We start from the raw sequence: 288,358 nt of genomic DNA on the forward strand, positions 1-288,358 counted from the left end.
TAGGACGTAACGTTTACCCATACATTCTGGCATGGGGCCTATGTAATCAATTTGCCAGACTGCAGCTGAGCGAGCTCCCCGTCTTATTCGGCCATGCGGACCAGGAGGAATGGTGTGGGACTTCACAAGCTGGCATGCTGGGCATGTATGCACGGCCATGCGGACATTGTCCTGATGGACGGGTAAGGCATGTGTATGGGCCCACATAGCTGATCCCTTCTCCCCCAAATGGCCACTCTGTTCGTGTGCCCATCGAGCCAGGGGGATGGTATCGGCGTGGCTGATAGTGGCAAGCAGATCTGCTACTGCATTATGTTGTGCCATGTTCGTCGTTGCATTGGTATGGGCATCAACGTGATATATGGTTATCTCATGATGATGGGAAGCATTCCACAACAGCTGCCATAGCTGTTTGCCCCATACAGGGAGGACATGTATCAGCCAGTCGTTCTTTTGCCAATCAGGTATCCATACCACTAGTCCATTAGCCACAACCCAGGAATCAGTAAACAAGCGAAGAGGGTGATCATGGGGGTCTAGTAGTAAAGTGACTGCCTTCAACTCAGCATACTGACTGGAGCTACTATCTCCCTCCTTCAATAAATGAGTTCCTGACCTGGGATGGTAAGCCACTGCCTTCCACTTCTGCTTTCCTTGCACCCACCGGCTGCTACCATCAGTAAACCAGGCATCCTCTTGTTCTGCTGGAGTGAGCGAATCGTATGGTTTACCCCACTGAACTGATGAAGGGGGTAGAGGAGGGGGCAAGGTGGGTTCAACATCCTCATGATGAGACGGAAGATCAGCCACCTGTTCGTGTATGCGGCCCACCCCTTCAGGCCCTCTGGTTTGCACGACTGAATATACCACTTCCATTTAACAATAGAAGCCTGCTGAGCCCGCCCGATCTTTAAATTAGCGTCATTAGCCAGGACCCATTTCATTATTGGAAGTGCAGGTCACAATTGAACATCTGCATCGCCTGTCATTCTTTCAGTTTCCAGCAGGGCCCAGTAACAGGCTAGTAACTGTTGTTCAAAAGCAGAATAACATGTGGAAGCCTCGGGCATGGTACGTGACCAGAATCCCTGTGGGACTCGGCGGCCCTCTTGTTTCTGCCAGAGGCTCCAGGATGCCACATCATCAGTAACAGAGACCTGTAGTTCGTAGGGGGTATCTGGGATGTGGGGAGCAATGGGCAGGGCCTGAAGAATAGCCTGCTTGGCAGACTGGAATGCCCTTTCCTGATCGTCACCCCATGCAAAGTCTGTTTTCTTTCGGGTAACTTTATATAGAGGACGTAAAAGCAATGCCAAGTGTGGAATATGGCGTCGCCAGTATTCCAATAACCCCAGGAAACACTGGGTCTCTTTTTTGTTAGTAGGAGTGGCCAAGACTGCGAGCTTATTGCGAACTTTATCGGGAACCACCTGTTCTCCAGCATGCCACTGAATTCCAAGGAAGATAACTGTCTGGGACAGGCCCTGTACCTTGGCGGGGTTAATGGACCACCCTCTTTGCATCAGGGTATTTTGGACAGTCTCGATAACCTCCATGCCTTATGGGGCGTGCGTGAACAGCAGGTGGAGAGGGCAGTATGTTAGGCACATGCTGAGGAGTATCTGCATTATTACCATGGTCATCATTCCAGATATTCCTGTCCCATTCATCAATTACATCAGGATCATCGCCATTCCTTATCATGGCACGAATACGATCTGGATTGGATTCTACTCCATGCCTTTCTTTATCTGCACAGAGCTGCTGCCGGAGTTTAATATTTCAGCAGATCGTTTGGACATGCTTATCCTCCCATTCTTTGGCTCGGTCCTGACTGGTGCAAACAATCTCACTCATCATGGAATAACGTTGTCGCAGGGCTTCTAGCTCCTCCTCTAGTTGCTCTCTCTTATGCTGAGATTCTACTTCTCGCTGAACTAATTCTGCTTCACGCTGAATGGAGTGGCGTAAGGCTGTGGCCAGCAGCCAAAAACCGTCCATCAGAGTCCCCTTTTTAACAGGAAATTTACTTTCTCGAAGGAGAGTGGCAACCCGCTCTCCCAGAGGCGCACTTGATAGATCTAACTTCTCATCCCAACTGAGGGGTGGTCCCAACAAAGACAGGGTATTGGCCAACATGCCAAACCCATCGTCTTTGGAAGTCCATCCCGGAATCAAGAACTGCTCAGGGCTCACCTCTTTCTTTCGGCGAAACATCTTGACACCAACCCTGCTCACTGCGCCAATTGTCTTGGGTAAACTTATACATCTCATTTTGTTTGTTTTAGATTGGTCGCAGTGTTTGAGCTACCGAAAGAAAATAGACACACACACTGAGAGCACTTCAGTTTAATGAAGGCTTTATTACTAAATCTAAAGCTGAATTCACACTACAATATGCAAGCCCTTCCCAATTATACTTATCAATGTCTGGACTGGTCCCAACTGCCAAAGCGAGGCGACAACTGCACACTTGTCTGGGCGCCGGTAGCAGCTTCTCCACCTCCCCGGACTGGGACGTTGGTTGGAATCTTGAAGTTTTTCTTCTTGCTGAGAGATGTTGCCACCTCTTGGAGAGTCTCAAACTTCAGCAGTGGGGCCATGGCTTATATTACCCAAAAGTTGTTTACTTCAGATCTTATCTCTTTGAACAAATGATTTAATTATCTTCAAGGTCTCCTGACAGTGCGACCAACAAAAGACAACTGCATCTCTTGGCCTCATGGTGGAAGTTGGATAATGTCTACTAATTCATATGCATCCCTGGGCCCCATAGTGTAAATTTAGATTATGTCTTCCAAAGACAACTGCATCCTGGGCCTCATGGTGGAATTTAGATTATGTCTTCTGATGCAACTGGATCCCTTCTTGCATAAGCTGGTCTAAATCCTCGATTATAGGCCCTTCCTCGCGGGGTTGAGCACAAATATTATTCAGCGTAAATATTCAAAGAGGATGTTAGCTATCCTCTGTTTTCTATAATATATGAAAATATTGTGTGTTTTAATGTGCAGCTCCCCATGGGTTGTGGTTTGCAGGGATTCACACTGATTTTTTTTTCAGTTCCTTATACCTTATCTTCACCAGGGAATGACATTTAAAATTAATTCCAATTGATGCACTTCACAACAAAGCAGAGCGTGAAAACTGATTCACTCATTATCCCTATAAAACAACGATTTTTGTTCAAGAAATCATTCCCCATTTGCTTCGTGCAGAGTGAATTTGATGAGTCTTCATTTAAGACTTTGCCATCATTGGTATTTCACTTCCTTTCAGAAAAAGTAAAAGTTGATCTCATGAAATGTCAACATTATGAGATGCAAGTGTTTATACAGATGTATACTAAATACTGGTTCTTTATTGGTATTTTACATTTCTTTTACTTTAATGAATTTGTGCACATTAATTAACTGTGTATACCTGGGCGACTCCTTTCTTCTTTTCAGGAGCTCCACCTCACAGGGAATGGAGAATGAATCTTAAGAAATGAACTGCCTTATGGTATTTCAGTTGACGTTTGTTTATAATAATACATTTTGACATACAGCACCATAACAGGTCCTTTCACCCCTTGAGCCCATTCCGCCTAATTTCATCCAATTAACCTACAACTCCTGGTACATTTTGAGGGTGGGACGAAACTGGTGCCCCCAGAGAAAACCCATGCAAACATGGGGAGAACATACAAACTCCTTACAGACAACGTGGGATTTGAACCCCAGTCCCGGTCGCTGGTGCTGTAACAGCATTGCGCTAACCGCTACGCTAAGTGGGCCGCCCATCTGGGATCCTGAACAGTTTTATTAATTTTATTTGCTAGCAGATAACAGAGAGTAAGGAGAAGTGGATCATTTTTAAATTGGCAGTTGGTCACTAATGGATGCTACAGGAATCGGTTAAGGGGTCTGAGCAATTTACAGTTTATGTTCATGACTTGGATGAAGGGGTTAAGTGCCTGATGTTACAAAGATAGCTGAGTTAGTGTGAAGAAGATACAAAGAGCTGGCATACAGGTTAAATGAGTGCACAAGACATTGTTAGTTGTTGAATGATTTGGGAAAATGTAAGTTATTTACTTTGGAAGGTAGAATGGAAAAGCATTTAAATGGAATAAGATTATGGAATGTTGTTTTACAAAGGAATCAGGTAATCCCAGTGACCAAAACATGATGAATTGTCAAGCAGGCCCAACCAGTAATTGGAAGGCTATTGGAAAGTTTGCCTTTATCAAGGAGCTTTGGAATATTACAGTCCAGATGATTTGACGCTGTTTTACAGGACATTGGTGAGTTTACTGGCCTAATGGTCATTCCCTGCAGCTTGTTTCTCTAACATCTTATTTTCATGCTCATTGCTATCTTAAAGTCTTCCAAATTTCACAAATGAGGAAATTTCACACAATTTGTCTTCAGCCACAGAAGCAAACAGTGGCTACAAACATTTTTCTCCATTGCAGGCTTCACCAAATTGCAGGCATTAGCAATTATGTGGTGTTAGTTTTTTTTTTGAAGAGAACATCTGATCAAATATCTGTCAGGGATGCTTATGTGCTCCCTGATGGTCTTCACGACCCTAAAGTACATTTGAATTGATGGCATGTAAAAAAACAAATCAAATTTGAAAAATGACAGAGCTGCAGGATGTTATTTCTGCCACACAGTGTGTTAAAACACAATTCTGGAGAACCTCAGCAGAATATGGGAGTGGGATGCAAGATTTCCTCATCTCCAGACCCTAATCTGTACAGAATTGCAAGAAAATTTCATCCACAATCTCCATCAGCACTGGAATTGCATACTTAGCCCCCTACTCTACTTGCTTTACACTTAGGACTGTGCGGCTCGATATGAAAACAACACCATCCTCATTGCTGACAAAACACCCATAGTGGGATGTATAAAAAGGGCGATAAGTCACCATAGAGTAGGGAGTTGGCAAATTTGGATGAATGATGAACTAACAACATTTCACTCAATGTCATCAAAACCAAGGAGCTAATTGTCTGCTTTAGAAAAGGATAACCAGATGAATACCATCCAGTGATCATTGGGAGATCAGAGATGGAGAGGGTTAGCAAATTTAAATTCCCGGGAATCACTGTCATGGAGGACCTTTCCTGGATCCATCATGCTTATGTCATCAAAATGAAAGAATGTCAGTGCCTCTACTCCCTCAGGTGTTTGTGGAGATTCAGTCTGTCATCGGAAACCTTGGCAAATTTCAACAAATGTGTAGTGGATAGGGTGCTGACTGGCAGTGATGTGGCCTGGTTTAAGGGCACAAATACCTCTGAGCAGAAAGCCCTGGAAAATGTGGTGGACACAGTTCAGTACATCACAGGCAAATCTCTACCCACCATTTAGAACATCTACATGGAATGCTGCTGCCAGAGAGCAGCAGCAATCATCAAGGATCCACACCCCAAAGACATGCTCTGTTTTCATTACTTCCATCAGAAAAGAGGTATATGTGCCACAAAATTTGTACCTCCAGTTTCAAGAACAGTTACTACCCCTCAAACATCAGAATCCTAATTAAGACTCAATCAGAGACTAATTTAATGATTCTTACTTTGCTCGTCATTTAATATTGAATACTTATTTTCTGTATTTTGCACACAGTTCATTAATGTTTCTTTCTTTGTCTATATTTCTTTCTTTTGTAGACAGATCTTTAATCTTAACTACAGTTTACAGATACTGACAAGTAGAAATTCTGGAAAAAGAATCTCAGGGCTGTATGTGATGTCATCCATGGACTCTGACAATAAACGAACTTTGAACTTTGAACTTTGAAATACTTTGACAAAGAGAGGAATGAAGTGAGTGATGGAAGATCATGCATTCAGTCTTCATAGCCCTTCATAGTAAGATGAAATGTCTGCTCATTAACAGAGAATTTCAGATATTATGATAATTGAAGGACCCTTAAGAGAGTTGGTAGAAGGGTCAACAGCCTTGTGCACATGTTGAAACTGACAATATATTCAGAAGATGTTGCAGATAGGTGTCATGTAGAAGGGAAGAGAAGTCTTTGGTGATGAATCTTTAGCTTCAAATTGAATGGGCTTAATTGAAGTGCATTCCCACCCATTTGGTTGATGGTGGTCAGGAATTGCAGGAGGATGGTAGGACAACAATGCAAAAGACCATAGACAGGCCAAGTACAACAAGAGAGGATAGGTTGCCTTTGTTCTGTAACCAGAGACAGTGCTCACAGCTGTGGAACAGGCAAAAATGTAACTGAAAAACTCAGGCAAGTCATTCTGGATAGCTTGAGAAAGACGTAAGATAAAAATGAATATGAAAAGTAAAAGTAAAGATGAAGGTGGGAAAAGATAGATAGAAGTGATAAGACAGATGTAAAGGGTTGAGAAATAGTGAAGAGTGAATTGTATCAAATCAGTAAGGAAAGTTGGGTGGACAGTAAACATAGTGGAAATAGCACCAAGGGAGGAAAGCTGGAGTCATGGATTAAATGGATTGCAGAGAGCATGAGCAGCATAATTAGAAAATGTTTTGTATATGTGTCCAGATCTTGATGATCCCAATCCAAGCGATGAGAAAGGTGGAGAGATCTAAGATAATGCATTGCTGAGTTGTTTTTAAATTGCACTTTCAATTACAGGTACTTAAAAAGGAACACATTTAAAAACCTAAATGAAGGGTAGAGGTGGTGGTGGACATACAAAACTAACTGCAAGCCCCTTTAGGTGCCATGCAATAACAACCTCTGGATGTAATAAAAGCACAGAAGAAGTGATAACTGTTTTTGAATTAAAAGAAAGTGCAGTAAAACTTCTGTTATCCTGAATTCAAGCAACCTCCAAAATATTGCAGAAAATAAATAGGAAAAAAATACGGAATTTTTAAATTGGTGCACCTCACCCTTAGTTCGCCGATCACGCAACATGCAATCTCAAGCAACCAGAAAATTCACTGATCCGGCATTTACCAATCCCCACAGGTGCCAGATACTAGGGGTTTTACTGTATATTGTTTTTTTACAGTGAAGGTCATATGATGTAAATGCATCTTAAGTTGCAGAGTGCAAAGTGGCTGCTTGTAATTGGGTAATGTACAAAGAAGGATACAAATGTTTCATCGGTAAACATGAAAAAGAGCAAGTGATTAGCTCCAGCAGTAATATGAGCCATTAAGGTACAAATTATCTGGCATTCTGCAAAACATGTGCTTTAATTATTCATGCCTTCATAAGCAGGAATCTTTACATTCAAAATTCTGTGATAAAAATGCAATAAGAAATTAAAGTGCAGTATTTTTTTTCAAAAGGACGACAGCTTTTGAAAGCATAAAAATATTATGTTACCCCTGGCAACACACCAAGAGGAGGAATGAGTTTCTGGGAGTTCCATTTGTAATTCTATTGACTGATGGAGCAAATAATTATGCTTTGCAAGTCTCTGACTTTATTTTCATGGGTTGGAATTATTTAGGTGTCAAGATAAAATAGTTGCCATGGTGAGGATGAGAGCTTTGCGAACTGTTATTTCAGTCACAAATAGCTTCTATTGAGATATGGGATTTTTTACTTACGCACATGCTTGATGACTTGTTACTATCCACACTTGGTGATTACATAATATTTACATATTCATTTACTGCTTATTCTTTAATTGATTTATGCTCATCAGCCTTCTTAAACCTCTCCACCTCTGTCCCTTTTTTGTTTACTTAGCCTGCAGCTCTGCTTAGGATTTCATTTTGGGAAAACATAGTGAAAGGGATCTTCAAGATGCAAGAATAATTTTACATAAAACATTAGCGAATGCAATTCACACCACCAATGTAGTGATTAGAAAAAATTGTATAGCATCTCATATGACAAGCAAATTTGATAAATGCCAAAAGATCATGGAACAGCTTTGCTTTAGCAACTCCTGCTTTTACCAAATTCCTGTTTCCATTAGAGGTTTAAATGACACGAACTTTGCCCTGCCATACACAGTTGGCAACAACAGTTAAGATAAACATGATGGAGTACATGGTTAATGGCAGGATTCTTAGCTGTGTGGAAGAACAGAGGGACCTTGGTTTCCAGATCCATAAATCTCTCAAGGTTACCATGCAAGTTGATAGGGTAGTTAAGAAAGCTATTAGTATGCTTGCCTTCATTAGTTGGGTGATTGCTAGTCAGGGGATTAGTCAAGAGTCATGAGGTAATGTTGCCGCTGTATAAAACTCAGGTTAGACTACACTTGAAATACAGGTAGTCCCTGGGTTAAAAAACGTCCAACTTACGAACAATTTGTATGCATGACCTGACAAACCAGCCAGAAGTAGAATACTGTCAATTTCTGGTTCAAGCATGGTCGAGTCAGTATCGCGAGAGAGCATGCTGTATGATACTCTTTTTGACCCACAGTTTTAAATTTGCAGCATTAAAGTTTTATTGTTGTTGCTGTTCAAACCACCTCATAATACGTTCCAAAACTAAAGTTCAAAATATTTGAAATATAGATGCTGAGCTGTGGAACAGAGAGAGTTAAGTGGTTGTGTTGAAAGTTATTGCTCTCCCCACTGTGATCAGATCCCATACATTATCCCACAGCACATTGCCTTACACTGATAGCAATCTGGGGTTTTTTTATTTCTGCTCTGATGCAGCAGACGAGCAAGTTCCCAAATCACTGAACAACGCCAGTTTGTATGGAAGGGAACCCTTGGGTTAGGATTAGGGTTAAGGTTAGAGACCAGCAAGTTTCCAAACCACTGAACAACACTGGTTTGTATGGAGGGGAACCCTTGGGTTAGGGTTCAGATTAGGATTAGGGTTAGGGACAGACCAGCGAGTTCCAAAGCACTTAACAATGTCAGTTTGTTTGGGTGTTGAGCTGTGGAATAGAGTTGAGTGGCTGTGCTGAAAGTTATTGCTGTCCCCGCTGTGATCAGGCTCCCTGCACTATCCCGCAGCTTGCTGCCTTACACTGATCCCAATCTTGTTTTGTTTGTCTTTGCTCTAATGCGGCAGACAGCATTAGGGTTAGGGTTAGTGTAAACTACATTAGACAAATATTTTCTTAAAAAAAGCAATGTTCACTTATTGCCAATAAAGATCAGTTTTATTTATCCCTTTTATAGCAATGCAATATATTACATTAATGTGTAATGTAATAATGTAACATTGCTTTGAACAATATAGTTTTCCATAGCACTGAACTTGCTTGGAACACATTAACCATGTTGTATTCTTACTTCATCTGGTTTACAAATGACTCATGAACCAGCAGTTTGGTGACACTTTTCTGCCTTCTGTGGTTAAAGGCAACTAGAAATGAACAGGTGCTTCTTTGTAGCTGATTCCAACTCCAGGTTTCATATGGCAAAAATCAAACTCTGACTCTACATCACTAGATCCATCCTCTCCACAGTAGCCATCTCTCCATCATCTTCTCCTACATCAGGGTGGGCCTTTTTTAAAAAAATGTCTCACATTCCACCTTAAGTATTCCCTATGACATACGTACTCTGTGATTAGTAAGGGATTGCTTACGGTGGTATGTGAGTGGGAAGGGAAGGTTGAGAATCACTGTTCTTGACCCAATTGTTACTGAAATAGTTTGCTTGAGAAAAATTGTCATTGGCCCAGTTCCTTTGGAGTTATCAAACCATGCACGTAACGAGTCAATTAGGTACGATTAAAACAGTGGTTTTCAAACCTTTTTCTTTCCACTCACGTACCACCTTAAGCAATCCCTTACTAATCACCAAGCACTTATGGCGTAGGGAATACTTAAGGTGGAATGTGAGTTTTTAAAACAAAGGATGCCCACCCTTGTCCTACATAATCCAATTATGTTGAAGATATTGTAGTGTATTTGGAAGTGTTTTACATGCATAGAAATGAAAAATAGATACTATATATGCTATATGCTAAGATAAACATTTCACTGAAGTTAAATAAGGACTGCATGTGCATGTTCCAACTTAAATACAAATTTGACTTAAAGACACACCTAGGTAACAGAACTCATTTTTAACCTGGGGACTGCCTGTATTGTGTTCATTTCTGATCACCTCATTACACGAAGGATGTGAAAGCTTTGGAGAGGGTGCCGAGGAAATTTACCAGGATGTTGCCTGGATTAGAGAGCATGTCTTGTGAAGGAAAGTTAGCAGAGCTAGGGATTTTATCTTTGGAATGAAGGGTGAGGGGTGACTTAATAGAGGTCTACAAGATTATGAGATGCATAGATAAGGTAGGCAGTCAGCACCATTTTCCCAGGATGACTGTAGCAAACACCAGAGGATATTAGTGAAAGGGGAGGGGAGGACATTTTAGAGAAGATGTCAGAGATAAGTTCTTTTGCACAGAATGTACTGGGTGCCTAGAATACATTGCGAGAGGTGGTGGTGGTGGTGGAGATTAGTATAATAGGGACATTTAAAAGACACTGCGACAGGCACATGAATGCAAGAAAATTAGAGCGGATGGGTGTGAGATAGGGAAAGTTTAGATCAACTATTCTCAACCATTTTTCAGCTATGGCCCCCTTCAAAGTTTATGGGCCCTCTTCCCTGTTAAGCAGTCAAGTTTTGGTTTCTTCCATACTTCTACTAAAATTATTAAAAAATATCTTTATGTTACATGAACCGAAAAGAAAACCAGGCTTTTACTTAAATGTGTTGTGGCCTTCAGGGTTGGGGGAGGGGGGGTGGTGTAGGGGCATAGGGATCACATTGAGAATGGCTTGTGTACATTGTTGGAGAAGGTTTATATAGGTCAGATCAGCATTGTGGGCCAAAGGGACTATACCGTACTGTAATGGTTGATGTTCAATGTAATTGGAGTTTTTATGCCATAAGCCTCATGGCATCCAGAGCCAAAGAAACATTTCCACTTGTCCTCAGTTGGGTCAAATAAGGAAATATTATTAATTGGTCTATCACCTGAAAAATGGAAGGGTCCTAATTTACACATATGTACAGTCCAATTGTACAAAGTATGGAATTTTGTTCACATTTAGTGATAAAGTACAGCATTTTCAATGTACAATCATTCAGCTATTACTTCTTGACTAATCCAAGGTGTGTAATCAGTTACTATTGAAATCATCATTATTGTCCTTATACATCATTGCTTCTTCATATAGTCTAGTCACCTCATGCCTAAAGCTTCCCTTTGTTTAGTTAAGAGCTGGTTTCCAACTGGGATGGCACCAAAACAAGGCTTGTCATCTCCGGTTTCCTCATTGCTCCACATCCCCTCTTGTATATCCTATGATCTGGTGTGTTAATTAATTATCCCCATCAACTACAGGAGCTCCTCTCCTTACGAAGGCTTGACTTACGATTTTTCGAAGTTTTGATGGTACGCTGGCGCCATATTTTATGATTTATTTTGGTGTGGAATAAAATATATTCAACATTTAATTATAAAGTAGCCTTTGTTTTAAATAAATTTGCCCAGCTGTAGGCAATGGTAAGTGATGTGAGCATGTTTAAGGTAGGGTAGGCTGCGATGTTCGGTAGGTGCAGTATTCTTGTTTGACTTAGATTTTCTCACTTACATTGGGGTTGTTGGAATGTAACCCATCGTAAGTAGAGGAGCTCCTGTGTATTTATTTGGAACTACAGGCATCCACCATTTCCTACCTATATACTGTCACATATACTTATGTCTGTGTGTAATGTGTTGCTTAGGTTATTAAGACCCTTAATTTCCATGAAAGCCTCATCTTAGGCTAATCTGGGGGCATCCTGGTTGTTATTAGAGACAATCTTGAAGCTACTGTTTCTATCTGAACGTACATTTGCACAAAATCTCATCTTGGTTTGTGATGATAATGGAGTTATCTTGAAGATTACATTTCAATGAACTGCTTCATCTTATCCTGTTCTGCTGTACACACCAGTTCCAACATAGCTGGCAGAGTTCAAATACAGTATTGCATATACTATTTTCTGTGGTATAATAAAGTGAGTAACCTTTACAAACTATTTTTCTTTGTCCACAGTGGTCCACTTCATCATTTACAAGTAAAAACAAAATGCAGGAGAAATTCAGTTCATCAAACAGTGTCCTTTATATAGCAAAGTAAAATACATAACCAACATTTCAGGTTGAGCCCTTCATCAAGGCAGGCATCCAAGTAGGGGGAGGTGTAGTTGCAAAGGCAGGAGGTGATAGGTGGAGAAGGGAGAGAGGAGACAGCAGCAATCAAGGGGAGAAGGAATGGCTAGGTGAAGGGAGGGAGGAGAATGGGGAAGGGGGAGGGAAGGGAGAGGGCAAAGAGGAGAGCAGGTTAGCAGATGTAAAGGCCATCTAGCTGGAGAGTGCATAGACAGAAAATCAGGTGTTGTTCCTCCAATTTGTGGGTGGTCTTAGTGGAATAGTATATAAGGTCATGGACAAACACATGAGTATGGGAGTGTGACACAGAACTGAAATGCTTGGCTACTGGGAGATCTCTGTCACTGGTGCAGGTAGAGCGAAGGTGCTCAGCAAAGCAATCTCCCAATCTGGGCCCAATCTCTCTGTTGTAGAAAAGGTCACAAAGGGGCTGGGTGGGTAGGGGGGGGGAGCAGAAATTTGTGGGAAAGTATGGGTGCACGAGGGAGCCACAGAGGGAGCAGTCCCTAAAAAAGGCAGAGAGAAGAGAAGGGAAGATGTGTCTGATAGTGGATCCTATTATAAATGCCAGAAATTCCAGAGGATTATATGCTGGATGTGAAGGCTAGTGGGTTGTTAGGTGGGGATGAGGGGATTCTATAATTGTTGTGTTTGGGGGCAGATGAGCGGGAAGTGGAGGAGTTGCCAGTGAGGGCTGCGTTGATGGTGGTGGAAGATAAACTATGTTTATGGATGAAGGCAGACTTTTCAGAAGATCAGGACAGGAAGACCATCTTGGGAACAGATGCAGTGGAGACAGAGAAATTGAGAGAAGGGGGATAGAATCCATGTAGGGGAAAGTGTGTGAGAAAGTGTAGACAAGGTAGTTGTGGGAGTTAGTGGGCTTGTAATATATGTAGGTGGAAAGCTTGTCTCCCAAGATAGAGACAGAGAGATTTAGGAAGGCGAGAGTGTTGTCAGAGATAGGCCAGGTGAATTTGAGATCGGGGTAGAAGTTGGCCTCAAAGTGGATAAAGTTAACAAGCTCATCATGGGTGCTTGAGGCAGTCCTGATATACTGATATACCAGAGGAAGAGTTGAGGGGTCTTCCTGTGAAGGCTTGCAGCATGGATTGTTCCACAAAGCCCACACACAGGCAGGCATAGTTGGGACCCATATGGGTACCCATGGCTACTCCTTTGATTTGGAGGAAGTGAGACAAGAGTGAGGACAAGGTGGAGGAGGGTGGTAGTAGAGGGTGACTGGTTGGGTCTCTGGTCAAGAAAGAAGTGAAGTGCTTTCAGACCTTCTGTATAGGGGATGAAGGTATAAAGGGATTGGACATCTTTTTCTTTTACTTTTACTGTTTACAAGATTAGTTTTACTCCTGCTGTTTGTGTCCATTCTCTTTCCTTCTCATTTGGAATTCCCGCTGATCTTGCTCATTCCAATCTTCATACTGAGGTGACTGAAAAGCTCTCAATTCCATGAGAATTTGGATTCACATGTCTGTGTCCTCATTAGGTTCCAGATTTACTTTGTTTTACAACCATTTTAAATGGTTGTTTACTATTTCTATAACCCAGTCTCCAAATTAATTTTGAGATCTACTTTTTAAATATTGATGTAAAGCACAATTTTCATCAATTACACTAGGCAACAATTATTTTACAAAAGGTTTGCTTCTTGAATAAAAATTGTGGATTTTGAAAGAGAACTTAAAGCTGAACACAAGGCAAATTTCAAGTTTTCTGCATCACATAGGAAGTTAGAGGAACATTAAATTTAATTGAATTTAGCATTAAGCGTTTTCTCACTACAAATTTAACAGAATGTAATGCAGCTGTGCTAACATCGACAAGACATTTCTGCTGTTTTGAATTTTCTTGAAGAGAATAAATGCTATTGTTAAGTATGCTCAATATGCTATTGCCTGAAGATCATGTGCATCGATATGATTGAATCTATATCCATGTAATGAACAGCATCTGAACAAATGAGTTGCTTTTATAGATGCCTGTCTGCATCTATCCTGACTAAGCTTGCCCAGGCATTTACATAGCACCTGCACTGAGTGCATTCCCAGGCATGCTTGACTGACCAAAACAGCTCGATTTGTGCACAATATACTAATAGATAAAAAAATATGACAGGATATCACAAAATAAGTTATATCTTAAAAAAAGATTTCACATTTTAATGTGAATCTCATGATCAGCAGACCAAAATCCATAAAATACACCAAAAGGCATTTAGGAAGCAAAATCTTCATTGTCCCACATTATCTTTCTTATGCACATCACTAAGGCGTTCCAATTTTATATTCTGAAGCACTGTGGGTGGGCCCTTAAACCATCGTGAATACAAAGCATTGCCTACTAACGTACGCTGCTCCTTTGCTATTTTTTAGTGACTCAGCAAGTGAAGGTTCCTCCTCCAGCCTAACTTTAAATGAGGCTCAATTCTGGCCCTAACTCTTTCTGATGCTTGTTAAGTTCAGATCATGCTACATCTTCAGGGCAGACCCCTCTTCTGATTGCTCTATTACTCATCCTGAGCACTGCTCACCAATCCTACTGCGGGATTGGGCAGGGGGGGGGGGGGGGGGTTTGAACCTTTTAGCACTGGAATTTCCTCCCAATACCGTTCCACCTCTCTACTAGTTCTTCTCCTTTACCCATTTGACCAAATGTTTGGACATTTATCCTAACATCTTGTATCTCAAAATATATATTCCTCATGGTCCTTAACTGCATCATAAACATTCATAAATGTAAATTGTCAATGTGACATCATATCTATGCTTGAATCTTTCTTCTTGTTTGTGTCTCTCTTCTAATTAACATAATTGAGAAATAAATTATGCTACCGTTATAGCTTATTAATGAAAGAACTATGTTTAAAGTCAAATTTTAAATGCTGGGTTAATAATTCTGACTGTAACCAGCCTAATCTGCTTTTATACTGAAAACCCAACTTGATTTTCACACAGAACGTCACATAAAATACAAATAATATAAAATAAATGTCCAACCAGGTCATTCAAATGATACAAAGCATAATAGAATGTTGTTAATGCTCTCATCCACACAGGTCAGATAATGATGAATGGCCAGCATCCAAATCCTATGATTTGTTACGTGGCAGAAATGGCTCCTGCAAATGAAGAGACTAATTAGATTTTTTTTTTATTATCCTCTTCCTCATTGTGTTTGTGAGATGAACTATTCAACAATATTCTGACAAGCTATTCAGTCGCTGTCATTTCCCTGCATTGTGGTCCTATAATTAGTTTTACTCACTGACGACTGAATTTCTAATGGTTCTGTCTCATGGCATCTTCAGATTATCAATTGGCACTCTCAAGAATGTCTGCCAAGAATAGAAAAAGGAGAAAAAAAAGAACCGATCACTTTTGTGGTATTAAAATAACAATGCTCCTATTTTCCACTGAGGCATGGAAGAGCTCAGGGATAAACAGGCCTAATTTCTGCCAAGGATTAACAAGAGCTGATGTGATGCCTAGAGACCCAAGAGCATACACGTCTTTTCTCAGCGATGGCAAATTCCTGCTACATGGCTCTGATCTCTGCAGTGTTTGAGTGGTGTTCTTTTTAATGGGACTCTTTCAGCCAAGTACTGTCTGTGAGAGCAAAGTCAACAATTGCTCTCCTGGAAGGAAAGGCAATTCTAACCCATAAACCTTTGGTCACCAAACTGACATCATCACTTCTGGTTGAATGGCTTCTCTAAATACTGGATCCTGCAGTGAATGTTAGCCTGCGTCTATGGCTGTTACTCCGTTTGATAAATGGGTGGAAAAACTTCTAACCACACATAGTACAGGAGTATCAGGCCATCAACAGTAATCAGTCATCAACATCCTTTGTAACAGATCCACTTGGACAGGAGGAGGAAGTAAATCCAGGCAGAGCATCAAAAAAAAGAGGTTGAAGTGAATGTTTATGCTTTGGAGCTAGGGATAACCGTCATACTCTGCATGCCCTTTGTCAGCTCTGGCAACACTGGACACAATGATGATTTTGCTTCCTGAGCACTTTTGGGTGAATGATATGGATTTAGGACTGCTGATTGCAAAAATCAGTGTTAACATTTTCCTATCACATACCCTTTCTTTTTAGATATAACATATTTTGGTGATTTCCTGTCCTGTTTTAAGTCTAATTAAGCAGATAAAACCATGAAGAGCAACGTGACATTGAAAATTCATTTTCTGCATCCGTACTCGGACGTCTTCCCTGGTGATCTGGGTGCAGTCAGTGACGAACACGATGAAAGGTTTCACCAGGACATTGCGACCATGGAAAAGCGGTATCAATGCTGTTGTTGGACACTGACACTGCAGTTGTGAGTACAACTGAAAATCGGTGACAAAACATTTTTAGGTCAGTTGAACTAACACAATATGTCAGCACCATTCAAGAATTAAACATGCCAAATTCAATAAAAAGTTAATTTGACATTTCTCTAACTTTCTACATAATACAGCAGGTCTGAAATGATCTTTGTGTTCAGCTTTAGGTTGTCTATCATAATCCCCAGCAAATCTTTTGAAAAAATTGTTGTTGAGTGCAATCAGCCCAATTTGTTCCATGCTTAAGTCAGCCAATATCCCATTTCACACATTCAGTGGAGGTGGGTGTGGAGGCTCCAAATATTGCCCTCACCAGGACTGATTATATTGGTTTGGAAAGAATCAAACTATTTTTAATTGCTGTATTCTTCTATATCAGAAGAATCCCATGATTTTAGAGAAATATGTGTCTCATCAATAGGAAGGCTCTGGGATTAAGAAATCATTCTGATTTTGGTGTAGCATCTCATGAACGAAACCTTGGCTTTGAAGAAGATGCAGCATGTGGATTCATGAACACATTACCAGGTGTTATGAGGAAATGCTCCACAAAATTTGGCAGTTGAATTCTAAATGTGAAATATTATTGTGAAGCAAATACATCTAAGGTTAACGTGCAAGACTGGGTGAGTGAAACTGGGCTCCAGGAAAATCTTCATCTGATAGGAAGCAAGACTTCAGTGGGTTCAGACTTTTGGCTCATGCGCTTGGCTATAGACTCAGTGGTGTGAAGCTGCCATCCACAGGATTATGATGGAACACCTTAAAGTCAGAGTCCTACTGCCATACTGAAATTTGCCATTCATCTGTTGGGTTCCATAGGTTGTACTTAAGGCCCTAAATGATTACTCAGCCTGTAAACTTCCAACCAGCTCTTAGCTAGTGAGTTTGGCTTCTCATTAGAACTTCCAACCAGATGTTGGCCAGTGTGTTGACCTTCTGATCACTCTACTCGAAGTTCTGAATTCCATCTCCTCCCAATTAGCCAGGTGCCCATCCCGTCAGTTTTTGAGGCATTAGTTTAGGTCCACTTGGTCAGCTAAATGTGGAAAGGCATAGGACCGAGAGATACCCCAGAAAGGAAAAGGGAGTCTTGCTTAAACTGGAGGGGGAGGATGGCCAGAAATAGATGTGATACAGTTCTAGCCCATTAAAATTGCACAACAGATTGAAAAACCAGATTTGTGTTCTTCTATTTAACAAGTTAATCAAATTCAATGAAACACTGATCAAGATGGAGATTGTGTCCAAGTAAAATGTCACGTTCTTTAAAAATGGTTAATTTGACAGCAATAATATCCCTTTAAGAGAGATAAAAAGCTATACAGGAACTCAAATGTATCTGCGAACCAACTAATTTTTTTTGAATCGCATATAGAAAGATCTTGTTTCAGTTCTCTGGTATTTCTGCTGTACTGTGAACCTGCACAGAACTCAAAAGCTTCATCAGCTTTCTTCCAGCTCCCAAATGGTTTTCATTTTCATGTCCATTGGGGATGTGCCTGTTCACTTTTATAATATCTTTATTTCCATCTTTGGATCAGCTACCAAAGCAGCAATGCAAATTCCTCTTATCCCTATGCATTGTGTTTCACAATTGCACCTTTGTTGCCTGATGCACTGCCTTGGTTCATCTTTAATGAATAGAAAATAGAAGTATATTTTCTATGCATCATTTTACACAGATTTAGTCACTATTTAATTTAAATAGATTAGCAATCTTTTTGTTCATCTGCACATTTTTGAATATTATTCAAGCTTATTAACTGTGCCATACAAAATACTAATGAGTAATTTCTGCCCCAAATTGTTAACTATCTTAACTTTCCATCTAAATTGTTTGAAGATGTTCAATTTTCTTTCCTGAATTTGATGCAGTTGGACTTATTACTGCACTGGGCAAAAAAGAATTGATATTATCTGCATATACTGACACATAGCTCCATCGTAGCTCAACTATTCCAATTAACTCCACTTCTTTCAAGGTTTCCTGCAGCTTTGTAATTTAGTTCAATGCCAATAACACTGGACAACAATTCTTTTTCAAAAGGTTGACTTCCTGGAAAAAAAATGGGGATTATGATAGTCAACATCAAGTTGAACCCAAAGATAATTTCAGATTTGCTATATCATGCAGGAAGTTGGAGGAACATTAAATTAACTTTTATTGAATTTAGCATGTTTAATCGCATAATGATGCTAACACATTGAAGTGACCTAAAACTATTTTGCCCAGGGTTTGCCCTGGTCACCAATTTTACAACCGAAGTAGAGCTCATATGCTTTCATAATAAGTGCTGTCATGCTGCATCTTTGAGCCTGAATCGTAGATTCACCACAAATATAACAGAATGTATCGCAGCTGTTGCTGTATTAATTCTTCCCGAAGATAACAAAAGCTATTGCCCGAAGAACAAGTGCATCAACATGCTTGAAACTAGATCAATGCAATGCACGGCATCTGTATTTGTGAGCTGCTTTACTAGCATACCCGGGCCTAAGACAACATTTGCATAGCACCTGCACTTACTGCTTGCTCAGGCAATCGAGGACTGATCAAAACTGCTTGCTTTGTGGGCAATATAGTAGAAGACTTAAAACATGATAGGTAATCACAAAATAGATCATATCTAAAAAAAAGTATGATAGGAAAATTTGACTGATTTTTTGATCAGCAGCCCAAAAGCCATAAAATGCACCCAAAAGTGTTCATGAAGCAAAATTTTCATTGTTTAATGTAAACTACAGATGTTAATATAAATTTAATTGGTATAATATGCTGTGAGAAAATAATTCATCGAATTGAAGAATGCAGTTTTATTTATTTATAATTGTAAGAGATCCTAATCTCTGATATAAATTAATTATTTGTTTAAGTTTGACAATAGCTGTTTAATTAACCGACTGATCCAACATGGCCTCTCTAACTCTACCATATATATATATATATATATATATATATATATATATATCTCCTACATAATGACAGTTAGGAAATTAGGAGAACATAATTATTGATACACTGAAGAATAATATACTTTAACTATTTTTTTTTCAATTGTTACATGGAGGGATATTAATTGAATGTGTCAGGGTTTCTGATGTGTTAAAGCAAAATTCACTTCAGAATATTATATTTGTGTCAGGATAGACAGATATAGGTTAATTAGTTCCACATTAAATATTTCACATCAATCTAAATACTCATGTAATTCAAATCAGTTCAAAACAAATTTCAGCTGGAGTTTTAAGATCACCTTGGGGAAATATTCCTGATGCTTACCTTCATCAGACGAGGCATTGACATTGCAACTGGACAATATGTTGATGAGTCTGCACCTGGAATATTACGTACAGTTCTGGCCCCTGTACTATAGGAAGGATGAAAGGGTTGTGATTTAAGGGGATGTTACCAGAATTGGTGAGCTTGAGTTATGAGGAGAGGTTGGGGAGGGTGTAACTTTTCCCCCAGGAGTGTAGGAGAGGTTTATCAAATAGTAAGGGGCACAGATAAGAGAAAATAGTCATAGATTTTTTTTTCTTTCTGTATCAGGGAGATCCAATCTTCAAATGATTCAAATATATGAAACAAAACAGCCACTTTAAATCTTGGGGAAAGTGTTATTCATGTTCATTTAATGAAATGAAAGTAAAATGTAGAATGCAGAGAATTCTCAACATTAAAAACAGTAGGAGTTTATGGGTATGAAATCAAACCCATTAGTCCAGATAGAAAATCCAAAGGGCATAAGAAATAAAAGAAGACTTTCAAAAAACTTGGATTAGGCACCATCTATGGATCTACGGGGTGAGAGGATCAGAGGGAATGGTTCAGGTCAACAACTTTTCATCAGAAGTAGAAAAAATTAGAAATCAAGCATGTTTTAAGTTTCAGGAAGGGAGAAAAGTTGTAGGAGAAAAAGTCTATTTTTGATGGAGACCAATATATAGGGAATGCTTTCCAAGATGGTAGTGCCAGGAGAGAAAGGGTGATAAAGCTGATGAGAAGATGTGAGCGGATGAGAAGATGTAAAATGAGGAAGATTAATGAGGACACAATAATGCTGAGGTGAAAAACTGCACTGCAATTGCTGGAAATCGAAAATAAAAGAGAGGTTTAGAGATACTCGGTGAGTCAAGTAGCATTGATCAAGTCGGGAAACAGTTAATGACCTTTCAATAGAACTGGCCAATTCTGACACTGACTGGAAAGGTTGGTTATCTTTACTCGGTAAATTTGGTACTGAGCTCTGACAGTTGTAGTATGTCTAGCAGGAAGATGAGCTGCTTCCTTCACAACTTATTTTTGACCTCCTTGGAACCATGTAAGAATTGAAATGCACAGAATAAGGGTGGGATGGAGAATGAAATCTCAGGTAGCTGGAAGTTCAGGGTCACCATTGTGATCTGAATGAAGGTGTCCTGCAAGGTTATTATCATTCATTGTTTAGTTACTGCCATATAGTAGACTACCAGATTTAATACACTAAATTAGAAGGAGGGCAAGTGATTCGCTGTTTCACCTAGTAGAAGTCTTTGGCTCACTGCCATAACATCAAATGCAAATAGATTTAATGCTGCTAAGCTAGTGGCCAGGGAGCCACTGGAAGATAATATGTTCCTAATTATCTAAAATATATATTTTAAAAGAAGTTTAACATAACCTAAGAATGTATTATATGTTTTAATTAAAGAAAGTGGATTTTAATTTAAATTCACATTTTAGCTTGGAAACTTAATGCATACTAATTGCAAAGAGTTAACTTTTAATTTAGTCGATTCTATACTTTCATTTCAACATGATTCAGTTGGCAGCTAAGCTAAAATGTTAGGTCCCCCCCTCAATGAAGGAAATATTCCCACTTTTATCTGCAGAAGCAATGGAATTGCAACTGTGGTTAAATCACTTAAAACGGTTTCATAGAGATAGCTACGCTCAATATTGGTGCCTTTTTAAAAAAAATAATCACCAGAAAGAAATTATTGCAGTTGTTGGAAGCATGAACAGAGAATGCAAGAAATGTTCCTCAGATCCAGAACCGGAAAACAATAGAATGAAATAACTGCAGGGTAAGGTGGAAAGGGTCGTAAGAACAAAATGGAAGGTGTGTGATAAGATGGGGACTGATAAGGATTGTTAGGCATGGAGCATCCTTCAGAAGCTGTGGAAGTAGCCCCATTAATACCAATGAGATCTAGTCTTCATGGAATATTTAAAAAAAATAAGATACAAGCAATAATCTATTTAGAAATTAAAAGAATAACAATGTAAACAAACAAACATAGGAGTCTCAAAACACATAGTTTGGAAAATGACATGACCCTGAAACATTGTTGTGTTCATTGGCCGATTTGAAGACCATAGGAAATTAATAATGATGACTCCAATAGACTGGATTCATCCCAATATAGAAATAATTCTTTTGTACAATAAATCCAGCATCATTAGAATCATGGTTATTATTTCCTTGTGAATTTAATCCTATTAACAACCAAAACCCCAAGGTTCAGAGTAGAAAAAGATGGTTAACCTTCAGCAAATACATATCAGTCTCAGCTGTATACATTTCCTCACAGAGATTTTTCTATCGAAGTTCATTACTTTTCCCCTTGCTATCTCAAGACATACTAGAATATTAGGTTTTAAAGGTGACGATGAAATAAGTTAGTGAATAGTAAGAATCACATTCCATTCCTGTCAGAAAGATGAAATAATGTAAGAGTGAAAGGATAACAGTGTATAAGAGCATTAATCACTGACATGTTTCATAGAAGCACTGTACCATGGAAGCATCTGTGAATGGAGCCCATTCCAGACAAAGGCAGAACTTTATTTAACCTTCAAGTCTGATGGTAAGAACCTTGCACATTCAGAGGAAATTTTAGATTTACTAATACAAACCAGCCCTTATTATGTTAACCTTCTACAGGAGCTCGATTGAGAGCATCCTGGAGGCTGCATCACAGTGTGGTACATTGCTGTAGAGAAGTGGATCAGAGGTCAATTCACAGGACCATAAGAGTGGCAGAGGGGATCACTAGTGACTCCCTCGCCCTTATCAACGTGACCTACAGGATCATTGTCTGAAGAGGGCACGCAAAATCTTGAAGGACCCCCCTATACCACCCTGCATGCAGTATCTTTGAGCTACTCCTGTCAGTAATAAGATACAGGAGTATCAGAGCCAGAACCACCAGGCTGAGGAACAGCTTCTTCCCATGTACAGTGAGAATGCTGAACAACCAAAGGAATTGCTCACAAAAACTATCTGAAACTCTGCTATTTATTGTAAAAAATATTTATTTATTTGTTTATATGTATATTTTTGTGCTGCGTATGTGTGTAATGTATGGTTGAGCGTTTGCATGTTTTTCATGGAGGATCAGAGAACACTGTTTCGTCAGGTTGTACTTGTGCAATTAAATAAACTTGAACTTGAACAATTCCTTGGACGTGAAGTTTAATGTACCTGAATTCATTAATCTACTATTTCAATCCATAATTAAGATTAGATCAGATCTGTTAAAGTTGAAAATTTTTCATGGCTGTTCAAATTATAACCAATTAGCTCAATAACAATTTGCTTTTATTTGGTTAATTAAAACAAGTGTCTCCTGATTGTGATTGGACACTTGTTGAAGAATTTCTGAATTGGGATTTTGGGTAGAAGACCCTCCAAAGCTGGAGAAAGCAAATAAAATTTGGAATTTGAAGATTCAATTAGAACACAATTCACTTTATAATCTTAATTCATTTGTAATCCAATTTACTAGAAATTGATTCCAATGGTGCTGACCATCTGTACTTAAAATTTATTTTACACATATATTAAAATTGCCTCCATTCCAATGGAAATTCCACCAATTGAGAAATTACACTGAGCACAACTGAGCGTGGTTCATCTTAATACAGTGCAGTATCCCAACATAATCTGTACAATGATTAAGTCATCAATGTGGGAACTGCCTGTTTCCTCCTCAAAGGCTGAAGCTGGTGCGGAGCATACAGCCTATGGGCTGCCTCACTGTCATACAAAAAGCAAACTTCACACTAAATTGTTAACCAAATGTGAATTAAAATGCTCTCCCCACATAATTGTTTTGCTCTCACATTGTGCCTGGCCTACTAGTGGCATGTGTTATGTGTCAGCTTTTCTCTGACCTCTTGTGGTGATATGACCACCAGCCTATTCCAGGGGGCGATCTCTGTACCTGCAGGGCTGAATCCGCCTGGTCGGCTGTCAATCAGCTGACCTGAATATAGACCTGAGCTGGCCCATTCTGAGCCAGTCAAACAGGAGCCACCAGCGCATGAACTGGTGTTCAGACTTTTACCTGATTAAACCCTGTTGTACAGTCTTTTGAGTTTTGTGCTTGCTTGCTGCTACCTCAGTGCACCACACCTCTGCCTGTAATATGACCTTGAGGCCAAGTAAAGCACAGGAATAGATGTGTGAGCCTGATTTGGGAGTGGGGCAGGGGTGAGCTGTGTCTGACCAAGCACCCACATTTTCCCTTGTTTCTAAACAAGTAATGTACCATGCTTTAAGGATCCTGTTTGAGCACATCAAAATGTTACTCATTAAAGATGAGCTTCGCTAATTCAGAAAGGTTTGCAACCTTCTTCATACTACACGTGACATTTTTAGGTGAAATCTAATTTCTAGGTAAGAGTTTTATAGTTTCCAACTTCAAAAGAGACCATGGGACATTGTGCAGGGAATACAAATGGGCAGAACTGACATGTGGCAAGTAACAGTTTCCTGCTCTTCTAATACAATAACAATGTGAATGCTCAAGGCACTGGAGATATTTAAGGTTACTTATTTCAAAATAGTTTCCTACTTTATCCATTTTTTTTAGGTTCAGCCAGACCTGAATGACCTGATGCACTGGAGAATTGCAGAATAATGAGTTCTTCCTCTCTTACAGTCAGGCCCAGCATCTGAGATACTTCAAACATTAATACATAGCGAAAGGCTCAAGTGATAAAGCTGATTCAGAAACAAACAGTGGCTGGAGCACTCTGCCTGCAAAATGTCAGTGATGAGCTTTTTGACAGGATGTTGTCAAGAAGGCAAATAGGACGGAGGAGGAGATCCCCACAATGTGTGGAGAATGCACATAGTTAGATAATCTGTATTTCAACTGAACCTTTGTAACACCTTTAAATCAGAATAACACTTGCAGTCACTGCAGAGGAAAAGAAATTCAACAAGAAAGGCTGAAGCAATAAAAGGCAGTGAGATATATTTAGTTTGAAGATACCTTTCCCTTATTCCTCTTTGTTCCTGATGTTTGTGGCTGACAAAACTTAAACAATCATCAAAGTCTTCAATGCTTTGTTCTCCCTGGTGTTTCATGATTTGCATCAATGCTGACATGTCCTGTTAATTTTATTGCTTCCTTGCTCCCCAAGGTAAAGCAATACATTATCATGGAGCAATTGCAAGCTAACTACTTTGTTAATAAACATTTTACAAAAGTTGGTGAATGCGACAGACAGTAGTAGGCTAAATATGATTTAAAAAAATTAATTGGAGACACAAGAGAATGAAGTTGCTGGAATTGGGAGCAAAAAAACAAATTGATGGAGGAACAACAGGTTGAGCAGCATCTGTGGGTGTGGGGCAGGGGGTGGGTGCATGAAGGGAAGAATTACTCACATTTCAGGTCGAGAGCCTACATCAGGACTGATCCTGGAGAGGGATGATAGCCACCCAAGAGAGGAGAAAGGGGGAGACAGCAGGCAATAGGTGATTGGTGGACTGAGGAGGGATGAAGGGAAGGAAAGTAAATCATAAATGTGTAGGCACTATGGTTGAAGTAAAAAACACAATGCTGGAGAAACTCAACAGTTCAGTGTCCTTTATATAGCAATGATAAAGATACATAACTGATGTTTCGGGCTTGATCCCTTCAACAAGGTATGTAAAAAAAAGGGTGAAGGATGGTAGGCAGATGGAGCCTTGAGGAGAATGTCAGGTCAGTGTTAGGTGGAAGCAGACAGAGAGAAAAAAAAGGACAGATGGAGCTCATTGTTTTGGGGAAGAAGACAGATAAGCAGGAACACAAAGGTCACCAAAGCCGGAAGCAAGAAAGATGAAAATGGAAACCCTAAAGGCAGAGGTGAAGGGCAGATAGAACCAGATGAGGAAAAGGATTTGATGGGTGAAATATGCCAGTAGCAAGTGGATAGAAGCAGGAGCCTTCACATAAACCAGGAGCTCCATGCTTTTTGCTTTAAAAATCATTCTATATACGATGTACCTCATAAGGCTTTTTCAGGTGCATTCTACGCTAAGAATGCGCCTGAAGAAGCAGAAGCGGCCCTTTAAATTGCCGTTCAGGGGCAGCATTTAAAGCGCAACACTGGCCACCTGAAGAACACAGCTGCACAGGATGCGACTCTGAGCCCACTCCAGCTCCTGCCCAGTATCAACTGTGATCAGCAGCCTGACCCTTTAACATCCACTTTCAGGCATCTGCATTCAGGTGGCGGGGGTGGGGGGAGCCACTGAGATGAACTGATTATCCCTCTCATAGGAGGGTTACTTAGGTCACCTCAAGAGTGCCTCCTGCACATTCAGGTGGCCTCAAAAGAGCCGCATATTGCCTAAACATGCGGCTTTACATGCAGGGCAATTGGCCACCTGAAAGTGCCTATAATGAATGTTTTCACTCTCACTGCTATTGCCTAAAAGTGAAGCATTCACACAATTTTGGGCAAAATAAACTTTAGATTTCAATAAAACACATTATATGAATAAGTAATTCAATCTCCAGTGGCAACACTGTTGACAATACACCTAAGCAAGCAAACCTGGTTTAAAATATAATCCAGGAAAATATTAAGATATAAGAATTAGTATAATACTGACTAATAGGGAAACAATAAACCATTTCCCACACACTCTAGGAAACAACCTCACTATATACCTTACCTGAATTTTAAAATATATATAAATGATCAAATGATGTGTTGAAGTGTGTTTTATTATCTGGACAAATCCATTAATTTTTCTTCGGCATTTTAATCAATTCTGTGTAAGTAGAATATTGAAACCAAAGTAAAGGCAAGAAAAGATTTACTGGAGTTAAGCCAGATTTTGGCAAAAATGTTAAAAAAAATATAAACATCTGCGCTTGTTCTTCTTCACAGACAAGGTTAGGAGATATTCTATAATGTGATCAAAATCTAAATAAAATAAGTTCTTGTGGCAGAGGGGTCAATAACTGAAGATTGTAGATTTAAAATTGTCAGCGAATGCACCAGAGTTGATATGGGAACACTTCATTATAGACAGTATACGATAAAGATCCGAAGGGGTAGTTAAAGAAGATTCAATACGACCTTTCCAAATGAAATTGGATGAATGAAAGAAACAGGGATATGGAGAGAGAGTACAGAATAATTGTACAATTCTACCAAAGTTCATACACTGTCACAGTAAGCTAAATGACCAATCTCTGTTCATTATGATTCAATCTGTGCATTCACATCTGTTAACCAACTTGAAAGAAAACAATGGACTTGTTCTTTCACAGCAGGAATATTAAATCAACATGAGACACAAGAGGTGCTGGAACCTGATGCATGAAGGCAACTGTTGTATAAACAATGCATTGGGCAGCATCTTTGAGAGAAGGGGATTAGGGGGTGGACATCAATGTTTTGGGTCATGACCTTTCAACTGGAGTGATTAAGATGAAATTTCAATCAGTTTAATTTCAGCTGCTCTTCCTTTTAGGTTCTTTATAGGTTGAAAATGCAACGAGTATACTTTCCACGGAAGAGCACTTTAATTGCATGATTCGTGCTGGCTCAGGCACTGCACTGAGTACAATAAGTACAATGACCAATGCAATGGACTTAATATCAGACCCTCTCACTAGAAAGAACATCAGATCTGTTTATCAAAGAATTTCACTAAATGACTGTGAACTTCTCTTTGGCAGAATGTTAATTGACAATTTACTGACGATGTTCGAGCCAAACCTCAACATGTATTCATCTTCCACTCCTTGCTCTTTTGCATTCTACAGAAGATTTTTTTTTCAAAGTTTTTGAATGATGTCAAATATTTGATATTTTTGTTCTTACTCGAAATGGATGAGTAGCTCAGATTATAATGGGCGGGGCATGAATGTTCATCAGGAAACAGAAATGTACTTTCCACACTGCAAACGCACAAGGAGACTGCACATTCCAGAATCTAAAGTTAATTCCAATCTTCTGGAGGAACTTCTCGTGTTGAGCAGCATCAAGTCAAGTCGCCTTTATTTTCGTTTACACCATGCTAGCACAGTAAAGAAAATAAAGCATTTCTCTAGGACCATGAAACATATTTATATAAATAGAAGTTAAACACAATAACATACATTGTAAGAATCATCAGTACCAAGGTACTCCTTACTCCTTGAGAATGCTGAATGACCAATGGTCATACTAACCATTTGAGATTCTCATATCCATGAAGCAATATTTATGACAAGTACTGGTACTTGCCCTGGATATGTATTATTTGTCTGTATGTGTGCTATGTTTGGTTGCGTTCCTGCATGTTTTGCACCGAGGAACAGAGGATGCTATTTCATCAGATTGTACTTGTACAAACAGATGACAATAATCTTGACAAAAAAAAATATAGCATGGAAAGCATTCTCAGTGGCTGCTAACTGTCATTCCTTGGGCTCCTTGACCACAGCCACATTTTTTAGTTTATATTCTGCAGTGGTATAGGAAGGCAACCAAGCCTTTCTTCACATGGAGCAAATTTCGATCTTATTCCATGTGGATCTAGCAAGTGAAAACATAATGTTGGAGAAACTCAGTAGGTCAAACAGTGTACTTTATATAGCAAAGATAAAAATACATAACCAACGTTTCAGGCTTGAGCCCTTCATTGAGATATGAGCAAAATGTGAACAGGCACCTGAACTTAAGGGGAGAGGATGGGCAGGTGGAGGAGCATTAACATCGACATCTGGTCTCTGTTAGCCTAATCTCCATTCCTGCTCCCAACCCTTTCCCTTTATCTTCTTTCCTAACTCTCCACCCCCTTCCCTCTCCACTCACAGAGCCATCTCCCCTCCCCCTGCCTTTTGGTATGCTCTTATCCACTTATTACACCCTGCCTTTCGGACTCTCCTCCTTCCCCAGCCCATCCCTATAGCTCCTTACCTCCCTATAAAGCTATAAATTTGCCAAACATGCATGTCCATTTCAATGGAAAAGAGTCCCAATGTTTAAGGATATTGATACACAAATTTAAGGTTTACATGTGATGCTGATTTATTTAAATTCAAGTTCATCTATTATTATCATACAATTGTATAAGTACAACTGGATGAAGCAGCATTCTTCAGTCCTCGTAAAAACACATAGATGGACATTGCATACATATTTACAAGCAATTTATATGTGATATTTATATAAAATTAATAACTATTATTAAATAAATAGTAGAGTCTCAGAGGGGTAGTAAAAGCAGTTTATCAGTCATTCAACAGGCTCACTGCCCGTGAGAAAAAGCTGTTTCTCTGCCTTGTGGTTTCGGCTCTGATACTCCTGTATCACTTTCCTGAAGGGAGTACCTGGAAGTTGCTTTGCGTGCGCTGGTAGAGGGTCCTAACAATGTTGTGAGCCCTCTTCAGATAACAATCCTGGTAGGAGGGGGAGTATGGGGAAGACCCCAACGATCCTCTCTACCGCTCTTATGATCCTGTGGATTGACCTCTGATCCAATGCTCTACAGCCACTGTACCCCATTATGATGTAGCAAGCCAGGACATTCTTGATAGAGCTCCTATAGAATGTTGACAGACCTGCAGTCTTGTCCGTCTCAGTCTTCTCAGGAAGTGCAAAAGCTTTAATATGCCCTTTTACTCATACATACATCAGTTGGATTTATGGAAGTAAAAGGAGAAATGATTCACTCAGTATGTTTATGTTCTGTATTAATGAACAACACCTTTTGGTGAAGCAAAGATTCACTAAAAGCATTTATCATGGTCCCAAAATTTTAACACAAACCAAAAGCCATTTATATTGTTCACACACTCCCCAATTTGTCACAAAGGAAACATTTAAGACATTAAAACTTTTAATTTTGATACATAGAATTGAAATGGGTCAAATCACAACAGAAACCCATGAAAGCCATATTCATGGTTACATTTCTTGCTTTGTGCCATTAAGGACTGGGGTCAATTATATCGAAAGTTTGTTTAGGGACACACAAAGGATTACATTCCACATTTTTTTTTTAACCAGATGTTCGTGTGATTTGGTCAGTTTTTTTTTTTAACTGCTGTATTGCTTAGAAACAGGGAAGGGAATAATGTACAAGCTCATTTGGTAGGATGGAGCATGTTTGGGCTGGACATCTGATTCATATCCAGTTCATTTCAGACTCCCCTCTGCACTTCATAAGTGGATGAACTGCAAAATTTTTATTTGACCTGAGGATGCCCCATAATCTGATGATAGAGTAGTTCAGAGTTATTTTATAGTTTTTTTGGAATGTAAAGTATGGTAAAACCCCTGGTATATGGCACCTACGGGGATTGATAGATGCCAAATGTGTATTTTCCATTGTTTAAGACATACTCTTAAAATGCCTAATTACTACACCTGCATTAAAAATAAACAGTTTAAAAGGCAAAAATACTATACGGTACTTACACTAAACAAACTTCACTTGAATGAATATAAAAATGATAATGAATTTTATTTTCTTTGAAAACGTTTAACCGTCACTGCATCTGCAGGTTCATCCCCCTCCACGGAGCCACCCGAAAGATGAACAATAACATTGTAGATAATTAATCCCCCATCCATCCCCCAGTTTACAGATAAAGCCTCTGACTATGGCAACTCTTGCTCAACAGGGATAAAGAGGCACCCCAACAGCGAGCAGCATCAACCAGCTCTTCATCCTGAGCGATTCCATCGCTGTTACACACAATATTATTCAAACAGCCTCCACGAGCAAAGCGTGATGAAGGCACTCCACTGCGTGAAGATTTGCTCTCACTTTCACCAAACATTTATGGCTTAATGCAGAGAACATTTATTTTTACAATTTTAAACTTATGTACGTTTTACCAAATACTTATTCTTATTTATTTACATTTGTTCATTTATTTTCCTCTTTTTTTTTTGGCAGTTGCTTGAATTCTGCCTATAAGGTTCTTACTGTATTTTACTTGGTAAATAGGATGAACAAGTGTGAAACTAGAATATCTAATTCAATGTTCAACTTTAATTTGCTAATTGCGTTAAGTAATTGCAAGCAATTGGCCCAAAAAACATGTGTCTGAATATATTTTACACATAGCCAGAAAGAAGAATTTCACAATTGATATCCACTAATGGTTTAAATGTATAGAATTTGACCTGCCCCATGTTACAATACTTTGAGTGATGAACCCGTGCTGCACATTATGCAGAAAGGCAAAAAGAAATAGTGTATGAATGAAAATGATTGATTACTTGTTCAAGGCTTGCAAGCCGTCTAAGGTGGCTGCGATATAATGTCATATTTTAAATTCCTCACCTTGTACCACAGATGGAGCTAGGTGTAAATCACACTAAATCAGCCTCCAACACTCTGTTCCTTTTCATGAGATTAGATTTTCCAGTGAAGACATTTGCTCAGTCTGTGAATTTGACAGATGATCTTGGACAATTAATGTTTGTTTAAAAAAAAATTATAAAATTATTGGAATAACTGCAGCTCCTTTAGTTAACCATCAGACATGTAAAATAAAAGTCAAGAGTGAAATCTTCCATCCAACAGCAAGATTGAAACAAGCATTGGGTATGGCAGTGAACAATCATATCCCCTATTTGGAAAAGAAACTATTCTAGGTTTAGATAATTGGTCAGATTTCAATGTAAGGGCACTAATTTTTATAAACAATTTAAGATTAGGCATACAGCACAGTAGCAGGCCCAGTGCCGCCCAGTTACACACAATTGACCTACAAACCTGGTACAATTTGAATAGTAAGAGGAAACTGGAGTGCCCTGAAGAAACCTACACAAGATATGGGGAGAAAGTAGAAACTCGTTATAGATAGCGCTGGATTCGAACCCTGGTCACTGGTGTTGTAACAGTGAAGCACTACTAACCATGCCAGCCATTCTAGTCAAGGTTTGAGAGTTGGTCCAATATATTTCCTTCCTCATTTCAGTACTGAATTGCCAAACTGGATCAATTTAATTTAAATCCTTATTAAGAATACTTTGGCTCAATCTTTTTGTCTCTTTTTACAGTTTTGTGTCTATTATGCAAACTATTGTGGAACATTTCTGTGAGTTCCAAATCTGTCTCATTCCCTGTGTTTGCAAGTAAAGGTTAAACATGCCACTCTGTTCATGAAGTGGGTGTCAGAACAGATTTAGAATAAGCATTAAGCCATTGAAGACTGAAATGCAGAAAATACTTGTGCACTCAGAGGATGGGGAACCTTGCTAATTCCTTCCCTGGATAACTGTGGTGGCACAGCAGTCGGGTTTGTTCAAACCACGGATCAACAGATTTCTGGACATTCAGCAAATCAGAGGTCAATGCTGGAAAATTGCACTGAGTGGATGAGAAGGCTTGAAGGACTGGATAAGAACATAGAAATAGGAGCAGAGTAGGCCAGTCGACTCATCAAGCCTGCTCCGCCATTCAATAAGATAATGGCTGATCTAATTATAGGCTTATCTCCAGCTACCTGCATCAAGCTTTCTCCTGTTCTGTCTTATTATATTGTTATTTTCTTTCATTGGGTGCAGATTTTTATTGGAAAATCCAGCCTTGAACTGATTGATTTGCACATTATTCTGGTTACATTGCTCTGGCCCTCTAAGGCTAGTTAGATTAGAGTGATATTTTTCTTTCTTTGAGGAATTGTGAACTAAATTTTGTTTTTAAAATAATCTAATAGAAATTATAATAATCTAATGAGCAATTATATTTGCTTTTTTATTCCAGTTTGATTTAATTGTCAATTGCTCAGATATCATGCTTGGATTTGAACATGAATCTCCAAATCTTTAATCCAGAATTCTGCATTGCAAACTGGATGAAAAATCTGAGGAGCTGTCAATCGCTTACAGTGATATTTCTGGACAATTCTTCAATCCGGGTTCCAATAAGCAAGATTGTGCCCTGGGGATAAAGTGTAGAAAGCATGGAAGTGACAATTGCTGGTTACCATGGTTGCCAGGAGGGTTTCAGGTGTTGATTTTGTAAATCATCTTCTGATGAATGTGAGGACTTGGAAGCTTTATGTTGCATGGCAATTATGTCATATTCACAAAAGACATTCCTTCAGGATGCTGGCAGTCACCTCTTGAACAAGATCTGGACTGTCCTCAATACAAATATTCATTCACACTAATGAGGTAACATTATCAGTTTTATATTTAACATATTAATTCTAACAAAAATGTGATGAAAGAAAAACAATGGAAAATTGAGAATTAATTTAAACTTGTATTCAAGTTCAAGTTCATTTATCATCCTATTGTATAAGTATAACCCAATGAAACACTGGTCCTCAGTGCAACACACTGCAAATATACATGCGGACATAACAGACATACAAACAAAGATACATATGCACAGTAGTTAAATACAAAGAATAAAATAAATAAATATTATCGGTGAATGTATAGTTGAGTCAGGGAGGAGTTCATCAGCCATTCAGCAGGATTATTGCCCTTGGGAAGAAGCTGTTTTTCAACCTGGTGGTTCTGGCTCTGATACTCCTATATCTCCTTCACAACGGAAGTAGCTGAAAGATGCTCTGTGTGTGGTGGTAGGGGTCCTCACCGATTTTGTGAGCCTCCTTTGGATACCAATCCCAGTAAACCATCTCAATGGGAAGAAGGGCTCCTCTCTGCCGCTCTTATTATCCTGTGGATTGACATCTGATCTGATGGTCTACAGCAACCGTACCACGCTATGATGCAGTCGGCAAGGATGCTCTCCATAGAACTCCTTTACAAAGTTGACAGGAAGGTGGCTTCTCAGGAAGTGCAGTCATTGCGGTGGCTTCCTGACAAGTGACGAGATACTATGTGTACAGGTTAGGTCACTTCTTAAATGGAGTCCGAGGAACTAATGCACTCTACTCTCTCCACTACTGAGCTATTAATGTGTTGTGGAGGGTGGTCGACTCTGGTCCCCTGAAGTCCACAATCATATCCTTTGTCTTATCCACATTGAGACTTGGGTGGTGTGAGAAACAGAAGTACCTTCACAGATTTCGCTCGAGACAAAAATTGAGAACAAAGAACATTTATTGTACAACAGTGAAAAGTTGGGTGCTTCCCCTTACCCTGGGAATACACACACATACTGGGCTCACCCAACTTTTATACAGTTCATTTCAGTGTAGAGGTACCCTCCCCCCCCTTAACATTCTTCTGCCTCCTGGATTGGTTTGGCATTTGGTAATTCTGTCTGCCTACGTGCAGTTTCTGTAAACTTGAAAGACCATGAGGTATCCTGTCTGGGTCCCATCATGTCATTGTCCTTATTCGTGAATCTGCCTTTGTCCTTATTCACACATCTCAACCCATAGGACTTACTAATTCTATATGCAGAACTTGCTAATTCTTTCTATCACTATAAGACCCTTATTCTATTATACTTGCGTAACCCTTCCTCACACTCTTATCGGAATTCATCCCTACTCAGCACTTACTTAACTTCCTCTAATAGTCTAGCATTCCTTATTTCATTCATACTAAGCTTTACTTCCTATATTCTACTATCTCTCACAGTTGCCATTCTCGCACCATTTCACACCATTTTCCACCTCCTCTCTGGTAGTGCAACTCATCGTTGTTGCTGATAAGGCCGACGACTGTCATCTACAAATTTGATTGGAGCTGGATTTGGGGTTGCACTTGTGGGTCACTAGCATGAAAAAGAGTGGGCTCAGTTAACAGAACAGAGCATTTAACTTTTCTCTTTAGTCTCAGAATATTATTAGCTAATAAGAACTGGAATTATTCTCCGTGTGTGGAAGCAATGTTAAATTTGACATCAGCAACAATTGAAAGTGTTTTGTGAATGTTAGGCTGCTACCTGCACTGTTCCTGACAAGAACACACTCAGTTTGATACCTGCTGCTGACATTTTGCTTTGCTACAACGGCAGAACACCAAAGTTTGAAGCCATATCGCCAACCGTTGCCAGATAAAAGCAATGTGCATTGTGAGAGATGAGTAAAACTAATATGAAAATATGTGTAATGAATAAAGCCAGTATGAATAGGATAAGGGTAGATAATAGAATGTAGGAAATAAAGTTATTCTGAATAAGATAAGGGTCTTCTAGCCTTAGAGAGAGTCAGCAAGTTCCGCATATGTAATTAGCAAGCCTTAGACAGAATTAGCAAGTTCTGCATATAAGAGTTAGTAAACCCTGAGGGTTGGGAAGGTGTGAATAAGGAGAATAAGGACAATGACATGATGGCAGACAGGATACCCCCGGTCCTCCAAGTTCACAGAAACAGCACGTAGGCAGACAGGATTGCCTAATGCCAAACTCATCCAGGCAGAAGAATGTTGGGGGGGGTGGGGGGGAGAGGGTACCTCTACACTGAAATGAACTGTATAAAAGTTGGGTGAGCCCCAGTATGTGTGTGTATTCCCAGGGTAAGGGGAAGCACCCAACTTTGCATTGTTGTATAATAAATGTTCTTTGTTCTCAATTTTTGTCTCGAGCAAATTCTGTGAAGGTACTTCTGTTTCTCACATGTATCAACACGCAAAGTGCTACAGATTTATTTATTTGATTTGATTTTCCAGTTATCAACATTAATAACATCAATGTTAATGTATTCGGCATTGACAACAATTTACAGAAATCCATAATATACAGTTTCCATAGAGTTCAAGCACCTTATATCTCCCCCCCCCTCCCTTTAACATTGAACGTATAATCAACCACACATACACAGGACACTTAAAAACAAACACAACAAAGGGAAGAAACATATGGGAGAATTTGGTGGGTTTGTCATGGCGTGGCAGCCAGAGGTACAGGCTGTTTCAATTTCTTGACTTTGCCTGGTTGAGATGAGTTGGATCCCCTCCCCTCCCCCGCAAGTGGAGGAGGGGTGGGCAAGCAGGCAAGTCAGGACAGCGGGGCGCAATGGTCTATCTACAGTCATGCTCCCACAGAATTCAATTATCGCTGACAAATTTTGAGTCATGTGATTGGGATACTTGAAGAAGCAGGTTTCAGTATTGATCAGCTAGCCATCTGATAAACACAGAGGTGGAATGATTCTGTGTGGAAATTGACACTTCTGCTGATTCTCCTTGACAGGTGAATTATTGAATCACCATGACCATTGTCATGGTCATTTTTATTCACCCATTTCTGGGTAAAGGAAGCAGATGAATTTCTGCATTGGATTGTGACAATTGTGATGGTCTTTTTGACTAACCTGTGTCTGGGTTTTGGAAGAATCATGGAAGTCACATGTTTCATTTTCCCTACATAAGCAAGAAGGGAGTTGTGACAACCATTCATATGAAAGGACATTTCTCTTGAAGCAACACGACAAGGATTTGTTAGCTTATAGCAGTCCGATCACACAGTCTCTCACCTACTTCTTAATTACTTCTGAGCATCAATTTAAAAGTCTGAGTTTCAGCACAGGATTTCTAAGACTGAACTTTGAATTGACTTTCCAAAATTGTACCTAGGCTCTAATTGTTTGGGTAATCCACACACACACACACACACACACACACACACACACACACACACACACACACACACACATAGTTGTGTTATTAGTAGTTATTCATAAATATATATATTTTTTAATAAAGCAGTCTTGATAAATTTCCATTGTGCTGATCTGCAGCATAACGCAGATATATTAAAAGAAAGTTAAATGAAATAAATGAATGGCTTCCCTTTGTTTATAACTAGCCTTCCTTAGCATAATGTTGAAGGCTGGATCTGAATTCCATTTCAAGTCGTTTATTGTCATCTGATTCCACAAGTACAACCCGACAAAACAGCATTCTCCAGTCCTCAGTGCAAAACACCCAGACACACACAGATACAGACAAATAAAACATAAGCAGGGCATGTATTCATATATACAAATAAATAGATAAATGTAGGGTGGCATGGTTAGGGTAGCAGTTAGTGCAACACATCTATAGTGGCAGCGATTAGGACCAGGGTTCAAATCCCACACTGTCTGTAAGGAGTTTGTGAGTTCTCTCTGTGACTGTACAGCTTTTCCCCAGGAACTCTGGTTCACTCCCACATCAAAAAATGCTAGGGGTGTAGATTAATTGGTTGTAAATTGGGCGGCACAGATTCTTGGGCCAAAATGGCCTGTTACCATGCTGTATGTCTAAATTTAAAGTTTTTAAAAATTAAAATTTAATTCATTGTTTCATGAATATAAGAGCCTCAAAAGTTAATCTCTTTCTCGAGGTTCATTCAGTGAGTCCAGTGGCAGAGTGGAACTCAATGTGTCACTGGTTGAATTAAGCATTTTACAGCCCAGTGGTTTTCCTGCTGTTTCAATTCAGAGTGCAAGTTTAGGGAAGTGACAGTGAAATAGAAGTAAAAGGATCAAGTCTCACACCAGGGCTTAACTATGTTACTTTTTACCCTTTTATTGGAAGGCACCTTGGACAGAATATTGGGAAGCAGTGGAAGGTGAAGGTGCAACTTCCTACTGCTTCAGTCACACTAATGTGTTTCTCCTTGGCTTTCACTTTCACAAAATCATGCACAAATATCATTAATAATGTGGACCAATGCAACAGTTTCTGCGCATCATGAGTCTAGTCTTTTCTTTTTTTTTGTCTATCACTTGCCCAATAGCTTGAAATCACAACTCATGTTCCAGGAAACAATTCTTTCACATGTTACACTATGCTTCCCTGTCAACGTCAACATCAACATGACTACATAGATCCCAATGAGAGACCATAAGCAGGAACAACTAAGAAATCATAGGTAAAACCTATACAGTAGTTGCCCTCAGTGGTGAAAGTCATGTGGAAATGAAGCAATGGGGAGTGGTGATGTTGGATCGCTGCAGTTACCATTCAGAGCAAAAGGAGATGTAGGTGTTGATTAAATGGACAAGTATTAAAATCAAACAGGACAAAACAACCTGTTTGGTTGACACCTCAGCTTCTAGTATTAAGCGTTACTCATTCCACCATCAGTGTTCAGCTGCTGTGGTGTGTACTGCTTTAGAAAACAAAAGCTTACATCATATGCAGACCTGGATGTACTTTTCAATTTCTTCATCGTTATGGATTCAAAATCTTGGTCCTCCTGTCTAAGAGCACTGTTGGAGATCCATCTTCACAAGAACGTTATAGTTCAAGAGGGTGATTTATCACTACCTTTTCAAAAGCAATTAGATTTGGGCATTAAATGCTGACCCTGTCAGTGATGCCCACATCTCACGAGAAAATAAACAGTTGCCTCAACACACTACAAATTATCGCTCAGCTAGTTATACAGCTCTGCCATCAGCACAAGGGCACCTTTCACCATTCGTCAAAGAGCTGCTGCAGCCAAGAACACCAATATCCTCAATAGTTGTGCCTCTACCTCAGTATGAGTGAATATTCCAATCACGTGCAAAAACAAATGACTGATGAATAATCTTCACTGACTCCTCTTCTGGTGTGTGAAGACCAGGGGGTTGTAACAAGCTGCCAAAGATATATCACTCAGCTCTTTCAAGGTAGTTTCAAAATGGTATCCACTACAGCCTAGTGGTGGAGTGAGTGGAGCTGAAGTGGTGAGGTGTCAATCAAGCAGGCTGTTGTGACCTTTGATATTGAGTTCCCCAAGTTCAGACAAGAGCAAAGCACTTCATTAAGCTCCTGACTTGTAATTTGAAAATTGTGGAATTGTTGTTCATTGCAAGAGAGCCATGCCACCCTGAACCTAGAACCAAGGGCAAAATGTCTTAACTTAAGACCTGAATGCAGTAAAACCCTTGTTATTAAGGAATTAAAGCAACCGGCGGCCTCAAGCAACTGGCAAAATAAATTGAGGAAAGGAAATTAAAATAATTAAAATAAATAAGAATAAAATAATCGGTAAAAATATGTAAGTGTAAAAGTAAATGGCCACTGAAGTAATACATGAATATTTGGTGGAGATGGGTGCAAATATTCAGCCAACGAAGTACCTTGGCCGTGCTTTTCCTCATGGTAGCTGTTTAAATAAAGTTGGGTGAAGCAGAAATGTCACCCAGTATGAAGAGCTGGTTGATTCTGCTTGCCGTTACGGTGACTCTCTTAAAGTGTCTCCTTATCCCTGCTAAGTAAGAAACATTATCTGTAAACTTGGGGGAGGGGGATATTAATTATCTATAATTTTATTGTTTATCTTTTGGGCAGCTCTGTGGAGGGGGAGGGGGAGATGCAGTGAAGGTTACGCTTTGAAAGAATGTGACTGAAAACAAAATAAAATGCTTTAAGGTTTATATATTCATGCAAGTGAACTTTGTTCAGTGTAAATATAGCATTTTTGTCTTCTGCCTTTTAAACTGTTTATTTCAGGTGTGTTAATTAGTCACTGTAAAGAGTAAGTCTCAAGCAATCGGAAAATAAGCTTTGGCACCTACAAATCCCCATCGGTGCTGGATTCCAGGAGTTTTATGGTATGTCTAGCATATCTATTTTTATTTTGTTCCCAACTATTTTCTAATGTTTTTGGTTGATGATATGGTATCACACCTTTTCTTTGGTTCAAAGATCAGTAAGAAAAGATGAGCACTATACATGGGATGCAGGTGCAAAGGGGAGATGAATGAACACTAACCAAGGTGTGGAGGTGGGGGTGAGTGAAGGGATATGGTGACCAAGAATGTGATGCCTTGATGTTTATAATCAGCCAGCCATATCCAGTTGTGGTGAAGTATTGTTTACATCAGCATTTGCTTCCTTGCCTTTCTCTTTCTCCTTGGAATCCATTGAATAGCTCTGGGCGCTGCAGCTTCTTTTTCCGAAAGGCCCAAACCTTGTAGCTGTATAATGCTTTGCAGAAGGCTGTACATTAATTCCATTCTAAAGATCATGCCCAGTGTTCTGTTCAAGATTCACTGAGCTATGATATTAAATCAGTCCTCGGGGCTTCTCAGAAATGGCAACAGCCAAATTTTTATATGGGCATCCCCTTCTCTCCGAGCAGCTAACTGCATCCAACCACAGTGAGTACAGGAAAGAAGGATTATTGCAGGTTGAAAACCCAGGAATCCTGCATCTTTCTTCATTAAGTTTTTTTTTGTGATTGCACATGGGATGTACAATGCGCACTGCACCTGTGGAGGAATCCATCCAAAAACCTTGCCTCTCTCTGCTGTACAGATGTAGTTCAGTGAGCAGCCAGCTGTTGCTGTTCAGTTTAGTCCTCAGCTTTAGCCCAATTCAATGCAGCAACACAGCACCTGTGTTGATCTGATAGATTAGAGAATGAAGACCAAACCTTCAAATCTCCAGTCCACAAATCAAGTCAAGTAAGTTCAAGTTTATTGTCATTCGAATGCACAAGTACAGTCCAACAAATCAGCGTTCTTTGGTCCTCGGTGCAAAACTCGCAGACATGCAACCTGACGTAACCACACATCAAGGCAAACAGACATGTAAATAAATAAATATTTTTTTTTCCCCATGAAGACGAGAGTCACGGATGGTTAGTGTAACCAGTTCCTTTGGTCATTCAGCATTCTCACTTCCCATGGGAAGAAGCTATTCCTCAGCCTGGAGCTGCTGGCTCTGATCCTCCTGCAGTGTCGTCAATGATATCTGTGTCCCCTTCAGACAATGATCCCGGTAGATCACGTCAATGTAGGGGAGGGAGACCCCATTGAACTCTCTGCCACTCGTGGTCCTGTCGATTGTACTCCAATCCATTTCTCTGCAACAACCGTACCACTTGTGATGCAGCTGGCCATGGTACTCTCGATAAAGCTTTAGTAGAAGGTTGGCATAATGGTGGCCAATAGTGTTGCCACTTCAGTCATCTCACTGTTATGTCTTCCTGACAAGTGAGGAAATGTTATGTGTCCACGGTAGGTCACTAGTTAAGTGAATTCCAAGGAGTTGTTGATGTATAATGGAGGGTGGTTATTCCTGGTCCTCCTAAAGCCCAAAATTGTCTCCTTCATCTTATCCACTTTGAGACTCAAGGTTATTACTCTTGCACCATAGTATGATATTTTCCTCCACTTCTTTGAGCTGCGACTCATGCAAATCCAAATCCATAGTGTATAGAGTAATCTCTAAATGACCTTGACAGTAAGACAGTCTCTCAGCTCCAATGAACTGACCAAACCTGTTCCTTCAAGTTGGTATGCATGTCTCAGTGAATCACTCCTTGGCATATTTCCCTGACATGCTTTGGATCGTCGTTATGTTCTTGCACTGTTTGATCCCAACTGTTTTCTAATGCTTTTGGTTGATGATATGGTATCACACCTTTTCTTTGGTTCGAAGATCAGTAAGAAAACACGAGCCCTATACATGGGATGCAGGTGCAAAGGGGAGATGAATGAACACTCACCAGCAAATTCCAAGGATCTCAGTCACAAACCAAAATCAGGTCAATACCACTCTAAGTGAGCGATGAACATAATTTAAATGGTAACCCTTTCACTATGAGAAGAATGGTCCCATACAACACAATGAAGACAAGTGAGGACCTGAGTAGGTTTCTTAAACAACTGTGAATTGCTCAGCTCAAACCGAGGTCTACACCCACACATTGGAGCTCATTAAAATTCCTTATTTGGCATTTATTTGATTGTTAAAAAGAAAGGCCACTCAATTAAACCTTCCCAGTCTGGGAGAAAGAATACAGGGATGATAATTTAAAATGACGTCCTATTTATCTTCATTGACCGGCTAATGGTTTAAAAGCCTAGTAGAAGCAGGGATTTTTATTGCAAGCCAGCACCATCCCTGACCTCAAAAAGAGAAAAAAGACATTCATGTCAGCAGCGTCACTCAGACTCATGTTCTATTCTGCATTGTGGCTGAAACTGAAACACAGGTCTGCCTGCAAAGGCTCCGCACAGGCTGACAATATAAAATTAGGCTCAAAAGCAAACAGTCCATCTTAGTGGCTTTTAGTGCATGAATCATTTTAATGTTAACAGCTATTGCAGCACGATACTTCCTTTTACTCGACCATTGTTCCAGGAAGAAAACTAAATACAGAACCCCCCCCCCACCCCCCACCAGTATCCAGCACCTATGGGGATTGATAAGTGAATTTGCCGGTTGTTTGAGTTTGAGTGTTATGCGGATGGGCAAACTGACTGCTAGGAGGCACCAATTTTAAACTTTTGTAATTTTTTCCTATTTATTTTCCTTGTTTTTTTTTGCCAGTTGCTTGACTTCTTGATTCATGGTATTTTATAGTATCCAGTAAAACCTGAAAATCTGCAGGCACTGTGATTGTAGTAAAAACCTTGAAACACTGCTGGTATTGCAGCGTCCATAGGAGGCCTGACCCCTTTCTAACCCAGCCCTTGAGGAAAGGCACATGCCTGAAATATCAGTTAAAATCTGGTGGATACTGTGAGACCTGCTGAGATCCTCCAGTATTTCTGTATTTTAACTCAATACCCAGGCCAGTTTTGGAGGAGCTGATTGGAATAACAACATCATACTTAAAAAAAAAACATTAGCATAGCACAGGGAACAATTTGTCAAATTGTCATTCAACAGCAATGTACAGTAATCTGATCAAAAGTTTGAATGGTGCCAGAAATATTATAGCAACAAATTTAATTTCCTGATTGTAAATATGGCAGTAATAGCTACCATGTGCTCATTTAGCTTTGCATTAATTTGTGGTTTATTCTGCAGATGTTATTTGCAATGTAATTTCTGAGTCTAGTAACATTATTATGGATACGTGTTCAACATTTTCATTTTTCTAATTAAAAGCAACAGGAATATGACAAAATTGTCAAACATTACCATGAGATTGCATTTCCTGAAATAGATTGGATTATCCACTAAGCGAAAGTAAACATCAGCCCATAGTCTGTCAACAAGTGGCACCTCTCAAGCAAATATATCTATATATATGCATATGTATATTTTTATTGAAATGTTATAATTGTTCATTTTTTAATGAAAAATAAAAAATAAAGTATTTGACAAAAAGCAAATCTAGAGAAGAACAGTTTGGAAACAGGCCTTTCATCCCATTGAATCCATGCCAACCTCCATTTACACTAATTCTATAATGAACCCCATTTACATATTCTCCCCATAACTCCATAACTCCATCCAGATTCCACCATTCACCGACACACTAGATGCAGGTTAATTAATCACCGGGAGACATTGTTAAGGTGTTGAATGTGTACTTTGCACCTGTTTCACGGGGAAGAAGAAATTTCCAAGTAGTGGTAAAGGATCAGATAGGTGAGACTCTAGAAAAATATTGGATAGAATGCAGCTGTTACAATATTAGCTGAACTTAAAGTTGATAAGTCACCCTGACCAGATAGAATGGCTCCTCGGATTTTGAGAAAAGTACAGGAAGAGGGGGCAGCATGGTTAGTGTAGCTGCCTGCGCAACACTACCTCAGCGCTAACAGTCAGGGTTTGAATCCAATGCTGTCTGTAAAGTGTTTGTACTTTCTCCCCGTGTCTGCGTGGGTTTTGTCCAGGAGCTCTGGTTTCCTTCCACCCTTCAAAACATTACACATACCGGGGATGTACGGTCAGTTGAGTGTAATTTGGGCAGCATGGATTCTTAGGCTGGAAGGGCCATGTCTAAAAATAATCACTGATACTGATCTTTTAAAACTCTTTGGATATTTGGGTGGTGGGGGGGGGGGGGGGGAGCTAGTGAAGCCAGAAGTTAAGAGAGTGGTGAATGTTATTCCATATTTAAAATTAGTGAACAAGGAGGAGTGCAGTAACAAAAGGCCTTAAAGATTCATATAAATTGTGGGGAAGTTTTGAGAAACAATGATCTTCAGATTGAAGATTTATTGTGAGAGTAAATAGATGACATCACCTACAATCCTGAGATTTTTTTTCTGTGGGTGAGGCAAAATGACCATTTATTGTTTGTGTAAAAATAAACCATACATAATATGCACATGGAAACAAATAAAATATGTATTCAAAATGTAAACTCTCTTCTTTGGCTTGGCTTCACGGACGAAGATTTATGGAGGGGGTAAATGTCCACGTCAGCTGCAGGCTCGTTGGTGGCTGACAAGTCCGATGCGGGACAGGCAGACATGGTTGCAGCGGTTGCAGGGGAAAATTGGTTGGTTGGGGTTGGGTGTTGGGTTTTTCCTCCTATGCCTTTTGTCAGTGAGGTCTTCTTCAAAGGAGGTTGCTGCCCGCCAAACTGTGAGGCGCCAAGATGCACGGTTTGAGGCGATATCAGCCCACTGGCGGTGGTCAATGTGGCAGGCACCAAGAGATTTCTTTAGGCAGTCCTTGTACCTTTTCTTTGGTGCACCTCTGTCACGGTGGCCAGTGGAGAGCTCGCCATATAACACGATCTTGGGAAGGCGATGGTCCTCCATTCTGGAGACGTGACCCACCCAGCACAGCTGGATCTTCAGCAGCGTGGACTCGATGCTGTCGACCTCTGCCATCTCGAGTACTTCGACGTTAGGGATGAAAGCGCTCCAATGAATGTTGAGGATGGAGCGGAGACAACACTGGTGGAAGCGTTCTAGGGGCCGTAGGTGATGCCGGTAGAGGACCCATGATTCGGAGCCGAACAGGAGTGTGGGTATGACAACGGCTCTGTATACGCTTATCTTTGTGAGGTTTTTCAGTTGGTTGTTTTTCCAGACTCTTTTGTGTAGTCTTCCAAAGGCGCTATTTGCCTTGGCGAGTCTGTTGTCTATCTCGTTGTCGATCCTTGCATCTGATGAAATGGTGCAGCCGAGATAGGTAAACTGGTTGACTGTTTTGAGTTTTGTGTGCCCGATGGAGATGTGGGGGGGCTGGTAGTCATGGTGGGGAGCTGGCTGATGGAGGACCTCAGTTTTCTTCAGGCTGACTTCCAGGCCAAACATTTTGGCGCTCTTCAGCGCTTGACGTCCTGTAAACTGCAATTCAGTGAAAAACAATCAATGAAGTGAAAAAGTAAGAGTCCTTAAATGAGTTTATTGTTGAGGAGCCTGATGGTGGAGGGTAGCATCTCTTCCTGAACCTGGTGGTGTGAGTTTTGTAATGCCTAGACCTCTTTCCTGATGGCAGCAGCGAGAACAGAGTGTGAGCTGGTGGTGTGGATCCTTGGTGATTGGTGCTGCTCTCTGACAGTAGCATTTCCTATAGATGTTCTTAATGGTGGGGAGGATTTTACCTGTGATTTCCTGGGGTATGTCCACAACCTTTTGCAAGGTTTTCTCCTCAGGGGTATTGGTGCCCCCATACCAGACCATGATGGTCAGCACACTTTTCACCACACATTTGTTGAAATTTATCAGGGTTTATGATGTCATACCAAACCTCTGCAAAGCCCTGAGGAAGTAGAGACACTGAAAAACTTTCTTCATGATTCCATTAGTGTGTTGGGTCAGGAAAGATCCCACAATTTTAACATTATTCCTCCAACTTTGATTCTCCAGAACATCAATCTTCTTCAACAAATATGTCTTCTGAACATCCCAGCCAGTAAATGAATCTTCTATCTATTTAGTAGAATCCTAGCGAAGATTTTGCCTGCAATGGAGAGCAACGTGATTCCCCTGTAGTTTGAGCAGTCTGATTTCTCGCCTTTGTTTTTGTACAGGGTGATGATGGTGGCATCACGAAGATCCTGAGGCAGTTTTCCTTGGTCCCAACAAAGCTTGAAAAACTCATGCAGTTTGGCATGCAGAGTTTTGCCGCCAGCCTTCCAGACCTCTGGGGGGATTCCATCCATACCTGCTGCTTTGCCACTTTTCAGTTGTTCGATTGCCTTATATGTCTCATCCAGGGTGAGAACCTCATCCAGCTCTAGCCTTAGGGGCTGTTGAGGAAGCTGGAGCAGGGCAGAATCTTGGACTGAGAGGTTGGCACTGAAAAGAGATTGGAAGTGTTCTGACCATCGGTTGAGGATGGAGATCTTGTCGCTGAGGAGGACTTTGCCGTCTGAGCTGCGCAGCGGGCTTTGGACTTGGGGTGAGGGGCCGTACACAGCCTTTAGAGCCTTGTAGAAACCCCTGAAGTCGCCAATGTCCGCGCTGAGCTGGGTTCGTTTGGCGAGGCTAGTCCACCACTCATTTTGGATCTCCCGGAGTTTGCGCTGAAGATGGCTGCATGCGCGATGGAAGGCTTGTTTCTTCTCTAGACAGGACGGCTTTGTAAGGTGAGCCTGGTGGGCAGCTCGCTTCTTTTCCAGCAGCTCCTGGATTTCCTGGCTGTTTTCGTCAAACCAGTCCTTGTTTTTCCTGGAGGAGAAGCCCAGTACCTCTTCAGTGGATTGCAGTATGGTAGTCTTCAACTGATCCCAGAGGGTTTCAGGGGACGGGTCCGTGAGGCGGGTTGCATCGTCAAGCTTTGCTTTGAGATTTGCCTGGAAGTTTCCTCTCGCTTCGTCTGACTGCAGGTTTCCAACATTGAACCTCTTTCTGGGGGCTTTATTGTTCCTGGGCTTTGGCTTGAAGTGAAGGTTGAGCTTGCAGCGAACCAGCCGGTGGTCAGTGTGGCATTCCGCGCTAGGCATGACCCTGGTGTGGAGCACATCTCGTTTGTCACTTTCTCGCACCAGGATGTAGTCCAGGAGGTGCCAGTGTTTGGATCGGGGATGCATCCAGGTGGTCTTAAGGCTGTCCCTCTGCTGAAAAAGGGTGTTTGTAATGACAAGCCGCTGTTCTGCGCAGAGCTCCAACAGGAGGCGCCCATTGTCATTGCACTTGCCGACACCATGCTTGCCCAGGATTCCTGGCCAGGTTTCTGAGTCTTTGCTGACACGAGCGTTGAAGTCGCCCAGGATGACAACCTTGTCGGCTGTAGGGGTGTGTTGGATGAGGTTGCGCAGGTCGGTGTAGAACTTGTCCTTTTCTGCTGGTTCCGCCTGGAGGGTTGGAGCATAGACACTGATGAGGATGATGTGATGCTTGTTTTGAAGGGGGAGTCGCATGGACATGATCCGGTCCGAGTGGCCTGTCGGAAGGTTTTCGTGTTTGGAGGCAATGAAGCTCTTGACCATGAAGCCTACATCAGATAGGCGTCGTTCATCCGAAGGCTTGCCAGACCAGTAGAGTGTGTAGCCCGCGCCGCGTTCTTGGAGGCTGCCTACATCTGCCAGGCGGACTTCACTGAGAGCGGCTATGTCGATGTCAAGTCTGAGGAGTTCATGTGCGATGAGGGCAGACCGATGTTCAGGTCGGTGGCTGTCAGCCTTGTCTAGCATGGTTCTGATGTTCCAGCATGCTAGCTTGAGTTTGTGAGCATCTTTTGAGGGGGAGGACGTGGAGGGGGAGGACGTGGAGGGGGAGGACGTGGAGGGGGAGGACGTGGAGGGGGAGGACGTGGAGGGGGAGGACGTGGAGGGGGAGGACGTGGAGGGGGAGGACGTGGAGGGGGAGGACGTGGAGGGGGAGGACGTGGACCTGTCCTCGGGCCTGCGCAAAGGAGCACCCTTAATATTGACAGTAAAGCTAGAGGACATCGCTCCAAGAATGTATAGATGGAGATTAAACCCCATGCTACTTAAAAGACAGGATTTTAGAGAATTTATTGAAAAACAATTAAAAATGTATTTTGAAGTAAATACGGAATCAGTGGAAGATAAGTTTATACTATGGGATGCAATGAAAGCATTCATTAGAGGGCAAATAATAAGTTATGTAACCAAGATGAAGAAGGACTATAATCAGGAAACAGAGCAGTTGGAATGGGAAATAGTAAACATAGAAAAAAAATTAGCAATGAAGGAAGATACAACTAAAATAAGAGAATTGGCAGATAAAAAAATAAAATATGAAACATTACAAACATATAAGGTAGAGAAGAATATAATGAAGACAAAGCAGAAATATTATGAACTAGGTGAAAAAACGCACAAAATCCTAGCATGGCAGCTTAAGACAGAACAAGCTAAGAAAATGGTATTGGCATCAAGGAAAAAAGACAAACAAATTACATATAATCCAAAAGAAATTAAGGAAAACTTTAGAGAATTCTATGAACAATTATACCGAACTGAAAACGAAGGGAAAGAAGGGAAAATAGATGAATTTTTGACTAAAATTGAACTACCAAAACTACAAATAGAGGAACAAAATAAATTAACAGAATCATTTGGAACAGTAGAAATACAAGAGATAATAAAAAAATTACCAAATAATAAGACACCAGGAGAGGATGGATTTCCAATAGAATTCTACAAAACATTTAAAGACTTATTAATTCCGCCCCTCCTGGATGTAATCAACCAGATTGATGAAACACAAAGCTTACCAGATTCATGTAAAACAGCAATAATTACAGTAATACTAAAACAAGGGAAAGATCCACTCTCACCAGCGTCATATAGACCAATATCTTTGCTAAACACAGATTATAAGATAATAGCTAAACTATTAGCAAACAGATTAGCAGAACAGGTACCGAAAATGGTAAATTTAGACCAAACTGGATTTATCAAAAAAAGACGCACAACAGACAATATTTGTAAATTTATTAACTTAATTCATGCAGTAGAAGGAAATAAAGCACCGGCAGTAGCAGTTGCTTTAGACGCAGAGAAGGCCTTTGACAGAGTAGAATGGAATTATTTATTCAAAGTATTGCAAAAATTCAGTTTACCGGAGAAGTATATTAATTGGATTAAAGCATTATATAAGGGACCGTTAGCAAAAGTGACAGTAAATGGACATGTATCAAAGCAATTTAACTTAAGCAGGTCAATGCGGCAGGGATGCCCACTATCACCTTTATTGTTTGTGTTAGCTATAGAACCACTAGCAGAATTGATAAGAATAGATAATAATATAAAAGGAATAAAAATAAAAGACAGGGAATATAAAATCAGTCTATTTGCGGATGATGTTATAGTGTACTTAACAGAACCAGAACTATCAATGAAAGAATTATATAAGAAATTGAAGGAATATGGAGAAGTGTCGGGTTACAAGATAAACGTAAATAAAAGTGAAGCAATGCCTATGAATAATGCGGATTTCTCAAAATTTAAGAAGGAATCTCCATTCAGATGGCAAATGCAGGCAATAAGATACCTAGGTATACAAATAAACAAAAATCTAGGCCAATTATATAAACTCAATTATAATCCACTAATGAAAAAATTACAGGACGATTTAGAGCATTGGAAAGATCTACCACTAACACTGATAGGAAGGATAAACTGTATTAAAATGAACATTTTTCCAAGGATATTATACTTATTTCAGGCATTGCCAATACAACTGACAGAAAAATTCTTCAAAGAGTTAAAGAAAATAATAAGGAATTTTTTATGGAGAGGGGGGAAACCGAGGATAGCACTAGATAAATTAACAGAATGGTATAAACAAGGAGGCTTACAATTGCCAAACTTTAAAAATTATTATAGAGCCGCACAATTAAGATACCTATCAGATTTTTATCAAACAAGGGAAAAACCAGACTGGACGAGATTAGAATTAGATGAAATAGGGGAAAAGATACCTGAACACATATTATATAAATGGGATGAAAAATTGGTACAACATAGAAGTTCTCCAGTATTACATCATCTCCTCAATATTTGGAAGAAGATTCATGTAGAAAGAAATAAAACAAATTATCAATTACCAAAACTAATATTGACGCAAAAAAAGTTACTCCCTTTTACAATAGATAACCTTTCCTTTAGAGAATGGGAAAAAAAAAGGGATTAAAAGAATAGAAAATTGTTTTTCAGGAAGTAGATTCTTATCCTTTGAACAAATGAGAGATAAGTACAATATAACTGGAGATACAGCGCTGGCATATTACCAACTGAAATCCTACTTGAAGGATAAATTAGGAAGCAATTTGAGTTTGCCAGAGGGAAGTAACCTTGAATATGTGATTACAGATACAATGTTAATCGAAAGATTTATAACAAATATGTATATTAAACTGCAAGAAAAGGAGAATGAGGAAACAAATGGTAAAACTAAACAAAAATGGGAACAAGATTTAAATATAAAGATAAAAAAGGAAACATGGGAGAAATTATGTTCTGGAACGATGAGAAATACAATAAATACGAGGCTACGTATGATACAATATAATTGGTTATACAGACTATACATTACACCGCAAAAGTTAAATAAATGGGACCCAACAGTATCTGATAGATGTTTTCAATGTAAAAAAGAAATGGGAACAACAATTCATGCAATCTGGACATGTGAGAGAGTAGAAAAATTTTGGGATGATCTCAATCAGATATTAAATAAAATAACAGAAAACAATATACCAAAGAATCCAGAGATCTTTCTCCTAAGTAACATAAAAAACAAAGAATTTGGAATTGATTTGGAGGATGCACAAAAAAAGATTTGTTAAGATAGCCCTAGCCGTAGCAAAAAAAATGTATTATGTCAACCTGGAAATTGGAAGAGAATTTGAAAATACAACAATGGTATATAGAAATGAATAAATGTATTCCATTAGAAAAAATAACATATAGTTTAAGAAATAATATTGAAATATTCGAACAAATATGGGAGCCTTACATTAAATACAATAGCGAAAACCTACCGGGGACAAACATTACCTAAGTTGATGGAAGGAGAAGGAAAGAAAAGAATGGACTCAGTAGAATTTCTGGTGTATTTTTGTTGAATGACAACATTGTCTGACTGGTTTAATGCAACCTAGATTGTATACCTAAAATGGATGAGGGGGTAGGTGGGGGGTGGCTTGGGAGGAGGGAGGAGGGGGGAGAAAAAGTCACTGTATATGTGTGAAAAAGAAAAAGTGTATATCATGGCTAATGTGATTTATGGTGTGAAAAATAAAAAAAATAAAAAAAAAATAATCATCTCTTGTTTGACCTTCATGTAGCCAACAATCAGCTCATTGGTTTTGGTGATACAAGTATTGAGTGTGAGGTTTTTGTTGGTGCACCATTTGGCCAACTTTTCAATCTCCTTCCTGTATGCTGACACATCCTTTTTTATATAACCCACTGCTATGGTATCAGCAAATTTGTAGATCGTGTTGTTGTCATACTGAGCTATAGTCATAGGTGTAAAGTGAGTAGAGTAGGGGGCTAAGAATTCAGCCTCATGGTGCTTCAGAACTGATGGAGATTATGGAAGATATGTTCTAAACCATCTTCACTAAGTGTGGTCTAGAGGTGAGGAAATCAAGGATCAAATTGTTCAATGGGGTGTTGATTCCTAGTTCGCTGATCAGTTTTGAGGGAATGATGGTTTCAAATTCCAAACTCTAAACTTTGCATTCTGTATTCAGCTCTTTTCATTTTTCTTTTGATTGAACTAAATTCTAATGATAGCCATTCTTTTAATGACCTCATTTGTTCTTCGAAAAAGGCTTTATCTAAACTGTCCTTCTATTTTACCTTCTTTCCTTTGAAATTCTTGATCTTCTTCCTCCTCTTCTTCTGTGTCTGTATCTATGTCTGTGTCATCTTCTTCTCTTCTCTGTATCTTTGTAACATCATCCTTCCCTGGTGAGCTGCTTCTGTATCCTTGCTGGGCCTCCAGCTGCTGTGTCTCCTGTTGTTGGACCTCCTGCTGCACGTCAATCCGTTGTTGGGCCTCCCACTGCAGGTCAACCCGATGTTGGGCCCCCTGCTGCAGGTCAACCCGCTGCTGGGTCTCCTGCTGCAGGTCGTCCCCCTGCCGGTCGTCCCGTTGCCACTCACCCTCTTCTAGCCCTTCATTCTTTTTCTCACCACTCTTCTTTTCTTCTTTCTTGTTTATTTTCCCCAACCGAACATCCCGATACTGGGTGTCTGTCAGCTGGCCACTCCGCAGCTGAGCCCCCCTCCCATCGGCGTTAACCTTTTCTTTTACTTGCGCACCGAGAGCTATTTTTGGAGTCCGCCAGTTGGGAGGACACCGCTCCTCTGAGGACTCACCAACACTAGAAATCGGCCGCTCCTCTCTACGCTGGCTTTCTGCTCCAATGTGCAGGAAAGGCCTTCTTCTTTCTTCTCCAGTGATTTTCCTTCTTCCCTTTTCTCTGTTATTCTTACTTTTTCTCTTTTGGGTGTCATCTTCTGTCTCTTCTCTGTAACTTTATCTTTCTCTTCCTGTATTTTATGTTTATTGAGCTCTGCTTTTTCACATTTTTTTTCTTTTCTCTGGTGAGGGCTATTTCCACCCAACCAGCCACTACTCCATCACATGACTCTCCCATGCACCGTTACAATTGACGCCAGTTTCAATTAAGTGGATACCACACCTTGCCAGAATGAGATGTTAAAGAAATCCATGAATATATTAGTAAGTTGGTCAGCACAAATTTTTAATATTCAACAGGTTACGCCGTCTGGACCAGATACTTTCCTCGGATTCACTCTCCTGAAGGCACCTCATATGTCATCCTCGGACACAGGCAGGAGAGGATTATTAGAGGACATGGGGTGGGGTGGGGGGGTTGCAATGGTGATTCTTTCTTGTTCTTGTGATTGAATTGGATATGAAATGCATTGCGATCTTCTGGGAGAGAAGCTTTGCTGTTCCCTACTGAACCGGATTTGATTTTGTAGCAGGTTATGTCATTCTGGGATCTGGGATAGAATTAATAGCCCCTTGGAGGAAAAGATTAATTTAGTTAAACCAGTGTAGATTTATTCAGGGAAATTGTGCTTATCCAATTTGGTAGATATTTTGATGAGGCTATGTATTTAGTTGATGAGGTAATGCAGTCAATTTGACATTTATGGACTTTTAAAAACTTTCAGATATGGTGCACATAATATGCTGAGAAGTAGAAGTAAAATTGAAGCATATGACATCAAAAGGATATTAAAAGCATGGACATGAAGTTGGCCAAGTAAAAGATAGCAGTGAGTTCTAATAAATAGTTTTTGTTGTTGGATTGGAGGAAGGTGAATAGAGGCAATCACCCGTGAATGGTGACAGAGCCATTACTTTTAATGATCAACATTCATGACTGACACTTGGGGATGCAAGCCAAAATAAAATTTGTGGACGATGCAAAACTTGGCATGATTGTGAAATGAAAAGAGCACAGTGATACTTTGCATCGTTTTTATAAGCAGGCCAGAACAAAAGGTAGATGTATGACAGATAAAATTTGATGTAGAATCATGTGAGAGGATACAATTTAGTGCGAAGAACATGGAGCACCAATATAGCATGAAGGGGCACAGAAGCAAAGGTTCCTGTGGAATAGTTGCACAAGGAATTGAACACAGCAAAAAGAAGAAAGCAAATTATATGCATGCAAAATGTTAAACTTTATGAATTAAGGCACAAGTATAAAAGTAGGGATAATCTATGGAATATTTTTTAAATACTATTCTAGCTTCATCTGGACAAGTGACCCCTCAACTCAAGTCATTTCAAGATAGGAAAGATGTAGAGGCACTGAAGATGGTCTAGCAATCATCATGGAAATAGATTGGAAAGACTGGACAGTTTTCTTTGGAGAAGCAAAGGCTCTGGTATAATTTGACAGCATATAAAATGATAAGAAGTCCAGACGGACTAAATAAAATGAGCTTTTTTTTCCATTTGATGAGCATAATGAGGACTAGAGGTCACAAGTAAGTGAAAGAGAAGACAATTAATAATGACTTAAATCTTTTTCTACATGCTATATGTTTGGAACCTGGAAGACACTACCTGCAAGCAGTTCAGAGGCAGTTTCCACATTAACTTTCAAGAGGGAATTTGATAATTACAGTATATGTGGTGTGGTGAGTTGGGATTGAAATAGAGAGTTGTTCAAGTCAAAAGCTAGCCCTGACACAATGGGGTGAATGGCCTTCTTTGCTGTGGCTACTTTTGGTTCTCTAATCTTTCCATTTGTGTTTTGGGTCTCCATTATGGATTACTGATTTTAGGTTCTCTTACTGTATCTTACATACTGTCTACATCATTGCATAGTTTCAAAGTTGGCAATTGCACCTTGATATGAATGTAGATTTACTTTGCTGAACAGAGCTACTCATCGGGAAGCCACAGTAATCAATTTTAAATTCTCACTCTTTTATACCAATTAAACTGTCCATTGCTTGTTTGCTTTGGTGATAGAAATTCAGGCTTTTCCATTATACTTGCCTATGTTCATATATAAAGACATTACCTATAAATAATCAAACTAATTATGTTGTAACAACATAAATTATGGTAATTTGGAAGGATAATTAAGAATTTTGATCTGTTTTACAACATGAAGTGCTCCTTGGCCAGAACAGTCAATTACTTAACGTTTGCAAACTGACACCTGGAGATTCATTAGAACCTTGTAGAATAAGAGCCCTGGTTACATCACAAATGTTGCAGGAAGATCAAACTGCGCCCATGTCCCACCTAGGCAATAATTAAAGAATCATAGAAAATGTATTAGACAAAAAAAAGAAACTTTCAGCTCATAGTGTCTGTGTTTTCTTGCAAGGAACATTTCAATCTAATCTCATTTTCTTCAATCACTCCATAGCACTATATAAATGAGATCAGGCTTTCTCTATCACCCTTTAAAACAGTAAATTCTGGACCTCTGCCTGACTTGAAGTAAAAAATCCTTATTTCCTCACTAATCTTTCTACCAACTCAACCTTAAAATGGTCCGGTTGGCTTTTCATGCCTATTTCAGCTAAGAAATACAGATCCTTCGTCTTTATTCTATCTTGGTCCTTCATAATTTTATGCACAACCTCTTCTACAGTTCCAAAGAAAACAATACTAGTTTATCTCATCTTTATTTACTACTATGCTTTCAGTTCTAGCTAATGTGCTCTGCATCTTCTCCAGTCCTGCATACAGTACCGGCACAATGTCCAGCTACTACATGCTATGTCTTTGCTTTAATAGGGAAAGCTTGAAAGGCAGCTGAATTAGTAACCTTTGCTCTTCCCTCTATGTTTATTTGACAATCTATTTAATTGTCTGATTCCAGTGAAATTCGAGATAGTGACTGTGGAGACCATGTACATTAATGACTGCATTGAAAGACTAGATAATCAATTATGGAGTGTCTTAGCACTTTAACCCAACATATCAAGACAGACTATCACATACTATTACTGTTTTTAAGCACTTGGTTCTTAGCTCTTAATACTGTACTTTTAATACTTGCCCTTGTAGTTACAACTTAAACATCATGAGAAAACCTGCCTCCTTCATACCCTCATGCAATGCATTTTGGACATTAACCTTATTCTGGCTGAAATAAATACTCCTCAACTTCCCTCTAAATCTCTTACCCTCTTATTCAATTGATGTTGCTCAATGATATTGATTTAAGAGAAACACTTTGAGATGCTGTGATTGTAGTAAAATGCTGGAAGAACTCAGCTGGTTTATTCAGCATCTATGATCTTTTTGACAAAAATATATTGCTGATATTTCAGCCCTGAGGTCTCCTTCAAGGGGAAAATAAAACAGAAAAAGGCAGAAGCAGAATATAACAGAAAGTGTCAGAATTCAAACAATGGGGGGTGGAATCCAACAAATGGTGTAAATGGGATGTGATAAGGATCTAGGTGGAATTTATCATGGCTTGTGCGAAATGAGACAGACAGACAACGGATAGACAAGGGGGTGGGGGGTGGGGGATTTTCAACGAACCCCAGAGAAGTCAATATTAATTCCATCTGGTTGGAGTGTGCCCAGTTGGAAGATGAGGTGTTTTTCCTCCAATTTACAGGGGGTCTCAGTCTGGCAGTCCAAGGAAGCAAACTCATCTTATCCTGTCTCTCCTCATAACAGAAATAAAAAGGCTCCATCCCAGAGAACAAATTGTGTAATCACGGGGTGAGAGAAACAATGTTTAGTGGGTGGGAACTGAAAGCTATACAAAGACATAAAGAGAGTAAATGGGAAATGATTGGGGCATGAAATTCTGCTTGGAAAAGCATGAAAGTTCTCCAAAAATAAATCAGTTCTTTATTATTAGGTAAAGAAGGAGGGGAAAAAAATTAGATTTTTGCATCCAGATAGAGAAACGTCGCTAATGGCAAATGAGCAAGCACAAAAAGCAATCTTAGTGGCTAACGGTCAGAATCGTGCTGGCTGTGGCCAAGGGAAATGTCGGCATTTTGCCATTCCTGCGAAACTTTGTCCCAGAATCATGAAGACCTGCTTAAGTCCAGGGCCTGCTGAGTGGCAGATGGTACTACATCTGTTGTGGTGCCCTGTTGCTGAACTCTAATTGTATGAGCCCAGTCTTGCTGAGATTCTCCACATTTAATAAACATATAATAATAGCCATTAATGATAATGATAATGTATATTTTAACAACAAGCTCTTATTTTAACCATGTTAATCACAAACTGGTTGACCTTTTGAATTTTGAAGTCTCTCTTCCTAAGCTGAATATTCATTCCATTTTCCCCTACTGCGCTAAGTTGTTCCTTTCATGTCTTTCATATCCTATGTCAATGATTTACACATCCTGATTAGTCTGTCAATCAAATCCATAGGAAGGTGTCAGCTGCAGAACCATCAAACGACATTCCAACACTCTGCTGCTTGTGTTGCTTCCCCATCACCTTGGGTTGCTTCCTTTTGACAGATGTTGGCTTTCAGATGGACCTTTGCCCATAGTTGTCTTTGTATCAATACAGACACCTTCAGTTTTAGTGTCACAAATCTGTTAACATCAGTGTCCTGTAGAGTTAAGAAGTTAAAGATTGAATGGAATCCAAGAGATTTGAGTCCAATATCTCTTGTGACCCAAAGTGTGAAGACTCATTTTGTGGTAGGCATGAGCAGGATTAACAATTATTCCATTCCCATCTTAAAAGTCCTATGTTTATGAGAAATAACATGCTATATAACAGCCAAATGTTCTATTCAGAGCAATTCACAGAGTAACTCAAGCAAAAAAGGCAACTCTTTATCAAAACAAAATTAAAAGCGTGAAGGCTGAAATAAGTTATACATATATATTGGAATGTAACAAGGATTTAGGACAACGGAACTGTCTATGAGCTTTCAAGTTCAAGTTGATTATTCAATTGTAGAAGTCAACTGGATGAAACAGTGTTCTTCAGTCCTCAGAGTAAGAACATGCAAACACATATACAGAAATAACGCACATATTGATAAGCGATTTATATGCAGTATCTGAATAAAAATAAATAAATATTGTTAAATAATATTTAGAGTCTTGGAGGGATAGTATGAGCAGTTCTTTGGTCTTTCAGTTGTCTCATGGCCCAAGAGAAGAAGCTCAGTCTCGTGGTTCTGGTTCTAATACTCCTGTATCTCTTTCCTGACGGGAGTAGCTGGAAGATACTGTGTGCGGGGTGGTAGGGCTTCTTAATGATTTTGCGAGCCCTCGTCGGATAATGATCAATATTAAGGATGCTTCTCTCAATCTCTCAGAATCAGACAGAAAGTGAGTCCTCATTAACAACTTCAGTCTCTCAATCTCTCAGAATCAGACAGAGAGTGAGTCCTCATTAACAACTTTAGTTTTCAATACCACTTTCACTCAAGGGCACCTCTGTCCTGATTCCCATTCACTGCCCCCCCCCCCCCCCCACACAATACCCTTTCCTCCAAATTCCCAGCTTTTCCAGCTATTTCTCCTTCTCACCATGATTCCTGTGTCAGTCCACAAACCCTGATCTTGTGTTCCTATCTTATATACTCTGACCGCTCACCAATGACAATAATCCTGAAATCCTGGAAGCTCTGACATTTGCCACATTATCCCAGATCCTTGACCAACTGCCCATTTGTCCCTGTGGTGCATCAGAACCTGACAGTATCTCTTCAATTTCAGATGGGGTCAAGGTTAGGCGACTCACTGCATCCACGTAATTAAAAAAAATATTACACAGTACAGGCAGTCCCTGGGTTACAAACGAGATCTGTTCCTAAATCTGTCTTTAAGTTGAATTTATAGGTAAGTTGGAACAGGTGCATCACCAGCACTTGCATCAGATTTACACTTTGGAGGCATGGTTACAAGGGTAAATAAGAGAAAAATTTATGTGAAATACAAAATTTCACACTCAGCACAATGTTAACAGCAATGTGATCTGGCTTAAAATGGCAGTCAATGTTCTCCTTCCTCGATTCAATGAACCACTGAAGCCATGTGTAGTCCATTCATAAGTCCGAGTTGCCCGTTAGTAGGATGTTCTTTACCTGGGGACTTACGGTACTTAGATAGCAACATTTTAAATATAGTATTTATTACATTAAGGCATAGGTATTAACCCATCTTCCCTGAATTAGTGCCTTACCAGAACAGCTGTAGCATCCAATTCAAAATGGAGTGTACTTAACAACAGCATTTATTGTCTTCAGGAAAATTCAGTGCTGTCTGTGTCCCAAGATGGGAAAATATTGTTGTGCTCAAAAGGACTGTATCTGTGCCAAATTTTTTTTTTAAAGTGTTTTGGTTTTCTCCACTAACAGAATGTGGATTTACCCTGAATAGCCAACATGTTATGCAGCCTTAGTGGGAAGAGTTAAAGAGCTTATGTTTCAGGTATGGGACCTGTCGTCAAAATGGGAAAATGAGTAAATAATTTAGTTTTCAGTTGCATAGACAGTACTAAGAAGCATCCTCTACTACTGTTGATGACAGCAAGGCTGTTGGAGGTGCCCAGCAGGTCAAACTGTAATGATACCAAGAAAAAAACTTGAGCAGGTCACTGAAAGATCCAGACTAAAAGGAAGAGAATGGATTACCTGATTACAGAAGTTGATAGAATAGTGCGGAAGGTGTGTGGCATAAATGTCTAAAGGTAAGAGTAAAGATTCCATTACTGTAATATAATACTACATTTAGAATGTAACATACATGAAATTCTTTAACTTTTGTTTACCATAAGGTAGACAGAGAGTCCCCACTTTGTCCAATGCCCCTCACAGAAACCTACAGCACCTGGTGTCCTAGGCGGTCTCCCCTCCAAGTACTGACCAGACCTGAAACTGCTTAGCTTCCGAGATCAGACATCTCAGGCGTATTCAGGTTATCAGGCTTCTGTCTATCAGTGGAAGCATTAAGAATAAATGTTGGAAAGTGTTGTTGCAGCTGGATTGGCTACATCTGTGTTCATATCTGATTGTCACTCTGTAGGAAAGGTATGGATGCTTTAGAGAAAGTTTGTATGACATTGTTCTGTTCACTATTTTAATTTTAGTATCAATCTATTTTAATCAAATGTTCATCATATTTCACTGGGTAACAATTTTTTTTCAAAGGGCTTGCTCTGGAATAAAAACATGGGGATTATGATAGACAATTTCAAGCTGAATACAAAAATAATTTCAGATTTGCTGTATCATATAGGAAATAAGAAAAACATTAAATTTACTTTTATTGAATTTGGTATTTTAATTGCATTATGTACATCTGAACCAAGCTCTCAGGTTGACTGCACATGTTGCACAACAAATGTGAGGAACCCAGGGTTTGTCTTGGTTACAATCTTATAACTGAAGTAGAGCTCATAGGTTTTCTTAATAAGTGCAGTCATGCTGCATCTTTGAGCCTTTAGCATATACTCGCCACAAAAGTAACAGATGTTTCACAGCTGTTGTGACATCGATGAGACATTTCTGCTGCATTGAATCTTCCCAAAGACAAATAAATTAAGTATACACAATATTCTATTGCCTGAAGTATGCATATGTGCATCAACATGTGTTCAATCTATATCAATGTAATGCACAGCATCTGCATATGTGAGCTGCTTTATTAGCTTCTTTGCATCTACACAAGCCTAAGACATCATTTGCATAGCACCTGCATTGAGTGCATACCCAGGCATCCTTGGACTGAGGCAATATACAAGTAGACTTAAAATATGACAGGAAATCACCAAAATGGGCTATATCTAAAATAAACTGTACATGATAGGAAAATGTGAAGGTGATTTTCATGATCAGAAGCCCAAAATAAAACACAACCAAAAGTGTTCAACGATCAAAATCTTCATTGTCTAGTGTAACTATTAAACATGAGGCATGTGGATTTTAACTGAGGGCTATGAATTCAGGTAGTTAATTGGAAATAGCAAGTACTGTGATTGATGCAAAATCAATTAGAAAAATTGAGCCACCTGTAAAATTATCTTGTCATATTCTGTGCTGCAGTGCAAGTACATACAAGCAGACCTTGTTTACAAGAAGGTTTCTCTGCAACCAAGAGGTAATAAGACAAAGATTCACTTGCTAATTCCCTGCTTGCTAAAGAATGTTCGAATAGATGTCAAACTAAATTAGAGAATAGATAATCTGTTGAGATTCAATTTATGTTTTACCAGGTGCAATTACCTGACTATCTGCTGGAGAGATCTGGAGTTTTAAACTATCTCAGTAAAATAGAAATGGTGATAGTTTATTGCACTTTAAAAGTAATAAGAATGATTTAGATTTATCAATCAAGAGATAAAGTATTCCAAAGGAATATCTATTCAGCTAAGCATCTGGAATGACATATCCAATCCAGTCATTTGAACTGATTTATTAATGCCTCTGTTACAGTTCAGATATATATTTGTAAACAATATCTGCTTTAGAGAGCGAAAAGCTTTCCATACCCAAAATATATATTTAATTTGTATTGCTATCTCCTCACATGTCACACACAAATGGGAATATTGGAATTTGTCCATGAAAGTACCATATTTACTCATGGCAAAGAGCCAATAGAATTACTTGGCAGATACTCTAGCAGATACTAATGTTTCTTCTGCACCATTTGGAATTATATGGTCATAATACAAAGCAGGGGGATTACATTCTTAGCTCAGTCGTCCCATTTAAGTGAATCTAGCTGAATAGGCATCAATGTGATCAATCAATTTTCTAAATAGGTTCTAACCTCCCTTCTCCCCTGAAATGTGAAGATGTCAACAAATGGCATGGAGCCTGACCATTCGGGTGGCAGTGCGGAGAAATAGGGTTTCCATTCACTGCTTGCATCAGCATCCCATATTATTTGTGGGGACACTATCTGGCATCGGCTATTGGCAGAACTGCACTTAACGTTGTGAATGATGGCAGATATATAAAGAAGAAAAAGAAGTGACAGAAAGGAAAGCTTGCAGGTGCAGTATACTGGAATGGGAACAGGAAGACAAACTGTTCATGATCAGGAGTAAGGCACTTAGCCTGTCAAACCTGATCTACCATTCAAATAAGATCAAGGATGAATTAATTCTAACTTTGACTATAAAATCACAGCTGGTATGGTGACACCTATACATCTGAGTGGAAAGCCTTGCAAAAGGTCATGGACACAATCCAGATCATCACAGGCAAAACCCTTCCCACCATTGAGAACATCTGAAGGGAAAGCTGCCATTGGAGAACAGCAACAATCACCAAGGATCATATTGTCCAGCACACACTCTGTTCTTATTGCTACCATCAGGAAAGAGGTAGAGGTGCCACAAAAATCACACCACCAATTTCAGGAACAGTTGCTCACCCTCCCACCATCAGACTCCTCAACCACAGACTCAATCTCAACTCAAGCTCAAATCACCAGCTCATTTAAGGACATTTGTTGATTTTTATTTTTGTCTCTGTATTGCACAGTCAACTTGTTTATATTTCTTTACTTGTTTACATGTATAGATATCTTCTTGAGTGCAATTTGGTGCACTACCATCTAGCAATGTACTCTCTAATTTTTAGTAGTTAGTGTGCCCAAAATAATCTTATGTGGTGCAATTTTTTACCTGTGACAAAAGTATGGGAGTACTGAATGCTTGTGCAAATGTAAAGTTGAAATTATTTCAAGATCATTTTGGCACAGCCGATCTCTCATGGCTAATAAAACTGTATTGGCATGTTTTAATGTAATACTAGTATGATTGCATTCCACAAAGTAACATGTTTAGTTAAGATTTTTTTCTATATTTTAAAATATTTTGTTCAGTTTGTCATTCCATTAAATAAAACATCAATGAATATTTCTTTTTTTTTAATGTGATGCAATGTCTAACTAAATTAATAACAAACTATAACACCCATCAACTCACAGATTATTATTATTGAAGTTGATGGAAATGATTAAATCAAAACTCATTCAATTACAAAGCTAGTTGACAAATTATCCAGATGTTTAATGTGAAAATCTTCACACATAGCACAGTTTATGTTGGTTTACGAAGTATTTGACATAAAAGTGCACAGAATAACAATAGAACAGCATGCATATTTAAGTTATTCTTTCTCTCTCCTGTATTTGGAACTTACCCATTCTTTGTAAACTCTATCAAGTATGGTTTTCAAACTGCCCCCCAAACTCACATTCCACCTTAAACAATCCCAATACCATAAGTGCTTTATGATTAGTAAGGGATTGCTTAAGATGGTATGTAAGTGGGAAGGGAAGATTGAGAATCACTGTTCTAGATTCAATCGTTACTGAAATATTTTGCCTTAGAAAAATTGTTATTGGCCCATTTCCTTTTGAGTTATGAAGCCATGCACATAACAAGTCAATTAGGTTAGATTTTTCAATTTATTTTCTTTTCACCCATATACCACCTGAAGCAATCCCTTACTAATCTCATACTACTAAAGTAGTATATGAGTGAAAAGAAAAAAAAATTGAAAACCACTGCATTAGATGATACAATAACCTTCTGATAGCTCAGTGGTTAGAGCACTGATCTTGTAAGGGGTCGCACGTTAATTCCACACTGGAGCCTCATTTCTGTGAGGGACGCTTGACAAAGTGGTGACTCTCTGTCTTCCTTATGGTAAATAAAATTAAAGAATTTTATGTATGTTGCATTCTAAATGTAGTATTATGTGACAATAATGGAATCTTAAGCAATCCCTTACTAATCACAGAGCCCTTAAGGCATAGGGATTTTAGGGGGGAAGTTTGAAAAGCACTGATCTAGACTAATAGAACTTTTAATATTGCTTGCAATGTAAAGTGATTATTAATTACCACATTATTTTAGGTAACTAACCTAATGTGCACACAATTTCCTTTGTGCACTGGTTGCAAAATGTGTGCGCATGCACATGCGCACGGCATAGAGGGAACCGTGTCAACAAGCTACAAAAAAAAGAATCTCAGGGTTGTATGTGATGTGCATGCACTCTGACAATAAATTTGAACTTTATTCATCCATTGTAATTTTTTAAAATGTGGGCATACAGCATGGTTACCAGCCCTACTGGCCCATGAGACCATGCCGCCCAAATACCCCAATTAACCTATAATTCCCATATGTTTTGAAAGGTGGGAGGAAACCACAACACCTGGAGAAAACCCACACAGGGAGAATGTACAAACTCATTGCAGATAACTTCGGATTTTAACCTGTAACAGTGTGGCATTAACTGCTACACTAATCCAATGTTTCACCCTTTTATCCAGAACCCAGCTGCTTCTGCTTTAAAACTATTTAGCTTCCACCACCTTTTGAGGGGAAGAATTCTATAGACTGACACACCTCTGAGAAAAATAAAGCCTCATCTCTGTCAAAAATGCATGTCCCCCTTTTTAAACAATAGCTCTAGTTCCAGACTCTCCATATTCACCCTCGCAGGTCTCTCAAGATCCTATGTGCTTCAGTTCGGTCCCCTCTAACTTTCAAACCTCCAGCAGATACGAGCCTATCCTTCAAAACTCAGAAGACAATCAGTTAATTCCAAAGAGCAAATTGCAGTGTGTTATAATAATTACAGTATGACAATGTCAATCGGGAGAGGGAAGAGTAATCAGTATTGTGACTGCAGCTGAGCAGACTAACAGGTGATGTGGTTGGAAGCTTACCTTTCCTGCTATAATGGGGGTATTTAATGCTTACCTGCATTGAAGTCTTGTTCTTTGGGCATTGTTTCTGAAACTGGCCACTTGAGCCCAAACCTCTTACCTTGATGACTTCCTGCCCTCTGGTGGACAGAGGAAGTCTTTCTGTCATTATCTTCCAGCATTCGCTTCAATGTGGTGTTGGCAAAGCACGAACAACAAGCAGCTCTCCTACATCTCCAGAATCAGTTGCCTCCAGTCCAGATCAAATTATTTGACCATGAATAGTACAATTGTATTGGCAGCCCAAGTATTTGCCCATATTTAATCAGAGGGAGCATTTGGGATTTTGTTTGTGATTATGAGACAATGATCACTTCAAGCCAAAGCCCAGGAACAATAAAGCCCCCAGAAAGAGGTTCAATGTTGGAAACCTGCAGTCAGACGAAGCGAGAGGAAACTTCCAGGCAAACCTCAAAGCAAAGCTCGACGATGCAACCCGCCTCACGGACCCGTCCCCTGAAACCCTCTGGGATCAGTTGAAGACTACCATACTGCAATCCACTGAAGAGGTACTGGGCTTCTCCTCCAGGAAAAACAAGGACTGGTTTGACGAAAACAGCCAGGAAATCCAGGAGCTGCTGGCAAAGAAACGAGCTGCCCACCAGGCTCACCTTACAAAGCCGTCCTGTCCAGAGAAGAAACAAGCCTTCCGTCGCGCATGCAGCCATCTTCAGCACAAACTCCGGGAGATCCAAAATGAGTGGTGGACTAGCCTCGCCAAACGAACCCAGCTCAGCGCGGACATTGGCGACTTTAGGGGTTTCTACGAGGCTCTAAAGGCTGTGTACGGCCCCTCACCCCAAGTCCAAAGCCCGCTGCGCAGCTCAGACGGCAAAGTCCTCCTCAGCGACAAGATCTCCACCCTCAACCGATGGTCAGAACACTTCCAATCTCTTTTCAGTGCCAACCGCTCAGTCCAAGATTCCACCCTGCTCCAGCTTCCTCAACAGCCACTAAGGCTAGAGCTGGATGAGGTTCTCACCCTGGATGAGACATATAAGGCAATCGAACAACTGAAAAGTGGCAAAGCAGCAGGTATGGATGGAATCCCCCCGGAGGTCTGGAAGGCTGGCAGCAAAACTCTGCATGCCAAACTGCATGAGTTTTTCAAGCTTTGTTGGGACCAAGGAAAACTGCCTCAGGATCTTCGTGATGCCACCATCATCACCCTGTACAAAAACAAAGGCGAGAAATCAGACTGCTCAAACTACAGAGGAATCACGTTGCTCTCCATTGCAGGCAAAATCTTCGCTAGGATTCTACTAAATAGAATAATACCTAGTGTCGCCGAGAATATTCTCCCAGAATCACAGTGCGGCTTTCGCGCAAACAGAGGAACTACTGACATGGTCTTTGCCCTCAGACAGCTCCAAGAAAAGTGCAGAGAACAAAACAGAGGACTCTACATCACCTTTGTTGACCTCACCAAAGCCTTCGACACCGTGAGCAGGAAAGGGCTTTGGCAAATACTAGAGCGCATCGGATGTCCCCCAAAGTTCCTCAACATGATTATCCAACTGCACGAAAACCAACAAGGTCGGGTCAGATGCAGCAATGAGCTCTCTGAACCCTTCTCCATTAACAATGGCGTGAAGCAAGGCTGTGTTCTCGCACCAACCCTCTTTTCAATCTTCTTCAGCATGATGCTGAACCAAGCAATGAAAGACCCCAACAATGAAGACGCTGTTTACATCCGGTACCGCACGGATGGCAGTCTCTTCAATCTGAGGCGCCTGCAAGCTCAGACCAAGACACAAGAGAAACTTGTCCGTGAACTACTCTTTGCAGACGATGCCACTTTATTTGCCCATTCAGAGCCAGCTCTTCAGCGCTTGATGTCCTGCTTTGCAGAAACTGCCAAAATGTTTGGTTGGAAGTCAGCCTGAAGAAAACTGAGGTCCTCCATCAGCCATCTCCCCACCATGACTACCAGCACCCCCACATCTCCATCGGGCACACAAAACTCAAAACAGTCAACCAGTTTACCTATCTCGGCTGCACCATTTCATCAGATGCAAGGATCGACAATGAGATAGACAACAGACTCGCCAAGGCAAATAGCGCCTTTGGAAGACTACACAAAAGAGTCTGGAAAAACAACCAACTGAAAAACCTCACAAATATAAGCGTATACAGAGCCGTTGTCATACCCACACTCCTGTTCGGCTCCGAATCATGGGTCCTCTACCGGCACCACCTACGGCTCCTAGAACGCTTACACCAGCGTTGTCTCCGCTCCATCCTCAACATCCATTGGAGCGCTTTCATCCCTAACGTCGAAGTACTCGAGATGGCAGAGGTCGACAGCATCGAGTCCACGCTGCTGAAGATCCAGCTGCGCTGGATGGGTCACGTCTCCAGAATGGAGGACCATCGCCTTCCCAAGATCGTGTTATATGGCGAGCTCTCCACTGGCCACCGTGACAGAGGTGCATCAAAGAAAAGGTACAAGGACTGCCTAAAGAAATCTCTTGGTGCCTGCCACATTGACCACCGCCAGTGGGCTGATAACGCCTCAAACCGTGCATCTTGGCGCCTCACAGTTTGGCGGGCAGCAACCTCCTTTGAAGAAGACCGCAGAGCCCACCTCACTGACAAAAGGCAAAGGAGGAAAAACCCAACACCCAACCCCAACCAACCAATTTTCCCCTGCAACCACTGCAACCGTGTCTGTCTGTCCCGCATCGGACTTGTCAGCCACAAACAAGCCTGCAGCTGACGTGGACTTTTTACCCCCTCCATAAATATTCGTCCGCGAAGCCAAGCCAAAGAAAGATGAGACAATGAGAAAAAGATGCACAAAAATCTAACTATTCTAAGCTTCCCACCTTGGACCACTCTTTAAAATGATGAAGCCTGTACCAGCTGTTGAATCAGTATAAAAAAATCTCTTGATTCTGCAACTACACACAATGAGGTGCCTGTCTCTGCCTGCATTATGAGGGAGAGGTCTAGATTAGAAGTGGGAAGGATTGTAGATCAGAAGGGGACCCCTGTGTAAGTTTCACCCACCAGAAAATTGTGATTAGTGCCACAAGCTTGGGGGATGGTCGTGGTAGGTACTTAAATGCTTGGAGCCTAAAGGAAAACCAGAAACTGAAGAACCTGAGCCAGCTTCATAGCACTTGTTGTAAACCTGTACAGAAAGGTCATCTTCAAGGCATGCAGAGGAAGACCTCATAGTTCAACTCTGTGGCAGAGATATGTGGGTTACTTCAAACCCAATTGAACCTGAGCTATCATTTTCCTGTTACTTTAGTTCTCCATTCCACATGCTCTTTGAGCTCTCTCTTTGGCCTCGTTCATTGTTCCAATTAAGACCAATGTAAGTCATGTAACAGTAGACATCATCGACAAGGAACATTATGCCAAACCTCAGCACTATAAAACCTCAGCCAGTTTGTGTCAATTCTGATGAAAGTTTATCAACCTGTGTAGTTCATTCAAGGTTTATTTTTCCCCCACAGCTGCTGTCTGATCTACCATAGATTTGGGTTTTTTTTTCTTGTTTCCAGTCAATGTAGGGTTCTGCAATTCACATTTCCAATATCTGCTGTTTTCCTCTCTCTTTGTTAATTTTCTTTTACTTACACCTCTTCCAAAAAAGATCAGCTGTAGGCAGGAGGTATCCATCACCCTCCCTCACTGGGCACCACCATAACTGCGTCACCCTCTCTCACAAGCTTGGGGGAACGCATGCAGACATTATTCCAGATCTGTCACCCCCTTTCTTGGTAATTTAAACATACTGTCTTTTCAACATCTTGTTGATCATGATTAGTAGTTAATCAGGAATATTAGCTGTTTCTTTCTCCATAGATGCAACTTGACCAACTGCTCCCATCGAGAAAGAGATACAGGAGCATCAGATCCAGCAATACCAGGCTGCTGAACAGCTTCTTCCCATCGGCAGAGGCAATGTTAAATGACAAAGGAACTGCTCACACTACCCATCCGAGACACTCATATTTCTGAAAAAAATATGTATTTATATGTATAGATTAATACTTGTCCTGCATATGTGTTGCTTGCCTGTATGTGTGTTATGCTTGGTTGTGTGTCTGCATGTTTTCACAGAGGACTGGAGAACGCTGTTTCATCAGGTTGTACTAGTGCAATTCGATGACAACAAATTTGAGTTGATGTGACTCAACTTGAGTAGTTTCAATATTCTTTGTTATTATTTACAATTAGGTGAAATGGGTAAAATCATAGCTTTGCCAATTCTATTGATGTGATAATCATGGGCAAGTATTGGTAATATTGAGTTAGTGGAGACAACTATGTCCCTTTCAAGTATATCAGCTCATATGTTTTTCAGTATGAAATAGAGTTATGAAATCATACAGCATGGAAGTAATCCTTTGCTCCAATTCTCCATGCTGAGCAAGTTGACATTATGGGCTGGTCCTATTCTGGGCTGAATTTAGTCCATATCCTTCTAAATCCTTCTTATCCATATGCCTTTCGAACATTGAAATTGTACCCATTTCAATAGCTTCCTCTGACAACTCATTCCAAGTACGGAGCAGCCTCTGTTTGGAAAGGTTGCTCCCCAGGTCCTTCTTAAATCTCTTGCCTCTCACTTTTAACTTACATCCGCTTGTTCCCAAATTTTCTGCCCAGTTCAATTTATCCATTCCCCCATCCCCCCTTTATGATCCATAAACCTTTATAAACCCATATGCTCCTAAACACTGGTGATAAAGACCCAGCATATCCAATTACTCCCTATAATTCAAATGCTCAAGTCCTGATGAATCTCTTCTGCACCCTTCCAACATACTTATGTACTTTCTATAGCTGGACAACCAGAGCTGCACAAAGTTTGGACTCACCAATGCTTTGTGCAGCTGTATCAGGAGCTCCCAAATTTGCCTTTCCAATGCAGGCAAACAAACCACCTTGTCCATCTGCATTGTCAATTTCCTGGAACAATGCATCTTTACCCTTGGGCATCTCTGTTCTGCAACACTCTGCAGGGCATTACCATTTACTCTGTAAGTCCTGCCATTGTTGTGGAGTACCTCACACTTGTCAGAGTTACACTTCATTTGGCACTCCTTGCCCCATCTCCCAATTGATCTACATCCATTTATAAACTTAGATAATCTTAGGTAATTATTTCAATCACCTAAGAGACAAGAGGTTCACTTAGTGGATGGATGATCTTTTATACCAGAGATGGAATGGGGGCATCCTGTCCAACTTCACTCTGCTTTTGTAGTCTGCAATGATCCACCTTCTCTGCCTGGCAACCTGCAGTTGAAGAAATCCAGGTTCATGGAATCTCCTGTGTAAATGAGCAGCAAATGATAACAATAGGCTTTTCTCTTCGAAGTGAGATGAAAGAAAAAGTAAAATTATTTCTTGCACCAAGTACTTTAAGTACTTGTTGGTTAAGAAGTTATTTTACTCCACCATCTAATTTCCCATCAGTGGTTGATGGCATGCAATAATATACAACTCAGTGAAATAGAAATTGTCCCCTTAATTTACTTGTATTTAATTTTGTGTTCACATACCATTAATAGAGGGAGGATATGCAGGGAATGTCAGATACACTACAATGGATTTCCCACTATTTATTAATTAAGTGACAGATCTCATTTAGCCTTTTGAGGAGACATTAACATTTATCTTTCTATCTCGAAAACTGTGCATGAAAATGTAACCTGAACTGATTAGCTATCAGCCTGTGAATGGCGAGGTTTAATCCTTAATTAAGATGCAGATGCAACACTGCAGTTTTCTTTCCAACAGACACTGCTAGTAATTCCTAATCACTTCATTTTAACTCTACCTGTTTGGTCTCACCCTGGACAATGACCCATGTGCAGAGAATTATTGAAACATTAAGTGGAGGATATTCGGTCAGGAAAATAATTAGTGCTGATATAAATGGAAGATCATTCTCAGTGCACCTTGAACTTGGAATATGTGATCCCCCAAATTCTGAAGTTCAGCAAATGCAGAACAATAGAATCTCAATATTCTAGATATTCATAGTTGTAATTTTATATCATTTATAAAATTAATGGGTAATGACAATCTATTGCTAGCACACAATGGGCTGAATGCAGGCAAGTAGGACCAACTAGGGCATCATGGACAAATTGAGCCGAAGGATCCGAATCTGCACTGTAGAGCAGCCATTCTCAATGAGGGTTCTTTTCATTTCATGGAACATAAATTTTTTTTATTATATATTTGTGGCTGGTAGGGGAAAAGTACAGAAGGAACCAAAACTTGACTGCTTCACAAGGAAGTGGGCCCACAGGGAAATGGTGGAAAGTGCACTGTCCAGCTACATCATGGTCTGGTATGGGGACACCAATACCCCTGAGTGGAAAAACTTGTAAAAGGTAGTGGGCACAGCCCAGGACATCACAGGCAAAACCCTCCCCACCATCATCTACAGGGAACACTGCTCTCAGAGAACAGCAGCAATCATCAAGGATCCACATCACACAGCACAGCTACCATCAATAATGAGGTATAGGTACCACAAGACTCACACCGCCAGGTTCAGGAAACCATCAGACTCCTCAACAACAAACTCAATCAGGGACTCATGGAAGGACTTTTGCTTTGCACTTAGTTGATTTTTTTTTTTCTCTCAGTTTGGTTATATTTAATTATTTGCATATGTACCTTGTGTACAGTTGTTACACTATGAATAAGTGGTAATTCCTCATCCACAGGAAAAAAATCTCAGGGTGTATGTGAAGTCATGCATGTACTTTGACAAGAAATCTAAAAGTTGAGAATATGACTGACATCCATTTTAAAATAGACATTTTTTCCTCCTTGTTTTGTTTACCAATTTCTGTCATCTCCTACAAGCCAATGAGATAAGTTCTGTCCTTGTTCACATCGTTCTTCCAAACATTCAACTATTGATGGCCCCATCTTCAACTTCCTATATACATACAAAGGAAAACAACGGGTAATAAACAGGAAGTGTGACAATTGTTACGTCATTATCAGAGAACTTTCAGTTGTACAAGAAAATATTGAAGCCTGATTCCCAGAATAGGCAACGATATTTAAGAGGAATATGAGTTAAGGAGATTATTTCCATAAACAGATACTCTTAATAGAGATTGTTATAAGTATAAATTATTTCATAAAGTGAAAAGAGAAAATATTTTGTCTGGTTGAGAGTGAATGATTTGGAATTGCCATTTTAAATTATCACTATGCGAGTGAAGAGATTTTGGGAGAAGAATTTTTTATTCTGGTACTTGCAGTGGACAGCACAGTTACCGCAGCAGTTAGCATAACACTTTTATAGCGCCAGTGACCTGGTTTCGAATCCAGAGCTGTGTGTAAAGAGTTTGTGCATTCTCCCCATGTCTGCATGGGTTTCTTTCAGATGCTCTGGTTTCCTCCCAGCCTTCAAAATGTTGTCATACCCACACTCCTGTTCGGCTCCGAATCATGGGTCCTCTACCGGCATCACCTATGGCTCCTAGAACGCATCCACCAGCGTTGTCTCCGCTCCATCCTCAACATCCATTGGGGCGCTTTCATCCCTAACGTCGAAGTACTCGAGATGGCAGAGGTCGACAGCTGCTGAAGATCCAGCTGCGCTGGATGGGTCACGTCTCCAGAATGGAGGACCATCGCCTTCCCAAGATCGTGTTATATGGCAAGCTCTCCACTGGCCACCGTGACAGAGGTGCACCAAAGAAAAGGTACAAGGACTGCCTAAAGAAATCTCTTGGTGCCTGCCACATTGACCACCGCCAGTGGGCTGATATCGCCTCAAACTGTGCATCTTGGTGCCTCACAGTTTGGCGGGCAGCAACCTCCTTTGAAGAAGACCGCAGAGCCCACCTCACTGACAAAAGGCAAAGGAGGAAAAACCCAACACCCAACCCCAACCAACCAATTTTCCCCTGCAGCCGCTGCAACCGTGTCTGCCTGTCCCGCATCGGACTTGTCAGCCACAAACGAGCCTGCAGCTGACGTTGACTTTTACCCCATCCATAAATCTTCGTCCGCGAAGCCAAGCCAAAGAAAAAAAAAATGTACAGGGATTGTAGATCAATTGGGTGTAATTTGGGGAGCATTAGCTCATGGGTTGAAAGGGCCAGTTACTGTGCTGTATGTCCCTGTCAAATGCAATATTCAAATCGACACAATTGCTCTGGAAAATAATGGTTAATGACAAAGAACAACAGGCCGTTTTGCCCCATGAGTCTGTGTTGCCCAATTTACACCCATTTAAACAGCAGCACTGGAACTTTTAGAATGGTGGGAGGAATCCAGAGCCCCCAGTGAAAACCCACATAGACTCAGGGAAAACCTGCTGACAACATGGGATCCGAGCCCCAGTCTGATCCCGATTGCTGGCGCTGTAAAGGCGTTGAGCAACTGCTGCATCAACTGTGGCAAATAGTGCAAAGTCTTTTCACATCCTTAGTGTCTCATTCATATATACATTCTATATATACTGTACATTATCATGTTGATCCTCTAAGTTGCTGCTTAGCACATTTGCACACTACTGTGGTCCCTTGTGGTTACTCCCCAACCTTGTCTCCAGTCTCAGCTATTCAATACCTAGTAGCAGAAGGACTCCAGACAGTGGCCCTTCCTCACAAAGTTCTGAGCTGCAGTTCCCTCAGCAAGAACTCCTGCAGCCTGGAATGTACCATTTGGCATCATTCCATAATATCTCCAAAAGGTATCAGGCAGAACAAAGAGAGCCTTTTAATGAGGTCATGATCTTCCAGTAGCTGTGGATGTCGGTATCTGCATGGATGCAGGGGGGGGGGCCGCAAATCAGAAAGACCACTGTCACGCTACTGCTGAGGATGAATCATGACATGGACTGTTGCATCCTTCCCCACACACTCTGAGCAAATCCAGAGTATGCAAAGAGGTCGGCAACTGTCTTCACTCCATCGCAAAGGTTAACATGCATTATAGGTAATATTCTGGTTGTTCAGGAAGGATCTGACTGGAAGGACTCCTCACACTGTCATCTAGGTCAAGTTCTGCAACTTATTAGTGAGATGGGTGCGCTCTAATCCTGAGGTTGTCTCCTCTTGTCCTTGATTCCCTTACCATGGGAAACAGCTTTGCCATAATCTACTCTGTCCAGGCCTTTCAACATTTGAAATGCTTCATTTAGGTCCTTGTTCATTCTGTATTCCCAAGGACTGTAGTCCAAGACCCATCAACCATTCCTCATTTGCTAATCTCTTCATTCCAAGAATCAGTCTTGTGACTCTTCTCTGAACCCTCTCCAATGCCAGAGCATCCTTTCTTAAATAAGAAGCCCATAACTGTAACCTATGCTCCAAGTGAGGTCTCACCAGTACCTAAATATCACATTCCTGCTCTTATATCCTATTCCTCTAGATAGGAATGCCAAAATTGTATTTGCCATCTTCACTACTGACTCAACCTAGAGATTAACCATTAGGATATCCTGCAATGAAAACTCCGAAGTCCTCTTGCACCTCCAAAGTTTGAATTTTCTCCCCATCTAATTAATACCCTGCCTTTTATTCCTTCTACCAAAGTGCATGACTGTAAACCAGTGGTTCACAACCTTTTTCTTTCCACTCATATACCACTTTAAATATTCCCTATGCCATAGGTGCTCTGTGATTAGTAATGGATTGCTTAAGGTGGGATGTGGGTGGAAAGAAAAAGGTTGAAAACACTGTTTTAATCGTACCTCATTGACTCGTTATGTGCACGGTTTCATAACTCCAAAGGAAATGGGCCAATGATCACTTTTTTCAAGCAAAATATTTCAGTAACAATTGGGTCTAGAGCAGTGATTCTCAACCTTCCCTTCCCCTTCACATCACACCTTAAGCAATCCCTGACTAATCACAGAGCACTGATGGCATAAGGATTACTTAAAGTGGTTTGTGAGTGGAAAGAAAAAGGTTGAGAACCACTGCTGAAAACATTCCAAAATTGTGTTTCACTTGCCTCTTCTTTCCCCATTCTCCTAATCTATCTAGGTCTCTCTGAAGCCTCTCCATTTCCTCCTCACGACCTGCCCCTCCACCTATCTTTGTATTATCGGCAAATTTAGCCACTTATTCCATAATCCAAATCATCCATATGCAACGCAAACAGAAGTGGTCCCAACACCAACACCACTGGAAAACCAGTAACCAACGAGAACAGGATTCCTTAATTCCCAATCTCTGTTTGCTGCTGTTCAACCAATGCTCTACCCAGGCTAGAATCTTTCCTGTAATTCCATGGGCTCTCATCTTCTTATGAAGCCACATGTGCTGCATCTTGTCAAAGGCCTTTTGAAAGTCCAAATATATAACATTCACTGCATGTACTTTGTCTAGCCTGATTGTGGTTTCCTCAAACAAAATTGCAGTAGGGTTGTCAGGCAAGATTTTCCTTGCTGACTTTGGCCTCTCTTGTCTTGCCCCTCCAGGTTCTCCTTAACCACATTCTTGAAAATGGACTCCAACAAATTCCCAACCACCGATGTTAGGCTAACAGGTCTATAATTTCCTTTCTGCTGCCTCCCTCCCATTTTAAATGCCGGAGTGACCTTTGCAGTTTTCCAGTCCTCCAGGATCATGCCAGACTCCATTGATTCTTGGAGGATTATTACCAATGTTTTCACAATCTCTACAGCTACTTCTTTCGCAACTCGAGGGCACATTATATCTGGTTCAGGATTTTATATCTTAGAAACATAGAACACTACTGCACAGAAACAGGCCCTTCTAATCTGTGCCAAACCATTTTTTTTTTGCCTAGTCCCAGTCCATAGCCCTCCATTCCTCTCCCATCCAGTAAATTTTAACATTCTTCTTAAATGTTAAAATTGAGCCCACATTCACCACTTCAGCTGGCAGCTCGTTCAACACTCTCTACTCTCTGTGTGAAGAAGTTCCCCCTCATGTTCCTCCTAAACATTTCTCCTTTCACTCTTACCATATCCTCTGGTTTGTATCTCACCTATCCTCAGTGGAAAAGCTATCTCCATTTACTCTGTCTATCCCCTCATAATTTTAAATACCTTTATCAAATCTCCCCTCATTCTTCTATGCTCCAGGGAATAAAGTCCTAACCTGGTTAACCTTTCCCTGTAACTCAGTTCCTGAAGTCCAGACAATCTCCTATTAAATCGTTGCTGCACTCTTTCCTTCATATTGATATTTTTCCTGTAGTATGGTGACCAAAACCGCACATAATATATTCCAACTTTTGCCTCACCAATGCCTTATACAACTATACATATCATCCCAACTCCTATACTCATATGAAGGCCAATATGCCAAAAGATCTCTTTACTGCCTTATCTGTGTGTGATGCCACTTTCAAGGAATTATTTATCTGTATTCCCAGACCTCTCGGTTTTACCATACTCCGCATTGCCCTCCCATTTACAGTGTATGCCCCTTCTTGGTATATTCTTCCAAAATGCAACACTTCACACTCGTTTGCATTAAATTCCATCAGCCATTTTTCATCCCATTTTTCCATCTGGTCCAGATCCCTCTGCAAGCTTTGAAAATCTTCTTGACTGTCCATAATGCCTCCAATCTTAGTGCCATCTGCAAAGGTGCTTATCCAATTTACCACATTATCTTCCAATCCGATTTTTCCTCTCTCTAAAGGTTGAATTCCATTTTTAAACAGCAGAACAATGCCACACCGTTTGCCTACCTTCCAATCCTTCTGATATATGGAATAACCATGGATATTTAGTTCCAAGCCCTGGTCATCTTTCAGTCATGGTCATCCATCATGGCATACCTGCCAACTTCCAGCTGTGCAACATGGTCATTAATCTTATTTCTTATACTGTGTGCATTTAAATACAAGGCATTCAGTGCTGTATTCAACATTCTTTTCAATTTTGTTTCCAAAGTATCCCAAGTTAAACCCTGAATCTTACACTTGCACTTTGGCCCTATTGATTGCCTATCCTTCCTCACTACACAGAGTATCTACTTGTATATCTTCTGCCCTGTTTACTGCCCTCTCATTCTGGTTCCCATCTCCATTCCAAACCCTCCACAACATCTCTAGCTTACTTGCCAACCAGGATATTAGTCCCCCTCCTGTTCAGGTACAACCTCTCCTTTTTGTACGTGTCATACCTTCCTCAAATGAGATAATGATCCATGAATCCAAAGGCCTGCCCTGCACCAAGTTTTCAGCCACACATTCATCTGCCATAACTTTCTATTCCTGCCCTCACTGGCGTGTAACACTGGTAGCAATCCAGAGATTACCTCCGTTGAGGTCCTACTTTTTACCTTTCTCCCTAACTCCCTCTATTCCATCTTCAGGACCTTATCCCTTCTCCAATCTATGTCATTAGTACCAACGTGGTCCATGATATCTGGCTGCTCACCCTTCCACTTGAGAATACTGCGAACTCCATCTGAAATATCTCTGTCCCTAGCATTTGGGAAGCAACATACCACCTGGGAGTATCGATTTTGTTCTCAGAACCTCCAATCTATTCTCCTAACTACTGAATCTTCAATCACTACAACTCTCCTCTTCTTCCCCTTCTGTGCTAAAAGGTCTTTGTCCCTGGTTCATTGTACCTCCCAACGGTACGCAAAACAGTATATTTATTGTTGAGGGGAACAGCCACTGAGGTGCTCTGCATTGACTGCCTATTCCCCTTCTGTCTGGAACCTTTATCAAGAGTAGAGGCAAGGTGATAATATAACATATAATGGGGGAAATAATTTGAGGAATGTGCCTGGAGATGATTGGACAATAGGTGTGAGAGGTGGAGGGGAGAAAGAGGGGAAGGTTTCGTTTCCAGAGTACATAAAGAAGAGATAGAAATCATAGTATAAGATAGGAATGGGGGCTACCTAAATTTGAAAAATCAATGTTCATGATGTTGTGATTTTTCAGGAACTACATATACTCCGTGTCCCCATTTTCCAGGACTCCTTTTACACCCAACCACCAGCTGTGTTGTACTGGTGTTCATATTGTAGTTTACTCATAGATCTAGCCCAGAATTTATATTATGAAAGGTTAAAAGTGGCTGGAGTCCAAAGTGTTTCGGGTGTCAAGAAGGAATATGATGTGCTGTTCCTCAAGTTCATGTTTGGCCACAGTGTGACAATGGATAAGGCCAAGAACAGATGTGTTGTTGTAGGTATGGTTTGGCATCCAATCTGCATTTGGCCTCACCAATGAAGAATTAACTCTGTTTCCTTCTTCATAAATGCCACCTAACCAGCTGATTTCTTCTATTCATTTTTTATTTCATTTTGCTTTTCTTTTATCCCGCACAATGATGCATATAAAAAATCTTTTTAGCAGCTGCTGTTAATCTTATTGAGTGGACAATGATAATCCACAGTGCAAAGAAACATTGCTTGCTGTTATCATGGATGTAAAGCACCTATAATCCTACGAAACACCAAGGTCAATTTTTGTAGCAAGTCTAATCAAAGTCAATGTATCAGGACAAGCATTCTGTCTCTCCTGGGAATGAATCATATAAATATTCATAAGTATGTTCAAATATATTACTATGAAGGGGCAGTATAGAGAAAATTTGTTCCTGAAGCTTTTAAAAACATGCTTACGTTATGTCTGTAAGGTTAGGATGGTATAGATATTATGTAATTGAAGAATGGTATTCATTGATATTTTTCAAATTGAGAACAGCATATTTAACATTCTATGTGACATTAATTCAATAGAAAGTATTTGTGAGAGAAAAATAGAAAATAAAATAATTATAAGAAGTAATTATCTTTAGATAGGGTATTATTTTGAAGAAATAGCCAAATAACCAGAGAGAATGTTTCAAAGTTATCCCAACAATCACACCCCTTTATCAGAAAAAAAATCCACATGACTGCATAAAATAAATCAAACCCTTAGAACGTTCAGTTCCAATAGAACCCTTCATGTGTAGAAAATAATGAATTAACTCCATACCACTTTCGCTTCTCCAAATATTATTCCATCTTTGAGTTCAAAGTCAAGGCATGGTTTTCTCATTTGGCTGTTAGAAGAGAAGGTAAATGGAAGCCAGCACCTAAACAAAACTAAATTCTCATTGTTCAAGTTTCCTGTTTAACCCTGAGGCTCTTAATGCTTTACCTTTGCCCGTACAAGCAATGCCACTCTTTGAGGGCTTAACCATCCATCAAATAATTACTATTTTACAAACCTATCACATATTGCAACTATGCAGGGAAAGAAACAATCTCAGCATTTACCTCAATGACAGTTTTAAAGCATATTTTTAAAATTCTAAATTATGTTTTAATTTCAGTGCTGGGAAAGAACATTCAAGTCAAGTTTATTGTCATCTGATTGCACAAGTACAACCCGACGAAACAGCTTTCTCCAGTCCTTGGTGCAAAATAGACATAACACACATGCAGACCAACAATACATATCCAGGACAAGTATTCATATATACAAATCAGTAAATACATATTATTTTGTGAATATGAGAGTCTCGGATGGTTAGGGTGAGCAGTTCCTTTGGTCGTTCAGCATTCTCACTGCCCGTGGGAAGAAACTGTTCCTCAGCCTGGTGGTGCTGGTTCTGATACTCTTCTATCTCATTCCTGATGGGAGCAGCTGAAAGATGCTGTGTGAAAGAAGGGGGCCTCAATAATTTTGTGCACCCTTTTCAGACAACGATCCTGGTAGATCATGTCGATGAAGGGGAGGGATAAACTGACTACCGAAGAACGTAGCAAATAGGAGCAGGAGTACACCATTCAGCCCATTAAAAGGCTGCTCCACCATATTCAATTAGAATATTGATCTGATGATCGGCTCATCTCCACCTCCCTGGCTTTTCTCCAATTCCATTAATGTCACCACTATGTAAAAATCTATCCAACCTTGTCTTAACTATATTTACTGAGGTTTCCACCACTGCTTCAATAGGCAGCAAATTCCATAGATTTACCACCCTCTGGGAAAAGCAGTTCCTCCTTATTTTCATCCTAAATCTACTATGTGAATCTTGAGGCTATGTCCCCTAATTCTCGTCTCCTCCATCAATGGAAACAACTTACCTACCTCTATCTTATGCCTTTGGCCTATCTCTGCTTCTATGCCTTTCATAATTTTATACACTTCCATTAGACCCCCCTCCCCCCATTCTTCCAAATTCCAGTGAGCAGAGTCCCGGATGACTTATTGGCTAAATCCCTCATCTCTGGAATCAACCTGAAGTGTTGCAGTAGCGACAATGCTTGAGGATTGTGCACCTACTGACATCGCAGCTGCCTGCTCTGCATCTCATGTGTTCATGTGTATTACAAATATGGACAGCAGTAATTGTTGGCAAGCAAGTAACAGGACATTCAAAACACAGATTCCTGATCAATTACCAACTGCTACTCATTTGACTTTCAAGGCCAATGTCAGGATGCCACAGACAGAATGGGAATGGAATGAGATGGTGAAAGTGGCAGAGAAGAGAAATCTTAGAGTTCCTCTGACTGAATGCAGGTGCCCGGCAAGGTGATCACTCTGTATTTGTTGTGGGACTCAGACAATGAAGCTGAAACCACCTCATCAGATACAGACTGGGATCCATATGATGACTGTTTAAACAGTGAGAGTATGGATGTGCTTGCCACCATCTTTGTCTCAGTCGATGATAGAGAGAGTGAATGCAAACTGATGTTTCCTCCAGTTTTGTATAATAAACTGGTGAAAACTTACAACTTTATGATCAGGATCTTTTGGTAGTTTCTACAAAATTTTTGATTTCTGTTGTACTACCATATTTTTTCCTGTTCATGAAATGGTCGCACCAGCCATTTCATGAACTGTAGCCTCAACATCATCACTTAGGTCTGGGTGCGACTTTGCCCACTGCAAAGTACAAATGTTCTTATTTTATCTCAAGTGACTATGTAGCAATCTCTGTTCATGTACCCATTCTGCCGCGTGATTTTCCAACTCTGGGCAATGAGTGATTCCTTTTCTCAATGAACATTGCCTTTTTGGTATTTTTCTTAAAGTCTCTTCTTCCTTCCTCTAATCTCTTACTAACTTCTCACACCAAATTTTCTTGCAGCAGTGCAGTTGTTGGTTTTCTTGGCCATTTCTATCACTTTCAACTTAAAACTCACTTCAGATTTTTGTCATTTGTTACGTTGTTTCAGTGGATAGCAATCACCTCCAGCTAACGTCCAGCAGATCAATCAGCGGGATTTTTGGTGTCGATATATATATGCCGGTCAACATCCCATCTTAGGCATCGCAATCTTTGGGAGTTGACCGGTCAATGGGGCAACTCGGGATCCAGAAAATTGTGTTTATTTATACACTGGATATACCATAAAATCCTTAAAATTAGGCTGAAAAATGGGAGTTGACTTATATGCTGGTCAACTTATACAGCAAAATATACAGTAATTTTTCATAGAGGTTAATGCAGTGGATTTCAGTCAGATCTTCCTCAAGTTCTCATATGGAAACCATCGTTTAGAGCCCACAGAATCCAAAGCAATTCGATTAGACTGTAGAATTAATTCATGATTGTCATGTGTACCAAGATACAGGGAAAAGCTTATTTTTGCATGTCATCCAAAGACTAGCAAAATGTCATCATCCAAGCCTTTTAGTTTGCTCACTGATGACATGTCATTATTATCATTTTTTTAGACATGACTCAGCAAAGCTGAAATTGTTTGCTTCAAGAAGGCAGAGAGGGGAATTCTATAATCTCAATATGATTGCATGAGCAAACATAAGACAGCAAAATGTAATGGCAGATGCAATGTCAAGGTTATTTATTTGATCATTCATATTGATAACAGAGGAGATTGATTTTCTGGTGAAAACCATGGAGATAGCTAAAAAGAGATAAAGAGACATTGAATAAAAAAAATGATCATTGATTTCCAGATAAACACAGAACACAAACCATGATCAACGATATAAGTTATGAACAGAACAAGACTAAGACACAGAGTTGTCATTAACAATCATATTAAAAAGGCAAACATTATAAGCATTATATCACATAGAACATATATTTAAGAAGTTTTGTTTGTTAGTCTGGATCAGGTAAACGTCTGGCTGGAGCTGAGGGTCAGGATTGGTGTTAATAAATGCAGCAAAAAACAGGGGTCAAAATGTGGTTTAATGTATGTAATGATAGAGATCATGGTTGCAAGGCAACTAAAAAAGCCTTACTTTTTGATTATACTTCGCTGCTACCAGTGGCTGACACAGAGCAGGTGACACACAGAATGCTGGAGTTGTAGTGGAGACTTGCTGAAGCCTCATGGTGCTGTTCATAACAACTTTAAAGTAAAGAACCTTTTCCTTCATCCATGTGTTGTCTTAAGAACTCACATACAAATACAAGATTAAACATTATACAGCCAGCCAAGGGTTGGAAAAATGTCATTGCATATAAAGTATATGATAACACACTCATTAATGTTATCATTCCCCAGTAGTGGAGGTTGATCTAAACATTTCTTGGAATGCATCCAAAAGAGTGGTTTCTTCTTTCTGGTCAGCATGATCTCAATTGATAGCATAGTTTGTATTCAGGGAATAAGCAGTTATGGACCTTCAGGAAGTTCAGAAAAGGCAGACATTACAAGGAGTACCATGTCAGTTACTGAAGGAGAAACTTTTTCCATCCCATGTGCAGACATCTTAGATATTGTGACAATTATTCGGGTCAAATTAATTTTGCCTTATACCCAGAAGCAGGCTAAGAAACTATCAATGGGTTTGAATGCATGATAGGAGGAAACCAAAGACTTTTTTCACCCACCTTCCTCTTTTGCCCATGCCAACACCCAGTACAGTAGAAGTCCCAAAATCCAGACTGCATAAGGATTGGGTCGGTCATGACTTTTGGATTTTCCAGATTCTCAGATTATACTTTTAAAATTCAAATTTAAGTAAGAATAAAGGAGAGATGAACAGGTAAATGCTGACAGTTTATTCATTCGCAAATACAGCATGCTTCATTTATCAAAATGATCAGTTTTAAATAAAAATAAAGTCAATGCTTGACAAAAAGCATCTGTGGTGCTTAAGCATGTGCACACAAACCTAAAAGCCAGCTAAATTTAAAAAGTTTGAGTTTTCAAAAACTCTGGATTCTCAGGTGGTCCAGATTTCTACCAGCCGGATTTTTGGACCTACTGTAATAAGAATGAAGAGAGTTCTGTCATTGGCATCCCTGTTACAACTGAAATTGTATTGTTGTCAGACTTTTATTTTCTGACACAGATGATGACATTCTATTGTTTATTGTTACCCATTTCCAAAGAGCTCATCAAAAGCTATTACAGGCAGCCATGCAGTTAAGTGATCACTGATTACGCTGACAGACAAATAATGGTGTCTTCTTGAAATTAAATGCTATTTGCAACAGTAAAATTTTGCACATCAGCGCCCATCTCATTGATTGTAAATACATTATGATTTTTGATATTGTCATTATCAGAAAGATTATGTAAATAAAATTCTACAATCTGCCCTTTTAAAATAACTGGATAAAATAGCTTTACATTGCAATCTGAAATCACACTCTAAAACTGAGAGGAATTTCAGATAAATACTCTGGTAGCTCAATATAACTTTCAATATATTAAGCTAAATGTTTTAGGCCTTGGTATCTTTGTAAAATAAGAAGATTAATGCCCATTAAATTAATTCACTGCAAGGACAAATTTATAATAGTTTAGCAACTACTTTCATTTCTTTAATTTGACTTCTTTTGAAGTTTTTTTTCATTGTTAGCCAGACGTGCAATTTTGATTACATGGAAAGATAATACTCCACCAACAAATACACAATGGCTAAGAGATATTATGGCTGGTTTAACTCTAGAAAAAAAATTGGATATGCTATCAACGATTCCAATGTTAAGTTCTAAAAGACGTGGGGCCCATTTATCAGCTATTATCATAATCCTAATGTTTAGTGTTGTTCTGGAATTTTGGTATATCCCTCTTCAAGTTGGTTTCACTTGGTTCATACCTGGCAACTTTTAACCTTGCTTCGTGGAAGGAATTTTGGAATATTTCATTTGTTTTTTTTTTAAGTTAAATCTTATTTTATTGCTATGATTGAGCTCTGTGCTCTGGATCTCCATGTTACGAGAATATTGTTTTAAATTTTATTTTTAATTTTTCTGAATCTTGTAGCGCATTGTATAATTGTACTCATCAATTATTTATATTGTAAAGCATTGATAAAATATTTTTAAAAGAAAGTAAATATTTTTTCATATTTTTCTCTAATTGGTGTATTATTAGAACGCCAGAGGAAAGTCATTAATAAATTTCATAAAGTGGTCATTCAGAATCTTGATAATAAATGGTCATTTGTTGTTACAATATTCCTGTAAGCCTGTTGATAAAGTATATTTTCAGGTGGAATGCCAATCTGGTGTAATAGTATTCCACACTGAGTAGATTGGCCCTAGGAGTCTTAAAAGTTCAAATTTTTCCTTTTAATATCACATAATAATACTCAAAATGTAATATGTAATATACTTCAACTTTAGCCTGCCATAAAGGCAAAAAAAGAGTTCCCCCTAAGCTTTGCCAGGTGCCCCTAATAATAAGAGAAAGAGAAGCAAAAGAGAGCTGTTTCCGAAGCAATCGAGTCTCCGTGAATTCAATTGTTTTGTCACTTCAGTATGTTTTGAATTTGTTTCCTGGCACCCAGTGTCTTCCTGAACTCCACACTGGGCCATGAAGAGAACTCAGTGGCACTATTCTGTGTCACCATTGGCAAAAGCGAAGAATGATTCAGCTATAAAATATGAGGGAAACTGATGGAAGAGCTAGTAGAATTGCAATGGGTTCAATTCTAACATCTGGTGCTATCTGTCTGAAGTTTTCACATTCTTGCTGTGACTGGATGGATTTCAGAGTGTTCTCCTGGGCTCTACCATTTGCTGTATACACCTTGCCCTGCTTTGACTTATCAAAATGTATCACCTCACACTTACCTGAGCTAAATTCATCTGCTGTTCCTTGGCTCATTTCCACAGTTGATCTAGATCACATTATCAATTTGGACAATCTTCCTCACTGTCCCCTACACCACCACATTTGGGGCCATCTACAAACTTACAAACAGCATTCTTATCCAAGTTGTTAATATAGATGATAAACAATAGTAGACTCAGCACAGATGTCTCCAGCACACCAATGGGCACAGACCTCCATTCTATAAGTGCTTCCACCAAGCCAATTCTGAACCCAATTGGCTAGTTCACCTTGGATGCCATGTCACTAACTTTCTATATAGTACCTTGTCAAATCCATATAGATAATATCTCATCAATCCTCTTGGTGATCTCTTTGTTAAAAGTCCATCATCTTTGTGAGACATGATTTCCTACACACAAAGCCATGTTCTTGGGAGTCACTATCTTGGAGGATATTTCCTGGACCCAGTGCACTAATGGCATTAGGAAGAAAGCTCATCATTGCCTCTACTTCCTCAGGAGTTTGCGGAAGTTTGGTATGGCATCAGAAAACCTGGCAAATTTCTACAGGTGTGTGGTGGAAAGTGTGCTGACTGACTACATCACGGCCTGGTATGGGGATACCAATACCCCTGAGTTGAAAGCCCTACAAAAGGTAGTGGACACAACCCAGAACATCACAGGCAAAACCCTCCCCATGAACAAGAACATCTACAGGGAACGCTGCTCTCAGAGAACAGCAGCAATCATCAAGGATCCACACCACCCAGCGCATGCTCTATTCTTACTGCTACCATCAGGAGGTTTATTTACATTTATTTATTTGTTTGCATGCATACGTTGTGTACAGTTTTTTTTTGCACTACCAATAAGTGGTAATCCCACCTCGCTCGCAGGAAAAAAAATCTCAGGGTTGTTTGCGATGTCATGTATGTACTTTGACAATAAATCTGAAATCTGAAGATCTGATGCTGATTTTTCTTAATCAATCATTCCTGAACCAAATGCTAAAAGCTCATGTCCATCAGAGCCACAACCCCATCCATCCAGTCACCCCCCTGTGATGAATCTGTGTCATGCTGTCAGTCTTTCACTGTGCTCTCCTAACATTGGATGTGTATTATCTCTACCACTAAAGACAATCTCCTTGGCTATAACTGTGTATGCACCACTTCACCTCCCCACCCCACAGTAAGTTATCATTATGCATAACAGATACCAGGCTAACCAGGCTTTTCGAGAAGGTTAGACAAGTTTGGTCTGTATCCCTTGGAGTTTAGAAGAATGGATGTTGTTATTTTTTCAAATATATATATAAGACTCCCTGAATTTTGACAGAGTGAATTTTGAGATGTTTTCACAAAAAAAGGGAGGATAGCTGCAAATAAGGGACAAGTTATTTGAAATTGAGGAGCTTTTTGTTTATTTCAGAGGATTGTGAATCTCTGAAATTCTCTGTCCCTGAAGATCTTGGAGCCAAATCATTTATTACATTTAAGGCTGAGGCAGAGAAATATTTGTAAGATTGAGGGTTAGGTGGAATTGATATAAAAGAGATAAAAACACAGCAATGGTGGAGAACTCAGCGGGTCTGGGTCTAGGAGGTAAACATACAGATTACCATCAAGATAAAGATAAAGATTACTGACATTTCGGGCCTGAGCCCTTCCTCAAGGTATGAGCAAATAGTCGGCAGGAGCCTCATTTAAAAAGACTGGTGATATAGGCCCCTGCCTGCTTTTTTTATACCTTGAGAAAGGGGTCAGGGCCTAAAGGTTAGTTATATATCTTTACCTCCTATGGATGCTGTGAAATTGGCTGAGTTTCTCCACAGCAGTTGTGTTTTCACTATAATCACAGGTTTTGATAAATAAGAGCAAACAGGCTTGAGGCGACAAGTTGCCTCCTTCTATTCCTAGTTCTTGTGGTCTTATGATCTCTGTGGAAATGTCAGCCTGGATGCACAAGTGTGCAGATGACTAAGCACATGTTCAGTGGATAGATTGTAAGAGCACAATTGGAGTGAACCCTAGAGAGAGATTCATAATGATGAAAAACTTAAAGCAAACCACAGATAAATTACAATAAGAAAGTATGATGTTGCACGTAAATTAGTCTTGTTTTCGATTCATATCAAAGAACATCTTACAGGACCAAGTGGTACCATTATCACGATTCATTTGTTCATGCAGGAATGTGTTAGATGACTTTTTGTAGTGGTACTGTAGAATCTTTGAAGATAATCAGGTGCTGGGGAGTAGTTAATGGAACACTGCTTTATAAATATGAATGAAGTGGTGTTCCAGAAAATACCTCAGGTAAAGTCAATCAAAGTAAATCCAGTAGTTATTCCAGTTTGAACACAGAACTCTCAATAAACTATAGGCACTGAGGCAACATATTATTTTCTCCAAAAACGTATTAATTGTTCAATACTTGGATGCCAACATTTCATAGATGTTACTTTAGAGTCACATCTTATAAAGGGCATTTATTTTAGCATGCAGAAGACAGGTTGATTGTAACAAATGGCAATATTTCTGGCTTTTAACAATCCCATAGAAGGTGTATTAATGCACCGTAAGGTTTTTCTCTGCTACGTTCTTTAATTGAGATTAATGGACTTGCTGCCAACAATGAACTCCCTTGACTTGCAACTGATATCCAGAATATGTACAGCTATACGTCTTATAGGACCGTCTGATTTCCATGTGTTGGTACAGTATGTGCCATCTGAAATGTCAAGGCTCATTGCAGAAGCAAGATGTCATGCATTTATAATAGCTGCTCAAAGGATGAATCTCCAGCAATAGAATGGCTTAGAAAACTGATAATTGGCTTAGAATTTTTGACTGACCAAAATGTCAGGCACCATGAGTGTTTCTTAGCATTCAGATTATTTGAAATTCATTAATAATCATCTTAAATTTTTAAAGTAATGCACAAATTATAAAAACATTTCAAAGAGCCTAAAAAGTGGTAAAATCATAAAGCATGTGAACACAAAAGATAAAGACCTTAACTTTACAATTGTTCCACTGTTCAAATCAATGGAGAAGAGAGTGTATCCAGGGTGTGAAGAGCCTTTCAGTATATCGGCTGACTTTCCTGGGCAGTGGAAGGCATCAAGGGAGACTATGGAGAGGAAGGGTTTACATTAGGTTCTGAGCTGCGTCCACCATATTCTGCAGCTTCTTCCGATCTTGGGCGGGGTAGCTCCCGTCCCACACGGTGATGCCTCCAGCAAGTCTACTCTTGATGGTCCCCTTGTAGAAGTTGTTGAGGGATGAGTTTTCTTAGTCTTCTTGGAAAGTAGAGCCATTGGTGCGCTTTCTTGACCATCATGTCAGGTCAGATCATTGGAGATGCTTATTCCTAGAACTTGAAGTTATCTATTCTTTCAACTTCAGCACCATTAATATGGTCTCTGTGCTCTCAGCAGGGTAATTGCTGGTGAAGATCAGCTAAAAAAAAAGTACAAGATTCTACATGTGCAGAAAAGACTCTGAAGTGATACATCGTGGGGTGAACCAGTGCATGGCCAGAAAGTTCCAGCCAAATTCTTATTGTAGTGATATAGTTGTTATAGACTGCAAAATAGAACTCTTTCCACATAATAGGTCTACACCCTGCAAAAGGTGAAATTCATACAACTGTACCAAGTTACTTTATCAAGTTTTAATTTCATTTGGGATGGCAGCAACACTTAATTTGTTCCTGGTCCATTTTGTCCCAACAATCAAAATGTACCGGGGCGTAGGTCAATTCGGTATAATTTGGCGGGATGGGCTCGTGGGCCAAAATGACCTGTTACTGTGCTGAAATATTTCTGATATATATTTGGAACATTGTATCATTGAGATGTTTAATTGTTAATGCTTTAAATAAGAAATAAAATAATGTTAAAAATAAAAGAATTATGGATAAGAGTTACAATTTATTTATGTTAAGGTTATACAGAATGTTTTATTTATTCTGTGTAACTGCTTATATCAATTTATTGAATTTTACCATTTTTTTCCTGTTTGTTTTAAAATCAATACAAATATTTTAAAAAGATAAAATATAAATAAATTAAGAAAAAAATAACAGTAATAATAAAAAAAAACATGCTGTATGTCTAAATTAAAATTATTTTAAATCTTCCTCCTATACAAGTCGATGAATGTAAAGATATGGTTTATCTGTATTGTCATGAATCTGTGAAATGCTGTCAGTCTCTCGCTGTGCTTAATCTGCTCTCCTGACATTGGATGTGTATTATCTCTTTCACTAAAGACACTCCCCTTGGGTATAACTGTGTATGTGTCCATTATCATTCATTATTGTATTACTAAGTTTCAACTAATAAAAGCCATGATTTCTGGTTAACTACACAGCCTTCGGTTTCTTCATTTACTGGCACTTGATGCAACCTCTTCAAATCTCAGCAACCATTCAAAAACACAAAACCTTGATGTAAGTTTTTTGACCCATTTAGATGGGTGAAACAACATAAGTTATTTTTGAATAAACTATTTTCATTGAAATTTCAGTATGTTTTGTATAATCCATGCCACACATTGTAATATATGCTAAGTCCACTGCTCTGCTCGCTCTAAACCCATAACAGTGTAGCTAGGCACAATTCAAATGTCATCTACAAATCTGCCGATGAATCACAGAAGACAATGACAAAGCATAGAGGAGAAAGATAGATCAACTGGTTAAGTGGTGTCACAACAACAACCTTGCACTCAATGTTAGCAAAATTAAGGAACTCATTGTGGACTTCAGGAGAGGGAAGTCAGGAGAATACGAACCATTCCACATCGAGGGGTCAGCAGTGGAAAGGATTTCAAATTCTGAAGATCTATCCTGGGGCCTCCGTGTAAATGCAATCACGAAGAAGGCTCGCCAGCGACTATACTTCATGAGGAGTTTGAGGAGATTTTGTATATCACCAAAAACTCATGCAAATATACTCAAGGACCCTCACCAGCCAGACTACGCCCTCTTCTCACTGCTAGTGTCACGAAGGAGGTAGAGAGCCCAAAGATGAATACCTAAATGTACAAAAGCAGCAGGTTCCCCTCTGCCATAAGATTTCTGAGTGGACAATGAACCACACCACACTTTCTCTTCTTTTGATTGGATCTATTATTTATTTATTTCTTTAAAAATAATTTATAGCAACATTTGCACTGTGACGCTGCCACAAAACAATGAATTTGGTGACATGTTCATGACAATAAATTCTGATTCCAATTTGGAATTGTTTAGATACACAAATTTGTTAGATAATGTTAGTGAGATGATGTTCTGCTTTTTTTTACATTATATCACACTGATTTTTAAGATTTATGAATGGACTGCATCACTTATTCTCCTACTTGTGAATTAAGATGCAAAGCCAAAATTCGGCCAAGAAGCTAGCAAGGTATATTTCAAACAGAATTAATGGATCCTTGGTGACAGGAATTTCCCTTGCTGCAGTTGCCACGAAAACCCTACTTTCAAATGGTGTGCCAATTGAAATGAATTTATACTGGAACTATATTCCTTACTCAGGGTGAAAATAACACCTTTCTGGCCAGTACAGTCATGTAATTATTTCATTGGTTATGGCCATGTCAAAAACATGGTTTTGGCTATTTTCAATTCAAGGCAAGGCAAGTACAACCTGACAAAACAGTGTTCTTTTCTCGTGCACACACAGACAAACAAGCAGACATAACACACATACAGACAAACAATACATATGAATGACAAGTATTCATATATACAAATAAATAAATATTGGTTCATAAATATAAGTATGTCGGATGGTTAGTCTGAGCAGTTCCTTTGGAAGTTCAACATTATTACTTCCTGTGGGAAGAAGCTGTTTCTCTGCCTGGTGGTGTTGGCTCTGATACTCCTGTATCTCTTTCCCAGTGGGAATAGCTGAGAGATACTGTGTTCAAGGTGAAAAGGGTCCTCAATGATTTTGTAGGCACTCTTCAGACAATGATCCCATTAAATTATGTCTATGGGAGATGAGAGGAAGACTCCAGTAATCCTCTTGTCACTCTTATGGCCTTGTGGATTGACTTCCAATCCATTTCTCTGCAGCAACTGGACCACACTATGATGCAGCCACCCAGGACACTCTCGATGGAGTTCCTGCAGAAGGGTGACATAATGCTGGCTGGAAGCCTTGCCTGGTTCAGTCTTCTCAGGAAAAGGATTCGCTGTTGCACCTTCCTGACGTGAGGAGATATTGTTGTCTACAATAGGTCATTTGTTAAGTGAACTCCAAGGAACTTGGTGCTCTCCACTCTCTCCACTACAGGGCTGTTGATGTGTAGTGGAGTGAGGCCATTCCTGGTCCTTCTTAAGACCATGATCATATCCTTTGTCTTGTCCACATTGAGACTCAGGTTGTTACTCTCTCATAATTTCATGAGATTTTCTGTAGTGCGACACATTGTTGTTGCTGATGAGGTCAACACCTGTTGTGTCATTTACAAATTTGATGACACTGTTGGAGGTGGATCTGGCGATGCAGGCATGGACCAATAGTGTGAACAGGAGCAGCCTGAGCACACAGTCCTGAGGTAGGCCAGTGCTCAATGTGACAGTTCTGGAATTCCTCTACCGATCCAGACAGATGGTTAGGAAGTTCAGCATCCAATTACAGAGAAGCTGTCCATGAGTCCCAGCAAGGACAGCTTCTCAACCAGCCTCTGGGGAATGATAAGTTATTAAGCACCGAGCTGAAGTCAATGAACAGCAGCATGATGTAAGAGGTATCGTTCTACAGGTGGGTCAGGATGGAATGAAGCACTTCCTACAGCTGCTTTAAGTAATTGAACCTGTGCAAGGAATTAGGTTGGGCCCTTGTATTAGTATAGGCACACCATGCCCAACTGAAAGCCAGAAGGAGTACTGGCCCAGCACTTGATATTGAACACAATGGGTCTTGATTGATATTTTAAACCACTAACCTTTGGTAACTGGAGAATGGACAGCACTCCAGCCCAAAGCTTGCAATGAGCAGATTCATTAAATCCAAACGCAGGACATAAGTGGATGTCCTTCAATCTGAATGTAGGTGATGTCACTCAAGCTCATACTGACGCCAGTCATTTGTGGAAGTAGATCAATGTATAGTATAATCTATTTGGAACTATATGTCAGTCATACTTCAAATGGAGACAGGCTGTTTGATCTAATTAATGTCTATTAGTTTAAAACTGCAGAGAGGAGTGTTAAGAAAGCATATCAGAGCTGTAGACCATTGTTCTAATAACTTTACAGAATATATTGCAATCAAGGGCAGGATTTAATGCTCCTCTGACATTGTCCTTGAGAAGGTTAATGTGCCATAGAGAGAAATCGCATGGAAATGGCCCTTAAGACCATTGCATCCACAACACCATCAACTATCCATTGCTTCTAATTTTATATTAATCTTTTGTTTTAAATTCTGTCCGCATTCTCATTATTGCCTCCCAGATTCAATCATTTGCTTACACATGAAGGGCACTCCGTACTGATGCTGATTAACATGCTGACGCACATGTCTTTGGAACTCGGGAGGAAACCTGAACAGAGGGACAGGATATGAGGTCAGGATTGAACATGGCTTGCGGGAGCTGTGGAACAGTGTGGCACTGCGCCTCTATTACAGGCCTTGGAAGTGTATAAAAATATTCCTATAATGTACAAAATGAGAAGTTCCAGGATTTTAATGCAGTCACGAGACCAACAGCAGTTTGGCGGGGAACTGACAGGTAAGATTATTCCCCAGTTTAAGCCTCTGATATATAAGTATGTGTGAAGCTATTTTTCATGCAATTGATTTATCTTAGATTTTTGGCCAATAGATGGAACTCTCACCGGGTTATCAATGGTGGAGGATTACGTGATGGTAAGCCAAGGGGTCGGGGTGGAGGGTGATAACTTTTCTTTCAATATTACCTTTGTTTGGCACTTCGGAGGGGAAAATTTGGTTAGCATTTATAAGTCTATCCTTAGTGTTAATTGTATCCTGATGCATGTGGGTACAAATTGTCTTATTTCAAATGTAGATTTATGAATGAAATGAAAAGAATATGAGAAAACATCCTGATTTTATACCCTGCGATTGTGGGAAGGGTTCAATGAAACATCTGAAGCTGTAGGTGGCCCAGAACAACTTCTGAGAAATTTCTTCAGCAATGACTGGTAACCACATTTTTTTTCTATATTCACAGCATTTCTATAGCCAGTGGATTGCTTTCAATTTGCACTTCCTTGACTTCCATTTTATTACTCAGTCAAAGTCCACCTTTATGTTACTGTCAACCACGCTCACACACATCTGGAATACCTTTCTCTTTTTCAATGTGGTCTGTAGCCAAGTGACCTTGGTTAAATCCAAATTAGCCAAATTAGTGTGCATTGATTGATAATGCGGCACCTTCAATAATGCCTTCAATTTCATTGCTGATGTATGTACAGTTCAATGGATCAGATTAGATGTGAATTTTTTGTCACCATTGTATGCTTGGGCATTATTCTACATAGATGTCTGCATTGTAGTTGTAGAGGATGTTTGGTTAGTTATGTAGCCAGTTCTGGTGTTCAACAGGAAATATTTTTTATCTCATAGCTTTAAAATATTTATGTTCAACAAACAGCAAGAAAGGATGTACATTCAAAGCATTTCATTGTAATTATATCAATGGGGTTTGTTCTAGCCAATCCATGCAACCTGATTACATCACATAAGGCAGTGCTGCCTTCAACCTCGCTTCTAAGTTTGACCAATGAGATCACCTTTCTCTATGTAGGAAACGCCACGTGTGTTACGTTGATGTGCAAAATCTGGGACTGGTATTTTTTTTTTCTTTTGCAGCAAGTGACATCTTACTATCAATGGTTTTGAATTGGATTTTCAGTTGTTTGAAAGCTGTAGTGGATTAAACAGATTGAATAAAATCCAAAAACCGGTGCTAGAAATCTAAAATTCAGACAGAATGTGGTGGAAATACTCAGCAGGTCAGGGAATATGAGTAGAGAGAAAATCCCAGAGAAGCTGAATCTTCTTAGTATTTCCAGTTTTTCTTTCTAGCTTTTATTTTAACATGAAATATCTTTTTCTGGTAGGTAAACTGCTGCATTTCACATTATTATGCTAAAATTCTATCAAGGGAAATGACAGCATTTTATTTTAAATTATGTTTCAAATTGCACAATTGTATTGGATTAGAAAATAAACTACAAAACAAAACTAATTTTAGTTACAAATTTATACTAACTTCCCTAATTGCAACCAACGCAATACCTCATTCTCATAAGCACCCAGCCATTCACTGAAATTTTTGTCATGCTTATTGATGCCAGTTTCAAATGGTGCAGGGAGGAGGAGTGGAGATGGGAGGGAAGCGAAGGGGAAAAGAGGAGGAAGGGAAAAGGCACAGAGGGGAGGGGAAGGGAGGGGACGAGAGGAAAGGGGAGAGGGAGGGGAGGAGAGGAAAGGGAAGGGGAGTGAAGAGGAGAGGTGGGAAGGAGAGGGGAGCCAAGGGCAGGGGAGGAGGAGAGGAGAGGGAGAGGAAAGGAGAGGAAAGGGGAGGGGCGAGAAAAAAGGAAAAAGAAAATTATGAATGCATAAATGGCACAAACGTGGTTAACAAGAGAGGTTAAGGCTAAAATAAAAGCAAAAGGGAGGGCACACAAGGAAGCAAAAATTAGTGATAAAACGGAGGACTGTGAAACTTTTAAAAACTCAGAAAGAGACAAAGAAAGTCATTAAGAAAGAAAAGATTAATTATGAAAGCAATTTGGCAAATAACATACAAAAAGGATACTGAATTATTTTTAAATATATAAAAAGTAAGAGAGAGAAATGGGTAGATATAGGACGGATTGAAAATGATACTGGAGAAATTATAATGGGTAAAAAATAGATGGCAGAGGAACTAAATGAGTATTTTGTGTCAGTCTTCACTGAGGAAGACCATAGCAATATAACTTACAGTCAGAGGTCTAAGGGAATAGAATTAGGTACAGCCAGGATTACTAGAGATAGTGCTTAGTAAAATGAATGGATTAAAGATAGGTAAGTCTCTCGGACCAGATGAGGTGCACCCACAGGTTCTGAAGGAGGTGGCTTTAGAGATTGTGGAGGCATTGGAAATTATTTTCCAGAAATCAATGGACTCTGGCATAGTTCCAGAGGACTGGAAGATTGCAAATGTGGTTCCGCTGTTTAATAAAGGAGGGAGGCAGAAAAGAAGGAAATTATAGACCTGTTAGTCTGATGTCAGTGGTTGGAAAGTAATTGGAGTCGATCCTCAAGGACAAGGTTATGGAATACCTCTAGGTGTATGACATGTTAGGTCCAAGCAAGCATGGTTTCAAGAAGGGAAGATCCTGCCTGGCCAATCTAATGGAATTTTTTGAGGAAATCTCCAATAGGATGGACAAAAGAGAGGCTGTGGATGCTGTGCATTTGGATTTTTCAAAAGACCTTTGATAAGGTGCCGCAGAAAAGGCTGCTTTATAAGATGAAAGTCCATGGAATTACAGGAATATTGGCTGATAGGCAGAAAGCAAAGGGTGGGAATAAAGGGATCCTCTTCTGGTGGGTTGCCGGTTACTAATGATGTTCTATAGGGGTCAGTGTTAGGGCCGCTTCTTTTTACACATTGTCGATTATGGATTAAATGGTTTGGTGGCAAAGTTTGCAGATGACACCAAGAAAGGTGGTGGAGTAGGAAATGTTGAAAAAAACCAAAATGTTGGACAGAGACTTGGACGGTTTAGGAAAATGGGCAAAGAAATGGCAAATGAGATATAATGTTGAGAAATGTACGGTTGTACGTTTTGCAAGAGGAAATAAACTGGCAGATAATTATTTGGATGAGGAGAAAATTTAACATTCAAAAGCGCAAAAGGACCTGGTTGGGGGTGGGGGGGGGTGGTCCTTGTGCAGGATAACCTAAAGGTTAACCACCATATGGGATTGGTGTTCATTTCAAAAGAAATAATATACAAGATTAAAGAGGTGTTGATAGGGCCTCATTTGGCATAATGTGTGCAGCTTTGGACCTCTTGACTTCAAAGATTGTACTCTATCCCACATTATCTCTCCACATTAAGATTTACCAGGATGATTCCTGGAATGGAAGGGCTAACCTATGAGGAAGATTTAGCGGCTCTTGAACTGCATTCATTTGAGTACAGAAGGATAAGAGGGGATCTCTTAGAAGTATTTCAAATGCTAAAAGGATTGGACCGAGTTGATGTGAATAATATGTTTCCCTTGGTGGGTGAATCCAGGTCAAGAGGGCACAGTCTCAGAATTAGAAGGTACCCATTTAAATCAGAGATGAGGAGAAATTTCTTTAGCCAGAGAGTCATAGTTTTGTGGAATTTGTTGCCACATACAGCTGTTGAGGCACGATCATTAGGGGAGTTTAAGGGGGAGATTGATAAGTATCTAATTAGTCAAGGTATCAAGGGATATGGAGAAAAGGTCAGAACAGAACTAGATGTGAGAACAGTTTAGCTCAGGGTGGATTCGCAGAACAGACTCAAAGGGCCAAATGGTCTACTTTTGTTTCTTTATCTTTTTATCTTGTGAAAGGAGGAGAGGACAGGGGTGGGGAGGGGGAGGAGAGGTTAAGATAGAGGAGAGGGGAAGGGAGAGAAGAGAGGAGAGGGGAGGAGAGGAGAGGAGAGGGGGAGGAGAGGGGGAGGAGAGGAGAGGGGAGTGGAGAGGGGAGGTGAGGGGAGGGGAAGAGTACCCAGAAGGAACAAGTTGTTAAATAGTTCAGGTCCTGGCTTACAACCCATAACCTGCTCACTTTTTGAGTGACCATTGATTGCATATAATAGTTCGCTTTAAATTAAGTTGTCATGTTAGCTTTTTCTTTAATTTTTTTTATTTTCACACTATGAATCATATTGACCAAAATACACACAAACATTTCCCTCTTGAATATACACAGTGTCATTTTCTTCCTTTTTTCCCCCTCCCTTCCCTCCCTTCTTCACTCCCCCTCCCCAGCCACTCAACATTCAACCTATAAGATACATTAAACCCATTAAACAATGTCATCACACAATGAAAATAAACAAGAAATTTGTGTCTTCTACTTTTACATACTGGGTCAGTTCATTTCGTCTTCTCCTTCTGTCATTTTAGGCGGTGGAGGTCCACGGTAGGACTTCTCTGTTGTGTTCCATGTACAGTTCCCAAATTTGTTCGAATACTGTGATGTTATTTCTTAAATTATATGTTATTTTTTCCAATGGAATACATTTATTCATTTCTATGTACCATTGCTGTATTCTCAGGCTATCTTCTGATTTTCAGGTTGACATAATACATTTTTTTGCTACAGCTCGGGCTATCATAATAAATCTTTTTTGTGCTCCATCCAAAAATGGGACCCAACAGTATCAGACAGAAGTTTTCGTTGTAAGAAGGAAACGGGAACAACAGTACATGCAATTTGGGCATGTGAGAAAGTGGAAAAGTTTTGGGAAGATCTAAATCAGATACTAAATAAAATCACAAAAAGCAACATATCAAAAAATCCAGAGGTCATGGTAGCTTTGAAAAGATATAAACATGGAACGTGAAGACATTGAATTAGAAATGGAAATTCACTGTGTGAATTTTCATGATTATCAATGTATTTAAAAATATGTTACAAACACACCAATATTTGAAATATTCACCTCAGTCTTTTTAAAATTCTTTATTAATAAATCTCTTATTTCTGACAACCTCTTAAAATGAATGCAATTTATAGTAATATTAGTTATAGTTAATGTTTTAAGTTAAGGAAAAGAAGTTCAACTGTCTCATAAAGACCATTTACAGGCAATAAACTTATATAGATCTTAAAAATGATTAACAGTGGCAGATACTTCTAATTTGATTTCAATGATGGCTGAAGCTTTGGTTCAAGATCTGAAAATCATTTAAAATTTCCCCCTGGAGTAACCTTTCATGTTATATTACACCAGAGCAGGCTTGAAGATTTATCTTTCCTCATGGCATCTTGAGTAGTGACTTGATGTTTACCTTAAACATGAAAGTATGTTTCAGCCAATAAACTTTTAAAAATGATGATACAAAAATGATTTGCATTTATATGTATTAATATTTTCTTATCAGGACTTCTATTTTGCTTTGCAGTTGATGCCTACAAGATTAATGTGAATAAGTTAGATATTAAAGTATCTGAACATTTCCTACCAACTATATTATAATAATATTCATATAGAAATTCACCACAATATCAGGTAATCCCATAAAATATAATCTTCATTCTTAATTGTTACAGAAATATGATGTGGGTAAATAAAGTTAGAAAGTATTAAAAAGAACATACAGCATTGCCAACCTACATAAACTTATTCCTTGTCAGTTCTAACCCTTCCCTAGCAGTCCATTCCTCCATTTTTCTTACATTAAGGTGCCTATCTAAAAGTCTTCTAAATGTCCCTATTGCATCAGCCCCCATCACCAACCCTGGCAATGCATTCCAGGCACCCATACTGAGTAACATCTCCCCTAAACATTCCTCTTAAGCAGATATCCTTGGTATTTGGGATTGCTGCCCCAGGATAAAAGGTGCTGGCTGTCCACCCTATCTAAGAATGTAACCATTCATAGTAAAAAGCATCAAACTAATGACAGCACTTTATTAATAAGGTAAGGAGGGTAATTGGGTAGGGGGGCTTGCGAGCGTGCCAAAAGGACTGCCGTGGACGTGCAACACTCAGGGCTTGTCTACCTAGCGTGTGAAGCCTGGATTTAGTGAACTGTGCAGAAGAAACTATCACTGGTTCAATGGGTAGAAAGGCGATTTTCAGCAATGCGTCGTGGAGCGCTAATAGGGCTCAGTGAGACACAAACAGAATATTGCTGGTCGTCCACTGCATCCTGACCTGTCTCTAGCCATCTCGACTATGCCTGCCTCTGGGTCCAGATAGGCCAGGGCGAGAGAGTGAGGCTGACGACCTGCTCAACTCTCTCTCACTTTAATCCAAGTCAAGAGCACGTCATGACTTAAACCAAAAAATGCCCTGGGTGTCGACATCACACGTGGGAGATGCTTGCCCTTGACCGTCTAGCTTGGCGCAGCAAGATCACCACAGGAGCCCATGCAGCTGAAGTCAGGCACTTCACCGAGGCTCAACAAAAGCGTGCTGTGCGCAAGGCCTGAGCAGCATCCACAGCCACAACAGCACCCACCCACTTGTGTCCCACAGGTGGGTGAGCCTTCAGGGCCCAAATTGGCCTCACCAGTCACTTTTGGACCCACAGCCACAAATCTCCCATTTGATTTTGGTGATCCTCGACTGCGAAGGACAAACAACAACATTAATAAGCTAAAATGCTATCTTTAAAATAATTTTTTCACAAATTTAATAGGAAACAGAAGCAATAAATGTAAATGCACATCATCTCCTCAAGTGCAACCTGCAGAGCACCTTCAAATTTCCTACAGGGGCTACTCTTACCCTTGCTACTGATCAGGTAAGCCCTCACTTACCTTGCTTTGATCATTGGCAAACATCTTAGGTGTCCCAATCCTCACCATCTCAGCTCTTTTTGGATATACAAGCACTCCCCGACTTCCAATCTATTCTACTTAAGTCCATCCACACATCTGACCGAAAATTTTTTAGAAGATCAAGAAAAAATATATAAATTTTACATGGATAATGTTGTATTTTAGAAACTGTAAAAGGGATACACGGCATGTCAGATCCAAAATGTGCGTACTTATCTTGTTAGTCAATTGTCCGGGGTCTATCGGCTGGGTGCAGCCATCTAGATTCCTGTGCACATGCGCAAATGTTTGGTTAGCGCATGGGCGGTGGGTTCGTGTTTTGGAGTTGGGTTGGCACATGTGCGAGAGTTAAGGGCTCAAATTCAACATCATTAGGCCACTTAACTCTTGTGCCTGCGCCAACCGAACTCCAAGACACGAACCCACTGCGCATGCACCAACCGAAGACTCGTGCATCCATCCATTGAAGACTCGTGCACTGGAATCAAGATGGCCATACCCAGCCTATGGATCCAGGGACACCAGCTAACAAGGCAGGCATGGACCAGAATGAGGAAAAGTCCACCAAAGGTGACTGACAAATTCAGGAAGTTGTTTAAGTTGTTGTTGTCAAATCCATGATGAAAAAATGATTTGATTAAAAAGTTTGCTTTAAGACTTCAGTACTCCAAGCAAAATTCTGACTTACGACCATTTTGAGATACAACTGATCCTTCAGTTCCATTTACGGTCATAAGTCTGGGAGTACCTGTCTGTCTTAAATCAATTGTTCAGGCCAAAATGCACTAAACCGTGAGAATATTAAAAATAGGAAGTTGGTCACACCATACCCTCAACTGAGCCAGTTTCAAAACAGTTATAACATTTTGAATATTGTATGTCTCTGACAAAATCAAACTATTTATTATTTTAATATTTAATTTTGTTTGAAACTCAGAAAAATACTTGGAAATGTTTACCACACAAAGAAATGCATGAAAAGCATTCAGGTAAACATAATTTAAAGTATAACTTTTTGTTGGCTCAGAACACTTCAAGTAGATGCGGTTGCTCTTTCTGCACTTGGTCTAATCTGATGTACAAAGTTCAGTGAGCAGATTGCCCAATATAAGTGCTCAGGTATTGCAGAAAGTTTGAACTCCATAAAAAGACCAAAATAAGGAGAGTGATGGGACTAAACTATATAAACTGAAGTTAAACTGATACTTAGGATGAGGCAGGGGATGTGGGGAAATGGAAACATTATTGTTGGAGCCATGGCTTCAATTTCACTTGGAACTTGAAGGAAAATGCAATTTGCTGTTTTTCTTTTAATTCCAGAAAGATGGATCAGACTTGCCTATTCCATCTTCAATGAGAGATTAAAACAAAAGCTGCTAAAGGATACTTACTTTTAACGCTTACATGGATGCAAGCTGGTTATCTAATATCCATCCATAATTACCGGTATCCTGAAGAGGTAAATGATCCGTCTCTTTGATCCTTTGGAATAATACAAATGAGCCTGTTAAGTATCAACCACATTTCAATAGACGCAGGCCAGGCAGGAGAAGGACAGTAGATAACCTACTGAGGTTTGGGTGACCTTGGATGGGGAGGGTGGTCACTGTGTGTTGAACAGTGTCCCATTAGTTCTGAAGCTAGGTTCCCAATACATGGCCACAGCTGAGGAATAGGGGCCAAATGGGCCAAAGGAATGGAATTTGTGAGCCAGGTGGCAGTTCACTACAATCCACCCATTAATAATCACAGACATGAGGAGGTGGGGGTGGGGGGGGGGGGGTTTCTTATAATTAACAGAATTAAACTTCCCATCAGTGATATTATGAGCATGTTTTCAGATGTTTCAATGAGATCTCTTTTTATTCCTCTAAACAGTTTTAAGAAGTACAAACTTTTCTGAATTGTATTCAGTATGTGATAAACTCTCCATTCAAGGAACTGCTCTTTCTTATGCTCCAGCTGTGGCAAGTTTACCCATTCTTATGTAAGGAGGTCAATGATACAATACTTGGCTGATAGAGGGAGGGAACAACAGCAAACAGGGGGAGGGGGAATGAATGGCCCTGTGAATGGAGAGGGAAGGGAGTGAAGAACAGGAGGAAAGGAGACAAAGGGAGTGGGCTAGCAGAAACCAGAGGTCAATGTAATGCCATCAGAATTTTAAGGTGCATCACCTCGAATTTACGGGTGGTCTTGATTTAATAATCGCTGGAAGATATTTTTAGCCCTGAACTCAAATCTTCCCAATAACATAGACCAACATGCTACCTGCCTTCCAAATTATCTGCTGGACCTGCACATCAACTTTCAGTGAATGGCATACAAGGATATCCAAGTCCCTGAGAATGTTAACAGTTCTCAATTTCTCAAAACGAAAATCCTGTTTTGCTGTTCTATGCATCAAAGTGGACCATCTCACTTTCTGCCACATCAATCCCATTTATGAGCATGTTTGTGGCAACAAAGATATGTCATGAATTACGTGTCAGTGAACATCACTGCATAATCTGTGCTGCTTTCCTGTGAGCATTATCAGTCAAAATTCCCTGCTGGTTTCTGGAAATTACTGGTTTCCAACAGTGCGGAAAATGAAGGCTATTCTTCAGCACAAGGACCCTGCTAACAATATAGCTAAGACCCTGATAGGCACTCAAGCTGGAAAGAACCCAGAAAGTCAGCAGGTTCAACTTGTTGAGAACCTCATTTATGCTCACATTAAATGTTTCGAAAGGTAGTTTCATTCTTTTCTCCATCTTCCCATCATCCATCAGCCCTCCTCAGTCTACCTATTTTATGGATCCCTCCCTCTCTACTCTCTAATACTCTCTGTCTTGGCTTTCTTTTCTCAGTTCCTCCACAGCAGAGTTTTGACATGAAAATTGTGACTGTCCATTTCCCTCTGTGGATTCTGCCTGATCTGTTGTGTTCCTTTAGCAGTTTCATGTAGCTCTAGATTCCAGCATTGGTGGTCTCTTAACTCTGCTCTTTCCCATCATAAATATGCACATAAAAACTTTAAGTCTCATGCAACCCATATTGGACTCTTTGATTGTATTTTGTGGTCCATCCTCTTTTTTTTTGGTTTAGGACAGTGATTCTCAACCTTTTATTTTCCACTCATGTAACACTTTAGGTGCTCTGTGGTTTAGTCAGGGTTACTTAAGGTGGCCATGTGAGAGGAAAAAAGGTTGAAAACAACTGATTTAGGAGTTGAGATCAATGGTCTACCATTCCACTGGTACATCCAACTTCATTGTGTTCTGCTGTTCTCATTTGTGCTGGCTTCAGAATAGACCCTTACATTATTGTACCTGCCAAACCACGGTAATTAGATTGTATCTTCTATTTCTCAATTAAAATAATAAAGTTCTTAATGCATTGTTGACTTTTAAACTTTTGTTCTATCATTGACTTTAAATGATTAGGTGAATAATAATGTTGGTAAATGCTCATCAAAAATCCATAGCCGAGATTTTTTTTATCACTGGTCTGTGCTAATACATGACAGGACAAGTTTACTAACTAATAACTTGTTTAGGTGGACTCCAATTTAAAGCTGCACTGACTGAATTTTGAAAGCATTTAGTCAAAATATAAAATTGCATTGAAAACAGCATCAAAATGTTTAGGAACAAAAATTGCTTTACTGTGGTGCAATATCAATTTGTGTGCATTTAACATCATACCACCCTAAAAATATCTTCAGTAAAATATACATCCAATTTACATAATAGGTTTCAATGAAAATCATTTCCAGGAGCTGATTTGTAAAATAGTGGCAAGGAAGAGAGTGGTGGATGGATGGATGAATGCTGTGACAAGTGCAATCCAATACATTTGGATAGGGCTCACAACTCTGAGTAAAAACAGGTGGCTGGTTAATTTATTTTATCTTAATCTATTTAGCATGTAGGTTTTTTTGTACTTTTAAAATCTTTTATTGTAATAAATCTATTTGAACTACTTTAATGTTTATGATAAACCAGAGACCCTTAGCAATAATCTGAAGCTATATTATAGTCACAGGGTATCAAAGTTCATCAGAGAGTTCCAAGAAAAGGATTTCAAGATCCTTCTCCCTGCCACTTGAGGCCTCCTCCACTCTGAACTGACTCTTGGTCGTGAGGGTCTTTTTCCAGATCATATTCATGCACATAATGGTGAGGAATTCTGACCATGGGATAGTCCAAACCAACATTACATAGAAATAAGCATATTGATGTTAATTAATGTCCACATTTATTGGATTAAAATTGCTGGTTTGCAAGTTATGAATACGATAATGCAATAGCACTCAATTTTTTAAGCAGTTCTCAGGTTTACACATTTGGTTATAGAGTTTCCATTATCTAAGGCTGATTAGCAATCCTTTCCAGGAATTTGATGTTGTCCAACCATGGCATGCAATTTCCCATGCTTCAACAGAATTCTTCACCTTGGATTTAGCAAATGGCAAGCACCAATATTGCCACAATGTATCAAACAATTCTTAACTAATAAAGATAGAAAGTAGCCTACACTTGCCAGCACAATGAAGTCACTGGGAATGCCACAGCCAATTTGTGCACAGCAATGTACTAATAGCCAGATTACCTTTTTAGAAATGTTGGTTGAGTATTAGTGGAAACATATCTATTCCCTTTTGAAATTCTGCCAGGAGATCTTCTCAGAGAATAGGTAAGGTTTCCAATTTAATATGTTAACAGTTGCACAATTGAGTGTTTTGTACTTAAATCTCTGCAATTGAAATTAAACCTATTATCTTCTGGCAAGAAACCTACCAAATAACCACAAGTAATATGCACAGTTCAATCCAATTAAATTTATTGATTACGCGATAGGCATACTGACAAATAATAGAGCTGGAGTTGCAAGATAACTGAAAACAAAGATGTTTCTATATTTATGATTGCAAAAATAAAATGTAATGATTTCAGTGGGAACCTACATTAACGTACAGAATGAAAATATAATTTAAGACAGTTTTTGAATGAGGTAATGGAGTCTGGAATCCTTTTAACAAATGAAATCCCCTGCATTTGCAATGAAGTCAATAAACCCATTGTGCAATAACAGAGATAAGCAAACCTGGGAATGAAAATGGCATCAAAGTACCTTCCTGCTCACAAGTTCATCCTTTTGCTTATGTGTGTTTCAATTTGCTGGAGCCTGGTGTGATCTTCAAAGCTCATGTGAAAAATTCATAAACAATTGAAGGAACATGCCAGAAAATAAATAGCACATAATTGGAAACAACATTCAAACTATTTTTTTTTGTTCTTTGTAGCCAGCCTACATGAAAATAAAAATGATAATTTTGGCATTTTCACCAATAGAAAAAGAAATTAGCGTACACACTGCCTGAAGGTTTAAGCTTTTCCCCCATACTGTAGTTAAAAATCGAAGCATATTTTGAACTGTCCTTTTGTTGATGGATGAGGCATTCAATGACCTGGTAGGTTTTAGTTTTAAATAAACTTTTCGTTCTAAATCATCTCCTTGCTGTTTTTTTTTCCCTCCTCAATATTTTTATAGACACTTAAAATAATAATTGGCGCAAAACAAGGTCAAAATATAAGTAAAACTACTATTATTAATTGTTCTTGATTAGTTTTATTTTTTGTGTGGCCAGCTCCCCAGATTAACATCTTATTTCTAGTCCCTTTTCCCCTATTTTAACCCACCAGAGAATCTTTTATTATGTAAAAAATATATATATTTTTTTAAACATTTTGCATGGAGAAAAGATGCATACATCATGATGCTCATTTTGACTACAATTGGACATTCAACACCATCATCCCCTCAAAATTGATTAGCAAGCTCCAAGGCCTGGGACTCAACACCCCATTATGTTATTGGATCCCTAATTTCCTCATCTCCAGACCACAATCAGTGTGGATTGGTAAGAACATCTCCTCCACAATCTCCATCAGTACAGGAGCATCACAGAGCTCTATTCTGAGCCCCCTGCTCTACTCACTATACACCTTTGAGAATAGAGAGCACCAAGTTCCTTGGAGTTGACTTAATAAGTGCCCTATCCTGGACACACAACTTCTCTTCACTTATGAAGATGACACAACAGAGAAGACTGAGGCCCGGAGAATGTTGTTTTATTGGATTGTATGTGAACAATTGGATTGTTATAAACTTGAACTTGATTTGAGCATTTTTGAAAGATTAAAATCTGAGTTGTTAAAGTTGAGTATGAGTGGTGGGTTGGAACACAGCCACGTGATGAGGTTGAGTATCAGATATTTTCTGATTCTGTGACCATGGCTAATATCTCCTGCGAGACCCATAGGAGAATGCTGGGGGAAACAATAGAAGTAAAACACAAACATCTCTAGACGACATGATTGAAATAAAACTACTCTCCAACACTGTGTTTTACTGAAATAATAACTCGGCCTTTTTTTTTTCCAAATTGTGCTGGGAGGATCCCTGGAAATATAGGTGGTTGACTACAACGTCTAGACTATTAATTGAAGGGTCATTTGAATTAGAAGATTTTATATTGACATTTACAATCACTTTATTTTGATGCACTAAACTTTGTACATTAGTGCATGTTCTTTAAAACCTGCAGTTGTGAATACTAGAACCTTCTGAGTTTTTGAAGTATTTCAATTATTGATAAAAATATGGATGAAAAATATACAGCAGAAAAAAAAATCTTACTTCTCTTTTTTTAAGTTATTACACATTTATTAACTGAAGATTATAAAGTAGTCTTCTATAATCAGTTTACTGCACAATTTTCTATTCTGCTTTTTAGTGGAAATTGTACATATTTTTATTCTTAAAACTGGTTCAAAGATGGAAGATAGCATTTTCCCAGAAAAAAATACTCCTCGAAAACTTTGAGTACATAACTTTAAGCCAGAAAATCTACAGACGTTGGGGTTGACTGCAATACACAAATGTGCGAGACTGCCAAACCGAGGCTACCTGCAAGCACATCCAATCAGACACCATTAACGTCATCATCTCCAATTTCCATTAATCCCCTCCCCCCCCCCCCCAAGTCTATCTCTTTCCTTATCCCTCTGTCTCCTTTTCCCATCACATCAACTTTATTTTTGGTTCTGCCCTTCCACCTGTATCCATCTATGATCTCATAACATTAATTAATGCTCCTCCTCCTGCTCCTTTCTTTCCATCTCCTCTCCCCCTTCTCCTTCCCACCCCACCCCCCACCTCTTTATTCAGGGACCTGCCTGTTTTTGCACGTAACTGACGAATGTTCCAGTCCCAAAATGTTCGTTGTCCTTGACTTCCTGTGGATGCTGCGTGAGCTGCTGAGCTGAGTTCGAGTATAGCACATCAACTTGCAAACTTTAATGGATGTTATAACTGCAATGAATGAGCACCACATAAGTTTCTATTTTAAGTTGTGTTCAATGTGTGTGAATACTACAAATGCTTAACATAAAATAATTGGTCTGGTAGTCATGAATCATGCAAGCCAGTGCCCAGCTCATCAAGATTTCTTTATTTCACTCCCAAGATTAATTGTCAAAGTGGAAAGTCTAAACAGATTGCTCAAGAACTGGAGCCACAAACAGAAGAGAAAAAGATTTTGTGCCGCTAGTGAGATGTAGGATGTTTGAACCTTACCTCAGTGGCTTTGATATGTCAGATTAATGAGATGCCACAATATAGGTCTTTGGGTCATTCTTGCCTTCTTCCCAACTTCTGCTGTGAATAGACTGTTCCCAGATCCCAGATCAGAGCCAAAGGAAAGCCATGAGCCTGGAAGGAATCCTGGTTTATGTGAATGACAGAGGTTGGTGTGTGTGGATAATTGTCTTCGTGTTGCGTATGTCATGCAAGGTGAAACATAAACTCTTCTGGCTGTGGCTTGCAAAATTAAAGTGTATGAAAGGCATAATTGCCTTTCTTATTTCCTAAGGGAATAAAAAAAAGTTCAGGTAATTGGACCAATCAATCACTTCTCAAAAGTGGGGCAGTTCCTATCCAATTCTACCAGCTGATAACCTACAGGTCTGCATTGCTGTGTCAGCAATGCCAGTCTAGAGCAGAGTTTTACCCCTTTTTGAACAGAACCTATCTTTGAAACTTCATTATTAAATTAACACAACCTCTGAAAGCGTTCAGTTTGATGATTCTAAACTTGTGTCAGGGAATTATTTAAATTTTCCTCTGGTCAAAGGGATTTAACTGGGAATTTGAGATTTTGGTGTCAAATCTAATTCAAACACATTTCCAAGGTTAAATGATAAATCATTATCTATTCATTGCTTCTTCTCCTGTATTTACCGATTATACCCTGTTTTATGAAAGGCAACCTAATTCTTAAATGATACCAATGATAGCACCTTAAGAGAACAGTTCATATTCTCACTGAATGATGAGTAGAATGTTTCAGATTCAGAGTCCATCAGAACTGGTAGGATTAAAGAATCAATCTGATGTAATTTTTCCCTATTGCTTTTTGGAACATAATTATGATTTTTTTTTTCTGATTTCAACATTGCATAATAAGCTAGTTTGTTGAGAATTAGTGAAGATTCAAGATTCTTTTATTGTCATGTAATAAAACAGAAAAAATAATATCACATGAAATTTCCTTTAGTTTACCATAAGACAGACAAAGATTTGCTATCAGCAGAAATTGTCCGGTGCCCATTAGAGTCATAGAAAGAGAAGCAAAAAAGCATCCACTCAGAATCACTGAGTGTCCACGGGTTCTCGTCCAGTGCTTCCGCAGCCTCCTCAGCCACACAGATCTCAGAAAGCCCTCAGCACTCTTGTCACCCTCTCGTATTTCAGTTCTGATACCTGATACCCCTTCAATCAGTCTCGATCTAGTCTCCTGTCGTCCGCAGTCACTTGATCGCAGTTGCCAGCAGCCCGAAGCCTGCATAGGTTCCTCACCTCAAGTCACCAACAGCCCACTGCCTTTGTGTTCTCCAGCCTCAGGGTCCCACGCTGGTGCTCTGTCAAGGTCACCATTCCATAGGTCATCTCCTCTGATTATCCTTCTCAGATGGAAGGTGATCGCCTTGTTTTCTGGTGCCCTGTGCCAGTGTTTCCCTGGAGTCTGGAACACCTCAAGGCCCCTGCGGAACATGGGTGCTGCCACCTTTGTCCCAGGCCCCACAGTTGCAGGATTTTAAAATAAATCACTGTGAACTCCTTTAACAGGCCGCTTAGAGCCTGTACAGGGCTGACAGGGCATTTGGCCCCATGAGGGGAGCGCTATGTCTCTGCTTTCTGCTCTCTGTGGATCCGCACCAGCGTTACAGCACCTTGATTTTAGATTTATATTTAGACAATTACAATATGGTAACAGTCCATTTTGGCCCAAGTGTCCATGCCGCCTAATTTTGACCCAATTAATCTACACCCCCGGCGAATTTTGAATGCTGGGAGGAAACCAGAGCCCCTGGGGAAATCTCATGCAGACACGGGGAGAACATACAAACTCCTTATGGACACTGTGAGGTTTGAATCCCGGTCCTGATTGCTGATGCTCTAAAGGCATTGCGCAAACTGCTACGCCAACTCTGCTGCCCCTAATCTGAAAATATTTTCAAGCAATAACCTTCACAAACTATCCACTCTCCCCACAAAGGCCATTATCCACAGATCCCACAAAACTGAAGGGGATAAGAAATCATTCGCAATCCCAAGGGACTGCCAAACAAGACAGGGAGACACAATGTTTAAGACCGTTAAGGTGTCACACCACTCTACATGTGGACTTCAATAGATCAAAATGGCTGCTGAAACGGTGCACCAGAGAGGAGAAGCATAAATAAACTGAGCTCTCTCAGGATTACAGTCTGATTACCGTGGATCTGCTTGTCAGCCAGTAGGATATTCCATTGACCTGCTGTGGTTAAATTCAGCACGAACGGAGGGCATCCATTGAATGATGGAATTTTGACTGCTCCCAGGATATCCTGTGCCATGTGCTGATGTCACTCACTCAGTCACACAATAAGAGAGTGGAATTTGTACCTAGTTGTGAAAATTCCTGAATTTACATGAGGGAGCACAGGTTGTACTCTCATTAGTACATTGCACGAAAAGGCAGCTGAAATTTATCCGATTTAAAATAAAACCTGACCTCACTCTATCTCCTCGTACTGGATGATATTTACACCTGAATTATTATTACATTAGGTCATGGCTGATTGTTTAAAATGGAATAACCACACTGCCATTCAAACTGAACCTGCAAATGTGTGCACATCCACATCTCTTCGACCTGCTGCCAGACACAAGGACAAAAGCTGCCAGTCTGCTTCGTAGGTGGAAAGAATAGAGTCTAAGAGCAAGGCCCCATTCTCAGTGAATCAGGGGTGGCAAAGGATCTCTGACCTCACTGAAACAAAGGGATTGTAGGCAGAATTTTAATAGGATAAGGTGAAATTATTTTTAATTTGATATTTGTAATTACTTTAACCATTGTTTTTAATTTTCTTTTATTTACAGTGACCTTGGTTCCACCCGGGTGCTGTCTGTAAGGAGTTTGTACATTCTTCCTGTGACTGTGTGAGTTTCCTCCGAATGATCTGGTTTCCTCCCACCCTTCAAAACATACGGGCTCTGTTGGAAAATCGGGATATTGGGGCGGCACGAGCTCATGGGCCAGAAGGGCCTGTTACCCTGATGTATGTCTAAATTTAAAATGTAATGGTTTTATTTTTGTTCTATTATTCACTTGAATTTCAGAGATATTTCAAAACTTAAAATCACCTACAGCTTTTTTAAAAAATGCAACAATATTTTATAATACACAAAAATGCTGGAGAAATTCAGCAAGACATACAGCATCAACAGGAAGAAAGGCAGTAGCTATTGTTCATGAGCCTTTCCTCAGGAATCTCTCATCTCTGATTTGTGTCGAAGGGCTCAGGCCCAAAATGTGGTTACCTCCTATGGATGATACATGAATTTCTCCAGCAAATTTGTATATTGTACTCAACTCTAGCATCTGCAGATTTTGTTGTTTTCCATCTTAAATTGTTTTTTGAACATGGATTGTTGTAACCTATGGACAGGCTCAAAGATAATCCTCAGCTTTGAAATGTTTCCTGTAAAATTCTCCTGCTGCCTGGCCCTGCCTACTTGTGTTGCTGGAAAGCATTCCTCTAATGTTCCAAATGTTTACCTGTCAGTATTTTGTGACTGATGGAAAAGGCTTCTGTGAATTTTAAACGAAGGGAAATGAGAACTGTGTTGGTATCGAGTGCAATATACTTTGCAAAATATACAAGAGGTAAATCATAAAATCCTGTAGACCCCATGGTTGAAGTAAAAACACAAAATGCTGGAGAAGCTCAGCAGGTCAAACAGTGCCCTTTACATAGCAAAGGCAAAGATACAGAACCAACGTTTTGGGCTTGAGCCCTTCATCGAAGTATGAGAAATTGCAGCAAGCATTGGAATAAAAGGGTAAAGGGGAAGGAGGGTGTGGCAAAGGCAGGAGATGATAGGTGGAGAAAGGAGAAAGGGGACAGCAGCAATGAGGGGAGGGGGAATGGCTCACCCACTGGAAAGATAGGAAAAGGGGGGAGGGGAAAGAGAAGGCTAGCAGGTTTAAGGGAAAGCAGTAAAATAAATGTTCATGCCATGTGGGTGCAGGGTGCCCAGATGGAAAATAAGGTGGTGTTCCACCAATCTGCGAGTGGGCAGGATGGGACAGTACATAAAGCAATGGACAGATATGTGAGCATGAGAGAATGACCCAGAATTGAAATGGTTGGGGCTACTGGGATGTCATTGTCATTGTGAACTGAGTGGAGATGCTGAGCGAAGCATCTCCCAGTCTGCAACTGGTCTCTCCGATGTAGAGAATGCCACAAAGAATGCACCAGATGCAGTAAATAAATCCTCTGGATGTACAACTGAAGTGTTGTTTCACGTGAAAGGGTGCCCTGGACCGTAGTGAGGGAGTACGTGGGTGCAAATGCTGCACTTCCTGTGGGCACGGGGGAAGGTGCAGAGGGTGCGATGGGTGGGAAGGGATGGGTGCACGAGGGAAATGTGGAGGGAATGGTCCCTGTGGAAGGCCAAGAGAGAGGAGAGTGAAAAATGTGTCTGGTGGTGGGATCCTGTAGTAAGTGCCAGAAAGTCCAGCTGCATGTGGAGGCTGGTGGGATGGTAGGTGAAGATGAGGGAGATTCTATGTTTGTTGCATCTGGGGACAGAGGGGGCCAGGGCAGATGAGCGGGAAATGGAGGAGATGAGGCTGAGGGTTGAGTTGATGGTGGTGGAGGGGAAGCCACATTGGTGGAAGAAGGCCGAGGTTTCAGAAGCTCTGGACTGGAAGACCTCATCTTGGGAACAGATGCGGTGGAGATGGAGAAATTGAGAGATGGGGATGGAATCCTTGCAGGGGACATGGTGTGAGAAAGTGTAGGCCAGGTAGTTGTGGGAGTTGCAGGGTTTGTAAAATATGTCGGTGGAAAGCTTGATCCCGGAAATGGAAACAGAGAGATCCAGAAAGGGGAGAATGTTGCCAGAGATGGATCAGGTGAGTTTGAGATCAGGGTGGAAGTTGGACACGAAGTGGGTGAAGTTGACAAGCTCATCGTGGGTGCATGAGGCAGCCATGATGTAGTCATCAATATACTGGATGAAAAGTTGAGGGATCTTGCCTGTGTAGGTTTAGCATGGATTGCTCCACAAAGCCCACATACAGGCAGGCATAGCTGGGACTCGTGCAAGTACCCATGGCTACACACTGATTTGGAGCAGTAGTTCCCAAACTTTTTCAGGATTCCGGACTCTTGGCCTCCAGGCCACATTACAATCACCTCCCCCCTCCCCCATAGAATCGCACTGGTGGGGGGGGGGAGGTAGTGATGGCACTGAGCGGGGGTTAGTGGTGGCGCTGAGTGGCGGGGATAGTGGTGGTGCTGAGAGAGGGGGAGATTGGTGCCGGTGCTGAGCAGGGGAGGGGGGTGGTGGCGGTGGCGGTGCTCAGTTGGGGGTAGTGATGGCAGTACAACATGGTGGTCACTGAGACCAATTCCTGTGAGAACACTGTTTATTTTCCTCCTTTCTGCCACTCCGAGTCTGGCCAGAAAATTACTGCACTGGCTTCTTTATTAAACTTTGCAGCAGACTGAATAATAACAAGACTGAAGCTTCAGAACATCCCCTTTCCCCTCACCGCCCATTTGAATCTTTCAAACACCCACAGGGGGGCAGCAGTTCCCATTTTGGGAATCATTAATTTGGAGGATGAGTTAAAGGAGAAGTTATTTAGAATGAGGATAAGTACTGCCAGGTGGAGGAGGGTGGTGGTAGAGGATGACTGGTTGGGTCTTTTGTCCCAGAAAAAGCGAAGTGATTTCAGACCTTCTATGTGGGGGATAGAGGTATAAAGGGATTGGAGATCCATCATGAAGATGAGGTGGTCCAGTTTGGGGAATCTGAAGTCATTGAGAAGATAGAGGGCATGCGAGGTACCACAGATATAGGTAAGGAGGGATTGGACCAAGGAGAAAGGAGACAATCCTACATGTTCCCACGTCAATCAAGTCACCTGCAGGAACAAACAAAAGAAAATTTAAATATTTTGAATCAATTCTAAGACATAGGAGCAGGATCTGGCCATTGGTCCCATCGAGTCCACCCGCCATTCCATCTTGGCTGATTTACTATCCTTTCAACCCCATTATGAAGCAGTTTTTAATTTCTGAAAATCTACACATTCAAGCTATCCAAGAGTTATCTAAACATTCATCCATGATTAGATAAAGTATGTAAAATGTGTTGCACAAACAAAGAATTGCTGGAAGAACTTAGCATCTGAGGCAGCATCCGTGTGTAGAAATGGTCATTTTTGGATCTGGACTCTGTCTAGTCTAGAGATTGTGTGTGTGTGTGTGTGTGTGTGTGTGTGTGTGTGTGTGTGTGTGTGTGTGTGGAGAGAGAGAGAGAGAGTATGTCTATAGAGGGGGTAAGAAGAATTTTGGTGTTTGGTTTGGAAAGAATCATGCTCCCTCAATTAATATCCTTTACCAAAATTAATGTAAATGCAAATTTCCATAATCTACACATATACTATATCTTAAAATACTGTGAATGAATAGGAAAAAACATTAAAAAGCAATGATTCTGCAAATGTGTTGGCAACGGTTTTATGGCATCAATAAAGAATTGGATTTCTTCTGGTTCATACGTTTCACTGCATGCAAATTAATGTTGCCTAGAATTATTCATGACTGGAAAAGCTAGCAACAAACCAAGGTGGCTCTCTTGACAAAGCTCAGCTCTGCTTGTCATAGCCAGGAGCTCAAGGCTTTAACAAGTCATTCAAAGATGGAACATTTCAGCCAGCAAAGAAAATCCCTTCATTGGGTGTGATGAGTTCATACAATTTGAATGGTGTACCTGCTGCTGGAAGTCTCTTCTATCATCTGGAAGATGCAATAAAAAATGTTCCCATTTCATCTCAGTTGTAGAAAAATACATTAAATATGAAAGAGTCAGGTTCAATTGTTTGTCAATCATACTTGCTTTCTAAACCAGGCATTCTCAACCTTCCTTGGGGTATGGTGCCTTTAGAACTCTGCTCAGAGTTCATCGGCCTGCTTACCTGGGAAGAGGTCATGTTTTGATTTCTTCCATACTTCTCACCTACTGATTACATAAAAATTATTTATATGATGCAAGGTGAAAATGAACCAAGGTTTTTAATTCAATGTGTTGTGGCCCTCACATGACCCCTGCTGAATGGTTATTCTAAGCTGTACCAATTCAGTGAAAAGCAGCCTCGTATGCAAGATCGATTTGTATGAAATAAATCCTGCTTCATAGCTCCAAATCAGCACATTCACTGAAAACAACAGAACCTGCTGGAGATATTCAGCAGGGTAAGGTATGATCTGTGTGCTGTTCAGAATTTGATCGTGTAGTTATCAGTGTCATGATGTGGATTCTGAATGAGGAAAATTACTTGGATAGCTTGGCTATCCCCACTCAGATGGGTGTCAAGGCGTGATGGCTCTGGACAGACAGGGATTCTGCCCAGACGTTACCATGAGTAAATTTGCTCATCACACCAATGGCATTGCCTCACAGATTCTTCTTGAGTTTTCCAGGCTAATTTCCACTTTCCATATACACTAAAACTACTAGTATCCAGCACCTATGGGGGATTGGTAGATGGCAAATAAGTGATTTTGCCAGTTGCCTGAGATTACATGTTGACTGGATTGGTAAACTGGTTGTGAGTGGGGCACTGATTTTAAACTTTCGTATTTTCTATCTATTTATTTTCTGTTTGCAGGTTAATTGAGGCTGCCAGTTGCTTGAATTCTGGACAATGGGGATTTTATGGTACTTTTGATCATCTAAAACGCCACACATAAATGCTAATCATAAATTACCTATACCTGTCCTTCCTGTGCAATACACTAAAATGCTGGAGAAATTCAGCAGATCTCGCAGCATCTATTGGAAGGAAAAAAAACCAATGTTTTGGCCTGAGCCCTTACAAGCTCTTTGCTTCCTACAGATGTGTATTGTACTTCAATCACAAAGTCTACAGACTTTTCTGTTTAACTCCTGTCATTCCTGTGTTTGCTGCCTTACCTCAGCCTACAATAATATAATTTTTAAAAGTGATAGCAGTTAGACATTCCTGCAAGATCTCTCACCTTTCCTTTTCTTTGTAACCTCCTCCAGTCCTGCATCATACAAAATCTTCTCACACTTCTAACTTTGATTGCTTGCAATCCCCAATTTAAATCATTCCAATGCTACCAGTGTTTTCAGCTGTGTATCTCTAAATTTTTAAAACCTACTATTAATGATCACTTGAAATCTGTCCAAATATTTTTTTGCAACAATAAATATTGGAAATAAAAAGCACGGCAAGCAGTATCAATGAAGAGCAAGCTTTAGCACTTTCTATCTAGTGATACATCATCAGCACTAGAACATTTAACAGGATTTAAACACACCGGGAGGAGAGAGAAAAAAAGACATGATAGGACAGAAGGCAGGCTTAATTAAACCACATCATGTACATGATTTAAGGAAACTGCCCACCTTCGCATTGTCAACATTAACTAGGTATTATCAGTTAAGCATCTTTGCAAGCTAGCACTGCTAATATCCTGAGAAAATAATTAAAAACGTGCCACTAATTTTTTTTTTGTGGGATTCAAGAAATTGTATAACAGGCTATAATTAGGTTACATAAGGGACATTTTGTACATAACATAATTCTCAAGAGCTCTTATTACACCATTATATTTTTTCCTCCTTGATATTTTCCACAGTTATCTGCAAAAGATTTAATCCCAAATTTCTAAAATCAAGAGGTTCATTTTCGGAGTGTTTAAACAGTTTAGCTAGTTTGCTTCTGCCTTTTATTCAACTGAGCAATCTAATTTACCATCTATTAAAAGAGAAGGCCGTAACAATGGGATTTGGACAGATGTGCAGCTGAATTATCGTCAGGATGGTTCTGCCTCTTACCAAATCAACTGCAGTAAATATGTTCAAGTGACCAAAGTTTAAATTAGTGATCCCCAAAGTAGGTGCTGCTGCCACCCCCCCCCCCCCCAGTGGAAAGATCCAAGGGGGCAGTGAGGGAAAAGAGGACGTTCTGAACCGTCTCTCTTGTTAATATTCAGTCAGTTGCAAAGTTTAATGAAAAAGCCAGTGCAATAATTTTCTGGCCAGACTCGGAGTGGCCGTAGGAAGCAAAATAAACAGCGACAAGGCGTTCTCACGAGAGCTGGTCTCGTTGGCCACCACATTGCACTGGTGTCACTACCCCCTGCTCAGTGCCGCCATCACCACCACTCCGCCTCCCCACTCAACACTGCCACTACCCCCCTCTCAGCGCCACCACTACCCCTTCCGCTCAGCGCCGCCACTTACCCCTGCTCACTGCTGCCACTGTCCACCCCCTCCCTGTGCCATGGTAAGGGGGTGAGACATGCTCGAGATGTGGCCTGGAGGCCAAGGGAGCAGCAGCCCAACAAAGTTTGGGAACCACTGGCTTAAATCTTAATTTCCATTCATTCTCCTTAAGGTGGATTTCACCGTTAACCCTTTAAAGGCATGCATATGCAAGAAATTAAAATTTTGAAGAAAGATTTTATAAATAGGTTTGAACTCTGATAAAAGCAACTTGGGGTATGTCTGGACAGGGTTTTTCACCATTATGACAACCCCATAATGTAGATTCAGATTGGAAAAGACTTGACACACCTCTAGCTACATTTGGGAAACATTTCAGTCGAATGTTTACCTCATACATATGCGGGATGTTAAACAATTACATTTATTATAGTTCCCTTCTATGAAACATATACATACTAGTTTTTTTAAACAATTGAATTACCCCTAATCAGAAAAATTAATATAGTGGAAGCAAAGTTGCTCATGTTTATCTTTGTGGTACATTTTGCACAGCAAGGAAAACAATTAAGCTTCCAGTAGGCAGAGGATACACATTTTCTCTGCATGGGGTTAATATAGTAAAAGCCCTGATATCTGGCACCTATGGGATTGGTAGATAATGGATAAGTGTATTTTCCAGTTACTTGAGACTTATTCTTACAATGTCTATCTGAGACACCTGCATTAAGAATAAACAGTTTAAAAGATAAAAATGCTATACTGTACCAACACTGAACAAACTTCACTTGCATAAATATATAAACCTTAGAAGCATTTTATTTTATTTTTAGTTACATTCTTTGAAAACAAATCTACATTTTCCTTCCCCTCCACAGAGCGGCCTGAAAGACAAACAATAACATTACAATCCCTCTCCCCCAAGTTTTCAGATGAAGCCTCTGACTGGGATGACTCTTACTAAGCAGGGATAAGGAGACACTTTTAGAAAATCATCCCAATGGTGAGCAGCATCCACCAGCTCTTCATCCTGGGTGACGCCATTGCTATTTCATGCAACTTAATTCAAATAGCTGCTAAAAGCAAAGCACAACCCAAGCACTCCGCTGGATGAATTTGCAGCCATCTTCACCAAAGGTTTATGTGTTACTTCAGAGAATATTTACTTTTTTTTAACCTGTTATTTTATTCTTATTTATTTTAATATTTTAACATTTATTTTCCTTGCTTTTTGCTTGACTTGCAGACACCAGGGATTTTATTGTACTCTTTTCCTGTGATTGGATGAACTCTGTGGTCCTGTTAAGAATCCAACATTCTATGAAGTTTCTTTCTGCAATCAAGCCTGTGCAAAAAGGCCTTAAAAAAAACTGTGCACAAGATTAAATGAATAGGCAACAAGAGCAGGTTGAGTAAAGTGTGCAAAGTGTGGATTTTAATAAAATATGTTCATTTTTTAACTGATTCAGAGTTGTGCATTATAACCCAGTGAAATGTTCATAATCTTTGTAGACTTTATGTGCTTGCAATATAAAATGTTCCGTTTTTTAAAAAAATGGATTAGAGTTTGAATGATCTGTTATGTTGTGTACACAGAGTATGAGTTTTAGCACCACTAGTTATTTTTGGAATATCACTGAGGCGTAGATAAAAGCTCACACTTGAGGCTTTTATTAGCTTACAACATAGATAGGGTTCATGAACAGGCTTCAGAGGGGTTCTGGGTTTAGGCGGGAACACAGTGTTATATACAGGCCCCCGGAGGAGGAGCCGGGAGGCAGGCCATTCGTTAGTACAGCATACTTCTAGTGAATCACAGTTCACTACAATCACCATAAATTTATTTTTGTCGGAAACAGATAGTTCTTGGTTGACAAAGCCTCTGAAATATTAACTAAAGCAGACAGTAAGAAATTGCACCATGTGACTAACATGAACATTGGTAGAAATGGTCTAGAGATGACAGAGCTGCTGCTGACCTCCGATGGATGCATTAACTTTCAATTAGGCTTGGGATGCTGTAGAAAGATGGGAGGTGACAATTGAACAGTTATTGGAAAGGGTTATTTGTGAATCCCCAAGGATTTGGTGATCACTCAGAGGGACTTTTTTAAAATTAATAATAAACCAGCACAATCATTCTTTGGATCTTTGACTGCCAGGGCTACTGAAAATTTCTGCCTCATTTATGAGCTGAAAATTCTACGTGTTTTTGGTGGGTTTCTCAAATGTCATTTACATATTCAACATGGCCTTCTTGTGAAGTAGAAGCAGGGATTGACCAGCTGGTCCTTCAAGATGCTCCAACATTCTGTAAGATCACATCATTTTTCCCACTGTTAGCCTTTCCCTATCATCTGAAAATCTATCCGCCTGAGCCTTGAAAATAATTGATGACTGAACATCTGTGATCTTCTGGGATGAAGAACTTTCAAGATTTATGACTCTCAAGGTAAAGAAATTTCTCATCACAGTCCATCCTTTTACATCTTTCAAATTTAAATTCTCCTGTCTCAGGGAATAATCTCACAGCATCTACCCTGTTAAATATCTTTCAGAATCTCAGAGATCTTTCTAAATGGCAGCGCTGCAGAGCCACTGCAACAGCAATGCTGCCGTTGATGCAGGTCTGTGGAGAGTGGGGATAGGAGATACAGTGCTCCTATGCAGGGCTCTAATGTCCAGTCCAATTACTGATAGCTCCATACAGGCCTGACGCACCCTTTTAAATGAGCTGATGGAAGTTTATTCGTGGGTCTGGGCCCAAGTGCCTGTGGTTTGGCAGCAGCCTCAAGGGTTTACACACTTCAGGGAAGCAGAGGACTGGTGCAGAGGGCACCAGAAAATGGGGAGAATACCCTACACACCACGCCACCCCCCCCCCCCACCGTTTCAGAAGAAGCAGAGGTGACGATTCTAGGAAACATTGTCCATTACATCGGACCATTGAGGGTCTCTGCAGCTGAAGAAAACAGAGGCAGTGGGTTGTTGGTGAGTCGAGGTGGGAAACCCACACACGCTGCTGGTGACTGTGATTACAGGACTTACGCCAGGCTTAAGACTGGTGGAGACTCACTGAAGGGGAACCTGATTATTGGAACCCAGATGCAAGATGATGCCAAGGGCAGTGAAGGCTTACTGATCATGACGGAGGTTTGGATCTGGAGCTCGGGTTGCCGACGGTTTGGACGGAAGTCTGTGTTATTGCGAAGGCAAATCCACAGACACTCAGTGACACTGAAGTAACTCTCTTTTACTTCTCTTTCTCTGACTGTAAGGGGTGCCAGGCAATTTCTGCAGAAGGTGAATCTTTGTCTGCCATATTGCAGACTAAAGTCAATTTTGTGCAATATCACACCTGTTTTTATTACATAATAATAAAGGAATCTTGAATCTTAATTGACTGTCTGCCCCAGCCTTCTTTGATGAATACCTGGAAATGGGATGATGGGAGATCAAATCAACCCAGTTTTGGGATTAAACCATAACCTCTCCAAATTCTATCAATGGTTTGTAATTACATTTTAGCAATAATTCCACCTGCATGATTACCAGTGCCCTGTGCTATGAATCTGTTTCGGTTACAGTAATATTGATGTTACATTCTATTGCTGTAGTTATTCAGTTCCTCATTTCATAGATCAATTCTCATGAAGTACTTTAAGTAATGGTCAAAAAAATGTAATGAGGTATCACTTGGGCAAGTTGGAGACAGGATTCTATCTGCTCTTTGCTCTATAGCTGGGAGTTAGAGAGCCCGTTCGACATGTGATCTGGAAGTGAAGAGATTAAATAAAAGGAAAATAGTATTTTTGCAAATTTAAAATCCAGGAGTTTATGACAAAATTGCTTCACACTTTTCATTTCATTTTAGTTTTAAGTGATTAAATATTCACAAAATAATTCAGGAAATGATAGCCTTTTGTAATTCCCTAAGACTTTGCTAGCGATTTGTTTAATATAATAGATTCAAAAACCCTTTATTTTTTACTCTGATTTTTTTTCAAGCCATCCAAGAGGTAGACGGATTGTATTGAAATTGCTTGTCCTCCCCTTTCACTCTTGCTTCCTTGTTGTCATTTTGCTAATTTGCCTGTTGTTCAATATTTATCAACTCCAAAAAAGATCCTTTCGTACAAACTCACAGACATCATGAGCCACAATTTGTGAGCTATCATTATTATTAGACAGATTTACATTAATTCCTTTTCATACTGCTTGGTCTCTGAGCACATTTACATCTTCAATGATATCTAAGGTCAACCAAGTCTCTACAGGATCCTTATTGACAGCCTATCAATGCAAGCGTTGACAGCTCTGTGTAGCACAAAGGCAGAGACTCCACAATTGCAATTTGAAGTGTTAATTGAGACGAACCTGGTTGGCTTCTCAGTTCATTCATCCAAAGAGCATGCAACAAAAGTGCAAGAATATTGACACAATGGTTAGGCCTAAATATAAGAAAATATTGGTCTTTAATATAAATAGGCAACATTACATAACTAGCAACTGTTCATCTTCATGGTTTTATTTTGTGATTGCGGTGATAGTGAAACTGTTAGCATTTAACATCAATGCACTGTGAATTTGACAACATTGTATTTCTATGCTTGTATAGTTTACATGGACAATCCCAAAGATCCTGTCAGTGATTCATTGCCTATCCACAGCTGTGCTGTTTGTTTTGAAGACTTTCCAGTATAATCAAAGGAGTTCAGGAATCTGAGGCTTAGCTATTTACCAGTGATTGTCTGTAAAAGGAATGACCTGACGTAAAATTTTGTTTCTTGAAGTTTAATAAGATTTAGTTGTATAATTCACCATGAGGTTAGCATTAACATTTTTTTTAAATTTAAGACGGTAACAAGCCCTTCTAGCCCATGAGCCCGTGCCACCCAATTGCACCCATATATCTAATTAATCTACGAACTCCGTATGTCTTTGGAACATGGGAGGAAACCAGAGCACCCTGAGGAAATCCATGCAGGTCACAAGAAGAACGTACAAACTCCTTATAGACAACACTAGATTCGAACTCTGGTCGCTTGCACTGTAATAACATCGCGTTAACCACTACGGTAACTGTGCCACCCAAATATATGTTGATTTTTATTTTCTCACATGAATATTTTAAGCTAATATAAAATAAAAGATAATTTACAAATTGTTCACTATTGTTGGTATGTGCTTTCACCTTAATCTGGTGAATTTATTCTAATATTTATTTTTTTCTTACTGAAAATGTTTGAAGTATTAGTCATGTGTGAGAATTCCACAACTCAACTGACCTAACTAAACAATGGTTGTTTGATGCCGAGGATTCTGTTGAACTGATGATGTTTAACAGCAATCAAAGTTAGTCAAAGGGAAATCTGGACTGCAGCTAGACCTAAGTCTTTGTGGACTGCTTTCTTCGCTTTTAACTCAGAATATTTTTGCAATGGAAAACAAAATTCAGGCAGCGGGATCAGATCTCACTGGACCTGATGCTCCATCCAAAGGTTCTGCTTTGACTTGCCAAACTTTCCCCAGATACTGAGGGCCAATCTTCCTCTTCAACATCACCTCTCTCCTCACCTGAGGAAAGACGGATTATGCTGCTCCCGGTCCACACCATGATCTCAGTGGATAAGGTGGTACATTTCTCAGTGACAAGTAGATGTCAGAGCAGCCTTCAAAGCTTCTGTCAAACAGAATTTTTAATGTCCAGTAAAACCTCTGGTATCTGGTGCCTTTGGTGATCAATTGATGGCAGATAAGTGAATTTTCCTGTTGCTTGAGATTGTGTGATTGGCAGACTAACCACTAGGAGGTGCTAAATTAAAACATTTGCATTTTTTACCTATTTATTTTCTGCAATTTTTGGCCAGTTGCTTAAGGATGTTCCTGATCATTTGTAAATCTTTATGCCATTTTTCATCATTTTCAAGACCTTGAGCTAATCATCATGGTGTCAGATGCTCAAGTAGTCACCTCGGAAGGAACATGACACAAGAACTTAAACAATACTCAGAAGCAAATATTTAACACTTTTACATTCACCCAAATTGGAACAAACACAAACTCTCAAAGACAATGAGATGTTTGGGCACCCTGCTCTCACCAAAACTGGAACAAACTCAAACCCTCACCAAGAACAGCTGAGTACATAGGCACTCTGCTCTCATTCAGCTAGATGAACTGAAGATCTCAATCATTCTAACCCTTCTCCAAAGCTCAATTTGTCCAAATACAGGTTTGAATGCCTTTATAAATTTCAATGGAGAGAATCTGTCGCCAGAAAAAACAAACGTAGTATTTTTAGTCGAGGCTGATAGAGGGCAATTGTGATCAACCCTTTTGTCTCTGTGATGATACCTGACCTGCTGAGACATCCTGGTATTTGTTCTGAAAGTGTTGAAACATCCCTGATTCTCAATATTATTAAATATATCCTGTTGTTGGCATGTCACAGAGTCTCTGAAATTCAGTGTTGTCATTGCTATTTATGACAGAGATTACCTCTCTTAGATCTCATAAAAGGTTTTATATTTGAATAAATGGAAGCAAAGGAAGTCCTTGTTACATTCTATTGAGAGCTCGATTTTGATGGTTCATGGACATTTTGACCTGTGATTATACAAATATGCACATTGACTTTGGGCAATTGATCCTCATAGTTCATGATCTGAATTGAAACTTTGCTCTAAAATATAAAATCTTTTAAGTTGATTTATTAACACCCTTAAGTTTCTCAAATATTTTTTTTTAAATGTGATTCTACTTTCTTGTTAAAGATTCATAAGTAATAGTAGCATTTGTTTCCACTGCCATTTCATCTCCTAATATATCTTCACTTAAAACAGGATGTTCACTCTAGATATCAGAAATGTACTTCAATAGATTAAAATGGAAAGATGAAATAACCCTTATCAGAAGACTCAAGACTATTTCCTGGATAGATAAGAAGTGTATTCTAGTGTTCCACTGACAAAACTGATGGATAATGTAATTGTTTGCAGCTTACAGGTAAATACAAGATCCATTCTGCTTCCAAGCTCATTGAGTGCATCTTAAGAATGAAGTTGTCCATTTCTATAATGCAGGAAAATAAAAATCAAAAACAAAACTGCAGATGCTGGAAACTGAAAATTGTGCAAATACTTAGCAGGCTGCAATGGTTGGAGGAAACATGGCGATTTTTAGATCAAAATCTCTTCATCAGCACTGCAAAGGAGAGAAAAGAAGACTGTTAAACTGTGGGGAGGATGAGGGAAATGGGTGACCATGAGGCTAAGGGTTCTCTGGTTGATGAGTAAAATGAGAATTGTTGAAGGTGAGAATAGAAACAAAAGAAAATAGACAAATGAATGTAGGATTTGCAAAATGCAGAGCAGGATAATATGCAGAGCAGGTCAGACTGGGCATGTCCTCTTCTCCAAGGAAAAAGAACAAAAGAAACAAGCCAATATCATAGAGAGATGAGACAAAACAAAAATGTTGTAGAATTTGTTGTTAAATCCAGAAAGCAATGTACCCAAACAGAAGATGAGGTTCCAATCCTCATTTTAATAGCTCATGAAGCCACACACCATTGGATTAGAGTGGGAGTGAGAGGAGAAATTAAAGTGTTAGGCAACAGAAAGCTTAGGATCACCTTTGCAGATTGGATGCAGGTGCATTGCAAAGTGATCATTCAATGCACACTTGGTTTCTCCAACATAGAAAAGACCATGTTTGGAACACCAAATAGAGCCAATCACTGCTTCTTGTGGAAAGAATTTTTGGGTCCCTTGAAGTGGAGGGGGGGGAGGGAGGGAAGAAGTTAAGTATTGCATCACCAGCAGCTGCTAGGTCAAATACCAGAAAAAGTCGATTGGTTGATTATAGAATTATATCTCAGAAGGCTGATTTGAATATTGATCTGTTGTTATGTACGTAATGCAAAACCATCACAATGAATGCAAAATACATTTGCTCATCTTAGTGGGGAATCAAATTAGTCGCTGAGAAATTGCAATTTGGTTTATATTTCCAAATTAAATGAAATCAAAATGAAGATGAATGCTTTATTTTACTTAAAAAAATATACAAACATTTAATTTTATTTCTGAAATGTATTACCAAAATATTATCACGATTATAGCTGATGGTATGATTAAACACAATAACAGGCCATTTCAGCCCAAGAGTCCATGTTGCCCAATTTATACCGAATTAACCCACACCCTGGTATGTTTTCAACAGTGGGAGGAAACCAGAGCCCACGGGGAAAACCCATGCAGACACAGAGAAAACATGCTAACTCATTACAGACAGTGCAGGATTCAGAACCCCAGTCCTGATCGCTGATGCTGTAACAGCATTGCACCAACTGCACCGCCCCCAAACTTGATTGATTCTGTTTTGAGGAAGCGGTAAATGTCTTTGATGAAGGTAGAACAGTTATGTTGTCTACATGGACTTTAGTAAGGCATTTGACAAACACATTTGAAAAATTCTAAGCCATCTAAGATGAACCTATGGAATAAATGGTAGCACTTGAAAGATTGATGTGCCGAAGGATCTGAGGTTTCAAGTGTATAGATCCTGGAAAGTGGTAGATAGGGAGGTAAAGAAGGCACCTGGTATGCTTGCCTTCATTGAGTAGTCCATTGAGTATAAAAATAAGGAAGTCACATTGCATCCAAATAAATTTTTGGTTCGGCAGCACCTAGAATATCATGTAGAATTCTGGTCACCCCAATATAGAAAGCATGTGGAAGGTTTTGGAAAGAGTGCAGAAGAGATTTAACAGGATGTTGCCTGGTTTAGAGGGTGTGAGCTATGGGGATTGTTTATTTGTGAGATGTCCATCTTTCCAAACTCATTTTGAAATCAGTATGGTATTGATGATCATTCTACTGAATGAAATTAGAGATTTTGTATCAGCCATGCCAGGAGAGAGAAATGATGGCGGGAATGCCCGACAAATTGTTCAGACATTTAAAGGTCAATATTAATTAAACATTTGTTTTGCCCTTTTCCTCCTTAAGGGACCATGGCTAAGGTTGGTGAATTTGATAGAAAGTTCATCAAGTTTATTTTCATCTGATTGCACAAGTACAACCCAACGAAACAGCGTTCTCCAGTCATTGATGCAAAACACTCAATCACACATACAAACAATATATATGCAGGGCAGACCATCTACTGGGGCTCATCTACTGAGGCTATATGGGTGGAGTTGAGGAATGGGAAAGGTATAACCACATTCATGAAGTTTGATTATAGACTTCCCAATAGTCGGTGAGAATTGGAGGAGCAAATCTATAGAGAGATAGCACACAACTGCATGAAACATAAGGTTGTGATAGTAGGGGATTTTAATTTTCCACATATTAACTGGGACTCCCATACTGTAAAAGGGCTGGATGGCTTAGAATTTTTCAAATGTGTTTAGGGAAGTTTTCTAAATCAATATAGAGATGTATCAACTAGAGATCCAATACTGGATCTCATATTAGGGAACGAGACAGGACATGTGACAGAAGTATATGTAGGGGAACATTTTGGGCCCAGGGATCATAATGCCATTAGTTTCAAGTTAATTATGGAGGATAGGTCTGGGCCTTGGGTTGAGATTCTAAATTGGAGAAAGACCAATTTTGAGGAAATGAGAAAGGATCTAGAATGCGTAGATTTGGTTAAGTTGTTTTCAGGCAAGGATGTGCGAGGCAAGCGGAGAACCTTCAAAATTGAAATTTTGAGAGTGCAGAGTTTGTATGTTCCTTGGTTTTTGAGAGATATTGGGGGTCTGGTTCAGAAGAAGAGAGAGATATATATAACAGGTATAGGCAACATGGAGCAAATGAGGTACTTGAGGAGTATACAAATTGCAAGAAAAACCTCAAGAAATTAGGAAGACTAAAAGAACACACGAGGTTGTTTTGGCAGACAATGTGATGGAAAATCCTAAGGGTTTCTACAGGTATATTAAGAGAAAAAGGGTAGTAAGGGACAAAATTGGTCTCCCTGAAGATCAGAGTGGCTTTGTATGGAGCAAAAAGAGTTGGAGATCTTAAATGTTTTTTTTTTAAATTCAGTATTAACTCAGTAAACAGGCACAAAGTCTTGAGAAGTAAGAAAAACAAGCAGTGAGGTTATGGAACCTGTACAAATTAAAGAGGAGGAAGTGCTTGCTGTCTTATTTTTTTGGAAAAGTTTATTTAAAATTTTACAATATACAAGTATGTAAAATATAAAATAAAATCTAAAACTACCCCATACAACCCCCCCCCCCCCAACTACCCCAACCCCTTACTGCCATCCCCCCTTGGAGCTTATTTTTAAAAAAAAACATACATAAAATGCTGTCTTGAAGCAAATAAGGGTGGATAAATTCCTTGGGCCTGACAAGATATTTCCATGGACCTTGAGGGACGCTAGTGCAGAAATTGCAGGGGCTTTGTCAGATATTTTAAAAGTCTTTAGCCACAGATGCAGTTCTGGAGGATTGGAGGATAGCTCACATTGTTCCAAAAAGTTCCAAAAGTAACCCTGGAAATTATAGGCTGATGAACCTGACGTCTGTAGTAGGTAAATTATTGGAAGGTGTTCTAAGAGGTTGGATATACAATTATTTGGATAGCTAGAAATTGATTAGGGATAGTCAGCACATCTTAGTCCATGGTAGGTTGTTTTTAACTAATCTTATAGACTTTTTCAAGGAGGGTACCAGGAAAGATGATAAAGGAAAGGCTGTGAATGTTGTCTTCATGGACTTTAGTAATGTTTTTGACAACATCCCACATGGGAATTAGTCAGGAAGATTCAGATGCTGGGTATCCATGGTGAGTAGTGAAATGGATTCAATGAAGACTGGATGGTAGAAGCCAGAGAGTAGCGGTGGAAGATTGCTTTTCAGATTGGAGGCTTGTGACAAGTGGTGTGCATCAGGGATCAGTTCTAGAACCATTGTTGCTTGTCAACTTTATCATTGATCTGGATGATAATGTGGTCAATTAGATTAGCAAGTTTGCAGATGACACTAAAATTGGAGGCGTTGTGAACAGCAAAGAGGGTTTTCAAAGGTTGTAGAGGGATCTGGACCAGCTGGAAAAATGGGCTGAAAAATGGCAGATGGCGTTTCAGGCAGACAAGTGTGAGGTGTTGCATTTTGGAAGGATAATCCAAGAAAGGACAAACACAATGAATGGTAGGGCACCAAGGAGTGCAGAGGAACAGAGAGATCTGGGAATACAGATACATAATTCCCTGAAAGTGGCATCACAGGTGGATAGGGTTGTAAAGAAATCTTTTGATATATTGGCCTTCATTAATCCCCCTTAAATTGCCAGGTTGGTGATTTAATGGGTCAACCCCCCTGCAATTTAAAAAGTGCTTCTAGCACATTTGCCGCAATAATCACACCCGGGTCCCAGGAGGACTACCCAGGCACTGCAAGGGCCTAGTGTCTAGTTCAGTGTCCATTCAAAAATCTGATGGCAAGTTGGAAGAAGCTGTCCTTGTGCTGCTGGGTGCTCGTCCTCAGGCTCCTTTACTTTTTTCATGATAGTAGCATTGTCAAGAGGGCATAGCCAGGGTAGTAAGGCAGTAAGGATCCTTGAGGATAGAGGCACCTTTCTTCAGCCATGGACAGATGAGTATAAAGTAATAATCATCTTCCATAAATGAAAGTGATAACCAACTCCAATATAACTGTTTAATCACCTACTATTAATATTCAAATGCACTGTCGTAATTAAGCCCTATGTAAATATATCAAAGGTAAAACAAAGCTTAAAACAGGAAATAATACTGTGGGGCAGCACAGTTAGTGTTGCAGTTAAAACAACGCCTTTAGCCCTTGACAGCAGCAGTGATTGGGACATTAAGGCAAACTCCTTACAGACAGTGCAGAACTCGAACCCCAGTCCTGATTGTGGCAGATTCAACCTTTACAGCACCAGCTATCAGGACTGGGGTTTGTGTCCCGTGCTGTCTGTAAGGAGTTTGTACTAATGGCGGGAAGATTCAAAACGTGTCAGACCATGGGAGTTGCTGGGCCACAGAACACCGGATAATAGCGGTTCAACCTGTATTTAATTTTTTACATTTAGACATGCATATTCTTGTTGATGATCTTGCAGGATGCCATTACCACATTCTTAGTGCTTGGTTCTTTCATGCATCCTTTGCAACTTTATCCAACAATTCTGGTTCCCTTTAAATGTCTCTGATGTCAAACCAATGTCCTCACCAATGCAGAGATACTTATCGCATGATCCAGTTCAAGTGACATTCTCCGATGGAAAATTCTGACTTCAGATTTAATTATTAGTGGTTCATATCTATACTTTCCATTGGTGCTGGTGACAGTAAACTTTGAGTAACATAGTCAAGAGCAGCATGGATAGCACAACACTGCTATAGCACCAGCGACTCAGGTTCGAATCCGATGCTGTCTGTTAGTTTTCCCCATGTCTGCATAGGTTTGCTCTGGGATCGCCGGTTTCCTCCAATCCTCCAAAATTTCTGGGGGCTATAGGTTAATTGGGGTGTTTGAGCAGCAGGGGCTCATGGGTCATAAAATATGCTATATTTTAGTGAATTTGGAGCCTGTATATACAAATCTTTGGTGTAAATATGTAGAAATGTTCCTCCAGTCTCTTAAGACCAGTGTCAACCTTCTTCCTTAAATTGATCACATAAATCTTGTTGAAGTCCAGTGTGTTGGATGCTCAGAGTAATGCTGTTTTTCATGTGTGTGTGAGTGAGTGAGTGTATAATGGTTTATTAATTATATTATGAAATTATTTAAAATAAAATATTCAAAAAATGTTTGCATATCACAAAGTGTCAATGATATTGCAATAAGAATAAGTGGGAAGTTCATAAATCAAGGAATACTTATATGGGGACTTTAAATCACACTAATATGTGACAGTGTGAATAGAAATAGGATGAGGTGGAGGATTAACACGTGGCTGAAGGGGTGGAGTAAGGGGCAGGGTTTTAAGTTTCTGGATAACTGGGACCTTTTTTGGGGGAGATGTGACCTGTATAGTAAGGACGGGTTACACTTAAATCCCAGGGGGACCAGAATCCTGGCAGAGGTATTTGCTAGGGCTACTCAGGATCCTTTAAACTAGAATGGTTGGGGGGAGGGAACAAAATAGTACAGAGCAGTAAGGAGAAGGTTAGAATGAAAACAATGAAAGTTTGTAGTAAGTATTTGAATATGGATGGGCAGGTGATAGAGAAGGGAAATGCTCTGGAAGAAGATGAAGGGCAATTGTCAGGAAAAGTAAATAATGTTGTTCTTAAAGATGAGGGAAAACAGGGATTAAAAAATGGGAAATCCCTGAAATTCATATATTTTAATGCCAGGAGTATTGTAAAAAAGGTGGATGAGCTGAAGGTGTGGATTGATACTTGGAAGTATGATGTGGTAGCGATTAGTGAGACATGGTTGCAGGAGGGATGTGATTGGCAACTGAATATCCCTGGGTTTCGTTGTTTTAGGTGTGATAGAGTCGGAGGGGCAAGAGGAGGTGGGGTTGCATTGCTTGTCAGGGAAAATATTACAGCGGTGCCTAGGAAGGATAGATTAGAGGGCACATCCACGGAGGCTATTTGGGTGGAACTGAGGAGTAGGAAAGGAGAGGTTACACTTGTAGGGGTGTATTATAGACCACCCGGAGGGGACCGAGGCCTAGAGGAGCAAATCTGTAGGGAGATAGTAGATATTTGTGATAAGCACAGGGTTGTAATTATGGGAGATTTTAATTTTCCACATATAGATTGGGAAACACATTCTGTGAAAGGTATGGATGGGTTAGAGTTTGTGAAATGTGTGCAAGATAGTTTTTTACAACAATATGTAGAGGTGCCGACCAGAGAAGGAGCAGTGTTAGATCTACTGTTGGCAAATGGGATGGGTCAAGTGACGGAGGTTAGTGTTGGCGAGCACTTCGGGTCCAGTGATCATAATGCCATCAGCTTCAATGTCATTATGGAAAGAGAGAAATCAGGGCCAAGGATTGAGGTTTTTGATTGGGGAAAAGCTAGATTTGAGGAGATGCGAAAGGACTTGCAGGGTGTGCATTGGGACAATTTGTTTTATGGGCAGGATGTAGTAGAGAGATGGAAGTCTTTTAAAGATCAGATTTTGAGAGTGCAAAAGCTTTATGTTCCTGTTAGGTTAAAAGGAGGGGCAAAAGGTTTGAGAGAGCCGTGGTTTTCAAGGAATATTGGAAACTTGGTTCGAAGAAAAAGGGAGGCGTACATTAGATATAAGAAGCATGGAGTTAAGGAGATGTTTGAAAGATACATTGAATGTAAGAGGAATCTTAAGAGAGGAATTAGGAAAGCTAAAAGAAGGTACGAGAAAACTATGGCAAGCAGGGTGAAAACAAATCCAAAAGAGTTCTACAAATATGTTAATGGTAAGAGGAAAGCTAGAGACAAAATTGGTCCCTTAGAAAATCAGAGTGGAAAACTGTGTGTGGAACCTAGAGAAATGGGGGAGATATTGAACAGTTTCTTTTCTTCGGTATTCACTAAGGAGAAGGATATTGGGAGATGTGGGATAAAAAAAGCAAATTGGGTAAATATGGGGAATATAGAGATTACAAAAGGTGTAGTTTTAAGGCTTTTGAAGAATATAAAGGTGGATAAGTCTCCAGGACCAGACGGGATCTTCCCCAGGACATTGAGAGAAGTGAAGGAGGAAATAGCAGAGGCTCTGGCGGTAATTTTTCGAATGTCATTAGATATGGGGATAGTGCCGGAGGATTGGCGCATTGCGCATGTGGTTCCGTTATTTAAAAAGGGTTCAAGGAGGAAGCCTGGCAACTATCGGCCTGTAAGTTTGACGTCTGTGGTAGGTAAATTAATGGAGAAAATTCTTAGAGATAGTACTTATAAACATCTGGATAGACAGGGTCTGATCAGGAGTACTCAACATGGATTTGTGGGAGGAAGGTCATGTTTGACCAATCTGATTGAATTTTTTGAAGAGGTGACTAGGAATGTGGATGAGGGTAGCGCAGTGGATGTTGTCTATATGGACTTCAGTAAGGCCTTCGATAAGGTACCACATGGAAGGTTAGTTAGGAAGGTGCAGTCTTTAGGTATAAATTTTGAGATAGTCAAATGGATTGAACATTGGCTGAAAGGGAGAGGCCAGAGAGTGGTAGTGGATAATTGTCTGTCAGGTTGGAGGCCGGTGACCAGTGGTGTGCCTCAAGGATCTGTATTGGGCCCATTGTTGTTCGTTATATACATTAATGATCTAGATGATGGGGTGGTGAATTGGATTAGTAAATATGCAGACGATACTAAGATAGGTGGAATAGTGGATAATGAAGAAGGTTTTCTAGGATTGCAGAGGGATTTGGGCTGCTTAGAAAAGTGGGCTGAAAAATGGCAGATGGAATTTAATGCTGATAAGTGTGAGGTGCTTCATTTTGGTAAGAAGAATCAGAATAGGACATATGTGGTAAATGGGAGAGCATTGAGGAATACAGAAGAGCAGAAAGATTTAGGAGTGACGGTACATCGTTCCCTGAAGGTAGAAACTCACGTGAATAGGGTGGTGAAGAAGGCTTTTAGTATGCTGGCCTTTATCAATCATTGCATGGAATATAGGAGTTGGGAGGTGATGTTGAGATTGTATAAGACGTTGGTGCGGCCTAATTTGGAGTTCTGTGTGCAGTTCTGGTCGCCTAATTATAGGAAGGATATAAACAGAGTGGAGAGAGTGCAGAGAAGGTTTACCAGAATGTTGCCTGGGTTTAAGCATCTGGAGTATGGGGAGAGATTGGACAGATTGGGTCTTTATTCTTTGGAGCGTAGAAGGTTGAGAGGGGATTTGATAGAAGTATTTAAGATTATGAAAGGGATAGACAGAGTGGATGTGGATAGACTATTTCCGTTAAGAGGAGGAAAGATTAAAACAAGAGGACATGAGTTAAGAATTAAGGGGCAGAGGTTTAGAGGTAACATGAGGGGGAACTTCTTTACTCAGAGAGTGGTAGCTGTGTGGAATGATCTTCCGGGAGAAATAGTGGCGGCGGAGTCAATTGTATTATTTAAGAAAAGGTTGGACAGGTATATGGATGAGAGGAAGATGGAGGGTTATGGGCATTGTGCAGGGAGGTGGGATTAGAAAGGGGTGTTTGGTTCGGTGCGGACTAGAAGGGCCTAATGGCCTGTTTCCGTGCTGTAATTGTTATTATTATTATTATTATTAGATGTAGGATTTTAGCTTAAAAATACTGCCAGTTTCTCTAATGGGCCATTTAATGGGCCATTTAATGGGCCAATGGGCCATAGATGTTTACAATGTGGAAAAGGCAAACATTAAAGTTGCAGCTTCTATAAAGTATGACAATTGGAAGGTTGAGCTATGCCCACTAATATAATTCCATTTCTTACAATTTCTCTCAAGAAATTGAGTGGTTAGCAACACTGAAATATTACACAAGAATGCATTATTATATTACATCACAATAATATTTTAGTATTTCCTGAAGTTGAAATCTACACGAGTCTCATTTAATATTTTTGAAAATATGATTCTGATACTGTCCTCACTGGCTCTGAAGTTGTCATTCACTTACCCAGACACTAAAGACCTGCACTCTGGGAGTTTAAGTTTGAATGATCTGAGGACATCCATTTCAATTCCCTTCATTCTTCACACACTGATACGTTTGTCTTCAGCCTTGTCCATTGATGGGGAGAGGCCAAATGTAAACTTGAGGAACAACACATCATACTCCTGGACAGCCTTACACATAAAGGTGTGAATTTAAACTTTTCCAATTTGAGGTGATCTCCATATTTATCTGATTCTGCCATTTCCTTTTCCTACTGTTGTTCTTACCTTTCTCTCTAATTCTCCCACCCCATGGCTTTTTCAAGCATTGCTTAATTGTTTCACTGAAGAACAGCTGCATTTTATGAAAGTATATTAGGGTTGCACAGTTAGTGTCGCAATAAGCACAACTCTACCACAGTCACAGCGACCCAGGTTCGAATCCACCATTATCTGCAAGGAGTTTGTGCTCACGTCCATGTGGATTTCTTCCATGTGCTCCAGTTTCACCCCACAGTCCAATGAGGTATGGGGTTTGAAGGTTAATTGGTCAAATGGGTATATTTTGACTGTGAGAGCTCATGGGCCAGAAAGGCCTGTTTCTGTGCTGTATGTCTAAATAAAAAGAAATGCTATCCCTCTAAAACTGCATTTCCCTACAGCATAATCTTTGCTTTCATTATTATATTTTTAATGTCATAATAATAAAGATGTTTTACTATTATCCCGTGAAAGAGCTTTGCCATTTTCATATAATCTATATGTTTGGGTACCATTTCAAAAAGCAGAACTGGCAATTGTAGAGAAAATAAAATCAAATGTTTTCATTCCACGCCGACCTTCTTCCATGTATTGTTAAATAGCTGAAAAGTAAATATTAATTAAGAACATCATTATTTTGGTTGCTGTATATTAAGGCAGCAGATGTTGCAAATTCCAATGAAGTGTCCTGAACCTGAAAGTTTTCTTTTCCCACCCACTCAACCTGATATGATGAATTATTCCACTTTCTATTTTTTTATTATTATACGATGAGTTCTGTTCCTCGGTGGATCTTTATGGAATTGACAATTAATTAGTCTTGCAAGTGTTATGTAATTATACAAGTATCACACAAAAAAAATCATTTCATGGAGATAATTGGCAGAAGCTGCAAATAGATCAAAAAATCTTCCAGCCTCAGTAAAAGAAAATATCGAGGGAAATGTACACATTATCTATTGGTAATAGCTCAGAAAGAAGCAGGGGATCTTCTCCAATAATTATCCCACACTCGCCTGCACTTAAACTTAAGTCATTCATCAGGATGTTGAAACCTGGTGTATGCTAGAAACCCAGGAGGGGTGTAACATTGAATTCCCCTGAGAACATCAGGTCATGGAGCAAAGTTTTGTAAGAGCAAAGATCAAATGGCATAATGTGTTGGAAGCAGGAGTTGAAAACCTAAGTAGTTTACTCTCAATGCATCACTCTCTCTTGTGGTACCTGCCCTCTCCTGTTTGAAGCAATGATGGTATGCAGTTCTGACCCCAAGCAAACCGAGCTCAAAGACTATTCTAACCTTGGGGCAATTCTAGATTCACAAATTCATTTCTAACAAGGGCGGATTAGTAACAGGACAAAGAGTAATAATATCAGTGATGCAGTAAAATCCCCATTATCCAGAATCCAAGCAGCCATCAAACACCCAGCAAAAAAAAAAATTGAGGAAATAAATAAGAATAAATAAATATTTAAATAAAAGTTTAAAATTGTAAAAGTAAATGTTTTCCGAAGCAACACATTAATCCAGTGGAGAGTCCGGTTTGTGCTTCACCTGCAGCAGCTGTTTGAATAAAATGGCAGTGCCCAGGATGAAGAGCTGGCCGATGCCACTCGCCCCTGAGGCAACTCTCTCAAAGTGTCTCCCTATCCCTGCCTAGGTAGAGTCTATTTTTATTAGTATATTATTAAGTATATAGGTTAGACTTTATCTGTAAACTTGATGGAGGGGTGTTAATTATGACAGTGGCTTGATTAGCGCAGCAGTTAGTGCACACTATTACAGCGTCAACAACCGCATTTTGATTTTAAATTTAGTTTTTTTAAGTTACGTAAATTTCCTGATCAAAGTGAACTTTACATAATTAAGGACTTCAATAATGATTTTTTTTTTCAAATTACTTTACATTTTGCACTGCCTTTTGTCCTTAAAACGGTTTATTCTTAATGCAGGTCGATAAGATAAACGTTGTAAGTGTGAGTCTCAAGCAACCAGAAAATTTGAATATCCGACATCCACAATTCCCGGGTTTTTACCCTGTTTGCTTTCTCTTACGTTTGCAATGAATTGAAGCATGGTTGGTTCAGGTTTGAGTTGTCTCTCAGCCAAGCTAATGAAAGAAAAGGACGTTCTTTTTTTTTGTGCAATTTAATGCACCCCAAAGCAATTCTAAGAAACATGGCACTCTAAATGAACAAAAGCAGCTCCATAAAATTCATTTTATATTTAAGGATTATTGAGTGAAGAATAAAGAAATTGGGGAATTTGCCTGCCCACTGTTTTTTTTTTCCTGAGATATTGCGAGATGGTCTTTTACATCCTCTAAGGAAAATATGCTTCCTTTGAACGTACATCACTGATATCTATCCAATGTTATGCTTATGTCCCTAAAGTAGGATTTATAATTAATTGATTCTACTCCAATTCAAAAATCTCAAAACGCTGATTTGTTTATTAAACAATACTGATCACAATCAAGTGTAAACTTTCATCAACCCAATTACTTAAAACTCACAGACAATCCTTATCAATATCTACATCCTGCAAAAGCACACAAAAAATCTGTGCGGATGTGTAAATTAGATCCTCTTTCTTCTGAGGTGTGGATGGACCCATCCAACTATAAAGCAGATATTTTGGACATTCTCCATGGCAAATCTTACCATTATTCCCCAAGTTTATGTACTGGCATGTGCAGAGGTGTGGTCCAGGTATCGGTACATTGCTGTATCCTCTTTACATCTGCATATCTCTAGTCAAGTCTACTTTTCTTCAAGTCTTGGAGGCCCAGTTATTTCTCCAGAAATTGTTCAGTGTCAAGGATGATTTCTGTGGATTCTGAGAAACTGATGAGACATTGAAAGAGTAAACTATCATAATCTATTTTCCCAGGATAAGAATGTCACAGACTATATGACATGTACTGAAAGTGAGAGGGGAAAAGAGATGGGTGGGACAAGTGTTTTTTTTTAAACAGTGTTGTAGTTGTCTGGAATGAACCACCATGAGTAGTGGTGGAAGCTGATACTATAGTAATATTTAAGAGGTTTCTAGATTGACACATTATTTTGCAGGGAATAGAGGGATTAGTGGGATATTTATCATAGGCAAGCAGCAGAATTTTACTCTAACTGGGGCTTCATGTTCATTGCCGACATGTAGACCAAAAGGCTAGTTCCATGCTGTATGGTTCCATGTGTTAATGTATATCTCATTTAAGTTGTTGTAAGGTTCCAATTTTATTTTTGCATGAAAGCTCTGGATTGTGCCGCTATCTGAGCTTTAGCCAGACATCTCCTCCCAATCAGGTTCAGGCTCAACTTGGAGAATTGCTGTGGGAAAATAACCTGCTAGACTGCGTTAGAGGAATGCGATGTGTGAGTGGAATCCAAGTTTATGGTGGATGATCAGATGAAGATCAGGCAAGTTATTATACATCACAATACAGTTGCTGCAGAGAAATGGATTGCAGGTCAATCCACAGGACCATAAGAGTGGCAGAGAGGATCACCGGAATCCCCTCCCCTCCCCATCGACACAATCTATTGGGATCGTTGTCTGAGGCGGACACAAAATTCCACCCTGCCACCACACCTTTCTAAGATACCAAATTAGCAGCAGGCTGGGAAACAGCTTCTTCTCCATGAAACAACACTTGTTTATTTATTTGTATTATATGAATACTGACCCTGTATGTAGATTGTTTGTCTGTGTGTGTGTTGTGTGGTTGTGTGTCTGCAAGTTTTGTGCCAAAGACCAGAAAACGCTGTTTTGTTGGGTTGTAATTGTGCCATCAGTTGACAATAAACTTGACTTGATGTACTGAATTATCTCAATCTGCTTGAGGGTTGTTTGATCTGCCTCATTCAGGCAAGTGGAGAAGAATTAATTGCAGTCCAAACTAGTGACCTGGAAACAGTAAGCAGATTTTGGGAAGCCAGGAAGTGCTGCACAATCTCTAGTTTTTGCCACTGTTTTGAAACTCAGCGACTCCAGTGAATCTTCTGGTGAAGGGTGACCTCCCTCGATAGGGGCATGGAGTATCACGTGTATGTGATCAATGACATTGCTTGGCTGTATGTGGCACACCTGTAATTTCCATTTCATGTGCTGTGTGCTTAAGCTCATCCCCTGACTAGTTGAGAATGTTTGATAATTGTGCCCTTCACCTGCTCTGCGATTACATACTCAAAATAATCTTTACAATCCCCCTGATGGATTTTACAGTCACATTAATGGGCAGCTCCTGAAACCACTTTTCTAAGACTTTGCTCAACACTGGCTATAAAATTTTATAGCAGGAAAAATAGTTTACTTCCAAGTGGCAGATCATAAATACACTTAATCATTTACCCTCTCACCATGTCTGCTGCAGTAGTAGCAAGCTCACAAGGTGAACTCAACGCACAAGTTCTATATTTGAAAGCTTTTGCTTTATACCAGCTCTTAAAATACACCCATAATGAAGCTGTTCTATAAAAGCCTTCTGTGGTCTCCAAGTGCTGCAAGCATTCAGATGAAAAGAATATAATTACTTTAAAGAGCTGTCAATTGGAATAGAAACAAAGTAATCATTCATGTATTGTAAGAGGATGATGATCTATCAAACAGGAAGTAAATTTGAAATTAAAATTAACACAATGGGCTGGAAGATGCTAGCAGGTCTGTGGAGAACAGCTGTCCAGCAGCAGGACATGTGGCTCTTGCCTACAATATTCTGAACACTGCACGGTGTGAGGAATGGGTTGGAGGTCAGACCCTCTTCCTGCAGCTGTGGCTATGCTGTGATTTCAGGTGCATTCTGCAATTTGCAAAAAGTAAGGGGCGGGGTACACAGCACATGTTGCTCCTCCACTTTATGCCAGCCTTTCACGGCATGACCTTTCATTACAGGAAGGATATCAGTAAGGTTGAAAGAGTGCAGAGAAAATTTAGTAGGATGCTGCCGGGTCTTCAGGAATTGAGTTACAGGGAAAGATTAAACAGGTTAGGGCTTTATTCCTTTGGAGCGAAGAAGAATGAGGGGAGATTTGATAGAGGTTTACAAGATTATGAGAGGTATAGACAAAGTGGATGTGAATAGGCTTTGTCCACGTAGATTAGGGGAGATAAATATGAGGGGTCTTCATTTTAAACTGAAAGAGGAAAGGTATAGGGGGAACATTAGGGAAAAATTCTTCACATAGAGTGGTGGGAGTTTGGAATGAGCTGCCATCTGATGTGGTGAATGAAAATTCAATCTTGAGTTTTAAAAATAAATTTGATAGAGTACGAGCAGGTCAGTGGGACTAGAAAAATAGTGGCCAGCACAGAGTAGAAGAGCTGAATAGCCTGTTTTCTGTGCTATAGCGGGAGATTTAAAAATAAATTAAAAAGAAGACTAGTACGACCCATTTATTTGAGTGTCCTTTCTACAACACCAGAAGTAGAAAATGGAGTTAAACGACCATGAACATCAAAACAAAGACAGAATTGCATTTCAGATGCAGTCCATCAAACTTGGGAAGACCTACACAGAGGAGACCAAGTTGAAAATTTCCTGAAAACGAATACGAGAATGATTGATCCAACCATATTTCTAACGAGGGTTTCTGACTGACTTCACCTGATGCTCTGATCTTAACATCACTGTTTATCATCATCACCTCAGCAGGGCCTATTTCATAAATAGCTAGCACTATTAAAAGCTTGTTTGCATCACTTAAAAAAGGAGCATATTATGACTGTAGCAATGCAATGCACAAAAGTGATGGAGAAACTCAGCAGGTCGCAAAGCACCTATAGGGACAATGTGAAGGAACGACAAAGGGCTTAAATGTTGGTTATATCCTTTTTGTTTCCAATAAATGCTGCATGATCTGAGCTTCTATGGCACCTTTTGTGCATTGCACCACAATCATTATGTCTGCAGACTCAGGTTTAGCTTTATGCCTGTGGCAGGTGTTCCAGCCATTATGAAAATGATTCTGAACTGGTACACATTGGAGAAAGGCATAACACAGGAGGGAGCAGGTAGCAGAATTGTTCAACCATTAGTTGGAGACATAGGAAGTTCCAAATAAGAGACCTTGTTTTCTCAGGAGGACCTCCAGGCACATGCTGCAGAGGCAATGTGCAATGTAATACTCAGAGGCAAAATACCAAAGGGCAGCTTCTGTCAGCTTAGTTGGAAGGTATATTTAATAATCCTGAGTGGGTAACCAAGGTTAGTGAATGCACCCTCAACCATGATAACTAAGCAGTACATCAAAGGCCTCAAATTCTGGGGGGAAGGGGGGATGGGCTACCATTCACCTACCAACTGTCAATCAGTTAAAATTTATACCCAATATTTATGTTCTTGTTGATCTTCACAAGTAATACTGCTGAAGTTATCTTATAAATTCTTAAATGCAATTTAAACACTACTCTACACAGTATCTTGCAGGTTGATGCTCAGCCTGTTACCTATTTTCAGCATTTCAATCAAAGTTTTCTTTTCATTTAAGGTGTTTAAATCATAGTCAAGTACATCAAGTATAACAAAATACTGTTATTTTGCCATTATGAGGGTGGCAAGTGAAAAATCAACACTTCCTTGGGTCAAAGAGAAGGTCACAGCCAAGAACTTCTGACTCTTGGTGTGTGTGTTACTGAGCCAAATAGAAAAATGAGAGGGGATCTTATAGAAATGTATCAAATTATGAGGTATAGATAAGGTAGAGGTAGGTGAGAGGTTTCCATTGGTGGGGGAGACAAGAGCTAGGGGAAATAGCCTCAAGATTCAGATTTAGGACAGAGATGTGGATGAACTGCTTTTTCCAAAGAATGATGAATCTATGGAATTCTCTGCCCATTGATGCAGTGGCGTCTACTTCATTAAATATATTTAAGATAAGATTAGATAAATTTTTGCATAGTAGGGGAATTAAGGGATATGGGGAAAAGGAAGGTAGGTGGAGATGAGCCTATCATCAGATCAGCCATGATCTCATTGAATGGTGGAGCAGGCTCGACGGTTCGGATGGCCGACTCCTGCTCCTATTTTCTTATGTTCTAATTTCAACTTCAGGGATCATCTTTGGCCATTGATGATATACACTGAGGACAAGTAGAGGAAAGAGATCACAGAAACAAGACTCTCTTAAAACAAATTACTTGCACTAGACTGAGTAGCAATGTCGGCAATAGTTCTGGCTGACCAGGTTATATTCCTGACACTGACTGCAGACTGATGCCAGTATGAAATAACAATCACTGATTCCACATGCATGGCTATTAAATTAATAGCAGGTATCAATTTTTCTGCAGTAGTTTCTTTTAGCATCAGAATCTATACAAAATGTACATAATGCTGACATGTACAGAGGTGTGATGGATGGGTCTTTCTTAAAGGGAGGAAGATATCTTCATTTTCCAAAATCTCAAGAGCAACAGCTACGATATGCTAGGAATTTTAAAGTGAATGCTAGTTTGGTTTGATTGTGGGGCAGGGTAATGTTGGCCATACAATGGTGTTAAATGGATGATGGACTGTGGTTTGCACCTCCTCAATTTTATTTACATAGTCTAACTTCAAAGGACCCCTCCCCCTACTGATGGTGCAGAGAGACTAGAACCAGAAAATAATTTACTCTTTTATCCCATTTCTTGACTTTTCTACTTATCTCTATCACTTGTTCTTGTTCTTCTCAATTTCCACGAACCTGTTTCTAATTTCAACGGACTAACTACTTGACTTTTACATCATCACAGATCACATTTTCCACTCATTTTTCAACATTCTGAAGGAATTTCTTAGTCCTCTCTTCACCTTCCCAGCATTTAAGACATTTCCCACTGCCACCTTCCTGTGTAAGTATATCTATTTCCTTAATCCTCCCTCTAAATTGTTTGGATTCCAGATGGAACAATTGTCCTTTCTTATTTGGTGATATCAGGTTGTGGTCACTATTGGGAAGATCTGTGGCCAAGCCCATCACTAATTCTTCTGGAGAACGTGGAAATAAACCATCTTTTTGAAAAGCAACTGTCCGAAGAAGTTGTGTAGGAATAAGTGTGAGGTGATGCATTTTGGAAGGATAAACCAGAAGGCTGAGTACAGGGTTAATGATCAGTTACTTAAGAGTGTGGATGAACAGAGGGACTTTGCAGTCCAAATCCCTACATCCCTCAAGGTTGCTGCACAGGTTGATAAGACACTTACAAAAGTTGATGGGATGCTGGGCTTCAATAATGGGGAATGGAGTTCAAGAGTAGAGGGGTCATGTTTCAATTCTACAATTTTGGTAAGACCACACTTAGAATATTGTGTTCAGTTCTGGTCACCTCATTACAGGAATGATGTGGAAGCTATGTAGAGGGTACAGAGGAGATCTACCAGGATGTTGCCTGGATTGGGAAACAAGTCTTATGAGGCAAGGTTAGCAGAGCTGGGACTTTTCTCTTTGGAGTGTAGAAGGATGAGAGGAGACTTAATGGAGGTCTACAAGATTATGAGATGAATAGATAGGGTGAACAATGGGTGCCTGTTTCGCAGGGCAGGAACAGCAAACACCAGGGGACATGTGTACAAAGTGAAACGAGTAAGGTTTTTTTATGCAGAGTTGTGGGTGCTGGGAATGCCTTGGTGGAATGATGGTGGAGGCTAAAACATTAAGGGCATTTAAGAGTCTCCTAGACAGGCACATGGATGAAATACAAATAGAAGATTACAGGGTAGGGAGGGTTTAGTACTTTTTTATATATACAAGGAATATATTGTGCTGATGTTGGCACAATATTAAGGATCAAAGGGCCTGTACAATGCCCTATGATTATAGATCCCATAATGATAAAAAAACAAGAATGTATTGGCCACTCAGGGTGGTGTACAGCTCAAAGGGAACTTTCAGATTATGGTGTTCTCATACACCTGCTGCCCGTGTCCTTCCTTTGGAGAATTAATTGGGCAAGTAACTGCATCACACTTTATAGATGGTACCTGTGCTGCCAACATTCCGAGAGTGTGGCAAGGAGTGTGCAAATATAGGGTGTCAGATAAACATTTAATAACTTCATATCAAAGCTACATCCCTAGTTCCTCACAGCAGGTGCTGCCAGAGCCATATACTGATTTCACCCCCCCCCCACCCCCCGGCCTCATTCCATCTTTAAAATTGTATACAGATCTTTCTCTTTATCCTCCTCTTCCGCCCACACACACTTTTAACCTACGATTTACATTTTAGATAAAATTTCATCTCTCACAAATGATTACCAACATGAAATCCTATCTCTTCATTCTCTCTCTTTACATCTTCTTTGGCTTGGCTTCGCGGACGAAGATTTATGGAGGGGGTAAAAAGTCCACGTCAGCTGCAGGCTCGTTTGTGGCTGACAAGTCCGATGCGGGACAGGCAGACACGATTGCAGCGGTTGCAGGGGAAAATTGGTTGGTTGGGGTTGGGTGTTGGGTTTTTCCTCCTTTGCCTTTTGTCAGTAAGGTAGGCTCTGCGGTCTTCTTCAAAGGAGGTTGCTGCCCGCCAAACTGTGAGGCGCCAAGATGCACGGTTTGAGGCGTTATCAGCCCACTGGCGGTGGTCAATGTGGCAGGCACCAAGAGATTTCTTTAGGCAGTCCTTGTACCTTTTCTTTGGTGCACCTCTGTCACGGTGGCCAGTGGAGAGCTCGCCATATAACATATCACAGGCTAATTAACCTATTAATTCCAAAATGTTGTTTTACTTGTAATTTCCACCATTCACAATATTTTCCTTTCACAATGAATGAATTGATTCAGCCCCCCCTGACATTGAACTGGTCTGAATAAAGTCACTAACTTGCATTGATTTTTTAAAATAATCTTGTTTGTAATGTTTATGTTTGTTTAATATCTCTGTATAAGGATGCAATCACCGAACAACTTCTACAGCCACTGTAAAAATCAAGCTGTGAATTGCTATTTAAAATCGATTCCAGATACATCGATTGTTCAAATTATTCTACTAATTTCCTGAGTATCTAAGTGAGTGATTGGATCTGGGGGAAATTATGAGAATGTGGTATGAATAAAACAAAATAGGATTAATGCAGCATTAGTGTAATATATAGAGAATTTAGGTTAAAATGGCTTAAGTTAAAATGTGATGATTAATCATAAAAAGGGAAGCCAGAACGGACAGGGAGCTTACTAGCAGCCAAGGACAAAAGGTTCAGCTGGATATGTTTTTTTTAAACATATCTTTCCATGGTCATAGTGAGAGACATGCAGGAGACAAAAGATTGATAAGAAGGGTGAGAAACAGAATTTAGTGTATGTAGAGTTTGCAGCGTACGTAACAAACGTGATAATTAAAAATGCAGTTGTACTTAGAATGCTTTTGCAATACTAACCAATTAAAACAGTATTAATAAGAAGGGGAAGGGCAAATAATAAAGGTATAAAAATCAATGCACTGTATGTATCGGGGCTTAACTGGTGAGAAGCCAGTTGAGTCCAACTCTGCAGACTTGTAAATAAAGCTTGTCGTGTCATCAGTTTTAAAGAGACTCATGTGTGAGAAGTTTTATTTCTGACAATTAGTGTAAATGTATGGTTGATGTCAGCCCAAACTTGGTGAGTTTCTGTGCTGTATCTTTTGATCTCTATTGAATGTAACACATACAGCACACAAAATGTATTTGCTTTGTTTGCTTCATCAACTCACAACTTGAGAAGATGCCTTCCCAATCTAATCACATTTAATGGAAACACATTTCTTTTCAATGTTAAATAGATCTACAGAGCTTAGGATGCTATTTCTGCTTCTGATGAATCAAATATTATTAGCATGTGATGCATAAACCTATTAAAATATTTTTTGAAGGAGAATTCAATAATAATTTAATATGACCAATTTTAACCATGTAACAATTACGGCCCTTCTAGTCCGTGCCAAAGCTCTTACACTCTCCTATTCCCACTGACCTGCACTCTGCCCATAACCCTCCATACCCTTTCCATCATGCATCTACCCAATTTTTTTTTAAAAAGATAATATTTTACCTGTCGCCACTGTTTCCACTGGAAGATCGTTCCACACAGACACCACTCTCTGAGTGAACAAACTCCCTCTTGTGTTACCTCCAGTTTGAATCTCCCCTATCCCCCATGGAAAATGTCTATCCGCATCTATTCTATCTATCCCCCTCAACATTTTAAAAACCTCTATCAAATTTCCCCCTCAGCCTTCTACGCTTCAAGGAATAAAAATCTAACGTTTAATCTTCCTCTATAATTTAGGTGCTGAAACCAAGGTATAATTTGGGTGAATCTTCATTGTTCTCTCTCTTTTTTGTTCACATCCTTCCTATAATTAGGTGATCAGAACTGAAAACTATATTCCAAATTTGGCCTCACCAATGCCTTGTAGAATTTGAACATTACCTCCTAACTCTTATACTCTATGCTCTGATTTATAAAGGCCAGCATTCCAAAGGCCTTCTTCACTATTTTTTCACTATCCACCTTCAGGGAACGGTGTACCATTATTCCTAGATCTCTCTATTCAAATGCCCTACCATTCACCATGTATGTCCTATTTTGATTAGTCCTACCAAAATGTAACACCTCACATTTGTCAGCATTAAATTCCATTTTCAACTTTCAGCCCTGTTCTAAATTGCCCAAATCTCTCAGCAAGCTTTGAAACCTTCCTCACTATCCACAATGTCACCTACCTTAGTATCATCTGCATACTTACTAATCCAATTTACCACCCCATCATCTAGATCATTAATGTATATAACAAATGACAACAAACCCAGTACAGATCTTTGGAGCACACCACTAGTCATCGGCTTCCAACCTGACAAACAGTTATTCACCATCACTCTCTTACATCTCCCATCCTGCCACTGTGGAATCCATTTTATCACTTTTTAAAAAATATATAAAAAAATAAATCCAGGATGCTTTTAGTGAAATTGCATCTAAAGGTTCCTTCCTACCAAATGTAAAACTCTTGAAATGATTCATTAAATTAAATATTATATTCTAATTTTTTTATGAATTAGATTTAATCGCTCATCAAAAAAAGCTATCAATTTAATTCAAAGTTATGGACATTCAGATGCATATTCATATTATTTTCTTCATTACAAATGTAATGCTCAACAAAAACTCATTCTGGATTAAAAAAAAAGATAGCAATATACAAAATTGTGTATGCATTCTAATTCTTCCTGCATTAATATCATAAAGTCAATCAAATTGAATTTCAGTAGCATGGTACAATGCTTTTAGTGATAGTGTCTCTCGATGAATTTCAAGGTGTGGCTTCACTTGGTAAACAAGAAAATGTTTGGCCACATAATTAATAGCTTGAAATATTCTGATCAGAATCACTGGCATTCAGCTATATCTAAAAAAAAATCAGATGTGTTTTCAAGCTAAACTGGGAAGACTGCTGATGTTGGGGATGTCGTCTTTTCACATCTAGCTTCACACAATTGTCCTAACATTTCAGCGTGAAGACATTTCTGATAATATCTCTATCCTTAAAGGCAAGAAAGCCATTGATTATCCTTGAATTCTCATGTGTGGAAATGCTGTCAATTTGTAGGTAATGTCAGTGTCAGGTGGAGTTGGGTTCCTCCAGATGTGCTGCTGGCCTTCCTTTCTGCATGCAGATGCATTGCCAATCTTTATGCCTTTCACAAACTGACTTTGTGATTTACTAATTTGAAAGGAGGACAACCCTTTGATGATTTATTATCCTTTCTTTAGATTTGCAGCTCCTGTTCGATTACAAAATAGCTAGCTCATTTCCAATATCGATTAGTGCCGCTGGACCCAGAATACATTCTGGCCCGCAATAAGATGTGTCAATCTCGACATCATAATGTAATAACAAGGGAACTCCAGGAGCAGGTATTGTTCTGCGAAGCCATCACACCAGTATGTCACCTTGTGCTAAGTCAGAAAATATGAATTTCCAGAAGTTGATTTTTTTCTTTGAATCTCATTAATCCCTTAGTTAGCACAAGAGTATATTTCAATTAAAAATCAATATGCCATAAAAGGCACTGATTTAAATCATGGGATATAGACCCTCTGTAATGGGCAGATCATTTCAGAACCAGTTAAAAGTCAATCCAGCACTTTTACGTTCAGCATTGCTAATATTAACTTATTTGTCCAAATCAATTTAATAATTTGAATTGCAGTCAAACATCCTATTTTAGGATTAATAGTCTAGGCTTCTGAGTGAAACTCCAGTAGCCTAATCATAAAATAATGAAGGGAAGAAAATACTGGGAATGCTCTGATTCATGAGAGAAAGCAGTGGCCTAATGTCATTTATGGTTTGATACCCTGTATTTGCTGAATTCCTAATACAGACATCAGGCTATAAAATTCGATCTATGGATACTGCCTGACCTGCTGAGTTCAGATTTATTGTTGGAGTACATGCATGACATCACATACAACCTGGAGATTCTTTTTCCTGTGGTTAACATAGAATGACTGTTTGGGTAGTGCAAAAAAGCTGTACTCAACATACACATTTAAACAAATGAAGAAATGTCAACAATCTGTGCAATACAGATAGAAAAAAAATCAATAAAGTAAGAGGCATTAAATGAGCCCCTAATTATATTGAGTTTGTTGTTAAAGAGTCTGATGGTGCAGGGGAGGGGGGGGGGGGTAGCAGCTGTTCCTGAACCTGGTGGTACAAGTTCCTGAGGTGTCTCAACTCATTTATCAAAGCATTGGGTCTAATAACTAGATGAGTTGTGTTGTACAGGTTAAATCTATTAAAAACTAAATCTGACCTGCTCATTCGGCTGCTCTTCATATCAGTGTGTGTGTAGAAGCAAAGGCTGTGTGCTTGAAACAGATACCAATTTACACATGCAGATGAATGCGTCTAATACTTGTTGAAGTTGACTAATCAGCACAAATGATCTCATCATAGATTATTAATACCCAGGTATTAAACAGCAATTATGTTGGGCTTAAGGAGAACCCTGGATGTAGTCATCTGAAAGGTTCATGTAACCTTACTTTAATTTTGAGGACCGACTCTATTCTGCCACACATCTATAGTCCCTTTTCCACTGGCATCCTAGTTAATTGGCTGTGCAGTGTCCCAAGATAGGAAACCCTTTGCGCTGTCTCCATTGGGCCACCCTTTACTGGGACACGACTCATCCAAGATCGGAGTGTTCTACCTTCAACGGGAAATGGCTGTCCCTTTACCTCTGGCTTTATCAGAATGCTGGTGTCGACTGACACCGGGGATATAAGTAGGGGGTCAAGATGGTTAATCCCAGTGTGAAAGGATGTTATTTGATGCCGGCATGCTGACATTTTTTTTTCCAATGGTCCCTGTCCCAGAAAATATAGCTTTGGAATAAAATCTTGGAAGGATGCCTTAACATTATTTATTTTTGAATGACATGGGTCATTCTGTCTAAAAGCAATTGATATTGCCACAAATCAAGAGTCATTGTTAAACACAATTTTGTGTTGAGATGTTTACTATCCTTTCAACAGATTCATGAATTCCACTGAGCTCAAATAATAAAAAAAAACATTTATTGATGTCTCTCAATATTATTTTTAGACCTGGAACATTTTCAAATGATTTCCTCAGTTTCCTCATTATTAGTTAAGTCATCTATTGTCATCTGATTGTGCAAGAACAACCTGATGAAACAGCGTTCTCCGATCTTCAGTGCACAACACACAGAACCAGACAAGACAGGACGATACAGGTAGATAGAGTGGTGAAAAAAGTGTTGAGCACACTTGCCTTTATCAGTCAGGGCAATAAGTTCAGGAACAGGGATGCCATGTTACACATTTATAAGATGTTGCAGAGATCAGGCTTAAAGTACTGTGTGCATTTCTTACTCTGCTATAGAAAAATGAGTCACAAGACTGTTAGCAGGCAGTGGGGGCGGGGGGGGGGACACGAATTATCAGGAGAGGTGGGCTCAGCTGGGACTTTTCTCCACGGAGCATTGGAGGATGAGGGAGGATCTTAAAGAGATTTACCAGGGGCAAAGAAAGGGTAAATAGTCTTAGTCCCAGGATAAGGGAATCTAAAGCTAGAGAGCATGATTTAAGGTGAGGGGCACCATTTTCACTCACAAAGCGATGGGTTCATGGAAAAAGAGAAGTAGTGGAGGTGGGTGCAATTGCAATATCATTCAGACAGGTGCATAGATTGGAAAGGTTTACATGGATTGGGCAGAGCACAGGCAATTGGGACATTTTGGTTGACATGAACAAGTTGAGCTGAGGGGAGTCTTTTTGGGCTATAAAACTACATAATTCTTCAACAATAAAGGAAGTGCAATATATTTATTAGTCAGGGTGACATGGAAAAGAATTTACAAATGGTGACATCCCCTTGCATCAGCTGCCCTTGTCATTCTCAATGACAAGGAGTTAATGGTTTCAAAGAAACCTTGGTGAGTTTCTGCAGTGCATTTGGTAAATCACAAGACTGTAGCCAAGGTGACTTTCTGGTGGAGGGTCTGAGTGTTCACAATATTCAGCTGCAAGAATTATATAGCCTATCTATTTTACTATTTACAAAGTAATCTCATATTTTTAGTGCACGTCATGGCAATCAAATCAACAGGCCTATTTGAAGTCGGTCTTTTGAAGAAAAAAATGTCAATGGTCTATGGACTATCATCTGCCCCCTTTTTGGTGCATGAATAATGCTCTTTTTCAATAACAATAGATATTTATCAAGGCATCCATGAATCCCACAATTTCCATCCCTCAAAGGGGAGAGGCAGCAGTCACACACAACTTTCATGACTGCATGATGGAAGCAGAATGGGGTAGATATTCACTTGCTGGCAGTCACATTCAGGCTACAGGAGTATGTCCTAAGGGGCACACTGAGACTTGGTGCTGCCGCCAGTGCAAGGGTGCAGTGGGGAAGGACCAGAGTCCTCCCATTCCTGGGCATTGAGGGGCTAGACCGAAAGGATGACCCTCAAACAACAGAGGGGCGTGGGGGGAGAAGTGACAAGGTGTGGCAAATGTACTAATTGTGTAAATGAAATTCTGGGTAAGGTTGTCCCTGTGATTACAGGTTGTGTCCTGTCATGGGGGTCTGTCCTCATCAGTGCCTGGCAGGAACATAGGAACATAGGAAGTAGGAACAGGAGAAGGCCAAAAATGGCCATTCGAGCCTGCTCCACCATTCAATAAGATCATGGCTGATCTAATTTATGACCTAACTCCACCTACCTGCCTTCTCCCCATATCCCCTAATTCCTCTATCATGTAAAAATTTATCTAACCAAATTTTAAATATGTTTAATGAAGCAGCCTCAACCACTTCCCTGGATAGAGAATTCCAAACATTCACTACTCTCTAGGAAAAATTATTTTTCCTCATCTCTGTTCTAAATCTACTCCCTCGAATCTTGAGACTGTGTCCTCTCGTTTTAGTTTCCCCAGCCAGCTCAAAAAACCTTCCTACATCTATCCTATCCATACCCTTCATAATCCTATATGTTTCTATAAGATCTCCTCTCATTCTTCTGAACTCGAGCGAATACAATCCTAGACAATTTAATCTTCCATCAGAAGTCAACCCCTTCATCCTAGGGATCAACCTAGTAAACCTCCTCTGGACCATCTCCAAAGCCAGTATATCTTTCCTCAAATATGGATACAGTACTCTAGGTGCGGTCCCACCAGTTCCTTATACAGTTGCAACATTACCTCCCTACTCCTGAATTCAATTCCTCTAGCGATGAAGGCCAACATTCCATTTGCCTTCTTAATAACCTGCTGCACCTGCAACCTAACTTTGTGCGATTCATGCACAAGCACTCCCAAGTCCCTCTGCACAACAAGCATGCTGTAATTTTTCACCCTTTAAATAATATTCAGCTCTTTTATTTTTCTTGCCAAAGTGGATAACTTCACACTTACTAACATTGTACTCCATCTGCCAGACCTTTGCCCACTCATCCAGCTTAACTATATCCCTCTGCAGACTCTCCACATCCTCATTACAATTTGCTCTTCCACTCAATTTGGTGTCACCCGCAAACTTGTCTACACCAAATTTTGTCCCCTCCTCCAAGTCATCAATGTAAATGATGAACAGTTGTGGGCCTAGCACCGACCCCTGCGGCACCCCACTTACCTCACTTACCACTTACCATGGTTAGCCGGATGGATTTAAGGCCCATGTGAGATTATATTGGGTTATTTGGACTTTTTTTGGATGAGGGTTAAGTCTGGGTAAGGGTACCTTTATGCTCTCTGATTGTGTCCTGGCCTAGAGTCTACCTCAGGCAGTGCCTGTTTGAGTTTGCTGTCAGGTCTTAAGGCCCTTGTGACGGTCCAGAGGAGGTTTACTAGGTTGATCCCTGGGATGAAGTGGTTGACTTATGATGAAAGATTAAATCGTCTAGGATTGTATTCGCTCGAGTTCAGAAGAATGAGAGGAGGGTATTTAGGATTAGGTGAAGTCTGGCTAAGGCTGCCTCTATGATAATTGATTGTGTTCTGCCATAGGGGGTCTGTCTTAATCCTTGCCTAGCAGGGGTAACCAGATGGTCTTAAGGCCCATGTGGGATTATATTGGGTTATTTGGGGTGGCTTAGGATTAGGGATAGGTCCGGGTAAGGGTGCCTTTATGCTCCCTGGTTGTGTCCTGGCCTAGATTCTACATCAGGCAGTGCCTGTTTGAGTTTGCTGTTAGGCCTTAAGGCCCTTGTGGGACTGATTCTGTGTTGCAGGGGATTTAGGATTAAGTGAAGTCTGGGTAAAGTTGTCCCTGTGATTACTGGTTGTGTCCTGTCATAGGGAGTCTGTCTTAATTCTTGCCTGGCAGAGTTAACTAGATGGACTTGAGCTCCATATGAGATTACATTGGGTTATTTGGGGGTTTTAGGATTAGGGTTAAGTCTGGGTAAGGGTACCTCCAGCCTTCAAAGGGGAGAGGCAGCAAACACACACAACTTTCATGACTGGATGATGGAAGTGGAATGGGGTAGATATTCATTTGCTGGCAGTCACAATCAGGCTGCAGGAGTGTGTCCTAAGGGGCACACTGAGACTTGATGCTGCCAGTGCAAGAGTGCAGTGGGGAAGGACCAGAGTCCTCCCATTCCTGGGCATTGAGGGGCTAGACCGAGAGGATGTCCCTCAAACAACAGGGAGTGGGGGGGGGGGGGTTGGAGAAGTGACAAGGTGTGACAAATGTACTAATTGTTTAAATGAAATTGAACGTAATGACAGGAATGTATGGATAATAAATTAAGGGTGAGAATAGACTCTGAATGGTTTTCCTTTTGTAGATAATTTATTGTTATTAAAGTCTATTTTTAGTGAAAGAAAGATATGTACTTGCTAGAGATTGTTGGTGTCTACCCTTGGAGATACATTAGGGTTAGGGATAGGGTTAGGGTTCGGACTTTATTCCCTGGAACATAAAAGAATGAGGGGAGATTGGATAGAGGTATTTAAAATTATGAGGGTGATAGACAGAGTAAATATAGATAAGCTTTTTTTCCACTGAGGCTAGTTGAGATTCAAACTAGAGGACATGGTTAAAAAGTGATAGGGGAAATGTTTAGGGGGAACATGAAGAGGAACGTCTTGACACAGAGAGTGGTAGGAGTGTGGAATGAGCTGGCAGCTGAAGAGGTGAATGAGGGCTCGATTTTAACATTGAAGAAGAATTTGGAAAGATTCATGGATGGGAGAAGTATGGAGGGCTATGGACTAGGTGCAGGTCAGTGGGACTAGGCAAAGAAAAATGGTTTAGAACAGAGAAGAGCTGAAGGGGCCTGTTTCTGTGCTGTAATGTTCTATGGTTCTGTGGACCATGCTGTGGGTCCAACATGGTCCTCCACTGGCAGTGTGGCTACCTGCATATCAATTGGCCAAGTGTAATGCAGACTGGCTGGCTGTGCAGACAGAATAGGTTTCAGCTGATGAGCCCTCCCCACCCCACCCCCCCCCAGGGTTCATTAGCTGCCAAAATCACCAATGTAATTGAATAATTATCTCTGGTGATCTGTTTAAAAATAAACAAAATATATATAAAAAAGGCAAAAATACTATATATTTTTTAAAAATAATTTATGCAAACACTTATGCAAATGATTATTATGTTTAATGAACAGTTTTCCTTTCTCACATAAACTGAATCCCCCCATTCATTTTATGAAGATTGCTGTAGTTGTGTTAGGTTTGTTCCAGAGTGTGCTCAGTAGGCAGATTTCCCAGCCCAGTTACAGGCTGAATGCAGTCAGATCTCGGCAGACACAGTGGAAAATGTGCCAATATATATTTAGTGTGATGTTGGCTCCATTGCATCATTATTGTTTTTTTTATCCTGAATTTATTTAGCATCTACCCTCAAGATGATTAGAGGCAAGGTTTTATTAGACTCCCGCTGTGTTTAGTTTTGGGGATGAAAGCTCAAGAAGGATAAATTGCACATTATGGATGCACCATGAATATTCAACAGAATTTCTGCATGACTTAAAAGCCTTCATAATGAGGACCAGCTTTACATAAGCTTGGCTTGGACTTTCTGGAGTTTGGAACATTGAGATTAATTGATTCTGGTGTTAAAATGTTGAAAGGATTTTTTAGGACAAGCTTCAAACCTGGGGGAATCCAAAACATTGACGTGCTCCAATTTTTCAGTCCATTTTCATTTGTCACCTTAAGAGAACAGATTTAACAAATCCTGCAGGCTTTGGATTGTCTGTGAAGCTGACTGCAGGCTGAAAACTACATGTTCCTAAATTAGATACATTTGAAGAGAAACAAGGCAGTGTCCCTAAAATCCAGCTGCAGAGACCATATGACTAATAGATGAAGACTGAGTACACAGTTTTTATCAGGGGCCATTTTAAGGAGACAGCACAGGAGCAAACAGCTCTTAGAAGAAATACTGTGCTGCATTGGCCTCATGTGTGGTTATAGACAATCTGCCTGAGTTCCTCCTGTCTGGTATTGAGGAATGAGAATACAACTCTGTGACCAAAAGAGTGAAGGTTACTTTTGTTCGTCTGACCCACGAAAAGGGTTCTGAAGGCAGAAGAAAGACTGTTCTTGGATAGTGACCAGAGTGAGAGTCACTTGAATTCCACTGACCCACAGAAAGGGTTCTGAAAGCTTTGTGAGCATCATTTTCTTCATTATCCTACACCAAGGAAGAGGGGAGTTTTGGTTGGCACTCGTCAAAGGAGATTTCCTGGAAGCACACTTAAAAAGGGTTTCTTGAGTTATAAACATTCTGTCACTCCCGGTCTCTTTCACCTACTTCATGAACTGCTAATTTCATCAAAAGCCTGAGTGTTGCCTCCATCTAAGGCCCTCATGTCACCTCCATCTAAAGCCCTCATGTCGCCTCCATCTGAGGCCTGCGTGTCACATCAATTTTGAGCCTACATGTCTTCACTAAATTTCTGAATCTGAACTTTGAACTGTCTTTTGAGAATTGTGTTTTGAACTGTGGTGGCTTGGGGTATTCTGCACACATCAGCTTATTAGCACATAATTGGGATTAAGTTAGGTAAGTAGATAAGTTTAGGTGTTATATCATTGTTAATTTATAATTAAAAATATTATTTTAAATATAACACAATCTGGGCTAATTTCTATTGTGGCTGTCTGGTACGTAACATAGTCAAAGATAGAGCTCCTTTTACCTACGCACACTGACCATCAACTACCCATTTTTGCTAATCTTATATTAATTTGTCTTTTACAATTCTCCCCACTCAATACTACCACTCACCTAAATAATATGAGCAACATTCAATGGCCAATTAACACCCCCCCCCCCCACACCTTAGGAATGAGGAAGGAAACTGGAATACCCAACAAAACTCACAAGGTCACAGGAAGATGGTGTAGTCCGATGGTTCTCAACCTTTTTTATCCTCTCACATATCACCTAAAGTAATCCCTTTCTAACTATAGAGCACCTATACAGCATGTGCTCTATGGTCAGTAAGGGATTAATTAAGGTGGTATGTGAGTGGGAAAAAAAGGTTGAGAACCACTGGTGACAGCTCTCCTCAGAGAGCAGCCAAGGTTAGAAATGAACCTGTGTCTCTGGCAGTGTGAGGAAGCATCTCTACTGGCTGTGCCACCGCGCTGTCCAAACAGAAACAAAAAAAAAAATTAGGAATGAAATCACGAAATAGTTTTAATGATGGTGGAAATCCAGAATTTTCCAACCCAAGGATGCTGCACAAATGCCATTTTTCAAAACAGCATGACAAATGGGTAAGCATGTTCAGGGAAATAGATTAAAGGCAGATAATTTGAGCTGAGACACAAACTACAATCTAAGGCTCAATGGGCTTGAAGCTTGAACAACCTACTACTGTTCCTTTCTCTCAAAGGCAGTGAATGAATCCAAGTGTGACTGAGATAATAAGATTATTCAAACCTGATAAAAAAAATGGAATGCTTCATTCAGCAGAATGTTAAATGTGGTGAGAGTAATTATCATCGTATCATTTAATTTAATCAATAGCACTCATCTCTGTGTCATAATTTGAAGGATAATGATACAATATGCTATGTCAGTCTTGTAGGTCACCTTGCTTGAATTAAACAGATAAACATCTGTGCAACCTGATCCTTTTGATTGTTCGTTCTCTGGAGCCACTTTGAATCAATTTCATTTTCTATTGTGAAACCAAAAGGTAATGCAGTTTTATTCTTAACTCTTTGCCAGATTGATCAAACTTCGCATGATGCACTTGAGATGTTTATTATTTCTGAGCATGTGACCAATTTACTTATTAGTCCTATGAGAAAATTCCATCAAGACGAGCTCATTAGCATCTTAACTAGGAACAATCTCTAACCTCACTATCCTTTCTTGATGTATGGACCAACTTTTGAGGCTCCTAACAGCTATAAACATAAGTGTCTTGGCCCACGCGGTCATAAAATCATAGATTTCTATAGCATGGAAGTTGACAACGCAGACCAATCTGGTCCTTTTCTCCTGCTTCCGGGGCTTATCCCTCTGAACCATTCCTATCCATGTACAAGTCTAAATGTCATTGGAAATTTCAATTGTCCCCACATCTACCACTTCATTTGGCAGCTTATTCCATATACTGTACCTAGCACACTCTGTGTTTTAAAAAAAGTGCCCTTGAATCCTTTTAAATCTTTCCCCTCTCACCTTAAATCTATTCCTTTTAGATTTTCCTACACTGGGACAAAGACTTTGACTATTTTCCTTAACTATGTCCTTCATGATTTTATAAACCTCTATAAAGTCCTTCATTAATCTCCTATGCTCTAAGAAGAAAAGTACCACTCTATCCAGCATCTTCCACTTCAAGTTCAACAGTCCCGGAAACCTCCTTGTGAATATTTTCTGAACCTTTTTCATCTTAATGTTATTCTTCCTAGAGCAGGGTGCCAAAATTGTTCAGAATATTTGGTGCTCTCATCAAAACCTTGTACTGTGATAAAATGATATTCCTGCCCGTGAACTCAATGCCCAGACTGAAAGCAAATGTGCTAAATGCCTTCTTAATCACCTTGTCTATATTCATCGTCACTTTCATTGAACTATTTATTTGTACCCCCATGTTTTTTTCTGCATCAGTCTTCGGTACCCCCACTATCACAGTACAAGTCCTGCCTTCTGCAATTCATTGTACATGTTAAATTCCAGCTGCAACTCATTTGTCCCTTTCCAAATTCATCCATCTCAGTGATTCTCAACTTTCTTTTTCCATTCACATACCACCTCAGAGCACCTATGGCTTAGGCATAGGATGCCATAGCTGTTCTGTGGTTAGTAAGGGATTACTTAAGGTGGTATGTTAATGGAAAAATTGGTTGAGAACCACTCTTAGATTATCTTCTTAACCAGGGCTCAAATGAAGGGCTCAAGCCCAAAACGTTGGTTATGTATCTTTATCTTTGCTCCATAAAGTACACTGTTTGATCTTCTAAGTTTCTCCAGCATTGTGTTTTTACATCAGCCACAATGTCTGCAGACTTTCATGCTTTTCTCCTCATCTCCTTCACTGTCCACCTATACCACCAATTTTTGGTATCATTTTCAAATTTACTGAACAGGCTAACTGCATTGTCATCCAAGTTGTTAATATTGATTTCAAACGAAAGTGGACCCTTCAGCAATCCCTGTGGCACACCACTGGTCACAGGCCTCCAATCTGGGTAATAACCCTCAACCACGTCTGCCTATCAGGTCAAAGGTTGCAGATCAGATCCAACTGCATTACAGTGTGGTACAGTTACTACAGAGAAATGGATCGAAGGTCAATGCACAAGAACCATAAGAGAGGCAGAGGTGATTAATGGAGTCTCCTTCCCCCCCCCCCCCATCCATGTGATCTACCAGGATTGTTGCCTGAGGAGGGTGTGCAAAATCATTGAGGACCCCTTTCACCCTGCACACAGCATCTTTTGGCTGCTTCCATCAGGATAAAAAAGATCCAGGAGTATCAGAGCCAGCACCACCAGGCTGAGGAACAGCTTCTTCCCACAGACAGTGAGAATGGTGAATGACCAAAGAAACTGCTCACACTAACCATATTCATGAAACAATATTTATTTGTATAAATTAATACTTGTCCTGCATTGTTGTCAGTATGTGTGTGTTATGTCCGGTTGTATCTCCACGTGTTTTGTACTGAGGATCAGAGAGCACTGTTTCATTGGGTTGTACTTGTACGATCAGATGACAATAAACTTGGCTTGACATGATATGGTAATCTGAGTACTGGCATCTTAGGCAGGGTCCTGAGTTAATGGATAGCCATTATATCTTCCTGAGGTCAGTCAGGCTTTCTAAAAGAACTTATAAAGAAATAAAAGTCAATCAACTTTAAGAAGTTGTGATCTTCACACAGAACTTAGGATGCAAGCTAATGGTCAAGGGCCCTATAGAAATGAATGGAAGAATTTTTAATAAGTAACACAATGTCTGATGTGCAAGACAGTTTCATTAATTCAATAACATGGTAGGTAGAAGGAGGGAAGTTTAATGAATTTCGAATTGAAAGGAAATACAAATAATTGCAAACAAAAATTATTTGCTCTTTTAAACTTGCAAACAACAACAAAAATCTGAACCATTGTGTGGTGATACACCACCGGCTTACTGCAGGGGGCAACCTCTGTACCTGCAGGAGTGTAAGGGGACAGGACAACACCTGGCCGGCTGTCAATCAGTCGGCCTTAATGGATCAAGCCCAACCCGGTCACGTGTCAAATATCCTCTGGGATATAAGCCTGCGTCGGCCTCCCGAGACCTCACACAGAGTTGCTGCGGCCACAACAAGCCTGGCTCTGTGGAAGTCTTTGTGGATTAAAGCCTATTGTACAGTCTTTACCTTGTGTGCGTCTGATTCTGTCTAACAGCACACCACAATTTAATCCACAAAATTTTCCCACAGCTGCCATGGAAAAACTCCTGTGGACAGGGAGCCTCAAAGTCGACCCACGCCACCCGGAAGCCCAGACATGCTTCGAGATCTGACAGCACACGGTCGAGGCAATCCTCGAGGCACATGAGGGCAACATCCTGGACTCCGATCGGAAGAGGTTGGTCCTACTCTCATCAAAGCTGGATCCCCGCGGCTTCTAGGTAACCAAAGGCTGCTCCACATATAAAAGCGCAATGGACACTCTCGAGAACTTGTACAATGCCCCCCATGAATGTGGTCTGTGCAAGGTACCTCCTCAACACCTGAGCCCAGCAACCTGGGGAGACTGCTGAGTCTCACTTGCGAGAGTTGGCCCGACCATGTCTGGCTGAACCCAGGGTAGGTGTAGAGGAGTCCGAGAGGCTGATCCGGGATGCCTTAGTTCAAGGACTACACTCGAGGGCCATCCAGGAGAAGCTGCTGGAAGACAACATCTATGCCCTAAACAGGACTGTGAAAGTGGTCCAAACCCTGGAAGCAACAGCCCTGCACATCAAAGCCTTCGATTCCAGGTTCCCCCAGGCTCCTCATGGCCCTCTCACACTGCAGCTGTAGCCCCAGGCCAAGCTGGAGAGGAGAACGTCGCTGCGGCAGGCACCCAGCAGCACCCCTGTAAGTACGGTGGGTCCTGATATGGGTCAGATCGACAATCGTGCCAAAACTGCCCAGTTAGGAACCAGTATTGTTCCCAAAGCGGCAAGAAAGGCCACTTTGCAAAAGTGTGCCTCTCTAAACTTGCCGGCAGCTCAGCGGCCCTCTATGACCTCCCTACCTCCCCCGCGGACCCACCCACGTGCGCATGCCAGGCGGTGCCATTGTCCCCGCGACGACTTTTCCCTTCCACGACTTCGACCGTGCAACATCCAGCCCAGCCAGCAACTGTCACAGCGTGTGCTATAAGCATCTGCACCATCCCCCGCCCTCGCCAGCATCACTCACTGAGAACCACAGTGATGTCACTTCTGCCTCACGGCGTGACATCACTGCCGGCTGACGTAATGATGTCACTGCCACCGGCCATGATGAAATCACTTCCCCTAGCACAACGGACACAGCTGGGGAAGGCCAGCCATGCAGCGGCTCCCCACGTGCCGCCCCCATCTTGGGCCAGGCAGTGCCCGACACGGAGGGCCCATGACGATGTTGAGAATGACGTGGTCAACACAGGCAATGACCAGGCAGCCCTACCGACGCTCCCCATGCCGCCACGTGCCATCAGCTGCCGCACGCCGCATCCAGTGACTGACAGCAACGTGGTCAACACGGGCAATGACCAGGCCGACCTTTCGACGCTCCCCATCCCTCCGGATAGCAATGACTCCAACTCCAAGATTGTCCTGGCCTCCATCACGCTGACCAGGGAGATCCCCCATGATCTCAGGCGCTCGATGATGGACGTGCGAGCAACAGGCAAGTAACAAAGTGCCTGTTGGGCAGTGGCAGCACCAAGAGCTTCATTACCCAAGCGTGGCCCACTCCCTAAGGTTAAAGGTCCACCCCACCACCTGCTCGATCGCCCTCACCACCAAGGATAAGACTGGTGGTACACTCGGGCACTGCTCGATCGATATAATGGTGGGAGGGGAGACTTACACAGGATTCAGACTCCTAGTAAAGCCCAAACTCTGTGCACCACTCCTCCTGGGCCTGGATTTCCAGTGCCACCTGCAGAGTGTTACCCTTGCCTTCACTCACATTGCACAGCACACGAACCTAAAAGCCTGAGCCAACCTGTGGCCTCTCCACACTGCGCATCACCCTACCGGTGCTCTTTCCACATCTTGCGCTAGGCTGCAAGCCGATCGCTGCCAGAAATAGGCACTATTGCACTCCAGACAGGGACTTGATCAAGGCGGAAGTGCGGTGACTCCTGGCGGAAGGCGTTATAGAGCCCAGTAACAGCCCTTGGAGAGCCCAAGTCCTGGTGGTCAAAGGGGGAAATAAGCTGAGGATGGTCGTGGATTACAGCCAGACAATTAATCAGTACACTCAGCTGGATGCCTACCCCCTGCCGAGGATCGCCAACATGGTCAATGAGATAGCCCGCTACCGGGTTTTCTCCACGATTGACCTGAAGTCGGCATATCACCAAACCCCTATCCACCTGAAGGACAAGCCCTACACTGCCTTCGAGGTGGACGGGCGCCTGTACCAGTTCCATAGGGTTCCTTTTAGGGTCACGAATGGGGTCTCTGTCTTCCAGCGAAAGATGGATCGCATGGTAGACTGGCACAAGCTGAAGGCTATGTTCCCATATCTGGATAACGTCACTATCTGCGGCCGTGACATGCAGGACCATGATGCTAACCTGGAAAAATTCCTCCAGATGGCTGGGGAGCTGAACCTCACTTACAACAAGGAGAAGTGTGTGTTCAGCACCACCTGCCTCACCATCCTGGTGTATATCATGGTCCATGGAGTCGTCGGCCAAGATCTGGAAAGGATGCACCCATTAATGGAGTTACCCCTCCCCCCCACGCTAAAGGCCCTCCGCCGGTGCCTGGGCTTGTTCTCTTATTACTCACAGTGGGTCCCTCAGTTCTTGGACAAGGTCCGCCCACTGGCCCAAGCCACAACTTTTCCCCTCCCACCTGAGGCGCAGGCAGCTTTTACCTGCATCTGGCAAGACATCGCAGATGCCATGATGCAGGCTGTGGATGAGGACTCCCCCTTTCAGGTGGAGAGTGATGCCTCTGAGGTGGCCCTCGCTGCTACCCTCAACCAAGGGTGGGACCCCATTATCTTCTTCTCCAGGACCCTCCGTGGCTCCGAGCTGGGGCATTCCGCCATTGAAAAGGAGGCCCAGGTGATTGTGGAAGCGGTCTGCCACTGGTGCCACTACCTGGCCGGCAGGAGATTCATGCTCCTCATGGACCAGCAGACTGTGGCGTTCATGTTTAACACTTCCCACAAGATCAAGATCATGAATGACAAGATACTGCACTGGAGAGTCGAGCTGGCAACCTACAGCTACGACATCCAGTACCGCCCTGGTAAGTTTAATGACTCCCCTGATGCCCTCTCTCACACCTGCTTGACGACAGGTGCAGGCATTGCATGAGTCCCTCTGCCATCTGGGGGCCACCCAGTTGTACCATTTCGTTAAGTCCTGAAATCTGCCGTACACCATCAGGGACATCAGGGACATGACCGAGGCCTGTCGGGTCTTTGGGGAGTGTAAACCCCGCTTCTTCCTCCTACCACCCAGGCCCACATTGTAAAAGGCTACTCGGCCTTTCGAGCGTCTCGACGTGGACTTCAAAGGGCCCCTGCCTTTCACGAACCAAAATGTTTACTTCTTCATGGTAGTGGACAAGTACTCATGCTTACCTTTCGCCATCCCTTGTCCAGACACCTCCACGGCCACCGTCATCAGGGCCTTGGGGCAGATTTTCATCATGTTTGGCTACCCCGTCTTCATTCACAGTGACCGGGGGTCTAGTTTCATGAGCGATGAGCTGCGCCAGTACCTGACGGCGAGGGACATTGCGACCAGTCACACGACAAGCTATAACTCGAGAGGCATCGGGCAAGTGGAACGCAAGAATGGGGTAGTCTGGAAGGCAGTCCTCCTGGCTCTCAGGTCAAAAGGGTGGGCCGTTGAGTACTGGCAGGATGCCCTGCCGGAGGCGTTCCATGCCATTCAGTCACTGCTGTGCACGGCTACCAACGTGACCCCTCACAAATGTCTTTTCTCATTCCCCAGGGAGTCAGTGACTGGAATCTCACTCCCAGCATGGCTCACGTCCCTGGGACCGGTGCTTCTGTGTAAGCGTGTACGGACACACAAGGCCGAAGTCCTGGTGGAACAAGTTTTCCTCCTTCATGCAAACCATAACTACACTTACGTTAGGTTCGGCAGTGGCAGGGAGGACACCATCTCAACCAGGGACCTGGAACCAGCAGGAGCACCCACCACACCACACCACCCTCCAACCCAGGACAATGCTGACTGTGCATACACCCCCATCCCCATGTAGCTTTCTGGCACGCAGGGGCTTCTTGACCACCAGGGGCCCGCTTCAGCCTTAGGAGATTAACCCAACCGCCCACCCATCCAAAACGGCCCACATACGTCGACCCCAGCCCCCCTTCATGCGACACCACACCAGCCACACACACACACCCCTGCTGCCAGCCCCCCCACTTCCCCTCTGACTAGTGACCACATCACAGAGACCCCGGCGGCCACCGAATCGTCTCAACCTGTAAATATTGTATGTACATAGTGGGTGCGATTCCTTGTTACTGCCCCCCACCCCGGGAGAATTTTAAAGAAAGGGGTGAATGTGGTGGTACACCACCAGCCTACTGCAGGGGGAAACCTCTGTACCTGCAGGAGTGTAATGGGACAGGACAACACCTGGCCTGAATGGATCAAGCTCCACCCGATCAGGTGTCAATCACCCTCTGGGATATAAGCCTGCGTTGGCCTCCCGAGGCCTCACACTGAGTTGCTGCAGCCACAGCCAGCCTGGCTCTGGGGAAGTCTTTGTGGATTAAAGTCTGTTGTACAGTCTTTACCTTGTGTGTGTCCGATTCTGTCTAATAGCGCACCACAAAATGTGACTCAATATTTTTAATTTGCTGTGTCCTAATTAATTGTAAGACCTACTGTGTCATTAAAAAGTATAACAAAATCAATAAAATCAAAGTTTGTCTGACAAATGTAACATCTATATGCTAGATATGGGAAGGGTTTTAGTCAAAGTCTCTTGGTTAGATGCAATTCATCCAAAACCTTTTTGGTGAGGAGGGAAGTTGGAAGTCAGAATGCTGTGTCCACACTTAGATATGTGTATCTTTTGTGAACATCTGCTATCTAATTTGCACATCCAATTATTGAGGACTATTACCATCAGCAGTCAAACAGAACAGTTTGCAGACGCTGTGATTGTAATCTAATATACAAAAGCGCGAGATAAATTCAACAGGTCAGGCAGCATGTATCGGAAATAAAGAGTAAACCTTGACAAAGGGATCAGGCCCAAAATATAGGCTTTCCCTTTACTTCCTATAGATGTGTGATCTGCTGAGATTTTTGAGTTTCTCCAGCACTTTTATATATCGTAGTGTCATCAGTAGCATCCTTACAACAAATTCTGTCCAAGAAGGTTCATTGTCCTCTGATTATCACCACTGTCTCTGTCACCCAGTTAAATGTTATGATTTTGACTCTTCCTTAGCTTGAAGGTAAGTTGGGTTTGGAGGCAAAAATGTGTTTTTTTGAAGTGTGAAGTCAAGCAGATTGTCGGGCAAATCAGAAGAGAGACTGACATCTAAATAGAAACTGCAAATAAGTGTAGTCCAGAGGGATTTCAAAGTTCATATCTATTGTCAGAACTCACAAATGGCATCACATGCACCCCTGAGATTCTTTTTTCTACAGACTGGGCAGAATTTCTGATTATCAGTAACTGTAAATTGAACTCCAGAAGAAACAAATAAATGAAAAATTGTAAACAAAAGAAAGAAATGTAAACAAACTGACAGTGCATATACAGAAAAATAAATACTCAGTAATAAATAATGTGCTCAGTAAATGAGATTCTGATCAAATCTGGTGTTGAGGAGTATTATGGTGGTTCCCGAACCTGGTGGTGCGAATCTTGAGGCACCTATATGTCTTCCCTTATTATAGTAGATAGAACAGAGCATGTCCTTGGCGCTGTGGATCCTTGATGATTGCTGCTGCTCTCCAACAGCAGCGTTCCTTGTAGATATTCTCAATGATGGGGAAAAAATTTGCCTGTGATGTACTGGGCTGCATCCATTAACTTTTGAAGAGCTTTCCACTCATAGGTCTTGGTGCCCCCATAGCAGGCCAAGATGCAGCTGGTCAGCACACTCTCCACTACACACCCGTAGAAGTTTGCCAAAATTTTTCATTACATACTGAAACTCCAAACGCCTGAGGAAGTAGATGTGCTTCCTTCACAATGACATTTGTATGATAGGTCCAAGAAAATTCCTCCAAGACGGTGACTCCCAGGAATTTAAATTTGCTCTCCACCACTGATCCCCCAATTATCACGACATTGTGCACCTTTGGTTTTCCATTCTTAGCATCCGCAATTATTTTCTTGGTCTTGGTAACATGGACTGAGAGCTTGTTGTTAGTACACCATTCAATCTCCCTCCTGTGTGCTGACAAATTGCCTCTTTTTTATAAAAACTACTATGGTGACATTGGCAGCAAATTTGAATGTAAAATTTAATTTTAAAAGGTGAAAAGATATTGGAGCACCTGGAGGAAACCCACACAGACATGGGGGGACCATACAAATTCCTTACTGACAGCATCAGATTTGAACCCAGGTTGCTGGTCTTGTAATAGTGTTGTGCTAACCACTCTGCTAACCGTACTGCCCCAAATGGGAAGGAGACACAGTTTTGTAAGATTGGGGAAATGAGACCCATGTGAAAGATGTACAGAAGTCGAATTGAGACTGAGACTAATCAGTCATGACCATATTGATGGGCAGAGTAGTCTTGTGAGACCAAGCCACCTTTGTTTGCTCAAATCTTCTTGTATTCAGTGCCATGCAGCTCTGCCCCGACCACAAGGTTAGAATGACCAACCATACTGACATTGTGGTTCAAAGATCAGAAGGTTAACTGTGATAAATATTTCATCTCCTAACTGCTCCAGTGGCCAGTGACTTCCATTATAAGCATGATGGAATATTGTCCACTTGCACAGATGGCTGCAATTCAAAGAGCATTCAAGTGACCCAACACCATTCAGAATAGAGCACTTCAATTCATCAGTGTCGCTGCCACTGAAATAAGTATTCACCTCATTCATCATGAGGGCAGTGTCACAATGGTACGTTGTAACCCACAGGATAGATTGCAGCAATTTATCATGGTTTACCGTGACAGCACCTCACTCTGCTTTGATCCAACATCATTGTGAAAGAGTCAGTAGTAAAATGGCAGCAACAGTTCCAGTTAAAAGTTGCCCGCCACATTAGAACCATAGAGCAGTACAGCACAGAAATAAGCTCTTTGGCCCTTCTAGTCTGTGTCAAACTCTTATTCTGCCCAGTCCCACAGACCTGCACCAACACCATATCCCTCCATACCCCTTCTATCCATTTACCTATCCAAAGCACAAAAGTGATGGACAATCTATGCAATCTTCCAGCATTATCCACATGCCAAGATCAAAGAGTGGTGATAGATGATAGAAGACAATCCTTGTGTAGAAGATTGTTGGAGATAGAATGGATCGGTAGAGGAAATATTTAAAAACAGAGGACGATGCAACCAAAATGAAAAAAATAGTCAAAGGAGACAAAAGTATTTGTGGTGGAGAGGAGAAAACACAGGGCAGGAAGTGAACTCAATACCCAAGACTTGTTTGTTGCACATTAACACTGGTGATCAAGAAGAACAGCCCAGCTCAAGATGTTTCCACTTGCGGAGAAACCAAAACTTACAGCTATAAACCAGGAGGAGTTTCAGAAGAAACTTCTTCAACTAAAGAACAGTGAAAATGCCAAAGTTATTATCACAAAGAATGGTTCAGTTGATCAGCAATGATGAATTGACTAAGTGCATGAGGGAACAAGGGAGAAAAAGAAATAATGGCAGCAATAGATATAAGTGGTGAAGAAGACACATCTGAAGCATAAATGCTGCTTTTGATCAATTGAGCACATGAGCTTTTACTGTATTGAAGGCACAGTAGTAATTGATGCAAAAATTGGATCAAGTCCCTGAGTAATAATAAAGGTAACACTCAGATTCGAGGTTCACGATAAAACAAATCAGTGGTGCATGATGACATTGTCAGGAATTAAACCAGTTGCAGGCTCTGTGCTATTAAGGAAGCCTAAAATAGTGAAGACCTTATCCCAAGAACTGCGTTAAACTGGTAATGTACAAGGGTTTGGAACCATGGCCACAGTCACAATAAGATTCTGTGGCATCATTGTCAGTGTGGGAAAAGTAGGGGTCTCAGGAAATATATGCCATGAAGGATGTAGAGCAAAGGATGAAGGTTCATTCATTGGGCTCCAAGGAGAAGGCTCTGATCGGGCTAAACCTATCCCTCCTGAATGTGCCACTTATGGGTTTCTCCATGTTACTGCAAGCACTGGTCATTAGATGGAAGAAATCTGAAACTGTCCTCAATTGGAAGTAATAATTCTCTACTAAACACTAAGTTCGGGAATAATGCTACACTAAGAGCATACCAAATGGTACATTTGGGTCATAAAAATATACCCATTTTTCTCTGCAATGCATCTCTTCAGAAATAAATTAAATTCAGCAAACTATGCGATAGTCACACACATTGATCCACTGGTCTTCTTAATCCTTGAGATCACCTCAACTGTAAATTAACTTTGTGCTTTCTCCAGGCATTCTCCATGCAAGAAAGACTCCTCCTTGTGCAATCATTTGTAAAGACATTCAGTGCTGTGACCAAACTCAGCAGTTGCTTCATATAATACCAAAATACCCCAGAACAGGAGCAGAATTCAGAACCATTCATTGACCAGTGCACATTGAACAAAATCATTAACATTTCCTGGATAGGACACTACCCTTTCTTGCTAATTCTGAATCCCAGTCAGACTGCATGTAGCACTGATTGTCCATCTTAGTTAGAAATTTTACATTGACTGTTGAGTACATCCCCCAACCACCTTTGATTGTGGTTTTGATAAAATTGTACTGATTGCAAAGACTCGTCTGGATTCCTTGCAACATTTTACTGATAATAGAATAAATGATCTTCAGAAATGAGTCAATGCCATGCGCATTTTGTTACCTCTTAATTAAGAAGTAGCTCTGACTTCCTGAGCCCATATTCCACACATATGGAGATGAGAGAGTGCAGCTTGCTAAATTATTGAGAGCCGGCCAATTTTACAAATAATTCTTCTGATCAGAAGTTCTGTTGGAGATTACTTTGCACATTGCACATATTGCATTGCCCTTCAACAATGGTCACTGTGATGGACCTTCTACAACACTAATTTATTCACCTGTGAAAGAACCAGACTTGACTGACCATAAATGAGCTTGTTTTCAGAATGTGTGAATGTGAGAACTGTACTTGACGATACCAATACACGGGTCAGTGAAGAGACAAGTCTGCAGGGTCCGCAGGTCCGAGCAGTGACTTTCACTGAGCCTTCCCCATCACCATTGCTGGCAGCCTTCTCTCTATCACACCGTAATGTGAACCAAGAAGGGAGCTCCATCATTACAAGGCTTCATGATTTGTTTGATGCTTGTCCTTCAGTAACACATCCTGATGAAAACTGCCAAAACTTCCTGGACATCATTTAAATATTGATGTCCATCCGTCACCCACCCTCAGTTGTCAGGTCCACTCCATTGTGTAATTCCATCTGAGTTCCCACACCAGTCAGACCACACACAAAACAATCCTACAATGACAGATCTTGGTGGGGTTTGAAAACTGCATGTTTTACTAACACCTTTAACTTGACTACTTAACCACAAATTAATTCCATTAGGTTTTTGGTTACATTTACCAGACCCACAGTAAGTTCCATTGCACCAGGTTAAAATTACCTTTCTGGTTTTCACTACATCTTCATATGACAAGCAGACCTGCTATCACTTCATTCATCTCCACCTTCCTCTTTTCACATACTGCCAAATTTCACTGATATTCATCCTGCCTCCAACTCCTGGATGACATAACTTGCCTCCAGAATAATTTTCATTCATTACCCTTACAGAGCAAATAGTTGACCTTGACTGAACCTCATTGTGCCTTATGACTTCAACTGACAACAATTGCCAGAGTTTCTCTCACCAGATGACATCACAAATTATGCTCACCTCATAACAGAGCCCTGACATTTCAATAACAGTGGGAATGCCCACTACTAATTCCCAACTTGAGGAATCTTAGTTCCTCTGTCACTCACATGAAGAACTAGAAACAAATTTGTCACTCCACAAAAGCTGCACAGTAAGTATTACATTTCACAATCAATTAAATTCTTTCATGTGGCACAAAACATGCCACATAGTTTCTAATCATTGCACTAGCAACTTTAAAACAAGAGGAATGGCCTGACTTTGTACTTTCATAGTTTGTAACCAGATATTTCTGACAAGAAACTGACCGTTTTTTTTTCAGAACAGGACATTTGTGATGTTTCCAAATTATTTGACCTGTTAAAAGGGTAAACTTTAACTTTTTAATGATCAGAACAAGAGTTTTAAGACACAATAAAAACTATGGATGGTTTACAAATAAATTGCCTGTACTTTCTTTAAAATAAATAATAGAAGGTTTCCTTTTAGGGGCTTAAATATTTTCAAAGTTTTCCAGGTCTGTAATAAAAGTTTAAAATAAAAGTTACTGTTGGATCCCAGCAAATAAATTCTGGCAAAAGTCAAAGTTCATTTGCTTTTACAGTTTATACATTTGATTTATACAAATGATAAATCACAGCTTTGCCATTTTTCTGATTGACAGATGCATCTCCAGTGCAAATAGTACCACTTGTGAGTGACAGGATATTTTAGTGTGTGGCATATGGCATCAGTGAATCCCGAATGATTTGAGTTGTAAATTAAATGCTCTGATAGCTGTAATACAGTGATATATCACTGTACTCAAGTGAGGTTGGCTTTATGATTCATTAGGACAGAACTCAAGGATCTCAGAGCATGCTGACAAGTAAGTTCTGTATCAAATGTTCTGTATACAGAGATTGCATGAGGAATTTACATTTTTGTTGTGTTTATATGAAGGGAATATTTACAATTCCACACTAATAAGGTGCTTCTTGGACAGATCTCAGAACAGGAAGAACTTTAATAAATGAAATGCTTGATCAGGGTTTAGCAAATAATGAGAATTGACCTCTTACTTAATTTGGAGTATTTATGCTAGGTATGCTCTTAACAATTTCATATGGTGCTGCAAGAAAACTTGCACTAGCACAGACCATTTTTAATGAGTGGCAGGTTTATTTTGTCTGCCTCTGACAATTCTGCACAACTTTTAATATGTTGATTCTGGGCAATTTATCTGTGTCAATTTCAGACGAATGTTGCCCCACAAATTTGAAGAGTAAGTCTGTGAGGCCGTAAACCACAACTGAAAACCTTTTCAAGATTTCTAACTGCCATTTGATGAAGCTGTCAATGCCGTCTTCCATTTCTTTACTTATAATTGAGAAGAAGCTGTAAATTAGTTGAATTGGATTCATCCTTTTTTTATGAACAGGGCATACCTGAGGAATATTCTATGTTGCCAGGAAGATGGGAGTATTCTAACTGTACCAAAAACATGGCTGAAGTTAGAACTCTTTCAAATCCAAATTAAGAGAGCATATGTTGCTGTTCATCTTAAGATGCCCTAAGTTCACAGGACAGATGTAAGAGATCCACGAAGAACTAATTTAAGTAAAATCAGTGATTAAAATGGCTTCTTATTGAATTAGTTACCAATTATGTATCATAGCCTGATTCTAAAAGTATATGTGGATACAATATTTGCTGAAATAAGCAATATAAAATTTTATTGGGCTTACAGTATAGATTTCTGTCACCTTGAGGTGCTAAATAGAGTAAAAACTATCCTTTGTATATACAAACTTATATGCTTACTGTGAGCTGGGATTGCTTCTGTGGATGGTGAAAAGAACCATATAGTATTCGAATGTACTAGATATCACGTCCTTTAGATATATAAAGGGTTCAAAAGAGAGATCATGTTCAACTGTTTAACAGACAAGATTTCTTTTTAGCCTCAACATTCATTTTGATGATCCAATTGTACCATCCTGGTGAAATGTTTTGAGGTCACTGACTGAGAAATGGTCCTTTCATGTGTTCAAAATATCCTATGCATTGAAGGTGCACCTGTTTAGGTCTGGGCTCCAGTACTCACTTGTGCTCAAGAATCGACTTCATAGTCAAATAAGCCACATATGCACAAGCCTTTAGTGAGTTGCTGGAAGAAACATATTTCAAGATCAAGACCTCAGAGCTGGCACAAAACACATGATCTGCCAGGCATCAGTAATCCCTGACATCCTGAGAGCAGCAGGCATCTCCAAAACTGGAAAGATTCCACTTTCTCTGGAAAATCTTCCAAATTCACTGAATGAATTAGCAAATCAATACAAGTAAAAACACACAGAAATGTTTGAAGGACTGAGCAGGACTCGCAGTGTCCTCAGGAGGTAAAGATATATTACTGACATTTTGAGCCTGAGGTGTTCTTAAAGGTATAAGCATAAGGACTGGAAAGCATCTGAATAAAGACAGGAGAGATAAAGGGAGAGGTCCAGACCAAAAGCACAAAGGTGTTAATTGGATATAATGAGGAAAGGTGAGAATTAATTTTGGCTCTGAAAGGAGACAGAGGGAAAAAGGAAGAGAGGGAGAGTAAGAGAAATATAGGAAAGGAGACGGGGGAAGAAGAAGGGGGGCATGTTTAACAGAAACCGGAGGTCAATGTTAAGGCCATCTGGTTGGATGGTGCCCAGATGGAAGATGTAGTGTTGTTCCTCCAGTCTGGCAGTGCATTAGACCTTCTCTCACACCAACATCTTTACTGCCAGATCCCTGGTTACACTCAGTTGACTAAGTATTGCAGGCTATGTTTGCTTGCCTGGTACCAAACTCTCATACCAGACACTATATTCTGAGTTCCACCATGGAACAATGATTACCAGGCCGACATAAGAAAGGATTTGAAAATGTGTTTGAAAATGCTAAAATCCCATTCCTTGGAATCCTTGGCGACCTTAGCCATGACCATTCAAAGTGTTCACCATCTTCTTCAAAGATCTTATCCAAACCTCTCCTATGGAGCTGACCACACATCGTGGTTTCATCATATCCTCACTTCAAAATACTAAAAGAAAATTACAATTCTTTTTTTTTTCTCTGATACAGCTCCTTTTAAGCACTACATGGTGACATTAACCAATTACCTTCTTCAGATTTCCATACCAAACTGATAGTGATTTTATGTACTTATTTTGAATTTAATAATCCTCCACTCACTGTATTTTTTCAGTAGAAATTGTTTTGTGTTTATTGAGAGATGTCACTATCATTTCTGCCACAGGGTTTATTTTTCCATGCTCTTTTCTGAGGGAACTGGCATAGCTTGCTCGTACCTTTCACTGTTTGCTCTGACCTCAGCCATCTATCCTGATCTATGAAGAAACTTATGTTTTTTTGTTTACTGTTATAATAGTTTCCCAGTTTCAGCAGAATTCCTGAAAGAAGGCATTTCTAGTAAACAAGTCTTTAATAATTTCTCTGCTGATCATGATTTGAATCAGTTTCCCTTGTAACAAAGTCCATAACCAAGTGAAATATGAAACAAAAGTAGGACAAAGCATGGTTGGAGAAGTGGACAGATTTTGGGCTAAACAACAAATGCACAAGGCAGTACTTCATGGATGCATTCCCTCGTGTGAATGGGCAACTTTTGGGGTCTCATGAGGAGTTTGGTTCAGGCCTGTAACTTCTCACCATTGAAGCTGATGGAGAAACTGTCTGCAATGATCATCAACCACAATGATGTTATATCTTGTTATCATTATTGCTGTATTTCCTTTGCATTTCCCTTTTAAGAATACCATGTTAATTTCCACTTTATAGTTCTGAGCATGTGCCATTACTTCAGTATGACAATAGAGATAAAAACAGATCTAATTTGATTGTATTATGCCATAAATCTTAATAATTAATCACAGACATAAATACTGAAGCAGAGGAATTTATGGATATATTCTAGTGCATTGCAGGTAAGTGCAAATCAGATAAGAGAAATAAGGCTGAATCTGGTAAAGGTCTTTAATTATAGATAATTGCATGTTGCACCTTGGTAGCAACATCAGATACTTGGTTGTGAAGTTAGTGAATGGCCAGAGGCCACAGAACCAAGAAGCAAATAATGCTTATTTCACATTTAGGTGTCTGTGTGTGATTATTTTTTGTGTGATTAAAATGTGAGAATCCCAAGCATATATGATTAAATAAAAGTTATTTAAATAAATGCTGGATGGTCCAGATGGCCTTTGCCTGCTTCCATTTCTTTAAAGTAATAATGTATTTGTTGGTAAAGAATTAATACTTTAGGAATATTGTAATATTTTAAGGATTTTCCATAAATTAGTTCAATAGTATATTCGATAAACCTTCATTTGCAAAGGGCCACTATCTTCCATGTTTAAAACCAAAAACATCAGAAAACAATACCAAATAAGATTTTAATTTTGAACTCAAACCAAAAAGTGATAAAATGCTCTAAGATTGCATGATAAACAAAATACCTCTTAGTCCTTTTCAAGATCTGTGGTTTCTATTTACACCTGATGCAATTTGCTTTTGTTGTTAGAAAATCACAATTAAAATGTGTTGTGCTATTCACTATACATGTGGGAGCTTTCACGATAGTGTACAAAGTACTTTTAATTATTGGGCAAATCTAATGCATCTTGTCTTCTTTCTGTTATCACCATAAGCCAGGAAGAGTTCATAAATCAAGCACTCATAGAGATGTGTTAACTGGGTTTTCTGACTGTGTAATACAAAAAAATTTTACCTGCTGCACATTTTAATTGATAAATTTGTTCACACAACAAAATGAAAATAAAAACTCGTGACAAATATTATAAATGAAGTACATGATAATCCTGCAACGATGCAACAAATTGGGAGATTCATTTGGGGCTTCACTGCGAAAGATATTTAAATTTTAGTTAGATTATAATGTTCTAATTTAATTAGAACCAGAATGAAAGCTAATCAAATTGATACCTTCTGCATTACCAGCTAGCGTTTAAAACAAAATATTGATGCAATTAACAACATTGCCCATCAAATGCATCTTTATTGCTGTTGCTTCACCATAATGCCTTCTCCAGATTTCCATACCAAACTGACATTGATTTTATATACTTATTTTGAATTTAATAATCCTCCACTCGCTGTATTTTTTCAGTAGAAATTGTTCTACATTTATTGAGAGATGTCAAGAAGCAAGAAAATTGAACTGACCAGATTAAAACAAAAAAAAAAATTGATAACCAAGTGAATTAAGTTGCTTGTACATATTATTACGAAGAAACTTGTTTACACTTGAGTCAGCTTGACTAAACCATTTGAGTAAGCATGATTTGATTTTTTTTCAGTCTGTGTTATGAATATTTTTGCAATCAGTGAAGTTGATGCTTTAATTCATCTGTGGCTTGACATTTAACCAGTAAATTAAGCTTAAGTACGGAGTTAACTGTGCAAGAAAATTAGCGACTTCATGTTTGGCAATCACATTTTAAGGCAGCTGCATATATGTGCAAAAGTCTCTTCACTAAACCCTTCTACATTTTAATGACCAGCTTGCTTCCGAATTTATTCCTACAACTAGAGGCAGCACACTGTGTATGCCCACGATTGCAGGGCCAAATGCAGCTCCAACTCCAGTTGTAAATTCACAGATGACACCGCCATTGTAGCTTGAATCTCTAACAATGACAAAGCAGAGTACAGAAGAGAGAGAGACACTTAGCTCGGTGCCAGGATAACAGCCTCTCTCTCAAATTCTGGAGAAGAGGAAGAGCTCACTCCCTGGTCTGTAACAACAGTGATGAGATGGAGATCGTCAACAACTTTAAGACAAAAAAGATGATTGTGGACTTCAGGAGGACCAAGGTTAACCACCCTCCACATTAATAACTTGGTAGTGGAGAGAATAGAGAGCAAAAGTTCCTCAGAATCCACTTAATAGGTAACCTATCCTGGACACACAAAATCTCTTCACTTGTTAGGAATGTGCAACAGATTGTACTTCTTTAGAAGACTGAGGCAGGTAAGGCTACCAGCCAATATTCTATCAACTTCCTACTGAAGTCTTTTGAGATCGTCCTGGCTGACTGATCACAGTGTGGTATAGTTACTATAGATCAGTGTTCCAAAACTTTCTCGGCTGTCATCATCTTCTTGGTGTCCAGGCCGCATCCTGAGCATCCCCCGCCCACCCATACAACGGTGCTGGAAGGTGGTGTTAATGGTGGCATTGAGTGGGGTGGGGGAGGTTAGTAGTGGTGCTGAGAATGGGTATTGGCAGTGCTGAGAGGGGGGTATTGGCAGTGCTGAGAGGAAGGTAATGGTGCCACTGAGAGGGGGTAGTGGTGGCACTGAGAAGAGTAGTGGCAGCACTGTGAAGGGGTAGTGGCAGCACTGACAGAGGTAGTGGCTGTGCTGAGAGGAATGGTGCCACTGAGAGAGAGTAGTGGCCACGCTGAGAGAGGTTGTGGCCGCGCTGAGAGGGGGGTAATGGTGGCGCTGAGAGGGCTTGTGGCAGTGCTGAGAGGGGGGAGTGGCAGCTCTGAGAGGGGGTAATGATGGTGCTGAGATGGGGTAGTGATGCCAGTACAACATGGCAGCTACCAAGAGCACCTCTCACAAAATTGCCTTGTTGCCGTTTATTTTGTTCACTACTGGCTCCCCTGGTATGGCCAGAAAATTACTGCACTGACTTCTTCATTAAATTTTGCAGCAGACTGAATAATAAAAAGACTGAAGATTTGAAATGCCACCTTTTTCCTCACAACTCCCTTTTCCATCACCAACCCCTTGGATCTTTCCATCACCCATGGTGGGTAAGGGTGGGGGGGTAAGGGCAGCAGTACCCACTTTGGGAATCACTACTGTAGAGCATTGGATTGAAGGTCGATCCACAGGACCATAAAAGTGGCAGAGAGGATCAATGGGGTCTCCCTCCCCCCATCAATGTGATTTACCAGGACTGTTGTTTAAAGAGGGATCGTAAAATCAGAGAGGATCTGTAGCATTCTGCGCACAGCATCTTCCAGCTACCTCCCATCGGGAAAGAGGAACAGAAGCATGAATGGTAGAACCACTAGGCTGAGGAACAGTTTCCTTCCACAGGCCCTGAGACTAATGAATGAAGATGAACTGCTATATCAATGAATTCATTTGAAATATATGTCCACATGTACTGTACTTATCTGTATGTATGCTATGTCTTTATGTGTATTTGCACTGTGCCTAAAGAAAGCTGTTTCATTAGGTTTTATTGGGGCAATCGGATGATAAATGAACTTGAATTTCCTCATGGTAAACATTTCCAGTGACTTGTCCTGGTCCACACGTATATATCCAAGAAAGTGCAATAGAGCCTCCATTTCCTCTGAAGCCTGAGAATTTCACCTGCATTCCTTAATAAGAACTATAGAACATTGAATAATTACAGCAATGAAACAGGGCACTTCGGCCCCTCTAGTCTGTGCCGAACCATTTTTTTCCTAGTCCAACTGCCCTGAACCAAGCCAATAGCCTTACATACTTCTCCCACTCGTACCTGTCGAAATTCTTCTTAAATGTTAAAAATGAGCCCGCATTTACCACTTCAGTTGGAAGTTGGTTCCACATTCCCACCACTCTCTGCATGAAGAAATTCCCCCTCATGTTCTCCCTAAACTTTTCCCCTTTCATCCTTAAACCATATCCTCTGGTTTGAATCTCACCTACCATCAGAGGAAAAAAAGCCTTTATACATTTACACCGTCTATCCCCCTCATAATTTTAAATACTTATTCTTCTATTCCCCAAGGAATAAAATCCTAACCTGTTTAACTTTTCCCTGTAACTCAGTTCCTGAAGTCCAGGCAACATCCCAATAAATCTTCCCTGCACTCTTTACATCTTATTGATATCTGTCCTGTAGTTAGGTGACCAACACTGTACACAGTACTCCAAATGTGGCTTCACCGATCTCTTATACAATTTTAGCATTACAACCCAACTCCTATATTCAATTCTTTGATATATGAAGGCCAATATACCAAAAACTCTCTTTATAATCCTATCCATCTGTGATGCACTTTCAGGGAATTATGTATCTGTATTCCCAGATCTGTCTGTTCCACCACATTCCTAAGTGCCCTACCTTTTACCATGTATGTCCTTTCTTGGTTTGTCCTTCCAAAATCCAACACCTCACATTAAATGTCTGCATTAAATTTCATCTGCAGTTTTTCAGTCCATTTTGTCAGCTGGTCCAGATCCCCCTGCAAGTTTTGAAAGCATTCTTCGCTATCCACAACACCTCCAATCTTAGTGTCACCTGCAAATTTGCTATTCTAATTTACCATATTATCATCCAGATCATTGATAAAAATGACAAACATCAATGGTCTCAGTACTGATCCCTAAGGCACACCACTAGTCAGAAGCCTCCAATCTGCGAACCAATCTTCCACCACTACTCTCTGGCTTCTCCTGTCCAATCATCGTTGAAACCAGTTCACTACTTTGCCATGAACAACCAGTGTCTGAACCTCCATCACTATCCTTGCAAGGGGTACCTGATCAAAGGCCTTATTACTGCCCATGTAGACAACTTCCACAGCCTTTCCATCATCAACGTTCCTGGTAGTCTCCTCAAAAAACTCTATATGATTGGTTAAACATGACCTTCCACAGACAGCGCCATGTTGATTATCCCAAATTAATTTCTGGCTATCCAAATAATTCTAGATGGTCTCCTAAAACCCCTTAAAATAATTAACCTACCACTGACATCAGGCTCACTGGGTTATAATTTCCAGGGTTACTTTTGGAGCCCTTTTTAAACAGTTGAACAATATGAGCTACCCTCCAATCCTCTGGCATCATAACCGTGTCTAAGGACATTTAAATATTTCTGCCAGAGCCCCGGCAATTCTTGCACTAGCCTCTCTCAAAGCTTGAAAGAATATCTTGTCAGGCCCTGGGGACTTATCTATCCTCATTTGCTTTAAGACAGCAAGCACTTCCTCCTCCTTAATCTGTATAGGTTCCATGATCTCATTGCTTATTTTTATTACTTCTCTTGACTTTGATCCTTTTTTTCTGAGTAAATACTGTTGGAAAAAAACAAACATTTATGGTCTCCCCATTTCTTTTGACTCCAATTTTATCCATTATTATTCTTTTGTTTTTAATATACCCTAAGGATTTTCCTTCACATTGTGGGCCAAAACAACCAAATGTCTTCTTTTAGCCTTCCTGGTTTCTTTCTTGAGATTTTTCTTGCATTTTTTTATACTCCTCAAATACCTCATTGGCTCCATGTTGCCTATACCTTCTTCCAAACCAGAACCCCAATATCCCTCGAAAACCAAGATTCCCTATACTTTCTTTGATCCTGGCAGAAACATACAAACTCTACTTGAAGATCTCCACTTACCTTGCACATCCTTATAGGAAAACAACCTATCCTAATCCATGCATTCTAGATCCTTTCTCATTTCCTCAAAATCGGCCTTTCTCCAATTTAGCATCTCAACCCTAGGCTCAAACCTATCCTTTTCCATAATTAACTTGAAATGAATGGCATTATGATCACTGGTCCCAAAATGTTCCCCGACACATACTTCTGTCACATGTCCTGACTTGTTCCCTAATATGAGGTCCAGTATTGCTCTCTCTCTAGTTGGTACCTCTATATATTGATTTAGAAAACTTTCTTGAACATATTTGACAAACTCCAAGCCATCCAGTCCTTTTACAGTATGGGATTCCCAGTCAATATGTGGAAAGTTAAAATCTCCTACTATCACAAACTTATGTTTCCTGCAACTGTCTGCTATCTCTCTACAGATTTACTCCTCCAAATCTTGCTAACTATTGGGTGGTCTATAATACAACCCCATGTCATATCTTTTCCATTCCCCAGCTCCACACATATAGCCTCAGTAGATGAGCCCTCTGGTCTTTCCTACCTCAGCACTGCTGTGATATTTTCTCTGATGAGCAATGCCATTCCCCTCCCCCCCCACCCATTCTATCACATCTAAAGCAATGGAAGCCCAAAACATTGAGCTGCCAGTCCTGCCCCTCTTGCAACCAAGTTTCACTATTGGCCTTAATGTCATAATTCCACATGCCAATCCATGCTCTAAGCTCATCTGCCTTTCTTACAATACTCCTTGAATTGAAATAGATGCACCTGAGAATATTTCCACCATGTTCAACTTATTGACTTCTAATGGTCCATGCAATTTTAACATATTGTTTTCCTTTCTTCACTCATCTATCTGCTCTGGCACTCTCGATCCACTCCTCCAGCAAGGATGTTAATCCCCTTCCAGTTCAGATGCAAACTGTCCCATCAGAACATGTCCTACCTTCCCTGGAAAATGGCCTAATGATCCAGAAACCTGAAGCCCTCCCTCCTACACCATATCCTCAGCCACGTGTTAAGCTGCATTATTCTCTTATTTTTAACCCCACCAGCACAAGGAATGGATAGCAATCCTGAGATCACTACCCTAGAAGTCCTTTCCTTCAACCTAGCACAACTCCCAGAACTCTCCATGCAGGACCTCCTCATCCTTCCTACCCACATCATTGGTCCCTATATGGACCACAACATCTGGCTGCTTCCCTTCTGAGAATGCCGTGAACTCGATCGAGATATCTTGGACCCTGGCACCAGAGAGACAACATACCATCTGGAATATTCGATCTCCTTCACAGAATCTCTGATCTGTCCGCTAACGATGGAATCCCCATCACTACAACTTGCAGTTGTGGATGTCCTGGAACAATAAATCTCTCTCTGAAAACCAATGAGAACCTTCCTGAGCGGTAACCATTTACCTTTCAAGCACCAAATTCTGTGCACAGTATAAAAATTGCCTGCAACCAGTGAAGTTGGAGGAATGAGAAGTGAGATTGGACTGCGAACCAAAGAATTTTTCTGAACTTACACACACATTACAAACATGTGTGCTTAGAATTAGAAGGGGAGATAAGTAAGTCAATAGTGACAAGTTAAAGTTTGATTCCATTTTCATGTTTAAAGATAATTAAAAGCAACTTTTGTTTAAGTAACCATTTGTCGTGAATATCTATTGCTGCTGGGTTTTGGGGTCCTCTGGGCTTGTTGCTCTCAATACTTGAGTTATTGTTCATTGTTAATTTTCCTCAGTTAAGGTGGCAATTTTCTGCATTTGACTGTGCCTTTGTGCTCCTTCAGTGCTAGTGAGTTCTAGAGTTCAGGCTAGCATCAATGATGGAATAGCAATGTCTTTCAAAGTAAGGATTTTGTATGAAAATTCCATGTGGTGAACCTATGTGCTTATCTATCTAGATGGTGGATGTGCTGTCAGAGAAACTCTGGGGAGTTCCTGCAATGCATCTTGTAAATGACACACTGAAGTAATGGTGTAATGTTGGTGGAGGGAGCCTCTCTCAGGTTGATGGATAGAGTGCCACTCAAGTGGATCATTTTGTCCTGAGTGCTTCCATGTCTTGCTGCCTCCAGACACAGACCATCACTCAGAAGAAGGAAAATGGAACGGAATGCTCTGGAATCATTGGCACTTATCCTCACTTCCAAACTTATTGACATTATTGATGAAGGGCCTGAAGATGGCTGGTTAGAGGATACTCCCTTGTCGAGCACTTACTTTGGTGCCCTGGCCAGCAATAATTAGCTGTCATTGGTCACAGCACTTCATGCGAGGAATGAATTTTGAAACTTTTCATTGATTCTCTGGTTTTGCTGATGGCTCCATGCATTCTTCAGCACTCTTTACTTTCTATCACAATAATTGTATTCTGTACGAGAATGATAGATGCATATTGCATTCATTTATATGTAATACCTTTCAGGGCTTTGTGCATCCTTATGAGAATGCTTGAAACTCACTGAAAGCTTTATGCTTTTCAACTGCACATGTGAATAGCTTGTGGTCTATTTACACTTCTTTTGAACTGTCTTTTTAAACCTGCTTTGGTTACATGGTCAGTTTGAATTAAATACAAGGCAAAATTTATCTTGAACCTGCCCTTCATTTTGATAGGCATCTGCAATTATCCGCATAAATTGCAGTGTTTGTTAACGGCAGGATAAATTTTGTGGACTTTTGTTTCTTCTCATGGAGATGTAGGGATAAGCACCTGAGGAGATTAGACTAGTGATCGGGGATCAGAGCTAGATTGGGGGGGACTAAAAAAGATCATAGAGGGTAAAGGAGGAATCCAAAGGACCTTTGAAGATCATGTGAAGGTATGAAGACCAGTTATAATGGGAGTGGAAATTATGCGATTACTGAGATGTAAAAGTAAAGTAGTTCAATAAAGGTCAATGCTTCAGCAACCCAGGCCCTTAGACTAATGCTGAGGAAAAGACTTCAAGCCTCTTTTTAAATTTAGTCAGTTTTCAAAGTTTACACTGTTTCTGATAGACATCACTCGATGCTAAGAGCCTCTAAGTGTACGGATATGATGTTTGGTATTTCAAACTGGCACGAATTGAAAGTAAAATCCCTGTTATCTGGATTTCAAACAAACAGCAGCCTCAAGCTACCAACAAAAAAAATCTAAGAAAATAATTAGGTAAGGAATACAGAACTTTAAAATTAGCGTGCTTGGCTGTTAGTTTGCCAATCATGCTTTACCTTCACATCTCAGTACTTTGAATTTCTTTAATTTCTGAGGATTAAATATAATTGATGTAAAAAATATATTGTACTAATCTATATCTTACATTTATAACCTAAGTCACATTATCCTTACATAAATGTCTACAAACATTTTCATCTATCTTTCTATTTAAATGAAGTTCCCATTTCATTCTTGATTTATGAACATTCAATTTAGGCATTTTATTTTGTAATAACATATATCTCAGAAATAAACTTATTTGTTTCTTCCTTAGTAAGCAATAATTCTAAAGCAATTGTTTAGGTAATTTTAAACTATGACCTAATTTTTCCAATACAAAAGTTTTAACTTGATGATAACAAAAAAAGTATCACTTGGAACTTGAAATTTCTCCTTCATTCGATTAAAAGATAAAAACTTCCCACCTCATCTTCATCCTGAATCTATGACTCTTGATCATGAGGCTAGTCTCCCTGACAAATGGGAACAACTTACTTACCTCTATCTTATCTATGGCTTTGATAATGTTATATGTTTCCATAAGATCCCCTCTCATTCCTCTAAATTTCAGCGAGTATAGCCCCATGTGACTCAATCTTTCTTCGAAGGCTGACCTGGTGCATCTCTTCTGCACCACTTCTGAAGCCAGTGCATCCTTCCTCAAGTAACAAGACCCTTACCCTTTCCTTCTCTTTCTTAAAACCACCTGTTTTCTCTCTCCATTCTCTTCCCTTCTGGAAGAGGCGGCAACCATTCCCACTAGGAGGAAGTGTTCTGCACCACGCCAATGGGTTGGGACCTGGCCTCTCCACAGAAGACTGCACCCAAAACCCTCAAATGCAGGCAGCTGTAGAAATCTGATCCAATACCTCAGCCAAGGTAAGTCTGCAAGTAGAATTATTGGGTTTATACCAAAAAAAACCCCTTGTCTTTCAAATATAAACCCAATGTTATGTGCGAATATTATAGACATTATCATCATCATTCAGTTTTTTTGAAATGCAAATGACCCACATTTTACACTGACCACTGCAAATCCGTGTGATAGTACAAAAAGAGAGGAAGTTGCTTCATTCCTTGTTAGCAATACAAATTTGAAATGCTCTTCAAACATGAAAGCTATCAACTCCCAAATGTCCGACAAAGAGATGAGATGAATATTTTTCTGTTCTTTTGACATTCAGCAAGGAGTGAAAATACATTTCTCAATTCTCTTGCGTTACGATGACAGCTGATGACTTGTAAAACTGAAAGTGAATTATCGACTCAGGAAAAATGTTACCTTCTCTCCTGAGATGTTGAGCTCTTGTGTGTGACAGTGACCTAAAACATCTTAATGTAAATGTCAGTCAATCTGTGCACAGGTAGGAGAGTGGTTAACAGGAGGCCATGCATGCATTGAAGGTATTTAGAATGTAATTTTTAAAATCATAGACCTTAAATCATTGAAATCATCATTTAGTTGCATCTGTTAACCTCATATGACAGAATGTTTGGAAATGAGCATGTGACACATGCTGATAAATTAATTACATAAATAAGATAAATAAATACATAAATTGAATTAATTAAACTTGTGATGCAAATGATTTGAGTGCCACATGTGCTACAAGAGCATGGGCATTTGTTTGATGAACTGCAGGACTTTCATTGTTTCCCTTAAAATGCAGCCAGTGATAACCAATGAACTGCTAATTTGATGTCAAATTTGATATTAAACCTCAGTCTTAACTAAGCATGCATCATGGAGTAGGTAGGACTTAAAGGGATTTATACATTATTTAGAGGTTGAACTATCCTGGCTTTTGCTAAATATCACAAGTGTCTGCTACTTTTGATGGCTGTTTCAGGTTGCTTCTGGGAATAATATGGCAGATTCTGATTTCAAGGCACCTACACAAATTTGATTGACCTTAATGCATAAGCGTTCTCCATGGATGTGATCAAGAGGATGACTAGAGGATGCACAAGGCAGGATAAGCTGCTGGAAGAACAGGGGAAGGAGAAAAGGATGTGCAGAAATCCATATCTAATCAGGATATTCTGGGGATATAATCACCCTCCTTACATTTTAGAAGCAACAAAGTGTGTGATATGTATGGCTCAGTGAGGCTGCTGTTACTGAAATGTTCCATCTATTGCAGAAGAACGAGCAGTCCAGAACTATATTTCCAGTGTGACCATAATGGCAATTTATTTTTATTCTTCCTTCTTTCAGGCTGCAGCTATAAGCAAACAAATTTTCAAGCATTTGTGCAGCTGACAGGTACATGGCAGTCCAAGAGTGGCATTCTAATTTGTAGAGTGGAGTGCTAACTTTGCTCTATTCTGGGCAAACCTCCACTTCCTACCAAACTTTCTCTGTAGCTTGTCCTACAGTGGCTAAACTTGTGCATGATCTTCCCTCTAGTGTTCAGAGTCCAAAGTTCAGATTTTTTCCTTGGATTCAGTCTTCCAAAGCGAGCCTGACAGTAGTAGGTCATCAGAGGAAAGGGGGGGGGGTGGGGGGGGGGGTGGTGCGAAGTGGTTCATCTCGTTCTGCTGGCCAGATCAGTGCATTGATCCATCCTCCCTGCGCTGATTGCAAATCATTTGTACTCTATGTTTGAGGGCACCAAATGTCACAATGTGCTGAGGTTCTACCTGTCCCAGGTGTTGTGAAGGATAGGTCAGGACCCATTGCCACCTCAGTCATGTGGACTTTACCACACCACCTATTCTTCATGCAAAAGTTTCTCGAGGTCTACACTTTTGACCACAAGGTCATCAGATAGGGGTCAGCACAGAACGTCCTGCAGTTACTGAGAGATGAGAACTCGAGGGACATGGTAGGGTGGTTTTTGGAACAGACCACCCTGCTCATCTGGTAGAATGCTTTATCTTTAGTGTTCACAAATATGCACCAGGACTTGGCCTGACTGGCAGTGAAAGGAGCCCACTTAGTCAGTTCCTTCCTGTGCAACCAGAACATCATTCACAATGCATGTTGCCCTCAAGATGACTGAGGTGGAGTGGAGACAGTGGTCCACCTCTTTGCAGAATGCTGATTTGCTAAGAGTGGGTGGTGAATGATGCAAGCATCCTTGTCACGGTTTATCCCCAGAAGCAGCATGGCAGAGGATTCTCTGATTTATGGGCTATTCCCAGGGACACACCCAGAGACTGATATCCAGAACTGCTAGAAGACTGTCAACTCGGTGAAAGGGCACTGAGATGTTGGTTTGGGAATGCTGCTGACTGGCACATTTCAGGCTGCAAATGTGCATGCTGACACACTGAGGCTTGGTGCAATCAAAGCTAGGATGCTGTGGGGAAAGACCACAGACTAGTGTCTTTCCATTACCAGGCATTGAGGGATTGAGACTGAGGGGAAGCCCCTCAAACCACAGAGGAGCAGTTACAGCAAGGTGCCACACCGATAGCAATTCTGCAAATAGAAATAACAATGAACAGTGATGAAAATATATCAAAGTGAAATTAAGAGGGGGAAGAGGCGTTGAACAAATTTTCTTTTATAAATAATTTATTGTGAATAAAGTCTATTTTTGGATTTTAAAAATCCACACTTAAATGCTGCATTGATTAAATATTGTGGACTGCCAGAGTCTCTATAACAGCATCTCCACCACTGGTATGGACCCACAGACAGATGGGAGTGGAGTCACAGCATTCCCATGGGGTCGAACCACTAAGCCTGATTGCTGTCAGCTCTGTACAGGTTTTAAACAGCTGGTAAATGGAGCCAAATGGTGGTTTTATTTAAAAATACTGTGACCATAGGGTCTGGACCCAAGATGGTGGCTGCATCCATGAGGGTGGCAGATTCTGGGGAAGCGGAGGACTGGCATAGGGCACCAGAAAACAAGGAGACCACCCCCTGTTTTATAAGGAAAACAGAAGAAATGACTCATAGGACAGTGACAACAGCGGCAGACCAGTGAGTGGCTCTGAGGTTGAAGAATGCACAGGCAGTAGCTGTTGGTGATTCAAGGCGAAGATCCTATGCAGTCCGTGGGCTGTCTGGTGACTGCAGTCAAGGGATTTACACTGGACTGCAGACTGCTGGAAATTGGGTCGTGACTGGCTGAAGTGGGTACCAGGTATAGGAACTGAAATGCGAGAGGGTGCCTGATCGTGTCAGAGGTTTGGATCTGGAGCTCGGGCTGCTGATGGTTTAAACTGGATTCTCAGTGGCTGCAGAGGCTGCAGGAGCACTGGAGGTGAGTTCATTGTCATCCGGTGACTCTGAGGCTATTCTCATTTGCTTCTGTTACTCTGACTGCGTGGATCAGGCAATCTCTGCCAATGGCAAATCTGTCTGCCTTTCAGCAGATTAAAACAAATGTTGTGTAATATTGGACTGACTTTTTTTCATGACAATATATTGAATCTCAAATCTTGAATCAAATCCAAATATCTGCATTCTGAGGAATCCAGAAAAGGGTGGTTTAATTCATGTTAGAATTTTGCATCATAGCTGGAGGGCTATTACAAAACAAATATTGATAAATCTGGAGTCAGATAAATCTAAATAGGAAAATAAATATGCTGTCTTGACCTAATGAGGAAATTAATGAACCAAGCAGCTTTTGTGACAAATGAAGTAATTGCATTATCTTTATTACTGATTCCAGGCTTATTGAAAGAACAAGATTTAAAGAACTAAGTTGCTGTGGTAGGATTTGAACTTGTTGATCTTGACCATTAATGGATAACTAGTTCTGTAATATTAGAAGCAGTTGGCTTGTATTCATTGGAATTTAGGAGATTGAAAGGGGATCTCAATGAAATATTTTGAATGTTGAAAGGCATGGATGGAGTAAATGTAGAAAGGTTGTTTCTATGGTCAGAGAGTGGAGGACAAGAGCACACAACTTCAAAAATGAAGGGTGTCTGCTTAGAACAGAAATGTGTAGGAAGTTCTTCAACCAGAGGGTGGTAAATCTGTGGAATATTTGTTGCCACTGGCAGCTGTGGAGGCCAGGTCATTGGATAGATAGTTAAGATAGATAGGTTCTTCATTAGCCAGGAATGTTCAGCAGCTCTTGGACTATATACATTGGAGTATAGAAGAATGAGAGGAGATCTCATGGAAACATCTTGAATGCCGAAAGGACTGGACAGAATAGATGTGAACAAGATATTTCCCTTGGTGGGTGAATTCAGGACAAGAGAGCACAGTCCTAGAATTAGAAGGTTCCCATTTAAAACAGTGATGAGGAGAACATTCTTCAGCCAGAGGGTTGTGACTTTGTGGAATTTGTTGCCACATACAGCTGTGGAGGTCCAATCATTGGGGGAGTTTAAGGAGAAGATTGATAGATACAGATTAGTCACAGTATCAAGGGATATGGGAAGAAGACTGGAATTTGGGACCATCCATCATCTGCAATTCATGGCTTCACATGACCCGGATTGGGAGGCTAAACAGGTACTACACCTTGCCCAAGAGTGACCTGTAGGCTATGGGACAGAAGGAGGGCCTTACACCTCCTTTTGCTGAGCAATTGTGCAGCGCCGACACTACGCAAGTGGATAGGATAGTTCAAAAGGCCGATGGTATGCTGGGCTTCATTAATCAGGGGATTGAGATCAGGAGTTATCAGGTGATGTTATGGCTCTATAAATCTCTGGTGAGACTACACTTGGAATATTGGGTTCAGTTCTGGTCACCTCATTTACAGGAAGGATGTGGAAACTATGGAGCAGGTGCAGAGGAGATTTACCAGGATGTTGCAGATGAGGCAAGGCTAGTAGATCTCAGACTTTTATTTTGGAGTAAAGGATGAGAAGTGACTTAATAGAGGTCTACAAAATTATAGAGGGATAGATAAGGTGTATAGCCAGTGCCTTTTTCCCCAGGAGATGGAACTCTTCATCAAAGCTCATCATTTTGTTTGTCTTCTGGCCCAGGGTGTTGACTGTTCTTCTTGTTATATGGTTGTATTTTGCTCCAGACTTCAGCATTTTGTGTGTCCTCCAGGATTTATATTATCTCACTGTTTCATATATATTTTTTTAAAAATTGTGAAAATACTCCTTGGTTTAAATTGACACAATTTTATCCTCAAATTATGCCCTCTTGTCCTAGAATCCCCTACCATGGAATACATCTTTGCAGCATCTACTCGGTCCAGGCCTTTCAGAATTCAAAATGCCTCTATGAGGTTCCCTTCATCCTTCTGTACTCCAATGAGTACAGCCCAAGGTGAAGAATATAAGAATAATTTGGATAGGTACATAGATGGAAAAGGTATGGAGGCATATGGTCTGGGTACTGATCAGTGGGAATAGGCAGAATAATAGTTCAGCACAGTCCAGAAGGGCCGAAGGGCCTATTTTTGTGTTGCAATGTTTTATAGTTCTATGATTCTACCCCATGCATTTCTGGGGTATAAAGCTTGCTCATTTTTATTTAGTATGAGCACCAAGTCTTTGCTTTTGTACGACAGCAGCCCAACTTTTTTGATATCAGTGCATTTTGAGTTGAATGCATTTGTATTGCAGTTAAGATAAAATCTCCATGGACAAAAATGGCTCCTGTAGTTCAAGTGCTCTATTATCAACCCTGCTGAGTCCTATGGTGAAACCTAGCCAGTGAAAAATCAGATTTTAATGAGAGTTGAGACTGGGATGCAACTAGGCCCTCAGAGTGGAAGTTCATCACGTAACAATTTCAACGTGTTATGCTCCGCAATCATAAGTGAAGCTGAAAAATTGGCAAAGTGCCTTCTATACATGTTGCTGAAGCTTGCAGGCATCCTATTGATTCTCAATCTCCTGCAGAGTGCTTTACTTTTTGAAAGATTTTTAAATGGAATTTAATCATCAAGAGAACAAAACAAAAATGAGAGGCAAATTTCTTCTGATTACATCGCTGGCAAAAATAAAGGGAAGAAGCAGCAATATTAGTGCTATAATTTTCTCCTTCATTTACCCAATAATGCCTTTGGGAGAGATTAGAGTATTGTGAAGGTAGTCCTTTTATTTCTCTGATATAATCCAGCTAACCCTGTAAACTCCTGTATAGGGACCATCCAAATGCACAGCTTAAATGAGGAGCACTTTCTCAGGTTGACAATTTGTGTCAATTATTTAAATATTCTTCCAAAGATTTAAATCAATGCATCTTATCTTGCTAGAATAGAGCATTGGTACCCCTGTGCAACCTCTCCCTTCAAGATCCAGTCTCAGGTCACCATCCTATGTCATCTTCTGCCCATATTTAGCTTATCCACATGTGAAGGGCTAATCCCACTGCTAAAACGCATCCCAGTGTCCAACAGTGTGAGTTTTTCAGGCTACTCTGGTGATGTCGAGCATCTAATCCATTTTATCTGCAATAACGGTTGCCCCCTGCTGCTACGAGATGTACCTGCTATCAAAGATCTCTGACATTTTAGAACTGAAGCACAGCGAGCTTATTTTGTGTGAATGAGATTTCTCAACATCCTTGCGACCAGGAATGAATGAAGTGACAAGGTAATATTTGCAACAGAAATCCCTTTGGATAGGATGCTTGCAGAAGAGACACCACCATGTACTGGAAGCCCAATCAGATCAGAGCGAGGTAGAACTTCTGCATGGTCTCCAAAAATAAAGTGATATATGGAATTCATCAGATCTCATTAAAACAAGGTGAAGTGATGGTATGGCTTACATAATGTTTTCTATCTAAGAAGAGCTTTCATCAATTGCCGATAACCTTTTCTTATCTTTCTTTTACTGATGCTGTTAGGACTTGCAAGAAGTGACTAAAATTGATGGATAATGAAACAACACCTGTAAATCCTTGCAAGAAAGAGCAAGGATAACATGTATCCGTGTTCTTATAATAAAATAAAGATCTCCTTGTTGTGATCTGTCAACACAGCTTCCTGATTGCGGAGCATAACACCCTTTTAATCATGATTGGATGCATCGCACAAAAGAGCTGGAGAAACTCAGCAGGTTACGCAGCATCTGGAGAAAGTAAAGGGTAAGCAACATTTCAAGAGCTTTGTCAAGGTATTAGCAAAAAGAAGGTAGGACCCTGAATAAATAAAGATGGGGGTGGGGGGGGGAGACGAGAGGAGGAAAGAAAGAGCAGGGGGAGAAACACAAGGTAACAGGTAAGAAGTACATGGATGGGTGGGAGAGTAGATTAACTGAGAAATAATAGGGGAGGGCTAGCTCTCTGAATGGAGAGGGAAGGTAAGGGGATGGGAAACTGGAGGAAAGGAGACAGATGGATAGGGAGAGAGACATGCTCAGAGGAGGGGTTTAATGGAAATTGGAGTAATCAATGATAATACTGTTACGGATCCAGAGGACCCCAAAATCCAGCAGCAATAGAAATTTACCAAGACAAATGGTTAGTTAAACAAAATTTACTTTTAATTTTCTTTAAACATAAAAACAGGATCAAACTTTAACTTATTACTATTAACTTAACTTAACTTAACCCCCCCCCTTCTAATTCTAAGCACATGTGTATGTAATGTGTTCAGGGAAATTCTTTGATTCAAAGTCCAATCTCACTTCTCACTCCTCCAAGTTCACTGGTATCAGGCAATTCTTATACTCTGCACAGAATTTAACATTTATGAATTTTAACCAAGCTCCTATGCTTAAAATTAAATGGTTACTGCTCAGGAAGGTTCTTATTTGTTTCAGAGAGATATTTGTGGCTTGTTGGACACACACAAACTGATTTACTTCCATCAGTCACTTCAGTGTCTTGCCGAAGAAACTTTCCCTATCATGGGTTTTCCAAATGATAACCTCTTCCAGGTCACCACAGAGTTCCTCTTGTTTCCCTTATTTCAGGAGAAACACTTTAGCCAGCCATTTCCTACATGGGGTTTTCAAAAGGCTGAACTCAGAACTCACAACCCGTCTTCAAAATGCGATTTTCCACCTTCAAAAAGCTACTGCAGAAGTCAGTTCTCTCCTCTCTCTCTCTCTCTCTCTCTCTCTCTCTCTCGCTCTCTCTCTCTCTCTCTCTCTCTCTCTCTCTCTCTCTCAAACATTACTCAATTGAAGTAATTTACAAAACTAAGCAGCTGCATTAAAATTAACAATGTTTCAGAACATTAGGACACATGGAAAGATCATGAGGTAGAACCGCCCATCAAAATTTTATAGATCATGAATGTATGATCAATTTTAAAGCCATAAAATGTTGATAGAGTTTCCACAATGTTAATTCTCCTCTTTTGTAGCCAATGTTGGCTCTGGCAAACATTAGAAAACTTAGCATTGGTTAGGCTAGTGTCTTCAAGACAGTTTAGCTGTTGACAGCCAAGGTCATGCCTGTTGTAGGTCATTATTTTACAAATAATTATGACCCCAACTGAACTGCTATACCTTCATTTCTTATTTTTGAGACTAGACAGGGGAAATAAGTTTTAAATGGTCTCTGGAATTAAATTGGTAAGTGCAATTATAAGTGATGGCTTGATGGCATTCTTTTAGTATTTTGAAGGAAAATGTTTTTAAGACAGGGATGCTTATTTTTTTCCATATAAAAGAAGATATGATAGAATCTAATGAATCAAAAATGGATTTGGGAACAGAAACAGATACTGCAGTGGTTCTTAACCCTTTTCTTTCCAGTCACATACCACTTTAAGTAATCCCTCTGCCATTGGTGTTCTGAGATTATTAAGGGATACTTAAGGTAGTATGTAAGTGGGAAGGGAAGGTTGAGAATCACTACTCTGGACCCAATTGTTACTGAAGTATTTTACTTGAGAAAAATAATCATTGACCGATTTCCTTTGGAGTTGTGAAACCCTGCACATAACGAGTCAATTAGGTACGATTAAAACAATGGTTTTCATACTTTTTCTTTCCACCCACATACCACCTTAAGCAATCCCTTACTAGTTACAGAACACCTATGGCATAGGGAATACTTAAAGTGGTATATGAGTGGAAATAAAAAGGATGAGAACCACTGAGATACAACTTGAAAAATGTATAACAATTTAGGTAGGATATTCATCTTGATAATATTGACATGTCCAATTAATGTCATCAAAAGAGGGTACCACTGTGTCAAGGACATCTTGACATGAGTCATTAAGGTGAAAAAAGCTTCTTTAAACACATTATTGAATTTCTTAGTAATACCTAAATAGTTGAACTTATTTTTTAGCTATTTTAAAAGGAATAGAGCAATCTAAATAGCAGGAAGAACTCAAAACAAACAGTTCACTCTTAGACAAATTCAATTTATATCTTTAAAATTACCAAAATTGATTAATGTGATAAAATTGATGGAATTGATCGATCAAAATTCTATATATACAATAAAAGATCATCTGCATAAAGAGACACCTTATGAACACTTCATGCTCTTGTGATTCCTGAGATAGCAGCTGATTGTTGAAAAGCCTCTGTAAGAGGTTCTAAAGTCAAATTAAATAATAATGGACTTAAAGGGCATCCCTATCTGGTACCACAATACAACTTGGTTTGAATTTAATTGAATTAGTGATGAGTGAAGCTGTAGGAGATGAATAAATAATACCATTTATAAATTGTGGGCCAAAATTAAATTTCTTTAATAATTTGAATAAGTATTCCCATTCTACTCTATCAATGGCTTTTTTTCAGAGTCAGAGGAAATAATACATTCTGAGGATGAAACTGTAGGAGAATAAAGAATATCTAACAAATGACAGATATTAAATTATAAGTAACATCCCTTGATATACCCAGTTTGATCCATAGAAGTGACCAGAGGCATGATATTCTCTAACCCATGAGCTAAAATCTTAGACAGTATCTTAGTCAATATTTAAGAGGGAAATTGGTCAGTAGGAGAAACAGACTAATGGGTCCTTATTTGTTTTTAGCAATAAGAGAAATTCAGGCTTCATAAAAAAGTTTCTGGTATCTTCCCACTAACTAAGGATTGACTAAAGACAGAATCCAACTGGGGTATCAGTAAATGGGAAAATGATTTATAAAACTCCACTGGGAAGCTGTCAGGACCAGGGATCTTACCAGAGAGCAAAGAGTTAATAGCTGCTGCAATCTCCTGCTCAGAGATAGGCTGTTCCAGATTTAAGCTATTCTCTGAAGAAACTGTAGGAATAGTTCAATGGCTGTATAGAATTTTGGTCTTTGATTGAATCAAAGCTGTACAATTTAAAGTAAAACTGAGAGAAAGTGTCATTTATTTCAACATGATCATTAGAAATCTTTCAATTTTCTCTATGAATCTCAGTAATAAGCCATTTAGCTATATAATGTTTAATTTAGCTAGCTAAAAGTTTCCCTGCCATTTCTCCATGCACATAGAACTTAGATTTACTCTTTAAAGGTTGTGTCTGTATAGGGTAAGTAAGAAGCAAGTTGTGCTTAGTTTTAAGTTTGACTCTTCTTTCAAAAACCTGGGGTTTTGGAGTTAAGGTATATTATTGGTCAATACGCTTCAGCTAATTGGCCAAATCATCTCTCTCAGAATTAGTCTTGTTTTTTTTTAATATTAGGCATAAATGCAGTTATTTGACCTCTAGTATAAGCGTTAAAATCATCCCAAATGACTAAATAGAAACTGCCGGAGAGGAGTTTTTTCTGAAAAAAAAAAGAAATTTGATCTTTTATGAATTTCAAAAAAAAATAATTGTCCAAAAAAAGGGTATTCAACCACCACTGTTTAGTGATTCTAGGTAAATCTGGGATATTAATAGACAAAATCACTGGAGAGTGGTCAGAAATTAGTATGCTTTCATTAGAACAAAACTCAACAGAAGAAATTAATTGCTGGTTTATAAGAAAATAATCAATACTTAGAGAATTTTTATCATCATAATGAAGAAATCTACATATGTAAATAAGCCCAGATTGTAACATAAAATAATTTATAAATATAACTGACTTATTTAAATTAGTAATTTTATAAGATGAGTGGTCAAGAATTGGGTCAAGCTAACAGTTTAAGTTGCTGCCTAATATCAAAGAGTACATATTCAAATCTGTTAAAAAATAATTCAGGTCATAAGTATTAAGACCATAAATGTTAAGAAAAACATAAAGTTTATTTTATAGTTTACCGAACAATACAAAAAAATGAGCAGTGATAATCTCATGTTAAATAAATGGCATCAATTTATCAATTAAAATTGAAACACCCCTAGATTTAGCCAAAAATACTGAATGGAATTGCTGTCCCTTCCAAAAATTCAAAAATCGTGAGGTGTCAGAGAGATGAAAATGTGTTTATTGTAACAGAATAATCTCAGGTTGAAACTTTCTAATATGAGAAAAGAACTTCAAGTGTTTAATTGGATGGTTCAACCTCACAATATTCCATGACAAGAACTTAATATCTTTGACCATGTGAGAAATTAAAAATCAATAATACAACATTTTAAAATTGATGACATCCACAATAATAAACATCAGATTACAGTCTCACAAAAACTAACAACCCCGTCCCCACTTTGTGAATTCCCACTGCCCATGGCTGCAGTGCACAAACAAAACAATATTCCCCAAAACTTGCTAATGGCAGTTATCCCAGAATTATACATAAAAGATAAGGAACCTCACACAGCTACAAAACTGTTGTATCTACTTCAAAGAAAATATTAATATTTCCATGGATTTAGTAATTAATTATTAACTGAAAACATTAGTTACCACATAAGGAAAAAGAAGAAAGAAATGTGACCTCTCTTTCTTTATAACAAGTATAAAGAGTTAAAAAATGAAGACTTTAAAAGGACATATGTATATATACCTACACATAAGAAAAGAAAGAACTTTCTCTTATGAATTAAGTAAAAACAGAAGTCTTATAAAACATTGGTTTAAATTCATCTCAAAGTAAGCAAAAAAAACAGTACATATGAAAAGGGGACAAAAAAAGTATAGAAAATAGTCAATAAGTACATGTTTTACTCAACCATTGAAACTGGAAGATAATCTTTCAGAAAACCAGCTGCAGCCTCAGGAGAAAGTAGCCACTTCTTGGTATTGTCTGATAAAGTGATTCGCAATTTAGCTGGAAAGTGCAACGATGGTTTTAAGATGGAATTATAGAGCTGAGACATAACTTCTTCATATGTAGATCATTCATTTATGACTTTAGGTGGTGAGCATGATCCTCCCCAGACCTCCAGAATTAAAAACAAACTTGTTTCTCACTTTTCCATTACTGCTGAAGGTTAGTTGACCTGAAACATTCACTCCATTTCTCTCTCTGTAGTTGCTACCTGACTTGATGAGTATACCCAGCAATTTTTATTTTGTTTTTAATTTCAGATTTTCTTTATGACTTTGATCGTATCTTTTCAGTTGACAACAAGTTGACTTGCAAATAGCAAGGAATTAACAACCAGATTTATATTGCGGTGATGCTGGTTGAGAGATAAATACTGATTAGTACACTGGGATACTTTGCTACCCTGCATTAGTGCTTTGTTTTTTTTTACATCCCCTTGAGGGAATATTTTATTTCTTTATTAAATATAACATCTCTGACGAGGCAGAATTCTCTTTGTATGAGACTGGAGTATGAAGTACATATCCTTTGTATTAGAATCTGAAGTGGGAATTGCACCGACAACCCTCTGATTCAATATGACCATCCTTTATGAATTTTAGTGCATTTGGTTTGAATAAATAAATGGCCTACCTTCTAACAACTGCCTGCTATTGCATTGTTTTCCTCACCATCACTCGACAAATGTGCGTATCTGAAAAGGTGCATCTACAATATTGCCCGTGGAATGCAGTTACGCTGTAAATAAAGTCTGGCACGAATGAGATTCAATAAGCTGTCAGTAAAAAAGGCATGTTGTGCAATGCTGTCACTGATAAATTAACTGACTTCCATGTTATCAAATAAATCTCATTCAAATGCTGGAGATGATAGAGAGCTTGCTTAAAAAGACTCCCATCAGTGATACATAGCCATAATGATAGTTTAGAAACAATGTCTACATCCAAATACAAACACACTGCACAGCAATCTTTTCCAGCACAGATGTCAGACCAACTATATGATAACTCACAGAACAAATGATTCAGAAATGTACTGTGGAAAGTTTTGACATTTTTGTAAAATATTTTGCTCTCAGCAAGATTTCTTATTACTGAAAAAAAAAGAAATGATTAAATGGCAATTTACACAAACCAGGAATAGATTCTTAAAGCAAATATTTCAAATTGGTGTAGCAATAACAGGTGAGTTGTGAACAAGCCTGAAGCCCAGCCACAGTTCAATAAGTGTTCTTACTCTTGCAGCTGTCAGGCTCTTGAAAATCCTCACATATCTTAACCTAAACCCTAAGTTAATCCACCACTACCGAAAGATCTATGTGCCCCATAAAAAATATCAATTTTTGCACTAACTGCCACTGGAAATATTTATGTATCATTTTATTTCTATTATCTCTTTTTATGTCTCATGGCATATTGTGGTGATTTAATTTATACTATTTTATTGTAAGTGAATCTTATATACCGGTGTGGCTACAGCAAGCAAGGATGTTGATGCTTTCAAATGACAATGAAACATAAATGTTAGAAATACTCAGCAGATAATGCAGCATCTGTGGAAGGAGAAGCAGAATGAATATTTCAGATTCATTTTCCTTCAGATAAAATAACATTGACCTACGGTGTTAACCATGCTCCTCGCTCCAAAAAAGCTGTCTGACTCATTGAATATGTCCAACGTTTTTTGTTTTATTTCAGTATTTTTAGAATCTGCACTGTACATCTGTATTCCTCAAAATGGCAACTTGCAACGAAACATTACTCTAGTCTTTAAATTGTCCAAAGGTATCCTGGAACTGAATACTGAAAGCTGATTGCCAATTCAAAGAAAGTATAACTAAGAGTTTAGTCAAGGAAGTGGTGCTTAAGGAGACTCAAAGGAGAGGGAGTGGATAGAAAGTGGCATGGATTGAGAAAGAAATATTGACGATAGCCCTTCAGGGTTTAATTCTGCAACAAAAAAATGATTACAAGAACACCATGAGATTTCACTAGGAAAAGATACATTCATAGAAGTGAATTAAAAAAAAAACACTTTGCCTTATCTAGTGCTATCTCTCATAATTATTTATTTTCAATGTCTCTATATGGAAAATCAAAGATATTGAACCCCAACTACCGTGTTCTAAGGAGGTTTACTGTATTTACAGATTATAAATTTCTTAAATACCATATTACTGGACTTTGCTAATATTTTTAATTGAATCCATCTCAGAAATGGTTAATTGAAATTATATATGATAAATTATTAAAATTAGATCCAGTACTTTACAATAAGATTTAAACTAGAACAATCAAGGCCCTTATTTGAGGATATATGGGACAAGATTTTGAAACTGGTAAATACATCTTCTATATGTGCCTGACATTCATTAATCCAATTCAAAGTGGTGCATCGTGTTTACATATCCCAAAATAAATTGGCTAGTTTTTTTAATATTAATCCTATTTGTGATAGATGCAAATCTGATATTGCTACATTTACACATATGTTTTGGTCTTGTCATTCCTTAGAAAACTATTGGAAAGAAAATATTAATATCTTTTCAACTATACTCCAGGTGGAGCTACAACCCAATCCAGTAACTGCTCTTTTCGGGGTTATTAACCCCAAACATAAGGAGTTTTTTTGGATCTCTTCAATGGGTTGTGGCCTTCTCTACATTGTTGGCTAGAAGGGCCAGCCTATTCAAATGGAAAGACTCTAGACCTCCAACAGTGCTCAATGGTTTTCTTGTTTAAGTTCAGAAAAAAATTAGATAACAGTGAAATTTGAAGATACGTGATGACCTTTTATGTTTTATTTTCATATGATGTAAATGTTTTGAATGTGATTAGATATCTTTACTCTTCCAGATGAAATACAATTTTGCCTTTTTTTTTATTTACAGTAGAAACCAAAAAACTACAAAATAAATGAAACCCTTAGGATAAGATGCTCAGCTGTTTTTTTGTTAGTTGTTGGATTTTTTAAATTAGAATAGGTTAGGTGGGTGGGTTTTTTTATACAATACTCTTGATTTATTTTTTTCATTTTCACCCATTTCAGTGGAGGAGGGATTGAGTTTATATTGTTTGAAGTTTTATATATATATATATATATATATATATATACACACATACACACACACATATGTAATACTGTATTTTCAGTTGTGTTCCCTTTTCTTCATTGTATTGCATTTCCTATAAAAACTAATAAAAAAGATTGAAAAAGAAAAAGGAGTGAAACAGTACAGTGTTTCTCCAAAACTCAAATGGAGATATTGAAGCTTTCTTTAATTGCCATTCTACAAGGCTTTTTATTTATGTATCTTTCTTGGTTTCCCTGGATCTCTATAATTTGTGTAATTACTGCCTCCCACTGCCAACCTTCAGATCATTCCTATTGACAATGAAGGGAAAAGTGAAATAGGATCAAAAAGCCCCCAAATTCGTGCAATTTCTTTCAAGATTTTAATTAGTACCAAAGAGTAAATTTGAAATGTGAACTTCTAATTAATAATACATCAAGGAAATAATAGATTGTTTTATTTTTCAAAACTGGCAATAGTAATATTTTTCAAAGATATGTATATAAAGAATGAATAAACATATCATTTGACAAAGAAGCCTCTTTTGTATAATAAACCGATTAAATCTTCCATGGATCAAACGTCAGTGTGGTTTATTACATATTATTAAAGATATAATTAGCAGAGATAGGATTCACTTCTTTTCATAACAGTATAAAACATATCCATGGTAGATTAATAAAATAGCATTTTTGCTATGTTGAGGTTGAAAAAAAAATGAATTAGATCCTTGGTATTCAACTAAATATATTGTTGAGAATATTGACTCTGTGTTTCAACTACAATGGGGAAAGAGCATAATTTTGTTGGTTAATATAGTGAAATTACAACATTTTCAGTTCATTGTAAATAGTAAATACTGTAAAAATCTCTGGTATCCTAATACTATGGGGACAGGTAGATGCTGCTTAAGTGAATTTCCTGGTTGCTTGATATTGCGTATTGCATGAACTGAGAGTCAATGGTGAGGCATGCTAATTTTAAACTTCCATATTTTTTACTCATTTATTCCCCGCAATTTTTTTTTTGCCTACTGTATTATTACAGTCATAATAGAATTTCCATTTGAACCTGGCTCACATTGCATGAAGTAAAGTGTTTCTATAGTTTTTCATGTCCATTGGCGCAGGCCAGTTAATTCAGAAAGTTATAAAGGGAAAAAGACAGAAAAGCATTTCCTTTGAGAATAGACTGATTGTGATTTGCAATCACTCAAATTATCTACTGGAAGTTCCACTAAATAAAATATTGTTCATTGGCGTAGCAGTTAGCACAACATCATTCAACAACCAATGAAAGGGTTCAAATCCAGCGGCGTCTGTAAAGAGTTTGTATGTTCTCACCATGCCTGCATGGATTTCCTCTAGCTGTTCCGGTTTTCTCCCACCCTTCAAAACCTACGAGGGTTGTAGCTTGAATGGAGTATTTGAGCAGCATGAGCTTGAGGGCTGGAAGGGCCTGTGACCATGCTGTATGTCTACATTAAAAAAAAATTAAAATTAAATTTAATTTAATAATGTAGTTTATGCAGTGTTAGACTTGTTGCCAATGGTTTGTATTTTCTGGCTACGTATATTTGTTAAAAGCAAATTTAATTGTTGGTGCTTATCTACTACATATAATCTGCACAGCTGATATGGTTACGAAATCACATTGAGAAAATACCCTGTGTTACAAATATAGATTCATAATTCTAAATATAGCTGCTAGGCAAAATAATTTATTTATCAGTATTCTGAACACCTTGCACAGTGAAACATGTTTTAATCTTTTTTGTTCATAAATGTCAGTTTATTAAATCCCTTTAAAGTGAGCTATAGTATACATCATTGAAAAATGCAAAACAACCTCACTACATTTCCACTATTTCAAGTGAAATGAATTCTTATTTTTAGACATTCAGCAGTTATTTTGAAGTTTACATCAAACTTATGCTGATCTCATGAGCTCTTAAGCATGTTTATCCTGCGCTTCACAAATATCAATGGAGTGTCAGTTACATTGAACGGTGCTGAGATGGTGGGCTGGAGAGTACAGCACTGTGTGATGTTCTATAAACTATGGTTTATATTTGATGTTGGAGGGGCCTGCCTCCCCAGAGAGGCAGGCCCCTCCAGCCCGGGTAAGAAACCTGCATAGGAGAAGGCCACTCCGATATAAAACCTACGACCCAAGGACCTCGCTGCCACGTCCCAGCTTGCTTGGCCACGGCACACGAACCATGGGTGTAAAGGGTGGGGCCAGTACTGCGCGCACTGCACTCCACCTAAAAGCTCCTTTGCGCAGGCCCGAGGACAGGTCCACATCCTCCCCCTCCACGTCCTCCCCCTCCACGTCCTCCCCCTCAAAAGATGCTCACAAACTCAAGCTAGCATGCTGGAACATCAGAACCATGCTAGACAAGGCTGACAGCCACCGACCTGAACGTCGGTCTGCCCTCATTGCACATGAACTCCTCAGACTTGACATCGACATAGCCGCTCTCAGTGAAGTCCGCCTGGCAGATGTAGGCAGCCTCCAAGAACGCGGCGCAGGCTACACACTCTACTGGTCTGGAAAGCCTTCGGGTGAATGACGCCTATCTGGTGTAGGCTTCATGGTCAAGAGCTTCATTGCCTCCAAACTCGAAAACCTTCCGACAGGCCTCTCGGACCGAATCATGTCCATGCGACTCCCACTTCAAAACAAGCGTCACATCACCCTCATCAGTGTCTATGCTCCAACCCTCCAGGCGGAACCAGCAGAAAAGAACAAGTTCTACACCGACCTGCGCAACCTCATCCAACGTACCCCTACAGCCGACAAGGTTGTCATCCTGGGCGACTTCAACGCTCGTGTCGGCAAAGACTCAGAAACCTGGCCAGGAATCCTGGGCAAGCATGGCGTCGGCAAGTGCAACGACAATGGGCGCCTCCTGTTGGAGCTCTGCGCAGAACAGCGACTTGTCATTACAAACACCCTTTTTCAGCAGAGGGACAGCCTTAAGACCACCTGGATGCATCCCCGATCCAAACACTGGCACCTCCTGGACTACATCCTGGTGCAAGAAAGTGACAAACAAGATGTGCTCCACACCAGGGTCATGCCTAGCGCAGAATGCCACACTGACCACCGGCTGGTTCGCTGCAAGCTCAACCTTCACTTCAAGCCAAAGCCCAGGAACAATAAAGCCCCCAGAAAGAGGTTCAATGTTGGAAACCTGCAGTCAGACGAAGCAAGAGAAAACTTCCAGGCAAACCTCAAAGCAAAGCTCGACGCTGCAACCCGCCTCACGGACCCGTCCCCTGAAACCCTCTGGGATCAGTTGAAGACTACCATACTGCAATCCACTGAAGAGGTACTGGGCTTCTCCTCCAGGAAAAACAAGGACTGGTTTGACGAAAACAGCCAGGAAATCCAGGAGCTGCTGGCAAAGAAGCGAGCTGCCCACCAGGCTCACCTTACAAAGCCGTCCTGTCCAGAGAAGAAACAAGCCTTCCGTCGCGCATGCAGCCATCTTCAGCGCAAACTCCGGGAGATCCAAAATGAGTGGTGGACTAGCCTCGCCAAACGAACACAGCTCAGCGCGGACATTGGCGACTTCAGGGGTTTCTACGAGGCTCTAAAGGCTGTGTACGGCCCCTCACCCCAAGTCCAAAGCCCGCTGCGCAGCTCAGACGGCAAAGTCCTCCTCAGTGACAAGATCTCCATCCTCAACCGATGGTCAGAACACTTCCAATCTCTTTTCAGTGCCAACCGCTCAGTCCAAGATCCCGCCCTGCTCCAGCTCCCTCAACAGCCCCTAAGGCTAGAGCTGGATGAGGTTCCCACCCTGGATGAGACATATAAGGCAATCGAACAACTGAAAAGTGGCAAAGCAGCAGGTATGGATGGAATCCCCCCAGAAGTCTGGAAGGCTGGCGGCAAAACTCTGCATGCCAAACTGCATGAGTTTTTCAGGCTTTGTTCGGGACCAAGGTAAACTGCCTCAGGATCTTCGTGATGCCACCATCATCACCCTGTACAAAAACAAAGGCGAGAAATCAGACTGCTCAAACTACAGGGGAATCACGTTGCTCTCCATTGCAGGCAAAATCTTCGCTAGGATTCTACTAAATAGAATAATACCTAGTGTCGCCGAGAATATTCTCCCAGAATCACAGTGCGGCTTTCGCGCAAACAGAGGAACCACTGACATGGTCTTTGCCCTCAGACAGCTCCAAGAAAAGTGCAGAGAACAAAACAAAGGACTCTACATCACCTTTGTTGACCTCACCAAAGCCTTCGACACCGTGAGCAGGAAAGGGCTTTGGCAAATACTAGAGCGCATCGGATGTCCCCCAAAGTTCCTCAACATGATTATCCAACTGCACGAAAACCAACAAGGTCGGGTCAGATACAGCAATGAGCTCTCTGAACCCTTCTACATTAACAATGGCGTGAAGCAAGGCTGTGTTCTCGCACCAACCCTCTTTTCAATCTTCTTCAGCATGATGCTGAACCAAGCCATGAAAGACCCCAACAATGAAGACGCTGTTTACATCCGGTACCGCACGGATGGCAGTCTCTTCAATCTGAGGCGCCTGCAAGCTCACACCAAGACACAAGAGAAACTTGTCCGTGAACTACTCTTTGCAGATGATGCCGCTTTAGTTGCCCATTCAGAGCCAGCTCTTCAGCGCTTGACGTCCTGCTTTGCGGAAACTGCCAAAATGTTTGGCCTGGAAGTCAGCCTGAAGAAAACTCAGGTCCTCCATCAGCCAGCTCCCCACCATGACTACCAGCCCCCCCACATCTCCATCGGGCACACAAAACTCAAAACGGTCAACCAGTTTACCTATCTCGGCTGCACCATTTCATCAGATGCAAGGATCGACAATGAGATAGACAACAGACTCGCCAAGGCAAATAGCGCCTTTGGAAGACTACACAAAAGAGTCTGGAAAAACAACCAACTGAAAAACCTCACAAAGATAAGCGTATACAGAGCCGTTGTCATACCCACACTCCTGTTCGGCTCCGAATCATGGGTCCTCTACCGGCACCACCTACGGCTCCTAGAACGCTTCCACCAGCGTTGTCTCCGCTCCATCCTCAACATCCATTGGAGCGCTTTCATCCCTAACGTCGAAGTACTCGAGATGGCAGAGGTCGACAGCATTGAGTCCACGCTGCTGAAGATCCAGCTGCGCTGGATGGGTCACGTCTCCAGAATGGAGGACCATCGCCTTCCCAAGATCATGTTATATGGCGAGCTCTCCACTGGCCACCGTGACAGAGGTGCACCAAAGAAAAGGTACAAGGACTGCCTAAAGAAATCTCTTGGTGCCTGCCACATTGACCACCGCCAGTGGGCTGATAACGCCTCAAACCGTGCATCTTGGCGCCTCACAGTTTGGCAGGCAGCAACCTCCTTTGAAGAAGACCGCAGAGCCCACCTCACTGACAAAAGGCAAAGGAGGAAAAACCCAACACCCAACCCCAACCAACCAATTTTCCCCTGCAACCGCTGCAACCGTGTCTGCCTGTCCCGCATCGGACTTGTCAGCCACAAACGAGCCTGCAGCTGACGTGGACTTTTTACCCCCTCCATAAATCTTCGTCCGCGAAGCCAAGCCAAAGAAGAAGAAGAAGATATTTGATGTAAGATGATGAAGAACAAATGTAGTTACCATGAGTACAAGAAAGACATTGAGGTGGACTCGGGCACTTCCATAGTACTGGCTATCCACTGAAATACCATTTCAAAAAGTGGTTTAAACACATTGAGAATTTATTTAACATGTCATATCATAGTATTGCCCAAATTATCTTTATGTCCATTACTTTGAAATTGTTATGTTTCAAATTAATGTATTGCAGTGGTGAGGGATGGTCTAATTGTTAAGTTAATCTCAAAACCTTGGAAAGATCGTGAATGTGTCGTATCTCTGACTTCTTCACAGCAGCACAGTATTGTATCACACAATGCCATGCTAAACTGAAACAATTAAAACTCGTCATCAGATGTTGCAGGTGATTGCAGGGTAATTTTAGAGCATTCCTGGATCCATTATCAAAGAACAAGTAACCTGATGGGTGCAACAGGTCAAGTTCCTTAATGCTCCAGATTTCTCTTTTTATAATATTTTTATTGAGTTTAACATATAAGCATGAATGCAGAATTAACGAATACACAATAATTCATTGGAATACAAGTAAGCACGCACACAAAAAAAAGCCAATGGAAAAAAAGTATCTCCTCCTTGTGATAAATGCAACATTGGAGATGCTTCATTATTTCACATATTTTGGACATATTTGACCAAATTATTTCAAACTTTCTCTCTTTCAAATTGTTAAAGTTGATTTTGAATCAAATCCCTCAAATGCTTTATTTGGTATTGTTGGAGAGTGTGACATAATGTTAACAACATCTGAGTGACATGTATTTGCTCTTATTTCTCTTATGGCTGGGCGGGCGGTGTTGCTCCGATGGAAGGACGTTACCCCACCTAATCATGCTCTATGGCTACATGATGTCATGCCATGTTTAAACTTGGAGAAGATTAGATGCTTAAATTATGATTTGAATTTAAATTTTCAAACACTGTGGGGGTCCTTCTTGAATTACTTTTATAATCTTTGATTTGTTATGAAGGTAGAAATGTTGACTAATGAGGTAATTCATCTCCACCCCCTTACCTCTCCCCATTCACAGAGCCACCCCCTTCTCCCTGCCTACTGGCATACCCTCCCTCCCTCATCCCTCTATTATCTCTATAACTGCTCTCCTCTCTCTGCTCTTCCCCTCCCCCACCATTTTTTTCACCCACCTTCCCACATTTCGCTCATAACACGATGAAGGGCTCAGGCCCGAAACATTGGTTATGTATCATTATCTTTGCTATATAAGATATGCTATTTGACCTGCTAAGTTTCTCCAGCATTATGTTTTAACAAAGATCCCTGTGAAGGCCCTAAAATTTCCTCTCTTAATTCTTGCAGTAATAGATCCCGTTAATCCCTAAGGAGATCCACCTTAATGTTTTCAACACCCAATACTTCTTCTTTCTTAATATCAACGTACTCCAGACTATCATCAAACCCCTCCCTTATCCCATTATTATCTATGCCCTAATAAAAACACAAAACCGCTGGAGGAACTCAGCAGGTCTCTCAGAGACAATAGGAGGCAAAAATGCATAAACAATGTTTTTGTTGGAGCCCTTTGTCAAGGTATGAATAAAAAGCAGTCATGTGTCTCAATTAAACGACTGGGCAAGGAGGAGCACAGGCAAGAATTGGAAAGGAGAGGAAAGGTGATTAGGGAAGGATGCTCTATGAATGTAGAGCAGGAGGAAAGGAGATAGAGGGAAAGGGGGAGAAAGAGAGACAGGCAGAGATAAGAGATGGGGAGAGAGATAGAGAGGGAGAGAGATGGTGAGAGGGAGAAAGAGAGAGAAGAAAGGAGACATAGAGATAGGGAAAGAGAAAGAAGGGATGGGGGTGGGACTAATGGAAACCAGATCATTCGCTATAATGCCATCTGATTGGAAAGTGGCCAGATGGAATATGAGGTGCTGTTCTTCCAATTTGCACATAGTCTCAGTCTGGCAGTTGAGGAAACCCTGGACAGAGATGTAGATATGGGAAATGGGGCAGGGAATCAAAATGGGTTGCCACTGGGAGGTCCCCGCTATTGTAGTGGGCAGAAAGCAAAGGTTGAGAGATAACTCCTGACATATGGAAAGTGGTCAGGCAAATTAAGTTTAACTCAGATAAGCTGCTGCTTCCTTTCAGTTCCAAAGGCCCCAACTTATGATGGGGTTCCATTCTGGAACTCCCATTGTAAATCAAAAAAAAATCATAAATCGTAAAAGGAAACGGCACTTATCAGTTTTTTATAATTAAATGTTGAATACAGTGACTGTGAGCGTAGTTGAGTCAGCACTGTTAGAAAGTATGCTGTATGCTACTCTTGCGCGATGCTACTGTCACGCATAATCATACGAGAGTAATGTGCCACATATCGCAAGTGCTGGGACACATCACAACTCAAAACGGAAAGTACGGATTAAACCATTATAACTTCAAAAATTCGTAAGTTCGACCATCATAAATCGGGGACTATCTGTATACAGGTACTCTCTGACTTCCAACCGTAATTGGGACTGAATGATTGGTTGTATCTCAAAATGGACGTAAGTCAGAAGTGGAGTACCAAAGTCTTAAGGCAAACTTTTTAATCATATCTTTTTTGCATTGTCTTTTTGATGATAACAATTTAAAGCTTCCTGAATTTGTCAATCAACCTTAGTGAATCTTTCCGCATTCTGGTCCATGTTTACCTTGTGCACAGGAATCAAGATGGCTGTGCCCAGCCTACGGACCCCAGGACACCAACTAACAAGGTAAGTGCGCATATTTTGACTCTGACATGCCCTGTATCCCTGTTGTAATTTGTCAAATACAACATAATCCATGTAAATTTTATTTTTTTACATTTTTCTTTAAATTTTGATCGTGTGTACAGATGGACATAAGTCTCAAGTCGAGGAGTGCCTGTATATAAATACACTGCATTTGTAGTCTAAGTACAACATGAAATTGATAGATGATAGTAAATTAGGTCTAAACTAATTTTGGGTGATGCAACTTTCCTGCAAGTTTTAAAAATTGCTACGTGATTATACAATAAAAATATAATTGTACAAGCAACATTATATGTTAGATTGACATATAACTATATTTTTGTAAAATTATACAAACGGTTGTCAAATTTCTCAGAAGGGAAGTATGATAATGATCATTGCAACATGGCTCAGGATGTTGTTTCTTGCACAATGCTTGGTTTGAACTAGACCAAGTTGTGCCCAGACCAAATATCAATGGACATCTGAGACAATGGAACCTGCACACCACACCACTCAATTAAAAACCCAAAAGCTGAGTGATTCCCATACCACACTGTCCTTTATCTCTCAGATCCACAAGTACCCACTACACGGCACACCTGTGACAAGGGAACAAGTTCAAAGGGTTCAAAGAGTGACAATCCTGGACACATGTTAGTACTGAATTGTAAACTTCATTTACAGGTGGGAGAATTATGCAACAGGAGACAAGCACACACACACGCAAACCAGTGAAGTAAAGATCATGCAAATCGGATACAAGTTAACTACTAAAAATTGCAACTCCTGATTGTAAAGTAAGGGTTAAAACAAACAGGCACAGCACACCAATTAACAAAAATATTCTAATCTAACTGCAAGATACAATAGCATACGACGGTCTCTCCTGGGTGTATGCCATAATTAGCCTCCACCCTTTATCGGCATTGCCCACTGCTCACAACCTGGAGTGAAGCTCAGGAGTACCTCAAAGACAAAAGAGATTCAACTAGCATATCTGTTAGGTTTTTAAACTGCAGCCAGACACGGGCAAGTCCAGGTATGCCCATGTGACCTTGGGTGAGGAGGGGACCAATTGGAAGGAGCCTTTACCTGTGGGTATATTAACATGAGAGAATGACTTTTGACCTGTCACCAGCCACGGTGGTCAAATGACCCTCCAGGTGCAAGCACATGAAAATGCTTTTGTTCTGATCAGCTTCTGGTCCAACCTTTTGGATAATCCTCCAAGATACAACACCTTACACACTAAATTTCACATGATTGACTTCAGGCCAGTTTGATTCAAGAGCATCCAATCCTTCTGGATACCTAATTGCACTATCCCCTATTGGAGACTTTGATCTCAGAATACCCATCTTTACATAGCGGACAATCATTTGCAATCCTCAACTGCAGTTCTCTGTTGTGAATGTTTATCCCACCCATCCCAGAAAATTCCATCCATCTTTTGCCTCCACTGATCACAACTTATCTTCCTTCCCTTATCCCTGTACAAAACACATGCTTATACTGCCAGACCTGCCTCTGCACTCACCTCTTCTCAGGATTCTTCAAAACTTCATGTAGCACAACTTTGTTTCCGGAAATGTGCAACACCCATCCATTGTTCCAATGAGGGGTCCAAAATCTGATGTGGTCAATGGAACCTGCTCAACACCAAACACATGCACCCATCAGAGTTTCTTGGCACTTGTCTCCAATAACTGAGCAACAGAGCTTTGCTTTATTTTATTGCAAAGATTTTGGCTGTGAACCTGCGATAAAAATCTTATTATATTTCTATGGAAGTAATATTTATTAAATTTATCCTTAGGCACTTGGAAGCTGGAAGATCAGGATGGAAACATGCTCAGACTATATGTATAATTCTTGATGTAAACTATCAAATGAAAGAAATGCATTTTTCTCATAAAATGGGATTAACAAAGGATATGAGAAACCTTCTCATGAACTGCAAAAAAGTGACACCACTGACAGTGGTTGATAGGCCAGTGAAAACCTAAAGAATTTTATCTAATACCTTAGACAAATCTTGGGATGGTGTCTGAACTCACAGAAAACAATGATCTGCAACACTTTTAATGAAACACAAAAGAAAAATATAGAGACATGATCTTGTTATTGGCAGCTTATAGCTCATGCTGGGTTGGAGTAAGACCCATGAGGCTGAATAAATATTTTTATTCAGCAAAATTGGTCCTTGAGTTGAACTATTCAAGAGTGATTGCAGTAATAAAACATACTTTTCTTCATATCCTCCCTTGAACATTAATGCATCCTTCCAAACATTCCATTTGTTTCTGATGTGAAATAATTCAGTCATAATACTATTTAGAACACATTAATCAAGTTATCCAAACTATATATCCTGAAATCTGTTAGATTGTTTGACTGCACTACTCTCTCTACACCCATGACTGTGTGGGCAGGCACAATTCAAATGTCTTCTACAAATTTACCGGTGACACCTCAGTTGTTGGCAGAATCGCAGATGGCAATGAGGAAGCGTACAGGAGGGAGATAGATCAGCTAATTGATTGATGTCACGCAACAATTTTGCACTCAATGTTAGAAAAACGAAGGAACTGATTGTGGACTTCAGGAAGAGGAAATCAGGAGAACCGAAACCAGTCCTCATCAAGGGCTCAGCAGTGGAGAGGGTAAAGACCTTCAAATCCTAGTTGTCAACATGTCTGAAAAACTATCCTGGGGCATTCAATGCAATGCATTCATAAAGAAAGCTCACCTTGTTAGGAGTTTGAGAAGATTTCGTAGGTCATTAAAGACTCTTGCAAATTTCTACTGTGTACTATGGTGTACTGTGGACAGCATTCTTACTGATTTCATTCCTGTCTGATGGCACAGGACAGGAAAAAGTTAGTGAGTTGTGAACTCAGACAACGCCATCATGGACATTAATCCTCAATCCATTAAGGACATTTACAAGAAGTTGTGTCCCAAGATAGCAGCCTTTATCATCCAGGGCCCACGCCACTCAGGGCATGCCTGCTTCACATTGTTACTATTAGGGAGGATGTACAGGAGACTGAAGATGAACACCTAAAGGTTAAAAAAAAACTTTTTCCCCTCTGTCATCAGATTTCTGAATGAACAATGAACCACAGACACTTACCCTAACATTTTTTCTCTTCTTTTGCACTATTTTTAGTGTATTTACAGAAATATAATTTAGACCAATGTTTACACATGTAATGCACAATAATGCTGCCACAATCCAAAGAATTTTGTGACATATGCTCATGCCAATAAGTTCTGATTCTAATTCTGAAAGTATATAAATCTGTTTGAGTTCTGTTGCCATTTGAGTTCCTTAAGTAAAATTCAATGTTCACCCTTGAAATCCATTCCCAGTCTTTTCTGCCCAACTGCAATTCCCCTGGATGAACCTCAGAGCCCTCCTCAACTGATGCCATAAGTGAACTCTTTATGTCATATAATTTTCTGGAAAACAGAGAAAAACCACTCCACCCTGGTAGACTAAGAAAGAAGAGCTGAGGTAATTGTGTTAGGTAATTTCCAAAAATAATTTCTTCCCTAGAAAGTTGATTTTTTTTTTTCTGTTTGGCTTTGCATGATCTTGTGATTTCCAGGAATGACTCCATTACTGGGTCACAATATTCAAATACCAACTACATAATCATATACCTGGTTACATATGGAGCAATCACTCTGGTTCATGGCAAACAATGAGCAAAAAAGCAGAAAAAGCACTTTGTGTATGTCCTCAAATCTTTTGTTTTGTAAAAAAAAATTGTGATAAACTCATTGTCACTGATTACTCAAGAGAGAAAGGATAATCTTGGATGGCATTGAGGGACATGCAAAAGGAGCATGCTGAAACCCAATAAAAATGATGGAAAGAAATCAAAACCACCTAACCAAGATGACAAATAGCTCCTGCCCCAGAGGTGACAGAGCCTCTATATTCCCACTTTGGCCTTAATAGTCACCTTAGGGTTCAACAGTTGCGGTTACCTTCCATGGAAACTCTTTAAGAAGCATTGAGCTCTAAATGTTGTAATTAAGCATGTTCAGTAGCATCAAGGTAAATGATTTGTAGAAATAGGGAAAGGGAGCATACAAGTTAAAGGTTAGCTGCTTTGAAAGGCAAGGGGCTGAAATGAAGTTTAAAGAAAGGGAGAATAATTTTTGATTCAATAGAATCACTACTGATGTCTGTAGTAACTAGAGAATGAATTCAGGAGTATGGCTTCCGCAAAATTAAATGGTGGGACTCAAACAAATGGGACTGGTGAGAACTGAGACGGATTTGTGTGGGTAGATGAAAATTGAACCTGTTGTTGAAAGTGAGGAGGCAGACTCGGAAAAAGAAGCCCCAAGAAGCATCATAGCCAATGTAATGTAAAGAATTGGTGGAACTCGTTCACAAATAATGGATTCTTTCAAACAGAAATGAAACATACAGAAATATAGATATTAATATACATGCATAATGGTCAAAATTGGTTCTAATTGTTTAGGAAAATAATTGTGCAAATGCTCTGGCAAGTAAAACCTGATGATTGGTAAATGGGTCTACTTAAATGGTTGAAAAATCTTTTTCATTCTCAATACTTCAATCTCATTTATTTCTGTTCCAGAGAGCATGTTGATGAAACATTTATAAATCTATCAATTATAATGAGTACAGGGGAAGGTCCCTTACCTTAGCTTTTGACACACCTCTACATGTGTCTCTGCTAATTAGGATTTATCCTTGGAGTATTACAACTTGCAATGTTTCTACTTAGAGCTAATACTCTTTCCTCATTGCACATTTTCATGATCTGATTTTCACATGACCTGGATTGAAAAGTTATTACCTTTTAATATGCCAATGAAATATCATGAATCATATCTAGAAATAAATATTAATGCATTTCAATCTTTTTTGGATTTTACTTCATGTATAGCCTCACAAAGATGCTAATATAAATGAGTACAGTCTGCTGACTGAACTTTGTAATTGTTGTGCATGTCTGGTGATAATTAAGGTAAAATTATTATATGCAGAGTGTACTAACAAAGTAACACCTGATTTTGTGACATCATCTTAGCTAAGCAATTTAAATTTGCTTCTATAAATTTGTTCTTGAATGATTATATCGATGATATTAGAAAAATATTGATCTAAAAATGAGTTTGTAAAATGCCATTATGATCAAATGTGCTGTGAAAAGTAGGTACTCAAATAATCTATCCTGTCTTTTCCTTTATTTGTCAACACTATTTCAATCCAGTTCATTTTATGCACCATAAACGGAATGAAATTATATATGCATATTCAAATCTACATCAAGATAACCCAACTAATGTTCTCTCACTGGCCAATATCCCCTGTGATGAGACTTCATGCACCAAAAACATGAAATTGTATATGCATATTCAATAAAATTAGTAACTTTATAAATTACTCCTAGTTTATTTTAAAATTTAACCACATGCTGTTGCATTTTAATATTGATAATTAAACCAGAGATCTTAAATGAAAGGCTTCGATCATTGTGCATTGTAGAATGTTTCAAATAGTGCCCCAGTACTATGTACACCGCAGTAACGTGGCTTTTAAGTGGGTTATCATTTTTATCCTACCATTGTGTTGTTCAAACTGCTAATCTGGTAAATTGAAACATAGATCCTTCATTGGTACTATCCAGTGATGTAGAATAAATCAGGAAAACAAGGAACTCCAAAATGATCGTAATATTCTGTTGTTTATAATGAACCTAATATCATCAGTGAAGAGAGAAAACAAACATAAAGAGATTTATCTTTGGTGTTGGCACTAAATGTATATGAAAGGATATGAAATATAATCTGCATATAAGAATCAAATGGATGTGTGGGTAGAGTTGATTATAACCAGTAGCCAATACATTCGCAGTACAATCAAAGACACATTTATAATTTGGGTTGGCAAAGGATCCTATGGTTGATGTACCAGTGATGGCGAGGCTATTCCTCTGTCGTAACACTGGTACTAGGACCTATTCTAGTCATCCTCTCCCAGGCCTGCTTCACGTGGAAGGCTTCCTGATCTTATCATGTAAGCTCTCATTCCTGTCATCATCTCTTCTACCTGTATTTTAAGGGCAGATGCAGCAGGGAAAGTGCCAACTGCTATGTTTGGCCTGTCCTGGTTGTTCTGAGTGCTCCCATACCGTACAGTAACTTTAGCATGTGTCTGTGCTCAGTGACCACCACCACTTTAAGAGACACAAGAGTCCTTTAACTGATGTGTTGTAGTCTATATTTATATCTTAAAATATTTCTTTATGACAAAGAGTGGCAATCAATTCTATGCCAATTCACAGAGCAATCCCATTTCCAGTAGTTTTAAGACCATAAGACACAGGCTATTCAACCAATTGAGTCTACCCTGCCATTTAATCATTCTCCTACTGCCCACCCTTCTCCCCGTACCTTTAATGCCCTGGTTAATCAGGAATCTATCACTCTCCTCCTTAAAGACACACAATGACCTGGCCTCCACAACTACCTGTGGCAACAAATTCCACAGATTCACCCCTGAAGAAATTCTTCTGTTTTCCTGGTTTTCTTTTCATATTCCCATTAACTGTCCCCAGATCCTACCAATCAAACTAGATTAATTCACAATAGCCAATTAAGCCACCTACTCAGTTCCTGACATTGCTCTCCATTGTTGTGTGCTTATGAAAGCAACAGACACTGCTTTACATGTAACTGACTGCAAAAAGTCCATGTACGACTTGCTTGTGCAAACTGTGCTGCAACAGATGGATGTGGGATCTTGTACATGGTCATTGTTTCCTCTGAGGCAAAATGTCTATATCATTGGGTCTGGTCACTGTGATTGCATTTATCATTCTATTTTACCACAATTAATGTTGCCTTGTGGGTTGAGATGACAACTTTAATAGTTACTTTATTATTTGCTTCAATGTTCAAGATAAAATTGAACATTTTTAACATATAATGTAAGAGGTCATTTAGGGGTCTTTGTAATTTAATTCGAAGAAATAGTTAGAGGAGCTTTCAATGTGGATTATCAACAACTTTTGAGCCCTTCTGTACTTAAATGTTAGCCCAAGGTATCCAAAATAGATCCATATTGCTTCTAATCTTCATATACAGCCAGGATGATGTGACCTTTTATGTCTGTGCTGAAGAGAAATAAATCGTCCACACACTGAAACTTGTCCATGGAGTTAAGCAGCAGAATGATTATGCTAACAGCTTTGCCTTAGCTTATCAGTCACAAACAGGGCAGGACATCTGTGGCAGATATATAGAACTGGTTTTTTTTAATGGCGATATCCAATCCAGTCTTAATATTTTTGATTAATTTTGTTAATACAAGTGCTATTGGCTCATAAATGTTGCTTCTACTGCATACATCCAATTGTCACGTGCAAGGAAAGATATATTTTAAGAATCAAATATTTAAATGTTAGCATGAAGTATTAGATAAATATAATCCATAGAAATTAATGAGCTGATTTGCATCATCTGCTGCAAGCCAGTTTTAAACTGAAATGTAGATTATTTTTACTTGAAAATATTATCGTTATTATGGCTGGAGAGGAAGATTACAATTCACCCCATCATCCATTCTGGCCTGAGAACGATCCCATTGATTATGACATGGTGCTAACAGAAAGCAGGCATTCAGCTGTGATTTGTGAGACAATAGACCTGTTACCACTCGTAACAAAGATATGCCTCAGCACGGCCATGGGCAAATATGACCCTCTTTTTGTTGGTCTGCTGCTGCTCTTGCAGGTGAATCTTAATGTTGGGATGATCAGAACAAGGTATTAAATCAGCACTCACCCTGAACAATCCAGCTGACAAAAATTTGTAAGTGCTCACAGTTCACCACAATCCAAAACACTTTTATAAAGTTAATTAAAGCTGAGTAGTCACCTCAAATGATGTAGCATAAATATGAATACTACAAATAATATGACATAAGATGCCAAATGAAATTTTCATAAACTATTATTCACTAACATGACCTCTATTTTCTTTGTAGGCAGTTCCTCAGGATTGAGGATGGCACGCTTCCTCTCAATTTTTGTGGGAGCTAAGATGGGGACTGAAGACGGTAAATTAATTCCAGAAGCTTCCTTTGATGGATAAGAGGTGTCTGACATGAAGGGCAGGAGGGTCATTGATACGTTGATGTGCCACTGAAACAGAGCTTCAGTGTTCTCCCAATGCATGGTTTCAGTGTTTTCAGTAACATGCACCTTTACCAGTTTGAGCAGTTATAAGCAAAAGGTCAGGAGAGATGTTGTACTCCTTCAAGGAAACTTGGACCACTTTAAAACTTCAATCATGACTTCTTCTCTGACCTTAAAATAATCCTGATCCACATCCCAAAGGGTGATTGAGCTAACCTTCTGGATTGGCTTCAACACTCACGTAGGAAGAAATGAAACTCATTAAAATTCTAAACCTTGATGGTCAAGAGTTTTAGTCATAATTCTTCAATTCAGTCACAGTTGGAAAGAAGAGGATATAGCAGGCAACTTTAGTGATCCTGCAATCACAACTACAGTATCTTCACAAAATAAGAGTCTGATTACAAAACGTTCTCTCAATTGTCTGCCACAGGGAAGGTCATCACCAGGATCCATTCCAACCACCTGCTCCGAATGGCCATACCTCAGATTAGTGCGGAATCTATCCATCGATAGGAATTGAATTATTGTTAGCTTCCCCCAGTTATTGAATCAACCTAAAGGATGCATTTCTCTTCTTTACTTGCTAGAGTTTCTTTCTTTCTTTTTCAATATTTTTATTAACATTGAAATTTCACATCCAAAAATACAGAATACATATGGATACAGGTTAAAATTCACTTAAATCATATTATTTAATCCATGGTACCCCACATATTAATCAAACAGATTATATTGTATTGATATTTTATTATTTTTTAAAAATGAAAATTTAAACCAACTACCAAGAAAGAAGCTGTTTGGCCAAAATAAATGCAGACAGAATTCCTATCAGAGTGATAAATTACCTCATTAGTCAAATTAGTCATAATAAATCAAAGATTATAAAAGTAGTATGAAAAGAGTCCCCACAGTGTTTGAAAATTTAAATTCAAATCAGAAGATTATAAATCAAAGATTATAAAAGTAGTATGAAAAGAGTCCCCACAGTGTTTGAAAATTTAAATTCAAATCAGAAGATTATAAATCAAAGATTATAAAAGTAGTATGAAAAGAGTCCCCACAGTGTTTGAAAATTTAAATTCAAATCAGAAGATTATAAATCAAAGATTATAAAATCAAATCAAAGATTATAAAAGTGGTTCAAAGAGGGTTGCCACAGTGTTTGAAAATTTAAATTCAAATCAAAAATTGAGCACCTGATTTTCTCTGAGTTTTAACATGACATGACATCACGTAGCCATTGAGCATGATTAGGCGGGGTAACGACCCTCCATTGGAGCAACACCGCCTGCCCACCCATAACAAAAATAAGAGCAAATACATGATGCTCAGATGTCATTAATGTTATGTTCCGCTCTCCAACAATACCAAATAAAGCAGTTGAAGGATTAGGTTTAAAATTAACTTCAAAAAGTGCAGATGTGATAGTGGTAGAATTTCCAATATGGTTGTGAATGAGATAGATGGTTAGAAACTCTCAAAATTTGAGGATGGAACCATGAAAATGTACCTGAATTTTCAATTTTGGTTTATTTTGCATCTTCTGGAATGAATAATTCAACTTTATCTGTGAATGTTGTTATCTAATTATCCATTTTGAACATTTACTGAACCATGTATGCTCAGTTATTGAGGGAAGGAATAAATGAAATAGAAAAGGCATTGTACATACTCTATCATTATTCCTTGGATGAAGCAGAAAAAGCATTTGATAGAGTTGAATGGAATTTTTTTGTTTAAAGTTTTGGAGAAATTTAAGTTTGGTCCTTTTTTTATTGGTTGGATTATAGTAAACTGGTAGCTAGAGTATTGATGAATGGTTTGATTTCAGAATCCTTTTAGTTAACTTGATCAACTCATCAAGGTTGTCCTTTATCACCAGCTTTGTTTGCGTTAGTGATTGAACCTTTAGCACAGCTGAGAAGACAAAATACACAGATACAAGGTATGAAAGTTTTAGATGAGAATAAAATTAATTTATTTGCTGATTATGTATTGGTGTATTTAACAAACCCAGCTCAGTCACTTTTGGACTTGAAGGAGTGTTTAATACAATATAGATGTCTTTCTGGAAATAAAGTTAAATAGGAAAAAAGTGAAATATTACCGGTAAGTGAAGGAGATTATTCAGTTTATAAGAATATTATTAATTTGAAATGGACTGATCAAATTAAATATCTGGGTATAATTTTGAATGTTAATTATCAATCTTTATATAAATTGAATTGTGTTCCGTTAATGAAAAAAATTAAAACTGATTTGATTAAATGGAAAAATTTACCTATTAATTTAATGGGTAGGATAAATACAATTAAAATGAATATCTTTCCACATATACAATATTTGTTTCAATCTATTTATTTGATCATTTTTTTTGAGATTTGAATAAAATGGTTAGGTAGTTTTTATGGAGTGGTAAATTTTCGAGAGTAGCTTTGAATAAATTAACTTGGAAATATGAGTTAGGGGGACTACGTTTACCACATTTTCAAAATTATTATGAAGCAGCCCAACTTAAATTTATTAGTTCATTGATGGATTTGGTACGGTCTCCTAGTTGGGCTAAAATTGAGATGGCAAGTATTTCTGAATTTGAAATACATCAATTTTTGTTTAGATGGAATATAAATTTGTTACAACAATATAATATATCTACACTAAAACATTTAATGAAGTTATGGATAAAGAAAAATAAAATGACAGGCTCTAGGAGTAAATTGTCGGCTTTGACTCCGTTGTATAATAATCAACTTATTTCTTTTTCAATACATAATCAAAGTTTATTGCATTGGAGAAATAAAGGTGTGAAAAATTTGGGAGATTGTTTTAGAGGTTAAATGTTTATCTTTTAATCAGATGAGGGAAGGTTTTGGTATTGATAATAACTCCTTGTTTCTTTATTATCAAATTCGATCTTAGGTAAAATATATGTTTGTTAGAGATATGATTTTACCTGAAATGACTAAATTTGAGACTTTTCTTATGAAAGTACCAGAGAAGGGTTATATTTCATCTATGTATCAAATATTACAGGATGGTATGGATAAAAAGAGTTGGGATAGATCTAAAATTAAATGGGAAGAGGATACTGGTTTTATTTTTTCGGAAGATGATTGGTTAGATATCTGTTATGATAGTGTAACTAAATTGATAAATGCACGTTATGCAATGATTAGTTATAATTTTTTACATCAATTATATTTAACACCTGAAAAATTAAAAAGATATGGTTTTCATGAATCAGATTTGTGTTTTAGATGTGGTGATACAGTTGGAACTTTTTTTTCATGCTGTTTGGTTATGTACACATATACAATCTTTTTGGAAGAAAATTCAATCTTTTTTAGAATACCGGTATAATATTAAAATAGCTTTAGATCCAACAGTATTTTTATTGGGTAGTTTGCAATCTCTGAAAGGTTTAGGATTAAGAAAGTTTCAGCTTGCTTTTGTATATTTAGCTTTATCCATAGTGAAAAAATGTATTGCTAGTACGTGGAAAGATACAAATATGATTGATATTAATAGATGGCATCATGAGATGAAATATTGTTTAATAATGGAAAAAAATATGTCTGTTTTGCATGATAATTATATTTTTAAATTAATATGTGGTTGTTATATTCAGAATATTTCAATTTCACTTTATATTGATTAGATCTTAATATGTATATTTAATTTTTCTTTAATATTCTTTCTTTTTTCTTTCTTTATGGCTCTCCTTAGGAGAGTTGGCTGAAGGGAGGAGGTTATTTTCTTTCTTTTTTTCCTATATATATAAAAAAAGTTCATATTTATGATTAATTGTTGCATATGTCATATATTATTTGTCTTTTGAACAAATAAATAAAGTTTTTTTTTAAAATATTCCTTGGATGATTGAGCAATGCTGCAGAAATGATGGATCAGATCACACTGAAGTCTTGCTGTATCCAGTCTTCAGAGTTCAGATTTCAGATTTATTGTCAGAGTACATACATGACATCACATACAAACCTATGCTTTTTTTTTCCTGCAAATGAGGCAGAATAACTACTTATTGGTAGTACAAAAAAACTGTAATCAATGTACATATGTAAACAAATAAAGTAAACAAACTGTGTGCAATACAGAGAAAAATAAAATCAATAAAGTGCACATTTAAGAGTCCTTAACTGAGTCCCTGACTGAATTTGTTGCTGAATAGTCTGATGATAGAGCGGTAGCAACTGTTTCTGAACCTAGCCATGTAAATCCTGTGGCACCTGTATCCCTTTTCTGATGGTAGCAGCAAGAACAGAGCATGTGCTGGGTGATGTAGATCCTTGATGATTGGTGTTGCTCTCTGACGGCAGAATTCCCTGCAGATGTTCTAAATGGGGGGGGGGGGGGTTTACTTGTGATGTCCTGGGCTGTGTCCACTACTATTGGAGGGCTTTCCACTCAGGGGTATTGGTGTCCTCGTACCATACCATGATGCAGCCAGTCAGCACACTTTCCATCATACATCTGTAGAAATTTGCTAAGGTTTCCAACATCATATCAAACCTCTGCATATTCATGAGGCAGTAGAGGCACTGAAGTTTTTTTCTTCAGAATACCATTAGTGTGTTGGGACCAGGACAGGTCTTCTGTGATAGTGACTCCCAAGAACTTAAATTTGTTCATCCTCTCCACCTCTGATTCCCCAATAATCACTGGATTGTACACCTCTGGTGTCAGCCAGAGTCAGCAATTGCCTCCTTAGTTTTGGTGAAATTGAGTGCAAGGTTGTTGTTGGTGCACTATTCAGCCAAGTTTTCAATCACCCTCCTGTACATTGACTTATCGCCCTTTTTTTAATACAACCCACTACCATGGTATCATCAGCAAATTTGTAGATAGTGCTGTCGTACCATGCCACACAGTCGTAGGTGAAAAGTGAGTAGAGCAGGATGCCAAGAACACAGCCCTGTTATTCTCTGGTACTGATGGAGATTGAGAAGAAGTTCTTACCAAACATCACTGATTGCAGTCTGTAGGTGAGGAAATTCGGAATCCAATTATAAAGTTGATGGAGAATTAAACAGCTCATGAGGAAGAAGATGCATTAATACCAATATCCTTGATGATTGCTCACCATTTATGCACCAAAGACCTCTTCAACCAACCTCAACCAACCAAACCCAGTTTTTTAGGGCATTACTACTTTGGGTAGTTTTTTTTGAGGGATAATTATTTTTTTACAATAAAAAAAAATATTTAGGGAGGAAGAGTGGTTTTAAGTTTCTATAAGGGGAGCAATATTTTGTAGTAAATTATTATATTGTTAGTTTATAAGGATGTCTAATTTGAAATATGCAACTTTTAATGTTCAGGGGTTAAATAATCCGATTAAGCAAAAGTGAGTTTTGGCTTATATCAAGAAAATGAAAATTGATGTTGCCTTTTTACAAGAAACGCATTTGACTGAAAAAGAACATTTGAAATTGAAGAGAGATTGGGTTGGACATGTGTTTTTTTCTTCATTTAATTCTAAGGCAAGAAGTGTAGCAATTTTAATTCATAAGAATTTGCCTTTTGAATTGCAAACTATGGAAGGGAATGCTGGAAGGGTTTTAAGGGTGAATTGTAAAATTTTTACTGAATCTTGGACTTCGCTTAATGTTTATGCACCTAACGTGGATGATGAATGTTTTATTTCAGATGCTTTTTTGTTATTAAATCAAACTAATTAAAATATTTTAGTTGGATAGATCCCCAAAAAATATAAAGAAATCAAAGATGGTGATACAAATTGGGGCCTTGATGAAGGATTTAAATTTGGTAGATATTTGGAGAAGGGTTAATCCTACAGAGAAGAATTTTTCTATTTACTCGTCTTGACATGATTCATTTTCTAGAATAGATTTTTTTTAGCATTGGCACATTTACGAGGAAGGTACTACAGGTGGAATATAAAAGCAGGGTTTTATCAGATCATTCTTTATTATTTTTTATCTTGTGTAAGTTCAGAAGTGGTATGTTCATCTTATAGATGGAGAATTAACACAATGTTGTTGAAAAAAACAGAGTTTGTTACCTTTGTTAAAGAACAGATTACTTTGTTTTTGACTGAGAATGCTAATTCAGTAGAAAGTCATTTTGTGTTATGGGATGAATTAAAAGCTTACTTAAGAGGACAGATTATTAGCTATACCACTAAAGTTAAGAAGCAGTATATGGCAGTAAGTTTAGAATTAGAAAAGCAAATTGATGAATTGGAGAAGGAATTTCAGAAGGAAGTGACGGAAGATTTTTTAAAAAGTGGCTTTGGCTAAACTGAAATTGTGTTATAATATGTTGCAGACTTATCAATTTGAACATTTAATTAATCGATCTAAGCAGCGTTACTATGAGTTGGGTGAGAGGGAATATAAGGTAGTTCCATGGCATTTAAAGATGGAACAGGTTTCACAGACTATTAATGCTGTAAAAAATAATTAAATAGTTACCTATAAACCTCAGGAAATTAATGACCAGTTTTATTCATTTTATTAAAGCTATATACTTCTGAGGGGAAAGAGGATAGTGGTTTATTGATTCTTATTTATCTAAGTTAACATTACCAGTGTAAGAAGATGAGGATGTTATGGATCTGGAAGCTCCATTTACAGAATTAGAGATTAAGGCGGCTATGTTGGAGATGCCCAATGGGAAGTCATCAGGCAACAATGGGTTTTCGGTGGAATTTTATAAAACTTTTTATGAAGATTTAACTTCAGTGTTTGAGGTTGTATTACAACGGGACTGAAGAGCATGAGTTACCAGAATCTTGCTCTAGTGCTTTAATTACTGTAATCCCAAAAATAGATAGAGACCCATTGAAAGTGTCTTCGTATAGACCTATTTCTTTATTGAATGTCGATTATAAAGTTATAGCAAAAGTCTTAGCAAATCGACTTTAAGTATTTACCTAAATTGATACATGTTGATCAAATTGGTTTTATTAAAAATAGAAATGCTTCAGATAATATTCTTCGATTGATTCATTTGGTCAATGCATATTGACAGCTTGATGTAGAAAAAAGCCTTTGCTAGGGTCGAATGGTATTTTTAATTTAACATATTTGAGAAGTTTGAATTGGGCCCTTTTTTTATTGGTTGGGTTAAAGCTTTATAAATGAACCTGATTGCTAGGGTGGTTACAAATGGTCAAGTCTCAACATTGTTTAAATTGACACATTCAACTCAACAAGGTTGTCCATTGTCACCAGCCCTGTTTGTCTTGGCTATTGAACCATTAGCTCAAACAATATGACAGAATGAACAGATAAGAAGGATGAGAGTTATGGATGAAGAGTATAAGATTAACTTATTTGCAATGTTTTGATACATTTAACAAACCCAGAACAATTATTGCCACATTTGCAGGAATGTTTATGACGATATGAAACATTATCTGGATTTTAAGTTAATTGCGACAAGAGTGAAATTTTGCCAGTGGGAGAAGGAAACTATTCAGAGTATAAAAACATTATAAAACTGAAATAGTCTGATAAAATTAAATATTTAGGAATAATTGTAAATACTGAGTATCAATCTTTATATTAGTTAAATTATGTTCCTTTATTAAAAAAGATTAAAACAGATTTAAGTGGAAAGACCTTCTGTTAACTTTAATTGGTCGAGTTAATTGTATTAAGATGAATATTTTCCACGTATTCAATATTTATTTCAATCAATACCGTGTTCTCTTTCAAAGGGATTTTTCATGATTTAAATAAAGTCATGAAAGAATTTTTATGGAAATGTAAATTACCGTGAGTAGCATTATATAAACTTACTTGGAAGTATGAGTTAGGTGGGCTTCAATTACCCCATTTTCAAAATTATTATGAAGCAGCTCAGTTGAAATTTATTAGTAGACTAATGGATTTGGACCAACCCCTGAGCTGTGCTCAAGTTGAGATGGCTTGTATTTCTGAAGTTGAGGTGTATCAATTTATATTTTGATGGAATGTAAATTTGTTGAGGGAATATAATATGCCGATATTAAAATATCTATTAAAGGTATGAACTAAAAAAAATAAGATTTTAGGATCAAAAGGTAAATTGCCAATTTTAATACCACTATATAACAATTAGCTTATTTATTTTTCAATGTTTAATAGTCCTTTAAAGAGTTGGGATTCCAAGGGTATAAAAATGTTACAGGATTGTTTTGTAGAAGGACAGTTTCTTTCTTTTAATCAATTGAAAGAGCATTTAGATATTATTGAAAATTCTTTATTTGTTTATTATCAACTTCACGCTTTGGTGAAAAATATGTATGGTAGAGAGATGATTTTACCAGTATTGATGGAATTCGAGTCTTTGATTTCTTCTATACCAAAAAGGGGGTTTTATTTCTGTTATGTACCAAGTATTACAAGGCAATATGGATAAACCAGAATGGGAGAAGTCTAAGCTTAAATGGGAAAATTATTTAGCTTTTGTTTTTCCTGAAGATTACTGGGCAGATATGTGACATGATAGTGTTACTAAATTGACAAATGTGCAGTATGGAATGGTTAATTATAGCTTTTTACATCAGTTGTATTTAACCCCAGAGAAATTTTAAAAATATGGTTTTAGTAATTTGGACTCTTGTTTTAGATGTGGTGTATGTACTGGAACTTTTTTACAGGCTGTTTGGTCTTGTGTGCATGTACAACCATTCTGGGCAGAAATTAAGTTAATTTTGGAAAAAATATATAACTTTAAGTTACCATTAGATCCATCTATTTTTTTAATGGGTTATATGATTACTTTAAAGGGATTAGGGATGGACAAATTTCAAATTGCTTTTGTATATTTAGCATTGCCTGTAGCTGGAAAATGTGTAGCAAGTACATGGAAAGATAACATAGTGATTAATATAATGCGATGGCATAATGAATTGACAGCTTGTATTGTTATGGAAAAAATTACATATTGTTATGGAAAAAAATTACATGTAATCTACATGATAATTATTCTTTTTTTGTTAATAAGTGGTTTTTTTTGTTAATATTTGGAATATAATCTAGATATATTTTGATTTATTATATATTCTTAATTTCTGTTTATATATTTTTGGCTCTCCTTTAGAGGGCTGGCTGATGGGGTGGGAGGGTAGGTGGGGATTTGATTTAATTTTTTGATTTAAAAAAAAATTATTTTTATTTATTTTCTATATATATTCATATAAATTTTCTTTATGGAATGTATTCCGTATTACTACTAATGATCCTTCAAATAAATAAAGTTAAAAAAACAACCTCAACCAGTGGCAAAAGGATGATTCACTCAGCCTGTCAAAGGTCGCCTCTATCACAAGAACATTCATCAGATAGTTTGATTCTTTCCATGTGATATTAACTCAGGTATCTGTCAGATAATATGAAATTTACTTGAATAGCTTTTGTTCACAATAAAACAAACAAATGCAAGAAAGCATTAGTTTAATCACCTGAAAAATTGCAGCAAATGTCAATGATTGCGATATCAAGTGGTAATTACTTTAAAGAATCTGGTCACCAATGTTCAGTTTTGATTTTAAAAGGAATATTCAACTCTAAGTGTCATTCCTGTCCCTATCAATGGACCAAAGAAATAATTCCAGAAGTGAGAATGATGGCCCTCAATATTGAGACATCTGAGTGAGTGTAGGATCAACGAACCCCATTAAAACATCATCAATGGGAATAAAAAGGGGTAAACTTTCATTTTTCTGGATTCATACCTCACACAAAGCACGAAGATCAGTTATCTTCAAAGGTCAATGTGGTGGATTTCCAAGGAGCCATGTCTTGGTCTTCAGCCATTTTATGATATTCCCTTCTTTGAATGTTAGAGTGGACGATGTTTAGTCATTGGTAAATGATGTTCTATTGCATTTGCGATTCTTTGGGTAATGAGATAGGCTATGCCAGCATGGAGCAAGTATATCATATCATGTATGATATCCAGGCATGGGTTGATAAGTGGCAAGTAATGTTTATGCTGGAGAAGTGCTTGATAACAATGATCTCCAAAGGGAGCCTGACCATTTCACCATCTACTTTTGACATTTACTGGAATCTACTATCAAAGAACCCTCATCATTGAGTTTCTAGGATTTCTGTGGTTGCACTGTGCCTCCAATTTAAAATAATGCACGGGTAGTTATTTGCCTATGGTTCTTTCACACCACCTCCAAGATCACTGACTTCTGCTTTCAAAGGTTAAGGGCAGCAGGTACATGGGAAGGTCACTATAAGTTCCCACTGTTCATATTAGGAAGAAGTAGGTTTTAAAAAGATGCTACCCCTAACTAATAGATTCTTATATTCATATTCTGTGTTATTATGACTGTAGAGGATGTTTCCAGTGAGAAAATCATTCACTATATAAACTTTAGCTATAAAGGTCTACACTGCGCTCTTAAAATATTGTGAATGCAAATAGACAAATCCTGCTGGGATAAATGACTGAAGTTAGTATTTCTGAAGGCCCAGAACAAAGAAGCATCAGTTCAGTGCTTTGCAGTTCAAACTACAGCAGTCAGGCAGAGAAGATTTGGCACAGGAATATTAATTGCTTCATTACACCGAGAATTGAGAGAAAAGGTTTTCGAGAAGACATCACCTCCCTCTTCGTGTAGTCCATCCCTTCTCTGACAAAGGATAGAATTCTGTATATCTTTTGAACTTTCTTGACTTGACCTGTTGTACTTGAAGATTTGTGCACATGCATTCTAAAGTGCCTCTATTCTTCCCACTTCTTGGACATTCATTTGTCTTTTTGTATTTTCATTTTACATTACATCAAACTTCTATGGTTTGAAATCCATTTGCTATTTTTCTATCCAAAGTGTTGGACCAGCTTTGTCTCTCTCCTAACATGTTCCTTTTACTGTCAGTAGACGCTGAGTTTTGTATCATCTGTAAACTCTTTTTTATTGAACCCTTTTATTTTAAGGTCTAAATCATTAATCTATGTAAAATTGAAAAAGGTCTGAGTACTGAGCCATGTGGATCCCCACAATTATGAAGTTTCATTTGTATTTCCATTATTCCTTGCTTCCTGTCATTGAGTCAATTTTAGATCCAATTTTTAAAAACTTTTCTTTAGATCCAATGGACATAATTTTTTGATCAACCTGCTGAGGGACCTTATCAAAATCATTGCCAACATCCATATAGTGTCTACTTTCAATCATATTTAAAGGATTGTTGGAATCACTCCAAAAGATTGTTTATGAACAACTAACAACTAATGCAACACTATTACAGCACCAGTGACCTGGGTTTGAATCTGGCACTGTCTCTAATAAGTTTGTACATTCTCCCCGTGACATGCATGCATTTTCTGTTGGTGACTTCCCTCCCTCCAAAATGTATGGGGTCAGTAGGTTAATTGGGTGTAACTGAGTGGCATGTATTTCATAAGGTGGAAGGGCCTTTTACTCTGCTAGTTCATTAACATTTTTAAAAAGAATTAATCTGGAGGTTTGCAACTTCCCCATTTTAAGAATTATTATAGAGCAGCTCAATTTAAATTTATTAATGGGATGTTTGATTTAGGTAAATCCTTAGCCTGGGTTAAAATAGAATCGAGTAAAATAGGAAAAGATTCTATGCAAGCTTTTATTTATAAATGGAATTCAAAATTGTTAATATGAACTAGAGATGTGCCTATTTTGAGACATTTGATTGAATTATGGAATAAAACAGATTATGAAATAGGTGGAAACGGTTTGATTTCTAAAAATGCCTTTATATGAAAATAGACTTCATTTTTTCTATGAATAATCAATTTTTGAGGATCTAGAGTCAAATGGGGATTTAAAAAGTTGAAAATTGTTTTGAAGCTGGTAAATTTATTACTTTTCAATGAATGAAAATGTCCTAAATGGTACTTTTTTTTTGTTATTATCAGATTAGGGCTTTCTTGTTTGATAAGCTAGGTCATAATTTGATACAACCTAGACAGAATGAATTTGAATTATTGATATGTAAGGGTAGTATAAATTACTTCAAAAAGCAGCTCTGAAGTTAGGAATTCATAAATCAAGATTAAGATGGGAGGTTGATTTAAATAGACGAATTGATGAAAATGACAGGATACAATCATGTAAGGAAAATAGGACAAAAAATATTACTGTTGGGTATAGACTATATCAATATAATTTCCTACATCAATTATATTAACCTCCTCAAAAAACTTTAAAAAATGAATCCAGCATTATCAGATTTATGCTTTAGATGTGATCAGGAAGTTGGTTCATTTTTGCATTCTACTTGGGAGTGTTCCAGAGTAAAACCTTTTTGGTTAGAGGTAAAACATTTTTTGGAGAAAATATTAATGGTTAAATTCCCACAGGATCCGATGTCATTTTTGTTGAGTAATATTAAACTGGTAAGTCCTAAATTAAGATTAACTATGTATCAAATTGAAATTCTACGATTGGCTTTAGCTGTTTCTAGGAAGCCATAGCCATTACTTGGAAATCAGATACAGATTTAGGCATGTGGAATTGCATTCTTGTATTCCACTTGAGTAAATAACTTTTAATTATAATTTATGTAATAAATATCATTTTTTTTCTTGAAAATATGGACTCTCTGAAAGTCCATCCTGTTGGTAACCCTCAGTTCTATTATTATTTGTATTGAGATTTATATTTTTATTTTTGGCATTCTCCTAATTTTTTTTTATTTTCTCTTTTTTCTCTTTCCTTGATGCTTTAGGGGAGGGTTGGTGAGTGGGGAGGGTGGGTGGGAGGAGTGAGGGTCATTTTTTTTCTATATTTACCACATTTGTACTCATTTTAGTTCTGCCCATCGATTGCAAGATGGTCTCCTCCACCAGTGCAAGGAACCACACTTGTAAGGAACTGCACCCCCTCCCTTGTATACTTATAGACTTTGGCTAAATGGAGTAGATCAGTGGTTCCAAAACATTTTTGGGTTGGCTCCCAAGCCACATCCCTAACACTACCCTGTCCCCCCCCACCCCCCCCCCCACCCCCCCCCCACACACACACACACACACACACACACACACACACACACACACCTCTCTTGGTGTTAGGTCTACCACAAATTTCAAACAACAACTAATCTAACATATGTATTTCACAATTAATACTTTTCATAAAAATTTATTTATCAAAATATAAGGGTACATTTACATCTCAACTGTAACTATGTGCCTTTACAATTTTAATGCTATGGATATGTTTGTGCAGGGATATCATCTTCTTAACATCAGGCTGGAAGGCACTAAGAAGAAGTCTTAGATCCCCATGTTCAAAAACTTTCTGTTTGTTTCTTTGTTTGGAAAGAAGCTGAGTGACTGCACTGAAGCCTTGCTCTACTAAATATGATGTTGGATAGGCAATAAAGTACATCTTTTCTTTGTTATACAGTTGTGAGCACTGCTGTGTGAATAATTCTGATGCAAAGTCCACAGACTGTACAACAGGCTTTAATTAGCTTACACTTGTACACACCAGTCTTAGTATCTTTGCTGGCTCCACGTGTCTGACTGTCCCCAAAGGGGTCATCTTGAGTCTTTATACGGGCCGGTGATTGACAGCCACCCAGGTGGGGTGAGCCTCCCAGGTTGCCTATCTGCAGGTATAGTGGTTGCCCATTGCAGTAGGCTGGTAGGTGTGCAGCCAGTGTAGTGGCTGTATCACCGCAACAATGCAGGGTAGCAGTCAGAAATGGTTTTTTTAACCAAAAATCTTGATATGATTTTGTTTTAAATTTGGCCTCACCTCAATATCATTCTCCACCTTCCTGTATCCCCATTGCTAATACTGAGGAATGAATTGATCACCCAGTCTGGTATTTTAAGCAAAAAAAAATCCTGAAATCTATTGGGAGCATGAAGGGAGGTCGGTTGGTGCCAAAAATAAGGGGATCAGTGTATTTATACATAATTTAAATGTACATACAACCTGAAGATAATATGAAATTCTTACAAACCTGGAGCATTAGCTCTTGCAGATGTGAATTGGCGCATGTCCTGTGCAGAGCACATCAATAAGAAACAAGCAAATACTCAAGGCCCCCTTTTTCTTCACTGCCCTGTTTGTCCTCACCGCCCCCTTGGATCTTTCCACCACCATCAGATGGGTGGCGACACCCACTTTAGGAATCAATAGAGTACATGAAAGATATTGGGTAACCTCATCATTATCATCCCTTTGGTGGATAGGCCTCTATGTGGGTAATGCTAGGCTGATGATACTGAGAGTGCTGTAGACAAAGTTAATGGAAGCGAGAAGGAAATGTGAAGAGGTAGGGTGGTGTGTGTGTGTGTGTGTGTGTGTGTGTGTGTGTGTGTGTGTGTGTGTGTGTGTGTGTGTGTGTGTGTGTGTGTGCGTGCGCTCATGTATGTGTGTACATGATTGTCTCTAACCTCTGGCCTGAGTCTTCTGCACCACTACATGAAATGTTTGCACTTGATGCTATTCACACATCTGATGGGAATCCAGGCAAAGAGGAAAGTGAATGTCCAGCTATTATCATCTGTCTTTGTGATGTTCAAGTGGAAATTCTTTTGCCTAACATTTCACCTGGCGTGAAGCACAGAAGTCTGCAGATGCTGTGATCGTAGGCAAAACACAGAGAAATGCTGGAGGATTCAGCTGGTCTTGTAGCATTCATATGAAGTAAAAATATATTAAAGATGTTTTGGGCTTGAGCCCTTCCTCAAGGTATGAGTGAAAATAGATAAGTGTCTGAATTAAAGTCTGGGAAAAGAAAGGGGGAGGAGTACAGACCAACAAACAAAAGGTGATAATTGGATAAGAGGAAGGGTTAGAATTGATGTTGGTCCTGTGAAAGGAGACAGAGGGTAAAAGGAAGAGAGAGAACTGGGGGGGGGGGGCAAGTGAGCTAGAGGAAAGGAGACCGGGGAAAGAAGTTGGGGGAGAGGGGCTGGAGTTTCAACAGAAACCGGAGAAGTCGATGTTAATGCTATCTGGTTTGAGGGTGACCAGACAGATGATGTGGAGCGGATCCTCCAATTTATGGGTGGTCTCAGTCAGGCAGTGCATGAGAGCATGGACAGACATATCAGCAAGTAAATGGGGAGGAAAATATAAATAGGTGACAACTTAGAGATCCATACTATTATGATGGACAGAGCCAAGGGACTTAACGATGTGATCTCCCAGTTTGCTAGAATCTACAGGAGACCACATCAGGAGCACTTGATGCAACATTTCACTTGTGAATCTGCCAGGGGTCATCTACTAGATCCTGAACTCCTATTATGGTCTCCTCCATATTGGGGAGACTGGACACAGACAGGGAGATCGCTTCGTTGAGCATCCCAGCTCTGAGCTTGGATCTCCCAGCAGGCACCCATTTCAATTCCCTGCCTCATTCCCTTGCTGACATTTCTGTCATGGTCTAATGCACTCAGACTGAGACCACCCACAAATAGGAGGAACAACACCTTATCTTCCTTCTGGACACCCTCTAACCGGATGGTATTAACATTATCTTCTCCGGTTACCATCTTTTCTCCTGTCTCCTTTCCCCCAGCGCTCTCTCTCCTTTCATAGAGCCAAAATCAATTCCCACTCTCCATTTATCATATCCAATCAACACTTTTTTGTTGGTCTGGGCCTTTCCCCAGCCAGTCTTGTCTTTATTCTGACACCTTCCTGTTCTTTGCTTATTCCTTGACCTGAGATGTCGGTAATATATCTTTACCTCCTATGGATGCTGCAAGACTGGCTGAGTTCCTTCAGTATTTCTGTGTTTTGATTTCAAGTGGCAAACCACAGAGAAAATCAATTCAGAGAATTTCATTGTGAATATGAATTGGGGCAACAGAATTTTTTTAACACCCTGTTTGTTGGTTGGATGAATATGGGTTTCATTGTCATGAGTTTAACATGCAGTAGGTGACATAAAGAAGGGGATGCTAATAATGATAATGGAGTTGGGGAAACTGTTCCCCCTGGTGGACAGATCCAGTATAAGGGAGGCACTGTTATCAACAGGGAGCTTTTGAACATTTAACAGGAAGCCCATTTATCCACAAGTCTCAAATTCTTTCACTGTGTGGATGAACGTCCTTCAACTACTAGCATTTATTAAGATGGAATCATGAAGTTTTCATTAGTTTAGGATTTCAAGGGATAATGAATAGATTAACAGTCCCCATTCCCCTACAAGGATTCTGTTCCCTTCTCATCCGCCCTAGCCCCCTCTGCCTCCAGATGCTGCAAACACAGGACACCCCTTGTCCTTACCTACCAGACCACCAGCCTCTGCATCCAACACATTATCCTTCGTAATTTCTGCCACCTACAGCATGATCCCACTACTAGACACATCTACCCTCTCTTCCCTTCTCTGTCTTCCTAATGGTACTAGAGTGAAGAGGGCATGGCCTGAGCAGTAGGGGTCTTTGAGGATAGAGGGTGCATTTTTTAAGACATCACTTCATGTAAATGTCCTCAATCGAGTAAATTCTGGTGCCTGTGATGTTGCAGGTTCAATTAACAACCCTCTGGAGATTTTTCTTGTCCTGAAATTTGGCACCTCTATACCAGACAGTGATGTAACTAGCCAGAATGCTCTCCATGGTACACCTACAGAAGTTTTCATGAATCTTCAGTGACATACCAAATCTTCTCAAGCATCTCTCTAAGTATAGCTGCTTGTGGCCCTTCTTCATGGTTGCATCAACATGGAGCCTCTGGGAAAGATCTTCAGAGATGTTGACCCTCAGGGATCTCCTCAAACTCCTGATCTCGGTTCTGTAATGAAATGTCACACCCTTCTTACTTTGGAATGAACCTGTTGTACTCCAAAACCCCATTATCTGTTAACACAGTTCAGAAAAGAGAACCATGTTAAACCATAAGACCTTGGAGTGAATCATAAGACATAGGAGCAGGAATAGGCTATTCAGCCAATGGAGTCTGTTCCACCATTTAATCATGAGGTGATCCATTTTCCCGCTCAGCCCCACTGCCCAGCCTTCTCCCCAATATCTTTGATCCCATGGCTAATCAAGAATCTATCAATCTCTGTTTTAAATGCACTCAATGTCCTGGCCCCCACAACCACCTGCAGCAATAAATTCCACAGATTTACCACCCTGTGGCTGAAGAAATTCCTATTCATCTCTGTTCTAAGTGGATGCCCTGAAGTTGTGCCCTCTTGTCGTAGACTCCGCCACCATGGGAAACAACCTTTCTACATCTACTCTGTCCATGCCTTTCTATATTCAAAATGTTTCACATTCTCCTAAATTCCAATGTATATAGGCCAAGAGCTGCCAAGGGGTCATATCATAACACCTTCATGATATGCACAATCATCCCAGTGAACCTTCTTTGAACCTTCTCCAACATAAGCACATCGTTTCTTAAATGAGGAGCCCAAACCTGCTCACAATACTCCAAGTGAAGTCTCACGAGGGCCTTATAATATTTTAACATCACATCCCTGCTCTTACATTCTAAACCTCTTGAAATGAATAGCATTGCATTTGTCTTCTTCACCGCTGTCTCAACATGTAAGTTTACCTTCAGGCCATCCTGCATGAGGACTTCTTTGCTCTGGGTATTTCAATTTTCTCCCTATTTAAAAAATAGTGTGCCTGTTTATTGCTGAAACCTCTGTATTCCGCATCTCATGCTTAATGATTTAATTAAAAACCTTTCTGATTCTGCTTTTACACAAAATAATTAAGCTGAGTTATTCATAGCCATAGATTCTGAAGCAATTCAATTTAAGCACAATTAATATTATTTCCACAAGCTTGAAAAAAAGAATAAATTAGTATACAGTAGTTTGGAAATACAGAGTTGAGGCTGGCAATAAATATAATATTTTACAATTACACTGTTTTTGTTTCAAGCTACTTATTGCAAAGTTTATTAAATACTTTGATAACTTTAGTCTAAATAAATTGTATTGCAGGATGACATCTCTCTCTCTCTCTCTCTGAGGCATTTTCCCAGCTGGTTTTAATGGCATAATTTTCAGACTGTCAAGAATTAGAATAATTTGACAGAATCATCTGCAGAATGCTGCAAAAATGATAACCTGAAATTTGCAAAATGTCAACTGTCCGATGAGATGGCATCTGACACCAAACCAAAGATTGCTCTTCCACACCTCTATAAGTTAAGACATATGCAAGTTTTCTTGCTTCTTTTTTTTGTGGTTTGTTCATTATATATATATATTTATATATCAAGGCCCATGCACCTTTTTAGATTAGATCCTTCAATATATCCACTTTTAAAGTCACAGAAGACAATTTTGGCAGGTGGAATGAGTTCTGGAAGTTATGATAACACAATTGAAAGAAACTGGAGCTCTTGTTTAACAATGAACAGTTGCAGCTGTCTGAGGTTCTAGGCTGTTTCAAAGTGGAAAAAAAATGCCCATTTAAATGTGCTTTCTGTTGCCGTTCACTTGATAATGTTCAACTTCTCAGACCAGATGCCAGGCAAATGATCCCATAAATCAAGTAGATGACCAAAAACTAGCTTAGGTGTGTTGGACTTAACCTGCATTATCCATAATGGAAATATGAGGAGAATGTGAATGAAAGGGAGGTGGTGAACAGGATGGATAGATATTCCTAATCTCACTATTAAGTACTGAATATAGGTACACAGATTCAGTCTTTTCATGTGATGCAGACCTTACGATATTTTTTTTCTTAATCAACACTTTTCATTCATTCTCATGAAACTGATCCAGTACTTACTTTATTTCAATTCTCATAAAGATGTTTGCTTAGGTTAGATGGGGTTTCAACAGTATTTCTTTTCTCTTTTATGAATATTCCAAATAGAGGAAAAAAGGATAATAGTGTTTGACATGTTAGTGTTATACGTTGCATTATGTGTTGCAATATATTGATGTTTCTGTTTTTACTATTGGATTCTCCATTCTATTCTCCTCATATATTGTTTACCTATAATATGTTTAATAAAAAGATTTAGAAAAAAAGATTGCTGTATCACTTTATGTCGCCTCAATCAATAGTAGAATCACATTAAGAATTTGGAGTGTGCCATACTTAACTTTTTTTAAATTTAGATATACTGCACATTAACTGGCCCTTCTGGCCCATGAGCCCGTGCTGCCCAAATACACCAGTTAACTCAGCCTTTACCCACATCTCCTCCATTTCCCATTCATCTACCCTGGTCCCTTCTGCTCCCAGATGCAACAAAAACAGTATTCTCCTTGTCCTCACCTACTGCACCACCAGCCTACACATCCAACATATTATCTTCCGTATATTTTGCCACCAACAGCCTCCTTTCTCTGCCTTCCATAGGAACCATTCCCTTCATGACTCCCTCATCCACTCATTCCTTCCTATTAATCTCCCTCTTGGCACCTTCCTCTGCAGCCACAGGTAGTGCCACACTTGTACCCACACCTCCTCCCTCATCACCATTTGGGCCCCTAAACAATCCTTCCAAGTGAAGTAACATTTGACTTGTAAATTCGTGGAAGTCATCCACTGCATCCAAATGAAACACACACCCCTGTGTATCTGCGGGAATCATCTTCTGCATCTGATGCTCCCGTTGTGCCCTTCTCTACATTGGAGATAACTGGGTGCAGACTGGGAGATCGCCTCACTGAACATATCAGAGACAGGGATCTCCCAGTGGCCAACCATTTCAATTCTGTGCCCCAGTCCCATGCTGACATGTCTGTCCATAGTCTTATGTTCTGTCAAATCAAGACCACCTGTAAATTGGAGGAGCAACACCTATTATTTCGAGTGAGCCCTCTCCAACTGCATAGCATTGACAATGACTTCTCCAGGTTTTGCTATCCTACTCCCCATTCTTCTTCTCTTTTCTCCCTCCCTCTGTCTTCTTTCCTCCAGCTGTCCACCCTCTTCCCTCTCCATTCACAGAGACATTCCCCTTCCCCTTGTTTGCTGGTGTGCCCTCCCTCCCTTATCCACCTATTACCTTCTGCCTGTCAGACTGTGCCACTCCCCCTCCACCATTTTGTTTGGGCTCCTGCCCACATTTTGTCTATACTTTGATGAAGGGCTGTAGCCTGAAATGTTGGTTATGTATCTTTATATGAAGTACACTGTTTGATCTGCTGAGTTTTTCCAGCATTGTGTTTTTATTCAAATTAACCTGCACCCCATATGTTTTGAAGACAACTGGATACAAGTGTACACAATACTGTGTTTTATGATTTAGTGTCATTCATACAGATATTTAAAAAAATCACAGGAGCAAAAGAAAAAAGTTTTTTTTACTAGTGCCCGCATGACAAAGTGGTTCATGTGACACAGGGATCAGTGCTTGTTTGTAATATACTGTATAGATGACTTGGATAAGAATGTGGATGGTCTTATTGGTAGGTTTGCAGCCAGCATGAATGTTGTTGGAGTTGTAGATAGCATGGCAGGTTACTGATGGATACAGCAAGATGTAGATCAGCTAGAAAGGTAGATGGAATATGTTCCAAACTTGTGTGGAGACCAACAATATATACAATTGATTACATATATTATATTCATACCCAACCAGGTTTTTTACAATAATAAGCCAAGGGGAGCAGAGGAACTATGTTCATCCATCTCCAATTGGGTCCTTGACTTCCTCATCGGCAGATCCAAATCAGTAGAGATCGGCAACATCACCTCATCCTCACTGACCATCCACAGAGGGCACCCAAAGCTGTGTGCTTATTTAGACCCTGCTCTATTTCCTCTATTACATTCATGACTGCATAGCCAAGTTTGCCTCCAACAAAATTGATAAATTCCTTCAGGTTTATGGGAGTCCATGTATCAGAAGACCTGTCCTTGAGCCAGCTCATCAAAGCAAGCATGAAAAAGGTACACCAACACCTTTGCTTTCTGAGGAGGTTTGGCATGTCATTGAATATTCTACCAAGCTTCTTTAGAAGCACTGTGGAAAGTATACTGACTGGTTACATTCAGCCGAGAAACACAGAAGGCTGGAGAAGGTAGCAAACATAACCAAATCCATCACAGGCTCTGACCTTCCACCCACTGAAGTCATCTATGTGAGTGATGACTATCCATTGAGATAGCCATGTGAGGCACTGCCTCGAGAAGGCAGCCAACATCATAAATGAACCCCATCACTCTAATCATACCACTTCTCCTTGCTATTTTCAAGAAGAAGGTACAGAAGAAACTACCCCAAAACCTTACTGCTCTATTACAAATCTTGCAATTTGAATATTTATTATCAATCTTTTGTATTTATCTAATATATACTGCTGTAATTGATTTTTTTTAACAAAATGCCCGTTGGGTTGCGGGAAGTATATATTTTGGTGTGTATGTATTTTGTACAATGTATATGACTATAAACTCATTATCATCATAGAATAGAGAGCTCAAGGTCATTCTCTGATACTTACCAGACACTGTGTTCACTCTCTCTGGTCGAGAACAATGGTTCCAATGTTCAGTGATCTTGTGTATCCAGCCGTACCTGCCTCACCAACAAAGCCCAACTAGTCAGTTTTGTCTCCAAGATCACAGAAATAAAAATGATGTCAAACTCCATAGTACTTAGTTCTCCATCTGAATGAACTCACATCTCAAAATGGTAGGAGAAGATTGAGATTGGATAATCGCACAAAAATGGAAAAGGAGTGGAGTGGTAAAAGTCATTAAAAAACACCTCCTAAATTCATCACCTACAAGAGATAATAATACTTAATTCAACCTTTTAGTTGGTAAAATGTATGGAAAAAAATTGAACAGCCTGTTTAAGTAATAATAAAAGTAAATGGATGAGGTGGAAAGAAAATTACTCCAAGCCTTTGATGAAGTGACAGGCAAGACTATTCCACTTACGACGATCAATTTAAGAGATGATGGAAAAAAAAATAAATATATTTAGATTCAAGTGGATGTGATGAGATACTTTTTTTTGGTTGTATGAAGCCCGAATCGTGAGAGTCCTCCCTTCAAATTAGTATTATTACAGAATAAAGCAGACTTCACTCTTACGCCAATACAGTACTCCAAAAGTTAGGCAGAAGGACAAGGAGAAATTTCATTGATGGACAGTGGTGATGGAGGCTGGTACAATTGGGGCATTCAAGACATTTTTATATAGGCAAGACGTAAGAAAAATAGAGGGTTAAGGGTGTGAGGTAAAGAAAAATAAGATTGTATGGTGTAGGGATGTAGCGACCTGAGAGAGCCTCTGCTTCCTCAGGAGTTTGCGGAGGAGCTAGTGGAGTTGTTCAAGTGAACCGGTATGGACTTGAAGGGCCGACATGGCCTGTTTCTGTGCTGTAAATGGTTATATGGTTTATATACATTAAGTTGGCACAACACCGTGAGCTAAAGGCCTTGTACTGTGCTGTAATGTTCTATTATCTTTTGTAAGATTCAGTTCCATGCTTATCTCTGACAAGTTGAGGGGGTGCCATGGTTGGATGGAAACAGTATGCTTGAAAGGCGGAATGATCTTTTCTTGATTGCAGACAATACTTGCAATTTAGGGGTCTATTTGAAAATTTTCAGTTTATAGGTTCAGATCATAGTTGCCTTGTTTCACTACCTTTGTAGATTTGCTTGCTTCCCGTTCTACTGTCAATCAGAATATGCACAAAATTTGCAGGGATGACCTTATCTCTTGTAGAGGGTTTAAGCAATTGCTGCAAATTTGATAGCAGGAAAAATAAATGTTCATTTGAGATAATACTCACATTCTCCCCAGGACATTCCACTGGTGTATGTAGCTGACTCCTTCTGCCAATCTAAATGCTAGTCATGTCATATAAAACCATCATCCTGATTATTCCATATCTGTGAACAGTTAGAAGTCAAAGGAGACAGAATGGCAATGGAACTACATAGTCAGCAGTAGATGTTTCTGGCCTTATTGTTCATTCATGTGCACAAAAACAATCATCCTGAGTTCATCAAAGCGCTCACTTACCTTTCCTTAAAACAAAATGAAATGATCTGTTTGAGTCAATGGCCCAGGTAAATCTGCATGGCACAATAAATAACTTCAGAAAATATCTTCCATCAGAATGCTGAGAATATGCAAGAGAAAATGAAGCCAAGCTTTCTGGCTTCAGACACTGGAACTCTAACAAAACCAACATGCGATTTTAAAAAAACCGCACTGAAAAATGAAACAGAAAATATTTGAAAACTCAGCAGTTCAGGCAAAATCTGCAGAGATGGAGAAGCCATTACTGTTTAAGGTCAATGACCCTCCATCTGAACTAGAAATCAAGCAAAAGTGAATAGTTATCTATCTGTTGACGCAGCTGTGAATGTTCCTTCTCTCTTGTGGTAACTAAATATATACTTATTGTCTGTTAGTGTATTTTATTTACTTGTGTAGCTGGACCAAACAAAAATTTCAATGCTTTTGTGCAACTGTGCCCATGATTATGACAAAGGACTCTGTTTGATTCATTCATTTTAAGTTGCCAAGAGAGAATGGGCTTATCTTCCCCTCCACTTTCATCATTCTCTTTACAAATTCTGGTTTGCTCTCTCATCTTCACCAACCATGCTCTGTTCTTCCCATACTTTCCTTTTAAACCATAAGACAACCAACACAACTCCCCCCACCTCAAACCCCCCCCACTTTTATCTGGACTTTCCACCATTCAGGGACCCAAACAATCCTTCCCAGAGAATAGAATGAAATATGAAGTATGTAGACACTGTGATTAAAGTAAAAATACAAAAATGCTGGAGAAACCCAACAGGTAATGTAGTGTCCATGGGAGATAAAAATATATAGACAATGTTTTGGGCCTGAGCTCTTCTGCAATGTATGAGGAAAAAGCAGGCAAACAGCTGAATACAAAGGTTGAGGGAGGAAAGAGGAAAGGCTATATTCACACGCCACAGGCAAAAGGTCACAATTGGACATGGATAGGACAGGAGAGGAAAGGTAGAGGGGTTGGCTCTGTAAATACAGAGTTGAAGGAAAGGAAACAAAGGGAAAGAGAGAGAGAGAGAGATAGAGCTAGAGGAAAGGAGACATAGGGTTGGGGAAGGGGAGAGCCAGGCGGGGGTGGGCGGATGAAGCTGATGGGAACTGGAGAAGATGATGTTAATGCCATCCGATTAGAGGTACCCAGGTAAATTATGAGGTGTTGTTCCTCCAATTTGCTGGTAGTCTCAGTCTGGCAGTGCATGAGACCATGGACAGACATGTCAGCATGGGAATGGGGCAGTGGGAGATCCCTCTTATTGTAATAATTTCAATGATGCAATATCCTAGTCTGTGTCCAGAGATTACGTAGATTGGGCTTGTACACTACTGTTCAGAAAACTAATGCACTCATTAAGACATATAGATGCAGAGCTGATTATTTATTTTTGGTTGGATGCCTAAAGCCAGGGATCAACCATGTAGACTGGATGAAAAGAGATTCCTTCATCAAGATGGATGAAAAATCTTTGGAATTCTCTACCCAAGATGGCTATGGCACTGAGTATATTCAATACAAAGGTCGATAGATTTTTGAATATTAAAGGAATCAAGAGTATGGGGTTAGTGAAGGAGTGTGGTACTATAAGAGGGGACATGAGGGACAAAAGATTTCCTACCTGTAATGATTTTAATTAAAATGCATATATATGACACAAAATATACCATCACTGGTTCCAGTCTCTATGCTGAACTGAACTAAAAATCAAAACTGCAGTAAGCTTATTTTGTTTGCTTGCTATATTCAAACTATTCTTTGATTACAATGAGAGCCTCATCAGGATGATAAAGTGCATTGCATTATATTTGTTTAATTACAGCTATACAGTGAATCTTGAGATTGAGTCAGCCTTTTGTCCAAAATTATGACATCTGCTACCCAATCTTGCACATAATTCTTCTTCCTTCCAATGTACTTAATTTTAATATGAGATATGTCATTTTGTAATGAAAAATAATTCTGTAAACCCAGTAACTCAACAAAACAAACTGCCCTTCCTTCAGTGACTCAATATAACAGCTTTAGAAACGGCTGGATCATTGTTATTCAATGTGATTTCTGAAGAAAAGTCAGATTGTATACTCCCTTATTATATTCGTGAAACTTATACAGCTTCCAGGAGGTGTATTTATGAGCTCCTACCTGCTGGATGCTAGCTTGACTCATTCAAATAGAGATCATACACCATTCTAATTTGGAAATAAATCGCTGTTCCTTCATTGGTGCTGAATCTAAATTCTGGAGCTCTGGAATGAAGAGTACTTTCAGTGTGACAGTAAAGGAGGTGGTTCATCACCACCTTCCCAAGATTGTTGAGGAATGAGCTATATTTGCCAATTGCACCTAGATTTCAGAACTGATGGTTAGGAAATGGTGGTGGGGTTGCTGTGGTTTGACTTTGCCATTAGCTTGGAAATGTTGCAGAAATTAAAAGGATTTTCTTAGATTTGGCCCATCTAACAGTGGGAAAATGCATCTGGCTTTCCACAATATACAAGACCCAGGAGATGTTGGTTTTGTCTTCACAGCACTAAATAGGAGATCCAGAATCTGATCGCTTTCTTTTGAACAGTTCTATTAGATTGTGAAAGTGATAAACGGAATTGCAGATTGGATATATTACTCACTGCTGTGTTCCCATGCCTGAAAGAAATGCTCCAATTTCACAGATTTTTTGGGACAGATATTAGTGTAGAAAAATGGAACAACACTTCTGAGCCACCTTTGGGCAACCACTGCACTGTGTGAAATACCACACTGGAGTGAAGAATATGTAAAGGTTAGATTTTTGTAGAAGTTGATAATTAAAGTGTACAGATGCAAACACAAAGGCTGAGTGCCATTGTATTGTAAATGATCAGGTCACATTTAGTTGATGCCACATTACTCACTGTAATCACAAACACACCTTTACTGAACACATGCAGCGAGAGGCAATTAGGATAAATAGAATCCCAGCAGACAGTTCACATATTGGATACATTTGTTAAACAAATGCATTTCATTTTCTTGCACATCCATGATGAATGGGTTACAATAACCCAATCCCCAACAGAGAAAAAATAACACATTTTGCTTAATATTCATTGAATAAAGAGACAGGTTTAAAATTGTATAATTGAAAAGGTGGGAGAGCAGATCAGATTCAGATTTATTGTCAAGAGTACATACATGACATCACATACAACCCCAAGATTCTTTTTCCTGTAGGCGAGGCAGAATTACCACTTATTGGCAGTACAAAAAAAAAATGACTCAACATAGACATGTAAAAAATAAACATAAAACTGACTTGCAATACAGATTTTTAAAAAATCAATAAAGTGAAAAGTAAGAGTCCTTAAATGAGTCCCTGATTAAGTTTGTTGTTGATGAGTCTAATGGTGAAGGGGTAGCAGCTGTTCCTGAACCTGGTGGTGCCAGCTTTTGGCACCTATACCTCTTTCCTGATGGTTGCAACTAGAACCGAGCGTATGCTGGGTGGTGTGGACCCTTGATGATTGCTACTGCTCTTCAACGGCAGCATACCTTGTGGATGTTATCAAAGGTGGGAAAAGTTTTACCAATGAAGCCTTGGGCTCCATCTACTATCTTTTTCAGGGCTTTTCACTCAGGGACATTGGTGCCTCCATACTAGACCATGATGCAGTTGGTCAGCTCACCTTCCACCACACATCGGTTAGAGATTGCCAGGGTTTCTGATGCCATACCAAAGCACTGCAAATTCCTGAGGAAGTAGAGGCACTGATGTGCTTTCTTCACCATATCTTTAGTGTGTTGGCTCTGAGATAGTGACTCCCAAGAACTTAAATTTGCTCACCCTTTTCACCTCTGATCACTGGATCGTGCACCTCTGGTTTTCTCTTCCTGGCCATTGGCCTGTTTTACTATTTAAGCCCCGTGATGTATTTTGTAAGGAGACCTAGGCACCTAAATAATCTACAGATATGTTCACAGCAATGTTCATCCCACCGAATTGTTATTCCCCAGGCACTAAATAGCTTGGGCAGCACACCAGTGTCGGCTGATTAGCAGATGGGAAACTGCAAGGGCCCTTCATCAGGCAGGGGTGGGAAACTGAATGAAATCTTTCTATAGTGAAACAGTGGGTTTGATGCATCACCACTATTCCCCAGCACATCATCTCAGTGCTCTGAACAATAACTGGCGAACAGATTTCCAGATTGGCCTGACAACACGCAGAGCCTCTTGCATATTGTAACTCACAATCACGATGGCAACAATTAGAGCTTCCACTGCAGATTTGGGGGAAGATGGTGATGTGGCAGTGTTGGTTGGAACATTATCTTTCAGTTGTGGCATGATCCTCTTGCACCTGGTCCACCAATCACTCCTAGACAGCATTTTGAAAGGATGGAGCCAGTCTCCCTCATCATGTGCCATTCCTCACTATTTTCTCAGATGTTTTTACCTTGTGCCCACACCTCTTCCCTCACCACCATTCGGGGCCCCAGACAGTCTTTCCAAGTGAAGCAACATGTCAGTTGTGAATCTGCAGTGACCATCTACTGCGTCTGGTGCTCCCATTGTGGTCTCCTCTACATCAGAGAGTCTGGACGCAGATTGGCAGATTGCTTCGTTGACCACCTCAGCTTTGTCACCACAATAGAATGGATCTACCCATTTCAATTCCCTGCCCTGCCCCCTTGCTGACATATCTGTCCATGGTCTCATGAACTGACAGAATGAGACCACCTGAAAATAGGAGGAACAACACCTCATTTTCCATCTGGGCACCCTCCCACCAGACGGCATTAACATCAACTTTGCAGTTTTCCACTGAAACTGCACCCTATCTCCATCTTCTTTTCCCTGTCACCTTCCCTCCAGCTCACTCTCTCTCTCTTCCCTTTTCCCTCTGTCTCCTTTCATAGAGCCAAAATCAATTCTCACCTAGCATCGTCATATCCAATTAACACCTTTTGTCTGTTGGTCTGCTGGTTCCCCCTCCCATTCTTCCCCCTTTCTTTCCCCAGCCATTCATTCAGATGCTCATGCCTTGAGGAAGGGCTCAGGCCTGAAAAGTCAGATCTTCACCTTTTATGGACGCTGCTAGATGAGCTGAATTGCTCTTGCATTTCTGAGTTTTGTCTATAATCACATTGTCTGCAAACTTTTGTGTTTCACAACACGTTTTACTTCCAGCACAATCGACAGCCATAGGCAGAGCTGGAGAAGCTCAGCATGTCACACAGTGTTCATTTAGACATTCAGTATGGTAGCAGACCATTTCAGTCATGAGTCTGTGTGGCCCAATTTACACCCAATTAACCTACCACCCCGGTATGTTTCAAATGGTGGGAGGAACCCGGAGCCCCTGGGGAAAATCCACACAGACACGGGGAGAACATACAAACACCTTACAGACAGTGCGGGATTCAACCCCCAACCCCAATTGCTGCTGCTGCAAAGACTTTGCGCTAACCGCTACGTCAACCATGCTGCCCCTAATGTTCCTTAAGTAGCAAAGATATGTAACCAATGTTACAATGAGCTCTTCATCAAGATATGATCAAAACAGGCTGGAACCTGAATAAAATAGCGACGAGAGGGTCAAGGGGAGGAGCACAGACCCATAGGGTGAGTGGGTGGGAGGGCAGAAAAGAATAAAGCTGGGAAGTGATGGGTGAGGGGACAGCTCTCTGAATGGAGTGGGAAAAGGGGTTGGGAGCTGGAGGGAAGAGAGAGAGAGAGAGAGAGAGAGAGAGAGAGAGAGAGAGAGAGAGAGAGAGAGAGAGAGAGAGAGAGAGAGAGAGAGAAGTCAATGTTAATGCCATCTGGTTAGACCTGCAGATCTGTGCACTGTGCAGATTAGAACATTCAAATCTCAAGGGGAATTAAGGGTTACGGGTCGGGCCAGCACCACCATTTTAGATCATGGCTGATCATTACCATCAGTACCCCTTTCCAGCCTTATCCCCATAACCCTTAACTCCGTTACCCACAAGAGTCTTATCTAACTCTCTTTTGAACATAGTCAGCGAATCCGCCTCTACCACCCTCTGTGGCAGAGCATTCCACAGATTCACACTTCTCTGGGTAAAAAAATGCTTTCTCATCTCCGTCCTAAAGGGCCTACCCTGTATTCTTAAACTATGCCCTCTAGTCCTCGTCTCCCCCATCATTGGGAACAATTAATCAGACTTCACCTTGTCTATCCCCCTGATGATTTTGTATACCTCAATCATGTCCCCCCTCATCCTTCTAAACTCCAATGGATACAAGTCCAGTTTTTCTAGCCTTGCTGCATATGACAACCCTGCCATCCCTGGAACTAACCTTGTAAATCTGCGCTGCACACCCTCTATAGCTAGTATGTCCTTCCTCAAGTTTGGAGACCAGAACTGGACGCAATACTCCAGGTGGGGTCTTGGAACTCAATATAAAATCTACCATAAATTTATGAAATGTCACATTGGACAGGCCTCATCTGTTCCTATATATCAGGGGTTCCAAACCTTTTTTGTTCCTCTGTACCCTTTAGGCATTTTTATAGGTTCCCGTGTACCCCTAAAAAATAAGGATTAAAAAAAAACACGACATTGTTCAATCTGACTGCAGATTACAACACCGTGTATTGTAGAGTAGTGGTTATTCTCTCAGACCCAATGCACCCCATGAAAAGTGCAAATGTACCACTGGGGGTACATGTACCCCAGGTTGGGAACCCCTGCTATGTATAAATATATATGTACACTATGCAGCCACTCACAATATTATCCAGCCCCAACTCCAGGTACATGATTGTTGCTTATTCTGCTGTTCTCAGGAAGAAGTTTATCTCTTCCTCATATACAAATGATCTGCTGGTAGAACTCAGCAGGTCAAGTAGCATCAGTAGGAGAACATGAATTATCCACACTTGGGCTGGAATCCTTCATCAATTCTAATTCTGTTCAATCCATTGAATTTCTCCAGATTCCAATGTGTGTTTTTCTGATATTTACCAAGACTAAAACTGCACTCCACATCTCTCACCAAATTGTCAGTAATGATACATGATATCACCAAACAATGATAAACAGATAACAGAAAATAATATCGACGTTACCTCCTTGAAAGACACTGAAATACCGCACAAAAATTACTCTAGGATTTACAGTAGAAGTCCTAAAAACCAGACAGCTCTTTGGGTCGATCCAGATTTTCGGATTTTCTGGATTCTTGGGCAGTACTTTTAAAATTCAAATTTAAGGAGGAATGAAGAAGAGATGAACAGGCCAATTTTGATAATTTATTCATTAGCAAACACAGCATGCTTCATTTATCAAAAATGAGCAGTTTTAAAGAAAATAAAATCAACACTTGACAAAAACATAAACATAAAAACTTTTCATGACAAAAAAATACATGAAATGGTTGAAATTATTTTTTAAAACTGAACATAGGAACATAGGAAAATAGGAAGTAGGAACAGGAGTAGGCCAAAAATGGCCCATCGAGCCTGCTCCACCATTCAATACGATCATGGCTGATCTAATTTATGACCTAACACCACCTACCTGCCTTCTCCCCATATCCCCTAATTCCTCTATCATGTAAAAATTTATCTAACCAAATTTTAAATGTGTTTAATGAAGCACCCTCAACCACTTCCCTGGTTAGAGAATTCCAAACATTCACGTCTCTCTGGGAAAAGCTATTTTTCCTCATCTCTGTCCTAAATCTACTCCCCTGAATCTTGAGACTGTCCTCTCATTTTAGTTTCCCCAGCCAGCTCAAAACACCTTCCTACATCTATCCTATCCATAGCTTTCATAATCCTATATGTTTCTATAAGATCTCCTCTCATTCTTCTGAACTCGAGCGAATACAATCCTAGACGATTTAATCTTTCATCATAAGTCAACCCCTTCATCCCAGGGATCAACCTAGTAAACCTCCTCTGGACCATCTCCAAATCCAGTATATCCTTCCTCAAATATGGAGACCAGAATTGAACACAGTACTCCAGGTGCGGTCTCACCAGTACCTTATACAGTTGCAACATTACCTCCCTACTCCTGAATTCAATTCCTCTAGCGATGAAGGCCAACATTCCATTTGCCTTCTTAATAACCTGCTGCACCTGCAACCTAACTTTTTGCGATTCATGTACAAGCACTCCCAAGTCCCTCTGCACAACAGCATGCTGTAGCCTTTAAATGATATTCAGCTCTTTTATTTTTCTTGCCAAAGTGGATAACCTCACACTTACTAACATTGTACTCCATCTGCCAGACCTTTGCCCACTCATCCAGCTTAACTATATCCCTCTGCAGACTCTCCACATCCTCATTACAATTTACTCTTCCACTCAATTTGGTGTCATCTGCAAACTTGGCTACAGCACATTTTGTCCCCTCCTCCAAGTCATCAATGTAAATGATGAACAATTCTGGGCCTAACACTGACCCCTGCGGCACCCCACTTACCACTCTCTGCCAATCTGAAAAACTCCCATTTATCCCGACTCTCTGCCTCCTGTCAGACAACCAATTTTCAATCCAGGCCAATATACTTCCCCGGACTCCACTTTCCTGTAACTTACTGATAAGTCTCTTGTGCGGCACCTTATCAAACGCTTTATGGAAATCCAAATATACATTATCAACCTGTTCCCCTCTATCCACCGCACCCATTATATCCTCAAAGAATCCTAAGTGAGAGAGCCTAGATGTAGCGCTCCCGTGAGTCTGCACTAGAGCGGCTCCGGCAGCACCACCATGAGTGATCCTCTGGATAAAATCTGGGAACATTGTAAAAGAAAAATATAGTATGCAAATGAACTTTGATTACCTGTATTCAGTGTAGCCGCTTGTTGCCGCTATGCATCTGAGGCACTTACAAATGCACAAACATGAAAGCCCACTAACTTTTAAAAGTTTGAGAGTTTTGTAAAAGTCCAGATTCTCAGGTGGTCCGGTTATCTGGCATCTGGATTTTTGGACTGTATAAATGGAACCATATTCTTAGTCTTTCTGAGATCATAATGCTGCATTACATGTTGAATAACTTTGCACAAAAAGGGATGGTGAGTGTGTAGCAAGATAAAGATAAATCCCCTTCATGCCAACACTGTCAGAGAGGAGAAAATGAGGACTTAATCAAATAGGGTATACAACAATTTGATTCTTTCTTGCTTTTCCTGAGGTTGCAGTTGTAATTAAAGCCTAGAATATGCAATAATAAAAATTATAAGGCTGTCAGGCATCATCGCAGGGCATAGATTTGGGGTAAGACATGAGTGATTTACAAGGAATAGAGGATCTTTTCACCCAGAGTTGTGAGTACCTGGAATACACAGCCAGCGGGAATGGTGAGAGCAGAGTATCTAACAAATTTTAAAGGTGTCTGGAAGAGGACTTGAATCGCAAAGGAACTGAAGACCCCAGGTCAAGTGTGTGTTTCGATACAATATGACTCTACAACTACAATTTTCCGATACACTTGTCATGGAGAAAATCTGGGCAACATCTAGAGTATGCACATATGAGCTAAACATGGAAATCTGGAATATGCAATGTCAGAATGTCTGATCTCCCAGACAGTGGAAAGGATTAGGCTGTGCCTGTTCAAGTTCTTGAACTCTGGTCAATTCACTGACTCGAGGCAGTCCTGTAACCATTCTTCCATGGAGTCTGCAGCCCCTGGTGGCTGCTGCCGATCAATAGGCACCGCCATCTTGGGCACAGACCCTCAGTCGTGGGATTTGTTGGAATCTAGGGGTTAAAACATTATGAAAGAAATGATTAATTAATAAGTTTATATGTACTGCATGAGTCAGGGAAAAAGAGAAATGTGATTAAGTGGCAATCACAGCATGGAGCAAAGTTGGCTGAGCAAAATTGTCTGCTCCCAAACTACAGGGAGAGGAAATGCATAAAACGATTTAGGAGGAATGCTCAAACTGAAGGAGGTGGTGAGTAGCACAGGAGACACAGGCCAGACCAGAACAAAGAATGGCCTGCAAGAAACAAAGGGAATGGAAAACCAGTCTAGGAGGAAGATTAAGGCATGAGGAGGTGTTAAAGAGAACAGCAGAAATTGGCCAGACAGGGACAGAATGGTGATTAGAAATATCTGGGGATGAATTAATTTCTGATCCAATCAACAGGATAGTCTGGCTTGGAGGATTAAGATGGGAGTGCTACACCCCAGATATCTGCAAAACAGGAGATGACTTGTGATAACCCTTATGCAAAATGATCTAGCAAAGGAAGCCAACTTTTGTTCTGTATGATAAGGTTGATCTATATAAACTGAGCCAACTGGACAATAGGGGTCAGTCTTGGGGAATAGCTCACTGTGCAGGTGACCTATGAACTAACGACTGACCCAGAGCTCTGTTAAGTTTTATTCTTGAGCTGTGTAATAAACTGACTGTTGAACCGAATACCTTCTCCTATCACTTCATTCAAAGAACACGCTGGACTCAGACCACACATAGACTAAATTAAGAGTAAGGTAAAGCCAGAGTCTGACAATTTGGTGACCCCGACGTGATGAAGATGGAGAAGTGACGGAAGAAAAAGATACGAAACACCGGTTGATTATAGTATGGTGATAACAACAAGTGACCATTCTACAAAGGGAGGTAAGCAGACTCCTGTTTAAACGAAGTTCTGCTATTGGCAACGATAAAATTGTGTGTTGTCACTACTCTGCAAAAGCCCTAGTTAAAGCCAAAGAATAAAAGAAACGGGGGTTAGTGTCCCCCGTAAGGAGCGGGGGTTAGAGTCCCCTGCACAAAAAAGGGGGTTGGAGTCCCCCTAGTAGAATGGGGTTGGAGTCCCCTGTAGAAAAAAGGGGGTTGGAGTCCCCCTAGTAGAACTGGGTTGGAGTCCCCTGTAGAAAAAAAGGGGGTTAGAGTCCCCCTAGTAGAACAGGGTTGGAGTCCCCTCGTAGCGATCTCGAGAGATAGGTTTAGACACTTGGCCAATTAGAATAAGGTGTATTGTGATAGTTATTTGTTTCTATAGTGTGTAATAGGTATTTGATTAAGGATTGTGTACCATAGTAGTGTATAATAAGTATCTGTATAAGGTGTATTGTGTTATAGTTATTTGTTTCTATAGTGTATAAGTATCTGTTTAAGAATCGTATAGTGTATCATAATAGTTTATAATAAGTATTTGTTTAAGGATTGTGTACAGTGTGCCGCTGGTGTTTATAATAACGTGGGAAGGGTCGAAGTAGATTGCAGGGTGTCAAAATCCTACCAGGGGAGAGACCCAGTGAAGTACGAAGTCTAAAGGGTTAAAAATTGGAACAGAGATGGAAGGAGTAAAATGGGATGTAGGGCAAGAGTTCGGGGAAGACAGAGGAGTTCCCCCATCTGTAAACAAGGAATCAATTACTGGGAGGATTACCGAAGGGAGAGGAGGTACAGACTATGGCACGGTACGAACAGATATGGAAAGAGCTGCAGAGTCAGGGGAAGGTACCACGAGGGTTTGAAAAAATCCGGCTGGTACTGTACTTAGGAGAAGCAGAGAGGGAAGCAGCCAAGGAGGTACAGGAACATGAGGCAAAGGGACAAGGATCTATATGGAATAGAAGAAGGCTTAAACAACAGAAAGAAGTGAAGGAACAGAGAAGGGCAGATTTACACAATATGACATTGGCTTGCATGGCTGTGGAAGCGAACCTTCAACATCATATTAAAAAGGGATCCCATATCACTAAGGAGAATACGGGGGAGATTAAGCCGTCAGCCCCGCTATATCCAAAGTTACCGGGGACATTGCCACCACCTTATCCTATTCCCCAAATGCCAGCGATGCAGATAAGCGAGGGAATAGTGAATGTCACTGAGTTAACAGGTCCAGAACTACATGAGGCGAAGGAGAGACTTAAGAGAGTTGTGCAGGAGAGAGTGGAGGAAACAAAGGAGTGGGTGCACGAAGTACAGAACGATATATGTGCAGTAAGGGAAAATAGTAGGTGCTTGGGAAAAATAGATGAGAGAAAGCTGGGACAAGAAGAGGAGAATAGGAAGGGAAATGACCCAGCGAATGTCAGAAGGGAGCGGGAGAGAGAGCAGAACGAGGAAACTGATCTAGCTAGTGTGAGTGTTGAGAGTGAAGAGGACGAACAGCCAGTTACGATCAGGGGAAGCATGATCACACACAGAAGACAGGGTCAAGATAACCCTCGCTCCCCTTTGGGATATGCGTTGCGGGACAGGGAGGAAGTACGGCTTCCAGAATGGTATAGACAGATGCCGCTAATTTATGAGGGTCTGCGAATTGGGGAAAGGTATCAACCCTTCTCATTCACCGACATGAATTGGATTTTGGACAAAATGCCACCTCCGACTGAGGGAGGTGGAGCGTGGATGGGAAAGTTCTGCCAATATACGATGGGACATAAGATAGCCATAGGGGATTGGAGAGCATTATTGGGTAAACAGCTTGGGCTGTGGGAGATACAGCAGGTAGAAATGATCGCAGGAATCACTAGGTGCCTCGATGCCGAGCCATTTGCCAACCATGCTACGGCAGTAGGAGGGGCAATGCGGGATAAGTTTCCCGTTCCCCCCGGTGTCATGCAGTCCCTGACCTTTTCCATAAAGGAGGATGAGGAGATCTCGACTTTTTTGAGTCAGTGTAAGGAGAGATGGACGGATAAAGCAGGAGTACACCCAGCCATAGATCCCTTGCAGACTACACTCTTTAGGGCTGCAGTAACGAGCGGACTGCCAGCTATAGTTAGGGAGGCGTTAGAGAATAACCCTGATATTCCTGGCTGCTCGAATGAGCAATGGGAAAAACATTTGACCCATCACATGAAACGTTACAGGGCTAAGCAAAAGGAGGACAAACAAACTACGGAGTCGGCACAAGTGCAACTCCTTAAGCTTCAATTGGAAGAGGCTAGGAAAAAGGCAAACGAGGCAAAAAAGATTTCCTCAAAGGGTGCGAATCAGATGATTCAGCAGCCACCGCAGCCACCACAAGGGAATAATATGAGTTGGCACTCGGCCCCATATTGGGCACTGGGTCCCACCTATGTGGGCAGAATGGGAGGTCCAATGGGGGGATTCCGAGTAAGAGGGAGAGGTCGGGGTGCTCCACAAATGCAACCAGCTGTATGTTTTGTATGCGGTCAGCCAGGACACTGGAAGAGAGACTGCCCCCTAGCTTGGGATCGTCGGGACACTGGGGGAAGGGGATATGGACCACCACAAAATGAGCATTGGGTCCAGCCCCAGAGATTGTCAGTGCCACCCCCGGTACATCAGGCACCTTATGCGGCTCTAGCTCCGAAGAGACAATTCCCTTTGCTGACAGAGGAGGAGCAATATTGCCCTCAGTGACGGAGCCCGAGCACCCACGAGCAGGCTAGGTTGGCAGACCCTTTCCTGCAGATTAAAGTAATGGACATGGAAGTATCCTTTTTAGTGGATACGGGAGCCAGATTTTCAACACTCACTGGCACTGAGTTTCAAGATAAAACATCATCCTCTAGCGTCCAGCTAATAGGGTTCTCGGGTACACCAGAAAATCTGCCATTTTCTACACCACTAGTCACTTCTGTGGCGGAACAGACTTTTACACATCAATACATTTTGTCAGCCAGGTGCCCTACCAATCTTTTGGGTAGAGACCTGTTGGTCAAGTGTGGAGCATCGATCCTTTGTGGACTCAGCAGAATAGAGGTCACCTTTCCAAATGGATATTCTATGAACTGTTCAGTAACTACACTTCATTCAGTTCTCAGATGTTGTTGGCGGCAGCTGGAGGATCCGCGTCTGAGGGACAATGGGCTGACATTTACTAGGGGCTGTTGGAACCAGAGGACCCACAGAAGGGAGGGCTGCTAAAGCTTTATAATCAATGGAAGCCGTGGATCCAGACGTTACACCTGTATACCCCTCCCTCGGACCCTCCCCATATGACCCTCTTTTACGATAGGGATGGGGATGAAATGTATCAGCATGCCTTTTATGAAGAGGTAGAGGGCATGCTATGGGAAATTAATTCGGACTACATAGTGGTAGGAAAGGAGGGAGTGGCCGCTACGGTGGCACTGACATCTGAACAGCTGGAATGGTATGAGATGGCAGGTGAAGCCATTCCTCATGCCACCCTTGCAATTGGCACTACTCACCAGGCAAAAGATTTGGGACCGATGTGTCGGAACTTGATGTCCCTTAGTGACTGGTCTGACACCCAATTACCGACAGTGCAGTTCTCCTCATCTGGTCAGGCATACAGAATTTTGTCCCCGACATATGATCGAGTCCTCCTTGAGCATAGACAGATTGAACGCTTTCATGGTAGAGAGAAGATGGATCACCCCGACTCGGCCCCTATGCTAGATTCTCTCCCTGAGAACCTGTGGTCAGTGGCATCAGCAGATGTGGGTTTTTGTCAGCAGGTTGATCCCATAACCTTCGAACTGTCAGATTACATCCTTATTTGGCAGATGCAGTATTCCCACAAACCTGAAGCTGAGGAAGGTTTGGCAGATACCATTGATGGCCTTATGTATTCAGGGGTGTTGGAACATTCGTGTTCTAGTTGGAATACACCCATCTTACCTGTTCCTAAACAAGACACGGGCAAATATCGGATGGCCCATGACTTAAGGCGCATCAATGGTATTGTGCGAACACCCACAGTTTCAGTACCAAACCCATATACTGCCATGACTGCTTTAACCCCTAACCACAAGTGGTTCTCTTGCATAGATTTAGCGAATGCTTTCTTTTGCTTGCCGCTGGCAGAACCATTAAGAGATGTGTTTTCGTTCACGTATAGAGGTAGAAAGTTGCGGTATACTAGGCTTCCGCAGGGCTTTATCTTATCTCCAGGGATTTTCGATCAGGTGTTGAAAGAACAGCTGGGGGGGGCTAGCACTGCCAGGTGGGGTAGTTCTGATCCAGTATGTAGATGACATCCTATTAGCAGCACCTGATCATACTTCCTGTTTGGAGGCCACCTGTCTCCTGCTAGTGCATCTGTTCAAGGCAGGCTTTAAAGTCTCTCGCTCAAAGCTGCAATGCTGCAGACAGGTGGTCACCTTTTTAGGTAGAATGGTCTCAGCGAAAGGCACAGGGATTTCCCCTGCACATCGAGCAGCAATACTACATCATCCAAAACCAAAGACAGTAAAGGAGATGCTTTCGTTTTTGGGTTTGTCAGGTTATAGTAGGCAGTTTATCCCATCGTATGGTGAGTTGACACATCCACTGCGAACTTTGGTGAATGAGCAGGGGATGAGGAATCTGGGAGCTACACTTGATTGGACTGCACAGGCTGAGATGAGTTTTATTCTATTGAAGCAAGCTCTTACAACAGCTATAGATTTGGCGATTCCAAATTATAAACTACCTTTCTTTTTGGATGTTTCTGAAAAAGTACACACAATTGATGGTGTTCTTTTTCAGAAAAAAGGGGGTGGAAGATGTGTGCTCATGTATATGAGTATCACACTAGACCCGACGGAAGACAGACACCCACCATGTACGAGACATGCAGCGGGAGTAGCAAAGATTCTACAAAAGGTGGCACACATAGTAATGGAACATGGCCTGATGGTATTAACAACATATAGTATTGTAGCATTTGTGAGCTCGACAGCATTTACAATGACTTCGCTAAGGCAGACGAGACTAGAGAAGATCCTGAATGCTCCAAATGTTACGTTTACCCATGAAGGCATTAACATGGCAGACAATATGGGAGAGGGAGAACCACACTGTTGTGAGAAGAGGATAGTAAAGGATATTAAAATAAGACCTGACTTACAGGCTACACCCTTAAGAGAACCAGATGAAACCTTGTTTACAGATGGGTGTTGTTACAGACACCCCACAGATGGATTGAAAGCTGCCAATGCGGTGGTAAGAGAAACTACAGGAGGATTTGAAGAAATCATTACAGGGACAGTGAGAGGAAAGGAGTCAGCACAACTTGCAGAACTACAGGGAATGATAGCAGCATTAGAATGGGCAGAAGGGAAGGAGGTCAATATATATACAGACTCGGCATATGTGGTAGGGACAATACAGGTTGAGCTTAGTCAATGGATTAGAAGTGGGTTTTTAACAGCAGCAATGACCCCAATTAAACACGAGAAGGATGTTAGGAAACTGGCGGAGGCCCTCCTGAAACCAAGGGCATTAGCAGTTCTTAAATGTAAAGGACATGATAGAACAGATACGATGGTGGCTCGGGAAAATCAGGAAGCGGACATGGATGCTAAAAGGGCAGCAGGATACGGCCCTCAGTTTATTATGATACAGGCAGACAGAACAGTACATGACTTATTACCACCATGTAGGGTAGAAGTAATAATACAGGAACAAGCAAAGGCTACACGTCAGGAAAGGATGGTATGGGAGGAAAGGGGGGCAACCGAGGATCAAGGACTATGGAGATCGATAGATGGGAGGCCAGTTTTACTATCTGGACTCATGAAACCCCTCCTCGAGGAGGCGCATGGGCTAACACACTGTGGAAAGAAGCAGATGATAAGGTACTTGATACATTGGTGGCACCCCTTCCTGCCGGCGATGGTGGAAAACCATATTAGAGAGTGTGAGGTATGTATAACTTTCAATGTCAAGGCGACTGTAAAGCCACATGAAGGACAGTTCCCATTACCTAAGTTACCAGGGCAGGAAATCGTACTTGATTATACGGACATGATTGAGAGGGTAAGTGGCTATCGATACCTCTTAGTAGCAGTAGATGTGTTCACAGGGTGGCCGGAGGCAATCCCTGCCAAAAGAGAAGATGCAAGGACGGTATGTAAATTCCTGATCAACCAGTATATTCCGAGACACGGATTTCCTAGAAAAATTAGGTCTGATAATGGAAGTCATTTTAAGAATAACTATCTACAGGAGGTAGAAGCAATGTTGGGATTGAAACATGCCTTTGGAACGGTGTACCATCCACAATCCCAAGGGAAAGTGGAGTGGATGAACCAAACAATAAAAGGTAAGATCGGGAAAGTACAAGCACGGACCAAACTAAATTGGGTGGATGCGTTGCCCCTGGCATTAATGTCAATAAGGAGTTTGGTAAGTTCTGTGACAGGATTTACTCCATATGAACTACAAACGGGGCACCAGTTTCCGGGACCGGGATCCGGAATTCAGACTACGAAGAATGAGGTAAGTTCAATGGGATGCAAGCTTTATTATGATAAACTAACGGCTCTGGTGTCAGATTTTTCACAACAGGTCACAAGTCCCAACAGAGAAGGGCAAACACCGATACCTTCAGTCGCGGAGTGGGTTCTGCTAAAGGTCATCAAAAGAAAGTGGTCGGAGCCCAGGTGGACAGGACCCTACAGAGTGGTGGAGAGGACGTCCCACGCGGTTCGACTACAGGGAAAAGGCGAGACGTGGTATCATTGGAGTCAGTGTACAGCAACGGACCCACCTACACGGACACTGGAACAGATTCGAATGGAGATGACTGAGAACCTGTGAAGCAACTACGGAATAAGAACTTTTTGAACGGGTCCCTTTAAAGAGACTATTGGATTACGGTGACTGTATTTCAGTATTTGAAGTGATATTTCTATATTGAAGTCAACAGGATTTAGGGGGCTGTGATGGACACTATGTGGGGACTATGGGTGATGTTGTTCCTAGCCCTTGAAGCATCTGGAGAAGGAAACAACTGTACAAAGTGTTTGTGGTCAGCCTGGGAGGCCCATAACGAACCAAAACAGTATGTTGCGGATTGGACTGACGTTCCTGAACACTGTGTTGGGGCCCCCACTGGACTGAAGTGTGTTCATAATGGCCAAGTTTGTAAGGTTAAGTTTAACAAGGGGTCAGAGATGCCGGTCCTTGCAATAACTCCTGAGGTCTCGGTCTAATAAGGTAACAGGTGGTTGGTCTCATTTTCATGAGACCAAAAGGGGGACTGTTGGAATCTAGGGGTTAAAACATTATGGAAGAAATGATTAATTAATAAGTTTATATGTACTGCATGAGTCAGGGAAAAAGGGGAATGTGATTAAGTGGCAATCACAGCATGGAGCAAAGTTGGCTGAGCAAAATTGGCTGCTCCCAAATTACTTTACTTTGGCTTGGCTTCGCGGACGAAGATTTATGGAGGGGGTAAAAAGTCCACGTCAGCTGCAGGCTCGTTTGTGGCTGACCAGTCCGATGCGGGACAGGCAGACACGATTGCAGCGGTTGCAAGGGAAAATTGGTTGGTTGGGGTTGGGTGTTGGGTTTTTCCTCCTTTGCCTTTTGTCAGTGAGGTGGGCTCTGCGGTCTTCTTCAAAGGAGGCTGCTGCCCGCCAAACTGTGAGGCGCCAAGATGCACGGTTTGAGGCGTTATCAGCCCACTGGCGGTGGTCAATGTGGCAGGCACCAAGAGATTTCTTTAGGCAGTCCTTGTACCTTTTCTTTGGTGCACCTCTGTCACGGTGGCCAGTGGAGAGCTCGCCATATAATACGATCTTGGGAAGGCGGTGGTCCTCCATTCTGGAGACGTGACCCATCCAGCGCAGCTGGATCTTCAGCAGCGTGGACTCGATGCTGTCGACCTCTGCCATCTCGAGTACCTCGACGTTAGGGGTGTGAGCGCTCCAATGGATGTTGAGGATGGAGCGGAGACAACGCTGGTGGAAGCGTTCTAGGAGCCGTAGGTGGTGTCGGTAAAGGACCCATGATTCGGAGCCGAACAGGAGTGTGGGTATGACAACGGCTCTGTATACGCTTATCTTTGTGAGGTTTTTCAGTTGGTTGTTTTTCCAGACTCTTTTGTGTAGTCTTCCAAAGGCGCTATTTGCCTTGGCGAGTCTGTTGTCTATCTCATTGTCGATCCTTGCATCTGATGAAATGGTGCAGCCGAGATAGGTAAACTGGTTGACCGTTTTGAGTTTTGTGTGCCCGATGGAGATGTGGGGGGGCTGGTAGTCATGGTGGGGAGCTGGCTGATGGAGGACCTGAGTTTTCTTCAGGCTGACTTCCAGGCCAAACATTTTGGCAGTTTCCGCAAAGCAGGACGTCAAGCGCTGAAGAGCTGGCTCTGAATGGGCAACTAAAGCGGCATCATCTGCAAAGAGTAGTTCACGGACAAGTTTCTCTTGTGTCTTGGTGTGAGCTTGCAGGCGCCTCAGATTGAAGAGACTGCCATCCGTGCGGTACCGGATGTAAACAGCGTCTTCATTGTTGGGGTCTCCCAAATACAGGGAGAGGAAATGCATAAAACGATTTAGGAGGAATGCTCAAACTGAAGGAGGTGGTGAGTAGCACAGGAGACACAGGCCAGACCAGAACAAAGAATGGCCTGCAAGAAACAAAGGGAATGGAAAACCAGTCTAGGAGGAAGATTAAGGCATGAGGAGGTGTTAAAGAGAACAGCAGAAATTAGCCAGACAGGGACAGAATGGTGATTAGAAATATCTGGGGATGAATTAATTTCTGATCCAATCAACAGGATAGTCTGGCTTGGAGGATTAAGATGGGAGTGCTACACCCCAGATATCTGCAAAACAGGAGATGACTTGTGATATCCGTTATGCAAAATGATCTAGCAAAGGAAGCCAACTTTTGTTCTGTATGATAAGGTTGATCTATATAAACTGAGCCAACTGGACAATAGGGGTCAGTCTTGGGGAATAGCTCACTGTGCAGGTGACCTATGAACTAACGACTGACCCAGAGCTCTGTTAAGTTTTATTCTTGTGCTGTGTAATAAACTGACTGTTGAACCGAATACCTTCTCCTATCACTTCATTCAAAGAACACGCTGGACTCAGACCACACATAGACTAAATTAAGAGTAAGGAAAAGCCAGAGTCCGACAGATTCCAATTAAAATCACCGTCACTTCCCTCAATGGGGTGTTCAAAGCCCGTACAGAGCCAATGGCAATCGACTGGGTGGCTGGACCTCGTGGGGTGTGAGGGAGCCTAGATGTAGCGCTCCCGTGTGTCTGCACTAGAGCGGCTCTGGCAGCACCACTATGAATGATCCTTTGGATAAAATCTGGGAAGGAGTTTTTAGGACAGGGAGATGTCCGTTACAGTGTTCTGCTTCTGCCCTCATCCATATGTATGGCACAAAGGACATGGAAACAAGTTTCTTCAAGGTCTCTGGCAAATATTGGCACTCCACCACTGAATCCAAGAAGTGAGCCACTCCATTCAAATCAAAGTACTTGCTCCCATGCCTCATGACATTGCGCCCTGGTTGATAAACTGCATTAACTCTGTGAGTCACCTCCAACAATGATTGGTGCTGTGCTTTCACAGCATGGTGCTCCGGGGAAGGTAATTCCTGTCACTGCCAGTTCAGCGCATTCCACAGCTTTATTTGAAATGGAAATACTTGAGCTCTCATTTTGACCTCGTCCTCATTTCTCTGTGATTTTGTGGAGAAACAAGCAGAACCAATAACCACAAGGGGTCATTAGCAGAATCTTGCAAGGAATTGTTTGACAAACCTCTATTCAATGACAGTAAGATTGTAAAAAAGACTGAGCATAATACTTAGCAACATCAAAGCTCCGAAGAATTAGCACAAAGATGAGATTCAGATTAAACAAAATACAATAGGTTCTGCTAAGATTTCAATAACACAAATCTTCCCTATATATAATATATTCAAAATTACATAAAAGATGTTTTTTTTTCCACAGTGGATAAATAAGCCACAGTGGTCACAAAAGATGAAAAATAAAAACTGTACTTTAAAATACGTTTTTAAATTTATTAGCTCAGTAAAAGAAGAATTGAATTAATAACAAAAGGAAATATAATGCAGATGAAAATACTACAAAGACCTTTGCTGCAGTTCAATGCAAGTTAGGTTTACATAGAATGTCAGTTTGTCTTTTAATTTTAAATTGGACTCTGGAGCTCCAAGTTATGAAACTATTTATAAGCCTTTCAAATCTCACTTAATCACTACAGAAGATTTCAAGATAACTCATAAATGAACAAAATTATGAAGAACAGGTGTGCATTATGGATCAAAACCACTTTTAATTGGTTATTTCAACTGAGGGACCATCCCTTGAGACTCTTCACATTTTGCTGGCATGGTTTTTATCCTCCTGCCTCATTTTACTCCCACCGCAATCTGAATTTTAATGGATTTAACAATTGTTTTGCATTGTTTAAAAGAATATGTTGAATCAAATTTGCTGCAACCCTCTCTCATCCCTGACAAAGGCACATCAAAATAAGGAACCATGGTGGATACAGAGGTCCAGGCACTTTTCAGAGCTTGTGATGCTGCCTTCTGGACAGGAGACAAGTTGGCACTAAGATCAGATAGGGCTGAACTCTCCCCTGCCATCCAGCTGAAATAACTTCTTGTGACTCTGCTATTTATTAATAATGTTTATTGTTAATATATGTATATAGGGCATGTATATAGGTTATGTGTATTCATGTACACGTAGCTTTTGTCTGTGTGTTACGTGTGTATGCATGTTTGCGCTGTAGACCAGAGAATTGGTTGACCTGTTACAATCAGATGATAAGTAAATCTGACCTTGATAGAGATTGTTTGGAAGATGAGTAACGAAGGTTTGGTGAACCAGGTGTCATTAGGGGCTTGCATTACACACCTACTAATGGTCACAATTCCACCATGCTTCAATACTGACTTTAGGACATAAAGGCTAATCTGGCATAAATCAGAGTAACTATCGATGCCTTGAGAAACTAACTATTCTAGCCACTCTACTTACCTCCAAAGAACATCTTGGTTAGGGTGTCCTGGGTAAACTTGTACCTCTCACTTTGTTCATTTTAGATTGGTCACAGTGTTTGATCTACCGAAAGAAAACAGAGACACACTCCGAGAGCACTTCAGTTTATACAAATCTTCATTACTAAATCTAAAGCTGAATTCAAACTACAATATGCAAGCTCTTCCCAATGATACTTATCAACGCCTGGACTGGTCCCAACTGCCGAAGCGAGGCAACGACCGCACACTTGTAGTAGGTTGTCTGGGCGCCGGTAGCAGCTTCTCCACCTCCCCCGACTGGGACGTTGTTTGAAGTCTAGAAGTTCTTCTTCTTGCTGAGAGATGTTGCCACCTCTCGGAGAGTCTCAAACTTCAGCAGTGGGACCATGGCTTATATTACCCAAAAATTGTTTACTCATAGCTTATCTCTTTGAATAAATGATTTAATTATCTTCAAGGTCTCCTGACAGTCTGCAACCAACAAAAGACAACTGCATCTCTGGGCCTCATAGTGGAATTTAGATTATGTCTTCTGATTCAACTGTATCTCTGGGCCTCATGGTGGAATTTAGATTATGTCTTCTGATTCACATGTATACATTTTTGCATAAGCTGGTCTAAATCCTCCATTATATAGGGATAACTCTACAATCACATTAATGGATGGCCTATATTTTAGAGAAAGGACATGGGTTAATCAGACATCAAATTTCCAAGTCCATTTTCAGATTTTATCAGACTTAACCGACAGTGTGTATCTGTAAGAATCCTCCAACCAGGTAGGTTACAGAGGCAAATCATTGATTTCCGAGTTTGCATGATTGTCAGGTTCTCTAGTACAATATTTCAGTACAAATGGTAATCAAGAGCTATTTAATGATCAGCTTGTGCTTTTCAGTCAATACTAATTGCAAAATCTATGTTACTGAGTTCCATTGTGTTACCACTGTTTAAGCTGAAGAGCTTAACATCAATCATGGATATGTAACTGGATGGGATTCTGTGAGAAAGGATTTACGTGCACTTGGAAAAGCAAGGACTGATCAGGAATTGTCACTATGGCTTTGTGCTTAGAAAATTGTGTTACATGAATTTGATTGATTATTTTGAAGAATAACCAAGAAGATTCATGCTAAGCTGGTCAAATGGTATAGAATTGCCCTAATGGTAGAAGTCAAATGGTGCAGGCATATCATGTTGCAATGGTAGAAGACATTGGCGAGACTACACTTGGTGTATTTGCGCACTTTTGGTCACCCATCTAGAGGAAATATATCATGACACTGGACAGGGTGCCCAAAATGTTCATGAGAACAGTTAGCTGGCTTGAATTATAAGGAGAGGATGGATAGGCTGGGACATTTCTCCTTGGAGCGGAGGAGACTACAGGGAGACCTTATAGAGGTCTATAAGATCATGAAAGTCATAGATAAGGTAAATAATCATAGTCTTTTTCTCAGGATACAGAATATAAAACAAGTGGGAAGAGTTTTACAGTGAGAGAGGAAAGATTTAAAATGGACCTGAGGGGCATCTTTTTCACAATGAGTGTGGTGGGTATATGGAAATGTTTAAAAGACATTTATAAGGGTACTTGGATAGGAAGATTTAGGAGGGATATGGGCTAAATGCAAGGTATGAGCTCAGCTTGGTGAATACTGTCAAGTTGGGGCTGAATGGACTGCTTCCATACTGTGGAACTCCATGACTCTAGAGTATTTTAGTCATACCTTCAGAATAACAACTGAAACAGTTGAAGGCAGCTCTCAATGAAATTTTCAAGAGCAATTAATTACTGCCCTTGCTCACAGCCCAGCAATGAGTTGATCATGACATGCCACACTTATTGAAAAAGAGTAACAGATATTTTAAAGGGCAAGGACAAGCTGCCTGGTGCAAAATCCCCTCACTGTCAAAAAAGGGAAATGCACTTATTAACATTTGTATATGACCATTTGGTGGTGTTGTCTTGGGTCGTATGACCACAGATCATACATTGGCATGACACTAGTTCGAGCTCTAGTTTGTTTATTTACCATCTGATTCTACCAGTACAACCTGACGAAACAGCATTCTCTGGTCCACTAACTGTCGCACAGTAATTACACACATACAAGCTAATGCTACGTACACTCAGTACTTACATACATTTATTAAAATAAATATTCTTAATAAATAGGGAGGTTCCATCATCAGATTCTCAAAGCATTTCTTAACAGCGGAGGTCAGTGCTACAGGGTAGTAGTCATTGAGGCCTGTTACTGTCATGCTCTTTGATACCAGGATGATGGTAGCTGCCTTAAAACCCATGAGGTCAATGAACTGCTGCAATATTGTTTTGATCTCCATCAGTTGATCTGTGCAGTCCTTCAGTACCTGACAGGTTACGTGGTCTGGTCCTGCTGCCTTGTGTGGGTTCATCTTGTGGGTCTCATCCATGGCTACGCTTCAGGGAGAGAAAGGGCTCTTTTTTGGTGTCAGCCTGCTCTTTTTGCCAAACCATTGTAGAAGATGCTCAGTCTGTCTGAAAGGGAGACTCACAAGGTTGTCTAATGACCTGTTTTGATCCCTTGCCACGTGTCTCATCTCACTGATCTGTCTATGGGTCTTCTGATTATATGAAATCAGGATTTCCAGATAACAATTGCATACTTCAATTGACGCTGCTTCGTCCCAAACTTTTGCAATTTTTCTGGCCTTCCAACAGTGACATCTATATCATCCAGACATTTTATAAGATGCTCAATGACATTGATCTCTCTTCTAGGACAAGGTGGAACACACCTAGATTGACAGAAGCATGCAGGAACACTAGTTCTTACCCCTGGATGAGATGACGAAAGAAGAATCATAACTTAGGCTGGCAGGGCTGATACCATATACCTTCCATATAACCATTGCCAGCACAGAAACAGGCCAGTTTGGCCCTACTTGTCCGTGCCGAACATAATCTCCCACCTAGTCCCACTGACCCGCATTTGGCCCATAATCCCACACCACACCTCTCCCACCCATATACCTATCCTTGAATATTAACATCGATCTCGCTTCCACCGCCACTGCCGGAAGTTCATTCCATACCCCCAACACCCTCTGCGTGAAGAAATTTCCCCTTATGTTTCCCTTAAACTTTTCTCCTTTTAGTCTCAATCCATGCCCTCCTGTTTGAATCTCCCTCACTCTCAGTGGAAAAAGCCTATCCACATTGACTCTAACCATCCCCCATATAATTTTGAATACCTCTATCAAATCACCCCACAACCTTCTACGCTCCAGAGAATAAAGTCCCAGCCTGCTCAACTGTCCCCTGTAACTCAAACCCTGGCAACATTCTCGTAAGTCTCCCTCTTCAAATCAACCCTCAATTCTCCTATGTTGCATGGTGGCCTATCTTCACCTCTGTCACGTTGACCCCACTACACACAAATCCCATGTCACCTCGTTTCAGTTCAAATACTCAAGAACTGCAAATTGCCCAGTCGATGAAGAAAACGCAAGGAAACAGTGATGATAAAGAGGTACTGTCACTTGATTTCACATTTACAGTCATAGCTTAATTACAGGGTCTTCCAGGATGAGATAGACATGAGCAATTAGGCTGCAATGGCCTTCAGCCAATGAGCAGTCAAGAATTCAGCATGCCAAATGATGAGGCAACACTTTAGGGTAAGATGAGGACTTAATTGCATCAAAGCTACAAGAAAACAAGACAATTTGATGTTTTGGGCACCAGCAGAAAGATTGTGCTAAATGTTAAAGGTTATTGATAAACCTGGCACCAATGTGATAAGAACTTTTTGAAGAGCTTGGAGTTAGCCCACTCCTATATCAAGGCAAGTTTATTGTCATCTGATTGCACAAGTCTAACCTGACAAAGAAGCGTTCTCCAGTTAACATACAGACAAACAATATAAACTGTATACAGGACATGTATTCACATATACAAATAAATAAATATTGCTTTGAGGATACAAGAGACTCAGATGGTTAGTGTCAGCAGTTCCTTTGGTCATTCACCATTCTCACTGTCTGTGGGAAGAAGTTGTTCCTTAGCCTGGTGATGCTGGCTCTGATACTCCTGTATCTGTTTCCTCATGGGAGCAGCTGAAAGATGCTCTGTGCAGGGTGGAACATGTCCAAAATGATTTTGCACACCCTCTTCAGGCAACGATCCCAGATTGGGGGGCGGGGGGGGGGGGTGGTAGAATCCAGTGAACCTCTCTGTGACTTTTATGGTCCTGTGTATTGACCTCTGATTCATTTCTCTGCAATATCATAGTCATTTTTTGCATATACTTTGGACTCAAATATGGTGCAGAGAACAATGGGGGAACTTCCCACCATAGTACAAGCACCTGACTGCTGGATAGACAGACTACTGTCATACTGGTACTGATTGCTGCCAGAAGGATCCACTTAGAAGGCACAATATGAGTCTTGACAAAGGCATACACTCTTTCCATCTTCTGGTTTCTGGCAAGAGTAAACCTTGGTAAAATCTCCAACAAAGAAGTGGGTGGAAAATTGCACAGTATTGCATCTGCCTCCAACTCTAGCTGAGAAGGAGACAAATGAATAAATGTTTTCAGCCACAGTTGCTTTGTCTGTCAGTAGAATGCAGTCATGAGAGAATGGAAAGGGGAGTTAAAAATCAAACTGCTCGAAGACTTCAGCAGGTCAAGCAGCATCTGTGGGGAGAAAGGAATTGTCGATGTTTTGGGTTAAAACCCTGCACCAGGACTGAGAGTGAAGAGAGATTTTTTTTCATCTAAACCAGAGAAGGGATGGGGTGAAGCAAGGGCTGGCAGGAATAGTTGGATTGGCAAGGGGCTGGGGATCACAGGCAGAAGAGGAGAGGAGGGGGAGGCTGAAGGGTAGAGTTGGGAAGCAGAGGCGGCTGGACCACAGGTGGAAGCACCCAAGGAAAAGAAAAGAAAAAGGGTAGGTGGAGTCAGGTTAGTTGGATATGGGGGCGATGGGGGGGTAAGAGCGTAGTGAAGGAACCTGACAAGCATTATCACAAAGTCAACCAGAGCTGGAATCGGTAGAGAAGTTGAAATTGGGACCCACAAAAATACAGATGGGGAAGCAAATCCACTAAGTGAGGTGTATGGGTAGATGGAACCAGAAGAAGGCAGGGGGATGAAAATGTATGATGGTGGGATGGGGGTGGGGGTAGGGGAGGGGGGGGGAGTGTGGGGTATGGAAAAAAAAAATTAGAGGACCAGAAATGTATTGGAAGGAGAGAGTGAGGAGAGCACAAGAGGTAAGGGTTACCTTAAAATCAAAAATTCAATGTTCATAGAGTAGCCCCCAGGTCTAAATATGAAATATTGCTCTACTTGTGCACTTTGAGCTTTACCTTGGCAGTGGAGCAGGTGAAAAATACACAAAAGTCACTCATTATGGTAATCATACTTCCACAGCACTGCAATGAATAGCACTGAAAGCACACGTTAATAATTAAAAACAATTACTTGGTGGAGAGAAGAAGCTTGTTCTGCATTTCATAGGAATAAATACACACTCCCCCCCCCCACACACACACACACACACACACACACACACACCCCCACCCACACACACATGTGTGTTTGCATATATATATGTATGGGTGGGGGTGTATGTTTGTATATATATGTATGGGTGGGGGTGTATGTTTGTATATATATGTATGGGTGGGGGTGTATGTGTGTGGGTGTGTCTATGTGCATGTGGGTGAGTGCGTGGGTGGATGTGGGTGTATGTGTGTGTGGGTGTGTCTATGTGCATGTGGGCGAGTGCATGTGTGTGTGTGTGTATGTGTGTGTGTGTGTGTGTGTGTGTGTGTGTGTGTGTGTGTGTGTGTGTGTGTGTGTGTGTGTGTGTGTGTGTGTGTGTGTGTGTGTGTATGTATACACATCATACTTACAAATTTAGCAATGTGCTGGAGTTCGTTCGTATGTAAAGATGTCCATAAATTAGCCATTTGTAAGCCAGGGACAGCCTGTATGGGATGTTTTCATATCCTAGCTATAATTGCTGTTGAAATAATCTGCTGAGAGGAGGTAACCATCTTCTTTCCCTCAGCGTTCCGATAGCAGTCAAATTTATATGACACCTGCCGTTGTAACCATGGGCTTTATTTTGAACAAAATGCATGGCATCTTGATTAATTTGACAGTGCTAAAAGTTTCCTCGCTCTCTTTTTTTTAATGACAATAACGTGATTATATATTTTGCATGAATGTCATCTGCCAAAAAGGCTTGCTGTTCTATTCCACAATCATGTGCAATCCCTCCATGCACACATCAGCAAATACTGAATGATGCATATTGCAGAAGAGGAGGAGGCAGAAAACAATACCTTCCCTTGTTATCTGTGAGATGTTCAAGGCAAGTACTTTATCATACAAGTGAGAGAAATCATAAATAGTATTATAATCAGTGTCTGTTTGTATAATTAGCAGCTGGGCTTTAGATTTGTGCATTTGTCTTTCAAGGATCACCAGCTTCTGCCATGCTGGATGAGTCATTGATGTCTGTTTAGTTTCTTTGGATGATATTTGTTCTCTGAACAAAATCCATCCAAGCTGCCTCAAACAAAAGAAAGATCTGAACACTGCGAAGAAATTCTCAAGGGTACATTCCTTGCTTGCAAGCAAAAACAATAAAAATAGTTTCTTTTCCTTTTTCATTTATTCTGGAGATTTTGACAATCGTGTTGGTCTTCCTGCTCCTCATTGTTTATCTTGCTTCTTCAGTTGGGACTGGCAGCTCTTCTCCTCTGCAATGCTCTTACTGTGTACGGGAAACATCAGTGGACAACTTTTATTTCAGAGTCCCACTCTGCACAAAAAATAGGTGTTGGGATAAAAAGAAACATTATAGATGTATCAAATTAAAAGAACTAAAATTGTATTTACAATTAAAATTTAAAAAAAGGTGGGTAAAACATCAAGGTCTTTGGCCTACCTGAAGCCAAAATAAATCCAAGTCTGTTTGTTTTTTCTCTGATTTTGCAGTAACTGTAACAGGAAGACTATCTTGTAACTAGTTTAAATCAGAGAACAACATAATTAGCAAACATGGGTGATGAACTAAGAAAGCAGAAAACTAGAATCAGAATGAGTCTACCCCTCCAAATATCTTGTTACCATAGCAATTTGTGCAGATATTTAGCCCCAACATACTATGAACAAAGGAAAATTGCTTGACATATCCACCTTATTTGCAATACCAGTGAGAGTTTAGAAAGTGAATGGAAGGCACTAAAGTGTTTGGTATTATAGATAGTCAAGACAGTTACCGAAGATTGCAGCTGGATCTTGAGCAGGTGGGCAGAGGAATGGTTGTTGGAATTTGAGAGAGAAATGTGAAGTGTTGTATTTCGGGAGGTCAAACGTGGGTAGGACTCACACAGCGAATGGCATGGATCTGGGACTGTTGTAGAGCAAAGATATCTCAGCGTGCATGTACGTTGCATCTTGAAAGTGGGGCATCACAACTAGATAGGGTGGCCAAAAAGGCTTTTAGCACATTAACCTTCATTAGTCAGAGTATTAAATATAAAAGCTTGGAGGTCATGTTGCAATTTATAAGCCTTTGGTGAGGTCCCATTTGGAGGACTGTGTTCATTTTGGTCACCATGCTAAAGGACTGATGTTGTCAAGCTGGAGAGGGTGCAGGGAAGTTTTATGAGAATGTTGCATGGACTTGGGGGCCTGATTTACAGGGAAAGGTTTAGCAGGCTAGGACTTTATTCTTTGGAGCACAGGAAAATGTGGAAGTTTACAAAATCTGGAGAGGAATAGATCGGGTGAACACACAGAGACCTTTGCCCATTGTGCGGGAACCGATAACCAGAAGACATGTTTAAGGTAAGCGAGACAGAAATTTAACAGGAAACTGAGGGCTAACTTCTTTCTGCAGAGGGTGGTGAGTATATGGACTGGGCTACTGGCGAAAGTGCTTGAGGCAGGTGCTATTGGAACATTCAAGAAAAAATAAATAAATGGATATCTAGATAGCAAAGGTTTAAAAAGTCAAACACAGGCAGGCGGGATGAGTGTGAGTGGGACATTTTGGCTGGCATGGGCAAATTGGGCTGAAGCGTCTGCTTCCATGCTGTACGACTAATTGACCTTATCTGAATTAAAGTCCACAACTGTTGCAAGAGTCCTCATTTCTTCAAGTTTTAATTAATATTGGAGATTATAAAGTAATTTTATTTTTAATTAACTCTGCATTTACTTTTTTTGGCATTCTGAGGACTTTTTTGTGGTCTCTCAGTATGCTGCAGATACAGAACATTTCACCTACTTTGCACTTTCTTCCTTAAATGCATCTAGTACAGCATATAAAAGCTTTGAAAAGTGCTCTCATGTATGTCTGCTGGTTCATTGCGATTTTTTTGTTAAGAGGTCCAAGCTGGCTTTAAACAGTGAAGCTTGGCTTTACCTAGAGAAAGCCAGTTAATCTCAGTGGCTTCAGCATTGTCTGCATGCTGAAATCATGGAGATAAACAGGTTGCTGAGAAGTCTTTGATGCCTTCTTTTCCCTCAATGAGTGGAGATTAATTCTACCTAATGATCCATTTTTGGGAGCTTATCCATCTTACTCACCACATTTCTTCAAAATGCCCTTTACATCATGATGCAATGTTTGTATGTCTATTCTTTATCAAGTGGGATACATTGGCAAGGAAATATTTATGACCAAATGCTTTAGTACTGTTAAAGTGAAGCTGAAAGACATTTGATTTGCTTATCAAGCTTTTAGACCTTTATCAGGAATTTTCCAAAGAATGTTTTCTTCATCATTTGATATTTCCTATTGCATTGTACTGTTCTATGTTCCAAACACCAATATACCATTCTGAATTTTGTTCAGTCCCAGCCACTTTTCTGCTGATAGTTCAATTCTACACTTATTAAAGTAAATGCTCATAACTTCCATACAAAGTACATCTGAAATATGAGGATAATGATATGTAAATAAAGACCCTAATGTTTGCATATTCTCAGAAATGTGATTGTGCTAAGGAGTGAAAGACTTGGGCTTGCTGTAATTGTTGTTTCTGTTCCACATGTCGATTTATTATCAAAGCTGATAATTTTGAAGGAAATTGCATTAAGGTGCCTGAGAGAACAGCTTCCAAATTATGTTGCTTATGCTTGAGGCCTAATTTTGGAATGTAATAATAAAGTGACAACTTTAGATCCAAATTCAGGCAAAAATTATTTTCATTTCATTCGGATTCTCCAATATACTAATTTATCTGATTTTTTTTTTTAATCGGATAAATGAGGATATCTGAAACAATTCAGAAATCCTCATTTATTCAAAATATTTTCAGAGTCGAACTGACTGGGGTTATCGGGCTACTGGCAGTAGCGCAGACCTCAGGCTTTGGGGACCTATGGGGACCTCGGGCTCCCGGTAGCATCGGGGTCATTGGGTTCCCGGCGGCAGCGGAGACCTGGGGCTCCCGGGGAGGAGAGGGAATGTTGGGTTCCTGGCGCAAGCGGAGTCTCAGTGGAGAGGTGTCGGTGATCAGCCGCAGCCAGCATTTGTTTGGTGAAAATTAAACATTATTTTACTGCTTAAAAAAGCCTTCCCTTGTTGCTTGTTGTTGTTTAAACATTGAAACAAGTGATTGGCTGTTGCTACAGGATTGTTTTTAAAATTGGCCAGTTCTCTGAAAAAAACAGCTTATCCGACATAGGCCCAGTCCTGACCATTTTGGATAATCGGAGTTGTGCTGTACTTTGCTTCGAACATAATATCCACAATCTGCTGAATTATAGGCAATAGTAACATCTTGGCCTCCATCCTAACCTTGGATAGAGCAACCATATCATCACCGGAAAACACAATAACCCTGATTTTACCCAGACACATGACTGAGAATCACAATAGTCCCTCTTTCTTTCTTTCTTTTTCAATCTTCTTATTGATTTTAATATACAATAAACAATGGGCAGAGAGAATAAGGATACATAATTAAAAAGATTACAATATACAACAATCAGTACATAATAATAGTATCTTCATCTCCCCACAATCAATCAAATAAAAAAAAAGCAAAGAAAAAAAAAATCACATTATAGTAAAACCCCTTGTACTAATCTAATGAAGAAAACAAAAAAAAACTGGAAAGCCATGGATCAGCATTTATCAAACATAAGAAACCTGGTCCTCACCCAAAATAGAAATTTATTAGTATCAGGAAGGGACAATAAAGAAAACATTAGACATTATACAACACAAAAATATTGCATGAGTGGGTGCCAAGTTTCTTCAAATTTAATAGAGGAATCAAATGTAACACTTCTAATTTTCTCTAAGTTCAAATAGGCCCTGGTTTGAGAAAACCATTGAACTGCAGTAGGCGAAGTGGGGTCCTTCCATTGAATTGCTCTCCTAGCCATCAGAGTGATAAAAGTGATCATCCAATGAGTAGAAGCTGGACAACGACCTACATCTGCTCCTAAATCTCCAAAAAGAGCAGTTAAGGGATTTGGTTGTAAAGCAATTGCAAGGATTGCTGAAAGAGGGCCAAAAGCAGCATTATTTCCTCCAAGGAATTCTCAGCTCTGGAAACATACCTGAGACTTCTACATTAGCAAATTTGCATATTCAGAGGAAATGTAGAAATGAAACATGTTAATTTTAATTTAACGGCCCCGGTACATTTTGATGGATGAGAGGAAACCAGAGCACCCAGATGGACATGAGGAGACCGTACAAACTCCTTACAGAGAGCGCTGGTTTAAAACCCAGTTCGCTGGCGCAGTAATAGTGTTGTGCTAACCGCTATGTTGCTCTTTTAACACAAGAAGCCTGGTCCTTCAATTCATGAACTTTCAAAAATTATCATAGATAACCAAAGAGGCTGAACAATACAAATAAGTACACTGTTCACAGTAATGCTCAAAGTAGACATTAATCGCAAGCCCAGAAGAGCATTCATTTCCCTACATGTCTTAATTGGTTGGGTTTCCTAGTTCCAGTTCCTTTCACACACAAAGCATTTATAACATCTCCTGAGAGAACCCAGGAGTTTATTTATAGAAGATCATGAAATAAATTCCTTCACTGCTGGTTAACAAAAAAAATTACCATAAATTTAAATTGAAATTATTTGCATAATCAATAGCTCAATTTGACATAAAGTACCCAATCACAGTATATATTTAATCTCAGGGCATTATACCATGTGGTTCGTTCTTGCTATAGTTTAATAATTCAGTTGACACATTTTGACTTCTCTTCTCATCTCTTCTCTCATATTAGTCCTGATTCTTCTGTCCACTTTCTGTTCCTTTGCCTTTCAAGTTATTAAAATTTGGAGCTATGTAGTTCAATCCAAGATTTTAAAAATTAACTGTCCCGATCTTCAGTCAACTGAAAAGTGATTCACTCTCTTCATTTGTACAGTAAAGCTAAACCTTGTGGTCACACAGATAAATTCTAAATAGGATTATATAAGAAAAGGATGAAAGGCAACTTGCTGACGAGAGGCTGGCTATGAATGCATAAACTTGGACATCTTGGACACCAAAATTGTTGTAAGTTTACGCCAAACTTTGTTGTGTTAATCATTGGTATATTCTAAGTTGAGTTGAGGGGTAAAGCCAAGACTGTGCAGCCAATGGCCATTATTTGCTTGTTCCTTTGTTTCACAAAGCATAAATAATGTATGCTCTGCAAATCAGCATAGAGTATGTGACTTTAGAGATACAACCCTTGAGCCCTTGTTTCTTAATACACCAATGTGACTGATAACATTTTTGGAATGTAGGAGGAAACGGGAGCACCTGGAGAAAGCCCACATGGACATGGTGAGTACGTGCAAACTCCTTACAGACAGCAGTGGATTTGAACCTGGGTCACTGGTTCTGTAATTCTTCTTTGGCTTGGCTTCGCGGACGAAGATTTATGGAGGGGGTAAAAAGTCCACGTCAGCTGCAGGCTCGTTTGTGGCTGACCAGTCCGATGCGGGACAGGCAGACACGATTGCAGCGGTTGCAAGGGAAAATTGGTTGGTTGGGGTTGGGTGTTGGGTTTTTCCTCCTTTGCCTTTTGTCAGTGAGGTGGGCTCTGCGGTCTTCTTCAAAGGAGGCTGCTGCCCGCCAAACTGTGAGGCGCCAAGATGCACGGTTTGAGGCGTTATCAGCCCACTGGCGGTGGTCAATGTGGCAGGCACCAAGAGATTTCTTTAGGCAGTCCTTGTACCTTTTCTTTGGTGCACCTCTGTCACGGTGGCCAGTGGAGAGCTCGCCATATAACACGATCTTGGGAAGGCGATGGTCCTCCATTCTGGAGACGTGACCCATCCAGCGCAGCTGAATCTTCAGCAGCGTGGACTCGATGCTGTCGACCTCTGCCATCTCGAGTACCTCGACGTTAGGGGTGTGAGCGCTCCAATGGATGTTGAGGATGGAGCGGAGACAACGCTGGTGGAAGCGTTCTAGGAGCCGTAGGTGGTGCCGGTAGAGGACCCATGATTCGGAGCCGAACAGGAGTGTGGGTATGACAACGGCTCTGTATACGCTTATCTTTGTGAGGTTTTTCAGTTGGTTGTTTTTCCAGACTCTTTTGTGTAGTCTTCCAAAGGCGCTATTTGCCTTGGCGAGTCTGTTGTCTATCTCATTGTCGATCCTTGCATCTGATGAAATGGTGCAGCCGAGATAGGTAAACTGGTTGACCGTTTTGAGTTTTGTGTGCCCGATGGAGATGTGGGGGGGCTGGTAGTCATGGTGGGGAGCTGGCTGATGGAGGACCTCAGTTTTCTTCAGGCTGACTTCCAGGCCAAACATTTTGGCAGTTTCCGCAAAGCAGGACGTCAAGCGCTGAAGAGCTGGCTCTGAATGGGCAACTAAAGCGGCATCATCTGCAAAGAGTAGTTCACGGACAAGTTTCTCTTGTGTCTTGGTGTGAGCTTGCAGGCACCTCAGATTGAAGAGACTGCCATCCGTGCGGTACCGGATGTAAACAGCGTCTTCATTGTTGGGGTCTTTCATGGCTTGGTTCAGCATCATGCTGAAGAAGATTGAAATAATAGCATTGTGCTAACTGCCATGTTAACTGTGCAACCCTTTTTCTGATAAGGTTACACTACATTAAGGGTTAATATAACGCAAGAGACCATAGATTGGAGCTCAAATTCCAAGTCTATCAGCTCAATATCTCTAGGGCGATTTTCATCCTAAATTCATTATTTATGCCTGTCTGAGTCAATAGAGTCAGGCCCACCTTTTGCCATCCAACTTTAGTCTGACTTGTCTGATTAGGTCCATACCCCTCCAATCCACTCCTATCCAGCATATGTTCCTTACAGGAAACTAACCCATCACTTAGTCAAACCAAGACCACCCATAAATTGGAAGAGCAACACCTGATTTTCTCTCTGGGCACTCTCCAACTGAATGGCACTAACATCCACCTCCAGTTTCTGCAAGCCAATTCCCTATTCTCCCTCTCTTCCCCATCCCTCTGTCTTCTTTCCTCCAGCTCCTTCTTTCCTTCCTTCTCCATTCATAGAACCATCCCTCTTTCCCTTGCTTGCCAGTGTGCCCTCCCTCCCTTATCCACCTATTACATCCTGGCTGTGGAACTGTTCCTCTCCCTGCCTCTTTCCCCAGCCCCCACCCAACTATTTTGTTCAGACGGCTGCCTACATTTTGTTCATACCTTGATGAAGGGCTCAAGCCTGGAATGTTAGTTATGTATCTTCATCTTTGAGTTTTTCCAGCATTGCGTTTTACTTCTACCATTTAGTCTGGCAGCTCATTCCATATGCCCACTACCCTTTGAGTGACGAACTGTCTTGTTGTGTTTATCTGGTACCTAAGCTCATCATTAAAGTTCTTTCTCAAATTGTTGGCTCATACTTTGTTCCACTCCATTGGCACTGTGTTGGTGACATGTACAATATTTTGCTGCAATACACCTGTGGGAATAATTATATTTTACATATTGCAAAATGGGAAAGGTAAAAGGTTTCAAACCATTTTGCAGTATGATTTAATTGACAATGAAGATGAATGGAATGTTTGAATATTCAAGTGGAATGGCACAAATTGGGGTATACTCTGCTAGAGGATAAAATTGTCAGAAAACAGTCATTATCCTTCATGTTCTGTGATCTGAGACACAGAATAAATGTAACAAGACATGAATAAAGAATGATTTAATACCAATATGCATCAAATCTGTGCATAATGTGGGATCTAATATATATTCCTGTTGAAGTGTCTGTAACATGTGAGATATTGTTGAGGTTGCTGTGACTCAGACACTTGCCTGCAGCAGTCGAGAGCTTCATGAATATCTGAAAATCACTGTTCTATGATCTAATTAGGAGCCCAAACCAGGCTGGTCAGATGGCTGCAGTTGACTCACTCAAATCACAACTTTTGGGTTTAGCCTCAATTTCTAGCAGAAACATGACTTGGATGCAGACACTCAGTTCAGAAGGTTCTCTATTACTATTTTAAACCAATTTCTAAGAAACTTTTGAACATCTAATTGACAGCTATGTGTCTTTTAAAAACTTGATTCACTGACACTAAGCTGGTCAGCAAGGTTAGCATAATGGTTACTGTGTAGCTAGCTGCTACAACCTATGGCTCTGCAAAGCCCATAGCACAGGAGAAGTTATAGCTGCATGCAGGTTAGCTCAGAAACAACACGCTGTTCCCAGAAAGAGCGACATGAACCCAGTTGGGTGGAGTTAACACTAAGCAGTGCTGCGGGCCTTGTCCACCCTGCCGGATCGTCACATTCGTCCTTCATTTTGTGAGGCCCCGTGGGGGAGCTGCAAAGGGCCGCCTCAACTGAAGTATAATTACAGTGGATGCAACTTGAGTTCAAATCCGGCGCTTTCTGTAAGGAGTTTGTACACTCTCTCTTAACCTGCGTGGGTTTTCTCTGGGTGCTCCAGTTTCCGCCCACACACCAAAGCATACAGGGTTGGCAGATTATTTGGGCGGCATGCGTTTCATTTGTAGAAAGGACTTTCTTCCATGTTGTAAAGGTGTATTTTATTGTGCATAGAATGTAATATAGATTATATACCTACTTTTGCCTGCCAAAAAGGCAAATAAAGAGTCGCCATTAGCATTGCCTGGTGCCCCTAACATGAAATGAAAGAGAAGCAAGTCCCTTCAGAGACCTGGGTATCCATATATTCCCCTCCAGCACTCCCTCACCCTCTGAACCTACACAGACTCCCGTTAGAACCATCGGCAGCCCGAACTCCAGATTCAAATCTCAGGAAGCCTTCAGTACCCGAGGCCCTGTGGGAGCCTTCCTTGTCCTCAGCACCCTCACGGTGCCTGGTTCCCATGCACCAGTCTCCAGCAGCCTGCAGACTGGTGTGAGTCCTTTGATCACATCAACAGTAGCCCTCATCTTTCAGCTTGTGCATCATTCAATTTATTTTTCCTTGAACAATTGAAAGAAGGTGATCAGAAGCAACAGTGGAACTGAGATTCAAATCTATATGTTGGCTGGCTTCTTGTTATCTATAATGGAGGTTACTCCCAAGAAAACTTCCTGCCATACATTCTAACTCGAGAGTAACCTTTCTGAGGACCTCTACAGAAGGAAGTTTCCCTTCATGGGGAAAGCTTTCTGATCTAATCAGCAGATGGAAAAAAAAAACTACAGATACTGGAAAAGTGTCACTTTGAAAGCCCTTCCTCAAACTGAGAATGAAAGAACTGGATTAGTTTTAGTTACTGTGAAGGTTTCAGAGGAATTGGTAGCCCAAAGGAAATATCTGTGAGAGGGTGTGGCCAGCATTGTTGAGTGGCTACATTATAGAAATTAAAGAGTGGGAATAAAATCAAAAGCAGGAAAAGTTGTGACATGCAGGAATGTGGGGCATTGCAAAGAATGAGAGAATGATCAACATCCATAGTGAGATCATGGTTAGAAATGGACATAATCATCCACGGGACCATGAGAGTGCCAGAGAAGACCACTGGAGACTGCCTCCCCCCATCGACATGATCTACTGGGATCATTGTCTGAAGAGGGCATGAAAAATTATGGAGCACCCCTTCCACCCTGCACACAGTTGCTCCCGTCAGGGAAGAGAAGCAGGAGTATCAGAGCCAGCTCCACTAGGTTGAGGAACAGCTTATTCCCAAGGGCAGTGAGAATGCTGAATGACCAAAGGAACTGCTCACACTTACAATCTGAGACTCTCATTTGTACAGAACAATATATATTTTTTAATAGATAAAATACTTGTCCTGCATTGGTAATATTTGTCTGTATGTGTGTTATGTCTGGTTGTGTGTCCGTATGGACCAGAGAACACCGCTTCATTGGGTTTTACTTGTATCAGATGACAATAAAAAAACCATTCGCCACATTAAACATTATATATCAAAGTACTTATACATGAGTTAAAATGCTATGTGGAAGTTGTATTGCATGCAGTTTTGGTTAACTACCTATGGGAAAAATATTAATATTTTGTAAAAATGAAAGAGTGGAGAGAAAAATTTACAAGTATGTTGCCAAAATTTGAACATTTGAGTTATAAGGAAAGGATAAATAGGTTATGACTTTACTCCCTGGAACATGAGAAAATTAGGGAAATTTGACAGAGGTATTCAGAATTATAAATGCAAACACTGTGGTTTAATGAGACAATGATCAAAGGACATGGTTTAAGGGCAAAAGGTGAAATGTTTAAGGGTAACTTCTTCACTCAGAGGGTGGTGTGAGTGTAAAATGAGATGCCAGTGGAAACGGTGGATATAGGTTCTATTTCAAAATTTATGAGAAATTTAAAAAGGTACATAGATGGTGGGGGGGAAGGTGGGGGTGCATGGAGGGCCATGGTTCAGGTGCAGTTGATGGGTTGAGGCAGAATAATAGTTTGGCAGAAAAGGGTCGGTTTCTGTGCTGTAGTATTCTCTGGTTCAATAGTTCTATGGATGACTTAAGAAGAAATGGCCAATTCTGATAGACTCAAACCTTTTATACACTGAAAAGCCGTGTTATTGCCGTATGCACGACCTCTCTCTGGAAGCCAGCTTGCTTGATCACACAGAACAGAAGAAAAACTGAGTCAGCGAGTCCTTTTGCACAGAAAGCCGACTTCCTGAAGCAAAAGAAGTGGGGCTGTACTACACGCCCAGCTTCGCCTCCGACACTACCTAGCTTGGCGGATAAAAGCCAGGCAAGTTCAGACACCCCCCCCCCCCACTCAACGTTTGACGCATTCACACAGGTAGGCGAAATATTCAAAAGGCGGATAATACCTGGCTTGAATCCTCTGTGTAAAATGGGTATGAGAGAATTGGTTCCCCAGAAAATGTAGCTTTTTTTATATTGAGTCTAAAAGGTTGCAACATACACAGATTGGAAATAAGGTGGTGGTCAAGCTTTCAGAGGTTCTAAGATGGCAGTGGTTAAGTTGGGGGGTGGGGGGAGGAACAAAGAAGAAATGATTAATTCCTCACACCTCAAAAACTGTGAGAAATCATTTGTATCTCAGGCTCTACTAGTAAGCAAAAAATAAAAACACAACCTGAAATTACATGTATATTACCATTTCATGAAGCTGTTTACTTTTGTACAGGCAGGGTTAACACTGCCACAGGGTAGGCAAATCAAGGCTCAAACCAAAACTGGATGGGATTAAGCGTCACTCCCTGTGTTTTCCAGTCATGACTACAAGTGTGTTCAGATCAGATACTATTTATTTTCATGTAAAAAAAAACAGAAATATAACATTACATGGAATTACCTTTCAGCCTGCCATAAGGTAAAGGTTCACCATTAATATTGCCTGGCATCTCTTACAGTCAGAGAAAGAGAAGCAATGGATAATGAATAGCTTAGGTAAAAATAGGAAGAGCTAATCACAGTGGAAGACAAGTAAGAGTTATTTGTTGTACAACTTTCTTGAAAATAATAATGCTGAAATGCCTGCTGGCAGCACATATTCAGAAATTGACCATTCACAATATCAGCTTGGTTCAAATTTAGTTCAAGCAGCTGAATTTAGAGAATCCTTTATCTGATCTGCTGTGATGCCTGGGTGAAATGAATTTGAACAGTTCAGAATGTTATCAGCATGTCCAGGGGAAGCAAAATGTTCAAGTGACACCTTTGCCATCTTTTATCTTGAATAGCATGCAGACAAAAAGATCTATAATATTAAATTCTCCTGACTGGCTGCTGGTGACTAGTGATGTTCCACAAGGGTCAGTGTGGGGTCCGCTACTTTCTGTGTTATTTATAATCATCTGGGTGACAGAATTTATGGATTTGCGGCCAAGTTTGTGGATTATGCAAAAATATGTAGAGGAGCAGTGAGTCCACAGAGTGACTTGGACAGGTTGGGAGAATGGGCAAAGAGTGGCAGATAGAACACAGCATAGGAAGTACATGCCATCATAGAGTGATAAAGGGGTTGTCAACTTTATAATTTCTGAATGGCAAACACGATCTCTTCTCATGTTGAGCGTTCTTTCGTTTCTACTGATTCATTTTCTTATGTTTGGGTAATATTTGCCTACCAATTGTAATCTGTTTTTTTCATATTCTGGGACATTTCTTTAAATCTTTTTGAACAACATTTTGAATTTCATATACGTGTTTACAATCACTTTCAGTTCCAAATCAGCATCAGAAACTGTGTTGAGAGCAAACTCACATGGAGAATTTAAGTATAAAACACAAATGTATTTGTTTCAAGCAGTGGCAGATGGACCTCCTGTAAGTCTGTAATAGATTTTCTGAGAATCACTAATTAGTCCTTCCATCTATTACTTTTTACTAAAGGCTACAGCACTGAGGGCCATTAGACATCGGAGCTATTCAGCCCATTGATCCAGCCCCACCATTTAATAATGAGCTGATCCATTTTCCCCCTCATAACCTTTGATGCCCCAGCTAATCAAGAACCTATCAATCTCCGCATTAAATACACCGAATGACTTTACCTTCACAGCCACCTGTGGCAACAAATTCCACAGATTTATCACCCCCTGGCTGAAGAAATTCCTCCACATCTCTGTTCTAAGTGAACACCCTTCAACCCTAAAGTTGTGCCCTCTTGTCCTAAACTCTTCTACCATGGGAACCAACCTTCCTACATCTACTTTTTCTATGCCTTTCAACATTCAAAATGTTTCAATGGATCCCCCCCCCACCCCCACCGCCACCGGCCATCCCACTAAATTCCAATGAGTACAGGCCAATGCGCCTAATATGGATCTAAAATTGATGATCAATCACATAAATTAAAAGGTACTCTTTTCAAGCAGATTTGGAATGAAGAGATCTTGGGATTCTCATGCAAAAATACTAGCTTATGTTTTACAATTAAAATAGAGATTTTGAGCGAGATAAGAACTGTAGATTCTGCTTCAGATTCTGAGAGATCAATGGCAAAGAAATTATATTCTTCATTGACTGAAAAACTGGCTATCAAGATCCAAGGACATCTGTGGTGCCAAATTCAGCCTTTCCATCCTGAAACAGTGGTGTCACCAGGAAAATTAAAAGGCCACTTGCACTGAAGAACTCTCACAGGCAGCACACCCAAAAGTGCTTAATTTTTAACTAAATCATTGATCATTAAACAGTTCTTGAAATGAAGACTGGATCAAACACAGGAAATGATGAGAGAATGTTAAAGATCAAAAACATAACATTATATTTCATTATTTTAAACAAAGAGATGAAAATTTTATTTTGCCAGTCAAACTCACTGATAACCCTTGAAACAAAGCATAATATTTCCAGGGTAATTGATACTGGGAATCATTTGTGAATACTCAAACTCTGCTAGTTTGCTCATTTATGACGATTATTCAGCTGCTCTGCACCCAACCCACTAATTGATCTTGAAAGTGAGTGGGAATAAATGGAAAAGATCTTACACCCTAATACCAATTTTCAACAGCTCAATGGATTTAAAAACATACCTTACACCACCAGAGACCTACAGAAGTTTTATTGGAAACATGGGTGAATAAGAGTGAACATTAATCAAGCAAAATAAGACAACTGGGGAATCAATTTGATCATGCTCTCCAACAGCACCAAACATTCCTCAAATTTAACGCTGGGCAAAGGTTTTTAATTAGTGAAAGCACACATAAATGCTGGAGGAACTCAGCTGGTCTCGCACCATTGGTGATATATCTTTACCTCCTATGGACGCTGCGAGACCAGCTGAGTTCCTCCAGTATTTCTGTGTGTTTTTACTATAATCACAGCGTCTGCAGACTTTCATGTTTCCCAAAGGTTTTAAAAACCTTAACAATACATCCCTTCTTGAACTTCTCCACAACATTTTTTTATAGTGGTTTGAATTTATAGAGCAAATGTGCAGTTTTTATACACTCTGATGTCATCTATGTAATGTCTTTCATTTGATACGTGAGACATAGCAAGATAATTGCACAAAACAATAGACCAGAGCTGTGGAACAGAAACTCACTTATATTGAGAAGATTATGAGGAAAAAAAAAATCACCATAACAAGAGAGTAAAATATAATTCCTCATAAATGTTAACCTTTCCACTTTTATAGTCTTGAACTATCTTGTTTTCTTGCTCTATATTCTTTTTCTATTTATCTTACTTCTTCTCAGGAGGGGAGGAGAGGAGGAGGGGGGTGGGGGGGGGGGGAAGGTGCAGATAATTATAGTTGGCCATGCAATAGCTATTAATGGTGCATATTACTATTTTTTCAAAACATTTTGTCCTTTGCACTGTTTGACTTGAAAATTTGTAAATAAAATTTTTAAAACTTTGCCACTTTAACCTAACAATTTTAATCACATTCCATTCCATTCTGTTTTATGTTCTCAGACCTCAAGTCCTCTCTAGCACCCAATAACATGGTTAATCCTCTCCAATAACCTCATTTACCTATCTACTCTCTCATCTCATAACTTCTTTAGTGTCCAAATATCTGTCAGTTTTACCATTGAAAATACTCGACAACAGATCACCAAAAGCTCTCTAGGGTGGAGAAATCTAAAGATTTACAACCTTCTGTATAAAGAAATTTCTCCTTTCTCAGTCTTCAATATCCAAATTCTTATCTTAAGTTTGCAACTTCATTTCTGGACTCCTCAGCCATTGGATCAATCTTTCAGCATATACCCTGTAGGAATTTCATACGTTTTGATGCAACCAAGTCTCATTCTTTTGAGTTCCAAAGAGAAGGCTATTCTCCTCAATCTCATCACATGATATGACTCTCTAATCTCAATATATTCAAACCTCTGACACTATTACAGAGGTGACCCGGATTCAAATCCGGTGCTGTCTGTAAGGAGCTTGTACATTCTCCTCGTGTCTGCATAGGTTTCCTCCAGGTGCTCTGGTTTCCTTCAAAACTGTATGGGGTCTGTAGGTTAATTGGGTATAATTTGGTGTCACGGCTTTGTGGGCCAGAAGGGCCTGATCCCATGCTGTATGCCTAAATTTAAAATTTAATTGCATTAAGACGTCCTTCCCTTATTCTCGAATTCCACTAGCAATGGATAAGATGGGCTTCAACCCAAAAGATTGACAATTCCATCCCCACACCCACCACCATCACTAGTGCTGCTCAATCCACTGCGTTCCTCCAGTTACTGAATGCATTACTGGAAGCTCAGCTCCTAAGAAAGGTGAGGTAAACTACATTGCTCTTTTATTAAATGGATGCAGTAGTTTTGAGAATCAGATGACATTTTCTGCATACAGAACACTGAAATAGTAATGACTCAAGGTGGTTTTACAGGATTGAGCTGGAATCATTAGTTGGATTTGTTAGTTAGGGATTGCATGTTTAATGTCCAGCATAGAGAGAAGGAGAACCATAGATGTCCTGGCATAAGAAGTAGTATTCATCTTGACTGTAATCTTCAGCAATTCAAAGGTACTGCCGTTAGAAAGTTGATGACCTCACCAGGTTGATGAGCTAATGCAAAAATGGACAATGTGGTAAATCAGTTGTAATATGCATGTTAATTACATTTTATTGACTTAAGTATAGGTTACGAACGAGTTCTGTTATATGGGTCCGTCCATAAGCCAAATTTGTGCGTAAGGCAGGACGGGTACTTGCGGTTCTTATTTAGCATAATATGCATTATGCACATGTGCGAATTGGGGGCACAAACACGCGAATTAGGGCACAATTATGCACATGTGCGAGTTGGGGAACTGCCTGTACATAAGTATGAGTGTTCGTAAACCGGACATTCAAACCCGGGGACTGCCTGTACTCTGTACTCACTTCATGAAAAGCCTTTAAGGACTACACAATTTTCACTCCTGGCCCAGAATTAAGGAAATCTCTGAAAACCTAATTTGTTTCCAATTCCAGATCCTATCATCTTTTTTTTCAATTTTGACAGACAGTACGGTAACCCAATTACACAAAATTGACTTACAACCCTCAGTACATTTTGAATGGTGGGAGGAAATGGAGCCCTTGGAGGAAAACCAAGCAGACCTAGGGAGAACATACAAGCTCCTTACAGAGAGTGTCAGTTTGAACCCAGGTCACTACTGCTGTAACAGCATTGCAATAACCACTGCACCACTACATAGAGCCTCTTATAACATCATTTATTCAGTGCCATTCAGAACATCTACTTTACCGAAGGAGAGCTAAAACTCTCTCAAGTGTCCTCCCTCCATGATGAATCTGTTCGTTGTCAGCTACTCCTCAACCTGGCTCGTACGCTCCAGAGAGGAATCTGAGCTGCTGCTAGGAATTATTAATGGGTTGTGAGGTCAGAATTTCTCTTCTGCAACCCAGAGAACAAAACTGGATGTTGCAGGGAACCACTGACCTGGGAAAGGTGCCGAGGCTGCAATTAGATGTGAGAAGATCAGAAAAGAATAGAGTGGAGTTATATTAAATTTCCCAGTCAGACCATGTTAGGTTGGCAGATTGACTTCAGCACTACATGCTTGTCAATGGACCAGTCTAATGAGTCAAAACTGTATAGATTTTCATTCAATCAAGTGGTTGGCTGTTTCCCTGACTCTATTTCAACAGCTTTTTAGAGCAAGAGTGTGTCATAAGTCGATCGTACTAAATTAGGATGATTGCTTTTTGTTGATTCCTGCCTTCTTAAATATTCTTTCATTATTATCTGAGACTTTCAAAGTGAAATTCTGATACAGTAATACTTTGCTTTGTTTTTAGGCCGTTTAAGGTGTGAGAAAGGGACATTTTAAAAGCCTCTTTGAGAAACAATAAGGGAACATAGCCAGGGCTCAGTTTCCTCTTGTCAGATATTACTGAATGAGTGCTACAAAAGAACGATCTCTCTCTGTGTCTGTCATCTTATTTCACCTATGAAAATTATGTTTCAATACCTAGAGAGCCGCAGCTAATCTGGTCCTCTTCTGACTCAATCCATACTGCAAGATGTTCTTGTGAATAATTCAGAAAGGATTGTAATAGTTTGGCATCAGTGTAGATTTAACAACTGCTTGGGGCATGGAATAAGAAAAGAATAACTCCCAAAAGACAAATGTTGAACTTTGTGGATAAACACCTTAGTAAAACCTGTATTAGTAATATATTTTATAGTTTAAAGAGAAAGTAATTTTTCTTCCAACATGCTGTACAAACTATTGTTTGTGTACCAGTCCATTTCCATGTGCTTTGCTTCTCTGATGTTGCTTGAAAACTAAGTGAAAGAACTACAAGGTTTAAGACAGCTTGAGTTATTCTGGGTGTGGAGAAGATATTCTGGGTATGTTAAAGGTCACACCTTACAGCGACAACTCTTTGAGAACAGCTCTGACGGGAATTATCAAATGTTCCCGTTCAGAACTTAAAACAAATAAAAAACAGAAACACAAAATCAAACTTACCCGTTAATATGGATGTCTTGGGATCGCTGGTCGACCACAGAATTGGCAGAATCAGCATTCTCTGTCGGGCCACGGAAACTTTAAATGGCCGGCGCTCAGGCAAGTACAACAAGAACAACACCGCGGGAATTTTAAACAGCCAGCGATCGGGCCTTTTAAACTTTGTGGGAGTCGCAAACAGCAGATGCTCAGCACGTTTAAACATCATGGGTGATTTAAGGGGACAGCAGGTGGACCATTCAAATGCTGTGGGAACTGCCTGCAGTGGACCCACGGGCCAGGTAAAGAAGATCACGTGGATGCAGAGGGAGTCTATAGGTCAAGCTGAGACATCGGGACCTGAGGCTTCTGCTCCCTACCATCCACCTGGCCAATATACAATCTTTAGAGAACAAACTTGATGAACTCCAAGCCACACTTTTTCATCAGAGAGTCATCAGGGAGTCCTGTGTGATGTGCTTTACAGAAACATGGCTAAACATAGATATTCCAGAAATGGCACGTCAGCCCAAGGGCTACACTCTCCATTGCGCTGACAAAACAGTGGTGCCTGGAAAAACCAGGGGAGGCATCATCAATTCATTATGGTGCACATGTCATGTTCCAGTCCTGCTCCCCCCACCTGGAACATCAGTTAATCAAGTGTTGCCCATTCTACCTGCCAAGGAAGTTTACCACCATCATCCAGGTTGCAGTGTACATTCTGTCCCAGGCTAACGTCAGGCTGGCACTAGAGGGGCTGAGCACTGTGATTAATGGCCATGAGGCAGCACATCCTGATGCCTTCCCGATCATTGTGGGGAGATTTCAATCAGGCCAACCTGAAGAAGACTCTGACAAACTATCACCAACACATCATATGCAAGACCAGGGGAACTAACACACGTGACCACTGCTACACCACCATGAAGAACACTTACCGAGCAATGCCACTATCACACCTGGTTGTACTTCTACTCCCCGCGTACAAGCAGAGACTGAGGACCACAGCACCAGTGATGAAGATGGTGAAATATGGTCCAGAGAGGCAGAAGAATGTCTGCAGGACTGGTTTGAATTGGTAGACTGAAACATATTCAAGAACTCATCCATAGACTTGAATGAATATGCAACAGGTGTCACCGACTTCATCAAACCTGTGTGAATAAATGTTGCTCATGTACATACTGGGTCTTCCCCAACCAGAAGTCTTGGATGAATCAAATAATTCTCAACCTGCTGAGGATGAGAATAAGGGCATTTAAGGCCAAGGATCAGGATCTTTATTAAAAGAGCAGGTATGTCCTGCGGAAGGCCATCTCTGAAGCAAAGTGGCAATTCTGGAGGAAGCTAGAGACAGAGACAGATACATGCCAGCCATGGGAGGGAGTGCTGGCCATTACAGCCTACAAAGCAAGGGTGAACACTATAGATGGCTGTGATGCCTCATTACCTGATGAACTGAACACTTTCTATGCCCACTTTGAGATGAAGAGCCAAACAGTGCCTACTAGAATTCCTGAAAAGGCTGAGGACACTGTGCTATCTGTCTCTAAGGATAATATCAGAACATCATTCAAGAGGGTGAACACTTGCAAGGCTTCAGACCCTGATGGCGTACCTGGCAGGGTACTGAAAATCTGTCCCAACCAACTAGCTGGAGTATTCATAGACATTTTTAACTTCTCATTGCTGCAGTCAAAGGTTGGCTTGGGCCATCTCAAAAACTACTGCCCAGTACCACTAGGTTCTACTGTGATGAAATCCTTTGAGAGGCTGGTCATATTAACACATACCGAGGCAAAGATCTGGACCCAGAGCAATTCACCTGTCACAATCGCTCCACAGCAGATGCAATATCGCTGGTTCTCCACCCAGCTCTGGATCACCTCAAAAACAACAATTCATACATTTAGCTGCCCTTCATTGACTACAGCTAAGTCTTCAATTCCATTATTCCCTCAGTGCTGGTCAATAAGCACCAAACTCTAAGCCTCTGTACCCCACCCTGCAATTGGATCCTTGACTTTCTCATTGGAAGACCACGGTCAGTACGAATTGGAAACAACATCTCCTCCTCACTGATTATCAGAACAGGTTCACCCCAAGGATGCGTGCTTAGTCCACTGCTCTACTCATTATACACCCATGACTGTGTGGCTGGGCACATTTTGTATGCTATCTACAAATCTGCTGATGACAGAATCATAAACGGCAATGAGGAAGCATACAGGAGGGAGCTAGATCAGCTCATTGAATGGTGTAATGACAACAACCTTGCACTTAATGCCATCAAAACCAAGAAGATGATTGTGAACTTCAGGAGGAAGTCAGGGGAACATGACCTAGCCCTCATCGAGGGCTCAGTAATGGAGAGGGTCAAGAATTTCAAATTCCTGGGTGTCAACATCTCCAAGGATCTGTACCGGACACTCACAAAGAGGCTTGCCAGCGGCTATGGTTAGTGAGGTGTCTGAGGAGATTCAGTTTGTCATCAAGGACCCGTAAACTTCCACAGGTGTACCATGCAGAGCATTCAAACTGATTGCATCACTGCCCGGTTTGGAGGACAAGAATAAATTCTAGAAGGTTGTTAATTCATCCTGTGACATCACAGGCACCAAACGTCACTCCATTGAGGATCTTTACATGAGGCAGTGTCTTCAAAAAGCAGTCTCTTGCCTCAAAGACCACCACCACCCAGGCCATGCCCTCTTCACTCTGCTACCATTGGGAAAAAGGTACAGGAGCCCAAAGATGAGCATTCAACAGCACAAGGACCAGGTCCCTGAATAATCAATGAACCAAAGACACTGCGTTACTTTTTGAGCACTATTATTTCTTTTTATAGTAATGTTGTAAGATGGTCATAATATGATGGTTTGCACCATGATGGTGCCACAAAACATTGAATTTCATGACTTATTCATGACAATAAATTCTGATTCTGATCATTCAAATATCCCTGAGTAAATAATAGCAGAGGATCTTAAAAAAAAATCTATATCTGCATCACCAAAAATCATGGTGAGTAATTAGTCAGTGGGTATCCCTGTAAGCTATTTGAAAATGCATTTGTGTTACATACCTAGCAATAATAACTTGTCAGCATTTATAATTAAATGAATTAAAAGAATAGACAGACAATAATCTGCTTGGTTGTGGTTGTGGTTCAAGGAAGATTTTTTGAGGTTACAGTTATTCCAACAGCTAGGATTATAGCTAATCTTTGATAACCAATTGTTAGTGCATGGCTCTTCAATATAGAGTTGATGGGAAACAGATTTTGAGTCAGACTTCTCAACCAAAACAATTGAATATTTTTGTCCAAATAAAATGCAGTAAACTTGACCTAAATGGCCTCTTGTCCATCTTATTGCCAGTTCTATGATTGGATTTTTATTTTCAAGATCCAGAAAAATACATTGATTACACTGGAAAACAATTTTTTGAAAAGGTTTGCTTCCTGAAAGCTGGGGATTTTGATAGACAACTTTAAGCTGACCATAACTATAATTTCAGATTTTCTGTATCGTGTAGGAAGGTGGAAAAACATTAAATTAACTTTTATTGAATTTATCATGTTTAGCACAATGATGCTGACACATAGATGTGATAGATCAAATGACCTAAAAATGTTTCGCCACTGATTTTCATTTGGACTTAGGAGCTGATGCCTCTTATGTCAGTGTTCAACAATAGTTGGCCAGCATTGATGGATTTCACTTGTCCTGATACCGCTTTTCTATGCTCCCAATGTCCTGGTGAAACCTTTCACCATGTTCGCCACTGACTGCACCGAGATCAGCAGGGAAGGAGTCCAAGTGTGAAGGCAGAAAATGAATTTTAAATAACATGCTGTACTTCATGATGCTGTATGATTGATGTACACTTAAAATATGAGAGGAAATTACAAAAAAACCCAGAAAATCTAAAATCTAAAAATTTATATGTGATTGGAACATTTTTTGGTAATTTTTTGTGATCGGCAGCCTAAAATCCATAAAATACACCCAAAAGTGTTCAGGAAACAAAATCTTCATTGTTCAGTATTATGGGAAATTAAAGATGAATGCTGGATCCGCTTTCGTACGATAGGTAAGTTTGTACTGCAGAAGAGTGTTGAAATAAAATTAAAGATTCATCCTCATTATGGTTTATTTGGCTCAGATATATGTAATAAAATACAATTTAATTCTATACTTTTCAAGACTGCAAAATGGCATAAAGACTCATCTGCAGTTATTGTTAATCTGCAAAAGAACTGTGAGTTAAAATTATTTCTTGATTTGAGTCTACTTCATTGTCATTTTGGCATTAAGCAAGTCCTATTTTAATATTTTATTTTTGATTTTCAAAGACTCACATAAATCCAAACAAACAATACAATCTCTCTCAACAATGGTATATGACAGTCTGCTTCACCCCCTGCCCCCCACCCCCCCACCGCCCCTCTCCTACCCTAAAACCACAAGAAAAAGATTCTATCAATTAAACAAACACAAAAATAAACAATATCAGTAAAGTCAAAAACCTTTAAGGGCATCAAACTAGTCTTCCCAAACATTACATTTTCAATTTGTGTCAGTGGCAGAAATCTAGGAAAATGGTCGCATTTTCAAGTAGTCAAACAGCTTTAGGGTTGGTGGAAAATTTTGGTGGGTCCTTTTAGGATATTTTTATGACAAGACTCCTTCGATCGGGGGGGCGTGGCAAGATGGCGTAGGGAGCGGATGTGCATTCCCGGTCTCCCCCAGGCAGTTATATAAATACCCGTTTTAAGAATTTTTTTTTTAAGTTAAATGTCTTTGTTTTGTTTATCAATTGTTTTTAGTTTAAAATGGCAACAAAGATTAAGGAAAATAGAGTTAAAATACAGAACAAAACTACACTCTCTGACTTTGGAAGAAACTCGGCCTACTTTCCCAGACAGAACCACGGAGTCAAGGCTGGAATTTTCTTAAGAACGGAGCTCATTAATTGGACTGTCGGATAAGCTGGCCTTGGACACCCCTCTGAAAGATGTTTAAAATGGCAACAAAGATTAAGGAAAATAGAGTTAAAATACAGAACAAAACTACACTCTCTGACTTTGGAAGAAATTCGGCCTACTTGCCCAGACAGAACCACGGAGTCAAGGCTGGAATTTTCTTAAGAACGGAGCTCATTAATTGGACTGTCGGATAAGCTGGCCTTGGACACCCCTCTGAAAGATGTTTAAAATGGCAATAAAGATTAAGGAAAATAGAGTTAAAATACAGAACAAAACTACACTCTCCGACTTTGGAAGAAACTCGGCCTACTTGCCCAGACAGAACCACGGAGTCAAGGCTGGAATTTTCTTAAGAACGGAGCTCATTAATTGGACTGTCGGATAAGCTGGCCTTGGACACCCCTCTGAAAGATGTTTAAAATGGCAACAAAGATTAAGGAAAATAGAGTTAAAATACAGAACAAAACTACACTCTCCGACTTTGGAAGAAACTCGGCCTACTTGCCCAGACAGAACCACGGAGTCAAGGCTGGAATTTTCTTAAGAACGGAGCTCATTAATTGGACTGTCGGATAAGCTGGCCTTGGACACCCCTCTGAAAGATGTTTAAAATGGCAACAAAGATTAAGGAAAATAGAGTTAAAATACAGAACAAAACTACACTCTCCGACTTTGGAAGAAATTCGGCCTACTTGCCCAGACAGAACCACGGAGTCAAGTCTGGAATTTTCTTAAGAACGGAGCTCATTAATTGGACTGTCGGATAAGCTGGCCTTGGACACCCCTCTGAAAGATGTTTAAAATGGCAATAAAGATTAAGGAAAATAGAGTTAAAATACAGAACAAAACTACACTCTCCGACTTTGGAAGAAACTCGGCCTACTTTCCCAGACAGAACCACGGAGTCAAGGCTGGAATTTTCTTAAGAACGGAGCTCATTAATTGGACTGTCGGATAAGCTGGCCTTGGACACCCCTCTGAAAGATGTTTAAAATGGCAACAAAGATTAAGGAAAATAGAGTTAAAATACAGAACAAAACTACACTCTCTGACTTTGGAAGAAATTCGGCCTACTTGCCCAGACAGAACCACGGAGTCAAGGCTGGAATTTTCTTAAGAACGGAGCTCATTAATTGGACTGTCGGATAAGCTGGCCTTGGACACCCCTCTGAAAGATGTTTAAAATGGCAATAAAGATTAAGGAAAATAGAGTTAAAATACAGAACAAAACTACACTCTCCGACTTTGGAAGAAACTCGGCCTACTTGCCCAGACAGAACCACGGAGTCAAGGCTGGAATTTTCTTAAGAACGGAGCTCATTAATTGGACTGTCGGATAAGCTGGCCTTGGACACCCCTCTGAAAGATGTTTAAAATGGCAACAAAGATTAAGGAAAATAGAGTTAAAATACAGAACAAAACTACACTCTCCGACTTTGGAAGAAACTCGGCCTACTTGCCCAGACAGAACCACGGAGTCAAGGCTGGAATTTTCTTAAGAACGGAGCTCATTAATTGGACTGTCGGATAAGCTGGCCTTGGACACCCCTCTGAAAGATGTTTAAAATGGCAACAAAGATTAAGGAAAATAGAGTTAAAATACAGAACAAAACTACACTCTCCGACTTTGGAAGAAATTCGGCCTACTTGCCCAGACAGAACCACGGAGTCAAGTCTGGAATTTTCTTAAGAACGGAGCTCATTAATTGGACTGTCGGATAAGCTGGCCTTGGACACCCCTCTGAAAGATGTTTAAAATGGCAATAAAGATTAAGGAAAATAGAGTTAAAATACAGAACAAAACTACACTCTCCGACTTTGGAAGAAACTCGGCCTACTTGCCCAGACAGAACCATGGAGTCAAGGCTGGAATTTTCTTAAGAACGGAGCTCATTAATTGGACTGTCGGATAAGCTGGCCTTGGACACCCCTCTGAAAGATGTTTAAAATGGCAACAAAGATTAAGGAAAATAGAGTTCAAATACAGAACAAAACTACACTCTCTGACTTTGGAAGAAATTCGGCCTACTTGCCCAGACAGAACCACGGAGTCAAGGCTGGAATTTTCTTAAGAACGGAGCTCATTAATTGGACTGTCGGATAAGCTGGCCTTGGACACCCCTCTGAAAGATGGTGATGAATATTGATTTGAAATGTTTTATGAAGATAAATTGCAGTAATTGGCATTGGTTGCCCGTGAGTTTTAAAAATCCAGATAACATTAAAGTTTATTAGTGATTTTTTTTGGATGGAATATCGGAAGGATGAATTTATTATCTATAAATACAGAACAAAATTACATTCTTTGACTTTGGAAGAAATTTGACCTATTTGCCCAGACAGAGCCGGAGTTGGTGCTGGAATTTTCTCAAGAACAGAACTTATTAAAGTTGATTTCGGACTCCTTTTTGAAAGATGGCGACGAATGTTGATTTGAAATATTTGAAATATTTTCTGAAGATAAACATATATATATGGAACTCCTTGACCTGCAATAAGGTTTATCAGTGATTTTTTTTTTGGATGGAATATTGGAAGAGTGAATTTATTATCTGTGAGTATGCATACATTGCAAACAGATTTTAATAGTTTTGAAAAGGTTTTTTTTTAAACTAAACAACAAGATCAGTTTAATATTGAGAAAATTGGAAAAAACGGAAACTTTATTATTAAATTTGGAAATTCAGTAGAAAGAAACTATGAATAAGATTGATGATTTATAAAATTAAAGTCGAAGGAGCAATGTCCAAGAAGAGTTAAAAATTTTGAATAAGTTTTTCTTGAAAATAAACAATAATTTCAACTTAACATTGAGAAGATTGACAAAGTGGAAAATTTGGTATTAAATTGGGAAACACAGAAGAAAGAACTTATGAATAACATTGATGCTTTAGAAGATCAAGACCGAAGGAATTATGTTCAATAAAATTTTAAAAGATTTGAAAAAAACTTTTTTTTGAAAGTAAGCTACAAATTCAACTTGAGACTGAGAAGAATGGAAGATTTGGTGTTTAACTGGGATGTTCAGAGGTGTTTTAATTCAGTGGATGAAATTCAGGAAGACTTGAAAAAAAAATTAAAAACTTTTATTGATTGTAAACAATGTTTAACTCAGTGTTGGGAGGGTGGAAAGGGTGTAAAATTTAATATCAAGTTTGGATTTTCAAAAAAAAAGAATAAAAGAATTTATGAATAAGATTGGTTAAATTGATGGACCGGGGTTTTATGGATATAAGAAATGATGATTTTTCGGTTTATACGTGTATTTTGTCTGCCTGGGGGGGGGAGGGAGTGGTACTTCTGCTCCCGAAAGTCATATCCCACTTGTGGTTTATACCACACCCATTTGGGTTTTTGGGAATTAACCACCACAAGGTGGTTTCCTAAGGGGTTAGGGGAGGTGGGGGGGGGGGGGTGAAAATTTGAAAATTATTTAGTATCTATTATGTAATATTATACTAAGTTAATTTGAAATGAATGTATGGAGATACTATAAATAAATTTCAAAAAAAAAGAAAAAAAGAAAAAAAGACTCCTTCGATCGATTTTTAAAGTTAACTAGCCACCATTGGGGTTAATCCTTCATTTATCTTAAACTTGGTTGAATGACTTTTTGTTTCTGCTTATTCAACATGTCTTATTTGCCCTTGTCGGCTTCCTGCCTGACAGTACAGGGTGTTCCTTAGTTAAAAATGGATGCTACAATATATGGCCATATGGCCCACAATTTTCCAAACCACTCATGTCTAAGGTTTGGATCAAGTTTCAACATAGGAGGATTTCTGTGGGAGACAGAAAATGATAAATTTACCTTCAATGAGCAAGACCAAG

The 288,358-nt window shown here is 40.0% G+C and overlaps 3 long non-coding RNA genes across 7 annotated transcripts; 2 read left to right on the plus strand and 1 right to left on the minus strand.

Annotated features, from left to right (window-relative positions):
• Window positions 1–90,920: 90,920 nt before the first annotated feature.
• Window positions 90,921–116,209, plus strand: LOC138747039 (uncharacterized). Of its 2 annotated transcripts, none has more exons than XR_011347276.1 (3): window positions 90,921–91,090; window positions 108,350–108,547; window positions 115,992–116,209. It is a non-coding gene; the product is annotated as an uncharacterized lncRNA (long non-coding RNA). The 2 variants fall into 2 exon arrangements; XR_011347275.1 differs by having other exon boundaries at window positions 108,350–108,528.
• Window positions 104,638–165,763, minus strand: LOC138747046 (uncharacterized). 3 transcript variants are annotated; one of them, XR_011347281.1, is made up of 4 exons: window positions 165,571–165,763; window positions 134,235–134,417; window positions 105,099–105,238; window positions 104,638–104,829 (listed from the first exon to the last, which is right to left on the minus strand). It is a non-coding gene; the product is annotated as an uncharacterized lncRNA (long non-coding RNA). The 3 variants fall into 3 exon arrangements; XR_011347283.1 differs by lacking the exons at window positions 104,638–104,829; window positions 105,099–105,238 and adding exons at window positions 110,902–111,410; window positions 112,467–112,507; XR_011347287.1 differs by lacking the exons at window positions 104,638–104,829; window positions 105,099–105,238 and adding an exon at window positions 111,967–112,287.
• Window positions 165,764–165,849: 86 nt separating this feature from the next.
• On the plus strand, window positions 165,850–224,450 carry LOC138751944 (uncharacterized). 2 transcript variants are annotated; one of them, XR_011350279.1, is made up of 6 exons: window positions 165,850–165,976; window positions 186,314–186,418; window positions 202,834–202,885; window positions 210,930–211,001; window positions 212,966–213,028; window positions 224,276–224,450. It is a non-coding gene; the product is annotated as an uncharacterized lncRNA (long non-coding RNA). The 2 variants fall into 2 exon arrangements; XR_011350282.1 differs by lacking the exon at window positions 202,834–202,885.
• Window positions 224,451–288,358: the final 63,908 nt, after the last annotated feature.

The sequence above is a fragment of the Narcine bancroftii genome, chromosome 1, assembly GCF_036971445.1.
Source record: "Narcine bancroftii isolate sNarBan1 chromosome 1, sNarBan1.hap1, whole genome shotgun sequence".
Classification (NCBI taxonomy): domain Eukaryota; kingdom Metazoa; phylum Chordata; class Chondrichthyes; order Torpediniformes; family Narcinidae; genus Narcine; species Narcine bancroftii.